We start from the raw sequence: 287025 nt of genomic DNA on the forward strand, positions 1-287025 counted from the left end.
CAAAACGTGCACATAGAGAGGACGAGGCCAGAGGAAGGTCGTGTGGACATGGACCATGGGCAGGCAGGACTCTTCCTTCTCGGGCCCACTAGGGGCTCCCTGTTCACCTCTGACCTAGACTGGATCCCCCTGGGCTTCTGGTCCCTGACTCCGAATACCATTTCCTGCTTGCTGTCTATCCAAGGGGAAAGCTGTGGGATGCAGCTTTTAGGGCCTCAGCCAGGTCTCCCTCCAGAAACCTAGTGCTCCCTGTGAGCTAGGATTTTCAGCATCTCTGCACTTCTGCATACAATTGTATCTTGGGGCAGAAATTCCCTAGATGCCCCCAGCCTTTCTAATCATCATCCTGACCAGGAATGACCCTACAGTCTCCCTGCTGCCGAGGGTGACTTCTGGGCCTGTGTGCTTCCCAGGCCCGTGGTGTCGGACAGTCCCAAATTTACACAATCTGGAGTATTTTTAGTGATTTTCCTAAAGTTGGTGCTGTGCCTGAGCCCGGCAAGTGTGCAGCCCCTCGGCTGGCTGTGTTCTTTTCCACAGTCTTGTGCTGTGGTTCTGTCATGGGGATGTGTGCCTTTCCTGTTGGGAGCTTTGAAAGAGGAGGCCTAAGAAAGGTGTGAGTTGGGGGTCCTGCGGGGAATGTCAGCAACCTGATGATCTGTGGATGTGCGTGGACACAGCCTTACCAAGGGAAATGCTGAAATGCTTCCCATCTGGGTGCTAAACAGACACTGCTCTGAGCTCAACACGAGCACCGGGTCCAGAAGCAGGAGTGAAAGCGTGACCACCCACCCTTTGCAATGTCGTCCCTTGGAAAGAGCCTGAAAGACAAGGGCAGGGTGAAGCGCTTGGCACTTCTGAGTTATCCCCTCCTTCCTGGTGGCTGCAAGAGTCACTCAGACACAGGCAGGCTGGGCTCTGCCAGGGAGGCCGTCTCAGCACAGCGGGAAGCTGAGGATCAATCCTGGTCCCCGGCAGCCCAGGTCTTTGCTGATGCGGCACAGCCACCCAGCAAAGAGACTTGCCAGAGGAAGGTGGGGTAGGCTGTCCAGTCCCTCGGAGGAGAAAGAGTCGTGGCAGGTCCCAGGGCTAGCCCAGGGCTGGGATGAAGGCATGGGTGTCCCAAGAGAGTCTCCTCCGGGACTGGGGTGCTCCTGAGAGCCGACCCGGCAGGTAGCAATATTTAGTTTGTTGTGGGAGTACAGCTGTGGACACAGGAGGCACCATTCATCCCATCTTTGGGTTTCCAAATTGGAAGTAGGTTGTGGAAGTCCACGAGGAAAGAAATTAGCAAATCTGGATGAAATGTTTCTTGTTCAAGGCACACAGAAGTTACCAAAACTGGCTTCCTAGGAGCTGACTTAGGGGAAGAGAAAGTAACAATGTGAGTCCCTTGAAATGCCTCAGGTGAATATGGTGTTGGCAGGAAATGCTCAAAATGTTTGAGGAACTGGTAAGCTGGGTGCCATTTAAACTATTCCAGGTCTAAGGTGGGGACGGATGCTTGCATCTTGGCTTCCAGTGCAAGCGAAAACAAGGCCACTTTGGGATTCAACTCAGTCTTTCCAAAGTGGTCGATGAGACGGCGTTTGTACTCCTCACTCACGGACCTCGAGAACTTCTTGCCGTGTGGTCCATGCACAGATGCATCTTCCATTTATGGGAGCTAACAAAAAATCTGTCCAGTTGACAGCCATACCATCCAGCCTAATGCCGTCTCCCCCCACTCACAGTGCCCTGAACACCCGTCTTGCTGATTTGGACATGATTTGCCTCATCACAGTGAGAGAGCCATGCCAGGGGGTTCTAGAGCCCCGGGAACCATGTTCACACCCCCCTATCTGCCAAAACAGGAGCATCTCTGGACGGGTAACCTGAGTCCAGAACCCTGCCTTTCTCTAGGCTTGGCTTAGGATTTGTCCCTGAATGGCATGACTCGACCATTCTCCTGAATGCTGCCCCCTGGCTTAGGTGTGTCTGGAAGAATTACCAGCATAGACTGGCCTTTCTTTCACCCTTGAGGAGACCAACGAGAACGCCCCTCGACTCACCAACCTGCCCCTGGGTTTCGATGTCTACCAGGCCTGTCCCTGTGATGCCAAGACCTTGGAGAGCACACTGTTCTGGCTCTCTGGAGGGAATCGGACTCTCTCTAACTACAAGCGCCGGACTACAGCAAATCCGTGGCCACTGTTACAGGAACAACTTCAGCACTGTCAGCCGAGGTTGGAACCCTTCTGGAGCTCTCCAGAACCTCCCAGGTAAGAGGGTCTGAATGCTGGAGAGAGAGATTCTGGTCTTCCCCCATGCCTTTCTCTCAGCCAATCACAGGGAAAGGCAGAGCTCTACATAAGTCCTCCCAGGGACCTCCTCCCATGGGGAGTTTGTTAACTGGGTTGGGAAGGAAGACCACGGTGAAGGAGAAGTGCCGTTGAAACATTGAGACTCAGCCCAGACTCATGCTCAAGGCCAAGGCATCCACCCCACAGCTCCTGGGAATATTGGCTGAGGACAGCTCACAGCTCTTTCCCTCACAGGACATTCCCACAGCATAGGGAAGCGCCTAACCAGAGGATGCAGCCCTCTCCAGGGACAGCCAGGGGCCCATGTCTGGCAGATAAGAGAGTACGAAGCCTGGTCCCCTTGTCTCAATTTGGGACAACACCAAAGGGCCGTCCCAGCTCCAGAGATCCCTGAGGGTTGGCTGAGACCCAGTGGCAGCGGGCTTGGGCTTCAGCTTCTCCTGCGACCATCTCTGCTTTGCTACCTTCCTAAAGGGATATCTCTCCAGAACACTTCCATACACTTTCCACATGCAATACTCCCCATCAGACTTAGAGTCTCTTGGCAGGGCCCTGATATGTGACAAGCAGCCGTCAGCAGACACGACTTCTGACCATAGCAATATGAGATTCGGGAAATTCTGCTTTGGGAGAATCACCCTTTAGACAATCTGAGAGGGTAGGTCATCATAATCTTCAGGACAACCTTAGGTAATGCTCTGGTAAGACATTAAATGCAATGATTAAGAAATCCACGACTCAAGATGTATTTCTCCTCAGATTTACATCAAACATTGGTCGCCGGGGTGAAGGGAACCCTGCTTCCCAAGTCTCGTTGGGCAAGGCTGATGGAGACCCCATGACCTTGTTGCTACACCATCTGAAACTCACGCCTTCTTCCATTGCCACTGAAGGACACAAAGAGCACCTGGGGCCTTACACACCCTCCTTTCTCCTTTGGCCTAAAAGTGATGCCTTGGGCAGAAGTAGCCACACGTCCATTCGAAAACCAAGAGGGCTAGGAAACCTAGTCTTCTGTGTGCCAGAATAAAAGGAGAACTGGATGCTGTCTGCCACGCTCTTTCTGTACACCAAAGCAGACAGTCGCTCTCCCTGTCACATATAGTGTTCCCTCGCCCTGTTTCCCCAGGAGGACATCCGAAGACCCATTGAATTCAGGATCTCTAGAAGATCCTTAGGCTAACAGATCCAAGTGTTCAGTGGCCACACATGACAAACACTACAGAACTTTCAGGGTTGGATCAGAATATCCCCTAAAGAAACTATCACCATCGATTGCAGTCAGCATCCCCCAGAAATGCTGGGGAGGGGGAGAACCTGATTTCCCTAGTTGTCACGTCATAATATTCCAAATGGTAAGTTTTCTGCCAAAAGTCCCAGAGCATACAAAGAGACAAAGAAGGATGGCTCCTACCTAGGAAAAATCTAAGAACAGAAGGGGCCCCTGAGGAAGCCCTCGGGGTGAGCACACAAAGCTTTCTCTGGTTGTTGCTGTTCACATTCCTGTGTCGAGCCTCTGTCTTCCTAAGCAGCAATATGCTGAAAACCTCTGTTTCAGGGTCAAGACAGAGTCAGAGGCCATGGACGCCGGAAATGGATTTGTCTCTTTTCTTCTGTCTTTGTCCGGGACTGTACCTACTGCCTCATCTCGATTTACAGGGAAAACCTGGGAAACCTACCCAAACAAGTGTGTTTTGGTTCCTGCAGGCAGAATACGGAAAATATTGCAGTTATTTTGGGTGACGAAACTCAACTTCGTGGAGCCACTTTCCACCTCAAGGTGACTTTTGTTTAGAAAAAATTAAACATAGAGTTATCAATGACCTAACACGTTCATTTGGGATTTTCTGGCATGGAGGGCTGTGGCATCTGATCCGAAGGTCCGACTGTGGACCACATTTCCCAAAGGCCAAGGGGCAGAGACACGCAGCTTCTCTGTTTCCAGTAAAAAAAGACTCCATTTCCCAGCAGGCAGCGGGCAGGAGGGGCGCGGCTCCAGGCGTTTGTGAGCAGGCAGTTGGCCAGCCTGGGCTCCGCCCCCACGGGGTCCGTCCTGTTGGCCACGTCTCCCCGCACGCTCTGCTCCCGAGCTGGCACAGCCTCTCCGCTCACACTGCTCCTCGCGCTCCTGCTGTCTCCCCACTCAGGGCGGCTCGACTGCCCCGCCCCTCTATGGCCACGCCCCCTGCTCGCCACGCCCCCCTCGCCCCGCCTCCCCGCTCTGCCTGTCACTCAGACTTACGCTCTCTGGCCTTCCCCAGTGAGGCTGCAGGCTGCAGCCCCGGCTCCTCTGTCTCCGCGCCTCCCCGCTCGCCACGCCTCCTCACTCGCTCCGCCCCCCGCCCCTGAGCCAATGGGGAAGCCCCAGACATCCGCGTCAGGCGTGGCGGTGCCACCGTGTGGAGCCGGTGAAAGGGGCTGCAGGTTCAGACCGGCGTGAGGGGCGTGCCTGACGCGGAGAGCCGGCAAGCTGGGGCCTCGCGGGCGTCCGCGACGATCCGGTTCCCCTGAGCCCAGTGCGCGCGGGGCTGTCCCGGCCAGGCCTCGTCCCTCCTGGGCGGGGGCGGCCGGTCCAACGCGCGCCGCGTCGGGCGCTCGGCCGGCGGAGGACGGTCTGTGCCGCCCTGGCCCGCGACGCCGGGGTCCGGGCGTCGCTTCCGCGGGGAGCCCGGGCGGGAGCGCTTTGACGGGGCTCCGCGGAGACGAGGAGGCCCTCGGAGGACGGCGGGCAGGGCCGCAGCGGGGCGGGAGGGCCGCTCCGAGGGGAGACAGAGCCTGCGGGGCGCTGTCCTCGAGGGCCGGGGCGCGGGGCTCGCGGGCTGCACAGGGCTCCTCGGGGCCTCCGTCCCCTCCGTCCCTGCTCCCCGGCGATGGCGGGGCCGTCCTGGCGGCTGTCTGAGGCTCAGAGAGGCAGCCTGCTGAGCTCCCCGCTCTCAGGGGCTCGAGGGAGGGACAGCCGGCTGAGTCCGGGCGGAGGGAGCGGGAGGCCGCCTGCTTCTCTACCTGCCTCCCCGCGACTCACCTGGTTGTGTCTCGCCTGGTGTGGACGCCTCCCGTCTCCCCACAGCTCCCTGTCCTGGAACGACCGGGACGCCCTGCTTTGCTGTGGGAGGGCGGTGGGTTGGAGGACGGTCGAAGAGCCTCCTGAGTTCTTGTTCTTGTTCTCTGTTTTACTGGGATCGCCTGTCGAGGCTGAAATTCGCAAGCGTCGGAGGAAACACAGGGCAGCATTTCTTTGTAGGAGTTCAGAGTGACAGCCCCTTGCTTTTGAGGCCATGCTGAGCAGGATGGTTTGGGGAAGGATTTGGTCTATGATCATAAAGCAGTTGCAGAGGGAAGCAGAGTTATTTCCTGTCACCATTGGGTCCTGCTGGTGTTTATGCTGTTGCAACTGGCGTGTCGTGATTGGCATTAAGTTTCTGAGTAGATAAGGCGATGTTCCTCTGCTCCCTGGAGAAGGGAAGGTGTCTCGGGAGGTCGCTTAAAGGCTTTCTCTGCAGAAGGGGCCGCAGGTGGTGTTCTCCGCCTCCTGACGGTGCCGCTCAGATTCTGGGTCGGCACAGTGACCAAACTTTTGGACTTAATAACAGGTCACCATGTGAAGCACTCCTGTCACTTCAGCGCTACCATCTGCGTGAACGATCTGCACGGATATTTACAGGGTAACGGCTTGCTGTTGTGTTCAGCGCTGCAGCGGTTGTTAAGCCCATGAGATGATGCAGGGCTGTGTCAAGCGTAGAACCTGGCTGACAGCAAGTGAGAAAGGGCCCAGGAGGGGCCATCTGACCTTCGTAGAGGCGTGACTTCCAACACGATGACTCGTCCACGGAGGAAGGTGGATCGGTGCTCTCAGGCTGTTCTTTGATGACATCTAGGTGAGCACAGCATTTTCACAAGTGCTGAGGGGACGTGTGATGGTGTGAGGGAGCCTTTTTATTGGCAGTTACTTTGGGGGCATCGCTAGGGAAAATAAGTTAGAGAGAATGTAGTAACACCAAGTCCTGCCAGTACAGACTGATTCTGGAAGGAAACTCGGGAATCAAACTTCTTTCTCTGTTTTGTCTTTTCCAGTGTCTGTGCTTCATCACGGGGCCTTCATTCCTCAATAGTATTTCCGTCTTTCATGGTTTATTCTTTGTCTCCCATTTTGGGAATGTCTGTTTATCCTCCTTCAATAGTTTGTTTTTGCAGTCATTAAAAAAATATTTTTTTTCCCAGCAATTGATGTATGGTAGGCACTAAATCTTATTCTGGATATTAAGTAATGACTAAGACACTGTTTATTCTCACAAGGCACTCATTGGCTAAACATGATGGGAGATGTAAAAAAACTGTAATATCCGGAGGTGACATTGAACTCTGGTGAAGTCTATCCAAAGAAGTTGACTCTTCAGTGAGAGTCTAGTGAAAGCTTCGCAGACAAGCTTGTGACTGCGCTCAGCCTTGAACAAGGTGTTGGAATTCTCCCAGGTGATCGAGAGGTGGGAGCACTCCAGGATGAGCCGGGAGAGGAGGACATTTAGGGGGTAATTAGACTGGAAGGTGTGTGTATAAAATTGCAATACGACATTGTAATTGTAATGCAGATTATTCCTATCTGACCAATACTGCATAGCAGAGGGTGGGAAATGAGCCTGCTCAGAGAGAACACAGTCAGGTTAAGAAAGAGCCTTATATTTTGGCCACAGGATTGTGGTTTGATTCTGAAATTAGTGGACGGTAAGTGCAGGTTTCATGTGAGGGGACAGCCGTGATCAGGTCTGCTCTGTGGAAAAGTCACCCAGGTCAATGTGAGGAACAGACTGTTGCTGCTTTCAAAGTGTAAGAGAGACTGAGGGACGGAAACAGCACGGGAATCCTGGGAGTGGAAGGAGAGGAGCCGGTCTCTGAGGGGTGAAAAATAACGTATCCCAAAATTCCGATTAATTTTTCCATTAAGTAGTGAATTTTTACTAGAAACAATGCCAGAAATGTTATATTCATTATTTAAATCTCCCAGAAACTATGAATTTGGTATCATTATCCTATTTCATGAAGAATGTGACTGTAGTGACAGTGCTTGTGCAGGGCACATAATGGAGTCTGGAGACATGTTCAGAACTCACGGTTTCCAGGTATTTTGCATTTCGCTAGTACTCTGATTTTTAATTCTCTTTATTTTTTGAACAGTTGTACAGTTACAAAAACTTGCTGTGATAGTACAGAGAGTTTCCCTCAGCTCCGTTCTCAGTTTCTGCTCTTATGAACACATCCTGTCTGTTATCCTACACTACATTTAGTCCTTTCTGCCTAGCCCCCCCTGGCTGTGACAGGTTCTCGGGCTTTCCTTGTTTTTGAAGAACTTGGTAGTTTTAGGGAGTAATGGTCAGGTGTTTCGTAAAATGTTCTCCAACAGAATTTGTTTTATTCTCATGATTAGATTGGGATTATGGATTTGGGGCAAGAAGATCAGAGAGGTAAATTGCCATTTTCATCTCATCATTTCAAGGGTCCATGCTCTCCCTGTGACTTCCCCCCATTGATGCTGATGTTGGTCACCTGTCTGAGGCAGCGTTTGTCAGATGTCTCCCCTGCGCAGTCACTCTGTCCCCTCTGTCCACACCATGCCCTTTGTAGGGACTTTTGTCTGTGCAGCCCGTGCCTAAGAAGCGGAGAGTTAGCCTCGACCTCCTTTAGAGCAGAATGTCCGAGTGAATCATTGGTATTCTCCCGCACAGGAGATTTGTGTCTTTTCATTTCCTTATTATTCAGTTATTTATATTGGTACAGTCATTGATATTCATACATTCTCCGGATTATAATCCAACAACTTTATTTATTTTGTTGCTCAGGTTGTTCCAGCTTTGGCGATTGAGAGCTCCTTCAGTTAGCCGATGTGTCCCTTTGGCGTCCCCCCAGCATTCTTGGCTTTTTTTGAGTAGCATATCATGACTTTCTTATGTTGAATGACACTTTAGTCTCATTTTCTTACATTTCCTTCCCGAATCCTAGAATTGGTTATTTCTACAAGGAACCCTGTTTCCTTTTGTTGGACTGTGGTATTAGAATTAAGCCCCTGGGTACCAGGTGTGTTTGCAGCTGTCAGGGCATTAGGTTCTTTCAGCGGACATAGCAGGGAAATATATCTGTGTGTAGTAGCCTGTGTGTATTCAAACACCTATAAATATATCTATACACAGCCTTCTGTGTCTATGTTCAGCTAAAGTAAGTTCACACTGATGTCTCCAACTCTATCACCACGTGGATCACTCTAGCCTCTTCTCCTTGCTTATCTGTAAACTCCTACTCCAAATAATAACCTTGTGCCCACTGTTCACTGTCCATTTACTTATCTGCTCATTTTCAGTCCACATGGATAGAAGTATCAGCATTGTTAACAATAACCCCCGGGTCACAACTTTATCAGCTACAATACAGTGCGTCTGCACAGTTTCTTTCATCTTCAGTTTTACAGACTCGACTCACTTCCCAAATTACATATTTCTGCACCTTTTCACCCACTCCCTTCATTCAGACTGTTTCATACATTTGTAATACAGTTAGATTTTTTCCACAGTTTTCATTCACTTCGGGAATTTTCTTGGACACATACGTGGCTTTTTGCTTGCACACATTGTTTCACTCTCTGTGCTGTAAAATTCAGAGTTTTGATAACTATCTAAGGTTTTGTCCATATTTACAGTATTATGCAGAAGAGTTTCACTGCACTAAACAATCCTTTGTACTTTATCCATTCGACTCTCCTTCCTCTTCCATGAAGACCGTGCTACTACTGACATTTTATTGTCTTCATACATTTGCCATTCCTAGAATGACATAAAATTGGTGTTCTACAATAGACTCTTCAGATCGCTTCTTTCACTTAGAAATAAGCGTTAAAATTCATTCATGTCTTTTTGTGACTTAATGCTTTGTTTCCTTTTATCACTAAATAATAATAATCCATTTTATAGCCGTACCCCGGTTCTTCCTCCACTCACCTATTGAAGAACATCTTGGTCATTTCCAGTGCTTAGAAAGTATAAATAAAGCTACTATCTATATTAGCCCACAGGTGTTTTGTAAACCGATTTCCCAGTTACTTGGGTAAATACCTAAGAATGCAGTTGCTGGATTGTGTGGTAAGACTATGCTCATCTTTGTAAGAAACTGCCAAACTGTCTTCTGATATGGCTGTACCATTTTGCTTTCCAGATCGCAATGAATGAGAGTTTGCTTTGCCCCACATCCTCACGTGCAGTTGGTATTGTCAGTTTCCTGCATTTATCAGTTCTAATAGGTGTGTAGAAGTGTCTCATTGAGGTTTTATTTGAAATTCCCGAATGACCTGTGGCGGTGGTTGTCTGTCCTCAGGCTCGTTTGCCATCTGTATGTCTTCTTTGGTGAGGGATATATTCAGGTCTTTTGCCCATTTTTCAATAAGGTTGTTTATTTTTTTGTTGTGGTTGACTTTTTTTTTTTAAAGATTTTATTTTTTCCTTTTTCTCCCCAAAGCCCCCCAGCACATAGTTGCATATTTCTCATTGTGGGTTCTTCTAGTTGTGGCACATGGGACGCTGCCTCAGCGTGGCTTGATGAGCAGTGCCATGTCCGCACCCAGGATTTGAACCAACGAAACACTGGGATGCCTGCAGCGGAGCGCGTGGACCTAACCACTCGGCCACGGGGCCAGCCCCCTGTTGTGGTTGACTTTTAAGAATTCTTTACATATATCTTGGACATATTTTCTTTATCATATATCTGTTTTGCGAATATTGTCTGCCAGTCTGTAATTTGTCCTTTGACTCATCGATTTTGCCTTCCACAAAGCAGGAGTTTTTAATTTAATAAAGTCTAACTTGGGGCCGGCCCGCTGGCACAGTGGTGAAGTTCACGCACTCCACTTCGGCAGCCTGGGGTTCACAGGTTCGGATCCTGGGTGTAGACCTACACACAGCTTGTCAAGCCATGCCATGACAGCATCCCACAGGCCAAATAGAGGAAAATCGGCACAGATGTTAGCTCAGGGTCAAGCTTCCTTACCAAAACAATAAATAAAGTCTAACATCAGTTTTTTTTCATAGATTACATTTTCAGTTTGTATCTTAATAACATAATTCCAGATTCGAGTCCACTTAGAGTTTGTTGCATAATCTTTTTAGAAGTTGTATTGTTTTGCATTACATTTAGGTCTCTGTTCCATTTTCTAAAAGTTTGTGAAAGTGTAAATTCTATATCTATGTTCATTTTTGTAAGAGCTTTAATGAGGTGCAATTGATAGAGAAAGAACCTGACATATCTAATATGTACTATCTGATGACTTGCCCCCCCATATCAACAAACAGATATGTATAAATTTCTCCTTTAGCTTGTGACAGGGTGGATCACATTGATTTGATTTTGGAATGCTGATACAACCTTGCATACCTGAATAAATTTCCTCTTTGTCCTGGTATATGATTGTTTTACATTGTTGGCTTCAGTTTTCTAATATTTGTAGAAGATGATAACTGCTCATTTCTGAGACTTGCTGTTCTCAAGTTTTCCCTACTTTTAAACTCTAGTTTTGCTTTTAGGGTACTGCTGGCCTCATAAGATGAGTTGGAAAGTGTTGTCTCTGGTGATATTTTCTGGAACAGATTGTTGGGAGCACTAGGTTTATGGAGGGAGACCTGGCTGAGGCCCTAAAAGCTGCATCCCACAGCTTTCCCCTTGGATAGACAACAAGCAGGAAATGGTATTGGGAGTCAGGGACCAGAAGCCCAGGGGGATCCAGTCTAGGTCAGAGGTGAACAGGGAGCCCCTAGTGGGCCCGAGAAGGAAGAGTCCTGCCTGCCCATGGTCCATGTCCACAGGACCTTCCTCCCCATGCCCCTCCTCTTGGCCCCTGGCAGCCACCCTTCCACTTTCCATCTCCGTGAATTTGATGGCTCTGTGTCAAATACCTCATATGAGTGGAACCATGCAGAGTTTGTCCTTTTGTGTCTGGCTGTTTCACTCCGCATGACGTCCTCAAGGTTCATCCATGTTGGAGCGTGTGTCAGCGTTCCCTTCCTTTTTAAGGAGGAATAACTTTTTATGACATGCGTATGCCACATTTTGTTTATCCGTGTCCCTGTCGTGTTTGAGTTGCTTCCACCTCTTGCCTACTGTGAATAATGCTGCTGTGAACGTGGGTGGACAAAAGTCTCTTCAGTTCTTTTAAATTTATACCCAGAAGTGGAATTGCTGGATCATAGGGTATTCTAGTTTTAATTTTTGAGGAACTGCCAACAGCCTTCCACAGCTGATGCTCCATTTTACATTCCCACCCGCAATGTGCAAGGGTGCCAGTTTCTGCACGTCCTTCCCACCGTGTGTGTCTCTGTGTTGACAGCAGCTGTCTCCGCGGTGGGGGCGGTGCCTCCAGGTGTTTGAAGCACACCGGATTTGATACAGCAACAGATATTTACAAAGTCACAGAGGGACCCTCGGCTGGGCCTCCTGGGCTGCCTCCCGGAGCTCTGAAGAGCCGGCCTGCAGGGCGGGAGGGCACTGCCCGCTCCACACAGCCGGCTGGTTGGGGCACAGCTCCCCCTGCTGCCGGGAGCTGGGATCAGGGCCTGTCCCACAGCGCAGCAGCCCAAGATCAGACATTGGGATGCCGCTGCAGAAAACCCCACATCCCAGTGGCCCTGTTGGACAGTGGAACACAGCCCAAAGCAGCACGGAGATGCCCCGCCTTCACCTCCCTCAGCATGTTTCCTGATGGCCCCTCCCCCACACCCAGAGCCAGCTGCACGGGAGCCTGCCCAGTGTAGTCTTTTGGCTTTCCAGCCTTTGCATTTGAAGAGGTGGGAATGGATGCCGAGGGCCACGCACCATGCCGGTTCAGCAGGGGCTCAGGACCCAGTACCCTTGATATCCCCAAGAAATGTGGTGCCAGGAAGTGGCACCCCTTCAGCCATACCTGCCTGCAGGCTCCCTCCTGCCAAAGGCCTTTGCAGGTGTCATTCCCTCCTTCTCGATGGTTCCTCCCTACTCCCTCTGCCTCCTTGTATCAAGTTAACTTCTACTCAGCTAAAAATGTCACGTTCTCATAGCACCTTTGTTCATAGTAGATGAAAATTAGAACACCACAAATAGCCATCAACTGAGCATATCAACTTGTGTATTCATGCAATGGAAGATTGTACAGCAATGAAAAAGAATGGCTTCTCCTCACGTGCAACAACATACACAAACCTCACAGATGTAATTGTTGAGGGGAGAGGCCAGGCACAAAAGAGCACGTTCTGTGTGATTCCATCGTATGAAGCTCAAAAAAAGGCAAAGTTAATCGATGGCAAAAGGGCTGAGCAGAGTGGTTCCTTTAGAGGGAGGTGTTGGCTAAGAGGGGCCCAGGGAGCCTTCAGGGGCTGCGAAGGCTCTACGTCTTGGTCAGGGTGGGGATCGCCCCTGTATACACATCAGTAGAAGTTCACCCAGTTGTGTACTTAAAATGGGCCTACTTTGTACAATAAAAAAGTAAAAATAAGCAAGTTCTTTTCTCTGGGAAGCCTTTTTCCCAGACTAGAATGAATGCCCCTCCATGAGCTGTCGGCCTTCTGTGCAGCCCTCCTTCAGGGCTCTGGCCACCGCAGTGACAGTTGGTGCTAGTGGTCTGCTCCCCTGCTAGGCCATGAGCTCCACATGGAGGTCTCTCTGTGTTCCCATGCTTGTCTCTAAGGTCCCCCTGTAAGGACCCTCTAAGGTCACAGGACAAGCCCGCTCTCTGCCACCCACCTTGTGGGCCTCGTGCTTACAACGTGAGTTCTAAACCCAGAGCCAGGAAAGAACGACCACATCTGTGACTGATGGAACCCGGCGGCCCCGCTGAGCCGAGAAGCCAGGAAAGGTGGGTTTCCAAGACAGAACCACCTATGCCTGTCACTCTTTTTCCTGAAAATGTCCCACGTTCAAATACCTTTTCCAAAAAAAGACAGACTCTTTTCGCCTTGGAAACTCAGCACTTGTGATCCCTAAAATCCTGCACCCGTAATATTTCTGTAACTGTATTCACGTGACACGTGAATGCTGTCAAAGCCGCCTGGGGCGTTTAGAGGCAGAGAACGCATGTGTGTCGAGGGGCAGTAGGAGGAAGAGGTGATGAACTGCTGTCCCGGTCTGTCTGCAGCTCGGCGGTCTAAGAAAAGCTGAGGGGTGGACAGCGACAGCTCAGGGGTCACATGGCCTGGGCCTCGGCCCTCCCATGTGAACAGGATTTTCACTACCTCCTAGATGGCAAAGCCAGGCCAGTGCAGAGGTAGATGTTGGCTCAGTATAGAGACAAGCTTTCAGATGATTAGAGCTGTGACCTCGAGAGGTGGTGAGCGCCCTGTCCCTGGAGGTAGGCAAGCAGAGACTAAAAGACCATTCGTGAGGGATACTGTGAGACAGGCAGAGAGTGTCGAGGGGCAGTAGGAAGTCCTCTTGGAGGATCTCAGATGCCCAGGAGTCTGGTGTCTCCATCCTTTTGAAACACTTTGTCCTCACTGAGGTCACGATGCTTGCCAGGCCCTCTGCGACTGGATACAGAGTCTTGGAAGGTGGGAGCGGGAAGGGGCCTGCAAAAGTGTGGCTTCCCACCTCAGATGGCAAGAGCAGCACAAACTGCACCAGCGGTTGCCTCTCGTTGCGCTGTCCCTGGGTGCCCGGTGTGGAGGGAGGACTACACGTCACCTCCTCTCAAAGGGCGGCATCAGAGAGTTGTGCTTAAGAACCTCGTTCTGGAGCCCGGCTGTCTGGGTCCCACTCCTGACTTGGGGAGTGGGGTCTCAGGGTCAGACCCTGCAACAGCGGTTCCAGGGCAAGTACTTGATCTGGGAGGTACTGTCAGGGGAGCAGGCTGTGGGGCCGGGGAGGGAAGGAGCCAGTAAAGGGTGTGTGATCGAGGGTGGCACCTTGCCGAGCCCTGGGAGACAGCGTGGAGCAGGTCCCAGAGTCTGCTCGAGGGAGGAGCAGAGCAGGGGGACTCGTCCACACCTTGTGGGCTGAGAACTGCTTCTGGGACACTCACTCCCCAGACCCCCGGCTGTTTTAGCCCACCTGCTCCTGCAGCTGTAAAGAGCCCTGAGGTGCAGTGACAGGTGTCCCTGGCCTTTGGCATGAAAAGATGGATCCTGGAGAGAGGTGTGGCAGGGCAGTGACCGTGGCCGCTGCAGCCACTTAGGAGCTGTGTGGCCTCAGGAGTAGCTCTGCCTCTCGGTGCATCTGCGTCCTCACTTGTCAGGAGCCTACCTGACTTCAGTGAAGGTAGAGGGCTCTGAGCTGCCTGACGCATTGTCAAGCATGCGGGGGTCCCGGATCCATGAGGGTGTCCTGTTCTGTCCCCTTTCACAGAGGAGGAAGGCAAGGACAGAGTGGCTGGGCCTTAAGCACACCGCAACACAGCATGAGGGGCAGAGATGGGCCCATCTGACGGGGGGCCCACACCCACAGGACTCCCTGTCCAGTGCTCTCCTGGGGGTGGATCAAAGCAGCCACGTTCTCCAGGAGCACTTCCTCTGGCTCCCTATTGCCCTCTGCCCCTGAGCGGGTGTTGCCGGCACTGACTGCAGCATTGATCCATCCTTGGCAGCGCACCCCCGCCCCGCCCCGAGTCCCTCTGAAACCTTTTTAGCACCGCTCTGTGGCAGGTGGCAGCTCGAGGATCCCCAGGGCACGGGCCCAGCAGCATTCAGCAGGAGGAGCCAGAAGACGAAGAGACCTCCAGGGCCCCACCCACCCAGCCCACCCCAGCGCGGAGAGAGTCCGGGCTGCTGGAGAGCACGCTCTGCCTGTGCTGTGACTGTCCCACCCACGCGGGCTCTGGGCTGCTCTTGGTGTCCTCTGTGCCTGGATGTCACCTAGAACGCCTGGAAGCAGACTCCCTGAGCCCCTGTCCCTCGGCACCGAGGAGGCAGGTCCTGCAGAACAGACACGGCTCCCAAGCTGCTCACTCGAGGGCCCCTCGCTCAGCCACCTTTCTCAGCCCTCACTGTGTGTGCCCTGCCCTGTGCCCCCAACACGCAGCATGGGGTGCACAGGCTGTGCAGCCAGCAGGGCCCGAAAGCCCCCTGGGCCACCAGCCTGGGGATCGACTGAGCAAAGGGGTGGGCTGGGGATGACGTGGGAAAATGCATGGGAGGTGCTTCCTCAGCAAGATGTCCAGCCGCGCAGACCCTGGAGAAGCCTTACCTGACAGTCTGACCCTCATGAATGCCAGCAAGGCCAAAGCCAGCACCCTGTGCGGCCGCCTGAGGCAGGAGAGCTCCGCTCTGAGGGACCGGGCCCAGAGCCCAGAGGTTTGATAGGGGCGCTGTGAGCCTTACCCAAGGCCAGGGAGGAGGAGCCCTCCTTCCAGACAGTTCCGTCAGCCGTGGGAGTGATGGTCATCATCATCGCCATCATCATCGTCAAGCCCGCGGACTGCTTACTGGTGCCGGCCCCACTTCGATAACTCATTGAGTCCTCCCAGCCCCTCTATGATGCCTCCTCTCGTTTTATAGGTAAGGAAACAGAGGCCCAGAGAGGTTCATTAACCTACCCAAGGTCACACAGCCAGCGAGTGGTAAAACCCCAGTAAAGCTGGGGTTTGTGAGGGCTCCAAGCTTTGTGTGCCTGTGCATAGGCCAACTGCCCCCTGAGTCCCCCCTCCACTGGGACAGGACCCACAAGCTCTCCAAGTCCTCTCCCAGTGGCACCTTCTGGAACTACAGGCTATGTCAGTTGAGTCATGTCCGTCACTCCAAGGACAAGCTTGTCCCGGCTGGGTTAATGCTCCAGCTCATCTGCTGACCTCCCTCATTGGGCCTCGTCACCCACCTTCCCGTGAGCCCAGTCCTCAGGAGGCCCCAAGTTGACACACCACATGCCCTGATTGCGTCTGAGATTGTCTGCTTTCTGGTGCCAGCACAGAGGAAAATGAACAGATGAGTCTGACACTCAGCCTGGGAGAGGATGATGCCCAGGAGCAGCGGGGGTGGGCAGCCTCATCCGGAGGGCAGGGGCCACTGGGGTGGGTAGCCCCTACGTGGAGGGCAGGGGCCCCTGGGGCGGGCAGCCTCATCAGGAGGGCAGGGGCCCCTGGGTCGGTCAGCCCCCATCTGGAAGGCAGGGGCCCCTGGGGCAGGCAGTCTCATCAGGAGGGCAGGGGTCCCTGGGGCGGGCAGCCCCCATCTGGAGGGCAGGGGCTTGGGCTTTGTATACAGTAGGCATTCAGCAAATGCCTGTCGATTTATTGAATAAGCAAGGAAGGAATGTAAGCTTTGGCAGGAACATGGGCCTTTGGTGACACTTAGGCCTGGGTTAGAATCCCAACTCTGACACTTGAACAGTTCTCTTACTTTCCTTCCCTGAGCCTCCGTTTCCCCACCTGGCCTCTCAGGGGCGTTGTGGCTGTAAATGAGGTACATGATGCAGTGGATGCCGTTGGTGCTCAGCCCACATCTCCCTGGGGCCCTTCCATCAGGTCTGCACACCCGGCCCCAGATACCACGTGCTTGCTCCCTGCAGCCCTCCCCCCTGCACCCCTCCTCCCGGGGCGCCCGGGGGCTCCTGGAGCAGAGCTGGGAGTGCCTACAAATGCCCCCTTCCTCCACCCCCACTCCAGGCCCTCAACTAAGGACCGACAAGTGCAGAAGTCTGAGAGGCCAGCTCCTGTCTCAGCTCCCTCTGAGGTGGAGCTGATGCCCTGAGCTTCCTGCAGCGTCAGGCTGAGGCCGGGCTTCTCCTGTACAAACCCCTGGCACACAAATGCTTGTCTCAGGGCTGCTTCCAGAATCAGCTGGGCTCGTGTGTGGCTCTCCCCTGGAGCTTGAGCCCTGCCGACATTGCCATGGGAGAGGGCCTTCCTCGTCTCCCAGAGCCCTGCCCTTAATAGGCTCTGATGAGGACCTGCTGTTCTTAAGGAGGAGCCTGTACCCCCTTCCCAAGGGCACACCGCAGGGCTCTCATAAAGGAGGAATGTCAGCAGAGTCCCTGTTGAAAGCATCTCGTTTCAGAAATCCAGCTTACTTGCTTTTAGCAATTGCTAGCATTAGAGAGTTCCTTGTCCCTCACAAAATAAGGGAGAAGAAAACTAGGGCTGGATGCTGAACAAGAGCCTGCTCATTGCCTGCCCAACATCCAGTCTCCTCTTCTTGCAAGATGACCAGGTGAGCAGCTAAGAGACTACAGTTCCCACTTCCCTGGTAAATAAGGATGGCTAAGGATATAGAAGTAGGTGTTCTTGGGCTGGACTTCCAGAAAAGCTCCAAAAAGGCTCGTGTGTGCCCTCTTTATCTTCTTTCTTTTTCTTCCTGACTGGAATATATACGTGATGGCTGACACTGTAGAGGCCATTTTGTGACCTTGAGGATGGAGCCAAACTCTAAATCTGGCAGAAGGGAAGGACAGAGGATTGCGGGTTCCTAATGATGCTCTGAACCACCATCCTGGTCCTGGGAGCCCCTGCCTTCTGTGACCTGTGAAAACAAACCTTCTGTCTCAGCCACGATTTTCCAGCGCTCTGCTGCTTGCAGCTGGATATAATTCCTAACTAACACAGATGTCACCACAGGTCCACAGTTCTGGTCCTAAGTGAGACGACGGGATTCTCTCCTCCCAGCCCCTCTCTCAACAGGGCCACTTGGTCCTGCTCACAGAGACTCAGCTATAGGAGCAGGTGACCGCTTGACATCACTGAGGAAGCCACACGAGCTCTGGGACCCAGGCCCACTTCAGACAATGGGAGAATTCCACCTTTTGGCATAGGGCCAGAGTGGGGACAGGTGACACCGGGGTAGTTTGTGGTACTGCACAGAATAGGGAGAAATGACGGTGAAACACTTGGTCTCATTTCTCCCTCTGTGGATCCTACAGTCTCGTTATAGTAACAAAGAACCAAAGTGCCAAAGCAGCACTATTCCTAACAGTGGGAGAAAACGGGAAACAACCACAGGCCCACGTGCCGTGAAATGGGCAAGTGCGTTGTGCCGCATCCCCCGATGAAGTCCTCTCCAGCGATGGAAGTGAACCGTCTCCCGGTGCACAGCAACACAGATCGCTCTCCAGGTGTAACGTCCAGCAGAAGTCAGACGTGAAAGAGCATCCACTGTGCGACTTCATTTTGAAGCAAAGTTCAAAACCGGGCAAAACTCACCTGTGGGTGGACAGTCGGACAACCATCACCCTCGGGAAAGGCAGGGATGGGGTGAAGGGGGCTCTGGGGCATGGTCACGTTCTGTTTCTTATGTGGGCTGTAGTCACACAAGTTGTTCGCTTTTCAACATTCATTGAGCTATATAATTAGGATTTGCACACATTTCTGTGTGTCTTGAACTTAAGACAGTGCTGTCAGCACCTGGAGGGGGCGCTACTCCTCCCTTTGGCAGATCGTGGAGCTCAGCACAGGACGAGTCCTCGAGAAGTGTATTGTGATGAGCGTGGGAAGTTCAACGGAAGTGCCGGGTGCCCCCTCGCATTTGGGTTGGCTTTGAGAAGAGGATTTAACTGAAAAGAATGACCTTTGCTGTGGGTACTTGAGCTGCTGTGGCAGGTAAGGGGGCGTGTATATGGCATATGTCTAGCCAGGCAGCCTAAACCCGTCCGCAGACCCACACAAGGAGGCCCTTCCCAGCTGTCCGCTTGAAAGGCTCGCTGTCTCCGTCAGGGGCCTGGAGCAGAGCAGGAGGCCACGTCTGCCGTGCAGCAGGCGCAGGGCGAGGACTGCGCACACTGTCTCACCTTAGAGGAAAACGCTGTAAGCTAGTTGTTATCGTCACTGTCAGAGTGTTAATCAGGGTTCTTTGGTTGCACGTGGAGAACATCGACTCCAACTGGCTTAATGAGAGAGGGAGCCCAAAGAGGGAAGGAGGTGGGGAGAGAGATTTGGTGGTTCAGTGTCTTAGTTTGGACACCCATCATGGGCGCACATTTGAGTGGTCCCAGAAAGCGCTGTGTGGATGTAGGGCAGTGAGAGAGGAAGAAGAGGGGCCGTGCAGGGTGCACTACTGAGTGGTGACCACTGGGGAGTTCCAGGAGTCCCAGAACACATCTCAGGATGTGCCTGACAGCAAGGGAGCCGGGCGGCCCTCACTCAGCAGCTCGTGTCCCTCGGTGGCGGAGGGTCACCCTGAGGCACTAACTTTCTGGCCTGCCTCACACATGCAGTTCCTGTGAGCAAGTTCTGCAGGTGACCACCGTGAAGGCCAAGGGGACACGGACAGGGACCAGGTCACCAGAAAGCAGACGCTAGACGTGGGCCCTGGGTAATGTCCCAGGCAGTCCCCTTTCTCCAGGCCCTGGCTCACTTTTCCTATGCACTCATCTCCACGTGGTGCCCCTGATGTGGGGTCCCCACAACTCCACGGAAAGGGAGCAGCTCTAGCTCTTCGGGTGAAAGTCACAAAACTGGGGGCTTCCAGGTCCAAAGGTGGCCATGCGTCCTTTCTTGAACCAGTCACTGAGGCCCTGCTCAGCTAGGCCCCTGTCACATGCTCTGACCTGAAGAGGGCTGATTCTGGCCCGCCAGACAGTACAGACCAGCGGTGCAGGAACAGCAGCTTCCCAGAGAAGACTCGGGCTCTCTGGCAGCCAAGCAGGCAAAAGTGCAGAAGCCCGCCCGACGCCCTGTAACAGATGAGAAGACTGAGGCTCACGGGGCAGCCGCCCGGCTCCCAGTCACACAGCTGCTAAGTGATGGAGCCGGAGCTCAAGCTGGGGTCTGTGTGACTCCAAAGCCCCCACCTAAAAAGTGTTTGGGGGGTGTGTGTGTGTGTGATGATAAAAGCACTTCATAAATATTTTCCTCGTGAAAAACCCTTCAAACATCGCTGAACCTCCCTCTGACAGTCCTGGTCCCTCCACAAGACAGATAGCCGCCCACGTAGCACCTTTGGGAGAAGGAGAAAAAGGCTTCCCCTCCGTGTGGACTCAAGCCTGAAGGTGCCTGACCCGGAGAAGGCAGCACAGGCTGGCTCCACTCCCCTTGGTGGGCAGCTTTGCGCAGGGCGCATCCTCATGCAGGTCCTGCCTCTGCCCCCCTCATCAGCGGCTGTGACTGCTGTCATTCTGGCACATATCCTTGCACACCTTTTCCTACACATTTACTTACCACTGGGTTAACCAGTAGAAAATATATAAGGTTGTTTTGTGTTTTTAAATACATGAATGCTGGGGCCGGCCCCGTGGCCGAGAGATTAGGTTCACGTGCTCTGCTTCGGCGGCCAGGGTTTCACGGGTTCAGATCCTGGGCACAGACATGGCACCTCTCATCAGGCCACGCTGAGGCGGCGTCCCACATGCCACAACTGGAAGGACCCACAACTGAAAATACACAACTATGTACCGGGGGGCTTTGGGGAGAAAAAGGAAAAAAATAAAATCTTTAAATAAATAAATAAATAAATAAATGGCATCATACATGTGTACATCATTTTATAACTTATCTTTTTTTACACCACATGTTCTTTCCGTGAAGGCCACATAGACTGACTCCGCTGTTTGTAGCTGCTACCTGATTCTCCACATTGTGATCGTGCTATAATTTAATTATTCTCCTTGTGATAGAAATTTGAATTGTTACCAACTTTTCAACGTCACACACAATGCTGAAATAAAAACCTTTATGCCTGTCCCCTTGCATGCCTGAACAAACATTCTTCCAGGAACGGTCCTTACAGCGGGATTCCTGGGTCGAGGGAAAGCACTGTGACAATTCCATGACCTGACAGTCATTGCTGAACTGCCCACCAGAGCGTCGCAGGCTTGCCATCACCCACAGGGCTCTGCGCCCACATCCTCGGCAGCGCCGGACCTCGCGGCTGAATCTGTGCGGACCTGCTGGGCATCCTGGACCTGCAGAATGCCTTTAGAAGACTCCCCCGGGTCTCCCTCCTCAGAATCTTCCTGAAGAGACTGGTCAGAGCTGCAGCAGAGATGAGCATTTAAAGTTGGTCACTGCAGCATTATTCACAGTGGTGAAAAGGCAGAAAAATATACACATTCTGACGGAGGGGAATACCCAAAGAAACCTTGGGCAGGCTGCTAGAGAGCCATTAAAAGTGGTATTTTTGAGGAAATTTTTGTAACACAGGAAAATGCTCATGAGATGATGTTACACAAAAAGGGCAGGATACAGAACTATGCGTATTTTGGAAAAGATGCCAAGATTGCCTGTGAGCGGGTTGATGAGGCTGCCTCCGTGAGCGGACAAGGGCCTGGGGCCTGGGTGGTGGGGCCCCTGCCTCCCTGCGCGTGCCGTGTGAGCAGCTGGAACCTCTGCTGTGTGCACGCGTTACCTTTAAATGTTCTATTCTGAAATCATTTCAAACCTACATAAAATTTACAAGCATTAAAAAAATAACATTCTTATAGCCTTCACCTAGAGTCACCCGTTGTTAACATTTTATGACCTTTGTTTTCTCCCTCACTCTTTGTAATAATGCATGGTATAATAATATATTATATATTGCACATTATAAGTTATATATAGGCCTGGCCCAGTGGTGCAGCGGTTAAGTTCGCATGTTCCGCTTCAGTGGCCCAGGGTTCACCGGTTCGGATCCCGGGTGTGGACATGGCACCACTTGGCAAGCCATGCTGTGGCAGGTGTCCCACATATAAAGTAGAGGAAGATGGGCACAGATGCTAGCTCAGGGCCAGTCTTCCTCAGCAAAAAGGGGAGGATTGGTGGCAGATGTTAGCTCAGGGCTAATCTTCCTAAAAAAAGTGTTTTAAGTTATGTTATATATAATATGCTCTGGTTACACATAGGGATACATCGTATGTACCTGTATGGGAAGTTGCCTCCTGAGCCATCCCTGCACAGACTGCAGACCTCATGCCCTTCACCCGCAATTACTTCAGTGTGATCTCCTAAGATCCTAGGATCAAGGGCTTTCTCTATGGTGGTCAAACTCAGATGATATTCAAACTTTGCCATGTGTCCCAACAGCATCCTCTGTGTTACTTTCCCCCGATCCACCACCCAAACCAGGACCTCGCACTGCCTTCAGGTGTCACATCTCTCTTTTCCGTCCGCCCTGGAATGATTCCTCAGCCTGTCTTTTTTTTCATGACCTTGATTTTTTAAACGTGCGTAGACGGTTGCTTTGTATATTGTCTCTGCTTTCGGTTCGTCTGATGTTTTCCCGTGATTAGCTCCATGCTGCGCAGGTTTGGGATCTCACAGCAGTGATGCTGTGTTTGTCCTTGTGCATCCTATCAGGAGTCACCCAAAGTCGGCTTCTCTCATCACTGGTGTTGTTGACCTTGACCTCTTGGTTAGGGTAGTGTCTGCCAGGTCCTCCAGTGTGGAGGTAATTGTTCCCTCTGTCATTAATAAGTAAATTTTTTTTTTGAGGAAGATTAGCCCTGAGCTAACCGCTGCCAATCCTCTTCTTTTTGCTGAGGAAGACTGGCCCTGAGCTAACATCTGTGCCCACCTTCCTCTACTTTATATGTGGGACACCTGCCACATATAAAGCCAAGCAGTGGCTTGCCAAGCGGTGCCGTGTCCGCACCTGGGATCCGAACCGGCGAACCCTGGCCGAAGCAGAACGTGCAGAACGTGCGCACTTAACTGCTGCACCACCGGGTTGGCCCCATGTCATTAATAAGTAATTTCTGAGTGATATTTCTGTGTGAATATCCTATTCCCCACCAAGCTTTTACTCATAGTTTAGCATCCATCAAATGCCTGACTCAATTATTATCCCGATGATTTCAAGTACGTATTACTTTTACAATTTAAAGTAAAACTCACTTTTAGAAAACTCGTGATTTTTCATTAAAAAAGGTGAGGGATAGATGAAACAAGATTGGAAAAATGTTGACAGTTGGTGAGGCTAAGAGATGCGTGCTCTCGTATAGTTATACTATTTTTCTCCACTTTCGTGTATTTGAACATTTCTATACTAAAAGCTTTTTAAAAAGTTACTTTACACTAATTAATAGTATTCATGCTAAAATTGTCTTCAACTTAGTTTGAAATGCATGAAAACATAAGGGAAATGGAAGGACGGCTAGAGGCCGGGGTGGGGGGATGGAGAGAGGTGTGTAAAGACCGGAGGGCTCGCGAATGCAGCGTCACGAGGCGAGAGCCTGGGAGGTCTTTGTGGGATTCTGCCAACTGCGTTGGATGTTCAAAATTTGTCGTAAAATGTGGGGGGAAAAGTGTTTATTCCTAAGTGGAGGGTTATCTTATCATTCTGTTATACTTTTCTGTGTTTTTAAATCTGCTATAAAGAACACAAGTTACTTTGTTTTTTATATTTATATTCGATGCTCAGTAATTCAGAGGCTCTAAGAGATGGCTGGCCAGAAGTCCTGCCCCATGGCGAGGGATGAACAGGCTGTCCTCTTGGCTTCTCTGAGGACGGCCCCGGGTCTGGGGAAGGCCTGTGCTCCAGCGTGTTTGGGACTGGTCTCCATGGACAGAAACACTGAGGGTCCCTCAGGAACTGAGAGCAGGTGCCCCTTTGAAGAGGAGCGGCTCCTTCCTTCCTCCCTCAGTCTCTTCCCTGGATGCCCACATCACTCCTTGGCTGGCAGACACTCAGCTTGCAGGGAGCTGCTCTCCATGTGGGGCACAGGTTTGGGGGCCCTCTGTGCACACTGTGCCCTCCAGCATGCTTTTCTGCTCACTCCTCTGTGCCCCCAGGAAGGAGAGTGGGGGCAGAGAAGAAGAGCTGAAGGGAGGAGAGGCCCGTGTGAACGCTTCGCACGGCAGAGCAAGGGAGGCCTGGCCCCAGCTCCCACTCTGGCCCTCCCGGCCAGGTTCCCAAACGCAGGCTCGGGCAGCTCCCTTTTCTGAGGAGGTATTTAGTCTAACAGACAGGTTCAAATCCCAGCCTCACTGCTTCCTCGTGATGCTGGACAAGCATGTTCTCCTTTCTGAGTCTTTATTTACTCGTCTGGAAAATGGGGCTGTCCTGCGAGCTGAAGGAGATGATCCACATTAAGGGTGTACCCATGCCTTTTGCAAAGGGCCCAACAAATAGTCACTGTCCTTCCTCCACCTGAAGCCTCTTACTGTCAGCCACTCTTCTAGATGGAGAGCCAGCGGGCACAAGACTAGTCCTCACTCTTCTGCAATTGACATTCTAGTGAGATTTATTATCAGTCCATGTGATCAAAAGCCGCTGATTTACTCATAAGTTCTGGGGTTGAATACAAGACCCCGGATGTAGAAAAGCAGTGAAATAAGTGGAAAGTGCAAGGGACGTCTATTCAGATCCTCTGGGTGCCGGAGCCAACTGGTTGCAGGTGGCAGCTCAGGTGCACTCAGGTGCCTTATCACAGGGATGCTCAGAGCCGATGCTCAGGGTCCAGATTCCTCCTAGGAGCCACATGGCAGGGCCTCCAGGAGAAAGAGGGTCAAGTTCAGGGTGACCCATCCCCTGGCCCTATCAGGAGCTGACATCACTTTAGGGTTCCCTGCCAAAATACAACTACATTTTTCTTTTTTTTTAAAGATTGTCACCTGAGCTAACAACTGTTGCCAATCTTTTTTATTTTTCCTGCTTTTTCTCCCCAAATCTACCCAGTACATAGTTGCATATTTCACTTGTCCTTCTAGTTGTGGCATGTGGGACGCCGCCTCAGCATGGCCTGATGAGCGGTGCCATGTCCGCACCCAGGATCTGAACCGGCAAACCCTGGGCCGCCGAAGCGGAATGTGCGAACTTAACCGCTGTGCCACCGGGCCGGCCTCCGGAATGCTAGCTCTGCTAGGGACTTGCAGTGTGACCTCAGGTCAGGATCTTGCCCTCTCTGGGCCCAGTGTCTTTATCTATAAAACAAAGGGCTGGAGCTGAGGGTCTCCAAGGGCCCCTCTGGTCCTGAGGCTCTGAGGCATCCTGCTCCTTTTCTTTTGCCCAAGATGCCCTTCATTTACGCATCTCCTCAACTCCCCATCGCCCCCCTGGGCCCCCCAGCCACCTCACAGGAAGGGCGACCAGACAGGCTGTGTGTGGGGAGTGATCACATCAGGCCCATGAGCAAATGGCCTCAGGCAGCACTCGTGGCAGATGGCGAAGGGGTGGCGGGCTGTGGGGGCCGTGTCCCGGATCACAGACTCTCCAGCTGGTCAGGGCAAGGGGCCTCTAGGAGCCAGGCCAGGGCAGGCTGGCAGCTGCAATGTGTGAGTGCACCAAGAGTGGACTCCAGAGCCCTCCAAGCCTGGACCCTGCAGCCAGCCTGCCCTTGCCCTTCGCACCCCAGAGCAGGCTGGCAGGGGCTGCTTGGACCTTATGTACGTCTTATGGGGACAGGCAGAGGGAACTGAGAAGCTGGTGCTGATTGTGAGAGATTCCAACCCTGACCCCCAGCATCCAACACACACACACACTCACGTGCATGCACACATATATACACTCAGTCAGACACAACATACAGCTACAGAAACTGACATACACTCACACACAGGCATGGACACACCGAAATGCTCATACATACAACAGACATGCAAGCAAACACAACTCAACCAGGCAGAGCAGACAGACAGACAGACACACACACACGGTGTAAACACACAGGCAAACCCACAGAAACATGGACATGCAGGTATCAGGGCAGCTGGATAGCGCAGCTACCCACAGACACACACAGACAGGCGGCACCATCTCACACATACACAGCAGACACACAGATGTACGCCTCCGTACAACCCACACGCACCCTCACACGTCATGGACCCACGGATAAACAGGTCATTATGCACGTAGATGCATAACGTGGCCATGCCTCTATTCACTCTCAAAGGCAGCCAGACCCCACCGGGACATGCACGGACACTGACACCCAAGGAGATGCTGTATCCATAACTTTCATGCACAAATGCATGCACGCATGCAGAGGGATGGCCCCTACAGTGACCTGGTGAACCAGAGGGTGAGAACTCAGGCATGCGGGCTCCAAAGAAACCTCCATAAGCCAGCCTGGCCACATGCAGGGCTGCAGGCCAAAGAGCGGCAGCCTTTCCCTGCCCTGGCCAGCTGGCTATCCTCCAGGCCCTGGTGCAGATGGGGGGGCCAAGGAGGGGGTGGTCCAGCTGGCCGCCTGTGTTGCCTGCCTCTTGCAGTCCCAGCCTGGCGCATAGTAGGTGTTAAAACAAGAGCTCGGAGCTGGGCCCGGGTGTCCAGAATCGGGGCAGGAAGACCAGGCTGGAAGCCAGGTTTGCGGAGAGCCGGCCGGAGGTCTGCCTCGTCCCCGCAGGTCCCCGCCCCCGCAGGCCCCCGCCCCTTGCAAGCCCCCCGCAGGCCCCCGCCCCGGCCCAGCAGCGGTCAGGGGCTTGGCGGCCTGGGCGCCAGTCCGCCAAACCTGAACGTCCCATGGCCGCGCCCCCACCTTCCTGCGCCTGCACAAGTTACCTTGCACCCGGCTGCCCTTCGTCCCGCCCCCGGCTCCCATTGGCTGAGGGCTCCCTTTGTTAGCCGGGCGAGCCGCTGCCATAGGCCGGCAGGGCCGCCGGTCGCCCGGCCGCGGCCCCGCCCCGCCCCGCCCCGCCCCGCCCCGCGCCGCCCGGAGCGCGCCAGCCGCTCCGCTCCCAGTTGCTGCGGCCGCGCGTCGCCTAGGGCCGGGACGGCGGCACCGACCTGGAGCGGCAAGACCCGGCGGCGGGGGCGGGCGGAGCGCGTGGGGCGGCGGGCGCGGGCCGCGTCCATGGGCCTGCGGCAGGCGCTCGGCGGCCGTGCGGGCGGGCGGCGGGGACCTCGCGCTCTGTGAGGCCCGCGCCCGGGGCCGCCACGCGATGGTAGGCGCCCGCGTCCGGGCACCCGCGAGGCCCCGACCGCCGCGCGGCCCGGTGAGAGGCGGCCGGCCGCGGGGCATGCGGCGGCGCCCGCGCTGAGCGGCCCGCCAGCCGCCGTGCATGCTGCCGCCGCCGCCGCGCCGTCGGCTGTCCGCCGCGCAGCGCGCCGGGCCTGGCCGGGCCTCGGGGCCTGTGCCGCCGCCGCGCGACCATGTCGGCTGCCAAGGAGAACCCGTGCGGGAAGTTCCAGGCCAACATCTTCAACAAGAGCAAGTGTCAGAACTGCTTCAAGCCGCGCGAGTCCCATCTGCTCAACGACAAGGACCTGACGCAGGTGAGCGGGCCGCGCGGGCCTCGCGGGCGCGGGTGCGCCGGCCGGCGGGGGGCCGTGCGGGGTCCGCGGCGCGGCGCGGCGGGGAGCGCGCGGGCGGCGCGGACAAAGGGAGGCGCTCCGGTCGGCCGCGGGGCGCCTCCTCCCGCTCTCCGCGGCCCGGCCGTCGCGTGAGTCGTGCCGGGTGTGCCGAGACTCCAACGTGCCTGCTTCTCCGCGGAGGGGACACAGGGCTCGGGAGGGGCCCGCCGCTGCCAGGACCCCGGCGTCTGTCTTGGGGCTGGGCTCGGACTCGTCCGCCCGTGGCGGCTGAGGCCCGAGGACTGTGCGGTGGCCCGTGGGCGCCCCTCTGGTCTGGCGCAGCCGCCGTGTTCCCCGTCGTGGTCGCCGTCGGCGTCCGGAGAGCGGGGCAGGGTCCCGAAGGCTGGCACGAGCGTCCGGCCTTCGAACTTCGGCTGGGGGGCCCGCTGTCGGCGGGGGGCTGGGGCTCCTCCCCGCCGGGCGCGGAGTAGGGACTCGGGGTCGGAGGGCCGGGCCCCTTGCCTGGCCCTCGCTGTCGGGAGAGGGCTCGGACCCGTCCCGGAGCTCCCGGGTCGGCGTCAGAGCCGCCGCCTCCAACGACCCCGAGTCCTGGGCCCGTCCCTGGAGTGGCTTCGGAGAGGAGGGCTTTGTGTGGGTGACAGCGGCCTGGGAAGTTGGGCTGCGGTCCCCGGTGGCCCTTGGGGCCCTCAGCGGTCGCCTGCGCTCCCGGCGCCCAGGGTTCTCCGGAGCACGGGCAGGGCTTTCGGACGTGCGGGGTCCTTGCCTCCCTGACCGAGCCTCGTCTCCGTCTTCTCAGAAGGCGTCTGTGGCCCCTCCTCGCCGTCTTGCCCAGCCTCCATCTTCTAAGAGCTTTCCCTCCCCTCCCCGAACGAGACCAGGGGAGCTCCTTTCGCATTCCAGCCCGGTGTGACCCAGGTGTCGCCGTCCCTTTGCAGAAGAACCCCCGAGATGGAAAACATTGCTTTGAAGTGCCGCGCCTGGCTGTTTTTCATGGTGCTTAAGCGCTCCCAGGGTTTGACTTGTTTACATGGCAGAGCGGAGTCGGGTGGCAGGGCAGGGGTTGTGGCCTGGGATGTGGTGCCTTCCTCTGAGGTCAGGTTCCCAGCAGCCAGCGAAAGACCCCTTTTATCTAAAATCAAAAGCTTAACCAAACACTCAAGGCTGCAAAGTCATAGATTGTCAGGGCAGAAGGGCCAGGTCAGCTTGGGAAAGGGTGGAACTCAGTTTCCTGGTGAGTTTTCTGGGGTGGGGGGTGGGCTTTAAGGGAGGTTCTCTCTTCTTGACTGGACGCCTTTTTCTGGGAAGCAGTTTGTGTGCTGATGAGGGTCCTGGACCAGGAGTCAGGAGACTTTGCTTCTAATCTTGCTGTCACTTTCAGCTGCACGACCTTGAACAAGTCCCTTTGTATAGTTTCATTTCCTTTTCTGTGAATTGGGACTAGGGATCCCTGGCTTTACCACTCTCACCAGGCTGTCGTGGAAAGCAAGGAATGGTCTTATTCAACTTTTTTCTCTTACAATTTAAAAGACAGAAATTGCCTACCGAATAGTGAACTTGGGTTTAGGAAGTTTCTGGGCTTGGCAAGGGTTGTTCTGAGAGAGATTCATGGTTACTCCAAGCAACTGCCAAAATTGGTAAATTGGGTATTTACACCTCATCGGGCCTATTTTCTTATTCTTAAGCTTAGATAAACTAGAGTGAAATCTGCATATTTGAGTTGAATCTGTTAAAAATTAAAAAAAAGTCTGTTGATTATTTATTGGATTCAAGAGAGGTTGTCAAAAATTTGAAGTACTTTACTCCTTTCATTGTATTCGCAGTTTAATTGTGGATTTTGACACAGACCCGAGTCTTCCAGGGCACAGCTGGAACGGTAATTTCTCAAATAATGAGTGGGGTTGTTTGTGCTGGGAGAGATCAGGCCAGCCTTCTACCTCCTGGGATCTTTGAGGAAGAAACTGCTCTTGAAAAGAGGAGGAGGGAGACCCCAGGGCTGTTGCCAATAACCTTAGCTGCTGCTCTCTGCATCCGGCCCTCCCCCGGCCTCTTACTCTCATCCTCCTGGCTCCATCAGAAAACCTCAGCCAGTCGGTTCCCATCAGTCTGCCCCCTGGTTCCTGCTGCCCCTCCCCGCCCAGAGCTCGTTTAGACTGTCAAGGCTGGAAGATAGACCAGTGATCATTGAGGCCACCACCCTCTAAGGCGCTATCTTTCAAGAGTTTCAAAATGTGGTAATTTAGGAAGACTGTGTAAGAAAGATTGGAGGGGGAGAAACTAGAGCTGGTATTTTAATATTCTAATGTCAGGTATTAAGGATCTGACTTTAGATGATAGCAATGAAAATAAATGGGAGGGGATGGAGTTAAAAAATAATCACAAATGAAGAATTATCAGATCTTGGAAACTGAAAGCACGTGGGTGGTAAAGGAAAAGTCAAACATGACTTGAGATTTCAATTAATCTCAATTCCCTAGATTCTTATCTTTTACCCTAATAATTCATCCGGCTGTATTTTTATTTACTAAGTAGCATTTTGTACTTTAGATTTCTTTAATGGATTAATATTATCGTCTACTTTCTCTGGAGAAATACTTTACTCTTGTCTTTGAACTCCTAGAAGTAATTTAGGGTATTAAAATTGTTGTAGATTTCACAAGGTTGTTAGCTATCATAATCTTAATTAAAAAAAAATTGCAGAGACTATTAGCTGGATTTTTCCAGCGACTACTGAAAGAGCTTTGAGATAAGAAAACAGGCACAAACTATGAAGCCGAGGCAGGTAATTACTACTTTCTGTTGAAATCCCCAACAGTTGGGATTAGGCTTCTTTTGTGCCAAAACAATGGCAGTGTTTTCCAAGGTTTGTCCTAACCCTCTCCGTAGTGCCTGATTTGCTTGTCTTTTTTTTTTTTTAATATTTACCCCGTTGTAAAAACTGCTCTTGTTTCTTTGAATGTTTTCCTGCTGATGAACTAGATTGCTTTGAAAAATGTTTTATACGTTATCTTCAAAAATCATATTGCATCCAGGCAAGCTGATGAAGAATTCCAGATCCTGGCAAACTCCTGGCAATACTCCAGTGCATTTACCAACAGGATATTTTTTGCTATGGTGGATTTTGATGAAGGTTCTGATGTATTTCAGATGGTAAGATCTTTGGTTTATTCTATTAAGTAGGAATAGGTAAACTGGAAAAAGTGGAATACATCTTTTCCCATGGCCACAAGAAGTTAAATAGGACTTGTCTTATGTAAAATCTAGAATAGTTAGTGAAATAGAAACTAAACTTGAGCTAACCATGAAATGCAATGGTCAGCGCTAACCTTTTAGAATATGGAAATTGGGTAGTAATCAAGTAATTTTATATATGTTTTTTATTGTGGTAAAATATACATAAAAAATTACCATTTTCGCCATTTTTTTTTTTTTTTTTTAAAGATTGGCACCTAGGCTAACAACTGTTGCCAATCTTCCTTTTTTTTTTTAAGGATTGGCACCTGGGCTAACTGTTGCCAATTTTTTTTTCCTTCTCTTTTCTGCCTTATTTCCCAAACCTACCCCGGTACATAGTTGTATATCTTAGTTGCAGGTCCTTCTAGTTGTGGGATGTGGGACGTGGCCTGACGAGCGGTGCCATGTCCACACCCAGGATCCAAACCCTGGGCCGCCGCAGCGGAGCGCGCGAACTTAACCACTCGGCCACGGAGCCGGCCCCATTTAGCCATTTTGAAGTGTACAGTTTATCAAGTAACTTTGTAAATCACAGCATAAATCCCGCCATTGTGCCACCATTATGTAATATTGAAGTTCTTAGCATAGCTAGGCAGCTGTCTTTACCCCCTTGCTTCTTGTCTTAGTGGAAAAGCTCCTTGATCTTGTTCAAAGCTTAAGCCTTTTTCTGTGCCCTGGATCCCGTACCCACCCGCTCTGTCAATCATGACCTCTCTCACTTGTATTTTTTTTAATTAAGACTATTTTTTTAGAGCATTTTACAGGTTCACAGCAGAATTGAGGGGTAGATAAGAGATTTCCCATATACTCCCTGCCCTTACACATGGAGAGCCTCCCCTTTTATCAGCATCCCCAACCAGGGTGCTACATTTGTTACAGTTGATGAACCTACATTGACTCATGATAATCACCCGAGGTACATAGTTTACATTACAGTTCACTCTTGGTCATATACATTCTACTGGTTTGGGCAAATGTATAATGACATCTATCTGTTAACACGGTATCACAAAGGGTATTTTTACTGCCCTGAAAATCCTCTGTACTCTGCCAATTCATCCCTCCCCTCTAATCTTTGGTAATCACTGATCTTTTTACTATCTCCAGTTTTGCCTTTTCCAGAATGCCATATAGTGGGAATCATACAGTATGTAGACTTTTCAGATTGACTTATTTCACTTAGTAATAGGCATTTAAAGTTCCTCCATGTCTTTTCAGGGCTTGATAGCTCGTTTATTTTAAATGCTGAATAATATTCTATTGTCTAGATGTACCAGAGTTTCTTTATCCATCCACATACTGAGGGACATCTTGGTTGCTTCCAAGTTTTGGCAATTATGAGTAAACCTGCTGTAAACATCGGTGTGCAGGTTTTTGTGCAGACGGAAGTTTTCAGCTCCTTTGAGTAAATATCAAGGGGCACGATTGCTGGATCATATGGTAAGAGTATGTTTAGATTTGTAAGAAACTGCCAAAATATCTTCCAGAGTTGCTGTATCATTTTGCACTCCCAGCAGCAAAGAATGAGAGTTCCTATTGCTCCACATCCTCAGCATTGGGTGTTGTCAGTGTTCTGCTATTTGGCCATTCTAATAGGTGTTTGGTGGTATCTCGTTCTGATCTACATTTCCCTGATGAATTATGATGTGGAGCATCTTTTCAAATGCTTATTTGTCATCTGTATATCTTCTTTGGTGAGACATCTGTTAGGGTCTTGTGCGGGGGGCGTCTTTTGCTGAGGAAGATGAGCCCTGAGCTAACATATGTGCCAATCTTCCTCAATTTTTATTTTTTTAAGGAAGATTAGCTCTGAGCTAACATCTGCCGCCAATCCTCCTCTTTTTGCTGAGGAAGATTGGCCCTGAGCTAACATTCGTGCCTATCTTCCTCTGTATATGTGAGACGCCTACCACAGCATGGCTTGATAAGCAGTGCATAGGTCTGCACCCAGGATCTGAACTAGCGAACCCTGGGCCACTGAAGCAGAATGTGTGAACTTAACCGCTGTGCCATGGAGCTGGCCCCCAATATTCCTCTATTTTATATGTGGGTCACCACCACAGCATACCTGACGAGTGGTGTCAGTCCGTACCTGGGAACATGGGCCGCTGAAGCGAGGCAGACTGAACTCAACCACTAGGCCACAGGGCCAGCCCCCGTTGGGTCCCTTTTTAAATCAGATTGTTCTCTTATTGTTGAGTTTTAAGAGTTCTGTTTATATTTTAGATAATAATCATTTATCAGAAATGTCTTTTGCAAATTTTTTCTCCCATTCTGTGGCTTGTCATCTTGCTCTCTTGACTTTGTCTTTCAGAGAGCGGAAATTTTTAATTAAGTGCAACTTATCAATTATGTCTGTCATGGGTTGTGTCTTTGGTGTTTTATCTAAAAAGTCATCACTGTACCCAAAGTCATCTGGGTTTTCTCCTATGTTATCTTCTAGGAGTTTTATATTTTTCCCTTTTGCATTTAGGTCTATGATCCATTTTGAGTTAATTTTTGAGAAAAGTGTAAGATCCATGTCTAGATTAGGTGTTTTTTGTTTGTTTCTTTACTCATGGATGTCCAGTTGTTTTGACACCATTTGTTGAGATGACTATCCTTTTTGCATTTAACTGCCTTTTCTTTTTTGTCAAATATCAGTTGGCTGTATTTATGTGGGTCTATTTCTGGGCTCTCCATTCCTTTCCATTGATCTGTTTGTCTTTTCTTTGCCAATCCCACACTTTCTTGATTACTTGTAGCCTGAAGTTGGGTAGTGTCAGTCCTCCAACTTTGTTCTTCAATATTGTGTTTGCTGTTCTGGGTTTGCCTCTTCATATAAACTTTAGCATCAGTTTGTCAATACCCACAAAATTGCTTGCTCGGATTTTGATTGGGATAGCACTGAATCTATAGATGAAGTTAGGAAGAACTGGGATCTTGACAATATTGAGTCTTCTTCTCCATGAACATGGAGTGTCTCTGCATTTCTTTAGTTCTTTGATTTCTTTCATCACAGTTTTGTAGTTTTCCATGTATACATCTTGTACATGTTTTCCCGAATTTATCTCTAAGCATTTCATTTTTGAGGATGGTGATATAAATGATGTGTTTTTAATTTCAAATTTCTCTTGTTCATTGCTGGTATAGAAGAAAGCAGTTCACTTTTGTATATTAACCTTGTATCCTGCAACCTTGTGGTAATCCCTTGTTAGTTTCAGGAGTTATCTTGGTTTATTTTTTCAGATCTTCTAAATAGATGATCATGTCATCTTTGAACAAAAACAGCTTTCTTTCTTCCTTCCCAATCTATATGCTTTTTATTTCCTTTTCTTGTCTTATTGCATTAACTAGAAATTCCAGTACGATGTTGAAAAGGAGTAATGAGAGGGGACATCCTCGTACCTGATCTTAGTGGGATAGCTTTGAGTTTCTCATCATTGAGTATGATGTTAGCTGTAGGATTTTTGTAGATATTCTTTATCAAGTTGAGCAAGTTCCTGTCTACTCCTTGATTACTGAGAGTTTTTATCATGAATAGGTTTGGATTTTGTCAAATGCTTTTCCTGAACCTATTGAAATGATCATGTGGGGTTTTTTTTAGCCTATTGATGTGATGGATAACATTAATTAACTTTTGAGTGTTGAACCAGCCTTGCATACTTGTGATAAATCCTACTTGGTCATGGTGTATAATTCTTTTTATGTGTTGTTGATTTCATGTGCTAATTTTTTTTTCTTAGGATTGGCAGCTGAGCTAACATCTGTTGCCAATCTTTTTTTTTCTTCTCCCCAAAGCCCCCCAGTACATAGTTGTACATTCTAGTTGTAGGTCCTTCTGGTTGTGCTGTATGGGACACTGCCCCAGCATGGCTTGATGAACGGTGCCATGTCTGTGCCCAGGATCCGAACCAGGGAAACCCTGGCCCAGTGAAGCGGCGTGGAGGAACTCAACCACTCGTCCATGGGGCCAGCCCTTAATTTTTTTTTTATATGAGTACAGCACATGAGATATTTATTATATAGACATACACAAGAGGGAGTATATTGCAGCACTGTTTTATATTGGACCTTTTTTTATTGAGGTTATGATAGTTTGCAACACTGTGAAATTTCAGTTGTACGTTATTGTCAGTCACCATACAGATGCACCCTTCACCCTTTGTGCCCACCCCCCAGCCTCCTTCCCCCAGTAACCACTAAGCAGTTCTCTTTGTGCATGTGTTTGTTCGTCTTCCATATTTGAATGGAATCATACAGTGTTTATCTTTCTCTGCCTGGCTTACTTCACTTAACATAAAACCTTCAAGGTCCATCCATGTTGTTGCAAGTGGGATGATTTTGTCTTTTTTTTTATGGCTGAGTAGTACTCCATTGTCTGTGTATAACACATCTTCTTTATCCAGTCATCAGTTGATGGGCGCTTGAGTTGCTTCCACATCTTGGCTGTTGTGAATAATGCTGCAGTGAACATAGGGGTGCATAAGTTTCTTTGAATTGTTGATTTCATGTTCTTTGGATAAATACCCAGTAGTGGGATACTGTGTTATTTCTATTTTTAATGTTTTGAAAAATATTCATACTGTTTTTCCATAGTTGCTGCACCAGTTTGCATTCCCACCAGCAGTGTATGAGGGTTCCCTTTTCTCCACACCCTCTCCAACATTTGTTCTTTTTTGTCTTGGTGATTATAGCCGTTCTGACAGGTGTAAGGTGATACTTAGTGTAGTTTTGATTTGCATTCTCCTGATGATTAGTGATGTTGAACATCTTTTCATGCGCCTGTTGGCCATCTGCTTTGGAGAAATGTCTGTTCAAATCCTCTGCCCATTCTTTTTATTGGGTTATTTTTTGGTTTTTGAATTATGTGAGTTCTTTATATATATTTTGGAGATTAATGACTTGTTGGATATATGGTCAGCCAATATTTTCTCCCAGTTGGTGGGTTGTCTTTTCGTTTTCTTCCTGGTTTCCTTTGCATGCAGAAGCTCTTTAGTCTGATGGAACCCCATATGTTTGTTGTTGTTCTTTCTCTCTAACAACAGTGAATTTGGTAGACCAGTTTCCTTAAGGATTTCTAGATTGAGATACATGCTTTCGTAGATTATCCTTCGCTAATGTTGTCACCCATTAGTTTAGTCAAAACAGCCAAGGTAGATGAGTGGATGAATGGCTGTTTTCAATGGTTATCTAGCTTCTGTCCCAGTCAGTAAACACTGTAAGTAGTTTCTTTTTGCTGCTAAATAGTTGATTTGAAACAGTTACCCAGACATGATAAGTTCTATGAGACTGGGCAATAGTACATTTTCAAACATGGAGTAGAAACATAGGACAGGATGTAAAGAGATCTGGCTTTTAAACAGGTTTTAGTCCTTACTCTTTCTGTCTAGCTTTGTGACCATAGGGCAGTCGCCTGAACCTCTCTGTACCCATTTATTTATTCTAATGTGAGTGCATTGTACTAAATCACCTCAGTGTCCCTTCCAGCACTACTGTTGTATGATGCAAAATATTAAAGATGTATTTACATTTTGAATAGAGATCATTTGTGATATTTAGGTTTGGTGTTAAATTAAATCAGCTGAAATGCAGGATGTTTTGTGGTCAGATTTCTGAAGAAGCTGTGAAATGCTTATGGGGGCCTTTATAGCTGCTAATTGTATAATAATATGCATTGAAATATTTTTTAGAAAGGATACACTTGGAACCAATATGTTAATATCAGATGTTGATTCAAATGGGTTCTGCCGAATTATGAACAAGGATGAGATCAACAATGGTACCAGTGTACTAATATTATAGAAAGTCAAAGCCCAAGGGAACTTCGATGCCATTTAATCAGCCCCTTCATTTTGACTGCTAAAGAAAACTCGCCCTAAAGAGATGAAGCAATTTACTGAAGGTTATTCCACGGAAATGCCTTCAGGTTTCCCATTTTGCTGCATATTCCCTATGGATTAGGTTGTCTTGGAGATTCAAATTACTCCCTGGAGACACGAAAACTGCAGTTAATCGACCTTGACCGCAGTTAATCGACCTTGGTTGCTTCCTGACATCTGAATTGTTGGGAGAAGGATCCTAATTAGAGACATTAGCCCGGAGGGGCTGATGCAGGTTTTAGCAGTAAGGAGGAGTTTTGATTGACTCCTTTTAATACGTGAAAGTAGAATTTGGGTGGGGAGACAGCAGCAGAAGCCTAGAGATTACTCTTCAGAACTCTTCGTACTTCCTTTCACTCTCAACTTTCCGTGGGCGTAATTAGGGGAAAAAGTACTGATGACTGTCAATCATAAGATAAATACAAATCAAAATCACAGTGGCATACCACCTCACACCCATTAGGATGGCTACAATCAAAAGAACAAACTGAATGTTGGCAAGGATAGAGAGAAATTGGAACCCTCGTGCACTGCTGCGTAGTGGGAATATAAAATGGTGCAGCTGCTATGGAAAATAGTATGGCAATTCCTCAAAAAATTAAAAGTAGAATTACCATATGATCCAGCAATTCCTCTTCTGGGTACATGTCCAAAAGAATTAGAAGCAGAATCTCAAAGAGATATTTGTACCACTACGTTCATAACAGCATTATTCACAATAGCCAAAAAGTAAAAGCAACCCAAGTGTTCATCGACAGGTGAATGGACAAAGAAAACGTGGTATATACGTGTAAGGGAATGTCGACGAAAATAATCCATAGCCAATCTATAAATGAAAATTTGGGTGAGTTTATTCTGAGCTTAAAGCTGAGGATTATAACCCGGGAGAGTCTTCCCACAAAGGAACAGAGCACTCCAAAGAAGTCGGGGTATAAGGGTGGTTATATACCCTCAAAGAGGATGTTTCACATAGGATTGAAATGTCCCTTTTACAATAGTCGCGAGACTGCTCTGTCGGCACAGCGGATTGATGGAAATAGCAGGTAGGTCTGCTGTCTTGGTGAACACAGCAGGGTGGCAGTCTGTTGTCTCCAGCTGGGTGGTCACAGGTGAGCTGGGAGGTGAGTGCAGCAATCAGTTCCCAGCCTAAGGAAAAATGCTTATCCCTAAGGAAATGCTAATGTGGGGGAAAGTTGCACCTTTATCTCAAGGGCCTTTGTTCTGGCCATAGGAAATGTCTAAGTAGATATGCAATGCGTGCTCAATAGCCACAGTCAGGCCCTTTTGAAAAAAAAAAAAGTCAGGCCGAATTAGTTTTATACCAAATGGCTTCCTCATATACTCCAATGTATCCTATTGCTTGCCATTTTTATTTGTCAGGAATATTACTCTGCTTTAAAATGAAGGAAATTCTGACACATACTATCACATGGATAAACCTTGAGGACGTTATGCTGAATGAAATAAGCCAGTCACAAAAGACGACAAATACTGTATGATTGCACTTATATGAGGCGCCTACGGTAGTCAAATTTGATGCGGGGTCGGTGAGCCGAGGAGTCGAAAGAAAGATTTCTTAGACTCTTAAGATCTGGCAGTAGTGCTCTTTTATTTAGAGAATAGTGTGGAATAGCATGGGGACAGGACCCATGGGCAGTCAGAGCTTCTGCTGCTGCCGCTTCTGCTGCCCCCGCTGGCATGGGGACAGAGCCCATGGGCAGGCAGAGCTGGTGTGTGGGGACAGGACCCACGGGCAGTCAGAGCTCCTGCTGCTGCCTCTGCTGCCCCCGCTGGCATGGGGACAGGACCCATGGGCAGGCAGAGCTGGTGTGTGGGGACAGGACCCACGGGCAGTCAGAGCTCCTGCTGCTGCCTCTGCTGCCCTCGCTGGCATGGGGACAGGACCCATGGGCAGGCAGAGCCGCTGCTGCTGCCCCCGCTGGCATGAGGACAGGACCCATGGGCAGGCAGAGCTGGTGCGTGGGGACAAGACCCACGGGCAGTCAGAGCTCCTGCTGCTGCCCCGAGTTGAGGGTTAGGGCTAAATTTAAGGCATAGGTATATGATTCATCTCTTTACAAGACAAAGGAAAGAACATGAAAAAAAGTTAAAATGGTATCAGTGCAGGTGGGGTCTGGTCATTGGGTGATCCCATGACTTTTAGACAAGAATCAAATTGGATTAAATAAAGGTTAGAAAGGTTAGACGCCACCACCCTAAACCAGTTACATGAGATTGCCAGACAGCAACCAACTTAAGTTCTTGCCTCTGGCATTGATTAAGAGCTTCTAGAGATAAGACCATCCCCCCTTCTTCCTGGCACAGAGAGGGAGGCATCTTCACAGATAGAGGTTTCCCTTAGAAATGTAAATGTTTCCCAACAAAGGGGCAAACAAATTCCACTCCTTGGAGCCTGAATCTCATCTGTAGTTTTAAAACTAACCAGCCTAAAAATCCTCATCATAAGCCATTTTAAAATTAAGCAGCCTAAAAATCCTCATCAAAATTCATAGAGACAGACACAATGGTGGTTGCCAGGGGCTGGGAGAAGCGAGAATAGGGAGTTATTTTTTAATGGATATAGTGTTTCAATTTTGCAAGATGAAAAGAATTCTGGAGGTTGCACAATAGTGTGATGAACTTAACGCTACTGAACTGTACGTTTACAAATGGCAAAGATGGTCAATTTCTGTATATTGTGCCACAGTTCAAAATTAAAACAGACACTAATGCCTTGGCCCGGACTCCGTATTGATGAATCCTCGCTGACACCACTTTGTATTTGGTCATTGTCCTGAAAATGTGAGTATAGCTGGATAGAGTAGGACTCGTGGTGGAAATGTTGAAGCATGATCTTCAGGCTCTTCTGGGTGACAATTTAGGGGCATTCAAATAAACCCTGCCTGCAGAATCAGTGGTGACTAGTATATTTCTGTTTTTTTTCTTTTCTTTGTGAGGAAGATTCACCCCGAGCTAACATCCCTGGCCAATCCCCCCCTTTTTTTTTCTTTGCGTGAGGAAGATTAACCCCGAGCTAGTATCTGTGCTGATCTTCCCCTACTTTGTACATGGGATGCCTACACAGCATGACTGACGAGTGGAATAGGTCTGCACCTGGGATCCGAACCCGCGAACCCCCCAGGCAGCTGAAGCAAAGCACACAGAACTTTAACCTACTGAGCCGTGGGGCTGGCCCCTGATTAGTGTATTCCAGTGAGTGCTTTGTATCCTTTTGTGTGTGTCGGGGAGGGGGAGGGGCAGGCAGCAAACAAAGATTGGCCCTGAGCTAGTCTGTTGCCAATCTTCCTCTCTTCTTGAGGAAGATTGTCCCTGAACTAAAATTCGTGCTAATCTTCCTCTATCTTGTATGTGGGATTGCCACTAGAGCATGGCTTGATGAGACATGTGTAGGCTGTGCCTGGAATCTGAACCATGAACCCCAGGCTGCCAAAGCAGAGTACGCAAACTTAACCACTATGCCACCGGACCAGCCCCTCATTGTTCTTTTAATGTGCAATTTCCTGATGACATATGATGTTGAGCATTTTTTATGTTTATTTGCCATCAGCATATCTTCTTTGATGAGGTGTCTGTTCAGTTCTTTTGCCCATTTTTAAGTTGAGTCTTTGTTTTCTTATTGTTGAGTTGTAAGAGTTCTTTGCATATCTTGGATATCAGTCCTTTATTAGATATATCTTGTAAAGATTTTCTCCCAGTCTCTGGCTTATCTTTTCATTCTCTTAACAGTGTCTTTTGCAGAGCAGAAGTTTTTAATTAATAATAAAATCCAAGTTATCAATTTTTTCTTTAATAGATCATGCTTTTTGTGTTGCATCTGAGAAGTCATTGCCAAATTCACAATCCCCTAGATTTTCTCCCATTTTGCTTATAGGAGTTTATAGTTTTGTATTTTAAATTTAGATCTGTATCCATTTTGAGTTAATTTTTATGAAAAGTGCAAGGTCTGTGTCTAGCTTTGCTTTCTTTGCATGTAAATGTCCAGTTCTTCTAGCACCATTTGTTGAAAAGACTGTCCTCTCCCCATTGAACTGCCTTTGGTCCTTTGTCAGAGATCAGTTGACTCTGTGCGGGTTATTTCTGGGCCCTCTATTCTGTTCCACTGATCTATCTGTGCATTCTTCCACGAATACTACACTGCCTTAATATTGAAATTACGTCCATTGTTTGAATAGGAAATCCACTCAGATGGTACAAAATATAAGCGGGACGAAGAGTATATAGTGAAGTATAGTGAAGGCGCCTCCTGCCCTGTTCCCCCAGCTACCAGATTACTTTCCCAAGGCTGCCACCATTATCAAGCGTAATTTTCATTCTTTCCGAGTTATTTCACTTTTTATCTTATCTTCTCTCTCCTCTCCTCACTCACCCCTAACACAAATGTTAAAATACTATGCACAGTGTTATGTGACTTGCTTTTTCTTTTCATTAATGGTATAACTAGGAAAACATCTCACATATCTGTACATCCTGCCCTGCCTTCTTTAAAAAAGTTTTTATTGTGGCAAAAAAGCCCACAAAACATTCCATTTACCACTTTAACCATTTTCAGTGTGCAGTTCGGTAGTGTTAAGTATCTCCACATTGTTGTGCGACAGATCTTTCAAACCGCATAATCTCGCAGAACTGAAACTCTATACCCATTAAACACTAATGCCCCCTCCCTAACCCTTGTCAACCACTTTTCTACTTTCTGTTTCTATGATTTTGACTATTTTAGATATTTCATAGGAATGGAATCATAAAGCATTTGTCCTTTTGTGACTGGTTTATTTCCCTTAGCGTGATATCCTCGAGGTTCGTTCATGTCGTAGCACATGAAAGGATTGCCTTCTTTTTTAAGGCTGCATAATATTCCATTGTGTGTGTATGTATTGATGTATGTATGTATGTATATATGTATGTATGCATATCACATTTTCTTTTTTATATATATGTTCTTTATTTTATTGAGGTCATAATAGCTTATAACATTGTGAAATTTCAGTTGTACGTTATTATTTGTCAGTTATCATATATATATGTGCCCTTTACTTCTTTTGTCCACTTCCCAACGCCCTCCTGCTCTGGTAACCACTAATCTGTTCTCTTTGTCCATATATTTGTTTATCTTCCACATATGAGTGAAATCATTTGGTGTTTTTCTTTCTCTGCCTGGTCTATTTAGCTTAACATAATAGTCTCAAACTCCGTCCATGTTGTTGCAAATGGGACGGTTTTGTCTTTTTCTATGGCTGAGTAGTATTCCATTGTGTGTATATATACCACATCTTCTTTATCCATTCGTCAGTCGATGGGCACTTGGGTTGACTTCTGTATCTTGGCTATAGTGAATAATGCTGCAATGAACATAGGAGTGCATAAGTCTCTTTGAATTGTTGATTTCAAATTATTTGGATAAATACCCAGTAGTGGGATAGCCAGGTCATATGGTATTTCTTTTTTTCTTTTTTTTCTTTTCTTTTAAGATTGGCACCTGGGCTAACAACTGTTGCCAGTCTTTTTTTTTTTCTGCTTTATCTCCCCAAACCCCCCTGTACACAGTTGTATATCTTAGTTGCAGGTCCCTCTGTTTGTGGGATGTGGGACACCGCCTCAACGTGGCCTGACGAGCGGTGCCATGTCCACGCCCAAGATCTGAACCCTGGGCTGCCGCAGCAGAGCGCGCGAACTTAACCACTCGGCCGTGGGACTGGCCCCAACCAATCTTCTTCTTTTTTTTTTTTTCCTTCTTCTTCTCTCCAAAGCCCCCCAGTATATTCTAGTTGTGAGTACCTCTGGTTGTGCTATGTGGGATGCCATTTCAGCATGACCTGATGAGCGGTGGCATGTCCGCACCCAGGATCCAAACCTATGAAACCCTGGGCCACCGAAGCAGAGCACGTGAACCCAACCGCTCGGCCACGGGGCCAGCCCCCATATGGTATTTCTATTTTTACTTTTTTGATAAATCTCCATGCTGCTTTCTATATTAGCTGCACCAGTTTGCATTCCCACCAGCAGTGTAGGAGGGTTCCCTTGTCTCCACATCCTCTCCAACATTTACTGTTTTTTGTCTTGGTGATTATAGCCCTTCTAACAGGTGTAAGGTGGTATCTCATTGTAGTTTTGATTTTCATTTCCCTAATAATTAGTTACGTTGAACATCTTTTCATGTGCTTATTGTATATCTTCTTTGGGAAAATGTCTGTTTGTATCCTCTGCCCATTTTTTGATCAGGTTGTTTGTTTTTTGGTTGAGTTGTATGAGTTCTCTATATATTTTGGAGATTAACCTCTTGTCAGATATATGATTTGCAAATATTATCTCCCAGTTGGTGGGTTGTCTTTTCATTTGCTTCATGGCTTTCCTTGCCTTGCAGAAGCTTTTTAGTCTGATGTAGGCCCATTTGTTTATTTTTTCTTTTGTTTCTCTTGCCTGAAGAGACATAGTATTTGAAAAGGTCCTTCTAAGACTCATGTCAAAGAGTGCACTACCTATGTTTTCTTCTAGGAGTTTTATGGTTTCACATCTTACATTCAAGACTTCACTCCATTTTGGGTGATTTTTGTGTATGATGCAAGATAATGGTCTACTTTCATTCTTTTGCATGTGGCTGTCCAGTTTTCCCAACACCATTTATTGAAGAGACTTTCCTTTCTCCACTGTATATTCTTGGCACCTTTGTCAAAGATTAGCTGTCCATAGATGTGTGGTTTTCATTCTGGGCTTTCAATTCTATTGCATTGATATGTGTGCCTGTTTTTGTACTAGTTACCATGCTGTTTTGATCACTGTAGCTTTGTAGTATGTTTTGAAGTCAGGGATTGTGATGCCTCCAGCTTCGTTCATCTTTCTCAGCATTGCTTTAGAAATTTGGGGTCTTTTGTTACCCCATATGAATTTTAGGATTCTTTGTTTTATTTCTGTGAAGAATGTCATTAGGATTCTAACTGGGATTGCATTGAATGTGTAGATTGCTTTAGGTATTATGGGCATTTTAACTATGTTTACTCTTCAGATCCATGAGCATGGAGTATCTTTCCCTTTCTTTATGTCATCATCGATTTCTTTCAATGATGTCTTGTAGTTTTCAGTGTATAGATCTTTTACCTCCTTGGTTAAATTTATTCCTAGATATTTTGTTCTTTTTGTTGTGATTGTAAATGGGATTGTATTCTTGAGTTCTCTTTCTGTTAGTTCGTTATTAGAGCATAGAAATGCAACTGATTTTTGTAAGTTGATTTTGTACCCTGCAGCTTTGCTGTAGTTCTTGATTAGTTCTAATAGTTTTCCAATGGATTCTTTAGAGTTTTCTACATATAAAATCATGTCATCTGCAAACAGGGAGAGTTTCTCTTCTTTCTTTCTAATTTGGACAACTTTTTTTTTCTTGCCTAATTGCTCTGGCCAAAACCTCCACTACTATGTTGAATAGGAGTGGCGAGAGTGGGCACCCTTGTCTTGTTCCTGTTCTCAGAGGGATGGCTCTTAGTTTTTCCTTGTTGAGTATGATGTTGGCTGTGGGTTTGTCATATATGGCCTTTATTATGTTGAGGTACTTTCCTTCTATACCCATTTTATTGAGAGTTTTTATTGTAAAAGGGTGTTGGATCTTGTCAAATGCTTTTTCTGCATCTATTGAGATGATCATATGATTTTTATTCCTCATTTTCATAATATGGTGTATCACATTGATTGATTGGTGGATGTTTAACCATCTGTGCATCCCTGGTGTAAATCTCACTTGATCATGGTGTATAATCTTTCTGATGTATTGCTGTATTCGGGTTGCCAATATTTTGTTGAGGTATATCACGTTTTCTTTATTCACTCATCGTAAAAGGACGTTTGGATTGTTTCCCCCTTTGGCTATTGTGAATAATGCTACCATAAACATCAGTATCAAATATCTCTCTGAGACCCTGCTTTCTTTTGTTTTAGGTATGCATCCAGAAGTGGAAGTGTTAGACCATATGGTAATCCTATTTTTAACTTTTTGAGGAACCTCCATACTGTTTTCCACAGCAGCCACACCATTTTACATCCCCACCAACAGTGCATAAGTGTTCCCTTTCACCACATCCTCACCAGCATTTATTCCTGTCTTTTTATCATAGCCATTCCAACAGGCAGGAGGTAATATCTCATTGTTGTTTTGATTTGAATTTCTCTTATGATTTGTGATGCTGAGCATCTTTTCATATGTTTGTTGGCCATTTGTATATCTGCTTTGGGGAATTGTCTATTCAAGTCCTTTACCAATTTTTTTAATGGAGTTATTTGTTTTTTGGTGTTAAATTGTACAAGTGCCTTATATATTCTGGATATTAACCCCTTATCAATATATGATTTGCAAGTATTTTCTCCTATTCCGTAGGTTGTCTTTTTTTTTTAAAGATTGGCAACTGAGCTAACAACTGTTGCCAATCTTTTTTTTTTCTTCCCAAAGACCCCCACTACATAGTTGCATATTCTAGTTGTGAGTGCCTCTTGTTGTGCTGTGTGGGATGCTGCCTCAGCATGACCTGATGAGTGGTGCCATGTCTGTGCCCAGGATCCGAACTGGCGGAACCCTGGGCCATGGAAGTAGAGCGCACAAACTTAACCACTCAGCCAGGGGGCCGGCCCCAGTAGGTTGTCTTTTCATTCTGTTGATAGTTTCCTTTGATGTGCAGAAGTTTTTAAGCTTGATATACAGTCATGCATTGCTTAAAGATGGGGAAGTCTGAGAACTGCATCATGTGGTGGTTTCCTAGTTGTGCAGAGATCATAGAGTGCACTTACACAAACCTAGATGGTATAGCCTACTACACACCTAGGCTGTATGGTATTAATCTTATGGGACCACTGTTGTACATGTGGTCCGTTGTTAACTGAAACGTTGTTATGTGGCACACGACTGTAGTCTCATTTGTCTATTTTACTTTTGTTGCCTGTGCTTTTGGTGTCATATCCAAGAAACCATTGTCAAATCTAACGTCCTGAATCTTCCCCCTATGTTTTCTTCTAGGAATTTTATAGGTTTAGGTCTTTAATCCATTTTGAGGTAATTTTTGTATATGGTGTAAGTTGAGGGTCCAACTTCACTATTTGCAAGTGGATATCCAATTTTCCTCACACCATTTGTTGAACAGACTGTCTTTTCCCCATTGTGTAGTCTTGGCATCCTTGTTGAAAATTATTTGGCCATATATGCAAAGGTTTATTTCTGGGCTTTCTTTTCTGTTCCATTGGTTTATATATCTGTCTTCATGCCAATGCCACATCATCTTGATTACTGTTGCTTTGTAGTAGTTTTTGAAATCAAGAAATGTGTAGTCTTCACCTTTGCTCTTCCTTTGTAAGATTGTATTGGCTATTCAGGGTCCCTTGAGCTTCCATGTGAATTTTAGGATTTTTTTCTATTTCTGCGAATAATGATGTTGGGCCTTTGATAGGGATTTCATTGGATTTACAGGTCCCTTTGGCTGGTGTGGCCATTTAACAACACTAAGTCTTCCAGTCCATGAGCATGGCGTATCTTTCCATTCATTTGTACTTTCTTTTAGGAATAGTTTCTAGATTTCAGTGTACAAATCTTTTGCCTCCTTGGTTCAGTTTATTCCTTAGTATTTTATCTTTTCTGTTGCTATAGTAAATGAGATTTGTTTAAAATTTTTTTTGGATTGATCATTGTTAGTGCATGGAAATGCAAATGATTTTTGAAAAATTTTTATATTGAGGTGCTATATGGTATTCTGTTGTCTGCATAGCACAATTCACTTAACCGGTCTCCTATTGAGGAATATCTATGTTATTTACAAAGCTTTGATGTTACAAACAATGCTGCAGTGAATAGTCTTGTGAACATCTCATTTTTCACATATATCTGTTGGGTAAATTCCTAGAAGTTAAATTTCTGGATTAAAGGATATACGCATTTAAAAATTTCATAGATATTGCCAAAGCATTATGATTTTGACATAAAATAGTCACAATTTGTGATGGTATTTATTACAAATTATGAGAGCATCTATTTTCTCCTCCAATTTGCTCTTTTAAGGGTAATTTACTTTGTCTTCGAAAGCAGATTCACAAATTACACATTTATGGTCAAGAGTCCAAGAAAGGGTTTTATGTTGATTTCTGTGGCAATTTGATGAAAAATATGAAAGCGATATGGGCCAGTGAACTTTTTCTAAAATATAGCTGAAGGAAACTCATTGAGAATCATCTACTAAAAGTGATGTATGTACAATAATCTATCAGTAAAACTTTGTTAGTCATCCTTTATTGGACTTGTCTTTCTTATGATTCACAAATTTTAAAAATTCTGTGATTATCAATTTGTTATTAAGATGTTTCTCTATTTGTGGAATTTGTCATTTAATGCTGTTTAGTGTTAAGGAGTCTTGTCAGCAAGAACTAGTTTAAAAGTCATGTGCTGTCATGTAATGGAGTGGCTCTCCTGTCAAATTTATTGCATTTCCCAAGGAGGAAAATATAACTTCTGCAAATTGTATGTTTAAGTGACATTTAATGTATGGAAGACAAGAATAAAATCAGTATACCAGATACAGAAGTCTAGTTTGTATATTTGGCAATGGTACTTGAATACTTGACAGAGGACTTGAAATGTGTAAAAGCTTCTCTTGATTAAAAAGTTGCCTGAGTCTATCAGATTATCAAAGTGTTCCATTCAAGAAAGGCTCATCACTTGCTATTCCAGTAGAAAGCAGCAACCCTGTCACCTAAACACAACAGGAGGTCTTGCAAATTTCAAGAAAAGTAAATGGAATGGACTAAAACATGTATGGCGGAATAAAATTGGAAATAAAATTTGAGGCCATTCGATTTTAGAGAACTGATTTGTGACTTGCAGAGATTACCAATCGACAATTAACTTATAGAACATGAAAGTTGGAGAGGCTTTTAGAGCTCATCCAGCCAAACCTCTGTAATGAGGAGAAAATAGACCTAGATTGTTCTGTGAGCTAAATATCACATCCGACTGGGGAAAAGGTCGATGTGTATGTGTATTCCAAGTGGCAGTTTTGGATTTATTCAATATTGAAAGAATTGTATGCAGATCTCAAGTTGGTCTTATATTACACACACACACACACACACACACACAGGCATACATTGGGGATATTGTGGGTTTGGTTCCAGACCACCACAATAAAGCAAATAGCACAATAAAGCAAGTCACAGGAACTTTTTGGTTTCCCAGGACATATAAAAGTTATGTTGACACTATGCTATAGTCTGTTAAGTCTATTAATATTAAGTGGCATTATGTCTGAAAATATATACATGCCTTAATTAAAAATACTTTATCGCTAAAAAATGCTAACCATCATCTGAGCCTTCTGTAAGTCATAATCTTTTTGCTGGTGGAGGGTCTTGCCTCAATGCTGATGGCTGCTGACTGATCAGGGTGGTTATTGCTGAAGGTTGGGGTGGCTGTGGCAACTTCTTAAAATAAGACAATAGTGAAGTTTGCCACATTGATTGATTCTTTCTTTCATGAATGATTTCTCTGCAGCATGTGATGCTGTTTGATAGCATTTTACCCACAGAACTTCTTTCGAAATTGGAATCAATCCTCTCAAAGCCTGCTACTGCTTTATCGACTAAGTTTATGTAATATCCTAAATTCTTTGTTGTCATTTCAATAATCTTCACAGCATCTTCTCCAGGAGTAGATTCCATCTCAAAAAGCCACCTTCTTTGCTCATCCATAAGAAGCAACTCCTCATCTGTGAAAGTTTTATCATGCGATTGGAGCAATATAGTCACATCCTCACGTTCCACTTCCAATTCTAGTTCTCTTGCTATTTCCACCACATCTGCCGTTACTTCCTCCGCTGAAGTCTTGAACCCCTCAAAGTCATCCATGAGGTTTGGAATCAACTTCTTCTAAACTCCTGTTAATGTTGCTATTTTGACCTGTTCCCATGAATCACAAATATTCTTAGTGGCATCTGGAATGGTGAATCCTTTCCAGAAGGTTTGCAATTTACTTTGCCCTGGTCCATCAGTGGAGTCACTAACTATGGCAGCTATAGCATTACAAAATGTATTTCTTCAATAATAAGACTTGAAAGTTGAAGTTACTCCTTGGTCCATGGGCTGCAGAATGGATGTTGTGTGAGGAGGCACGAACACAATATTAATCTCGTTGCAATCTCCATCAGAGCTCTTGGGTGACCAGGTGCATTGTCAATAAGCAGTAATATTTTCAAAGGAATCTTTTTTTCTGAGCAGTAGGTCTGAATGGTGGGCTTAAAATATTGACTCAACCATGTTGTAAATAGATGTGCTGTCATCCAGGCTTTGTTGTTTGATTTATAGAGCTTAGACAGAGTACCTTTAGCATAATTCTTAAGGGTCCCAGGATTTTCAGAATGGTAAATGTGCATTGGCTTTAACTTGAAGTTACCAGGTACATTAGCCCCTAACCAGAGAGTCAGCCTGTCCTTTGAAGCTTTGAAGCAAGGCATTGACTTTTCCTCACCAGTTATGAAAGTCCTAGGTGGCATCTTCTTCTAATATAAGGCTGTTTTGTCTACATTGAATATCTGTTGTTTAGTGTGGCCACCATCATCATTTATCCTGGTTAGATCTTCTGGAGAACTTGCTGCAGCTTCTACGTCAGCACTTGCTGCTTCACCTTGCACTTTCATGTTATGGAGATGGTTTCTTTCCTTGCAACTCATGGACCAACCTCTGCTAGCTTCAAACTTTTCTTCTGCAGCTTTCTCACTTCTCTCAGCCTTCGGAGGATTGAAGAGTTAGGACCTTGCTCTGCATTAGGCTTTGGGTTAAGGGGATGTTGTGGCTGGTTTGATCTTCTATCCAGACTACTAAAACTTTCTCCATATCAGCAATAAGGCTCTTTCGCTTTTTTATTTGTGTGTTCGCTGAAGTAGCACTTTTAATTTCCTTCAAGAACTTTTCGTTTGCATTCACAGCTTGGCTAATTGTTTGGCATAAGAGGCCTAGCTTTCAGCCTATCTTGGCTTTTGATATGTCTTCCTCACTAAGCTTAATCATTTCTAGGTTTTGATTTAAAGTGAGAGACATGTGACTCTTCCTTTCACTTGGAACACCCATAGGCCATTGTAGGGTTATTAATTGGCCTAATTTTAATACTGTGTCTCAGGGAATAGGGAGGCCTGAGGAGCGGGAGAGAGAAGGGAAATTGCTGTTCAAACACACATCTATTCAGTTTGCTGTCTTATGTAGGTGAGGTTCGTGGTGCCCTAAAACAATTATAGTAGTAATCTCAAAGACCACTGATCACAGATCATGATAACAAATATAGTAATGATGAAAACATTTGAAATTTTGCGAGAATTTCCAAAATGTGGTGCACAGACATGAAGTAAGCAAATGCTGTTGGAAAAATGGCACCAACAGACTTGCTCAAGGCCACAAACCTTCAATTTGTAAAAAGTGCAATGTTTGAGAAGAGCAATAAAGTGAAGCGCAATAACACGAGGTATGTCTGTGTATATGTTTGTTTTTATTTTAAAGATTTTCTTTTTCCTTTTTATCCCCAAAGACCCTGGTACATATTTGTATTATATTCTTCGTTGTGGGTCCTTCCAGTTGTGGCATGTGGGACACCGCCTCAGCGTGGTTTGATGAACATGCCATGTCCATGCCCAGGACTCCAACCAACGAAACACTGGGCTACCTGCCCCGGAGCGCGGGAACTTAACCACTCGGCCGCGGGTTTATGTTTTTAAGCATTGTGGCATGGTGACTATTATATATAAAACATCTAGGAAAGCAAAGAACTCGATAACCTGAAATATAAGAAAAAATATACAATATGGCCATACAGAGTAGTGATTAAGAGGGCAGTGTCTGGTCTGAATTTCAGTTCCATGACTGTGGGACTTTGTGTCTTGGTTTCCTCATCTGGAAAATGTAGCTAACAAGCGTTTATCTGCCTCAAAGGGCATAAGGGTTACATGAGATAACCCAGATAAAGGCTTAGTATAGTAATATACTAATATTATAGTATTCATATATAGTATTATTCTATAGTAAAATATTATTGTTTTGTCAATAAGTGCAAGAAAAGAAGACGGGTCAAAAAGCACTTTCCGAGTAAAGTCAAAATACGTCACTAGCACTTTCAGGTCAATGGGACTGACCTGGACCCCCCACGACAAGGTAGACGGGATCAAAGGACACAGACCGCCTTAGCAACAGGCCCCCAACGAAGGTGCGTCTCCGCGGCCAAGAAGCGCCTGCGCCGCGGCGGAGGGAGCCCGTGGACGACGGGACGCGGCAGAGGGAGGCCGCGCTGCTTCTCCTGCCTGAGCCTCGGCCCCACAGAACGGCGGCGGCGGCGGCAGCGGCCTTCGAGCTGTGGGGAGGATCCAGCAGCAGCTACCGGGACGACGACGAGGGCGGTGCATTTCTGTCGTAACCGGGCGCTGGGAGCGCAGAGCGGCGCCCTCCGCTCGCTGAAGCCGACAAGGCGTTGAAGCGAAACCGTGACTGCTGAACCCCTGAGGTAAAACAAGCCCGTCTCCCGGGTCCCGGCGGCCGGGCCTCCGCGCCCTCTGAGTCGGGAAGCGCTGGCGTGAGGGCTGAGGCTGGCGTGTTGCTTGGCGGAGAGAGGCATCCTTTTCCCTTTCGGGGAGGCGGCTTCGGCGCTCGACTCAGGCCGGGGTGGGGGTGGCGTGGGGGTCGCTCCCTCCAGCCTCCTCGGCCGCCGCGGCTCAGCCGCCCTCCTGTCTTGATCCTCCGGAGCTGGTGGGATTGAGACTCCCAAGCCGGAGGCGGGTGTTGGTGTCCCGGTCATTCCTCCTAATCTTGGGGCCTGGAAACTGCGTGGGGCAGCAGTGGGGGTGGGGGGTGGGAAGCGGGGGAGGGGCGGGCGAGCCGGCGGGAGGATGCGAGATCCTGGGACGGCTTCGTGGCGTTTCGGCTGCTGGAGACGGGAAGTACCCCGGCCTTGCGGAATGTTTTCTTCGGCAGCCCATGGGGTCAGTCCGTGTTTTGGGGGTGAGTGGGAGGGCTTGCCTGGAATTTCCATTGTTTCTGTGCGCCGATCCTGAAGGATATCCTTGGGTCTACCTCGAGGCGAGGGGATACTAACGCAGGGTTTTCCTCCTGGAGGACTCGTGTGCGTTACTTTTTGTGAAGTCCGGCTTTAGTGGGTGGGAAGGCAGACCTCAAATGTTTCTCCACTTTCTGGGCAAATTTCGAGCAAAAGTAATTAGAGCCTATTTATTTCTTCCACGAGGGATGGGGAGCTGGTTAACGTGGGTTGATGGGAAGTAAGATTTATTGCAAGGGAAGCTGTGCCTGGCAGGCCACCTCTTAGCAATCAAGTGCGTTTGGAGGCTGTTTTTCTCTTGTGCTGCTTATTTTTTCTTTTAAAGATTAGACTTTTCCTTTTTCTCCCAAAGCCCTCCGGTACACAGTTGTGTATTTTCAGTTGTGGGTCCTTCTAGGTGTGGCGTGTGGGACGCCGCCTCAGCGTGGCTCTATGAGCGGTGCCGTGTCCCCGCACCCAGGATTATGAACCGGGGAAACCCGGGGCCGCCGAAGCGGAGCCTGTGAACTTAACCACTCAGCCACAGGGCCAACCCCAAGTACTTCATTCCTTTTTAGGACTGAGTAATGCTCCTTTGTGTGGATATCCTACATTTGTGTATCCATTCACCAGTCGATGGGCGTTTGGTTTGTTTCTCCCTTTTGGCTATGGTGAATAGTGCTGCTATGAACATTTATGTACATTTTCTTGTTTGGAATATGTGTTCATATCTCTTGGATATAAACCCAAGAGTGGAATTGCTGAGTCATAATCATAATTTATGGTAATTCTGTGTTTAACTTATTGAGGAAATGCCGAACTGTTTTCTACAGTGGCACATCTTAACATTCCCATCAGCTGTCTTTGAAAGTTTCAGTTTCTCCAGCTCCTTGCCAACGCTTTTCTGGTGTTTTAAAAAAAAATATGGCCATTCTAGTGGGTGTGAAGTGATATGTCATTGTGGTCTATTTTATTTTTTTATTTAAGCAAGTTTATTTAGAACCTGTTTAAAAAGACCAAGCAATACTCAGTATAAAAAAACAATTTCAACCAAGATGTTTTTAGTATGAGATTATAAACGCTGTAAAATGTGATTAGGGACTGGAGACGAGTAGTGAGAAATAATTCGTACTAATTTTGAATGAAATTTACTATGTACTATTTATTAAAATAAAAGTTTTGGAGATTGTTTTACATATTTGCGAATGTCTGTGCATTATGGGGAACCCAACTTTTCTCTCATAGTATAAGGGGAAGTATAGCTTAATGGTAATAAAGACATGGGTTAAAATCTTAATTGAGTTCCATGCTTGCCTTGGAAACTCAATCTCTGAATCTTGATGATTACCTCTACCGAAAATGGGTATTAAAAGTAAAGAAGTAATTGGAAGTCAATATTAAATAAGATAATGTCGTGTACATTTTAAGAGTTCAATATTATTATTGATCAGAGTAGATGTTCTAAGGTGGGATGTTGCAATTTCATAAGGTGCTGTCTTAGTAGGAGAGAAGGCCATAGAGGAAAGAGGGGCTCCCATCTTGTAGGACCTGCAAGAAAACCTTAAGGCTTTGGCTTTGGCTTTGTTTATTTAATTGCAATAAAATTTGCAAAACATAAAACGTACCATTTTAACTCTTTTTAAATGTACAATTCAGTGGCATTAAATAATTCACATTGTTGTGCAGCTGTCACCTCCATCCATCTCCAGAACTTTTTCATTGTCCCAAACTGAAACTCTGTACCCATTAAACAATGGCTCGCCAATCCCCTCTCCCCCCAAACCTCTGGTAACTACCATTCTATTTTCTGTCTCTGTGAATTTGACTTTTCTAGATACCTTTATATAACTGGAATCGTGCAATATTTGTCCTTTTGTGTTTGGCTTATTTAACTTAGCATAATGTCCTCAAAGTTCATCCATTTTGTAGCATGTATCAGAACTTAATTCCTTTGTAAGGCTGAATAATATTCCATTAATTGTATGTATATACCATGTTTATCCATTCATCTGTTGATGGACATTTGGTTTGTTTCTGTCTTTTGAGTATCGTGTGTAGTGCTGTTGTAAACAGTGGTGTAGAAATGTCTGCTCGAGTCCCTGCTTTCAGTTCTTCTGGGTGTATACCTAGAAGTGGAATTCTATCTGTAATGTCTTGAGGAACCAACAAACCGTTTTTTACAGCAGCTGTACTATTTTACATTCCCTGCAGTGTATAAGCATTCCAGTTTCTTCACATTCTTGCCAACAATGCTTTTTATTTTATTTTTTTGATAATAGCCAACCTAATGGATGTAAAGTGTTATCTCATTGTGGTTTTGATTTGTATTTCACTCATGATTACTGATGTATAGCATCTTTTCACGTGCTTATTGGCTGTTTATGTATCTTCTTTAAAGAAATGTCTATTGAAGTCTTTTGCCCAATTTTAAATTAGGGTGTTTGGTCTTTTTTGTTTAGTTGTAGGAGTCATTTATAAGTTCTGGATATTAATCCCTTATTAGATACATGATTTGTGAGTATTTTTTCCCTTTCTCTGGGTTGTCTTTTCACTTTCTCGGTTGTGTTCTTTGATGCATAGAAGTTTTCAGTTTTGATGAAGTCCGAGTTATCTATTTTTCCTTTCGTTGTATCTGTATTTGATGCCATCCAAGAAATCTTTGCCAAATCCAAAGTTATGAAGATTCATCTCTATTTTCTTCTAAGGATTTTATAATTTTAGCTCTCTTATATTTAGGTCTCAATCCATTTTGAGTTAGTTTTTGTACGTGATGTGAGATAGGGATCCAACTTCAGTCTTCTGCACGTGGATATACAATTCGCCTAGCACCGTTTGTTGATGAGACTCTTCTTTCTCCATTCAGTGGACTTGGCATCCTTGTCCAATATCAGTTGACCCTAGATGTATGGTTTTATTTCTGGGCTGTTCTGTTTTGTTCCGTTGGTCTCTATGTCTATCCTTATGCTAGTACCACACTGTTTTAATTACTTGAGCTTTGTAGCAGGTTTTGAAATTGGAAAGTGAGAGTGTTCCAACTCTGTCGTTCTTTTTCAGGATTGGTTTGGCTGTGTGGGATCCCTTGCATTTCCCTGTGAATTTTTGGATTGACTTTTCTACTTCTGCAGTAATGGCTGTTGCAATTTTGATAGGGATTACATTGAATCTGTAGGTCACTTGGGGAATATTGCTCTCTTAACAATATTAAATCCTTCAGTCCATGAACACGGGATGCCATTCTGTTTATTTAGGTCTTCTGTAATTTCTTTAAGCAATGTTTTGTAGTTTTCATTGTTTGAGTTTTGAATCTCTTTGATTAAATTTATTCCTGCATATTTCATTCTCTTTTTAAAAAATTTTTTGTTGAGTTAATGGTAGCTTACAATCTTGTGAAATTTCAGTTGTATATTATTGTCTGTCAGTCGTGTTGTAGGTGCAACCCTTCACCCTTTGTGCCCACCCCCACCCCCACCCCCCTTTCCCCTGGTAGCCACTAATCTGTTCTCTTTGTCCACAGGTTTAAATTCCTCATATGAGTGGAGTCACACAGAGATTGTCCTTTTCTATCTGGCTTATTTCACTTAACATAATTCCCTCAAGGTCCATCCATGTTGTTGCAAATGGGACGATTTTGTTCTTTTTTACGGCTGAGGAGTAGTCCGTTATATATATATATATATACACCATATCTTCTTTATCCAGTCATCTGTTGATGGGCACTTAGGTTGCTGCCACATCTTGGCAATTGTAAATAATGCTGCAAGAAACATTGGGGTGCATAGGTCTTTTGGAATTGCTGACTTCAAGCTCTCTGGATAGATACCCAGTAGTGGAATAGCTGGATCATATGGTAGTTCTATTTTTAACTGTTTGAGGAATCTCCATACTGTTTTCCATAGTGGCTGCACCAGTTTGCATTTCCACCAGCAGTGTATGAGGGTTCCTTTTTCTCCACAACCTCTCCAACATTTGTTAGTATTTGTTTTAGCTGTTTTTGCCATTCTAATGGGTGTAAGGTGATGTGTTAGTGTAGTTTTGATTTGCATTTCCCTGATGATCAGCGATGATGAACATCTTTTCATGTGCCTATTGGCCATCTGTATATCTTCTTTGGAGAAATGTCTGTTCATGTCTCCAGCCCACTTTTTGATGGGGTTAATTTTTTGTTGTTGAGTTGTGAGAGTTCTTTATGTATTATGGATATTAAGCCTTTGTCAGATGTATTACTTGCAAATATTTTTTTCCCAGTTATTGGGTTGTTTTTTTGTTTCAATCCTGTTTTCCCTTGCCTTGAAGAAGCTCTTTAGTCTGATGAAGTCCCATTTGTTTATTCTTTCTATTGTTTCCCTTGTCTGAGAAGACATGGTGTCCAAAAAGATCCTTTTAATACTGATGTCAAAGAGTGTACTGCCTACATTTTCTTCTAGAAGCCTTATGGTTTCAGGTCTGAGCTTTAGGTCTTTGATCCATTTTGAGTTTATTTTGGTGAATGGTGAAAAACAGTGGTCAATTTTCATTCTTTTACATGTGGCTTTCCAGTTTTCCCAGCACCATTTGTTGAAAAGACTTTCTTTTCTCCAATGTAGGCCCTGTGCTCCTTTGTCGAAGATTACCTGTCCATGGATGTGTGGTTTTATTTCTGGGCTTTCAATTCTGTTCCATTGATCTGTGTACCTGTTTTTGTACCAGTACCATGCTGTTTTGATTACTGTAGCTTTGTAGTATGTTTTGAAGTCAGGGATTGTGATGCCTCCAGCTGTGTTCTTTTTTTTCTCAGGATTGCTTTAGCAATTTGGGGTCTTTTGTTGCCCCATATGAATTTTAGGATTCTTTGTTCTATTTCTGTAAATAATGTCATTGGGATTCTGATTGGGATGGTGTTGAATCTGTAGATTGCTTTAGGTAGAATGGACATTTTAACTATGTCTATTCTTCCAATCCATGTCCACGGAATGTCTTTCCATCTATTTATGTCGTCATCCAGTTCTTTCAGAAAAGCCTTGTAATTTTCATTGTATAGGTCTTTCAATTCCTTATTTAAATTCACCCCGAGGTATTTTATGCTTTTTGTTGCAATTGTGAATGGTATTGTATTCTTGAGTTCTTTTTCAGTTAGTTCGTTAGTAGAGTATAGAAATACTACTGATTTATGTAAATTGATTTTATACTCTGCAACTTTGCTGTAGTTGTTGATTACTTCCAAAAGTTTTCCAATGGATTCTCTGGGGTTTTCTATATATAAGATCATGTCGTCTGCAAACAGCGAGAGTTTCACTTCTTCCCCCCCCATTTGGATTCCTTTTATTCCTTTTTCTTGCCTGATTGCTGTGGCCAGGACCTCCAGTACTATGTTAAATAAGAGTGGTGATTGAGGGCATCCTTGTCTTGTTCCTGTTCTCAGGGGATGGCGCTCAGTTTTTGCCCATTGAGAATGATGTTGGCTGTGGGTTTGTCATATATGGCCTTTATTATGTTGAGGTAGTTCCCTTCTATGCCCATTTTGTTCAGTTTTTATCATAAATGGCTGTTGGATCTTGTCAAATGCTTTCTCTGCATCTGTTGAGATGGTCATGTGGTTTTTATTCCTCAGCTTGTTGATGTGGTGTATCATGTTGATTGGTTTGCGGATGTTGAACCATCCCTGTGTCCCTGGTATGAATCCCACCTGATCATGATGTATGATCCTTGTGATGAATTGCTGTATTTGGGTTGCCAAAATTATGTTGAGAATTTTTGCATCTGTATTCATGAGTGATATTGGCCTGTAGTTCTCCTTTTTCGAGCTGTCCTTGTCAGGTTTTGGTATCAGCGTGATGTTGGCCTCGTAGAATGTGTTAGGAAGTGTTCCATCCTCCCTAATTTTTTGGAATAGCTTGAAAAGGATAGGTATTAAATTCTCTCTGCAAGTTTGGTAGAATTCCCCAGGAAAGCCATCTGGTCCTGGGGTTTTATTCTTTGGGATGCTTTTGATGGCTGTTTCAGTCTCTTTCCTTATGATCGGTCTGCTCAAATTGTCTGCTGCTTCTTGAGTGAGCTTTGAGAGATTGTAGGAGTCCAAGAATTTATCCATTTCCTCTAGGTTATCCATTTTGCTGGCATGTAGTTTTTGTAGTATTCTCTTATAATCCATTGTATTTCTGCAGAGTCTGTTGTTAGTTCTCCTCTTTCATTTCTGATTTTGTTTATTTGAGCTTTCTCTCTTTTTTTCTTTGTAAGTCTGGCTAGGGGTTTGTCAATTTTACTTATCTTCTCAAAGAACCAACTGTTTGTTTCGTTGATCTTTTCTACTGTCTTTTTTGTTTCAATAGCATTTATTTATGCTCTGATTTTTATTATTTCTCTCCCTCTGCTGAATTTGGGCTTTGTTTGTTCTTCTTTCTTTAATCCACTTAGGCGTAGTTTAAGATTGCTGATTTGGGAGTTTTCTTGTTTGTTAAGATGTGCCTGTAGTGTGATTAATTTTCCTCTTAATACAGCTTTTGCTGCATCCCATATGAGTCGGTATGGCATGTTATTGTTTTCATTTGCCTCCAGGTATTTTTTGATTTCTTCCTTATGATTCATTGCTTATTCAATAGCGTATTGTTTAGTTTCCACATCCTTGTGCCTTTCTCAGCTTCTTTCTTGTAATTAATTTCTAGCTTTACAGCATTATGATCGGAGAAGATGCTTGTTATTCCAATTTTTTAAAATTTGTGGAGGCTTGCCTTGTTTCTCAACATTTGATCTATGCTTGAGAATGTTCCATGAGCGCTTGAGAAGAATGTTTATTCTGCTGTTTTTGGATGAAGTGTTCTATATGTGTCTATTGAGTCCAACTGTTTTAGCTTTTTGTTTAGCTCCACTGTTTCTTTGTTGATTTTCAGCCTGGATCATCTGTCCATTGATGTGAGTGGGGTGTTGAGGTCCCCTACTATTATTGTGTTATTTTTGATATATTCTTTTAGGTTTATTAATAGCTGCTTTATGAACTTTGGTGCTCCTGTGTTGGGTGCATAGATATTTATAAGCGTCATTTCTTCTTGATAAAGTGTCCCTTTGATCATTATATATTGTCCCTCTGTGTCTCTCTTTACCTGCCTGATCTTGAAGTCTGTTTTGTCTGATATAAGCATTGCGACATCTGCTTTCTTTTCTTTGCTATTAGCTTGGAGTATTGTCTTCCACCCCTTCACTCTGAGCCTTTGTTTGTCCTTGGAGGTGAGGTGTGTTTCCTGGAGGCAACAAATTGTTGGATCTTGTTCTTTAATCCATTTTGCCACTATATGTCTCTGTATTGGAGAATTCAGTCCGTTTACATTGAGGGTGAGTATTGATGCATGAGGGATTAATGCTGTCATTCTGTTGCTGGTTTTCCTGTGTTTCCTTTGTTTCTCGTCCTGTGTGTTTTAGTCTACCCATTGACTTCTGCAATTTCTTTTGCTGGGTTTCTTAGATTTCTCCTTATTTATGTTTTGTGTCTCTGTTCTGTTTTTTAGTTTAGTGGCTACCCTGAAGTTTGTATTCAGAATCTCATGTATGACATAGTCCATTTTCTGGTGGTCACTTACTCCTCAGCCTACGTTGTTTCAGTCCCTTTCCTCCTCTCCTCCTAAATTATTATTTTCGTCTCTTATTCCAACTTGTGATGTGAGTTTGTGCTTAGAGTGATAAGATTGTGTTTGCTTTTGTGATTTCCTTCCCTTTATCTTAATGCTATAGTTGGATATTTGCTATCCTATTCAGATTCTATCTGTTTGTCTCCCTACTCTGTGTTTTGTGACCCCTTACTCCCTTTGTTTCTTTTTTCAGGTACGAGAACCTTCTTGAGGATATCTTGTAGTGGAAACCGTGTGACTACGGAGTCCCTCAGCTTTTGTTTGTCTGGAAAAGATTTAATTTCTCCCTCATATCTGAAGGATATTTTTGCTGGATAGAGTATTCTTGGCTGAAGATTTTTATCTTTTAAAGTTTTGAATATGTCATTCCATTCTCTCCTAGTTTGTAAGGTTTCTATAGAGAAGTCTGCTGAAAGTCTGATGGGGGTTCCTTTGTAGGTTATTTTCTTCTGCCTTGCTGCTCTGAGTATTCTTTCTTTCTTTCCCTTCATTTTTGCCGTCTTTACTACTATGTTCCTTGCAGTAGGTCATTTTACATTGACTAATCTAGGAGATCTGAAAGCTTCCTCCACACTCATTTCTCTCTCAATTCCTAGATTTGGGAAGTTCTCTTCTATTATTTCGTTGAGCGCACTTTCTGCTCCATTTTCTTTTCCACGCCCTCAAGAATCCCGATGATTCTTAAGTTGCACTTTCTCATTGAGTCAGCTATTTCTCTGAGATTTTCTTCAGTTTTTTAATTCTTAGTTCTCTTTCTTCCTCTGGAGCCATTCAGCCTGTCTAACTTCGATTATGCTAATTTGCTCCTCTGTGGTGTCTACACGGGCATCAGGGAATCCGTATTCTGTTTTATCTGATCTGTTGTATTTTTCATCTCTAGTATTTCTAGTTGATTCTTCTTTATAATTTCAATCTCTTTTGTCAAGTAACTCCAGAACTCGTTGACTTGTTTCTCTATATTTCCCTTTACCTCATTGACTATTTTGAGGATAGCTATTTTGAACTCCTCTTCACTTAATTTACCCACTTCCAAGCCCTCAGGACCTACTTCTGTATTTTTATTGTTTTCCTTTTGGACTGGAGCTTTTATAAATTGCTGGATAGTAGAGGAGCGGTTTTTGCGCGCTATTATTCAGCTGCAATTACAGCCTGTCGCCACTAGATGGGGGTCGAGAGGCTTCTTTTCTGAGCCTGCACCTTCAGCCAAGATGGCAGCGCCCAGCGTGGGTTGGGGGAGGAGGGGCACTTTCATTCACGCTGACCTGGATTGGGTCCGCTCTCACTTTCTGGTCTCCTGGGGCCCTGGCTTGCTGGGGCTCCCGTACGCGAAATGTTTCCCCTGTTAGAGGGTTTCGCTGCATGGGCGGTGGGAGTCCTGCATGATCCCCTAACGTGCGGCCCCTCCCCCGCTTCTTCCCTCACCTGCGGCAGTGATCCCAGTCTCTAGGGGAGTGAGCGAAGTTCTCTCCTATCCTCTTCCAGCTCCTCCAAGGCCGGCTGCAGCCTCTCCGCCTTCCATCGTTTGGCTGCTGTCAGTCTCTGACGATTTCTGTTATTAGGATTGTTTTTTTGGTTGGAAAGCAGTTGCTCTTTTTGGTTGTACTTTGGAGGGGAGAAAGTCCTGGGTGAGCTCACACCGCCATGTTGCTGACGTCCCATATTTCATTCTTTTTAATGTTATTGTAAATGGAAGTGTTTTCTCAGTTTCCTTTTTGGATTGTTCATTGCTAGTGTATAGGACTATAACTTTGACTTTTGTGTGTTGATCTTATATCCTGAAACTTTGCTGAATTCATTTATTAGCTCTAGTAGCTTTTCTGTCGATTCTTTAGGGTTTTCTCTATATAACATCACGTCCTCTATGAATTACTTCCTCCTTTCCTATTTGGATACCTTTTATTTATTTTTCCTTTCCTATTGCTGTTGAATAGAAGTGGCAAAAATACATTCTTGTCTTGTTCCTGATCTTATGTGGAAGGCTTTTAGTCTTTCACTATTAAGTATGATGTTACCTTTGGGTTTTTCAAAATTCTCTTTATCAAGTTGAGGAAATTCCTTTGTCTTCCTAGTTCTCTGAGTGTTTTTATCGTGAAAATGTGTTGAATTTTGTCAACTGCCTTTCCTCTTTCAATTTAGATGGCTATGTGATTTTTCTGCCCTTTGTTTATGTGGTCTGTTACATCAATTTATTTTTGTGTCACACTTCGTATTCCTTGGATAAATCCCACTTGGCCATGGTGTATAATTCTTTTAATGTGTTATTGAATTCTGTTTGCTAGTATTTTTGCATCAGTGTTCATAGGGAACATTGGTCTGTAATTTTATTTTGTTTGTGCTGTTTATGTCTGACTGTGGTATCAGGGTACTACCAGCCTCATAGAATGAGTTAGGAAGTATTCCCTCCACTTCTATTTTTTGAAGAGTTTGAGAGGGATTGGTGATAATTCTTCATTAAATGTAAGGTGGAATTTACCAGTGAGGCATCTGATCCTGGGTTTTTCTCTTTTGGGGGTGTTTTTGATTAGCAACTCAAGGAAAGAGTTTGAATAGTTATAAGCCAAAAAATATATATATTAGTTTTGGTATTTACCTATGTAGTTAGTTTTACCATTGTTCTTTATTTTACAGTATAGGTCTGTGTTACACTGTGGTGTCCTTTGATTTTAGCCTGATGGACAGCCTTTAGCATTTCTTGTAGGGCATGTATACTAGCAACAAATTCCCACAGGTTTTGTTTTTTGGCACATTTCTTCTTCATTTTTCAATGATACGTTTGCTGGATATAGAATTCTTGGTTGTTAGGACTTTTTTCCCAGCACTTTATGTGTTTTTCACTGTTCTGTAGTCTCCGTGGTGTTCAACTGTTAATCTTAATGAGGATCCCTTGTAGTTGTCACTTCTCTTGTTGATTTTGCTATTTTCTTTGGCTTTTGACAGTTTATTTATATTTTGTCTCAGTGTGGATCTCTGTTTATCCTACTTGGAGTTCATTGAGCTTCTTGGATGTGTAGATGCATGTATTTCATGAAATTTAGGGAGTTTCTGGCTATTGTTTCTTAAAACATTTTTTGTGCTCCTTTTTCTCTATTCTTTCCGTGGCTCTTATTATGCGTGTGTTGGTATACTTGATGGTGTCTCTGATGGTCTGTTCATTTTTCTTCATTCTTCTTTCTGTTCCTCATACTGGGTAACCTCAATGGGGCTATCTTCAAGTTTACTGATTATTTCTTTTCCCTGTTCAAGTCTTCTGTTGAACCTCTATAGTGAATTTTTTTTGGTCAGGAAGATTGGAGCTAACATCTGTGCCAGTCTTCCTCTATTTTGTATGTGGGATGCTGCCACAGCATGGCTTGATGAGTGGTGTGTAGGTCTGTGCCTGAGATCTGAACCCGTGAACCTCGGGCTACCGAAGCGGAGTGTGAGAACTTAACCACTTTGCCACTGGGCCAGCCCCATGAAGTTTTCACTTCTGTTATTGCACTTTTCAGCTCTAAAATTTTATTTGGTTTCTTTATGTGATTTATTTTTCTGGATTTTCTTACCTTGGTAAGATATCCTTGTTTCCTTTAGTTCTTTGTTCATGGTTTCCTTTAGCTCTTTGAGTGTATTTCAGACAGTTGATTTAAAGCCCTTGCCTACTAATTCCAACATCTGGGCTTCCTTAGGGACAGTTTTGTTAATTTCTTTTCCTGTGAATGGGCCATACTTTCTTGTTTCTTTGTATGCTTGTAACTTTTTATTGAAAATGGACATTTTGAATATTGTAATGTGGTAACTGGAAAACATCCTTCTCCCTCCCCAGAGTTTGTTGCTGCTGCTTGTTGTGGGTTGTCGTTTTTGCTTGGTGAACTTTCTTATTTCTAGACAGACTATTTTTTGTCTTGCGTGGACACTGAAGAGTTTGTTCTGGTAGCTTACTGGTCTGTTAGTGGTTTAACAGAACTTTCCTTAAATGCCTAGAAGCAAAAACAAAAACCCAAACAACTCTCCCACTCTTTGCAGATTAGCTCAGTGTTGGGGCACTTTGCAGTGCTTAGCCAGTTCATTTAAGACTCTTCCCTAGCCCTTACTTCTTGATTGTGTGGAGGCTAGAGGTCAGCTAGAGGTGAATGCTTGTAGCCTTGTCATGTCTTTTCTGAGCATGTCTCCAGCCTTGGGCGTAGGTGTGGCCTTCCAAATTTCCTGGTATGTGCAGGAGCTTTTTGGAGCCCTTATTCCTTCATGTTCTCTTCCTTCAGCTTCTTTCTTCCCATTCTTTTATGTCTGTTTAGTGCCTGGCCTAGTTGTTATCCCTTGCCCCACATGGCTGTAAGTGGTATATTTGCCTTTAAATGCTTTAGACAAACCCCGCTTGTCTCAGGAACTTCTCCTGAGAAAGTTCTGAGGTGAGTGAACAAAGGTGAAGCCCTGCCCTAATCTGTCAGTTAACGACCAAACAGGTCAAAACCACAGTTCTTTAATAATAAGGTTGATATTTCCCTCTTTGGCGTCTGCAGGTTGCACTAGGTATGTGGGCCACTGTCTTCATGGCTGCCACCTAGATGGGGGGTGGGGTATGGTAGGTGCATAAGTTAAAAGACCACAGTGCTCTCATACCAGAGTTTAGCACCTCTTTCTGTTATATGTTCTCCTGGCGATTGTAAGTTTTTGATTAGCTTGTAGAGTTTCAAAAAAGTTGATTCTGATGATTTTTACCAGCATAATTGTTGCCTTAGTGGAGGGATGGAGTTTTGCAGTTGCCTGCTCCACTCTTGTGTATGATGTCATTCCTGGTGTGTTTGTTTTAATCCCTATGCCAGTGCCACGTTCTCTTAACTATTACTTTTTATGAAGTCTTGGTATCTGCTAGGGCATTAATGCCCACACTGTTCTTTGTACTGTATTGAGTTTCATGTGATCAGCCATGGTCTGAAAATATTAAACAGAAAATTCCAGAAATAAAACAATTCATAAGTTTTGAGTCATGCACCATTATGAGTAGTGTGATGAAATCTCATGCTGTCCTGCTCTGTCCTGCCAGGATGTGAATCATCCCTTTGTCCGGCATATCCACACAGTATACACTACCTGCTCGTTAGTCACTTAGTTGCCATTTTGGTTATCAGATCACCTGTTGTGGTATCACAGTGCTTGTGTACAAGTAACCCTTATTTTACTTAATAATGGCCCCAAAGTGCAAGATTAGTGATACTGGCAACTTGGATATGCCAAAGAGAAGCTGTCAAGTGTTTTCTTTAAGTGAAAAGGTGAAAGTTCTCAACTTAATAAGGAAAGGACAAAAACATATGCTGAGGTTGCTAAGATCTGTGGTAACTTTTATTACAGTATGTTGTTATAATTGTTCTACTTTATTATTGTTGTTAACCTCTTACTGTGCCTAACTTGTAAGTTGAACTTTATCGTAGGTCTGTATGTATGGGAAAACATAGTATAGATAGAGTTTGGTGCTATGTGCAGTTTCAGGCACCCACAGGGGGTCTTGGAATGTATCCCCTGCGGGTAAAGGGAGACTACTGTACGCTGTGATGTGGCTAAGTACAGTTACAAAGATATGAACCAGGAAATGTGGAAGAACAACAAATTTGCCTTGAAGAGTTGATGGCAAGTATTTTCCAAAGAGAGAGATGACAATTTTGAGTTGGGTCATGAAGCAAGGTGTTGGTGTTGGTTAGGAGGGTAGATATTCTAGGTGGTGAAAAGGGCATGTCTAGAGGCTTGGTAGAAGGGCCTTTGTCTGCCTTGAGAACAGTGAGGCATTGAGTGTGATTGGAGAGGACAGGCGAGGTAGAGTTGAAAAAAAGGAAGGTAGTTGGAGTTGTAACCATGGGCCTACTCGGACTGGTTCACCTGACCCCATCTTATCAACAGAGTAATTAAGAGTTGTGTTTCAGGAACTGAGAGTTCCCCCTTGTCCAGTTCAGGCCGGTTGGGACCACCAGCCCATCAACTGAGCCTCCGCAAATGCTCTAAACGTGACCTTTTGACGTCAAGGGCTGAAAACTCCACCCTCAGATCATACTCCCACAACCGTTTGAGAACACGTGTCCTATGAAGAGCCGTGAAGCTTGAATACGCTTGCACAAATCATCAGTTATCTCACTTATCCTCACCTCCAATCCTCTGTCTCCATACTTGAGGCCACCCTGCCCTCTGTCCCATACATTTTACCCTAAGCCCTGGATCGGGGAGACAGATCTGAGAGCTTATGCGTTCTGTCTCTTTGCAGGTCGATCTTGCAGTAACGCTGTATTCTTTTATCAAAAGCTGAAGCTGTAATGATTGGCTCTGTATGTGCATCAGGCAAGAGAACCCCAATTTTGTGTGTAACAGGGTCAGATTGGAAAAGGCTTTTTATGCTGTTTCATTTTTTGCCTTTTCATTATAGGAAACTAACAAATACTTTAAAAGTCTTTAGAGTAATATGATCAAGTTTTTTAAAGGAACAGTAATATAGTGAAATGATAAAAAGCAGATGGTTAATATTAAACTCAAGAAGATAACTCTAGCCTATAAAGTAGGAAAATAGGAAGGGATGGAGATTTATGTAAAACTAAAACTACATGTCAGAAGTTGCTGTCAAATCACATCACCTTGTGTGTAGACTTTTTTCATCCTATATTTGTGAAAATTCTTGTATATTATCAACACTGATGATGATTCTTGGTATTTAAAGCAGGAGTAAAGTTGGCAAATGTGCAAAGTTGTGTTTTTTCAAGCAAGTTATTAGAGTGATATATTGTAAACTGTTATCTGCTTTCTTGGATTGGACCGGTAGTCGGATTAACTGAAACTGTACTCCTATAATGGTTCTGTGCTCTGAGAAAAGGAAAATACTTGAAGAAGAGTTAAAATGCTACATATTTTCTGGTGACTTTTATTGTGATATTATTTCACACTTAAGCATTACAAGACTAGTACAAAGAACTCCTGTTTACCCTTTATCTAGAGTTCCATTGTGAACATTTTGTCCCAACTGCTTAATTAGTTGCATTTTCTCTTGTTATATTCATTTTTTTTGTGAACTATTTGAGAGTGAGTTGCAGACATCATGCTCCCTTTCCCCTGAATTCTTCAGTATTTCGGAAGGACAAGAATATTCTTTTATGCAAATAACAAATCAGAAATTTTAAATATGTATAATACTCTTATCTAATCCAAAATCCATATTCAGAGTTTCCACTTGCCCTGATGTCTTTTAATTTGGAACAGTTCTTCTGCCTCTCATTGTCTTTCTTAAGTTCGATATTTTTGAGGAGCACAGGCCAGTTATGTTTTCATAAGGTCTCTCAGTTTGGGTCTGTGTGATGCCTCCTTATGATTAGATTAAGGTTATGCACTTTTGCTAGAAATACAACAGAAGTGATACTGTGTTCTTTTTAGTGCATCTTGATAGGAGACACATGATGTCAATTGATCCCAAGACTGGTGATGATAATTTCGATCTCTTGGTTAAAGTGGTATCCACCAGATTTTTCAATGTAAAGTTAATTATTCCCCATTTTTAACCACTAAATAATTTGCGGGGAGATACTGAGACTGTGTAAATGTCTTATTCCTTGATAAACATTCACTTACTAGTTTTAGCATTAATTTATTACTATGACTTTTAAAAAAATGTGGTGATTGATTTCATTTATTTTACGCTTACTGGCATTTACAAAGATGCATTTGAAGAACAACATTTTTAAAAGTTATTTTATCGTGGAGAAACGATGATGTAAAACAGTAATAGGTCTCAAATTTGAAAATAAATTGCTATGATGAAACAAATGAGAATGTGGAGTCACAAAATATAATAGAAAATAGGGGTGCATGGAATTCTTGGGATTGCTGATTTCAGGTTGTTAGGATAGATACCCAGTAGTGGGATAGCTGGGTCATAGGGTATTTCTATTTTTAACTTTTTGAGAAATCTCCATACTGTTATCCATAGTGGCTGCACTAGTTTGCATTCCCACCAACAGTGTATGAGGGTTCCCTTTTCTCCACAACCTCTCCACCATTTGTCACTTTTGGTTTTGGATCAGCAATCCCAAGAACCCATGCACCCCTGTGATCATCGCAGCATTATTTACAATAGCCAAGACGTGGAACCAACCTAAATGCCCAGAAACTGACGACTGGACAAAGAAGATATGGTATATATACACAATGGAATACTACTCAGCCATAAAAAAGGAGCACATTGTTCCATTCGCATCAACATGGATGGACCTTGAGGGTATTATGGTAAGTGAAATAAGCCAGACAGAGAAAGACGAACTCTATATGACCCCACTTATAGGTGGAAGTTAACATATAGACAAGGAGAACCGATCGATGGTTACCAGGGAAAAGGGGGGGGGTGGGGGGAGGGCACACAGGGTGAAGTGGTGTACCCACAACATTACTAACGATAATGTACAACTGAAATCTCACAAGGTTGTAATCTATCATAATCTTAAAAAAAATTATAGAAAAAAATATAGTAGAAAATAATACAAAGCCAACATATGGATAGGTCTATGGAAATTGTGTTAAAAGCCTGCCAATTCCAGATTTGTTCTATTTCTTGTAATTTGTTGAAGAACAGTTTGCAGAAAAATAACCCATGTGTAACAATTTGCTGCTTTTCCCATTTTTTTTTTTGTTTTTTGTTTTTTGGTTTTTGTTTTTGAGGAAGATTAGCCCTCAGCTAACTACTGCCAGTCCTCCTCTTTTTGCTGAGGAAGCCTGGCTCTGAGCTGACATCCGTGCCCATCTTCCTCTAGTTTATATGTGGGACGCCTACCACAGCATGGCTGCCAAGCAGTGCCATGTCCGCACCCGGGATCCGAACCAGCGAACCCCAGACCGCCGAGAAGCGGAACGGGCAAACTTAACCACTGTGCCACCGGGCCGGCCCCTGCTTTTCCCATTTTTGACCTTTGGTTCCCGACCTTTCTCTAGAATAAAAAATACGGGTTGTGGGGGAGATTTGTAGGGGAAAGAAAAAGAGCCCCGACTGCTGTGAGCCTTTAATGAATTTTTATTTACCCTGCAGTCGTTAAAAACAATATAGACACATTAAATAAAAAAGAACTCTCCAAATCTTGTTAAAGCAGGATTTCTCAGCAGGATCACTGTTGATGTATTGGGCCAGATGATTGTTTGTCGTGGGGGCACTCTTGGGTGCGTCGTAAGATGTTTAGCAGTATTCTTCGCCCCTTCCCCACTATATGCCAGTGATGACCCCATCCGCTGTTGTGATCTCCAAAATAGTCTCCAGACATTGTCACATGTACCCTGGGGGCAAAATTGCCCCCAGAGAGAGCTGCTGTCCTCCAGCAGTGTTTTGCTCCAGCTCCCGTGGTGCTTTAAAATTCTTTGGACATGTGCATGTATAACATTCACATAGTTAGAAATAGTTTTGATTAAATTTGAGAACCAGTATTTTCACTTAAAAATGTAGTTTACATAGTTATTTTTTTCATCTTTTTTATTGTGGTAAAAATATACGTAGCATAAAATTTACCATTTTAACCATTTTTAAGTGTACAGTTCAGTGTCTTTAAGTATATTCATAGTATTGTGTAACCATCGCCACAGTCTATTTGCAGAACTTTTTCATCATCCCAAAGAGAACCTGTGTATCCATTAATCAGTAATTCCCCGTTCCTGCTCTATCCTCTGTTAATTTCTATTCTGATTTCTGTTTCTTTCAGTTTTTAATCCATTTAGCTATAGCGTAATTTACTCAATTATTCTCTGTGACAATGGCTTCATTCATTCTTATAAGGCGTTTTAAAAGGTTATTTCTTTAGTTTATATTCCTAAGAGAGGGATTAGTGAATCAAAGGTTGTGACATTTATGATTCTTCTGTAATTTACCAATTGCTTTCTAAAGGGTTTATATTTATTTACACTGTTAGCATAATGTATGAGAGTACCCATTTCACTGTACCTTCGTTGGGCATTATATTTTCAGTTCTTGGGTGTAAAATGGTACCTTGCTATAAAGAGGTTAAAGGTAGTTCAACACATTTTACTAATTGCATCTTTTGTGAGAATTGTTCTCTTCTTTGTCCTTGATGTCCTTGTCTATTCCTTTGATGACAGAATTTTTTAAAAATGTATTTGATATCTTAATAGAATATATAGATGTTAGTTTTTCATCATATTTCTGGGGGTATTTTTCTTGGCTTGTTTTCCTTTTTATTTAAATTGTTATGGTCTTGAAACTTACAAATATAACTTGGCTTGGCTTAGGTCTTTCAACATAACAGATTATAGTGGGCAGGGATGGGGAATAGCATTCTGTGAAAATCAGAAGTAATTTTTATGTGACTGGAAATGTTCTTTTAACATGTTCATAGTCATGTCTAAGAATATACTGTTTATACTGTTTTACCTTTTTTTTTTTTGAGGAAGATTAGCCCTGAGCTAACATCTGCTGCCAATCGTCCTCTTTTTGCTGAGGAAGACTGGCCCTGAGCTCGCATCCGTGCCCTTCTTCCTCTACTTTAAAGTGGGACGCCTGCAACAGCATGGCTTGACAAGCGGTGCCATGTCTGCAGCCGGGATCTGAACCCGTGAACCCCGGGCCCCCAAAGAGGAACGTGCAAACTTAACTGCTGCACCACCAGTCCGGCTCCTGTTTGCTTTATCTTTAATAATTTAAGTGGATTTTTCTAACTTTCGTTTTATTTCTGGTGTTGTATTTGAATTTGCCATTCCTTTCTCTAAAAGAGAGCTCTGCAAGTTTTTATGTAATAATGATTTTAGAAGTGAAATTTTCATGGTTTTGAATCTTATAATGGTATGGATAGTCTTTTGCTTTCTAAGAAATGGCTAAGACCATATGCGTAGATACATTTATTTCCTCTTATTTACTGTATCTCTGTTTTTCAAGAAAAGTACCTGAGGACAGGATTTTTCCTCCATGTGGACACTAGACATATTTAATGATGTCCTTCTAAGGAAGCAAGGGTATGGCTCATATTTCCTTAGTTTTGAGTAGTGTGGCCTAGTTGTGATCCAGTTATAAAAGAGTGAGGAGTTCAAAACATTTCCTTTTATTCATCAATTTGTTTTATCAAAGGTATTGTTAAAACCAACATTTATTTGTGTAACGATAGATAATAAATCTTTGTTATTTGTTGCATGTGCTTTTCTAAAAATTAGGAAACATGATAGGGGGAGGAAGTCTGTCTTTACTCTTGGGCCAGATCTCTGTGAGGATTACTGAGTCTCGATAATTAGTTAACAATGATAAACAGTGGAATGATGGGCAAAGTAGATTTATTATATGACATAGCTCCCGTTCAGCGATGATAGCTAGCTTGATTTACACTTACACTTAAATAGTTGGTGAAGGAATGAAATAACTTTGAAACTTTGGGTGATATAAAGTAAGTCAAGGTATTATCAGGTTATGGGTAGTGTTTTTAATAAAATGAAATATTGAAAAAGCACTGGACTAAGACCATGCTTTCTGTAACTTAGTTCTGGGTCTTCTATTACTTGTGTGTCCCTAGGTCTCAATTCTTTCTTTCTTTCTTTTTTTATTTGTGTGAGGAAGATTGGCCCTGAGCTGACATCTGTTGCCAATCTTCCTCCTTTTGCTTGAGGAAGATTGTTGCTGAGCTAACATCTGTGCCAATCTTCCTCTTATGGAAGATTGTGGGATGCTTATGTGGGATGCTGCCACAATGTGGCTTGATGAGCAGTGTGTAGGTCCACACCCAGGATCCAAAATGGGGAAACCCGGGCTGCCAAAGCGAGTGTGTGAACTTAACCACTTGGAAAGTCAAATATAAAGTTGGATTGATGATCCCTTTCAGAAGCAAATTTAATAGCTGGAAGGTATCTTAACAGTCATCTAGTAAAGTTCTCTCATTTTCCAAGTGAGGAAATTGAGCTCTACTGAGGTTGCAGTTTGCTTAAGGTCATAACTCTAATTAGTAATTAGGACTAGAACCAAGATTATTTGACTCCCAGATCAGGGTTCTTGGTGCAGTACTATGCTTTTAATAGTCCATTAGGATTTTTTGTATGTATTTTATAACAATTAAGAATGTAGAATATTTTTCTCTAAGTCATGTCAGAACTCTTGTTCAAGAAAACAAAGAAGTGATTTTTACATTTTTCTGTCATTGCTACAGTCTCAAGGAAGTAAATTAGCTACAATTCTATTGTTGTGACACTGGATTATTTAGAATCGTCTTGATTCCTTGTGTTTTTGTTCATATGCTTCAGAGTTGTTTCCTTACTATTTAAATTAAGATAAGGTGATTATTTACTGAAATCACTACAACATAACTCAGAGAAGCTAAGGGAACTTTCTAGGAGTGTGCAATTAGTCAGTGACATAGTTGTTTTCTATCAGAAAAGTTTCCTTTTCTAATCTCAAAGTAGTTTGTATGTGTTCTTTGTTCTGATGTACAGTTTCTACTTTGGACTTTCATGCTCCATAGTTTTGACTGTGTTTTAAGTTCCATAACCAGTTTAACGGTATGACCTTTAGAGGTCAGAATAAATTCCATTTGCTAGGTAGAAAGGTCTTGATGCCTACCTATAGCAGGAGGAAGTCTGGAATAGGAGAAAAAAAGTGAGAGGAGTAAACCAATTCTAGTCTTCTGTAAAATTTGAGTAATTTAAACTAATCTTTCTGCTGTGAAAAAATATTCCTTATTTGACCTTTCCATCATATGTCTTATATTAGAACTTGGAATTCCATTTCTTTATTACCTGTGTGATTTTATTATGGTGAAAAATGTGGAATAAGTTAGAAGTTGGCCAAAGAACAGTTACCCTTCCCTTACATTCTTTGATCAGAGTGGGGAAAGTCCAGAAGCTTGGATCAGATTTCTGGAACTCATGTCAAGTCCTGGTAACTCTCTTACTACTTTCCTAAATGCACAGTATAATAATAGATCAAGAAATATGGAGGTACCCAGAAGATTTAGAACTTAATTGTCCATAAAAACAAGGATCAGTATCTTTCTACAAGATTATTGTTTAACGGGGAGCCAGGGTTAGTTACACCTTTAATACTATAAATAGTTGAAACAGCTTATTTTATCTGCAAAGTAAAAAGCATCCAACTATACAAATAAGATAAGGATTGTTTTAACCATTCAGCTTATTCAGCAAATACTTACTGAGTGGCTGTTTATTTACTAGGGGATACAGTCGTGACGTACATACTATCCTGTGGCTCTAGAGAGCTGTTTTCTTTCTAGTGTCATATGTATTTGTGGAATTTTTATGTAATCAAGTAGAATATGTTTAATTATAGCTGTGTTTGATTTGCTGTAAATTCAGGACATTGGACTCACTTGTTTAAAGCCCCCATCTAATTGAAACATTGCTAAGAATTTTTTTTCCTGAGTACTTTATTTTTTTTCTTTTTTTCCTGAGTACTTTAAAAATCTCTCCCCATTTTTTACTTGCTATATTAAATGAAAGCAAACCTCTACTTCTTAAGTACTTTGTAATTCAGATCTGGCTAAGGTATGATTTGGGAGTTATCAACTACATTTAGATTCTGGCTCCACAATTTATTTACATTGTGACTTCGGGCAAGTTACCTAACCTCTCTGTGCCTCAGTTTTCTCATCCGTACAATGGAGATAATAATAGTACCTATCTTACAGGGTAGTTCTGAGGATTACCTGAGATAATGCGTGTTAAGCACTTAGAACAGTGCTTAACCCAGTAAATGTTACCTATGGTGGTTGAATCTTCTCTAGGAACACCCAGTGAGGTGTAAGGGCAGGGGATGCTTGAAATGAGTGACTTGTATGTGCTTATGTCATGAATTCACAAATAAGCATTAATCCATGTTTAACTGAATAGAATCAGAAGTGTGTGAGTTTAAATTCTAGATTTCCTTATATAAATGCTTATCTATACAAATTTGAGTACCTACTGTTTATAGGCCGCTTATTCTAGGGTATAGAACACTGAGCTAGGTGTTAAAATAATATTCTTTATATATTTAACTTTCTCATTCTGGAAAATTACAAGCATATTCAAAAAGAAGAAAATAGAAGCCTTCCAAATACCTGTCACCAAGCTTCAACAGTTACCATGTCATGGTTAGTTGAATTTCATATATACCCATCCAGGTCCCCCCTCACTGGATTATTTTGAAACAAATTCCAGACATCATATTATTGTATTGAAGTTTTTTGTTTTTTAAAAAAACTGTGCCATAGAGTGTTTGCCTAAAATGAACTATTTGCAAAAAGACAAGTTGATTTTTTTATTTTCTTTTGGTGCCAATACAAAAAACAGGTAGCATTCTTGATTTCCTTTAAGTGGTAGTATCTTTGGTGTTTGGCGTCCATCATAATTGTAGTTTAGAGTTTATTATACTCATATTATTTTTTTTAAAGATTTTTTATTTTTTTCCTTTTTCTTCCCAAAGCCCCCCAGTACACAGTTGTACGTTCTTCGTTGTGAGTCCTTCTAGTTGTGGCATGTGGGACGCTGCCTCAGCGTGGTCTGATGAGCAGTGCCATGTCTGCGCCCAGGATTCGAACCAACGAAACACTGGGCCGCCTGCAGCGGAGCGCACGAACTTAACCACTCGGCCATGGGGCCAGCCCCTACTCTCATATTATTGAAGTATAAATTTTTCAACATTTTATTCTGAAAAATTTTCAAACTTACAGCTAGATTGAAAGAATTTTACATATACTTACTGGAGTCTACCTTTAGCATTTTACTGTACTTATTTCATCACATATTTATCTATCTATCCAACTCTCCATTGATGCACCAATCCATCTTGTTTTCTTATTCATTTCAAAGTAAATTGAAGAGATCAGGATAATTGAAGTTGAATTTTTAAAGTTGCCTTTTCAACTAGATTTTATCAGATTTCTTGTTCTGCATAAAATTTGTTGTTGTGAATGATGGTTTATATCTGAAGTTCTGAGTTGTGACTACTCATAGTCTCTGTGGTTTCAGTGCTTCTCATTTTGAACTTTGCTTTCATACACTGGGAACCTTTCTTAGAGTATTTAGCTTATGTCCCAGTAATTCATATTTAGCCAACACTAAATAGAATGAATAATGAGGGTTTTGCATGTGTGTTTTCACTGGTCTTTAAAAAAACACTATTCTAGGAAGTCATTGTGTGTCCCAGGGTGATACAGCAAACTAATATGCTATTTTAGGAATCTCCTTTAAACTTTTCCATTTAACGATTATTTTGAGGGCCAAAAGTCCCTGTTTTGCTGTGTAGCTCTTTTTCTTGGATCTTGGTATTCTGTAAAGTGCCTAAATATACTTTGATCTCCACATGACTGTATAACTTGTGACAGAAAAAGCTGTTCTCCACACCATGAGCTTCTTGAATGCTAATGATAGCCATGTAGTAAATGCTTATTGAGTAAATAAGTAAGGCAAATGTATCAATTCTTGTCTTTATCTTGTTCTTTGAAGTTTTCGTTTCCCTTAAAACTTACATGAAGGAAAGAAGGCTACTTTTATTCTCTGCAGAACAAAGTGAAGTAAGTTGTTTACATTCTAAATACTTCGTTAGCGTATTTTCAGACTTAAGTTATTGTAAGGTAGAGGTAATGAGAGTTCTAGAGCATGCATACTCTGAATTTATTTAATTGTGAAATATTACAGACAAGAACACAATATAAATACTTTTCCACCTACTGCCTAGCCGTATGAAATCTTATGTCACATTTGCTTCAGATTTCTTTTAGAGAAGTAAAACATTACAGGTAGACGTGAGGTCTCATGGATTTTAAAATATTGTCTACATATATGTACGTATAATGGACACGTTTTTACGTAGTCATAAACATTATTTAGAATTCTTTTGGTTTCCTAAGTTTAAGTTGCACCCTACAGTACATATTATTTTACAGCTTGCTTTTTTTTTTAGTGTTGTTTTGGGGATTTTGAAGTAGCCTCAGATCAGCACTATCCAAAACAATAGCCACTATTTCTGGCTATTGAGTATTTGAAATGTAGCTAGTGTGAATTGAGATGTGCTGGAAGTGTATTTGTACAATGGGTTTCGAAGACAAAATGAAAAAATTATGTAAAGTCTCAGTACGAATTCCTTTATATTGTATATTGAAGTGATAATTTGGATATATTGGGTTAAATAAGATATTAAAATTAATTTCACCTGCTTTTTCAATTTCCTTAACTTGGCTTCTAGAAAATTTTACATTATATTTGTGGCTCATGTTTGTGGCTTACATTATATTTCTTTTGGACAACACTAATCTAGATTGCTCACTTTTCGTTCCTGTTTAGTATTAAGTTGTATGAGTAAACTGTAATTTGTCTACCCTTGGTGGATTTTTGAATCTTTTTCTAATTTGGTGCTATTAAATGTGGTTCCATAAACACTCTTCATCATGTCTCCTTTGAACATATGCTAGTGTTTCTTCAGGAGATCACTTTTATTTAGGTCATAATAGTTTATAACATCGTGAAATTTCAGTTGTACATTATTATTTGTTACTCACCATATATATGTGACCCTTTAGCCCTTATCCCCACCCCCGAACCCCCTACCCTTAGGTAACCACTCATCTGTTCTCTGTCCATGTATTTATCTTCCACATGAGTGAAATCGTACGGTGTTCATCTTTTTCTGTCTGGTTTATTTAGCTTAACATAATATTCTCAAGTTCCATCCATGTTGTTGCAAATGGAAGGTTTTGTCTTTTGTTATGGGTGAGTAGTATTTCATTGTATATAACTACCACATCATCTTTATTCAATCATCAGTCGATGGGCACTTGAGTTGCTTCCACATCTTGACTATGGTGAATAATGCTGCAAAGAACATAGGGGTGCATGGGTCTATTTAAATTGTTGATTTCAAGTTCTTTGGATAAATACCCAGTAGTGGCATAGCTGGATCATATGGTAGTTTTATTTTTAATTTCTTGAGAAATCTCCATGCTGTTTTCCATAGTGACTGCACCAATATGCATTCCCACCAGCAGTGTATGAGGGTTCCCTTTTCTCCACACCCTCTCCAACATTTGTTCTTTTTTGTCTTGGTGATTATAGCCATTCTAACAGATGTAAGGTGATATCTTAGTGTAGTTTCGATTTGCATTTCCCTGATGATTAGTGATGTTGAACATGTTTTCATGTGCCTGTTGGCCATCTGTATATCTTCTTTGGAGAAATGTCTGTTCATATCCTTTGCCCATTTTTTGATTGGGTTGTTTGTTTTTTTGTTGTTGAATTGTATGAGTTCTTTATATAGTATGGAGATTAACCCCTTGTTGGATATATGACTTGCAAATATTTTCTCCCAGTTGGTGGGCGGGTTGTCTTTTTATGTTCTTGGTTTCCTTGGCCTTGCAGAAGCTCCTTAATCTGATGAAGTCCCATTTGTTTATTTTTTCTTTTGTTTCCCTTGCGAGAGTAGAAATGGTATTTGAAAAGGTACTGCTAAGACCGATGTCAAAGAGTATACTGCCTATATTTTCATCTAGGAGTTTTATAGTTTCACATCTTATCTGCAGGTCTTTAATCTCTTTTGAGTTGAGTTTTGTGTATGGCGAGAAAGATAACGGTCTACTTTCATTCTTGTGCATGTAGCTGTCCAGTTTCCCCAGCACCATTTATTGAAGAGAGTTTGCTTTCTCCATCGTATGTTCTTAGCTGCTTTGTCGAAGATTAGCTGTCCATAGATGTGTGGTTTTCTTTCTGGCTTTCAGTTCTGTTCCATTGATCTATGTGTCTGTTTGTGTACCAGTACCATGCTGTTTTGATTACCATAGCTTTGTAGTATATTTTGAAGTCAGGGATTGTGATGCCTCCAGCTTCATTCTTTTTTCTCAGGATTGGTTTCACTGTTTGGGGTCTTTGGTTGCCCCATATGAATTTTAGGATTCTTAGTTCTTTTTCCGTGAAGAATATCATTGGGATTCTGATTGGGATTACATTGGATCTGTAGATTTCTTTAGGTAGTATGGACATTTTAACTATGGTTATCTTTCCAATCCATATGCATGCAAAAATATTTCCATTTTTTAATGTCGTCATTGATTTCTTTCAATAATGTCTTATAATTTTCATTGTATAGGTCTTACCTCCTTGGTCAAATTTATCCCTAGATATTTTATTCTTTTTGTTGCACTTGTAAATGGGATTGTATTCTTGAGTTCTCTTTCTGTTAGTTCGTTATTAGAGTATAGAAATGCAACTGACTTTTATAAGTTGATTTCGTACCCTGCAGCTTTGCTGTAGTTCTTCATTATTTCTAGTAGTTTTCCAGTGGATTCTTTAGGATTTTCTATATATAAAATCATGTCATCTGTAAACACTGAGAGTTTCACTTCTTCATTGCCAGCTTGGATTGCTTTTATTTCTTTTTCTTGCTTAATTGCTCTTGCCAAAATATCCAGTACTACATTGAATATTAGTGGAGGTTGTCTTCTTCCTGTTCTTAGAGCGATGGTTTTCAGTTTTTCCTTGTTGAGTATGATGTTGGCTGTCAGTTTGTCATATATGGCCTTTATTATGTTGAGGTACTTTACTTCTGTACCCATTTTGTTGAGAGTTTTTATCATAAATGGCTGTTGGATCTTGTCAAATGCTTTCTCTGTGTCTGTTGAGATGATCATATAGTTTTTATTCCTCCTGTTCTTAATGTGGTTTATCACATTGATTGATTCGCAGATGTTGAAGCGTCCGTGCATCCCTGTATAAATCCCATTTGATCATGGTGTATGATGCTTTTAATGTATTGCTGCATTCAGGTTGCCAATGTTTTGTCGAGGATTTTTGCATGTATGTTCATCAGTGATACTGTTCTCTAATTTTCCTTCTTTGTGTTTTCCTCATCTGGCTTTGGGATCAGGGTGACAGTGGCCTTGTAGAATGTGTTAGGAAGTGTTCCATCTTCTTGAATTTTTTGGAAAAGTTTGAGAAGGATAGGCACTGACTCTTCTTTGAATGTTTCCTAGAATTCTCCAGAGAAGCCATTTGGTCCTGGACTTTTGTTTTCTGGGAGGCTTTTGATTACTGTTTTAGTCTCTTTGCTTGTGATTGGTCTATTCAGATCCTCTGTTTCTTCTTGACTTAGTTTTGGGAGGTTGTATGAGTCGAAGAATGTACCCATTTCTTCTAGATTGTCCCATTTGTTGACATACTGTTTTTCACAGTCTTCTCTTACAATCCTTTGCATTTCTGTGGTATTCGTTATAATTTCTCTTCTTTCATTTCTAATTATATTTACTTGAGCCTTTTTCCTTTTTTCCTTAGTGAGTCTGGCTAAGGGTTTGTGAATTTTGCTTATCTTCTCAAAGAACCAGCTGTTAGTTTCATTGATCCTTTCTACTGTTTTTTTTATTTCACTTTCATTTTTTTCTGAACTTAGTTTTTATTATTTTCTTCTTTCTGCTGACTTTAGACTTTGTTCTTCATTTTCTCTGTTAGGCATAGTTTAAGATTGCTTATGGGAGATTTTTCTTGTTTACATAGTGGACCTGGATTGCTGTGAATTTCCCTCTCAGGACCTCTTTGGCTGCATCCCATATGACTTGGTATGATGTGTTTCACTTGTCTCCACATATTTTTTGATTTTTCCTTTGATTTCTTCAGTGATCCATTGGTTGTTCAGCAGCATGTTGTGTAGTGTCCACATATTCATGACTTGCCCAGCTTTTTTCTTGTAGTTGACTTCTAGTTTCATAGAATACAGTTGGAAAAGATGCTTGATATGATTTCAGTCTTCTTAAGTTCTTGAGGCTTGCCTTGTTTCCCAACATATTGTCCGTCTTTGAGAATGTTCCGCGTGCACTTGGGAACAATGTGTATTCTGCAGTTTTTGGATGGAATGTTCTATACATATCTGTTAAGTCCCTCTGCTCTAGTTTTTCATTTATATCCCATGTTTCCTTGGTGACTTTCTGTCTGTATGATCTATCCATTGATGTAAGTGGGGTGTTAAGGGCCCCTACTATTATTGTTTTGCTGTTAATATCTCTGTTTAGGTCAGTCAGTAGTTACTTTGTGTACTTTGGTGCTCCTGTGTTAGGTGCATATACTTAAAAGTGTTATATCCTCTTGGTGTAGTGTCCCTTTTATTATTATATACTGCCTCTGTTGTCTCTCATTGCGTTTTTTATCTTGAAGTCTACTTTATCTGATACAAGTATGGCAAGACCTGCTGTCTTTTGTTTTCCCTTAACTTGGAGTATTGTCTTCCATCCCTTCTAAGCCTGTATTTGTCTTTAGAGCTGAGGTGTTTCCTGGAGGCAGCATATTGTTGGGTCTTGTTTTTTTAATCCATCCAGCCACTCTGTGTTTTTTGATTGGAAAATTCAATCCACTTGCATTTATAATGATTATTGACATATGAGGGCTTAATGCTGCCATTTTATCACTTGTTTTCTGGTTGTCCTGTATTTCCCTTGTTTCTCAATCCGGTGTATTTCTGACTGTGAATTAAGTTTGGCGACTCTCTATGAGGGTTTTCTCAGTTTTGTCTTTATTTATCATTCGTGTCTGTGTTCTGAGTTTTTGTTTAGTCGTTATCGTGAGGTTTGTATAAAAGATCTTGTAGGTGAAATAGTCCATTTTCTGATAGCCTCTTATTTTCTTAGTCTGAGCAGGTTCCATGTCTTCCTTCTTCCCTGAGTTATTGTTATCACAACTTAATCCGTTTTGTGAGTTTTGGTTAAAATGAAGTGATTATAGTTATTTTTGATGTTTTCCTTCCCTTTTTCTTTAACGTTATAATTGTTTGCTAACCTGTTGTGATAGAGAGTTGTAATATTCTGTTTTTGTCTGTCTATCTCCTCGCTCAAGGCTTGGTTAACCCTTTTTTTTGAGGTATGAGGGCCTTCGTGATCATTTCTTTTATGGGAGGTTTTGTGGCAATGAACTCCTTCAGCTTTTATTTATCTGGAAAAGTTTTTATTTCTCCAACATATCTGAAGGATATTTTTGCTGGGTAGAGTATTCTCGGCTGAAAGTTTTTGTCTTTCAGAATTTTGAATATATCATTCTGCTCTCTCCTAGCCTCTAAGGTTTCTGCTGAGAAATCTGAAAGCCTGATAGGGGTTCTGTTGTAGGTTATTTTCTTCTGCCTTGCTGCCCTTAATACTTTTGGTCTTTGACTTTTGCCAGTTTTACTAATACATGCCTTGGAGAAAGTCTTTTTTTGTTGATGTAATTAAGAGTTCTATTGACTTCATTTACTTGTAATTCCAGCTCCTTCCCTGGCTTTGGGAAGTTCTCAGCTATTATTTCTTTGAACAAGCTCTCTGCTCCTTTCTCCCTCTGGAATGCCTATTATCCTTATGTTATACGTTTTGTAATTGAGTTGGATATTTTTTCATTTGTTTTTAGTCTTACTTCTATGTTCTCATCCTTCTGAAGCATTTGCATATTTCTTTCTTCTAAATTGCTAATTTTGTCCTCCATAATATCAGCTCTGTTTAAAGACTCCAAATTTTTCTTTATCTTATTCATTGTGTTTTTCCTTGCCTACATTTCTGATTTTTTTTCTATATCTCATTGAGGTTTTTTGTGATAGTTATTTTGAATTGTCCGTCAGTTAGATTGTAATTTTCTGTGGCTTCAGGATTGATTTCTGGGTCATTTACTTTCTGGTCTGTAGTGTTAATATATCTCTTCATACTATTTGATGGGGTGGATTTGTGCCGTTGCATAGTGGTAGTATCTGATCACAGCTTCCTCTTCCTGCCACTGGAGGGCCGGGCAGAACCTGTGTATTCTGAGCCCACTGCAATCCCTGGCAGGTGTGCTTGTCCTTTGGAAGTTGTGCTGACAGGGCCCATCTGCATTTGCCCACTGGCCACCGCTGCTTTACACACATAGGTGTGCAGGTGCTCTGGTGAGAGTCCCTTGCTCTGGCTGAGCTGATGTGCCAGGCAGGGGAAGGCCACTTTCTTTTGCTGCGTGATCCTGGGGGTGCTCCTGCTCTGTACTTGCTCTCTGCCCTTCTGGGCTGCTCAGCTTGGGAAAGACGCCCCCGTGATTGCTAAGCCTCCTCTGTGTGGAGCGTTGCCAGAGGCTGGGAGACACCTCTGAGATTGAATGCATTCCCCTGGAGAGCTGCCCTTTCCCCCTCTCTTCTCTCAGAGCCATGCATGGTGTTATGCTCTAGATTGCTGCCGTTCGAGGGGGGACAGGAGATCCCCTTACCTCCTTCCACTGCCTCCTGTGTGGTCCAGCACCTTCATCTTCAGACGTATGGCTGTGTGGATCTCTCAGACATCTCTTGTATTGTGTCAGTTTCCTCTGTTGGTTTATGAGTGTCCTTTTCATTGTATCTTGGGGGGGGAGAGTGTAAGGCAAGACCTCACTCTGCCATGATGCTGATGTCACTCCTTTGTTTCTTATTAGAATTGCCAAATTGCTCTCCATAATGACTTTATTAATTTACACTTCCACTGGCAGTTTGAGAATTTTCTTGTTCTGCAGTTCTTTATTGTGGCCAGTGTGTTTTTGTAGACACCTATAACTTCACACTGAAGTTAACAGTGCAGACAAGCATTGGTAATTCTTTAAGTGAAGATAAAATAAGTGTCACCATATTTTTCTCAGCGAATCTTTTGTAATAGTTAATACACATAGCCCTTTTTTTTGTGGTACTTATGATCTGAATAAATAAAGATTGATTTTAAAATTTACCAGCTGTGCTATATATCCTATTAGTAGGCAGCTGCAATTCTTACAATGAAAGCATATCCCTCTTTAAGTGCTGTTAGATTGAAAAAAATCTTATGGCATCTTTACATGATGGAATACTATGCTGCCATTAAAAATTATGTTTCAGAAGAATATTTAATGATGCAGGAAAATATTTACAGTATATTAATGGACAGGAAAGGTTACAAACCAGTAGAGTAACCATTCAGTTTTGTTAAAACCAAATGTGTGTAAACATTTTCCCCTACGATTATCTCTGGATGGTGGAATTTTAGATGACATTCTGTTTTGTACTTCACACTTTTCTTTATATTTCACTTTCAATAGTGGATTTATCATCAGGGAAGAAGGATGTGGAGGAGAGTCCTTAGTAACAATATGCTACAACTTCCACACCTGGACTGTTGTTATAGAAAAAATAAGTGAGTAAATGAGCTGTAATTGTTTTCATTTTCAAAGATGAATTAATGCTTTTCTTTTATTAAATATCAGGCTTTCCTTAAGATGCAAATGGAACCAAGCTATATTATTGTTTACCCGTTGTTTTTCCAGTATTAGAGGAATATTTCAAAGAATATCTCATCAATTATTTAGGGATTGTCATTTAACTTAAGTAAGAGGTCTATTTGCATTTGGTATTTTCTCTTCTCGGGGAAAGGAAATAGAGGAAAATCGATTAATCTCCAATCCTTTGGAATACAATTCAAATAGTTTGAGCTCTCCTCTCAACTTCCTTTCATTTGGAATTACATGATATAGCGATAGATTTGGGTTCAAATCCAATTCTCTTGCTTTGTAACTTTGGGTGACTTTGGAAAGTTGGTTTTTCATCTGTGCAATGGAGACAATAACACCTAAATGAAAATCTTTATAAGATGTTTAGCATAGTGTAAGCTCTTAAGAAAATTGACTCGCTTTCTTTTTTTTTTTTTGAGGAAGATTAGCCCTGAGCTAACATCCGTGCCCATCTTCCTCTACTTTGTATGTGGGACGTCTACCATAGCATGTCTTGCCAAACAGTGCCATGTCTACACCTGGGATCCGAATTGGTGAACCCTGGGCCTCTGAAGCAGAATGTGCACACTCAACTGCTGTGCCAAAGGGCCGCACCCCCCCTTTCTTTTTCTTAAGATTTTATTTTTCCTTTTTCTCCCCAAAGCCCCCTGGTACATAGTTGTGTATTTTTACTTGTGGGTCCTTCTAGTTGTGGCATGTGGGATGCCGCCTCAGCATGGCTTGATGAGCAGTGTGCCATGTCTGTGCCCAAGATTCGAACCAGTAAAACCCTGGGCCACCAAAGCAGAGCCCGTGAACTTAACCACTAGGCCACGGGGCCAGCCCCTTGACTTGCCTTTTTTGCTCCTTTTCTGTTTTTTGGAGTGGATTTACTTAATAGTTGGAGAGAGAATTGATTAGGTATGAATTCTATGAAAAGAGCTATGAATAGCTGTGATGTACATATCCCAAAGTATGGAAGTTACCATATAAGTTGATTCTGATTTTTCATACCTTCCTCCTCAGGTGTCTATCACCTGGAGTATCGAGTTCACTACATTCTAAAGACGAGCTAAACGCTGTTTTTTCGAAGATGATCTAATGTGTTTATACATCTTTTGCCTCTGGCGTGATGGTTTTATTGCTTGTGTAAAAAAGTTAATATTATTTCAGAGCTTAATTAATATTTTTCAAAACTCTAGTTAGCACTTGTGTTGCAGATTTTATCTGATTCAGTTTTCATTGATTAGGGAAATAAGCTTTGTTTTTATCTGGAGAGATTTGCTTTTTAGCACTCTCTCAAAATTGAGTAGTAGTCCACAAATTAAATGATTACCATAGTAGCTTGTGGATGGGCTTAGTTATGGCACTAAATATTTAGCTATAGAATAGGAACATGTGACTTTTGTTTTCTCTCAGGAAATCTAGATTTTGGTTTTCTCCACTTTCTTCTTTACCAAAAGAGAAATAAGGCTTTTATTTAAACTGGGTTTAAGTACTCTTTGTATGACAATATATAGGGATATAAATTCACTCTGAATCAAGTTCTAGAGGAAAATAGATTTTGTTACAATGAGTAGAAGTAAAATTGTATTTCTGCTTCATTTGAGGGTAGTTTGTCTTTTAACTTACTTAAATCTAAATTCATTCCCTTTGAGCTAAAATAAACTTCATCCTGTTAAAAACCTCCTAAAGGTTTCCTTTTTTGAAAGAATTTAGTATGCTTTTGTAGAAAATAAAGGCAGTAATAACTTGTTTACTTTTTGTGTTAAAGTGAATAGAATGTATTGAATTTAGGTAGATTTGCCTTGAATGGAATGGTAAATCTAAGCTTTGCAAATATTTACCAGCTTCAAGTGATCTACATTTTCCCTTGACTTTATGTAAAACCATTACACCTTTCTCTTTTGATACAGGAAACATTTGTGGTTCAGTGTTTGCTTTTCCAAGGTATTCTTTCAGGAAATTCCTGACCCTCTAGCAAATTTTGGTTCTTAAAATGGAGATTAGCAGTTGTTGGAAATAAGGTAAAGAGTTTTAACCCTAAAGGAAGCTATATAAAAATTAGATGTAGTCAAAGATTTAAAAAGCATTAGGTAATTCATAGTTATAGGGATGGACCCCCCTTTCTTCCCTAGATTACTCCTGGGCTACTTAACAGCCTTTTTTCACTATTAGATTGTGAGTTCCTTGAGGTGAGGTCTTAATATGTTTTTTATTCCAATACCAAGTGTCCAGAATAGATTCAGCATTTGGTAAATATTGTAGAATGACTAAGTGAATCTAACTCCTCATGAATAAGACGTGAAATCTGACTGGTTAACTGGGGTTAAAACCCTTATCAATTCCGGAAGAGTTTAAATGGAAGTTTTCCAGGCAACAGATATTTGTGAAGGTGACCTGAATTGCCTTTGCTTTGTAATTTTAATGCTACATGGTTACTTTAAAGGATTTTCAAAAAAGCATCAGCCATTAGAAAGTTATATCTATTAGTCTTGTTTCCTTATTATATTGTTACTCCTAGATTATGACTCATCTTTCCCCTGAGGCATCAGCCTGCTAAAGCAGACCCATATGACTTTTTCATGTGTTAAACCAGACTGGAAAATTCGAAACTCAGGATCTTTGGCCATTTCTGAATCTCTTTTATTAATCATAATGGAATTATAAGAAAACCATTTAATAGTTAAAGAAGATAGGCTATTTGCATTCTGGGAGTGGTATTAATTTTAGTTTTCTGAGATCGGTGCCATCAGCTGAAAAGAAATGAATGAGGAAGTTTAACCAGAGGGACAAGGAATGAGTTGTAGTTTTGGGTGGTAAGACGAGAATTAGGTTTTACGTACAGGGCAAGATGCTCAACTCTCAGAATGAGTACACACAGACTAGGAACTCTAGTTGTCTTGAAGTAGGAGAATTAGAGCTGATGTTGGACAGGTTTGTTGGGTTGTATTCTACTCCTCATCTATCAGAATTGCAGAACTTACTGATTTTCTCTTGTTTCTTCTTAGTTGAGTCCTCTCTTTATGCTAATCTTCATTTAACTTTAATGGTTAGGCACGGCGTACAGAATTAGTTTGCTTCTGATCAACTCATTATGAATTCTTCCGTTTACTTCTGCAAAGTCTTAAGATGGCTTCTACAAAATGTAGAACCGCTATTCTGAGTTTTTACTCAAATGAGTTAGATCCAAGGTTTTGTGAAAAAAAGGATCGCCTCCTTTTTGTTTTTAGAGAAATCTTCAGTGGTATTCAAGAGATTTTCCGTGGCTCTTTGTCTGCAGGATACTTATTTATGAAGGACTACCTTTTAATGTATCTTGTGTGAGGACTCAAAGAGAAGGTCTTAGGTTTCAGTAATGCCATGTTGGTTGTGGTAAACTTTGGATGCTGTCTTTAGAAAAATAAAATTAATCTTCTAAGATGACTATTCTGTGTTACCCATGCTGGTATGACCTGTCATCTCACATACTTAATTTTTATATCCTTAGATGGCTGGGAGGCCTGAATGATTTTTTTGAGATGATGTAGAATAGACACCAGTCTTGTTTATTTCTTGTTTCAGTATTTTTTCTTCCCCTCCTTTTTTTTCTTTTTGAAAAGGAACAAAAGTTTGTTATATTTCCAGAAATTTTTGAAGTTTAAGATGTTAATATTTCTCAAGGGTCAAGAGAAGCACGTGGGTTTAAAAAGTCTAGGTCTTTTAGAGGATCTCTAGAGAGATCTCTGAAGAATTAAAAAGGGAAGATGCCATTTGACTTCCCTTATTTGTGGCACAGGCTTCCTGCCAGACTGCCTGGTACCTTGGTCCTTTCTGTGTCCCAGTACAGAATTAATATTAAGCAATTAATGTTAAATAGAAAGTAATACAATAATAAGATTCAAGTAGAGTTGAAGGCCAAAAAAATCTTATTATAGAGAATAGAAATTGTAAAATCACATTGTAAAAACCTTGGGCCCTTGATGAACATAAAGTGTGGACACTTGGTTTTTTTCTTAATACTGAATGGAATTTTTCAGAAAGCAGAGCTTCATTAAAGACTTGATATCCTAGGGTGAGATCCTTGGTGGAAGGAACTTGTGCTGCTTCTGCTCATTTTTAATATAGTCAATCAATGTTCACTACTGCTTGGCCTCAAAAGGCAGCAAAATAATTGTCTTGACAGATAAGTTAAAAAATATGTATATTTATAACAGATTATTTTAATTTCTATTTCCATTCTATAATTTTATAATCTCTGCTGAAGCAAAAAATTCAAGCAATTACAGATTGATTACTTCCTATTTATTCCTTTTAAAGCTCAAGATTCAAATAATATTTTCAGATCATGTTAAATCTTTTAGTTTGAGTTAGGTTTTTCCTCCCTCGTTCTTGTTTGGACTAGAAATTGTATTAAAGGACAAAATTCCAGTGCAATTACTATCAAAAGATCTATCAGCAATTCAGTTAATGTGCGTCATTTTTTTTAAATAACAGCTTTATTAAAATAAATCACATTCCACACAGTTTACCCATTTAAAGAGTACATTTCAGTGGTTTTAGTATATTCACCACAATATTTATCACTCCAACAAGAATCCCCATACCAATTAGTGGGCACGCCTCATTTCCCCTCGCAACGTCTACCCTGGATCCTAACAACCGCTCTTTTACTTTCTATCTCTATGTATTTGTGTATTCTGAATATTTTATATAAAAGGAATCATACAACATGTCTTTTGTGACCAGCTACATTCATTTTAGCATAATGTTTTCAAGGTACATCCATGTTGTAGCATGACTTAGAACTTCATTTCTTTTTATTGTTGAATAATATCCCATTCATCATTTGACAGATATTTGGTTTGTTTCTAATTTTTGGTTATTATGAATCAAATTATGAGTGTGTATAAATTTTTGTCTGGGCATATATTTTCTCTTCTCTTTGGTGTATACTTAGGAGTGGAATTGCTGGGTCATGTGGTAACTTTGTTTATCTTTTTGAGGAACTTTCAGAACTGTTTTTCAAAGTGACGATACTATTTTACATTCATATCAGCATTGTATCATGGTTCCAATTTTTCCACATCCTTACCAGCACATCCTATTGTCCATCTTTTTTTATTATACCCATTCTAGTGGATGTGAAGTAGTATCTCACATTTATTTTTATTGTGGTAAAATATATCTAACATAATATTTATAATTTTAGCCATTTGTAAATGTGCAATTCAGTGACATTAAATGCATTCACAGTATGTAACAATCACTACCATCTATACTCAGAGCTGTTTTATCATCCCTGACAAAAACTGTATACCTTTCTTGATAGTCTCTTCAGTGAATGGTGCTGGGTCAACTGGATATCTACATGCAAAAGAATGAAGATTGGATCCTTACCTTATACTTTATACCACAATTCACAATGGATCAAATACCTAAATTAAAGAGCTAAAACTCTAAAACTCTCAGGAGAAATCATAGGGGCTAATCTTCATGACCTTGGATTTGCCAGTGGTGTCTTAAATAAGATGCACAAAACACAAACAACAAAAGAAAAAATAGTTTGGATTTCATTAAAATTAAAACCTTTTTTCACATCAAAGGGCACTGTTAAGAGAGTGTAAAGATAATCTACAGAATGGGAAAAAATATTTGCAAATCATATATCTGATAAGGGTTTAATATCTAGAATATATAAAAAACTCTTACAACTCAGTGACAAAAAGACAAACAACTCAATTAAAAAATGGCAAAGGACTTGAATATACATCCCTTTACTTTTTAGAAAAATATTGTGGTGAACTACCCATACCTAACATAATATTTACCATTTTAACCTTTTGTTGTTGTTGTTGTTGAGGTAGATTCACCCTGGCAACGTCTGTTGCCAATCTTCATCTTTTTGTATGTGCGTCACCACCACAGCGTGACCACTGACAGACGAGTGGTGTAGGTCTGTGCCTGGTAACTGAACCCAGGCTGCCGAAGTGGAGCGTGCCGAACTTAACCACTGGGCCACCGGGGCTGGCCCCCATTTTAACCTTTAAATGTACATTTCAATAGTGTTAAGTACATTTACATTGTTGTGCAACCAATCTTCAGAACTTTTTCTTCTTGCAAAACTGAAACTTTATACCCATTAAACAACAAGTCCCCGTTTCCCCCATCATCCCTTTACTTAAAATCACTATGGTTGTGTTTATTTTTATTTATTTATTCATTTATTTGTTTATTGAGGAAGATTAGCTCTGAGGTAACTGCTGCCAATCCCCCTCTTTTTGCTGAGGAAGACTGGCCCTGAGCTAACATCCATGCGCATCTTCCTCTACTTTATATGTGGGACACCTACCACAGCATGGCTTGCCAAGCGGTGCCCTGTCTGCACCCGGGATCCAAACTGGCGAACCCTGGGCCACCAAAACGGAACGTGCGAACTTAACTGCTGTGCCACCGGGCCAGCCCCAATATTGTTATGTTTCAAGTGGGTTTCTTGTAGACAACATATAATTGAGTCTTGTTTTTTAATTCATTCTGACACCTGATTGTATCCACACTGACAGTCTGAAACACTCTGACTCTTAGTTGATGTATTTAGATCATTTACATTTAAAGTGAATTTTTATATAGTTGGATTAATATCTGCCATGTTTGTAGCTGTTGTTTATTCATTGCACTTGTTCTTTGTTTTCTTTTTATCTTCCCCGTTTTGCCTTTGGTTTTAAACATTTTATATGATTTCATTTTCTTTCCTCTTTTAACTTATAAGTGATACTTCTTTAAAACATTTTTATTGGTTGTCTTACAGTTTGCAATATACATTTATAACTAGTCTGAGTCCACTTTCAAATAAAACCATACCATTCACAAATAGTGTAGGTACCTGATAATAGAGCGTTCCCAATTCTTCCTCTTATCTGTAAGGGGATCACACTCACCCGATACATTTTTGCTATTAGGTAAGTTAAGAATAAGAAACATAAAATATGTTATTTTCCCTTCATTTATTCCTTCTCTAATACTCTTCCTTTCTTTATCAGATCTGTGTTTCAGACCTATATAATTTTCTTTCTCTTTGAAAAACTTCTTTTAACATTTCTTGCAAGGCAAGTCTCCTGGCAACAGATTCTTTCAGTCTTCGTTTGTTTGAGAAAGCCTTTATTTTTCTTTCGCTTTCAAAGGATCATTTTGCTGGATACATTGTTCTTGCTTGGTGGTTTTTTTTTCCTTTAAACACTTTAAATATTTTATTCCGCGCTCCTTCTGCTTGCATGGTTTCTGACCACATGTCAGATGGACTGCTTATCCTTGTTTCTCTGTAGATAAGGTGTCTTTCTTCTGCCTTCTTAAAATTTTTCTCTGTCTTTGGTTTTTTGCCTGTTTGCATATGATATAGCTCGGTGTAGATATTTGGTATTTATCTTGCTTGATACTCTCTCTGCTTCCTGCATCTGTGGTATCTATCATTAATTCTGGAAGATTTTCCACCCACCGTTATTTCAAACATTTCTTCTGCTCTTTTCTCTCTCTTTCTTATTCCATTATGTGTATGTTACAACTTTTGTAATTGTCCTATAGTTACTAGTTTTTCTGTTTCCTTTTTTTTCTCTCTTTTCTCTTTTGCATTTCAGTTTGGAAAATTTCTGTTGACGTATCATCAACCTGACTGATTCTTTCCTCTTCGAGCTCATTGATTCTTTCCTTGCCTGTGTCCAGTCTATTGATGAGCCCATCAAAAGCATCTTTATTTCTTTTACAGTGTTTTAGATTTATAGCATTTCCTTTTGTTTTATTTAATAGAGTTTCCATCTCTCTACTTATATTACCCATCTGTTCTTGCACGTTACCTGCTTTTTTTTATTGGAGACCTTATCATACTAGTCACAGTTATTTTTAATTCCCCTGTCTTATAATTCCAAAAACCTGTGTCTTATCTGAGTCTGGTTCTAATGCAGTCTTTGTCTCTTAAGATTGTGTTTTTTCTTGCCTTTTAGCATGACTTGCAATTTTTTTTGAAAGCCAGATATGATATTTCTGGTGATAGGAACTGAGGTAATCAGGCTTTTGGTGTGAGCTTTTATGTTAATCTCGCTAGGAACTGGGTTGTGTTTAATATTTGCTGTACCCGTAGGTGACAGAGGCTTCATGTTCTTCTAATTTCCTTGTTTTATTTTTTTTCTTCCTGTTTTCTCTGGATTTCCCTAAGTAAAAACTCCTTCTTAAACAGAGTCTGTTATCTTGCTGCATTCTCACTTGTAATTCACTGTTGTTATGGTGGATCCCTGTTGATGGGGTGATAAGCAGTTGGGGAGGGAAAGTGTTCTGTAATCTTACCATTAAATCTCATTTTTTTCTAGTGGTCCTGAGTCCCTGGACTGTGACCTTCAAAAGTGTCTTTTAGCCCTCCCTCCCTCCCCCAGCTTCGGTGAGACAAGAAGGCTGGTGGAGGCTGAGGTTGCCTACTTGCTCTTCCTCCAGGTAGATGATGCTCTGCTAAAGTAGTTTATCTTCAGGGTGTGACTTTGTTAAGAAGAGAATGTTCTGGGCATATTTCAGTATGGTTACTTTCCCCTTCTCCTGCTCAAAGCAGAAGAGGATTTTCCTCAGATCTTCATTGTGAAAACCTGAAAACCTTCTAGGGTTCCTGGACGTAAAACCCAGGAAAGTGTGGGGCCCCCCCTAAATCTGGGACCCCAAGATATTTTAACTCTCAGGCTAATCCATACTTGGTCTCCTACAGTTTGTCAATTACTGTTGAAGTGTTCCCACTCCAGATAAGCTGTGATTCTCTGTATCTGCCTGTCTCCAGTGTTTTCGGTGGTGATTTGCCCTGTGACCTCAGTCTTCTAAGATGTTATTGATTTACAGTTTCTTTCATCTTTTTTCTTGTTGTGAGCATAGGAGTAGGACTTATAAGCTCCTTATGGGCTGTAGCTGACTGGTTAGTGTTTTTTTTTTTTTTTTTAAATGGTCCTATGTGAAATGCCATAGCTGTCTGTGGCTTTAGTTTTCGTACTCTCCTTTGTTTGAAATACTTTTGTAACGCCTGTCAAGTCTTGGTCTTTGTGAGGATCGGTTCCAGTTTTAGTTGGAAGTTTTAGGAATTGATTTTAAAATGATTTGCTTTTCTTATTGTTGGTGACTTATCTTTAGTTGCTGCTGTGTCCAAGTGAAGATAGTGTGGTAAGCACAGTGGCTTAAGCATGAGCAGTAAAGCCAGAGAACTCAGGTAATTTCATGTGTCCATAAAGTGTCTTATTAAAAAAGTAAATTAAATCAATGAGCGTATATAAAACAATAACAAAGATAGCAATGAACAAAGATGAAAAACTTTGGAAAAGTATGCTCTAGTAACTGAAAGCACTTTCATGGACATCTTAGTTTGTCCATAGTCCTTTTAAGTACAGACGGTTCCCAACTTAATGGTGGTTCAACTTAACGATTTTTTGACTTTACAATGGTGCAAAAGCGATACACATTCAGTAGAAACTGTACTTCAGATTTTGAGTTTTTTGAGTTTTTTGAGGATTATCTTTTAGGGTAACTACTTTTTCTATTCATTAAATTATATTTGTCACTGTGCCTGGAGTTCCCCTAAGGGATGCAGTATAGCGTAGGCTTTGGTTGGAGATAGAATTCCTAATTTTCCACTTAGTAGCTGTAAGTGCAAATTATTTAAGTCCCTTATTGCATTCAGCAAATAAGTGCCTTTCTGAGCCTCAGTTTCCTGTAATAAAGTTCTCATGAGGTTTAAATCAGGTCAGTGTGCATAAAATGCACATGTTAAAATTTGGTGAGGTTTTGTAAGGAAACCCAAGACACGTGGACCCACTGAGAAAAATTCTACCATTTACCCTAACAACCGGAAGCAGTGGTAAGTATTCAGCAGCATAGTGGAGACCTGTATGGGCCTGTATCACATTTGCGACTAAAATCAAGGCATAAAATGTTTATAGACAATTAGACTTTATTTTATATGCTTACGTAATTAGTACTTGGAAGATTTTGATAGGATTTCTTATAATTTTACTTGAATAAGGACATAAGATTTCTAACACTAAAGCAAGGAGTAAACTTGTAAATAAAGGAGGTGTGGAAAGAATCTGTTGGATTAGTGAAAAGCTAACTATCAAATACTGTTTGATTTATAAGTGAAGTTATGGATACTAACAAATAAATGAGCTGTATATTTTATAATGCATTGTAAATATTATAATTTTAAAACTAAAAGCACATGCACATATGAGTAATTTCTTGAATGGGAGTGGATTACCTTGCAAAATCTTAGGAAAATTGAGTTTTCAACTTTTAAGTTTAGTTTACCTCATACATCTCCAATCTTCATTTATGAACTATAAAAGAAAATTACATGAATTAAAAAAGAAAACAAAACTTTTACAGCATAAAAGCAATAAATTTATAATATCATGAAAAGGTAGAAAAAAATCACCTATAATATTATCATCTAGATAACACTATTAATATTTCTGACAGTATTTTACTGTAATTATTTTATTTTATTTTATTTCCCTTTTTTTTGGTGTGTGTGAGCAAGATTGGCCCTAGCTAACATCTGTTGCCAATCTTCCTCTTTTTGCTTGAGGAAGATTGTTGCTGAGCTAACATCTGTGTCAATCTTCGTCTATTTTATGTGAGATGCCGCCACAGCGTGTTTGACAGTGGTGCTAGGTCTGTGCTCAGGATCTGAACCTGTGAACCCCAGGCTGCTGCGAACTTAACGACACTATGCCACCAGGCTGGCCCCCTATTGTATTTTATTTTGTTGAGGAAGATTGGCCCTGAGTTAACATCTGTTGCTTATCCTCTTCTTTTTGCTTGAGGAAGATTGTTGCCAAGCTAACATCTGTGCCAGTCTTCCTCTATTTTGTATGTGGAACACTGCCACAGCATGGCTTGATAAGTGGTGTGTAGGTCTGAGCCTGGGATCTGAACCCGTGAACCCCGGGCCGCTAAAGTGGAGCACATGAACTTAACCACTATGCCACTGGGCTGGCCTCATGTGCTTTTAAACATAGTTGTGATCATATTTTATCTACAACTTATAGCCTGCTATTTTTGGTTAGCATTGTAGTGTGAACTATTTTCCATATTATAATTGAACTTTTTTGAATTATTTTTAATGGATGGTATGATATTGTATGACTTTTATGCATACCTGTTTATTTAGCCATTATTATACATTTTAATTATTTACAGTGTTTTCGCTGTTGTAAATAACTCATAGATCAGTATCTTTTGTGAGTAAAGTTATTTATTAAGAATTATTTTCTTTGTATAGATAAAAAGAAGCAGAATTACTCGAGGTCAAAGGCTTATTGCCAAGTTGTTTTCTAAATCCTTTTATTACCACTGTCCATATGTGAGAGTGTCTACTTCAGAGTAAGTTGTCCTACAATGGGTAGTCTTTTTTTCTCTTAAGTATTTGATAAGTAAAAAAAGATATACATTTAACACTTTTTTTTTATGGAGTTAATGATAGGTTACAATCTTGTGAAATTTCACTTGTACATTAATGTTTGTCAGTCGTGTTGTAGGTGCACCACTTCACCCTTTGTGCCCACCCCCAACCCCACCTTTCCCCTGGTATCCGCTAAACTGTTCTTAGTCCATAATTTTAAATTCCTCATATGAGTGGGGTCATACACAGATTATCCTTCTCTCACTGGCTTATTTCACTTAACATAATTCCCTCAAGGTCCATCCATGTTATTGCAAATGGAATGATTTTGTTCTGTTTTACAGCTGAGGAGTATTCCATTGTATATATGTACCACATCTTCTTTATCCATTCATCTGTTGCTGGGCATTTAGGTTGCTTCCATGTCTTGGCTATTGTAAATAGTGCTGCAGTAAACATTGGGGTGCATAGGACTTTTGGGATTGCTGACTTCAAGCTCTTTGGATAAATACCCAGTAGTGGGATGGCTGGATCGTATGGTAGTTCTATTTTTAATTTTTTGAGGAATCTCCATACTGTTTTCCATAGTGGCTACACCAGTTTGCATTCCCACATGCAGTGTATGGGGGTTCCTTTTTCTCCACAACCTCTCCAACATTTGTTACTATTAGTTTTAGATATTTTTGTCATTCTAACGGGTGTAAGGTGATATGTTAGTGTAGTTTTGATTTGCATTTCCCTGATGATCAGCGATGATAAGCATCTGTTCCTGTGCCTATTGGCCATCTGTATATCTTCTTTGGAGAAATGTCTGTTCATGTCTCCAGCCCATTTTTTGATTGGGTTGTTTGATGTTTTGTTGTTGAGTTGCGAGAGTTCTTTATATATTATGGATAGTAAGCCTTTGTCAGATATATGACTTGCAAATATTTTTTCCCAGTTAGTGGGTTGTTTTTTTGTTTCAATCCTGTTTTCATTTGCCTTGAAGAAGCTTTTTAGTCTGATGAAGTCCCATTTGTTTATTCTTTCTATTGTTTCCCTTCTCTGAGAAGGCATGGTGTCCGAAAAGATCCTTTTAATACTGATGTCAAAGAGTGTACTGCCTAGGTTTTCTTCCAGAAGCCTTATGGCTTCAGGTCTCACTTTTAGGTCTTTGATCCATTTTGAGTTGATTTTGGTGAATGGTGAAAAAGAATGGTCAATTTTCATTCTTTTACATGTGGCTTTCCAGTTTTCCCAGCACCATTTGTTGAAAAGACTTTCTTTTCTCCATTGTATGCCCTCAGCTCCTTTGTCAAAGATAAGCTGTCCATAGATGTGTGGTTTTATTTCTGGGCTTTCAATTCTGTTCCATTGATCTGTGCACCTGTTTTTGTACCAGTACCATGCTGTTTTGATTGCTGTAGCTTTGTAGTATGTTTTGAAGTCAGGGATTGTGATGCCTCCCATCTTGTTCTTTTTTCTCAGGATTGCTTTAGCAATTTGGGGTCTTTTGTTGCCCCATATGAATTTTAGGATTCTTTGTTCTAATTCTGTAAAGAATGTCATTGGGATTCTGATTGGGATGGCGTTGAATCTGTAGAGTGCTTTAGGTAGAATGGACATTTTAACTATGTTTATTCTTCCAATCCATGTACATGGAATGTCTTTCCATCTCCTTATGTCGTCATCCAATTCTTTCAGAAAGGCCTTGTAATTTTCATTATGTAGGTCTTTCACTTCCTTAGTTAAATCTACCCCAAGGTATTTTATTCTTTTTGTTGCGATTGTGAATGGTATTGTGTTCTTGAGTTCTTTTTCTGTTGGTTCATTACTGGAGTATAGAAATGCTACTGATTTATGCAAATTGATTTTATACCCTGCAACTTTGCTGTAGTTGTTGATTACTTCTAACAGTTTTCCAATGGATTCTTTGGGGTTTTCTATATATAAGATCATGTCGTCTGCAAACAGTGAGAGTTTCACTTCTTCCCTCCCTATTTGGATTCCTTTTATTCCTTTTTCTTGCCTGATTGCTCTGGCCAGGACCTCCAGTACTATGTTAAATAAGAGTGGTGATAGAGGGCATCCTTGTCTTGTTCCTGTTCTCAGGGGGATGGCGCCCAGTTTTTGCCCATTGAGAATGATGTTGGCTGTGGGTTTGTCATATATGGCCTTTATTATGTTGAGGTAGTTTCCTTCTATGCCCATTTTGTTCAGAGTTTTTATCATAAATGGCTGTTGGATCTTGTCAAATGCCTTCTCTGCATCTATTGAGATGATCATGTGGTTTTTATTCCTCAGCTTGTAGATGTGGTGTATCACCTTGATTGATTTGCGGATGTTGAACCATCCCTGTGTCCCTGGTATGAATCCCACCTGATCATAATGTATGATCCTTTTGATGAATTGCTGAATTCTGGTTGCCAAGATTTTGTTGAGAATTTTTGCATCTATGTTCATCAGTGATATTGGCCTGTAGTTCTCTTTTTTCGTGGTGTCCTTGTCAGGTTTTGGTATCAGCGTGATGTTGGCCTCATAGAATGTGTTAGGAAGTGTTCCATCCTCCCTAATTTTTTGGAATAGCTTGAAAAGGATAGGTATTAAATCCTCTCTGAAAGTTTGGTAGAATTCCCCAGGAAAGCCATCTGGTCCTGGGATTTTATTCTTTGGGATGTTTTTGATGGCTGTTTCAATCTCTTTCCTTGTGATTGGTCTGTTCAAATTGTCTGCCTCTTCTTGAGTGAGCTCTGCGAGATTGTAGGAGTCCAAGAATTTATCCGTTTCCTCTAGGTTATCCATTCTGTTGGCATACAGTTTTTTGTAGTATTCTCTTATAATCTGTTGTATTTCTGCAGAGTCTGTTGTTATTTCTCCTCTTTCATTTCTGATTTTGTTTATTTGAGCTTTCTCCCTTTTTTTCTTTGTAAGTCTGGCTAGTGTTTTGTCAATTTTATTTATCTTCTCAAAAAACCAGCTCTTTGTCTCATCAATCCTTTCTACTGCCTTTTTCCTTTCAATAGTATTTATTTCTGCTCTGATTTTTATTATTTCTCTCCTTCTGCTGACTTTGCGCTTCATTTGTTCTTTTTTCTCTAGTTCAGTTAGGTGTACTTAAAGGTTGCTTATTTGGAATTTTTCTTGTTTGTTAAGATGTGCCTGTATTGCGATGAATTTTCCTTGTAATACAGCTTTTGCTGTATCCCATATGAGTTGGTATGGCATGCTATCATTTTCATTTGTTTCCAGATATTTTTTTATTTGTTCTTTAATTTCTTCAATGATCCATTGCTTGTTCAGTAGTGTGTTGTTTAGTCTCCACATCTTTGTGCCTTTCTCAGCTTTTTTCTTGTAATTAATTTCTAGCCTTATAGCACTATGATCAGAGAAGATGCTTGTTATTATTTCAATTTTTTTAAATTTGTAGAGGCTTGCCTTGTTTCCCAACATATGGTCTATCCTACAGAATGTTCCATGTGCACTTGAGAAGAATGTGTATTCAGCTCTCTGAGGATGAAGTGATCTATATATGTCTATTAAGTTCAATTGTTTTAGTTTTTTATTTAGCTCCACTATTTCCTTGTTGATTTTCTGTCTGGATGATCTGTCCATTGATGTGAGTGGGGTGTTGAGGTCCCCTACTATTATTGTGTTGTTTTTAACATCTTCCTTTAGGTCTGTTAATAGTTGTTTATGAATCTTGGTGCTCCTGTGTTGGGTGCATAGATATTTATAAGTGTTATTTCTTCTTGATGAAGTGTCCCTTTGATATTGTCCCTCTGTGTCTCTCTTTACCTGTCTCATTTTGAAATCCACTTGGTCTGACATAAGAATTGCAACACCTGCCTCTTTTTCCTTGCTATTTGCTTGAAGTATTGTCCTTCACCCCTTCACCCTGAATCTGTGTTTCTCCTTGGGGCTGAGGTGTGTTTCCTGGAGGCAGCAAATTGTTGGATCTTGTTCTTTAATCCATTTTGCCACTCTCTGTCTTTTTATTGGAGAGTTCAATCCGTTTACATTGAGAGTGATTATTGATGCCTGTTGACTTAATGCTGTCAATCTATTGCTCATTATCTTGTTTTCCTGCATTTGTTTTCCTGTGTGCTTTAGACTTCCCATTTAATACTGCAGTTTCTTATGCTGGGTTTCTTAGATTTTTCCTTATTTATGATTTGTGACTCTGTTCTGTACTTTATTTTAGTGTCTACCTTGAAGTTTGTATTTCGAATTTTGTGTATAATATAGTCTATTCTTCGGTGGTCTCTTACTTAGTTGACCAATGCTGATTTAGACCCTTTGCTCTTCCCCTCCTAAATAATTATTTTCATTTTTATGCCAACTCGTCTTATGAATTTGTAGTTAGAGTGCTAAGATCATCCTTGCTTTGGTAGTTTCCTTACCTTTACCTTAATGCTATAGTTGAATATTTGCTATCCTGTTCTGGTTCTATCCATCGGTCTCCCTAGTCTGTGGATCGTGTCCCCTTTCTCCCTTTTTTCTTTCTTTCAGGTATGAGAGCCTTCTTGAGGATTTCTTGTAATGGAGGGCTTTTAGTTACAAATTCCCTTAACTTTTATTTGTCTGGAAAAGATTTAATTTCTCCCTCATATCTGAAGGAAATTCTTGCTGGATAGAGTATTCTTGGCTGAAGATTTTTATCTTTTAAAGCTTTGAATATGTCGCTCCATTCTCTCCTAGCTTGCAAGGTTTCTGTAGAGAAATCCGCTGGCAGTCTGATAGGGGCTCCTTTATAGGTTATTCTCTCTTTTTTTCTTACTTCCCTGAGTATTCTTTCCTTATCTTTCCTTTTTGCCAATTTTACTACTATGTGCCTTGCAGTAGGTCTTTTTACATTGACAAATCTAGGAGATCTGAAACTTTCCTCTACACACATTTCTCTGTCAATTCCTAGATTTGGGAAGTTCTCTTAAATAATTTCGTTAAGCACACTTTCTGCTCCATTTTCCTTTTCCACATTCTCGGGAATTCCTATGATCCTTATGTTCTTACTCCTCATTGAATCCATTATCTCTTGGAGATTTTCCTCATTTTTTTAAATTCTTAGTTCTCTTTCTTCCTCTGGAGCCATTCAGTCTGTCTATCTTCAGTTATGTTAATTTGCTCTTCTGTGGTGTCTACACGGGCGTTCAGGGAATCCGCCTTCTGTTTTATCTGGTCCATTGTGTTTTTCATCTCTAGTAATTCTGTTTGATTCTTCTTTATGATTTCAATCTCTTTTGTGAAGTAATTCCAGAACTCGGCTTGTTTCTCTATCTTTCTCTCTACCTCATTGAATGTTTTGATTATAGCTGCTCTGAACTCATTATCAGTTACTTTACCTAATTCCAAGTCCTCAGGACTTAATTCTATGTTTTTATTGTTTTCCTTCTGGTCTGGGGCTTTTATAAATTGCTGGATGGTAGAGGAGCGGTTTTTTCGCATGGTGGTAGAATTCGGTTGCAGTTACAGCCTGTCGCCACTAGATGGGGGTCGAGAGCCGCGTGTTATGAGCTCTCTGCCTTGGGGCAAGATGGCTGCGCCCACTGGCTTTGCCGGGAGGGAGGGGCTGTTACTCTCCCGCGCCGGTCTGGGTTCAGATCAGTTCTGTTCTCTGGTCTCCCGAGGCCCTTGGTTTATGGGGTCCCCAGGGACGGAAGCTTTCCCCCCGTCAGCAGATTTCCACTGAACCAGCAGCAGGAGTCCTGGGTGATCCTGGGTCGCGCGGCCCCTACCCTGCTCCTTCCTGACCTGCACAGCAGCGATCGCAGACTCTAGGGGAGGGAGCGATGTTCTCTCCTACCGTTCCAGCGCCTCCGAGGCTGTAAATAGGGTTTATGATCTCCGCCTTCTTGGTATTGTAGGTCTCTCACGTGCCGGCATTATGTTTATTCTCTGAAATTCAGTTTTTTCAATTCTATGTTGTATTTTGGAGGGGAGAGAATCCCAGGTCAGCTCACCCCGCCATTTTGCTCTGCCCCTTTTGACATATTCAATTTTCTTAATAGTTATAGGGTTATATTCAGATTATCTGGGGCCTTTTTTTTGAGAAATTGGTTCTTTTCAGCTAAGTTGTCAAATTAATGTTTGTAGAATTGTTCATAATATTCCCTTGTCCTTTTGATGTCTACAGGATCTATAGTGGTATTTCCTAATTTTAATTTGTGTCTTCTCTCTTTTTTTTGGTCAGTCTTGCAAGAAGTTTATCAATTTTATTGATTTTTTTAGAAGAGCCAGTTCTTTGTTTCATTGATTTTACTGTTTTTCTCTTTCAGTTCAATTGGTTTCTGCTCCTGTCTTTATTTCCTTCTTGGTTTGGGTATATTTTGTCCTTCTTTTTCTAGATTCTTGAGGTGGGATCTTACTGATTGGAAACCTTTCCTCTTTTTCTAATGTAGTGTTTTAGTGCAGTAACATTGCCTCTCAGGACTGCTTTAGATGTGTCCCACAAATTTTGATGTCATTATTTATTATTTTTGTGTGTGTGGAGGATTGGCCCTGAGCTTAACGTCTGTTGCCAATCGTCCTGTTTTTGCTTGAGGAAGACTGTCACTGAGCTAACATCTGTGCCAGTCCTCCTCTATTTTATGTGGGATGCTGCCACAGCATGGCTTGATGAATAGTGCTAGGTCTGCACCCAGGATCCGAACCTGTGAACCCTGGGCCACTGAAGCGGAGTACGTGAACTTAACCACTGCGCCGCTGGGCCGGCCCCCAATATGTCAGTGTTTTTTTAAATCTACTTTGAGCTTCCTTCTTTGACCCAAAGATTATTTAGAAGTGTATTGTTTAGTTTCCAAATGTTTGATGATTTTCCTGTTACCTTTCTCTTACTGATATCTAGTTTGGTTTCGTCGTCATCTGAGAACGTTGATTTTAGTTCTTTGATTCTATTGAGATTTGTTTTATGGCCCAAGGTAGGATCTGTCGTGGTCTATGTTCTGTGGGCACTTAAAAAAAAAGTATAACCTGCTGTTGTTTGGTGGACTGTTCTAACAGCTATCAATTAGATTCTGTTGGTTGATGGTATTGTTGATTGCTCTGGGTCCTTGCTGATTTTCTGTCTAGTTATTCTATGAACTATTGAAAGAGGAATGTTGAAGTCTCCAACTGTAATTGTGGGTTTATTTTTTTTTCCTTCTAGTTGTGTCAGTTTTTCTTCACAGTGCTTTGCAGATCTGTTATTTGGTGCCTATACATTTAGGATTGCTTCGTCTTCTTGATGAATCGAGCATGGTTATTATATAATATTCTTTCTGTCTCTTGTCATTTTCTTTATTTTGAAGTCTACTTTGTTACTAACATAGCAACTCTGCTCTCCTTTAATATTTGCAAGATGTATCTTTACCATTCTTTTACTTTATCATGTCTGTATCATTATGTTTGCAATGAGTTTCTTGTAGACAGTGTATAGTTGGATCATTTTTTTTATCTACTCTTTCAGTCTCTGTCTTTTAATTGGCATGTTTAGACCATTTACATTTAATATAATTATTGATATGTTAGGCTATAATTATTTTTTATTTGCTGTTTGTTCTCTTTGATTTTCATTTCTCTTTCTCCTTGAATTTTTTTTCTTAGGGTTTGATCTTTTTATGATAAATTTTATATTTATCTATAGTGATTTTTTCAGTATAGATTTTTTAGTGATTGCTCAAGGCATTACGTTTTATACATATATATGTAGTGTATCACAGCCTACTAGTGGTGTCATTTTACCTGTTCAAGGAAAGGGAGTACCTTTTACGTTCCTTTACCATTCCCCATGTAAGTGTCTTAAACATTTCCTTTACATAATTTAGAATGCACCAGACACTGTTGTAAGTTTTGCTTTAGTCATCAAACATAATTTAGAAAACTCAAGAGAAGGGAAGCCTGATGACATGTATTTTTGCCTCCTGTATTCTTGCTTCCTTTATGATGATCCAAGGTTCGTTCTTTTATCATTTTCTTTCTGTTTCGAGAACTTCCTTTAGCCATATGTTTTACGGTAAGTCTGCTAACAGATCCTCTCAGTTTTCCTTTGTCTGAGAATGTCTTGATCTCCCTTTCTTTCCTTAAGGGTATTTTCACTGGGTGTGGAATTGTTGGCAGTTTTTTTCTTTCAGCACCTGAAAAGCATTGTGCCACGTCCCTCTGGCCTCCGTGGTTCCCAATGAGAAATCTGCTTTAATTATATTTGGTTTTCTCTTATCTATAAGCTGTTGTTTTCTCTGACTACTTTCAAGATTTTATCCTTGTCTCTAGTTTTGATATTTGTTTTTGATATTAATTAAATTTCTGTCTTGGTGTGGATTTCTTTGGAGTTTATCCTTTGGAATTCACTGAGCTTCTTGAATTTATAGGTTGCCACTCTTGACAAATTTGGCGAGTTTTCAGTCATTCTTTCAAGTGCTTTTTCTGCCCTACCCCCCTCTCCTTCCAGGACTCTGATGACAGAGTCCCACAAGTTATAGTCTCACAAGTTCCTAAATGCTGTTCTTCTCATATTTATTTATTTTTTTCAGTTTGTTTTCTCTCAGCTGTCTGAGTGGGTAATTTTTTTTTAAAGATTTTATTTTTTTCCTTTTTCTCCCCAAAGCCCCCCAGTACATAGTTGTATATTCTTCGTTGTGGGTCCTTCTAATTGTGGCATGTGGGACGCTCCTCAGCGTGGTTTGATGAGCAGTGCCATGTCCGTGCCCGGGATTCAAACCAACGAAACACTGGGTTGCCTGCAGCGGAGCGCGCGAACTTAACCACTCGGCCGTGGGGCCAGCCCTTATAATGCAAACATTTTTATTCACTGCAACTACGTTTAAATATAAGTTAATTTTAGTTACTAATAATTTTAAGCTCAATTTCTAGTCATTAAGTAGGATTAACATGTAGCTGTTGCTCTGTGGTGGGAGGGAATGTGGAACAGCTACGTCAGGGGAGAATAGTAATAAAAATTCTTGACCTTCTGTTAGTCTGTAGAGTTTCAGAGTGTCTTCGGTTAGCATATTTGAGAAAAGAGCCATTACCCTTTGAAGACCCTGTTAAGAGCTGTGCTAATGTGTGTGGGTGACAGGAAGCTTTCATCTGTTACACGCATCACTAAATAAGGTTTGGCTGTAAAATCTGACATTCTTGAAGTATTCAGGGTGCTGTTGACAGTTACAGTTTCTGCCACGTTCTTCCCTACACTTCCACGTGTTTCGCTCCAAGACATGGGAAATTAATTTCAGAGTAATGTTCATACGTAAGATGCTATGAGAAAGGTCCTCAATTGTTTTTTTGTTTTTTAAGAACTTATAGGAAGTGGGTGAGAGTCATTGAGGCGGGAGCGGTGGGAAGGGCCAGGGTCCTGGACCAGCCCTAAGGCTCTACCCGGGAGCAGACCCAGCAGGGGTCACCTCCTTCTGCCCTGCTGTCCCCCGGGACCCTGGGAATCAGGAGTGAGGAGAAGCCGGGTGCTCTCTGCGTGTCTCATCCCCACACGCACCTTCCCTTGTTTCCAGCTCAAAAGAGCCTGTGCACCTTCAAGAAATCCTCGGTTAGGGGTCCTGACCGGGCTCTGGGTGGGTTCTGGCCCCTCCCTGGCATCTGAACAGAGCAGACGAGGGAGGTGGGGTCTGGGCTTCCCCCCATCGCAGAGGACAATCCCCAGCAGAGACCCAGGTGCTGTGGGCGCTGGGGCAGTCAGAGGTCCGAGTCAGCAGTGACTCAGATACCACCTCTTTCAGCAAGTGTGTCTTTCAAGGATTTTAGAGACTGTTTCCTTTAGATAAAACTGGACACTCCCCTCGCTCTGCCCTCGTTTTCTGATATGACTGCCTAAGATTTAAGTTTGTTTTACTGGTTTTTACATCAATTTTATCAGTAATCGAGGCAATATTGTGGGAAGGGCTCAGGTTGGGGCCAGATTAACAGGGGCTTTCAGAACCTTTCAAGAGCGTTTTTTATGTATTTCTTTTTTTTAGAGTTATTTTGTTGGGGTTACAACATTGTGTAACTTCAGGTGTACATTATTATATTTCAGTTTCTGTGTAGACGGCATTGCGCTCACCACCAATAGTCTAGCTTTTATCCATCACCATACATATGTGCCCCTTTAGCCTTTTCGCCCACCCCCCACCCCTTCCCCACCCCACCGCCTTCCCCTCTGCTAACCACTCTTCTGTTCTCTTTGTCTACATATGAGTGAAGTCATATGGTGTTTGTTTTCCTCTGTCTGACTTATTTCGCTTAATGTAACACCCCCAAGGTCCATCCGTGTTGTTGAGAATGGGACGATTTTGTCTTTTTTGTGGCTGAGTAGTATTTCATTGTACATCTACACCACATCTTCTTTATCCAGTCATGGGTCAGTGGGCACTTGGCTTGCTTCCACATCTTGACTGTTGTGAATAATGCTGTGATGAACATAGGGGTGCATGGCTCTGTTTGAATTGCTGATTTCAAGTTCTTTGGACAGACACCCTGTAGTGGGATGGCTGGATCATACGGTATTTCTATTTTTAATTTTTTGAGAAATCTCCATACTGTTTTCCATAGTGGCTGCTCCAGTTTGCATTCCCACCAGCAGTGGATGAGGGTTCCCTTTTCTCCACATGCTCTCCAACATTGGTTATTTCTCGTCTTGTTAATTATAGCCATTCTGACGGGTGTAAGGTGATATCTCATTGTAGTTTTGATTTGCATTTCCCTGATGATTAGTGATGATGAGCATCTTTTCATGTGCCTGTTGGCATCTGTATATCTTTGGAGAAATCTCTGTTCAGATCCTCTGCCCATCTTTTGATCAGGTTGGTTTTTTTTTTGTAGTTCAGTTTTGGGAGTTCTTTATTTATTTTAGAGATTAACCCCTTGTCAGATATATGATTTGCAAATATTTTCTCCCAGTCAGTGGGTTGTCTTTTCGTTTTGTTCATGGTTTCCTTTGCCTTGCAGAAGCTCTTTAGTCTGATGTAGTCCCATTTGGTTATTGTTTCTTTTGTTTCTCTTGCCTGAAGAGACATGATATTCAAAAGGATGCTGCTAAGACCCATGTCAAAGAGTGTGCTGCCTCTGTTTTCTTCTAGGAGTTTTGTTGTTTCAGGTCTTACCTTCAAGTCTTTGATCCATTTTGAGTTAATTTATGGCAAAAGATAAGGGTCTACTTGCATTCTTTTGCATGTGGCGGTCCAGATTTCCCAGCACCGTTTATTGAAGAGACTCTCCTTTCTCCGTGTTCTCAGCTCCCCTGTCAGAGATTAGCTGTCCCTAGGTGTGCAGTTTTATTTCTGGGCTGTCAGTTCTATTCCATTGATCTCTTTGTGTGTTTTGTGACAGTACCATGCTGTTTTGATCACAATAGCTTGGTAGTAGATTTTGAAGTCAGGGATTGTGATGCCTCCAGCTCTCTTCTTTTTTCTCAGGATTGTTTTGACTGGGGTCTTTTGTTCCATGTGAATTTCAAGGTCCTTTATTCTGTTTCTGTGAAGAATGCCATTGGGATTATCATTGGGATTGCACTGAATCTGTAGATTGCTTTGGGTAGTATGGACATTTTAACCATGTTTATTCTTCCAATCCATGAGCACGGAATCTCTTTCCATCTCTTTCTGTCACTTTCGGTTTCTTTCAACAATGTGTTAGGCTATTCAGTGTACAGTCTTTCACCTCCTTGGTTAAGTTTATTTGTAGGTATTTTATGCTTTTTGTTGCGATTGTCAATAGGGTTGTATTCTTGAGTTCTCTCTCTGCTAGTTCATTGTTAGTGTATAGAAGCAGCGCATTCTTGGAAAAGGTCCCAGCAGAGAGAGCTGTAGGGTCTTGTGCTGTGTTGTGAGCATGTGAGGTGCTCGGGGCGCGTGATGAGGTCCTCGTGGCCACCCCAGGACCTGGCAGCAGCTCGCCACCTGGGAGAGCGTCAGAATCCCCTGGAGGGCCCTGAGGACAGTTGGACGGATGGATGGAGGGCCATGAGGACAAATGGACAGATGTGAGGGCTTGTTAGGACAGCACGATGGGAGGGCCCTGAGGATGGCTGGATGGGAAGGCTGTGAAAACAGCTGGCTGAGCCCCTTCCAGAGTTTCAGTTTTGGGGTCTGGGGTGGTGTGTGGGATTTGCACCCCTAACGTGTTCCCGGGGTCTGGTTGGTTCCTCCTGAGGGCAAGTCTGTTCCAGGCCTCCTCCCTTCCAGCTTTCTGTGATTTGTTGATTTTATAGGAATGCAAAGTCAGTGCTCTAAGGGCTGTGAGGTGGTCTGTGTGCCCCTGTGTGAGGGCCCTGAGCCCAGCCATGAGCATGGACCTTCTCCTGGAAGCGGGGGGAGAACTGGGGACGAGGAGCCGCCCTCACGGACTCCAAGCTCCCGTGGTACAAGCCTGGTCGCCGCCCTGTCCTCCCTCTTCGCCTCCCTGGTCTGCTTCCAGCGCTGCGCCTCAGGCTCTGGGAGGAAGGGGCCTGAGCCTTTCCTATGACCCGCGCGCTAGTGGTCAGTGCGGCCTCAACGCTCCTGGGAGGAGGAATGAACCCCTGGGTTAGGCCAGCTGGGAGGGAGACAGTGAGGACGTAGGTGTGCGCGATGTGGGGCAGCGGGCAGGAGAGGGAGGGGCGGCCCTGCAAGCTTGGCGGGAGGAAGGTGCGAGGGCGGTGCGGGTGCTTGAGACTTGGGCAGGGGCCACTGGAGCAGCCGCCAGGGAGCACAGGACCGGCCTGGGCCAGCCCGGCTGAGCGGAGTGCAGCTGGGTGCGGGAGGAGGTGGGTGCGGTGGCTCCATCCGGAGGTGGGTGCGAGGCTGTGTCCACAGATGGGTGCGGAGCGGCGTCCGGAGGTGGGGGCAGGGATGTCGGGGCCCGTTGGGAGGTGGGGTGTAGGGGCCCCATCGGGAGGTGATGTTTGAAGGTCCCAGGTCCACCGTGGGGCCATCCTTGTGTCTTGGCACGTGTGAATCATGCATGTTTAAGGCAGTCCTTCGTAACTCTACAGGACATACATGCAGCGTTGAAATTACTGGACACTGTCGATTTACTGTTGCAGATAGTTGACTTTGCTTCCCAGAGGCTGTATTTGCATCGGTGTCTCTGCCGTCCCTTAGCCTTCTGCGGGGAGACGCTGGCTGTCGGGCTCCTCATCAGGCCTGCCGCCACAGGGCTCTGGGGCTTCCCTGAGGCGGACGCCTGGGCCGAGGCACCTGCCTCTCCAGCAGCCACGGACGATGGCTGAACGTTAGCCGCCTGTCCTGCTGTGGAGCACCTGCCTGGTCAGGGAGCTCATCCGGTGCAGGGTGGGCTCCTGTGTCCACGATGTGCAGAGACCCTCAGTGCAGCCCCCGCGGGTTTGGTATTGTCTCCTGGCCGTCGGAAGTTAGGTGGCTGATTTTTGAAGATGGAGTGCTTTCCCGTTTAGGACCCAAAGGACAAGGAAGGCTGCTCTGCTCTCGGGACTCGCCTGCTCCCGTCTGGCGCCCCCCGTTTCCCTGCACAGCCAGTGTCGGCTGTTCCACATCCTTCAGCGACGTCTTCTGCACTGACGAGCGGGTCCGTGCCAGCTGCGTTCCCATCTAAGTGACAGACTGTGAGGCTCCCCAACTTTCAGGGTTCAGTCTGTCTTTCCTTCTTGCCTGGGCGGGTCCATGGGTGGCGCTGCCGCACTTGTCTCCCTGTGAACGGACCTGGGCTCGTTTCCCTTTTCGAGCTATCTGTTAATCCTGCCGGGGGCCCTCGTGAGTGAGTCTGCGTGAGGACCTGCATTTCCCTTTCTCTCGGGTGGATTCCTGAGGTGGAGGGTCTCTGCATTCCATGTGCTTTTTGGGATCCTCCTGTCCAGCTTTACGTAAAGCCTGCTGAGGTTTCGATAGCCATTGTCTCGACCCGACCCGTTTATCCTTGGAAGCAGCCCTGCTCCTCTAGGCCTCGAGCAGGAGCGACTCGTTTTTGAGTCTGTCGTTTTTCTCAGCAGTGTGTTCTCTTTGCTGGGCAGCCTTCCAGGAGTGTGCTGTTCTGTTCGATGCTACTGTGAATGGAATTGTCTTCTTAGTTCTAGAAGCACTGCTGATTTATCTTTTTAGTCTTGTACCCTGTGAACTTGTAGACCTCATGTTAGTTCTAGTAGTCAGTCAGAGATGCACAAGGATTTTCCACATACGGGAATAAAAACTCTCTTGCTGCTTCTCTCCCGGTCTGTATGCCTGGAACTTCTTTTTTCTTTTTCTGTTTTTTTGCTGAGGAAGATTGGCCCTGTGCTAACGTCTGTGTCCATTGTCCTCTATTTTCTATCTGGGATGCCTCCACAGCATGGCTTGATGAAAAATGCATAGGTCCATACCCAGGATCCAAACCAGTGAAGCCCAGGCTGCTGAAGTGGAACGTGCAAACTTAACCACTATGCCACCAGGCCAGCCCCTGTAACTTCTTTTTCTTGCCTGAGCGCTGTGGCTGGGATCATGGACATGCTGAGAGCAGACAGCCTCCCTGTGTCCCGTCTTGGGTAGAGACCATCTAGTCTTTGTCAAGGATGGTATTGGTTATGAGTTTTTCTGTAGATGCTCTTCACCAGCTTGAGGAGGTTACCTGATCGTCCTAGGTTGTTGAGAACTCTTAACATGAAAAATCACGTTCCTTCTAATCTTGTGGCCGGTGATGTGGCGTTTTGTGGGTTGGTTTTGGGTGTTAAACCTGCCTCGCTTCCTCGGATAAAACCACTTGATCACAGTTAATAGTCTCTTTCGTGTGCTGCTGGGTTCTGACTGCTGACGTCTTTGTGAGATCTGTGTGCGGTCAGGGGGACATCCGCCTGGTTTCTTGTTTCCATGTCTTTGGCTTTGGGATTGTGGTAGCACTGGCCTCGTGAAATGAGTTGGGAATCATGTCCCCTCCTCTGTTTTCTGCAGGAGTGTGTGCAAGATTGCTATCATTTCCTCCTTAAAGTGCCTTATGAAGTTTAGCCCGGGCGGTAATTCTGGTCTCCATCCCTCCATTTTGTCTGCAAGCAGAGGTCTCACCTTCATTTTTGGAAGGTGTTGTCCTGGGTGTCGCATCCTAGACCACAGAGAGCAAGTCTGAACAAATGTCAAAAACTTCCTGTCCTGGTGGCCGGCCCCGCGGCCTACTGGTTAAATTTCCTCATGCTCTACTTTGGTGGCCTGGATGGGCTCAGGGTCAATCTTCCTCAAGGGAAAAAAAAGAAAGATTGGCAATGGATGTTAGCCAGGGCTAGTCTTCCTCACAAAAACAAACAAAAAGAGCTTTCTATCTGCAGACAGCATTCTCTCATCACAGTGCAATTCAGAAATCGTTTTTGGAAGATAAACTTGGAAACTCAGGACCAGACTTCATAAAGCACGTCGGTCCAGCAGAAAGCCATCGTGGGCGCTGTAATGAGTGCTCAGAGCCGTGCAGGAATGAGGACATCCCCTCGCTCCTCGCATACTCCAGCTGGCCTTGCAGAGCCTGTGGCCTGGCCGCCTTGTCCTTTTCAGGAGCCAGGGAGCCGGGAGATGCGACCAGAGCCGGGGCCGTGGGCCGGCCTGTGGTGCCTCTTCCTCCCCACAGGCAGTTGACTGAACACGGCGCACCCTAGACGGGCCTCTGAGCCGGTTTTTGGGAATAGCTGTTTTATTTTATTTACAGTCAATTACAGGAAATAAGTCACCTCTTAGTATTCTGGGCAACGGTTGGCTCCGAGCTTCGAGAATTACAGGACGAGCATGGAGTTGGGAGGAGTCTTGTCCATGTTGCCACCCAGGAACTTATACCCCTGGGAAGGAGGCCAGGCCTCAGAGGTGCCCAGCCTGGGCCCCGGGCCCCGAGCTGCAGGCGCTGTGCACGTGGAGGTTTTTCACAAGCGTGTTCCCAGAGAGCCGCTGCTTGCTACCCCTACGGCAGCAGGCTCCCTCTGCTTCTCATGACCATGTCTTCAGACCGGCCCGTGGCTCGGGCGTTGGGAGCACAGGGGCCTGGGCTGCTCCCACACGGTCAGAAAATCAGGGATGTGTTGTCTGTCCAGGTGCTGAGGGACCACGTTCCTGAGCAAGCGCTCCCACGGGGTGTGGCTGTCAGAGTCGTCACACGGTGGGGCTGAAGTTCTCCAGCTGGGAAGTGGCCTCAGTTCGGCGGCCAGTCCAGGCCCGCGGTTGCCTCCCTCCCCATCCCAAGACTGCTCCATGCCTACTAGTTTCTCTCTCTGTCTCCCTCTCTCTCTCGTAAATGACCTTTGAGAGTTTGAAGAACTGTTAATCTTTCCCCAAAGTTTATTGAGGAATGGACAAATTAGGAAAAGTTTTCTTTTTTTATTTGTATTAAGATTTCTGGTTTGTAACTTTTTTTTTTTGTTTTTTGCTGAGGAAAATTGGCCCTGAGCAAACATCTGTTTCCAATCCTCCTCTTTTTTTGGGTGAGGAAGATTATCCCTGAGCTAACATCCGTGCCCACCTTCCTCTGTTTTGTATGTGCGACGCCTCTACATACACACACTGTCAGCATGGCTGCTGAGTGGTCTAGGTCCACACCCAGGATCTGAACCTGCAAACCCCAGGCCGCTGAAGGGGAGCATGCAAAACCCTAACCACTGTGCCACGGGGCCGGCCCCTAGCCGTGTTTTAGTTGAAGAAGTTAGGTCAGTTTTTATCCAGCCGTCACTACTGGACTTGGCGCGTATGTCCTGGCACCAGCTGCAGAGTTTCCAACAGAAACTGGGGAAGCGGGATTGCAGTGGTTGTTTCACCTGACCTGGCGACTCCACAGTGGGGACCTGACCGGTTTGCTGGGTTTCTGCTGGTTCCCCGTCTACCTCCTCTGCTGTGGGCTCTCACTGTTGGGTGTTGCACCGGGCAGCTTGAGCTGTGCCGCATAACCAGCCACCCGGATTCAGAGCTGAGCGCGTCCTCTGAGCTTGTGAACCTGTGCTGGGTGGTTCTGTCACTGCTCAGCACCACTGCTTGTCTGCCGCCCCTGGGCTCTCACCCCGGCCCGCTGGCCCCGTGTGTCACGGCAGGGGCGCTCCAGGAGCCATGAGAGGGCACTGATGCGCCAGCACCCTCCAGTCAGTGCTGGCATGGGGACGCGCGGCTGCCCCCTCAGCCCAGCCCGGCTCTCGGGTGGCATGTCCACACTGCCGCCTCGTGGGACCAGCTGTAAGGCCAACTTGCGGGGGCTGTGGGCCTGCAGGGGAGCACCCACCACTTTCTCAGGCTGCACTGAGGGCATCTCTTCCCAAAGGTTCACAGGGAAGGAGGGAAGCAGAGTGAATGAGCAGGTGCGGCCCGTCGTGCTTGGAAGCCCGATGCCCAGTGAGTGCCAGGACTGTGCTGGCCGGGGAGGCGTGGGGAGCCGCTGCTGCTCGGGGACAGCCCCATCGAGGCCTGTGCCCTCAGCATAGAAGTCTGCTCCACCCTGGGAGCTCAAGTGGTGCTGGGCAGCCGTCCTGCGTGTGGCTCTGGGTCTGAACAGCTTGCAGGACTCCTGCCCCAGGGCTCACACCTGCCGTGGGTCACGCGGCCCCTGATCTTACTGTTGCCTCTCGCTGTCGCACGTGGCCCGGTCTGTCTGTTTGGAGGACTTGGAGGCTGACCCAGGTCCTGGCGGACGTTGGGGTAGTGGGGGAGGAGGATGCAATAGGGCCGAGGGACGGGGAAGGCAGAGGAGGAACGGGAGAGGGGCGCCTTGCAGGACTCCGAGACACGAGTGAGGCTGTGAGGACGATGGACGGGAGACAAAGGCTCCATCCTGTGTGACCCCACAGGGGACCCTCTGGAAGGGATGAGCTAGGGGACAGTGACAGGACCAGTGTCCCGGGGGGATGGATGGGGACAGATGGACAGACGGAGCACGGGGGCTTCAGGGCAGTGAAACTCCTCTGCACGACCCATAACGGTGGACACACATCATTACGTATCTGTCCAAACCCACAGACCATCTGACACCAAGCCTGGTGACGACCAGGGTCGTTTCCTGGGCATCTTTGTCCCCAGGGGCCGGGACGGACAGGCCACATCCACCTGTCAGGTGGCCAGGAGAGTTGCCGGCTGGGGAGGCATCACTGGGGTCCTGGGACATCTGGGGGGACGCAGCTCAACCTGGGCGGGCGGCCGAGTGGGGCCTGGTCCAGGACGGGGTGTGTTCTGAAGCCCAGGCCCTCCCGCCGCGTGGGGATGCTCGGGGTTGCCAGCGCTTATTCTCGGGACTCCTGTGTTTGTGGGTTTGCTTTTTTCTGCAGCACAAACTCCCCACTGTGTGTGGGGCTGAGCTCTCCATGCGCACAGGGCTGGCCCGCTGTCCACGTGTGTGGCCGCTGTGCCGGGCTTGCAGTGGACACTCATAAACTTCGGTGGGAGGAGGGAGGGAGGATGCCCGAAGGAGGAGGGAGAAGCAGTGACAGATGAAACCCCCTTCTTCCTCTCGGGGTTGGGGTTAGAAGGTGGAAGCGGAGCGGGGAGCCAGTGAGCACACTGATCTGCAGGGAAGACTGTGCCCTGTGGGCCAGGACGCAGCCCAGGTGGCTGGGGGCCAAGGGCCGAGGGTCAGGGTGAGCGGGCCCCAGGGGGCGTCTGGAGTGCGTGAGGCGCTGCCCCCTCCATGCAGTGGGGCCACCCGGGCCAGCTTCTCTCTGGCCGGGAGGGAGGAAGGCCTGGGAGGGGTGTCTGGAGGCTGGCCAGTGCCAGAGGCTTGTGTCACAGAAGACGGGGTTGTGTGGCCCACACACGCCTGTCCTGTGTCCTGCCACCCGCAGCAGAGCCACACGCTCTCTGCGCCCGTCTGCTCCAAAGGCCTCGCAGGGGCGGGAGGGGGACCCTCAGGGACGCCATATTCCCACCCACCTCACATCCTCCGGCATTTTGGTTCCTATGGGTGTGGGTGTGGGTGTGGGCCGGGCCGGGCCCCGCAGTCCTGCCCTGCTGCTCCAGGTGCGTCCATGGCGGGTTCTTCCTGAGAGATTCTCCCAGAAGCCGTCTGGGCTTCAGGAGGCAGCGCCTCCCCCAGGCTCCGTGCCCGCAGCACCCAGCGTGGGCCCAGGCGACTCAGCCCCCACTGCAGCCTTGGCCCTTTCTGCGGGAGAGGGCGGAGGTGCCGGGTGTCCGTGTGTCCGCTGGCCGCATCCTCAGTGCACCTGCTGTCTGCTGCACTGTTGGCGTTTATGTGATCGGCTCCTACCTTACGGTGTGTGTTAGCGCTACATCCTGCATTGTGGTTACGTTCTGCCCTGTCGGTACTTTGTGCGCTGTCGTTATTTTGGACGTTCTGGTTACTTGGTACTTTGTCGTGACGTTCCACACTGTCGTTCCATATTGTTACCTTGTATGTTGTGGTACTTTCTGCCCTGTCCTGACATTCTGCGTTGTCGTGTGGAACCGGCACCAAGACTACAGAAGCCAGAATACTCACCCCCTCACCCGATTTTTGAAGAGAAAACTTTCGGGTGTCCTTTGCAGCTTCAGTATGTTTTCTCAGCCTCTAACGAGCAGGGGAAGCTGGGGCGGGCAGACCCCTTGTTCCCAGTGCGTTTTCAGGGAGGGAACAGCTGCTTGGCTGCATCTGGGTCCCAGGCTGGGGCCTCAGCGCAGAACCCGCTCCTCCGCGAGGAGCCTGTGGCAGGTCCCCTTTAGTCGCGGGGCAGGCTGGCAGGCTTTGCTTCTGGGGAGAGCGCCACCTCCCCGCTGTGCGAGTGCTGGCAGGCGGCCCTAGATCGGCTGTCCTTGCTGACCTGTTTGTGCCCTGTGCGTCCGCACAGAGCCACAGCCGGGGTCCCTGCAGACACTGCACCCTGCACGGCCTCCTGCACCCTCAGCAGCCGCACAGAGAGAGCTGCTCGGTCAGGGCGCACCGGGTGTCCGCTCCCGCCTGCACAGCCGCCGGCCCGCCCGCCCGCAGGAGGGGTGGCCTGCCACCCCTCCTCCAGCCATGTGCCCTCCTCAGCCTGTGGAATGCGCCGCCGGGGCCGGCCCCACAGCGCCTGGCCGGCAACTCACGGAGTGCGCTGAGCCCAGCCACCCCAACCGTCCTGCCGGGTGCAGCTGCCACCCCGAGCCCAGCGGCCCCGGCCAGGCCCAGCCCCGAGAGCAAGAGCCAGAGCGAGGTGCCTGGCCCGGGCCCTGGCAGCCCACGCGAGCCGACATGCGGCTCCGCGAGCTGTCGCTGCGCCAGGACCCCAACCTGAGGCAGGAGCTGGCCTCACTGGCCCGCGGCTGCGACTTCGTCTGCCCTCCCGCTTCAAGAAGAGGCTCAAGGCCTTCCAGCAGGTCCAGGTCTGCCGCATGTCACCCCCCGGCCCACCCGGGTCCCTCCCGAGTCCCTCCCTGGTGTGGGGGGGGCCGGGGGCTGCTCGCACCCACCCGTGCAGGGAGCGTGGGTCCCGCGTGAAGTTGCTGGGAGAGCTCCTAAGAGCTCGCCCGTTGCTGGAGTTTTGGCGGCAGGTGCCGCGGTGCGGCCAGGATGCAAGCCCCCGGCGCGTGGACAGGTTCTGGCTCAGGTTGGGGCCTGGCCCATGGTCACGGCCATCTCCGTGATGACATGGCCCTGTGGGACGCCTGGCCTTCTCGGCCACATGGTGTTTACTGGGCTGTGGGGATCTGCACACATGGGCCGGGCAAGTGGATGGCTCGGTGCTGATAGTGAGTAGTTGCCGTGTAGATACCCTCTCCATGGTTGTGTGTGCTCGGAGGAGTAAGACCTGCTGTGTCTACACCTTGGACGTGTTACGAGTTAGTTTGAGGGACCCAGTCGTTTGGAAGCATCAGACAGCCCGTGATCCCCAGAGTCTGTCTGTGACTCGAGGGGTCTCCGTGGCAGATCTTGTCCTCGCCTCAGCTCTGGGCCGGTGCTGGGGGCAGGGCCACAGGGCTTGGGGCCGGGGCTCCTGCTCCTGAACGCCTCACCTCTTGCAGTTAGACACCCACACTTTTTCTCCAGGCCAGGACTTAACGTCCTGTTGTGGCCAAAAAAAATGACATCCAATCAGACCGGGCCATCTGGGGGAAAAAAAGACCTGCTTTCTGCTGATATTTTAATGGGAGTTTTTCTGGGATCATATCTCAGCTTTTACACAGCTTGGGAATTTTTCCTGTCTTGTGTCTTCCAACTTCTAAAGTTTTGTCTGCAGCTGGGGAAGGTGTGAGTCTGTCCCTAGATTTTAAGGAAAGTGCCTGCATTTGGAGACCCAGGAGTGGAATCTGCCTCACACGGGTCCTGCTTTGACGATAGGAAGACAGATGTGGGGCAGTTAGGGTTTCTCCTGATGGTCCACTGGGCTGTGTGGGAGACCCAGAAATCCCTCCAGCCTCGCCCAGGATGGTCGTGCCTGGGGGCCCGGCTCCCCACAGAGCCCATGCAGGAAAGTCTGCATTGCTTTAGGGCTGCTGCTTATCAAACGAAAATCACTTTTTGGGAATCAAACTTTATGAATTCATTTCATGGGAAGTTGTTTCTTGTCACAGAAAACATGTCTCAACCTTGTTTCTCAGCCGTGACGATGTGCATTGCATAACGTGAGTGCTCCCTGGGGTGCAGGCGGTGGACCAGTGGGTCTTTCTCATGGGGGTTGTGGGAGGAGCAGAAGGAGAGTTCTCCTGGCTCCTTTCACCCCAGGATGTTGGAGGGCGGATTCGGGACACAGCCTTGGGGGGGTCAGCAAACATCTTTGGGAGAGGCTGGGGGTGGAGGGAGAGGCTGGGGGTGGAGGGAGGGAGGTGGTGCTTCAGCCTGACGGCCATGCCACCCACTCAGTGGGCCCCCCTGGCCCAGAGCAGAGGACTCTGGAGCACGGCTGTGCCGTCCACAGTGGAGCCATCCCTGCTCCCGCCTCCTATGTCCACCCGCCCACCCTGCCCAGGGATTCTCGGGCCTTCTGGGCGCCGAGCAGCGCCAACTCCCGGTGGTCACTGCAGGCTCCCTCAAGCCCAGGACGTGCTCGGCTCACCCCGCTGGAAGGGGTCCTGAGCGTCCTGTACCCTGGGGGTCCCATCACCCGCTCTCCACAAACAGGCTCAGGCACAGTTGACGGGCGCCTCTGCTCCTCCACTCTGTCACCTTGCTGTGGGCCCGGACACGCTGTCCAGCCTCCCTGCAGGGTCCTTCAGGTGGGCACACAGACCCCGCTGAGCGTCATTCCAGACCCCAGTGTGGCCACCCCCTGGGGACAGTCCTGGACTCTGAGCTGACCTCCCCTCCCTGGGGTGACAGCTGGGCCTCCCAGCTCTGCCCGTCCCAGATGGCAAGTGGGTCACAGTCTGGGGTCCCAGTCTGGGTGGGGTCAGAGTACCCTGCAGGAAGGGTCATGAATACCCCCTTTGATCCACATTCCCAGGACCCTGGCAGCTGGAAGCGGCCCCTCTGTCCACTCAGCTGTGGATGCAGGTTCCCCTCATAGGCCACTCCAGAGCCACACGCACGCCCCCATGGGAGCCCGTGTTGTGGGGCAGGTGCAGAGCCAAGCTGACAGTCAGTGTCCAGGCCGGGAACCCCGCTCAGCCGGGCTCCCCCGTCTGTGTCAGTGTTGGGGACACAGCTCTGCTCCCTCCTGTGAGCGCGGCTGGCCCAGCAGCCTCCACAGTGAGCCCGGCCCCTCCTGTGCTGGAGGGAGAACCTTCGCACGAACCCGTGTGCAGGGCCTGGCTCCCCCGTTGTTGTCTTTGGCTCCCCTGTGTTAAACTTTGACCTCTGGCTCCCATGTGTCAGCGTGGAGTGTCATTCGTGCGTTTAGTTGGCGCACCTCCTGCCAGCTGGTGTGGAGGGTCCACGGGAGCCGAGGAGAAAGCTCGGGTGGCAGCATCTTTGGGGCCTGGGCTCGCCTGGAATCCACAGTCTGCCCCCCTGAGCTCCCTGGCCCCGTCCAGGGCCCCATCCCGGCCTCGCTGCTGCATCCGGTCTCAGACGGGGCCGCCCAGGACGCTGCTGGGCTTGGCCGCTCCAGCCCAGCGTCCCTGCCTGGCCTGCTCTCATTCTGCCACCTGTGCCCTGTCCTGGCCCGTTGGAGTCGGAGGGACCCATCCGATGTCCCAGCACGTGCTGTCTGACCCCTCTGGGACCTGACCGTCCGAGGCTGGTGTTGGGAGGTGTGACCCCAGAGACACAGCTGGACGGATTTCTGCTGGGCTCCCCCACACCCTTCTGTGGGAAAAGAGATGCCTTTGCTTTATCCCAGGGCTTGGATTTTGGTCATGGGGGCACTGCTCAGCCCCACTGTGTGTTCTGGGAGGCCCGCGGGCAAGTCTGAGGTCCCAGGAGTGGGGTCGAGTCAGGGAGCAGGCGGCCGGGGCCCTCTACAGAAGTAGCTTTCCGTGAGGCAGTGCCCCTTGATCGGGGCTGCAGGGGGCCTGCGTGGAGCAGGGCGGGTGGGAGCCCAGGCGAGAGACCTGGGGACCCGAATGCCACCTGGTCGGCTGGTTGTCATTTTTTAAGAGGCCTGAGCTGTACTTTAGGACTCTCCTTTCACACACACACGTGTGTGTTTTTGCCACTTTTGTTCATCCCAGTCATCTGGCCGCGTCCCCTGGAGGTCGGGGAATGCGCCCCACGGTCCCTGCAGGACCTGCTGAGACCTGTTTTGTGGCCCAGGAGGCAGCCAGCCCCCAACGGCGCCCTGTGTGTTGGAAAAGAATGTGAGAGCTGCAGCTGTGCTGGGGCCGCATCTATTTCTGTCCCGGAGATTAAACTTGTAAATCTCCCCTGACCGCAGCAGGCTGTTTGTTTCTCGTTGTCTGGTCAGCTCCATCATCGCTCCGGGGAGCTGGGCCCGGCCTCCCTGGGGGCTGGACCTCTGCTTTTCCCTGCAGCGTCTGCCGTGTCCATGCGGGGCTCCTGGGGCCGACATCGGCCAGCTCTGAGGCGCGTCGTTTCCCCTGGTTGCCTGGCCTGACGCAGTCCCTGTCTCTCTCTAGTACTGTCCACACCTCCACCTCCTGTGTGCACGTCAGTCCAGCCACCCCATGGCCCCTCTACCCTTTTCCGTCTTTTGAGAAGATGTTCACCCTCTGCGCCCTTACGTCTTATGTGTGTCTCTTGTAAATAGACACGATTCTCTTTTTCCTTCTGATCTTCATCTTTTAACTGTGCCGTTTGTCTGTTTCCACGTGTTATGACTGTTCGTCCATCTTGGTTTATTTTCGTCCTGTCCTTTCTTGCCTCCTCTTTCTCTTTTCCTCTCCTACTTTGGAGTATTCCCTTGTTCCTGGCTGACTGCTCATCCTAGAAATGGCCACTACTGGATTTTTCCAGGTGAAAAATTAATACCTTTGCCTTCCAGCTCAAAGCACTCAGATGGGGGCTGGACCAGTGGCGCAGCAGTTAAGTGAGCATGTTCTGCTTCGGAGGCCCGGGGTTCACCAGTTCGGATCCCAGATGCAGACATGGCACCACTTGGCAAGCCATGCTGTGGTAGGCGTCCCACATATAAAGTAGAAGAAGATGGGCACGGATGTTAGCTCAGGGCCAGTCTTCCTCAGCAAAAAGAGGAGGATCGGCAAATGCTCAGGGCTAATCTTCAACAAAAAAACCAAAACTCTCAGACACTTCCATTCCATGACCCCATTCATTTTACACTGCTGTTGTCGCCTTCGGAGGGTTTTTAAAAAAGAAATAAAATCACCTTCTTATGATGATTCACACAGTCAGCGTGTTGAGATTTGCCCCCCATCCGCCCCTTTCCTGCATTTCCGACCTGTGTCAGGAGCACTTGGCTTCTGCCTGACGCACGGTCCCCTACACATCCTGGACCAGCGTCTGCTGACAGTGGCCGGCTCACTTTTGCTTTTCTTCCGTTTTGGTCTCAAACTGTCTCCATGTTGGTTTTGTGTGGCAGACACCTCCTGGGAGGTGGCGTTTGGGCGAAAGGGCAGCCGCTCTCCTCCAGCTCTGGCCCCTGCATTTCTGTCGAGAAGCTGGCTGCAGGGCTCCTGGGTCGCTCCTTTGGAGACGGTCCCCTTTTCTGTTCCGTTCCGTCTCCTTGTGGCAGGTTCTGAGGATGTGCCGCTGTCTTGGGTGTTGTCCAGTCTCGTCATCCGGTGTGCAGTGTGGGTTGCTCCAAGGACTCCTGCTTGGGGTTCCTTGGGCCTCGGGTCTCAGGATGTGTCTCCAGCTCTGCAGCTGCAGGCTCAGCACCTGTGTCTCCTCCCTCCCGGGGCACGAGTCTCTCCCAGCTGTGCTGCTCTGCTCTCCAACCCAGAAAGCAAGTGTGTTTCCTGTTCTTCTGGACGTTTTATTTGGGGCTGTCTTAAGTCTCCTCACTCTTGCATCTTCAAGCCTCTCCCTGTCTTGATATATGAAGTGTGTCGGCTCTCATTCTCAACAACGTCAGAGTCCGGAGTCTTTGCCAGCCCGGCTGCTCCCTGTTTGCCGGCTCTCCCCCATGGTGCCTTCCTTCCATGTGTGTTTGTGCGTTTTGATCATGAACGCCTCACTTTCCTTGGAACTTGGGGCATTTTCTGAGTCCTGAGTTGAGGATGGTTCGCCTCAGCACATCTTGCTGCTTCCGGGCACTGCTGATCTGCGGCAGCCTGACGACGTCGGCTGGAGGGTTTGGGGACCAGGCACAGGATGTACATTTGGTTTGCACACTTGACTGGGAGTCTGCTGTGAGCTCTTGGAAGCTTCGCCACCACCCCCTGCCCCCAGCCCCTTGATGCAGCACCAGCTTCCAGGCCTATGATTGTCCTTTCCTTCCTGGGGTCAGAGGTTGGTGGGGATTTATTTCCAGTTCATTCTTCTTGCTGCAGGGACAGCCCCCGGGATCCCGCTCAGGGGGCAGCCTCCGTCGAGGATGCTGGATGTTGCCTCCTCTCCCCGAGCTCTGCAACACTGTGAGGTGATGGTCACTTCACCCCCTTGAGTGCACTGCCTGAAGGCAGCACCTGTCCAGCCTCTCCTGGCCTCGCGGGGTGCCCCTTCCCAGCGTCCGTGCCCTGAGAGTCCTTCCTCTCTTGCCAGTCTGTGAGGCACTCAGGAAGATGTTTGTTAAGTGCTCTCGCCAGCATTTCCAGCTGCCTTCCTCAGAAGGGCTGGTCCGGGCACCTGGGTCTTGACAGGGCCACAGAAAGAGCACACGTGTTAGCATTTACCTCTCCCTGAGTCGATCCTGCAAGTCCAGCACCAGAACTGGGTCATCCAGCGTTGCGCTGTGCCTCAGGGAGTGAGTTGGTGGGAGATGCTTGCTTCCCCATGAGTGTGAGAGACATGGAAGGTTCCGGGCTGGGAGAGACTCACTGTGGACAGAGGGAAACAGAGTCACGTGGCCAAGTTCTCTGAGGTAGCAGCTTTCCGAACACAGCGAAAGGTGTTTTCCTTTCAGGGGAGCTCTTTGGGATGTGTGTTCCATCACTGCATATTGTTGGGGGCCTGCTCTGTGCCAGGCACTGGAGGGTAGCTGCACCTTCTAGATGGGATGACAGAAAAGCCTACAGAACCTGACTGGGGTGACAGTACCTGTGAAGGGGCGGCAGGTGGGGTGGGATGTGTGTTCTGTCAGGGATAACCTTGTGACCTGTGGTGATGTATCCTGTGAGGGGGCAGCAGATGGGGTGGGATGTGTGTTTTGTCAGGGATGACCTTGTGACTTGGGGTGAGGTTCCTTTGAAGGGGCGGAAGGTGGGGTGGGATGTGTGTTCTGTCAGGGATGACCTCATGACCTGGGGTGATGGTTCCTATGAGGGGGCTGCAGGTGGGGTGGGATGTGTGTTCTGTCAGGGATGACCTCATGACCTGGGGTGATGGTTCCTATGAGGGGGCTGCAGGTGGGGTGGGATGTGTGGTGTGTAGGATGACCTTGTGACCTGGGGTGATGGCTCCTGTGAAGGGGCGGCAGGTAGGGTGGGATGTTTGTCCTGTCAGGGATGACCTTGTGACCTGGGGTAACGGTTACTATGAGGGGGCGGCAGGTTGGGTGGGATGTGTGGTGTGTCAGGGATGACCTTGTGACCTGGGATGATGGTTGGTGTGAGGGGACGGCAGGTGGGAGTGGGCTCAGGCGGGGGGTGTTGTGTTGTCTGTTGATGACATGCTGGTGGCAGGTGGGATCTGATCATGGTCTTAGATGAGGTAAGGCAGTGTTTGTGGGGCGCCTGGGAACAGTAGGCACAAAGGCCCTGAGGTGGGCAGTGACAGGGGCAGTCGTTAGCGCCTCCACACACCCGCTGTCCCCCAGGGAGCTGTGGTGCAGTGGTTCTCAAACTCCTGACCCAGGGGACCGTCCTCCTGTACCAGCGTGTTGGTGGAAGGGACGTGTGGCGCCCTCAAGGGAAGCCCTCCTGCTGGCAGCAGCCAGTGTGGCCATGCGGGGTGTCTGCAGGGCGCTGTCAAGAGCACCAAAGACCTGTGGTTGTGTCTTTGCCCCTAAGTTTGTAGCTGCCTCCCTTCCTCCCTCCCTCCATCTGCCAAATTCCCCCCGTCTGCATGGCTCTGACCACAGGGGCCGTCTCTCACTGCGCAGCCCATGTGGGCGTCCTCCCTCCACCGTGGTCAAGCTCCCCAGGCAGTAAGCTCGCTCGTGTCCTGCTCTGCCCGTCCTGTGCCGCTGTCCAGAAGGTCGTGTCTCATGGAGCCATGCGTGTGTCCTCGGGGCCAGGCCTCAGGGCCCAGAGCAGAGGAAGACAGGAGCTCTGCTGTGTTCCAGGGTCAGAAGGACCCGGGCTGCCGCATGAGGCGAGGGGTTCCTGGAGATCGGTGAGCTGTGTGTCCACCCCCAGGAACAGACACACGAGCTGAGGCAGAGACAGGCCCTTGCGTGGCAGCTCTGGGCGTGGGGGCCTCACGCGTGTGTGTGCGTATGTGTGCGTGTCTCCATCGCGACCAGCAGGCCCTTCCCTGCCAGTCCTGACTGGGAGGCCCATTTGGCTGTTGGGCCCCATCCCCTTCCTGTTCCTGCCCCTGGAGACAAGCGGACCAGCAGACAGTGGGGGATGGAGAAGGAGGAACAGGTGACTGAGCCGGTGCCATCGCTGTCGTGGGAATCTCTGCCCCATGTGCTCAGGAAGCGGGTAGAAACCGTCAGATGTGGTTCATCCCGTGCAGTGTGAATACTGCCTCCTATAGTGCTCAGTCTTTGCAGCTTCGGAAGACACGTTGGCGCGTCTCCACCCACAGAGGTTTGGTGAACTCGCTTCTGACGCGTGGTTTCGGCCCCTTGCGAGGCCCACACAGGACCTGGGGCTCCCCGTGCCCTTGGCCCAGGCTGGCCCCTCTGCCCGGGTGGCCCATCAGCTTCCTCCTCCTGGACTGCGGCCGAGCCTGCGTCACGGGGGTCTGGTGTCCATCCTCCTTGGAACTGGTCCCCCATGTCCTTGTCTGTACCTCTGGCCTCTCCTGTTCTCCGAGGCCTCCCCGCCCAGCAGGGCCATGGGAGGGTCGATTGGCCACTGTACAGACCTCAGACGTTGTCCCCCTGGTGCCCATCGTTCTGAGTTCGCGAGCACAGGGCACGTGCTCAGATGTCATAAAGTAGCTCCCAGTGCTGCCTTGGACTATCTGTTAGACCAACGAGAGAATGAAGCTGACTACAAACGTGATCTAAAAACTCCCGCGTGGTGACAGACGTCACAAAGTAAATAAAAAGACGTGGGGCCTGGGGACGGAGGACAAAACTCACAAAGCCGAAGACACGTGCCGCCCTGGAAATGGTCAGAGGAGGAACAGAAATGACGGCACAGCGTGGAGCAGAGAAGGGGCAGGGAAGATGGTGTCCTTGCCTTTTAGACAAATGAGGAGATGCTCCACCCGGTTCAGAGTACGGTGGGGGTGGAGTATGATGCCCGTGTGGTGTCTTAGTTCCCCCAGACGGCGGAACCTCAGTTTGATGGCGCCCTCTGCTGACGGGGCAGGAGGGAATGCAGTGTCGGAGATGGTGGTGGCCCCCGGAGCTCCTCCCGCAGGAGCACCTGGACGAGCCACACTCTCGCGGTGCTGAGGCCGTGCCGGCCGCCTCCCTGTGCTCCCATTCAGATCGGGGCCTTTGTAAGCTTCTTGCACTCGCTCACCTTTAAACAACGCAGGACAGGCACCCAGCCCGTGGTGGGGACCGCCCACCTTTAGGACTGTGGTGTGTGCAGACACCAGCACCAGGGACACCAGGCCCCCGAAGCCCCCTCAGGAGGTGCTTGCGTGTATCCTCACGCCCAGGACAGGAGCCACGAGCACTCGCTGCTGCTGCTGCTCCACAAAGGGGCATGCTGGCCTCCCACCCTCCCCTCACGCGTGCTGGCGGCCGGGTCACTGCAAGGTCACCAGGGCACAAAGGCCACGTTACTTCCCCAGGCAGAGCCGCCAGGACCCCAGGGCACAGCCTTCCTCGCGGATCCCAGCCTGGATTCGCATCTGCGTAGACAGCGGATTCATGAGCAGGTCTCGTTGCCACGCGTGACTTGTGCAGATGAAGACAGACTTCCTCGTGAGTGTCCAGCGAGGTTCCAGAGCTGTCGCTTGGCAGCCCTTAGGCAGGAAATGTCCCTGTGTCTCCACAGGAGGGTGGATGGATAGTGGGCGTGAGCGACACAGGGCCTGGCACCACATGTCCAGGACGCCCCAGTGAGCCCACCCCGCTGCTCTCAGGGCTTCGTGTGGTGGAGTCAGCGTCACGCCGTCGCCAGCTGGAGTTTGTGGCCATCCAGATGGAGGAGGGCACCCATGGAGATGCTCGGGCCAGCCAGGGGGGCGAGGGTGAGCCTCGTGGTGGATTGCTGTGCACTGACAGATGCAGGAAGATTTGATTTAAGTTCTTTGTCACGTTCTGTCCATTTTGTCAAAGTCCATTTCTCAGGACCGGCCTGAGTATTAACTGTGTAACGGGTTTGGCAGAAGCCAGCTGACACGGTGACAGCAACTTCGTTTTCAGGAATCACACCTGGTCGTAGGCGAGAGGCCGAGCAGTGGGTCTGCATGGAGGCGTAGCAGCGCTGTCATCCCTCTTCCTTGTCCTTTCCCAGGTGACCAGGTGCACGGCCTCCTAGCGCTGACCAGCAGGGAACGACATCCCTGTGACTTAGCAGCCCAGGGGTCTGTGTCAGCCCAGCCGTGTACTGGGGAGAAGGCACATGGTTGACAACTGCTCCAGAACCAGCCCAGGGGCAGCCACCCCACAGTGTAGGTGCCCTGCCCTCTGCCTGGAGCGCCAGACTCCTCGTGCCTCAGTTTTCCCACCGTGAATACAGGATGCTGGTGGCACGTCAGTCACAGATTGTCCTGAACGCAGCAGTTGAGTAAGATGGTGCATGGGAAGATGTGGTCAGTGCTCAGGAAACACCAACACCGTCTTGCACAAAGGTACAAGGGCAGCGACTGTGGCCGACAGCTCAGGGCATTGGGCTCGCAATTCATTCCGCTTCGCTGGAGAGAGGAAAAGAGAAGGACGGGAAAACGGAACCACCGCCACAGGGCAAGTAAACATAGGCACTCAGGGGCCTGCCCCAGGGGCACAGCAGTTAAGTTTACAGGCTCCACTTCGGTGGCCTGGGGTTCGCCGGTTCGGATCCCAGGCGCAGACCTAGCACCGCTCGTCAAGTCACGCTGAGGCGGCCTCCTTCATATGAAGTAGAAGAAGATTGGGACAGATGTTAGCTCAGTAACAATCTTCCTCACAAAAAATTAAAAAAACGAAAAACGGCCCTCAGTCTTTGTTCCAGAAATCGAGGGGAAAAGTTATCTTCCTCAAAGCGAATCGTGGGCACCCCCAGCAGGTCTGTTGAACCGAACCTTCTCCTTCCAAGGAGGCAGCTCTGGGTGTAGCTTCCCCTCCCGCCTGTCCCTGGGCCACAGTGGGTGTGGTTTTGGCCCAGTGCTGCTGTGCAGGGCTGTCACATCAGGACTCAGCGATTCTGACACTGTAACCCAATCCCTGTGGAACAGGACATCCTGGGCTGGGAGGAGGGGGATCAGCCTGTGTCCCTGGGTGCTGACTCGGGCCAAGTCTCGTGAAGGGTGGGCCCGAGGTCATCGTCCAGCCTCTGCTCTGCGGCTCAGTCCACGGTGTGGTCCTCGTGCTTCCCACCGTCCATGGCAGACCCGCCTCGCTCAGCACAGCCGGCCTGCAATAGGTGCCGGAACCTCAGGGCCGCCCTTTGCAGCCTCTCCTTTCTGATCACCGCGCTGTCCACATCTGCCTCTAGGCTCTCAGCACTGAGGTGACCCTGCGTCAAACCCCTGACTGTTTTATTTGCCCTGTTGTGATCACAGGGCTCATTGTCGTGCGTCTTCAGGCTCTCCCCATAGCCCCCTAGTACAGCAGACTCAGGACAGCAACACCTCTGGACGTGTTGCTGCCGTCTGTGGGTCACGTCAGTGGGGCAGGACAGAAAGCGTTTACAAGTGACTCCTCCTCCTAGTGCTGGAGGGAAAACAGACAGGTGACACAGGGCATCCCGGGACGTGACTGAGAGGATGCAAGGCCGTCCTAAGACGTGACTGAGGGGACACGGGGCCATCCCGAGATGTGACTGAAGGGGACATGGGGCCATGCTGAGACGTGACTGAGGGGATGCGGGGCCACCCCGAGACATGACTGAGGGGGACGTGGGCCCCTCCTGAGACGTGAGTGAGGGGGACGAGGGACCGTCCCGGGACGTGAGTGAGGGGATGCAGGGCCGTCCTGAGACGTGACTGAGGGGACATGGGGGGCCATCCCAAGACATGAGTGAGGGGGACGTGGGGCCATCCCGAGACGTGACTGAGAGAACATGGGCCGTCCCTGAGATGGACTGATGGACTGAGGAGGACGCTAGCCAGTCCCAGAGGCTGCAGCTGGGTGGGGAAGAGGCCCCTGTTGCAGGACGAGATGTGTAGGACACCTGCAGGTTTCAGTGTGGAGCCGTGTTGACTGTGTGTCCTGGTGGCAAATTGGTAGTGCTGTTGGTATCTGGTGTTCCAGCCCCTGGTCCCTGTGGCATGAGGCGGTGGCTGCATGAGCTGTGCTCCATCACTTGGCCTTGGGGAGGGTGGCTGACATGTGAGTGCCCCGCGGCGCATGGAGGGGACCCCTCCACCTGGGCGTTCGGGCCTGCTGGCGGTGCCGTTCCTCTGGGTAAGAACCACGCTGTGCCCAGTCACTGGGCCCGCCCTGAACCCTCTTTGTCCTTTCCTCGGCCTGCTGTGTTGTGTGTGTGTCTCCTGCACGCTCAGGGTCTGCAGGTCCTATGTGGTCCCGTGGTGTCCCGTGTGCATTGGGTTCCCCAGACCTTGTTGAGTTGGGGACCCTCACAGTGCACTCTCCTGACCACCTGCCCACTCCCGGCCCCATCAGCCCCCGTGGCCTCAGGCATTGGGTTTTTGCTGCTCAGTCCAGTCCTTCCCCAGTAGGACGCTGGGCTGTTCCTGCCTCTTGAGACTGTGGCCTCGTGTCCCCAGCCATAGAGAATGTAGGGTGTAGACCGGAGATGCGTCCACGGGCCAGACTGTGCCTCCCCGTCACTGCCCGTCGAGGCCGACTGGGTGCCTGGTCCTCGGCGGCCATCTATGACCCGGCTCCCAGGAGCTGTTTCTGGCCCCAGAAGGCCTCTCCTGAGTCAGCGGGGAGATGCTGCTGAGTCCTGCTGGGCTACCGTGCCCGCTGTGGCGGGAACAGCGAGCCTCATGGGCTCGGCCTCAGAGGAGGCTCAGAGCCTCTCCCCCCTCGGTGCTGCAGACCCGGCCTGGGGCCAACTTTCGGCAGTCATTCCTTAACCGGGTCCACTGAACAGCTCTTTCTGCTTGGGAGCATTTTAAACAACTGTGTTTTATATACAGAGTCCCCCCTTCCACCTGTAACGACAGCCCCACAGCAGGTCAGCTCCCTGAATCCCCGAGGGCACGTCCCGACACCACTGTGTCTTGGAAAGCGTGTCAGGAGGTCACACTTCTCCGAGGTAGTTGCTGCTGAACGTGCTGGCTTCACTTGGGGTGGCTCAGCTGCCGTTCTGCCTTCTGGCGAGAAAGAGGCCGCAGGGCCAGATCCTTTCCTGGAGGGCCATCCCAGGTCAGGTGACAGACGTACGTCCCATTCTCTGGGAGGCACACGTGGGAACCAGCGACTGCAGGTGTGGGCCCCAAAGAGAGGCCACACCTGTCCTGGCTGTGAGCGAGTGCCATTGACGGCCCACCTGGAGGACCCTGACCCCAGAAGGACTGCGGGGCAGGCTCCCCACAAGGACCTGTGCCGGCCTCCCAGGCAGCCTGGGCTGTCAGCTGTTGCTGTTGCAGGGTCACACTGAGGCAGGGCTGGGGGAGGCTCAGCAGTGGGAATCAGTGGTATGTGACACTCCCTTGTGGTGTGTGACCTTTCAGGTGTGGGTGGCCTCATGGCTGGAGTTGGCCCCCAGGATTGTCTGGCGTTCTGTGCACATTGGGGTTCCGTGGCCCCGTGCGCTCACTTTGAGAACGGTGCCGCCCCTGTCTGTTATGGGTTCATGTGAGGACGGTGGTTCCTGTTCCCAAGTCCTCACCACCTGTCTCATTTCTCAGGTCCAGACAAAGAAGGAGGAGCCCCTGCCACCAGCCAGAGCATCCCCACCTTCTACTTCCCACGAGGCCGTCCGCAGGGGACAGTGAACATCGATGCCGTCATCGCCAAGATTGAGCGGACCTTTGCCCAGTTTCCACACGAGAGAGCCACCATGGAGGACATGGGCAAGGTGGCCAAGGTGGGTGCCCCGCGTGCTGCCTCTGGGCAGCACCACGTTCACGGGTTGGTGCTTATGTTCTGTTTTCAGGATCTGAAACACAGTGGAGACTCTGTATTAACGGTTGTGCCAAATATTGAAGACAGACATGCCTGTGCGTTGTTGCCCTCCCAGATGGAGCAGCGTTCACCTTTGCATTTTTTAAGCAACCGATCCCCTGAGGTCCAGCCTGGACCTTCCTCTGCGCCCTCCTGCCCCGTGTCTCTCCCTGTCTAGGGTGGGTGCCAGTGGACCCACAGTCCATGTGCAGCAACATGTCGATTTTGAACTTAGCCTAACACACGATCCCCCGTGCATCGTCTCATCATTTGGTTTTGAAATTCGGTGGCATGTCTCCAGGCCATCCATGTTGACATGTGTAGACACGTGTAGACGAGCACAATCGTGGTTTCCCACATCGCCTCAGCCACGTGGGAAGGCTCCCGTGTAGCCGGCGGCTGGCACGGCCCCTCCTGTGTGCTGGCGTTGACGCGTCCCGCTCCCCCATGGGTCGGGCTGCCTTGGGCTGTGCTCGTGAGCTCCGCCTTCAGGCTGCATTGGGGTGCTTGTGCTTCCCCTTTGCCCTTGTGCTTCCGGGGTGCTTTCTCTCTCTTTCTTCATCCCCACCCTCCCCTCTGGAATGTCTCTTCCTGTTCTGGATGCTGACCCTCCGTCCATGTGTGTTGTGAGCAGGTTCTGTTCCGCCTGCTGAATGGTTCACGTGCTTCCTTTTGCTTGCAGTTTTTAGGGCTTGTCCTCTTTTCTTGTTGGAACTGCTTTATTGAGATATAACTCTTGGACCACAGTTCACCCATTTAAAATGTACAAGTCAGCACAATGCAGTGTATGCCCGGAGTTGTGCAGCCATCATCGTAGTCAACTGGAGGACATTTTTGTCACCCCCTAAAAGAAACCCTGTACCCTTTAGCTGTCATCCCCCCTCCACACCCCCAACTAATCCACTTCCTGTCTCTGTAGGTTCGAGTATCCTGGACATCTTATGTAAACAGATGCATACCGTGTGTGGCTTTTTGTGTCTGCCTTCTTTCCCTCAGCACACAGCCAGACCCCGGCGACACTGCGGGCTCGGCTCCAGGCCCCCACAACAAAGTGAATGTCACCATAAAGCGAGTCACACAAATTGTTTGGTTTCCGAGTGCAGATAAAAGTTAGGTTTATGCTACGCTGTAGTCTAAGTGGGTGATAGCATTATGGCTAAAGAAAAGTGCATACCCTAATTAAAAATACCATATTGCTAAAAAATGCTAACCAGCACCTGAGCCTTCAGCAAGTCATCTTCTCTTTGCTGGTGGAGCGTCTGGTGAAAAACGCAATAAAGCAAAGCGCGGTAAAGCGAGGAGCAATAAAGGAAGTGCTTTATTGCAAAATAAAGCAAAAATATGAGTGAGCCTGTGTTTTCAAGGTTCGTCCGTATTGGGGTGTGTGTCGGTGGCACGTCCTTTCAGCGTCCCGTTGTGCATTTATCCATTCATCAACTGATGGACGTCTGGGTTGGCCCACCTTTGGGCTGTGGTGCACGGGGCTGCTGGAACACGCGTGTGCGAGTCTTGGTGTGCAGGTGTAGGGTTCTCTCGGATATACATACCTAGGAGTGAAATCGCTGGGACACATGGCGACACCATGTTTAACGCTTTGAGGAGCCACAAGACCATTTCCCAAAGCAGCTGCCCCATTTTGCGTTCCCACTGGCAGCGTAGGAGGGTTCCGATCTCTCACACCCTCGCCAGCACTTGTGTCTTGCTGATTGTAGACAGCGTGTCCTAGGGGGCACGAAGTGTCTCCTGGTGGTTTTGACTTACATTTCCCTGAAGACTGTCATGTTGAGCAGCTTTTCATCTGCTTATTGGCTGTTTCTGCATCTTCTTTGTAGAAATGTTTGTTTAGATCCTGTGCCCCTTCTTTAACTGGATTGTCACTTTATTGTCCAATTGTAAGAGTTCTTTATATATTCTAGATTCAAGTCCCTTATCCAATACTTGTTGTGCATTTTTTCCCCATTCTCTGAGTTGTTTTTTCTTTTTTTTAATTATATGTACTCAGCACCTGAAAAACTGAGAATTGACCTGAGTCTTTTTTAACCTTTTTTTTGCTGAGGAAGACTGGACCTGAGCTAACATCTGTGCCAGTCTTCCTCTATTTTGTATGTGGGCTGCTGCAACAGCATGGCTTGTTGAGTGGTGTGTAAGTCTGTGCCCAGGATCTGAACCCACCAACACTGGGCCACCGAAGCAGAGTGTGCAAACTTAACTACTGTACCACCAGGCTGACCCCTTTTTTCAGTTTTTGATAGTCTTCCATGATGCCAAAAAGTTTTTGTTTGTTTGAAAAGTTCATTTTATCTATTTTTTCATTTGTTGCCCGTACTTTTGCTGTCATATCCAAGAAATCATTGCCAGATGCAAGGTCATGAAGATTTGCTTTTGTTTTTTCCTGAGAGTTTCTAGTTTCGGCCTTTACGTCTAGGTCTTTGATCCATTTTGAGTTAATTTTTGAACATAGTGATGCAGCAGTCAAACTCCATTTTTTACGTCTGGAAATCCAGTTGTCTCAGCACCAAGGGTGAAGAGACTATTCTTTCCCCGTCCAGCCGCCCTGGCCCCCTTGTTGAAATTTAGTACTGGATTCTGATTCTAGCCCTTGACCTGTCCTTGTGTCTTTATGCCAGTCCCACCCTGTCTTGATTACTGCTGCTTTGCAGTCGGTTTTGAAATGGGACGTGTGAGTCCCTCAGCTTTGTTCCTTCTCAAGCTTGTTTTGGCTCTCCATGGACCCTTGCAACTCCTTATGGATTTTAGGGTCAGCTTGTCAGTTTCTGCAGAGACGCCAGCTGGGGTTCTGCTGGGCTCGTGTTGACTCTGTAGATCGGTGTGGGGAGTATGGCCGTCTTACTACTGTCTTCTCATCCGTGTACATAGGACGTCTTCCACTCATTTAGGTCTTAGTTTCTTTCGAAAATGTTTTGTAGTTTTCAAGTATAAGTTTTGCACGTCTTCTGTTAAATTTGTTCTGAAGCATTTTATTCTTTTTGATGCTATTATAACTGGAATGCTTCTCTGAATTTTATTTTCAGCTTGTTCATTGCAAGTGTATAAAAATGCAATTAATTCCTGTGTACTGATCTTGTATCCTGCAGTCCTCTGAACTCATTTATTCGTTCTAATAGTGTTTTAGCGTATTCGTTAGGATTTTGTGTGTACATGATCATGTCACCTGCGGCTAGAAATAGTTTCGCTTCTTCCTTCCTGGTGTGGATCTGTTATTTCCTCGTCCCGCCCGACTGCTCTGGGAAGAACCTGCAGCGTGGTGTGGTGTTGATGTCCGAGAGTGGAGATTCTTGATCCTGGCCTTGGGAAAAGCATCCAGTCCTTCACCGCTAAGCATGCTGTGAGCCTGGGTTTTCACAGATACCCTTTATCGGGTTGGGGACATTCCTTTCCATTCCTGGTTTGTTGAGCGTTTTTATCAAGAAAAGATGTTAGCTTGGTCGGATGCTTTTCCTGTGTCTGTTGAGAGGCCCGTGTGGTTTGGTTCTTTATTCTATGGATGAGGTGCATTAGCCGAGTTGGTTTTTCCAATGTTAAACCAACCTTGCGTTCTGGAGCAAATCCCACTTGGCCATCGTGTGTGGTCCTTTTTCTGCGTGGCTGGATTTCACTGGCTGGTATTCTGTGGATGGTTTTTGTGTCCGTATCCAGAAGAGATACTGGCTGGCAGTTTTCCTGTGATTCCTGTGTCTGGTTTTGGTATTAGGGTAACACTGGTCCAAGAGGAAGATCGGAAGTGTCCCCTTCTCTTCTGTTAGAGATCGCCTTTTTAAAGTATGTTTTTAAATTTTGTTTTATAAGTATGTAAAAACGTACATGGTTCCAAGGTCGAAACTCACAAACCAGATCTATTCCCCTAAGTCCAGAGTCTACCCCTGTCTGTTCAACTCTGCTCTCTTCCTCCCCCATAAGTAACAGTTTTCATAACTTTGGCTTATCCTTTATTTTTTAATATGAGCAAATACCTACAAATATATGTCTGTCTATGTACACACATATTTAATTTCTTCCCTTTCTTGGATGAGAAGTAGCACCCTGTTCTATGCTTGGGTGTGTTCTCTCTGAACATTATGGGTGGCGATCACTCCCCATTGGCGAGGTGGTCCTCGCTTTGCATGTTCGTGTGGGAGCATGAAAGTGACCCCACGAGCTGAAACCTGTGTAGCTTTTCTACTTCTTTGGCGGCTTTCTCCGGGCATGGTTGCTGGGTGAGAAGCAGTGGGTGTCTGCTGTGGACAGTTTGGTGAGCTCCTGTGGGCCTGTCAAGCCGTCAGCACAATCAGCATGGTGAGCGTCTCCACTGGCCCCTAAACTCTGCTCGATTCTCATCCCTCCCGCCCCCAGCCCCAGGCTCCCTGTGGTCACTATTGATTAGAGTAAACTAAATCATACTGCAGATACTTTCATTCGTTTTATGGTGGTAAAATTCACATAAAGTTCCACCAACATTTTAACCATTTTAAGATGTACAATTCAGGGGCCTTTATTTCATAGACAGTGTTGCACAACCATTACCACTGTCTGGTTCCAGAACATTCACTTCCCCCTACAAGGGAATCCCGGGCTCTGTAGCAGTCACTCCCCATTCTCCACCCCCAGCCCCTGGCAACCATGAGTCCCCTTTCTGTCTGTGGATTGGCCTGTTGTGTTTCAAAAAGATCTGGGCAAAAGTTTTGATACAAATGAAAATAAAACCAAACCCACCTTCCCTAAGCGTCATTTTTTAAGAACAGCCAGAGAAGTGTGATGGTTTGGTGCCTAAGCTTCCTTTCCTACTGAAATTCTCATCCAGCCTGGCACCAACCTGAAGGAAATCACCTCACTCCTCATGCTCATTGCTCTTCCCTCTTGGGACCTGTGACCTTCCTCCCAGGACCGTGGGGTTAGGGGCTAATAATGGAAGTGAAGTCACTTAGAAAACACAGAAAAGCAACTTTAGGAGATATGTCACTTCAGGTAATCTAATCCCATCCATCAAACAAAATCTGCAAGTGTTTGGTGGTGAGGATGTGGTCTATTTTCCAGAAATCACAGACAGCTTATATTGCTTCCTGTGAAAACTTTTTCACCTCCTGTACAAGCTCCCATCCAACCCAAGTACGTTTCTTAAGTAGTCTCAACAGAAAAACTAACCTGAGAACGATTTAACGGGACTTTCGATTCTAAAAGATCCAGCGTCAAACGCTTTATGATCAACTTCCTTTGGCACCGCAGAGCCCACGGCCTCAGCACGCTCTCCCGGCTGCATCCTCTCTCTCACTGCCTTCTTCACAGCAGCGAGGTGACCCCCATCTGCGATCCCAGCATCGTCCTGTTTTGGTTCACTCGCTATACCCAAGACAACTTTTTCCTACAAAGAGAAATTATGACATTTACTAAAGCAACTCATTACCATCTTATAAGAAAAATGAATAAAGCATGCCTAAAATATTTCACACATCCATCTTATGCTTATCAAGTTCCTAGTATGTGCTAAACATGCTGGGGGTCAAAGGTAAAGGACAAAGTTCCTGCCCTCAAGGAGTTAGTTGTAGTGGTCGTTTAATGTAAACAAAGATAGGACCCTTCAACATGTCTAAAAACTGATGGAAAAGAGAGAACAAGGCTAAGTGATGGGATGAGAGGTCAATGAATAAGAGATCTGGGGGAATGGTTCCAAAGTACAGATAAAAGATTAGTTTGATTTTAACTGTTCAGTAGTCTTAACGGTGGCCTATAAAATAATGTAGGAGAGAAACACTGGTGGTAAGGGGCAGAATTACAAGGCTCCGATATAATGCTGTCTTGACACAGCCGTTATCTGCGTCACTGATGGTGTTATGTCCCCAGGACTAAGCACCCGATAAGAAATGGGCATGGCAGGTCCAAATGTCCCAGCATCCTTCCTGTTTAACAGACTTGAAATTCATTCAATCAATCTCGTCACTGTCCTCAGGGCCTTTGTCATTAGTAAGACATTACTAACGTCTTACTAAGACATTACTTCATTAGTAAAATAAGGAGACTTCATTAGTAAAACAATCCTACAATAATCCTTTAATACTCTAACATCTTAAACTCCTAAGACAGAATTCAAAACAGAGTTTTTATTTGGATTACACAGCATAATAAAGTACCAGTTTAGAAACCTGATTTTACAACCAGAGGCATTTTTCTAAAATCTAAAAGAAAAAGTGGCAGGGCTCCAAGCTGGCTTGAGAAGTAGCAATTCTGAACCAAAAGCTTGGAGTTAAAATATTTTAGGAAAAAAATTACTACAAATAGATAAGAATGGAATCTATCATGTCAACAAAGCCAATTTTACAGAGAAAATAGGAAATTTTACATGATAAAATTTGGGAAGAAGAGAGAGAGTCTAAGAGTCATTGTTCCTCTTTTCTACTTAAAAAGTTCTTTCATTTTGAAATACATCACGCACAAGAGTATAGAAAGCAGAGATGGCATAACCTGTGGGTTAAGAACATGGGTTCTGGAGTGAGAAACCCAGCTCCACCCTGGGCACGTGCTCGAGTCTTCCTGGCCTCAGATTCTCCACCCTGGGATAATGGCACCCACCTCACAGGACTGTTGTGAGGATTAACTGAGTCAATGTGTGTGAGGGCCTGGGAAGCATAGTTGGCACATTATATAAATTATGTACTACTGCTATTACAAAACAATGTATAGGTACAGTTTAAAGAATAAAAGACACTGGTACATACCATTACTTAGCAACTCAGAAGCTCTCAGGGGGACCAAATCCAATCTCAGCTCCACCTCCCCCCCCAGAAATAACCATCCTGAATTTTGTGTTGACCTTTCCTCACTCTTTCAAGACAATCAGGACATTGTAATAGATGACACGTTTTGTGAAATGATGAAAAACCTGAAGCTAAATGTTTCTAAAGCTTAAATTCATTAAAGTAAAAGTCTATATTAGAAATCCACAAATTTACCTGAAACACATCTTTGCTCGTATTGCTGGCTTTCTCCCATCCACACTCCTCACGTATGGTCAGATTGTTGAATTTCTGTCGCAGATCCTATATCTGTTAATAAATAAAGCACAAGTTTATCAGATTAATGCTAACCATATTAAATTTACAAACTAATGCACAAAAGCTTCAAACAAATTGACAACGACTTGGACTGGTGACATAAAATTAGACTGTCATTGTCAATTTTGTATTCAAATCAATTCTTATGGTAAAATTGTTCATTGTTATTTTATGTTAAAAATCTACATAAAGGGTGTCATATGTGAATAACTCTCCCAAACTATTTTGATGACTAAAATGGTAGGAGAGATATCCTAAATTATACAGTGTGAACACAATCTCTCCCGTTTTTTTTTTTTTTTCCTTTTTTTTTTTTTACAGTTTATTTATTCCTTTTCCTACTGAGGAGCATATCCATTGCTTCCAAGTCTTGGCAATTATGAACAATGCTGCTATAAGCATCTGTGCACATGTTTGTGTGGACACAGGTTTTCAGCTCATTTGGGCAAACACCAAGGAGTGTGACGGCAGCATCATATGGTAAGACTCTGTTTAGTTTTGTAAGAAACTGCCAAACTGTCTTCCAAAGTGGCTGCACCATTTTGCACCCCCACCAGTGATGAATGAGCGCTCCTGTTGCTCCACATCCTCACCAGCTGGTGCTGTCAGAGGTTTGGATCTTTGCCATTCTAATAAGTGTGTACTGGTGTCTCATTGTACTTTTAACTGGCAGTTCTCTAAGGGCATATGATGTTGAGCATCTTATCTTTTCATACACTTACTTGCCATCCATCTGTCTTCTTTGATCAAGTGTCTGTCTGTTCAGTTCTTTTGCCCATTTTTAAAATCAGGTTGCTTGTTTTATCATTGTTGAGTTTTAAGAGTTCTTTGTATATTTTAGAAAACAGTCCTTTATCAGATAGGTCTTTTGCAAAAGTTTCCCCTAGTCTGTAGCTTGCCTTCTCTTTCTCTTGACATAATCTCATTTTATTTTCATTTTTATTTTTTTGGTGAGGAAGATCGGCCCTAACATCTGTTACCAATCCTCTTCTTTTTTTGCTTGAGGAAGACTGGCCCTGAGCTAAGATCTGTGCCAGTCTTCCTCTATTTTGTACGTGGGTCACCACCACAACATGGCTTGATGAGTGGTGTAGGTCCATGCCTGGGATCAGAACCCGCAAACCCTGGGGCAATGAAGTGGAGTGTGCCAAATTTAACCACTATACCACTGGGCTGACCCTGGCACAATCTCATTTTAAAGGATTCAAATAATATACATACTAGCAGGATGGGAATATATGATCCCCATCCTTCTGGTGTTTCCAATCTCCTCAAAGTGGTAACCACTGTCAACAGTTTGGTAAATATGCTTTGAGTCTCCGTACTATGCATTTATACAAATAGGTACTCTCAATCTCCCTTTCTCAAAAAAATTTAAATGTCAGAAAGACTCAGGATTACACTTATGACCAATTGATTTTGAACGAAAGTGCCAGTGCAATTCAATGAGGAAAAGATAGTTTTTTCCAACAAACAGGACTGGGAAAAGTGGATATCTGCAAGAAAAAATATGAATTTGGGCTCTTTCCTACACCATACACAAAAATGAACTCCAGAGCCAGCCCTGATAACCTAGTGGTCAAAGTTCAGTATGCTCTGCTTCGGCAGCACAAGTTCAGTTCCCGGGTGTGGAACCACACGACTTGTCTAGCAGTAGCCATGCTGTGGTGGCAACTCACACAGAAGAACTAGTAGGACTTACAACTAGAATACACAATTATGTACCAGGGCTTTGGGGAGGAAAAAAAAGAGAGGAAGACTGGCAACAGATTTGCTCAGGGCAAATCTTTCCTAGCAAAAAATAATTAATCACAACTTAATTTTTTTAAAAAATGAACTCCAAATGTTCACAGACCTAAGTGAAAGAGATAAAGCTTTTAGAAGTAAACATAAGATAAAATCTTTGTGACCTATGGTTAGGCAAAAAGAGTTCTTAGAAATAATGCCAAAATCACAACATTAAAATTGATAAACTGAACTTCATCAAAATTAAAAACAGCTGCATTTCAAAAGATACCATTAAGAAAATTAAAGAACAAGCCACAAACTGGGAGGAAATATTTGCAAATATTTCTGATAAAGGACTTGTATCCGGAATATACAAAGAACACTTACAACTCAATAATAAAAAGACAAACCCAATTAAAAATGGGCAAAAAGATTTGAATAGATATTTCACCGAAGATGACATACGAATGTCTAATAATAAGCACATGAAAAGATGCTGATCATCATTACTCATTAGGGAAATGCAAATCAAATCTACAATATGACAGTTCACACCCCACAGGATGGCCGATACTAAAAGAGACAGGAGCAAGCACTGGTGAGGACGCGGAGCAACAGGAGCTCTCACACACTGCTGGCGGGCACGTGAAAGGGTGTAATCAATTTGGAAAGCAGTTTGGCAGTTTCTTAAATAGTTAAACAGAAATTTACCGCATGATCCAGCCATATCTACCCAAGCGAAAGAAAACATGCCCACATGAAGATTTGTAAGTGAATATTCATAGATTATTCGTAATCGTCAAATAGTGGAAATAACCTATATGTCCATCAACTGGACAATACAGACTGATGTCTCCATGAACCGCTACTCAGCCATGAAAGGAACAAAGTACAGGCATGTGCTGCAACACGGAGGAACCCCAGAGACACCACGCCGAGGGAAAGAAGCCACATACAAAAGACCACATATTGGGTGATTCTACTTAGAATGAAACGTTCAGAAAAAGCAAATCTACAGAGACAGTAAGGAGACTCGTGGTTGCTTGGGACTGGGAGTGGCAATGGGAACTGACTGAAAACAGGCAAGAGGCATCTTTCTGTGGTGATGAAAACGTTCTAAGTTTGGATTGCAGCGACGGTTGCACAACTCTGTAAATTTACTAAACATGATTGACTTTTACACTTAGAATGGGCAAATTTTATCATATGTAGATTGTTTATCCTCAGTATAGCTCTTTAAAATAAATAAAAGCCCCAGGAGCCAAGCTCCCACTGGCCAAAACTGGGAAATGAGCATCACTAAAGATAATGACTGTAAACGATGCCAACACAAATACTTTTAAATCCATAAAATAATTATGATACTAAGAAAGACAAAATTAATTGGTCACCACTGAAGGATGCTAGTGAACCAACTCATTATTATGTCAACTGATCATAAAGTAATGCTGACATTATTCTGACTCCATAAACACTATTCACTTCTGCGCCATATAATTACCAGAATATTGTGTTTCTTCACATTTTTCTCTAGATTTCATCATTGCTTTGCTTTTTGTTTGCTTAGTTTTTTAATGTATCTATCATCAATTTGCCTCTAAACTCTGCACAGTGTGTATAAATCCCCTCTTAATACAACTAGAAAAGCGAACCAGTTGGGTATTCTATTCCGTTCAGCCTCAGAGACAGCATCTTGCTGAGCCCCAGCCTCCTGCTCCAGTCTGAATGGCTGCTTCCTAAGCCCGCTGCCCACCCTCTTTACTCACCTCAGCCAAAATTCCCTTAGACTTTTTGGGGATCTGTCCCAGCTCCTTCCCCTTTCTTGGCTTACTCCCTCATTTTTGTGAGGGCCGTTCTCAGTTTCCTGAGAAAGGGTGCATGGGAGGTAAAATTTCAGACTGTGTGTGTCTGAAACATGCCTTTCCACCCTCAAGCGTGATTGGCTGGGTATACAATGCCAGGCTGAGTGTTATTTTCCCTGAGAAGTTTGAGGGCCTTGTTCTCCCAGCTTTCGATGTCGATGTTGAGAAATCTAGGGCTATTCTGATTTTTGACCCTTTGGATGAAACTTGTTTTTGCTCTCTGGAAGTTTCTAGATGTTTCTCCTCATCCCAAGAGTTGTACAATATATTTCATTGTGCATTGGTGTGTGTCTACACTGACATACAGTGCTAGGCACTCAATGGGCTCCTTCAATCTGGAATTCAGGTCCTCCAGTTCCAGGAAAATGTGAAACTATTTCATTGATCGTTTCCTCTCCACTATTTTTCTGTTCTCTTTTTCTGGAATCCCTTTTATTTGGATATTATACTTCCTAGACTGGTCCCCTTAATATTCTTATCTAATCTCTCCTCTTTTATCTCTCTCTTTTTGCTCTAATTTATGGGAGATCTCAGCTTCATATTCCATCTTTCTAGTGAATCTTACATTTCTGCTCTTATAGTTTTTAACTTCAAAGAGCTCTTGTTGTCGTTCTCTGAATGTTCTTTTTTGCATAGCTGTTCTTATTTGGCAGAAAAAATGCCTGGTCTCTTTGAGCATATTAACACTTGCTTTTAAAGTTCTTTCTCCTGGATCAGCCCATGGCCTCATCCAGACAGCTTCCTTCCTGTGCTGCTGCGGCCCCTTCTTCCAGGTTTTGGGCTGTCTGCAAATGTCTCATGGTTCTTGGCCACTGGTTCTTGAATTAGTATTTTATATGCTTATTTCTAAAATAAGCTCAAAAAGCTAGAAAGTGTCATCTCCCAACCTTCACTGGTCTTCCTAGTAATGGCCTCTATCAGCACTTTCTACACCAGATTGGAATGAGGGCTATATCTGACTCTGATAAAACTATAAACTCCTCTGGGGTAGAAAATGTGCCTATTTGTCAGCTTCTCATACAACGCCTGACACACAGCAGGGACAATAACTGCTAGATGGACCCAGCTACTGAAGACTCGTCCTCATTTTCGCACACATGGAATCATCACAGACTAGGCAACAGCTGAATAGAATCTCAATTTCCAACCCAGATAGAAATTACCCTGACAGTATGCAGGAGGAGGGGACAGCAGCCATAAAATTTAGACAGTGCTTTACAGTTTGTAAAGGGGCTAATATCTCATTTAATACTACAGATACCTAAGCAGCCTCTACTACTCCCATTTTACTACTGTTGCCTCACTTCCAAAAACATGCTACTCGAAAGTTAATCCATTCCAAATCCTGACCACAAACCTGAAAGCTGGCCATGTCCCAGAATCCATCCAGGTCTGCACAGGTGGTGTCCTTTTTGCCTCGTTTGTATTCCAAATTGTCCACCAGTTCTTCAAACCGTTTGAATATTTCTGCCTTAAGGAGTCTTTTTTGACCAACTGCGAGGGGAATAAGATCTTCTGCTAAGGGAAAGATGAGATTTTTAAAAGCTAGAGAACAAAACAGGACCCTGATTGCAAGTCAGCCAGCTGATAAGACGACCTCACGCCAAATATCCTGGGGCTTCCACAATCAAACTCTTACCTTAAAGCAAAACAAAAAAACATCGACTACAAAACTTTGTCATACAAATACTGAGCATTAACTGTCTGCTGCTGTTCCCACTAAAACGTAGCAATATTCATTCTCATATATGTTGCTACACAGTAAACAGCATTCCGCTCACCTTGTATTTTACAAGAATTCAACCTCAAACAACTCACTGTACATCAGCATCTAAGGACTTCACATAGCACACAAATGGTTTTTTCTAAAAAGCTTCTCCAAATAAGATTAAGGAAATATCAGAAAATTTGTTCTATATTTATTTAGGTCATTTTCATTCAGAAAATATTTTGCATAATTAAACAATACTAGATATAGATATCACTCAAAAAGTCATAAAAAATCTAATAATAAAATAGGCAAACGTTTAACTCCCAGGAATGATGGCTAACATTCTAATTACTTACACCTTATAAGTCATCTACCATTTTAGCACAGAGATACTAGTGAACGTATGTTGAGAAATGAAAAGTCTTGCTGTTTTGATTAACAAAACTATAAAGTTAGGCAACACTAGATTTTTGTTTCAGATAAATGTAGACATATTAAAATAAACAATGCAGAGCCAGCCTGGTGGCCAAGTGGTTGGGTCCATGCACTCACCTTCAGCGGCCCAGGGTTCCCTGGTTCAGATCCTGGGCCCGGACCTACACACAGCTCATCAGGCCATGCTGTGCTGGCATCCCACGTAGAAGAACTAGAATGACCTGCAACTAGGATATACAGCTATATGTCAGGGCTCTGGGGAGAGGGAAAAAAAAAAAGAGGAAGATTGACAACAGATGTTAGCTCAGGGCCAATCTTCCTAAAAAGAATAAATACATAAAATAAAATAAAGCTAAGACAAAAAACATAAATGTTCCCTCCCCTTTGTTTGGAATCTATGCTTTAAGCTTCCTTTCCCACTCAAGGCAGTCGGTCAATATTAATTCCTCTCTTTCATATTGGAGAATCTTTCTAAAATTATGACGTATGTTTCAGTTTTACAAATGTTTCTCATACTAATATCTAAGTATTAGCAATATGACACTTATACAATAGCAATTTTCCAGAGCTGATGCTTATTTTATGAACTGTGATATATTAAAATCCATAAATACAAGTTGATATCCTATACATGTCCATCTTTCTACACCTAAAACTTACGTGGATGGTTAATGCCAAGAGCCGCTTTCCAAGGTAATATTTCTAGTTCTTTCCGTTCTCATTTATCAGAGATGAAACAGAAAGAACCAGACATGCCTGAGTTCTGTCTTTAGTTCTGGTATTGCCCATGGAACTGAGACCAACCCAACTGCCCAGGGTAAGTTGAAGCTAAACCCTGTAAGACTGGAATTACAGTGTCAGGGCCTCACAGATTCTAATCAGTAGGCTTTGCTTGTCCAAGGGCAGTAGTTCTCAACACTGGTCAATTTTGCCCCCCAGGGGACATCTGGCAGTGTCTAGAGCACCTTTGTCACAAACCAGAGGAGTGCACTGGTCTGGGACGTTACACAACATCCTGCGATGCAGAGGACGGCCCCACAACAAGAATTATCCAATCTGAAATGTCAGTAGTGCGAGTTGAGAAACCCCGGCCCAAGATAAATTGAATCTGTTTCTTTATAAAAAGCATCTTAGCAGGAGAAACTGAGGATAGTTTTTTTTCTTAGAAGAAAAAATTAGCTGTTTATATCTAATGAGAACTTAATGAGAAAGGAGACTTGTCTTAGATCCGACATTATTTAGTTGGGTAAATTGCTTATTATCTCAATGTCTCAGTCCAACAACACAGTGGACTAGCTCATCTCTAAAATCCCTTACAATCATAAAACGTTACGTTCTACAAACAGCTGAAGTGGCTCTGAAATATACTCATTCATAATAGAACAAATGAGTATTAAAAGTATAGGAAGATAATATTTCTCCTCTATTTGATTGTCAAAGCCCAAAAAAGTGGTTAGTACTGCATTGGAAAAGGTGTGAGAATCTCCTTGCTACATTCACTCAAGAACATAGTATGTCATCATTTCCTGTGTGATGTGGAGCTTTGGGGCCTTTCTCCGGATGCAGTCCTCTGATCTGTGTCCAAGGCATTTAGGTGACATGGCATTTAAGTTCCCAAACAGGAACTCTAATTTTCAGTCTTCATAGTTGGAGAAACATAATCCTATCTTATGATTTAGTGGGCCAAGGAGCCTACCATCATCTCCCTCTATCCTTCTTTTGTAAAATAAACATTAACTTAGTTTCTTTGTTTGAAAAAAAAGGTATGATAAAATAGGAACTCCCATATTTTGCTGAGGGAATGTAAATTGAGGTCTTTATATATTTGCACAGGAGAGGATTGAAAAGCATCCAAGCTTGTTCTTTGCAGGCTTGACAGTAATACTACTAGACTGAACTCAATGGAAACAACCAGAAACAGGGGCCTACTAAGTAAATCGTGGTGTAGCCATACAATTGGATACCATGCGGCCATTAAAACACACACACACAACAGCATGAGAAAGTTCTTAAAGGACTAAAATGGAATATCTCCTACATTTAACATTAAATGAAAAGAGAATAGTATGCTACTGTTTACATTAAAAAAAGTTTATCTACATATGCATTATGTATCTCTGGAAGAATTCACAAGAAATGAATAACACTTGCCTCTGTGGAAGGTTCAAACTGTAGAGTTGGGAGCAGAGTTGGAAAAAAGGCTTCTCACTTGTACCTCTTTCTATTTTTAAGTTAGGAACCACATGAATATACTAGCCATTGAAAAAGATTTTTAATTTAAAAGATAAATAAAAATCACTCAATGTCAGTTTCCTCCTAATTCATCTACGTATTATATTAAGGTTAAAATAGTTTAATTTTGGTTTTAAAAGTCTAGACATTAATACAAAATGCTTACACTGGGAACAAACGCACAGACCTGAAATGCAGCACATGTCATTGCTGAGATGTCTGATCTTCATTTATTTCAAGTGATGGGACTTCTTTTATTGGAAAGCCATGTAAATTTTCAGTAGTAGTTTCATTTTTATTTAAGACACGATCTATAGATTAAAGAAAACATTACATATACATTTCAAAGCAGCAACTCCTATAATGACATCCCCCACAAGACAAATTTCTTAAATCCTTCAATTTTTTCAACATTGAAATTTAAAATTGTAAATAAATTTAAAATTTAAATAAAATTTTATTTCTGCCTCAAAGATTTCATTCATCAGATCTCCTTTTACAGTGTGTCTCAATGTTCTTCATCTCTTCAAATTTACATTTCAGTCCCACTCTCAGTCTGTAGTCCTCATTCCAGCTCTGTCTCCAGATAGCCCTCCCCATGCTTTTCCGTCTCTTCTGACCCCGAGATCACACCCTGAGCTACATGGTGAGACACATGGTGGAAAAGACTCTAAACGATCTCTGATAAACCATAACCCAGAGAAACAAGTAAAAAATTCATGAAAATACCATACCTGTGCTCCCAACTGTCAGAGAACTCAAAGGACGGCGTAATTCATCGGAATCTTGATGTACTGAAGTTTCACTTTTGTGTGCCACCATTTCTTTTGTTACTTCTGGAGCCTCATCACTAAGCAAGAGCAAAAATACACTTCATGAAACATGAACCCCATACATCTCATTGAAGGATTTCAAAATTATGTTGTTGTTTTAAAAACATGGGATAAAATAGAAATATGTTTCTGTTTTTTAAAACATGTCTAATCTGGAGGGAAAAACCGTAAACACCTCCAGCGGGAAGGCCCGTCTCTGCTCCCTGTGATGAGATCCACAGATGCAAAGACCTCTCAACTGGACATACACACTTAGGAGTCTCAGATGCCGCAGAGCAGTTCTCAGTCAATCTGCCGCCAGCCAGCCTTTGGAAAGCAACCTTGCCATTTCTTTTAAAGATTCAAACTGACTTTTTCTCCCCGCTTTACAAGTTAATCATTTTGTCTTTTGAGATAGCTTTTATAAAGTAATACTCAGTAAAAAAAACACAAACAAAAAAATCCAAACCATGTCTGAGCTGCAGTATAGCAATTTCTTCTTTCTAAAAATTTATTTCTAAGTGTTGCAATTAAGTCACTTCTTAAAAGCAAAAAAAAAAGCAAATTGAATCGTGAAAATAATGCACAGAAAATATCAAACCTGTCAAATACATTATTGTATCCTTCTGAAAAATTTTTTGGAAAGGTCAAATTTTCATGATTTATAATGAACATAGTTTACTAACTAAATAACTTAAAAAGCACAGGCCAAATCTAAGAAAGGCATTCATTCTCCATGTCAGCAAGGAATTCATTAATAACATCTCATTCTTACACTTCTGTTTTTAAAGTGATGCAGCTGTAATTGGCTGTCAAAGTAGCGGTGCTTGTTGGAGTCTAGGTGTTACGTCATAGCTCTTCAGACCATCTGGTGGCCGAAACAGAAAATCTACTGGTGCGAAGGATGGCCTCCCTTTCACTTCTGCAGGATTTGTCTCACGTAACTTTTCCACTTTGGATAAGACTCCATCTGGATCCCTTCTGTTTGTGACACTGGTTTGTGATTCCAAAGTATTTACTTCGCTATCAACTTTAAAAGACATGACCTGGATGTGAATAAACAGAATAGAGTGAGAGTCTCTCTTCTTGGGAAATATTCCACCAATTTTTTAGGCCCGAAAATGTGAAAGTTAAGAGATATGTCCCATGTACGTAATTTAAGAAACAAAAAAATACAATTAAATGTTTACGTGGAGTCAGAAGACCAGCTACATAAACCATTGCTATGGTCCAGAAAGAGGGAGAACCAATCCATATTAAAAAAACAATATAATAGGTTTTAGGTATTACCAAAAATTAAAATATATGAAAACCAAGGTGGAAAAATTCACTCACCTAACAAATACGTATCTTTTTACTTAAATTATGTTGATAATTACAAAGGTTTGAGAATCAGAAATCCAATGTTTATTGGATTACCAGTATTGTCAAGGACAAAATCTTTTTTAATAACTTTGGATTATTATAAATAACTTTATCATATGAGCAAAACTATTTTTCAATGTGACACAGTAAGATTAACCATATAAAATGTGAAGCGTATTTCCTTTTTCAAGTCAACTTATTTGGTATTTTTTTTACTGTAATATAATTGGCATACAACATTACATTAGTTTCAGGTATACAACATAATGATTCAATATTTGTATATTGTGCAATGATCACCCCAGTTAGTCAACATCCATCACCATGCACAGTTACAAATTTTGTTTTCTTGTGATGAGAACTTTGAAGAGCAACTTTCAAATATACAATATTATTAACTGTAGTCACCATGCAGTACATTACATTCTCTACTTACTTATTTTATAACTGGAAGTTTGCACCTTTCGACCACCTTTGCCAATTTAATCCATCCATTTCAACATAATTTTTAGAGGTTTCTACGTTTCTGAGTTTTAATGAGATACGAATTGAAAGCAGAGTATTTCTACCCGGACGAGAGTTTAAGGGTAACACTGTGCTTGAGGCCTGTATGGCTGCAAAGGTAGACACTAGCGATAATCCTTAAGGAGAAAACCAACCTTGAGGGAGGAGCTGTGAGGCCCAGCTGCTCGCCTGTGAAGATCACCCTGTACTGCCTTCCTTGGAGGATCTATGTCTGATTTTTGGTAAGAACCTAGCCAGGTTTCTTACACTTTGGCATAACTTTGTTTTTTTTTTTTTTGAGGCTAAGGAATTATAGCATGGATTATAAATTAAGGGATTGGGTCCTCGAAATGGTGGCTCTTTTTGAAGACTCTACCAGGCACTATGCTAGATGCTGTCAGAAACGTCAGGTGATTTCATTCTTGAAACTACTCTGTGTAGATATTACATGTTACAGCTGGGAGAACAAACTCATAACTTCCCCAAGATTATATAGCCAATTGGAAGCGAGACAATAGGCAAACTCAGGCCTAGCTGAATCCAGAGTCAACGCATTTCACCCACTGCACCCATCTCCTAGCCGATGCTCACATGAAGGTTTCCGTCAGCTGTGTTTTTATTTTCTCTCTTATGTTAACCAAACTACACATTCTCTACCTATAAGGTTTTAAAGATGAGACACCTCACAAACCATAACAGTAAACCCTCTTGACGCTTCCTTGTGCTTCAAGAGGTTTTCACACATGTGGAGGTTAACCTCTTGAAGCAGTTCTGTAAGCTTAATTTCAGCTTCATGAAAATAAAAATGAGATTTTCCAAATGTCTAGAAATAAACAGATACTTATACTCTACCTTGCCTGGTTCTTCTTCGATCTTTTCGGCAGGGCTTCCTTGATCTGGTACTTTTCTTTCTGTTATATTATCTAAAATAAAAATGACGTAACAGATCCATTTTGACTAGATAGAAAATTCTGCATTAAAAGTGCTAGGTAAGGAGCTGGTCCAGTGGCATAGCAGCTGAGTTCATACACTCCACTTCGGTGGCCCGGGGTTTGCTGGTTCAGATCCTGGGCATGGACCTATGCACTGCTTATCAAGCCATGCTGTGGCAGGTGTCCCACATATAAACTAGAGGAAGATGGGCACAGATGTTAGCTCAAGGCCAATCTTCCTCGAAAAAAATTAAAAAGTACTAGGTAATTTGGGAAAGAAAAAAAGGCAACAATACGAATCTATGCCTTAATGGATTTTATGATTAAAAGTCATTTTAAAATATCCTATTTAAAATATCCTATTTAAATACAATAAATACAGATAAAACTTCCTGCCAAGTATAGGATATCTGTTTACAAAACCAAAGGTGCTAAAGTATTTTACCTTTTGCCTCTGACTATCAAATGCATATTTATTATAGAAAATCAGGAAAAGCAAAGCACAAAAACAATGCAAAAAAAATCACCCTAGAGGGGCTGGCCCCGCTGCGCAGCAGTTAAGTTCACGCTTCTGCTTTGGCAGCCCAGGCGCTCAGATCCTGGTGCGGACCCACCCACTGCCTGTCGAAACCATGCTGTGGCGGGTGTCCCACATATAAAGGAGAGGAAGATGGGCACGGATGTTAGCTCCGAGCCACTCTTCCTCAGCAAGAAAGAGGAGGATTAGTGGCAGATGTTAGCTCAGGGCTAATCTTCCTCAAAAAATAAATAAATAAAAATCACTCAAGATGACATTATTCAGAAATCATCACTGCTGACAATTCAGGGTATGCTTTTCCAGTTTTTTCCTATGTTCACGTATTCACATACATATTTTAGAATTGTGATCACACTGTTCAGAATTTGACCTGTTTTCTTTGCCCACTTAATATATCCTGAACCATGTCATGAAGTGTCTTTCACAGGATCGTTCTTAAACGCTACACTGTATTCCACCAAACAAATGGGCTGTAATTTACTGGGGCCATTAATCTTCACTTTGTGGCCCTGCCCACCGATGCACATACTCCACCACTTGAGCGCCCACTGTGTGCTAACTGGATGGTGGGGCACTGAACCTGTCTTCGGGACCTGGAATCTCCCGTTTCCTCCTCACCAACTCAAAGAAGTACACGATGACTTTAAAAACTGAACACGAAAAACCTCAGGGACCAGAGCATTCTACTTCAGCCACTGATGAAGGAACAGTTCTCACCTCGCGCTGCTCGCGTGGCCGGCGCAGCCAAGGCTGCTCCCGCGGAGGCTGCACTGGCGGCGCCTGCCCCCGAGGTCTGCTTCGCTCTTTGAGTCATCGACCGAGTGGTTCTCACGCACGTGGGCATTGCAGGCTGCCCTGCTGCGGGAACCATGAAATTAAATGCTTTCGGCAATTACTAAAGCATTGTTGCGGCAACGTCAGAGCTTATAATAATTGCTAACACCCCTACCTGTTTTCTCGTTGGACACTTTGTTTTCAGGAGTTTGTCTTTGACCAGATCGTGTTGCTCGAACATCACTCCTATTAATGATCTATTGAACAGATTAGGTGGTATGTGATTTAATTGCTTGATGAATCAAATTACCACATTTTCAATCGGTATTTTGACCCCTCATCTGAAATTTATTGTAAATGACCCAGCAAAAAATCCACCACCCCAAATAAGATGAGATGAAAAAAGTTTTCCATTATATAGATTTCCTTACAAACTTTTTGTAGAATCCTAGAATTTTGAAAATGCTAATTAAGCTATTCAAAATAGCTGACTATAATCTTCTGAGAGTCCTTAAACATACCAGCATGTTTTCGCTTCAAAACTTTTGAATTTTGTCTGGAAAAATCTTCTCCTGGATAGAAAACTCTTCCCACAGTGCACTCTCCAACTTCCTTGGAGACTTCATTCAAAGTGCCACCGTCTCAGTGAGGCCCCATCGGAAGCTCACCCTGTACCAGCTTCAATGCTCCCCATCTGTCTTCTTTTCTTTTTTATTTCCCGCATAATACTTATGACCATCACATACTATATATTTTTCTTTTCATTGCCTATCTCACATGTAAGCTCCATGAAAACAGGGAATGTTGCTTTATTCATTACTATATCCTAGAGCCTAGAGGAACATGGCAGTGACTCAATTTATTGAATACATGAAACGGAGCCTTCTCACCTGATAAAGAGACGTACTGTTTACCTCCTTGCTCACTTCATTTTAGTAATCGTCCTATTAACTTTGTCCATAATGGTGTTCTGAAGACCCGTAAGTTTATCCCCCACCCTACGTGCTTTATATCCCTATCTGCATTTTATAGTGACATGGATGCATAATAGAGCCCAGTAAACAAACAGAGTGACACACAGAGTTGGTATAGATCTCATAAGGGATGTTTGGCAATGAATATTTCAAGTGAGTACTTCCTTAGCATCTAGCCAAAACTGCTCTATGTCACCATACCAATAACAGGGAGTTTGGTACTGTTAACTCTAGTAAAATAATCACTATGATTGAAGCTGATAATAGATTTAAAATGAATTTACTTACTCTGAGAAAAGGAGCATAATTCGTCATTTTAGTAACAATTATCTACTATCAACTACACCCTAGTCAGCTCCATTTGGGCTTTGGCCTTTGACCTGGCAATCCATACAAGATGGAACAGCATTAAAACAATCAAAAGAAGACAAAATTAAAAAAAATGAACTGCCATAATTTACTTCCATGTCTCATTACAAAATAAAGTTTCCATTTTAAAGTTAAATTTTACCCTTAGTCATCCAACCCTTAATCATTTATGGCAAAAAGATACTTGCCAAAAAGATACTGCTAACTTAAATTACTCTCTTTTCTGGTTCTGGTTTGATTTAAATTATGCTTAAAAGCCTCAAAACTTACTCATATTTCTCAGTGAGCACAAAGGAGAAATTTCATACTATATTTTCCAGGTATTAGAATCCTTGTTAATATGATTAGCTGGAAATATTTGGAAGGGGTCAATGAAGAAACTAGAGTATTAAGATCTCTTCTCTCCTGTTTATGAAAAGATACTGCACAGCTTACTTTCTTAGCTTTGACAGTTTGCCTTCAAATCCAATGATTGTGCACTTGTCCTCTGTCCATAAGAAAATGGAGACCTGATCACAAAGCAAGGAAGAAATCCAGCAAGAGAAGGACTGATTAAAAGTGATAAGATATTTATCAACTCTAAAATTCCTGAAGAAGCACAATCAGACTTTTTCTGTAGATTAGGAGCCACTTGCTTCTCCAAATCTCAGGGAAGATCTAGTGCTGAAGAAACGAGGCACAATGTAAACAATATTCAGCAATGACTATCGTCTAAGTAGAATAAAAAACTACTGGTGAATCGTATTATTTAACACAACAATGTGTGTCTTTTTCCCCCTACATATAACACTTTGTAAATAGCTGTTTACAGTTTAGACCAATGACTGGTGTCCTACATACTCTTGAGAAGCCAGATTAAATTCAGCCCCTTCCAAGAGGTCTTCTCTGATGTTCCTCCAAACAGAAACAATCTTGCCCTCCTCGAACACATACACACCATATTTTTCTGTATCTTTCCACCTTGAGCTACATTCTACTAATTTTGGTCACTTCCACCTTATCCTAAGGGCACACGCAGAGTAATCAAAGGTCTCTCAAATAAATCAATGACATTCCTGAAGCAAATAAAAACAGGCGATATCTTGAGCTTTTATGTTATTGAATTCTTATTTAAATCAGGAATGAATACACAGCCAACAAGAGACTACCTTGAAAAGAGCAAATCACCAGTGACTACCTAATTTACAAATCCAGCTGCCTGTGTTCAAACTTCATCCCTCTTGACTCATGGATCATTCTCTTCTTTAGATCACCCCTCCTCCAGCTTCTGTCCTGTTTTAGTTCTCCTGCCAATCTGACCTATCACTGGTACCTGACTTCTGCCCACTTGAAGGTGCTCTCTAGACCTCACTCTTTCACAATGTATATATCTTTACTGGAGTGGTCTCATTTAGCCCTACAGCTTAAACCCCCATCCATACTCCCAATATATCCTAAATCCACCACTCAGCATGGATCTCCGTCCTGATTTTCAAATTTTTATTCCCAACTGCCTGTTATCCAGATGGCCTCAATGAGCTTAAAAAAAAAGCAGAAAAAGCATTATCAATATGCACCCACTTAGGCATGTTCCTTTTCCTGCCTTCCACCCCTCTTTTAGCAGCAGCACAATTTATATGGTTGCTCAAACTAATTTATCTTCAGAATCATCTTATCTCTGACTCTTCAATTTCCTTCACCCCTCACCATCTGCTTGGTCCCCGTCAATTTCTCTCCTGAGATGTCTCACACCTGTTTCTTCCTTTAAGCCCACTGCCCCAGTCCCCTTATCCTGTCTCACCTACTCTATCACGACAGTCTCACTACAGTCTTCCTACCTATAAGTTCTTCCCCTTCCAGACTACGATCTTCCAGGCCAGGGTAATCTTCCTGAATTATTAATCTGATCATGGTACAAGCTCATGTATAGGCCTCTCTTGACTCTCCGCATCCGGCAGGGTGGACGCCAGATCCTTCGCCCAGCCTTCCCCGTCCAGCCCGGCTCTAACTGCTTTGCTGGTTTTATCCCGTGTCAACCTACCTATGGCTGCACCGAGAGACCTCATCTCCATCTTCTGAACTATTAGGATGTCACTCCCGGCTCCTGCCAACTAGCTAAGTGAATAAAGGGACTACAGGGAAAGGGTTGTTTTAGTCATTTAAACTCTCAGATAATCGCTTCTTGGCCTCTTGGCTAAGATCAAGTATAATCTCTTTTTTTTTTTTTATTAATGTTATGATAGATTACAACCTTGTGAGATTTCAGTTGTACATTTTTGTTAGTCATGTTGTGGGTACACCACTTCCCCCTCCGTACCCTCCCCCCACCCCCCCTTTTCCCTGGTAACCACCAATCAGATCTCCTTCTCAATATACTAATTTCCACCTATGAGTGGAGTCATATAGAGTTCGTCTTTCTCTGACTGACTTATTTCGCTTAACATAATACCCTCGAGGTCCATCCACATTGTTGTGAATGGGCCAATTTCGTCTTTTTTTATGGCTGAGTAGTATTCCATTGTGTATATATACCACATCTTCTTTATCCAATCATTAGTTTCTGGGCATGTAGGCTGGTTCCACGTCTTGGCTATTGTAAATAATGCTGCAATGAACATAGGGGTGCAACGGACTCTTGAGATATCTGATATCAGGTTCTTAGGATAGATACCCAGTAATGGGATGGCTGGGTCATAGGGTATTTCTATTTTTAACTTTTTGAGAAATCTCCATACTGTTTTCCATAGTGGCTGTACCAGTTTGCATTCCCACCAACAGTGTATGAGGGTTCCTCTTTCTCCACAACCTCTCCAACATTTGTCGTTCTTGGTTTTGGATGTTTTTGCCAATCTAATGGGGGTAAGGTGATATCTTAGTGTAGTTTTGATTTGCATTTCCCTGATGATTAGCGATGATGAACATCTTTTCATGTGTCTATTGGCCATATTCATATCTTCTTTTGAGAAATGTCTGTTCATGTCCTCTGCCCATTTTTTGATCGGGTTGTTTGTTTTTTTGTTGTTAAGTAGTGTGAGTTCTTTGTATATTATGGAGATTAACCCTTTGTCGGATAAGTGGCTTGTAAATATTTTTTCCCAATTAGTGAGCTGTTTTTTTGTTTCAATCCTGTTTTCCCTTGCCTTGAGGAAGCTCTTTAGTCTGATGAAGTCCCATTTGTTTATTCTTTCTATTGTTTCCCTCAGCTGAGGAGTTACAGTGTCCGAAAAGATTCTTTTGAAACTGATGTCAAAGAGTGTACTGCCTATATTCTCTTCCAAAAGACTTATTGTCTCAGGCCTAATCTTTAGGTCTTTGATCCATTTTGAGTTTATTTTGGTGTGTGGTGAAAAAGAATGGTCAATTTTCAATCTTTTGCATGTGGCTGTCCAGTTTTCCCAGCACCATTTGTTGAAGAGACTTTCTTTTCTCCATTGTAGGCCCTCTGCTCCTTTGTCGAAGATTAGCTGTCCATAGATGTGTGGTTTTATCTCTGGGCTTTCAATTCTGTTCCATTGATCTGTGGACCTGTTTTTGTACCAGTACCATGCTGTTTTGATCACTGTAGCTTTGTAGTATGTTTTGAAATCGGGGATTGTGATTCCGCCGGCTTTGTTTTTCTTGCTCAGGATTGCTTTAGCAATTCGCGGTCTTTTGTTGCCCCATATGAATTTTAGGATTGTTTGTTCAATTTCTGTGAAGAATGTTCTTGGGATTCTGATTGGGATAGCATTGAATCTATATATTGCTTTAGGTAGTATGGACATTTTAACTATGTTTATTCTTCCAATCCATGTGCAAGGGATGTCTTTCCATCTCTTTATGTCATCGCCTATTTCTTTCAAGAGAGTCTTGTAGTTTTCATTGTATAGATCCTTCACTTCCTTGGTTAAGTTTATCCCAAGGTATTTTATTCTTTTCGTTGCGATTGTGAATGGGATAGAGTGCTTGAGTTCTTTTTCTGTTAGTTTATTGTTAGTGTATAGAAATGCTACTGATTTATGCACGTTAATTTTATACCCTGCTACTTTGCTGTAGTTGTTGATTATTTCTAATAGTTTTTCTGTGGATTCTTTGGGGTTTTCTATGTATAAGATCATGTCGTCTGCAAACAACGAGAGTTTTACTTCTTCGTTACCTATTTGGATTCCTTTTATTTCTTTTTCCTGCCGAATTGCTCTGGCCAGCACCTCCAGAACTATGTTGAATAGGAGTGGTGAAAGTGGGCACCCTTGTCTTGTTCCTGTCCTCAGAGGGATGGCTTTCAGCTTTTGTCCATTGAGTATGATGTTGGCTGTGGGTCTATCATATATGGCCTTTATTATATTGAGGTACTTTCCATCTATACCCATTTTACTGAGGGTTTTTATCATAAATGGGTGTTGGATCTTGTCGAATGCTTTCTCTGCATCTATTGAGATGATCATGTGGTTTTTGGTTTTCATTTTGTTAATGTAGTGTATCACGTTGATTGACTTGCGGATGTTGAACCATCCCTGTGTCCCTGGTATAAATCCCACTTGATCATGGTGTATAATCTTTTTGATGTATTGCTGTAATCGGTTTGCCAAAATTTTGTTGAGGATTTTTGCATCTATGTTCATCAGTGATATCGGCCTGTAGTTCTCCTTCTTTGTGTTGTCCTTGTCAGGTTTGGGGATCAGAGTGATGTTGGCTTCATAGAATGTGTTAGGGAGTTCTCCATCTTTCTCAATTTTCTGGAACAGTTTGAGGAGAATAGGTATTAAGTCTTCTTTGAATGTTTGGTAGAATTCTCCAGAGAAGCCGTCTGGTCCTGGACTCTTGTTTTTGGGGAGGTTTTTGATTACCGTTTCTATTTCCTTACTTGTGATTGGTCTATTCAGATTCTCCATTTCTTCCTGATTCAGTTTGGGGAGATTGTAGGAGTCTAGGAATTTGTCCATTTCTTCCAGGTTGTTCAATTTGTTGGCATATAGTTTTTCATAGTATTCTCTTATGATCTCTTGTATTTCATTGGTATCTGTTGTGATTTCTCCTCTGTCATTCCTGATTTTATTAATTTGCGATTTCTCTCTTCTTTTCTTGGTGAGTCTGGCTAGGGGTTTGTCAATTTTGTTAATTCTTTCGAAGAACCAACTCTTTGTTTCATTGATCCTTTCTATTGTCTTTTTTGTTTCAATATCGTTTATTTCTGCTCTTATTTTTATTATTTCCCTCCTTCTACTGACTCTGGGCCTTGTTTGTTCTTCTTTTTCTAGTTCTGTTAGGTGTCGTTTGAGGTTGCTTACGTGAGCTTTTTCTTGTTTAGTGAGGTGAGCCTGTATTGCGATGAATTTCCCTCTTAGGACTGCTTTTGCTGCATCCCAAATGATTTGGTATGTCGTGTTCTCATTTTCATTTGTCTCCAGATAATATTTGATTTCTTCTTTAATTTCTTCAATGATCCATTGTTTGTTGAGAAGCGTGTTGTTTAGTCTCCACATTTTTGCACCTTTCTCTGCTTTTTTCTTGTAGTTGATTTCTAGTTTAATAGCGTTATGATCAGAAAAGATGCTTGATATTATTTCGACTCTCTTGTATTTATTGATGTTTGCTTTGGTTCCCAAAATATGGTCAATCCTTGAGAATGTTCCATGTGCACTTGAGAAGAATGTGTAACCTGCTGTTTTTGGATGAAGTGTTCTATATATATCTATTAAGTCCATCTGGTCTAATTTTTCATTTAATTCTATTATTTCCTTGTTGATTTTCTGTCTGGATGTACTGTCCATTGGTGTTAATGGTGTGTTGAGGTCCCCTACTATTATTGTATTGTTGTTGATGTCTTCTTTTAGTTCTATTAAGAGTTGCTTTACAAATTTTGGTGCTCCTGTGTTGGGTGCGTATATATTTATAAGTGTTATGTCTTCTTGGTGGAGAGTCCCTTTTATCATTATATACTGTCCCTCTTTGTCTTTCTTTATCTGTTTTGCTTTGAAATCTACCTTGTCTGATATTAGTATAGCGACACCTGCTTTCTTTTGTTCATTATTAGCTTGGAGTATTGTTCTCCATCCCTTCACTCTGAGTCTGTGTTTGTCTTTGGGGCTGAGGTGTGTTTCCTGGAGGCAGCATATTGTTGGATCTTGTTCTTTGATCCATCCTGCCACTCTGTGTCTTTTGATTGGGGAGTTCAATTCGTTTACATTTAGAGTGATTATTGAGACGTGGGGGCCTACCACTACCATTTTGTGTCTTGTTTTCCGGTTTTCTTCAGTTTCCTTTGTTTCTCGTCCCATGGTTTAATCTGTTCTGATGTAGAGCTGCTACTCTCTGTTGTTGTCCTTCTACTTATCTCCTCTGCTCTTGGTTTTGTAGCCCCTTTCCTTTTTTGGATTTTTCAGGAATGAGGGTTTTCCTGAGGATTTCCTGAAGAGGAGGTTTTGTGGCAATGAACTCCCTTAATTTTTGTTTATCTGGGAAAGTTTTTATTTCTCCATCGTATTTGAAGGATATTTTCGCTGGGTAGAGAATTCTCGGCTGTAGGTTTTTGTCCTTCAGATTTTTGAATATATCATTCCACTCTCTTCTAGCCTGTAAAGTTTCTGCTGAGAAATCTGCTGATAGCCTGATGGGGGTTCCTTTGTAGGTTAGTTTCTTTTGCCTGGCTGTCCTTAATATTTTCTCCTTGTCGTTGACTTTTGCTAGCTTCACTACTATATGCCGTGGAGTTGGTCTTCTTGCATTGATAAAGTTTGGAGATCTATTGGCTTCTGTCACCTGAAGATCCATCTCCCTCACCAGATTTGGGAAGTTCTCAGCCATTATTTCTTTGAATAGGTTTTCTGCCCCTTTCTCCTTCTCTTCTCCCTCTGGTATACCTATAATCCTTACGTTGCATCTCCTAATTGTGTCTGATAATTCTCGGAGAGTTTCTTCATTTCTTTTAAGTCTTGCTTCTCTCTCCTCCTCTGCCTGCAACAATTCTATATTGCCATCTTCCAAATTGCTAATTCTTTCCTCCATATTATCGGCCCTACTGTTCAGAGCATCTAGATTTTTCTTAATCTCCTCTATTATGTTCATTTCCAGTATTTCTGTTTGGTTCTTCTTTATCGTATCAAACTCTTTTGTGACATAGCTCCTGAACTCGTTGAGTTGTCGGTCAGAATTCTCTCTTAACTCAGTGAGTATTTTAATGATAGCTGTTTTGAAGTCATCATCATTTAGGTTATATATCTCATTTTCTTTGGGATTGTTTTCTGTGTATTTGTTACTTTCTTTCTGTTCTGGAGATTTAATGTATTTTTTCATATTGCTTGATGATGTTGATTTGTGCCTCCGCATGGAGATAGAGTTTAGTTGCTCCTTTCACTTGTTTCAGCTGCTGCGGTGGGGGGAGCAGCTGTTTATACTTCACCAACCAGGAACCCTGTCCGTAGTTGCTAACTGGGCCTGGGCCCCTCTTCGTAGCCACAGTGGCCCTTTGGATTCCCTCCTCTGCCGTGGGGGCCGTCACGGGGGGCTTCAGGCTGCAGGTGCCTACTGTTGTTGCCCACCTAGATGCGCTCTCTCCTTGGGGTCTGCAACGGTGTTATGGGCTTTTCCAGCGGCCAGGGGTGGGATCACTTTTATTTGTCGCTCGGTTGCTGTCGGCACCCACCAAATCTCACTTGTCCTCTATGGGTCGCAGGAGAGCTATTGGCATCTTCTACAGTCTGTGGTTAGTACACCTAGCTATGCTGCTTTTGCCCTGGGGTCTTCCAGCCTTGTGGCTGGCGGCTGGGTGCCTTCTACTGGTGCTGTGCAGAGGCTTTCCCTAAGGCTTCTGTGAGCCTGTAGGGCTTCCCCCTAGGCTACTAAGCTGGGTCTCTGGAACTCTCTCCAGCCCCAGTCCTCTCCGAGATCTCCGGCAATCCCTAGCCTCACCGGGTGGGCAACGGCAGCTGGGGGTCGCCCCGCCCTCTGGGCTTCTCTCCGGGCCTCTGCCGGGAGCTCTGAATGCTCAGCGTGGCCCCTCTGCTACCGGCAGACAGAGATTTTTGTCTGCTGCCTGGCGGAGCTCCGGCGCTTCCCCTCCGGGTCGCCGGACCCGCCTTTGAAAGTTCCCCCACCCCGGTCCTCTCCGAGATCTCCGGCAATCCCTAGTCCCACGGGGCGGGCAACGGCAGCTGGGGGTCGCCCCGCGCTCTGGGCTTCTGTCCGGGCCTCTGCCGGGAGCCCTGAGTGCTCAGCGTGGCCCCTCTGCTACCGGCAGACAGAGAGTTTTGTCTGCTGCCTGGCGGAGCTCCGGCGCTTCCCCTCCGGGTCGCCGATCCGGCCTTTGAAAGTTCCCCCGCCCCGGTCCTCTCCGAGATCTCCGGCAATCCCTAGTCCCCCGGGGCGGGCAACGGCAGCTGGGGGTCGCCCCGCGCTCTGGGCTTCTGTCCGGGCCTCTGCCGGGAGCCCTGAGTGCTCAGCGTGGCCCCTCTGCTACCGGCAGACTGAGAGTTTTGTCTGCTGCCTGGCGGAGCTCCGGCGCTTCCCCACCGGGTCGCCGGACCCGCCTTTGAAAGTTCCCCCGCCCCGGTCCTCTCCGAGATCTCCGGCAATCCCTAGTCCCACGGGGCGGGCAACGGCAGCTGGGAGACCTCCGTGCCCTCCGTGTCTCTCTCTGGGACCCTCCGGGCGCCCCGAGCACCAGGCCGGGTCTCCCCGCCAATGGCGGGGAGAGACTCTCCCCGCGGGCTCAGGTGTGCAACTCCAAAGTTTCCCTCTGCGTTTAGGAGTAATTGCGGGGGGTTTAAGTAGGGTTCTGGTCACCTGTTTCCACCGTCGCTCCTCTGTTGTGTTCTCGCTCCTGCCCTAGATGTGTGTGGATCCTCTGGGGGCGTCCGTTGGAAGAAAGCCGCTTGCGGGTACTAGGCTGCCCGTCGGGGTCGGAGAGTTTTCACCTATTTCCACATCCTCCCGGAGGAAAGTCCGTCCGCCTTCCGATGTATAGTCGCGTGGGTGTCTCAGACGTCCTGAGATGCTGTCTGGATATCCTTTGTCAAGCGATAAGTGTCCAAATAATTGTAGACTCGAAGGGCGAGAGACAAAGAGGACTACTCACGGCGCCATCTTGGAATTCCTCAAGTATAATCTCTTAAAGAAGAGTCTGGTTAAGAACTATTCCTGAATATCAAGTTATGATACTAAATTTACCTTTTTTGGTTGGTGTGCTGGTATTCGTGAAAGAAAAATAGGCTTATCATGTCTATAAACACCCACTATAAGTGGTCATCGCTGAGGTTTCTCAATTTTTTCAGTCGCTTTTCCTCTAGGTATTTCTGGAACATTTGTCTTCGTTGATCACTTAGAAGAGACTTTGCTGATCCTAAGCAGGGGGGAAAATAGCATATAAAATATTCAAATAAAAAGTTATCCAAATGTCTAAAATACCATTGTCTAACTTCAACAGCTGCTAAGCAATACTTTCAGTAACTTCGTATTGATTCCTTAGCACGCTAACCACACAAGTCATTTCAACCCCTGTTTTAAAATTTCTCTCCCTTTTGCCTTCTCTTGTTCACAAATTAACTGCTTGCCATCCACTAGGCATGCATTACTTCACTTTTAAATTAATTAACTTCTATGATCACCCACCTCCAAGCTGACCTCCAACAATTCTCACCTCCTGGTAGTCACGCCCTTGTGTTGTCCCCTCCACACAGAATAGGGCTGAGCTGTGTCACCAAGAAAAGTGTGGGAATGATGGAGTGTGGCTTCCAAGACTGTATCATTAAAGACAGTGCAGCTTGGCCCTGCTCTCTCTCAGATCACTTGCGCTGGGGAAGTCAGTGGCCATGTGGAACCTTAAGGAGACTCAAGCAGCCCTATGGAGACGCCACATGACGAAGAACTAAGGCCTCCTGCCAAAAGCCAGCATCGACTTGCCAGTCATGTGAGTGAGTCATCTTGGAAGCAGCTCCTCTGCTGGGAGCCGTGGCTACATCATTTGATTGGCTGTTTGACAGGGACCAGCCGATTAACGCTGAGGGGTGCAGGGCCGCCCCTTGGTGAAGAATAACCGGCCAGCCCCTCACATAGTTCTGAAACCTGTGCTGCTTCTAATTGCCCTTCATTCCTTTTCCTTTCTTAACCTCCAGTTTTCACTCCTTTGGGTGGCTGCTTGGGAGGCACTATCTCCTGGGAAAATTAGATAGCATAAGAGAATGTGACCACCTGCAGGTAACTTTCAAGATATTTTTCAGTTAATTATTGGAGGAGCACACAGTCCCATTTGAGACAATCAGAAAGGAATCCTGCCCAGATAAGATGTCGAATCAGGTTTATGGCCTCCATCTGGTTAATGTTTCCTTCTCCCTCCAGTTCTTTGTCTAAATATATATGCATGGTCCTTCTAAGTTTGCTGGTTAATTGGATGATCAAGAAGTATCTATATATTATTCTTGACCTTCTGCTTTCTGTTAAAATGCTATAGAGGTTTTCTCCTAAAAGCAATAAATAATAAATAATTGATGAGTAGAAGGGCCGAGGGGTGCAGGGATGCCCCTCGGTGAAGAATGGCCGGCCGACACCCCTGATATTTTCTGAATTATATGCATGCTTTCTAGCAAGGTTATGTCTGTACTTATTTCTCTTTTTTATTCTTGAAGCTACATAGTTTAGCTTAGCTTTTCAGCCCTTTACTTTACTAACAAAGTGATACTTTCTCTGGCAGTGTGCTTAAGGGACTGTTAGCTCCACAATCTAAAAGGCAAAGGAATGCTTTCACCCCCTAAAGGGCGCAGAAATGTAAAGATGTTTAACTGCCCGCTGAGAATGCAGATAGCCCTGTGGATAAGACACCCTGGAGTCGCCTTTTGTTCCCATTAACCGTCTACACTAATAGCGTAAATGATTGAGGGAGGCAGGGATGGCTCCACCAGGATGCAACCAGACGGACTGCTGTCCTGTCCGGAGGCCTGGACCTTCTCTCTTGGATTTAACTTTACCATGAATCACAACAGACGCCTAGGTACCTATCTCCTTTAGCTTAGAGAAAACAAACACCAGTTAATTGCGGAGAAGACTACCATTAACCTTATGCTCTATAGAATAGAATGCTAATAAATATTCTTGTGCTCGTTTTTTATTTCCTTATCTCTCTGAGAATATTTGTAGAACTATTTCTGTACTAATCCTGAAAAATATATAAACGACACTTGTGCACAGTAAAGTCGGACTTGCTAACACCAACCCAAGTCTCACGTCCCCTTTATTTCCCCCTCACTCATCGTGCCGACGCCGTCCACCCCTCAGGAACCTGGACTCCGCCGGGGCGGGACCCCGGCACTCCTCCAGCCTCAGTCAAGCTTCAGAGGCACCCCTGGATGACACCTTGACTGCAACCTGTCAGATTCCTTACCTCCCACCTATGATTCTCAACTCAGGTTTCTACTATGTACTCTCATGTTTATTTAAACTTGTTTGAAAAATGTGAGTGGCTACTGATGTGGATTAAGGCTGCCCCAGCTAGAGAAGCCCAAGGTGACCTGGCCTACATGCCAAACTATACGACCCAGTGGACTTTTTTTATGGTATGAATTAGGACCGCCCCAGGGAGAGAAGCCTGGGGCATCCTCACCTGCATGCCGATCTATATGGCCAGATTCGTATCTAAAGTTATATGACCGCACAATAACCAGACCCCATCTGCACTGAAATCATTTAATGACTTTTTACATCATCTTTTCTTTTTTTTTCCAGTAAAAATAAGTCACGTACCCATGCCTTATAAAATTAGCCCTAACCCTCAACTCAGGGCAGCAGCAGGAGCTCTGACTGCCCGTGGGTCCTGTCCCCACGCACCAGCTCTGCCTGCCCATGGGTCCTGTCCCCATGCCAGCGGGGGCAGCAGCAGCGGCAGCAGCAGGAGCTCTGACTGCCCGTGGGTCCTGTCCCCACGCACCAGCTCTGCCTGCCCATGGGTCCTGTCCCCATGCCAGCGGGGGCAGCAGCAGCGGCAGCAGCAGGAGCTCTGACTGCCTGTGGGTCTTGTCCCCACACACTAGCTCTGCCTGCCCATGGGACCTGTCCCCATGCCAGCGGGGGCAGCAGCAGGAGCTCTGACTGCCCGTGGGTCTTGTCCCCACACACCAGCTCTGCCTGCCCATGGGTCCTGTCCCCATGCTATTCCTCACTATTCTCTAAATAAAAGAGCACTACTGCCAGATCTTGAGAGTCTAAGAAATCTTTCTTTCGACTCCTCGGCTCACCGATCCCGCATCATTTCTGGTGGCCCGTACGGGGACTTGCTTTATCGGCTTGTGAGCTCGAGTTCTGGTAAGTGCCCTTTTCTTCCTTATGCCTTTCTCTTTTTCAAGGATGGATCTAGATTCACTGCTCCATCGGGAACTTTCTTGGATGGCTGTATGAATCCACGTTTGCTGCCCATGGCTACTCTATGGGGCAAATTGTGGCATTCAGCTTGAAGAGATTCAGTACCTTAAGCCTCAGGGTGATGGAGAATGAATTAATCCATTCCTTCCTGACTCTATCTCTAATAGACAAATTTTACGTGGGCGCGGGTCGGCCACTTAAGTCATTAGGACGGCCGCAAATCTCCAAGACTCCCGTGGAAGGTTTCTTTTCCTAAGGCTGGATTGGGATCCCTCCCTCTGGCACCTGACCACGCTCTGAACTGCGAGGAAAGTCCCACTCGGGACTCCAGTTCAAGGGAAGTACCAAACTCTAACCTTTGGTGGAGTATGGGAACCCCTTCTTGGGAGAATGGCTCCAGGATGCAATTGGGTAGAATGTCCCCCAGACTGGCGGAAAATTCCTCACTGTCTTTCTCTTTCTCACTGTCTTTGTCCTTTTCTCTCCTGGGACCATACGCCAGGCACCTATTCCTGCCAGGCAGAATAGGGAAGATGTTCAAGGGATGCCCCCATCATCCCTTGCTACAGGAACCCCAATGGGGGGATTTTCAAGGTAATGGCTCCCTTTCTCTGGGACCATTCACCAGGCACCTATTCCTGCCAGGCAGAATAGGGAAGATGTTCAAGGGATGCCCCGATCATCCCTTGCTACAGGAACCCCAGTGGGGGGATTTTCAAGGTAATGGCTCCCTTTCTCTGGGACCATACGCCAGGCACCTATTCCTGCCAGGCAGAATAGGGAAGATGTTCAAGGGATGCCCCCATCATCCCTTGCTACAGGAACCCCAGTGGGGGGATTTTCAAGGTAATGGCTCCTTTTCTTTCTCCTTTTCTCTCCTGGGGACCATACGCCAGGCACCTATTACTGTCAGGCAGAATAGGGAAGATGTTCAAGGGATGCCCCCATCATCCCTTGCTACAGGAACTCCATTGGGGGGCATCTTCTACAGTCTGTGGTTAGTACACCTAGCTATGCTGCTTTTGCCCTGGGGTCTTCCAGCCTTGTGGCTGGCGGCTGGGTGCCTTCTACTGGTGCTGTGCAGAGGCTTTCCCTAAGGCTTCTGTGAGCCTGTAGGGCTTCCCCCTAGGCTACTAAGCTGGGTCTCTGGAACTCTCTCCAGCCCCAGTCCTCTCCGAGATCTCCGGCAATCCCTAGCCTCACCGGGTGGGCAACGGCAGCTGGGGGTCGCCCCGCCCTCTGGGCTTCTCTCCGGGCCTCTGCCGGGAGCTCTGAATGCTCAGCGTGGCCCCTCTGCTACCGGCAGACAGAGATTTTTGTCTGCTGCCTGGCGGAGCTCCGGCGCTTCCCCTCCGGGTCGCCGGACCCGCCTTTGAAAGTTCCCCCACCCCGGTCCTCTCCGAGATCTCCGGCAATCCCTAGTCCCACGGGGCGGGCAACGGCAGCTGGGGGTCGCCCCGCGCTCTGGGCTTCTGTCCGGGCCTCTGCCGGGAGCCCTGAGTGCTCAGCGTGGCCCCTCTGCTACCGGCAGACAGAGAGTTTTGTCTGCTGCCTGGGGGAGCTCCGGCACTTCCCCTCCGGGTCGCCGATCCGGCCTTTGAAAGTTCCCCCGCCCCGGTCCTCTCCGAGATCTCCGGCAATCCCTAGTCCCCCGGGGCGGGCAACGGCAGCTGGGGGTCGCCCCGCGCTCTGGGCTTCTGTCCGGGCCTCTGCCGGGAGCCCTGAGTGCTCAGCGTGGCCCCTCTGCTACCGGCAGACTGAGAGTTTTGTCTGCTGCCTGGCGGAGCTCCGGCGCTTCCCCACCGGGTCGCCGGACCCGCCTTTGAAAGTTCCCCCGCCCCGGTCCTCTCCGAGATCTCCGGCAATCCCTAGTCCCACGGGGCGGGCAACGGCAGCTGGGAGACCTCCGTGCCCTCCGTGTCTCTCTCTGGGACCCTCCGGGCGCCCCGAGCACCAGGCCGGGTCTCCCCGCCAATGGCGGGGAGAGACTCTCCCCGCGGGCTCAGGTGTGCAACTCCAAAGTTTCCCTCTGCGTTTAGGAGTAATTGCGGGGGGTTTAAGTAGGGTTCTGGTCACCTGTTTCCACCGTCGCTCCTCTGTTGTGTTCTCGCTCCTGCGATGTGTGTGGATCCTCTGGGGGCGTCCGTTGGAAGAAAGCCGCTTGCGGGTACTAGGCTGCCCGTCGGGGTCGGAGAGTTTTCACCTATTTCCACATCCTCCCGGAGGAAAGTCCGTCCGCCTTCCGATGTATAGTCGCGTGGGTGTCTCAGACGTCCTGAGATGCTGTCTGGATATCCTTTGTCAAGCGATAAGTGTCCAAATAATTGTAGACTCGAAGGGCGAGAGACAAAGAGGACTACTCACGGCGCCATCTTGGAATTCCTCAAGTATAATCTCTTAAAGAAGAGTCTGGTTAAGAACTATTCCTGAATATCAAGTTATGATACTAAATTTACCTTTTTTGGTTGGTGTGCTGGTATTCGTGAAAGAAAAATAGGCTTATCATGTCTATAAACACCCACTATAAGTGGTCATCGCTGAGGTTTCTCAATTTTTTCAGTCGCTTTTCCTCTAGGTATTTCTGGAACATTTGTCTTCGTTGATCACTTAGAAGAGACTTTGCTGATCCTAAGCAGGGGGGAAAATAGCATATAAAACATTCAAATAAAAAGTTATCCAAATGTCTAAAATACCATTGTCTAACTTCAACAGCTGCTAAGCAATACTTTCAGTAACTTCGTATTGATTCCTTAGCACGCTAACCACACAAGTCATTTCAACCCCTGTTTTAAAATTTATCTCCCTTTTGCCTTCTCTTGTTCACAAATTAACTGCTTGCCATCCACTAGGCATGCATTACTTCACTTTTAAATTAATTAACTTCTATGATCACCCACCTCCAAGCTGACCTCCAACAATTCTCACCTCCTGGTAGTCACGCCCTTGTGTTGTCCCCTCCACACAGAATAGGGCTGAGCTGTGTCACCAAGAAAAGTGTGGGAATGATGGAGTGTGGCTTCCAAGACTGTATCATTAAAGACAGTGCAGCTTGGCCCTGCTCTCTCTCAGATCACTTGCGCTGGGGAAGTCAGTGGCCATGTGGAACCTTAAGGAGACTCAAGCAGCCCTATGGAGACGCCACATGACGAAGAACTAAGGCCTCCTGCCAAAAGCCAGCATCGACTTGCCAGTCATGTGAGTGAGTCATCTTGGAAGCAGCTCCTCTGCTGGGAGCCGTGGCTACATCATTTGATTGGCTGTTTGACAGGGACCAGCCGATTAACGCTGAGGGGTGCAGGGCCGCCCCTTGGTGAAGAATAACCGGCCAGCCCCTCACATAGTTCTGAAACCTGTGCTGCTTCTAACTGCCCTTCATTCCTTTTCCTTTCTTAACCTCCAGTTTTCACTCCTTTGGGTGGCTGCTTGGGAGGCACTATCTCCTGGGAAAATTAGATAGCATAAGAGAATGTGACCACCTGCAGGTAACTTTCAAGATATTTTTCAGTTAATTATTGGAGGAGCACACAGTCCCATTTGAGACAATCAGAAAGGAATCCTGCCCAGATAAGATGTCGAATCAGGTTTATGGCCTCCATCTGGTTAATGTTTCCTTCTCCCTCCAGTTCTTTGTCTAAATATATATGCATGGTCCTTCTAAGTTTGCTGGTTAATTGGATGATCAAGAAGTATCTATATATTATTCTTGACCTTCTGCTTTCTGTTAAAATGCTATAGAGGTTTTCTCCTAAAAGCAATAAATAATAAATAATTGATGAGTAGAAGGGCCGAGGGGTGCAGGGATGCCCCTCGGTGAAGAATGGCCGGCCGACACCCCTGATATTTTCTGAATTATATGCATGCTTTCTAGCAAGGTTATGTCTGTACTTATTTCTCTTTTTTATTCTTGAAGCTACATAGTTTAGCTTAGCTTTTCAGCCCTTTACTTTACTAACAAAGTGATACTTTCTCTGGCAGTGTGCTTAAGGGACTGTTAGCTCCACAATCTAAAAGGCAAAGGAATGCTTTCACCCCCTAAAGGGCGCAGAAATGTAAAGATGTTTAACTGCCCGCTGAGAATGCAGATAGCCCTGTGGATAAGACACCCTGGAGTCGCCTTTTGTTCCCATTAACCGTCTACACTAATAGCGTAAATGATTGAGGGAGGCAGGGATGGCTCCACCAGGATGCAACCAGACGGACTGCTGTCCTGTCCGGAGGCCTGGACCTTCTCTCTTGGATTTAACTTTACCATGAATCACAACAGACGCCTAGGTACCTATCTCCTTTAGCTTAGAGAAAACAAACACCAGTTAATTGCGGAGAAGACTACCATTAACCTTATGCTCTATAGAATAGAATGCTAATAAATATTCTTGTGCTCGTTTTTTATTTCCTTATCTCTCTGAGAATATTTGTAGAACTATTTCTGTACTAATCCTGAAAAATATATAAACGACACTTGTGCACAGTAAAGTCGGACTTGCTAACACCAACCCAAGTCTCACGTCCCCTTTATTTCCCCCTCACTCATCGTGCCGACGCCGTCCACCCCTCAGGAACCTGGACTCCGCCGGGGCGGGACCCCGGCACTCCTCCAGCCTCAGTCAAGCTTCAGAGGCACCCCTGGATGACACCTTGACTGCAACCTGTCAGATTCCTTACCTCCCACCTATGATTCTCAACTCAGGTTTCTACTATGTACTCTCATGTTTATTTAAACTTGTTTGAAAAATGTGAGTGGCTACTGATGTGGATTAAGGCTGCCCCAGCTAGAGAAGCCCAAGGTGACCTGGCCTACATGCCAAACTATACGACCCAGTGGACTTTTTTTATGGTATGAATTAGGACCGCCCCAGGGAGAGAAGCCTGGGGCATCCTCACCTGCATGCCGATCTATATGGCCAGATTCGTATCTAAAGTTATATGACCGCACAATAACCAGACCCCATCTGCACTGAAATCATTTAATGACTTTTTACATCATCTTTTCTTTTTTTTTCCAGTAAAAATAAGTCACGTACCCATGCCTTATAAAATTAGCCCTAACCCTCAACTCAGGGCAGCAGCAGGAGCTCTGACTGCCCGTGGGTCCTGTCCCCACGCACCAGCTCTGCCTGCCCATGGGTCCTGTCCCCATGCCAGCGGGGGCAGCAGCAGCGGCAGCAGCAGGAGCTCTGACTGCCCGTGGGTCCTGTCCCCACGCACCAGCTCTGCCTGCCCATGGGTCCTGTCCCCATGCCAGCGGGGGCAGCAGCAGCGGCAGCAGCAGGAGCTCTGACTGCCTGTGGGTCTTGTCCCCACACACTAGCTCTGCCTGCCCATGGGACCTGTCCCCATGCCAGCGGGGGCAGCAGCAGGAGCTCTGACTGCCCGTGGGTCTTGTCCCCACACACCAGCTCTGCCTGCCCATGGGTCCTGTCCCCATGCTATTCCTCACTATTCTCTAAATAAAAGAGCACTACTGCCAGATCTTGAGAGTCTAAGAAATCTTTCTTTCGACTCCTCGGCTCACCGATCCCGCATCATTTCTGGTGGCCCGTACGGGGACTTGCTTTATCGGCTTGTGAGCTCGAGTTCTGGTAAGTGCCCTTTTCTTCCTTATGCCTTTCTCTTTTTCAAGGATGGATCTAGATTCACTGCTCCATCGGGAACTTTCTTGGATGGCTGTATGAATCCACGTTTGCTGCCCATGGCTACTCTATGGGGCAAATTGTGGCATTCAGCTTGAAGAGATTCAGTACCTTAAGCCTCAGGGTGATGGAGAATGAATTAATCCATTCCTTCCTGACTCTATCTCTAATAGACAAATTTTACGTGGGCGCGGGTCGGCCACTTAAGTCATTAGGACGGCCGCAAATCTCCAAGACTCCCGTGGAAGGTTTCTTTTCCTAAGGCTGGATTGGGATCCCTCCCTCTGGCACCTGACCACGCTCTGAACTGCGAGGAAAGTCCCACTCGGGACTCCAGTTCAAGGGAAGTACCAAACTCTAACCTTTGGTGGAGTATGGGAACCCCTTCTTGGGAGAATGGCTCCAGGATGCAATTGGGTAGAATGTCCCCCAGACTGGCGGAAAATTCCTCACTGTCTTTCTCTTTCTCACTGTCTTTGTCCTTTTCTCTCCTGGGACCATACGCCAGGCACCTATTCCTGCCAGGCAGAATAGGGAAGATGTTCAAGGGATGCCCCCATCATCCCTTGCTACAGGAACCCCAATGGGGGGATTTTCAAGGTAATGGCTCCCTTTCTCTGGGACCATTCACCAGGCACCTATTCCTGCCAGGCAGAATAGGGAAGATGTTCAAGGGATGCCCCGATCATCCCTTGCTACAGGAACCCCAGTGGGGGGATTTTCAAGGTAATGGCTCCCTTTCTCTGGGACCATACGCCAGGCACCTATTCCTGCCAGGCAGAATAGGGAAGATGTTCAAGGGATGCCCCCATCATCCCTTGCTACAGGAACCCCAGTGGGGGGATTTTCAAGGTAATGGCTCCTTTTCTTTCTCCTTTTCTCTCCTGGGGACCATACGCCAGGCACCTATTACTGTCAGGCAGAATAGGGAAGATGTTCAAGGGATGCCCCCATCATCCCTTGCTACAGGAACTCCATTGGGGGGCATCTTCTACAGTCTGTGGTTAGTACACCTAGCTATGCTGCTTTTGCCCTGGGGTCTTCCAGCCTTGTGGCTGGCGGCTGGGTGCCTTCTACTGGTGCTGTGCAGAGGCTTTCCCTAAGGCTTCTGTGAGCCTGTAGGGCTTCCCCCTAGGCTACTAAGCTGGGTCTCTGGAACTCTCTCCAGCCCCAGTCCTCTCCGAGATCTCCGGCAATCCCTAGCCTCACCGGGTGGGCAACGGCAGCTGGGGGTCGCCCCGCCCTCTGGGCTTCTCTCCGGGCCTCTGCCGGGAGCTCTGAATGCTCAGCGTGGCCCCTCTGCTACCGGCAGACAGAGATTTTTGTCTGCTGCCTGGCGGAGCTCCGGCGCTTCCCCTCCGGGTCGCCGGACCCGCCTTTGAAAGTTCCCCCACCCCGGTCCTCTCCGAGATCTCCGGCAATCCCTAGTCCCACGGGGCGGGCAACGGCAGCTGGGGGTCGCCCCGCGCTCTGGGCTTCTGTCCGGGCCTCTGCCGGGAGCCCTGAGTGCTCAGCGTGGCCCCTCTGCTACCGGCAGACAGAGAGTTTTGTCTGCTGCCTGGGGGAGCTCCGGCGCTTCCCCTCCGGGTCGCCGATCCGGCCTTTGAAAGTTCCCCCGCCCCGGTCCTCTCCGAGATCTCCGGCAATCCCTAGTCCCCCGGGGCGGGCAACGGCAGCTGGGGGTCGCCCCGCGCTCTGGGCTTCTGTCCGGGCCTCTGCCGGGAGCCCTGAGTGCTCAGCGTGGCCCCTCTGCTACCGGCAGACAGAGAGTTTTGTCTGCTGCCTGGCGGAGCTCCGGCGCTTCCCCTCCGGGTCGCCGATCCGGCCTTTGAAAGTTCCCCCGCCCCGGTCCTCTCCGAGATCTCCGGCAATCCCTAGTCCCCCGGGGCGGGCAACGGCAGCTGGGGGTCGCCCCGCCCTCTGGGCTTCTGTCCGGGCCTCTGCCGGGAGCCCTGAGTGCTCAGCGTGGCCCCTCTGCTACGGGCAGACTGAGAGTTTTGTCTGCTGCCTGGCGGAGCTCCGGCGCTTCCCCACCGGGTCGCCGGACCCGCCTTTGAAAGTTCCCCCGCCCCGGTCCTCTCCGAGATCTCCGGCAATCCCTAGTCCCACGGGGCGGGCAACGGCAGCTGGGAGACCTCCGTGCCCTCCGTGTCTCTCTCTGGGACCCTCCGGGCGCCCCGAGCACCAGGCCGGGTCTCCCCGCCAATGGCGGGGAGAGACTTTCCCCGCGGGCTCAGGTGTGCAACTCCAAAGTTTCCCTCTGCGTTTAGGAGTAATTGCGGGGGGTTTAAGTAGGGTTCTGGTCACCTGTTTCCACCGTCGCTCCTCTGTTGTGTTCTCGCTCCTGCCCTAGATGTGTGTGGATCCTCTGGGGGCGTCCGTTGGAAGAAAGCCGCTTGCGGGTACTAGGCTGCCCGTCGGGGTCGGAGAGTTTTCACCTATTTCCACATCCTCCCGGAGGAAAGTCCGTCCGCCTTCCGATGTATAGTCGCGTGGGTGTCTCAGACGTCCTGAGATGCTGTCTGGATATCCTTTGTCAAGCGATAAGTGTCCAAATAATTGTAGACTCGAAGGGCGAGAGACAAAGAGGACTACTCACGGCGCCATCTTGGAATTCCTCAAGTATAATCTCTTAAAGAAGAGTCTGGTTAAGAACTATTCCTGAATATCAAGTTATGATACTAAATTTACCTTTTTTGGTTGGTGTGCTGGTATTCGTGAAAGAAAAATAGGCTTATCATGTCTATAAACACCCACTATAAGTGGTCATCGCTGAGGTTTCTCAATTTTTTCAGTCGCTTTTCCTCTAGGTATTTCTGGAACATTTGTCTTCGTTGATCACTTAGAAGAGACTTTGCTGATCCTAAGCAGGGGGGAAAATAGCATATAAAACATTCAAATAAAAAGTTATCCAAATGTCTAAAATACCATTGTCTAACTTCAACAGCTGCTAAGCAATACTTTCAGTAACTTCGTATTGATTCCTTAGCACGCTAACCACACAAGTCATTTCAACCCCTGTTTTAAAATTTCTCTCCCTTTTGCCTTCTCTTGTTCACAAATTAACTGCTTGCCATCCACTAGGCATGCATTACTTCACTTTTAAATTAATTAACTTCTATGATCACCCACCTCCAAGCTGACCTCCAACAATTCTCACCTCCTGGTAGTCACGCCCTTGTGTTGTCCCCTCCACACAGAATAGGGCTGAGCTGTGTCACCAAGAAAAGTGTGGGAATGATGGAGTGTGGCTTCCAAGACTGTATCATTAAAGACAGTGCAGCTTGGCCCTGCTCTCTCTCAGATCACTTGCGCTGGGGAAGTCAGTGGCCATGTGGAACCTTAAGGAGACTCAAGCAGCCCTATGGAGACGCCACATGACGAAGAACTAAGGCCTCCTGCCAAAAGCCAGCATCGACTTGCCAGTCATGTGAGTGAGTCATCTTGGAAGCAGCTCCTCTGCTGGGAGCCGTGGCTACATCATTTGATTGGCTGTTTGACAGGGACCAGCCGATTAACGCTGAGGGGTGCAGGGCCGCCCCTTGGTGAAGAATAACCGGCCAGCCCCTCACATAGTTCTGAAACCTGTGCTGCTTCTAACTGCCCTTCATTCCTTTTCCTTTCTTAACCTCCAGTTTTCACTCCTTTGGGTGGCTGCTTGGGAGGCACTATCTCCTGGGAAAATTAGATAGCATAAGAGAATGTGACCACCTGCAGGTAACTTTCAAGATATTTTTCAGTTAATTATTGGAGGAGCACACAGTCCCATTTGAGACAATCAGAAAGGAATCCTGCCCAGATAAGATGTCGAATCAGGTTTATGGCCTCCATCTGGTTAATGTTTCCTTCTCCCTCCAGTTCTTTGTCTAAATATATATGCATGGTCCTTCTAAGTTTGCTGGTTAATTGGATGATCAAGAAGTATCTATATATTATTCTTGACCTTCTGCTTTCTGTTAAAATGCTATAGAGGTTTTCTCCTAAAAGCAATAAATAATAAATAATTGATGAGTAGAAGGGCCGAGGGGTGCAGGGATGCCCCTCGGTGAAGAATGGCCGGCCGACACCCCTGATATTTTCTGAATTATATGCATGCTTTCTAGCAAGGTTATGTCTGTACTTATTTCTCTTTTTTATTCTTGAAGCTACATAGTTTAGCTTAGCTTTTCAGCCCTTTACTTTACTAACAAAGTGATACTTTCTCTGGCAGTGTGCTTAAGGGACTGTTAGCTCCACAATCTAAAAGACAAAGGAATGCTTTCACCCCCTAAAGGGCGCAGAAATGTAAAGATGTTTAACTGCCCGCTGAGAATGCAGATAGCCCTGTGGATAAGACACCCTGGAGTCGCCTTTTGTTCCCATTAACCGTCTACACTAATAGCGTAAATGATTGAGGGAGGCAGGGATGGCTCCACCAGGATGCAACCAGACGGACTGCTGTCCTGTCCGGAGGCCTGGACCTTCTCTCTTGGATTTAACTTTACCATGAATCACAACAGACGCCTAGGTACCTATCTCCTTTAGCTTAGAGAAAACAAACACCAGTTAATTGCGGAGAAGACTACCATTAACCTTATGCTCTATAGAATAGAATGCTAATAAATATTCTTGTGCTCGTTTTTTATTTCCTTATCTCTCTGAGAATATTTGTAGAACTATTTCTGTACTAATCCTGAAAAATATATAAACGACACTTGTGCACAGTAAAGTCGGACTTGCTAACACCAACCCAAGTCTCACGTCCCCTTTATTTCCCCCTCACTCATCGTGCCGACGCCGTCCACCCCTCAGGAACCTGGACTCCGCCGGGGCGGGACCCCGGCACTCCTCCAGCCTCAGTCAAGCTTCAGAGGCACCCCTGGATGACACCTTGACTGCAACCTGTCAGATTCCTTACCTCCCACCTATGATTCTCAACTCAGGTTTCTACTATGTACTCTCATGTTTATTTAAACTTGTTTGAAAAATGTGAGTGGCTACTGATGTGGATTAAGGCTGCCCCAGCTAGAGAAGCCCAAGGTGACCTGGCCTACATGCCAAACTATACGACCCAGTGGACTTTTTTTATGGTATGAATTAGGACCGCCCCAGGGAGAGAAGCCTGGGGCATCCTCACCTGCATGCCGATCTATATGGCCAGATTCGTATCTAAAGTTATATGACCGCACAATAACCAGACCCCATCTGCACTGAAATCATTTAATGACTTTTTACATCATCTTTTCTTTTTTTTTCCAGTAAAAATAAGTCACGTACCCATGCCTTATAAAATTAGCCCTAACCCTCAACTCAGGGCAGCAGCAGGAGCTCTGACTGCCCGTGGGTCCTGTCCCCACGCACCAGCTCTGCCTGCCCATGGGTCCTGTCCCCATGCCAGCGGGGGCAGCAGCAGCGGCAGCAGCAGGAGCTCTGACTGCCCGTGGGTCCTGTCCCCACGCACCAGCTCTGCCTGCCCATGGGTCCTGTCCCCATGCCAGCGGGGGCAGCAGCAGCGGCAGCAGCAGGAGCTCTGACTGCCTGTGGGTCTTGTCCCCACACACTAGCTCTGCCTGCCCATGGGACCTGTCCCCATGCCAGCGGGGGCAGCAGCAGGAGCTCTGACTGCCCGTGGGTCTTGTCCCCACACACCAGCTCTGCCTGCCCATGGGTCCTGTCCCCATGCTATTCCTCACTATTCTCTAAATAAAAGAGCACTACTGCCAGATCTTGAGAGTCTAAGAAATCTTTCTTTCGACTCCTCGGCTCACCGATCCCGCATCATTTCTGGTGGCCCGTACGGGGACTTGCTTTATCGGCTTGTGAGCTCGAGTTCTGGTAAGTGCCCTTTTCTTCCTTATGCCTTTCTCTTTTTCAAGGATGGATCTAGATTCACTGCTCCATCGGGAACTTTCTTGGATGGCTGTATGAATCCACGTTTGCTGCCCATGGCTACTCTATGGGGCAAATTGTGGCATTCAGCTTGAAGAGATTCAGTACCTTAAGCCTCAGGGTGATGGAGAATGAATTAATCCATTCCTTCCTGACTCTATCTCTAATAGACAAATTTTACGTGGGCGCGGGTCGGCCACTTAAGTCATTAGGACGGCCGCAAATCTCCAAGACTCCCGTGGAAGGTTTCTTTTCCTAAGGCTGGATTGGGATCCCTCCCTCTGGCACCTGACCACGCTCTGAACTGCGAGGAAAGTCCCACTCGGGACTCCAGTTCAAGGGAAGTACCAAACTCTAACCTTTGGTGGAGTATGGGAACCCCTTCTTGGGAGAATGGCTCCAGGATGCAATTGGGTAGAATGTCCCCCAGACTGGCGGAAAATTCCTCACTGTCTTTCTCTTTCTCACTGTCTTTGTCCTTTTCTCTCCTGGGACCATACGCCAGGCACCTATTCCTGCCAGGCAGAATAGGGAAGATGTTCAAGGGATGCCCCCATCATCCCTTGCTACAGGAACCCCAATGGGGGGATTTTCAAGGTAATGGCTCCCTTTCTCTGGGACCATTCACCAGGCACCTATTCCTGCCAGGCAGAATAGGGAAGATGTTCAAGGGATGCCCCGATCATCCCTTGCTACAGGAACCCCAGTGGGGGGATTTTCAAGGTAATGGCTCCCTTTCTCTGGGACCATACGCCAGGCACCTATTCCTGCCAGGCAGAATAGGGAAGATGTTCAAGGGATGCCCCCATCATCCCTTGCTACAGGAACCCCAGTGGGGGGATTTTCAAGGTAATGGCTCCTTTTCTTTCTCCTTTTCTCTCCTGGGGACCATACGCCAGGCACCTATTACTGTCAGGCAGAATAGGGAAGATGTTCAAGGGATGCCCCCATCATCCCTTGCTACAGGAACTCCATTGGGGGGCATCTTCTACAGTCTGTGGTTAGTACACCTAGCTATGCTGCTTTTGCCCTGGGGTCTTCCAGCCTTGTGGCTGGCGGCTGGGTGCCTTCTACTGGTGCTGTGCAGAGGCTTTCCCTAAGGCTTCTGTGAGCCTGTAGGGCTTCCCCCTAGGCTACTAAGCTGGGTCTCTGGAACTCTCTCCAGCCCCAGTCCTCTCCGAGATCTCCGGCAATCCCTAGCCTCACCGGGTGGGCAACGGCAGCTGGGGGTCGCCCCGCCCTCTGGGCTTCTCTCCGGGCCTCTGCCGGGAGCTCTGAATGCTCAGCGTGGCCCCTCTGCTACCGGCAGACAGAGATTTTTGTCTGCTGCCTGGCGGAGCTCCGGCGCTTCCCCTCCGGGTCGCCGGACCCGCCTTTGAAAGTTCCCCCACCCCGGTCCTCTCCGAGATCTCCGGCAATCCCTAGTCCCACGGGGCGGGCAACGGCAGCTGGGGGTCGCCCCGCGCTCTGGGCTTCTGTCCGGGCCTCTGCCGGGAGCCCTGAGTGCTCAGCGTGGCCCCTCTGCTACCGGCAGACAGAGAGTTTTGTCTGCTGCCTGGGGGAGCTCCGGCGCTTCCCCTCCGGGTCGCCGATCCGGCCTTTGAAAGTTCCCCCGCCCCGGTCCTCTCCGAGATCTCCGGCAATCCCTAGTCCCCCGGGGCGGGCAACGGCAGCTGGGGGTCGCCCCGCGCTCTGGGCTTCTGTCCGGGCCTCTGCCGGGAGCCCTGAGTGCTCAGCGTGGCCCCTCTGCTACCGGCAGACAGAGAGTTTTGTCTGCTGCCTGGCGGAGCTCCGGCGCTTCCCCTCCGGGTCGCCGATCCGGCCTTTGAAAGTTCCCCCGCCCCGGTCCTCTCCGAGATCTCCGGCAATCCCTAGTCCCCCGGGGCGGGCAACGGCAGCTGGGGGTCGCCCCGCCCTCTGGGCTTCTGTCCGGGCCTCTGCCGGGAGCCCTGAGTGCTCAGCGTGGCCCCTCTGCTACGGGCAGACTGAGAGTTTTGTCTGCTGCCTGGCGGAGCTCCGGCGCTTCCCCACCGGGTCGCCGGACCCGCCTTTGAAAGTTCCCCCGCCCCGGTCCTCTCCGAGATCTCCGGCAATCCCTAGTCCCACGGGGCGGGCAACGGCAGCTGGGAGACCTCCGTGCCCTCCGTGTCTCTCTCTGGGACCCTCCGGGCGCCCCGAGCACCAGGCCGGGTCTCCCCGCCAATGGCGGGGAGAGACTTTCCCCGCGGGCTCAGGTGTGCAACTCCAAAGTTTCCCTCTGCGTTTAGGAGTAATTGCGGGGGGTTTAAGTAGGGTTCTGGTCACCTGTTTCCACCGTCGCTCCTCTGTTGTGTTCTCGCTCCTGCCCTAGATGTGTGTGGATCCTCTGGGGGCGTCCGTTGGAAGAAAGCCGCTTGCGGGTACTAGGCTGCCCGTCGGGGTCGGAGAGTTTTCACCTATTTCCACATCCTCCCGGAGGAAAGTCCGTCCGCCTTCCGATGTATAGTCGCGTGGGTGTCTCAGACGTCCTGAGATGCTGTCTGGATATCCTTTGTCAAGCGATAAGTGTCCAAATAATTGTAGACTCGAAGGGCGAGAGACAAAGAGGACTACTCACGGCGCCATCTTGGAATTCCTCAAGTATAATCTCTTAAAGAAGAGTCTGGTTAAGAACTATTCCTGAATATCAAGTTATGATACTAAATTTACCTTTTTTGGTTGGTGTGCTGGTATTCGTGAAAGAAAAATAGGCTTATCATGTCTATAAACACCCACTATAAGTGGTCATCGCTGAGGTTTCTCAATTTTTTCAGTCGCTTTTCCTCTAGGTATTTCTGGAACATTTGTCTTCGTTGATCACTTAGAAGAGACTTTGCTGATCCTAAGCAGGGGGGAAAATAGCATATAAAACATTCAAATAAAAAGTTATCCAAATGTCTAAAATACCATTGTCTAACTTCAACAGCTGCTAAGCAATACTTTCAGTAACTTCGTATTGATTCCTTAGCACGCTAACCACACAAGTCATTTCAACCCCTGTTTTAAAATTTCTCTCCCTTTTGCCTTCTCTTGTTCACAAATTAACTGCTTGCCATCCACTAGGCATGCATTACTTCACTTTTAAATTAATTAACTTCTATGATCACCCACCTCCAAGCTGACCTCCAACAATTCTCACCTCCTGGTAGTCACGCCCTTGTGTTGTCCCCTCCACACAGAATAGGGCTGAGCTGTGTCACCAAGAAAAGTGTGGGAATGATGGAGTGTGGCTTCCAAGACTGTATCATTAAAGACAGTGCAGCTTGGCCCTGCTCTCTCTCAGATCACTTGCGCTGGGGAAGTCAGTGGCCATGTGGAACCTTAAGGAGACTCAAGCAGCCCTATGGAGACGCCACATGACGAAGAACTAAGGCCTCCTGCCAAAAGCCAGCATCGACTTGCCAGTCATGTGAGTGAGTCATCTTGGAAGCAGCTCCTCTGCTGGGAGCCGTGGCTACATCATTTGATTGGCTGTTTGACAGGGACCAGCCGATTAACGCTGAGGGGTGCAGGGCCGCCCCTTGGTGAAGAATAACCGGCCAGCCCCTCACATAGTTCTGAAACCTGTGCTGCTTCTAACTGCCCTTCATTCCTTTTCCTTTCTTAACCTCCAGTTTTCACTCCTTTGGGTGGCTGCTTGGGAGGCACTATCTCCTGGGAAAATTAGATAGCATAAGAGAATGTGACCACCTGCAGGTAACTTTCAAGATATTTTTCAGTTAATTATTGGAGGAGCACACAGTCCCATTTGAGACAATCAGAAAGGAATCCTGCCCAGATAAGATGTCGAATCAGGTTTATGGCCTCCATCTGGTTAATGTTTCCTTCTCCCTCCAGTTCTTTGTCTAAATATATATGCATGGTCCTTCTAAGTTTGCTGGTTAATTGGATGATCAAGAAGTATCTATATATTATTCTTGACCTTCTGCTTTCTGTTAAAATGCTATAGAGGTTTTCTCCTAAAAGCAATAAATAATAAATAATTGATGAGTAGAAGGGCCGAGGGGTGCAGGGATGCCCCTCGGTGAAGAATGGCCGGCCGACACCCCTGATATTTTCTGAATTATATGCATGCTTTCTAGCAAGGTTATGTCTGTACTTATTTCTCTTTTTTATTCTTGAAGCTACATAGTTTAGCTTAGCTTTTCAGCCCTTTACTTTACTAACAAAGTGATACTTTCTCTGGCAGTGTGCTTAAGGGACTGTTAGCTCCACAATCTAAAAGACAAAGGAATGCTTTCACCCCCTAAAGGGCGCAGAAATGTAAAGATGTTTAACTGCCCGCTGAGAATGCAGATAGCCCTGTGGATAAGACACCCTGGAGTCGCCTTTTGTTCCCATTAACCGTCTACACTAATAGCGTAAATGATTGAGGGAGGCAGGGATGGCTCCACCAGGATGCAACCAGACGGACTGCTGTCCTGTCCGGAGGCCTGGACCTTCTCTCTTGGATTTAACTTTACCATGAATCACAACAGACGCCTAGGTACCTATCTCCTTTAGCTTAGAGAAAACAAACACCAGTTAATTGCGGAGAAGACTACCATTAACCTTATGCTCTATAGAATAGAATGCTAATAAATATTCTTGTGCTCGTTTTTTATTTCCTTATCTCTCTGAGAATATTTGTAGAACTATTTCTGTACTAATCCTGAAAAATATATAAACGACACTTGTGCACAGTAAAGTCGGACTTGCTAACACCAACCCAAGTCTCACGTCCCCTTTATTTCCCCCTCACTCATCGTGCCGACGCCGTCCACCCCTCAGGAACCTGGACTCCGCCGGGGCGGGACCCCGGCACTCCTCCAGCCTCAGTCAAGCTTCAGAGGCACCCCTGGATGACACCTTGACTGCAACCTGTCAGATTCCTTACCTCCCACCTATGATTCTCAACTCAGGTTTCTACTATGTACTCTCATGTTTATTTAAACTTGTTTGAAAAATGTGAGTGGCTACTGATGTGGATTAAGGCTGCCCCAGCTAGAGAAGCCCAAGGTGACCTGGCCTACATGCCAAACTATACGACCCAGTGGACTTTTTTTATGGTATGAATTAGGACCGCCCCAGGGAGAGAAGCCTGGGGCATCCTCACCTGCATGCCGATCTATATGGCCAGATTCGTATCTAAAGTTATATGACCGCACAATAACCAGACCCCATCTGCACTGAAATCATTTAATGACTTTTTACATCATCTTTTCTTTTTTTTTCCAGTAAAAATAAGTCACGTACCCATGCCTTATAAAATTAGCCCTAACCCTCAACTCAGGGCAGCAGCAGGAGCTCTGACTGCCCGTGGGTCCTGTCCCCACGCACCAGCTCTGCCTGCCCATGGGTCCTGTCCCCATGCCAGCGGGGGCAGCAGCAGCGGCAGCAGCAGGAGCTCTGACTGCCCGTGGGTCCTGTCCCCACGCACCAGCTCTGCCTGCCCATGGGTCCTGTCCCCATGCCAGCGGGGGCAGCAGCAGCGGCAGCAGCAGGAGCTCTGACTGCCTGTGGGTCTTGTCCCCACACACTAGCTCTGCCTGCCCATGGGACCTGTCCCCATGCCAGCGGGGGCAGCAGCAGGAGCTCTGACTGCCCGTGGGTCTTGTCCCCACACACCAGCTCTGCCTGCCCATGGGTCCTGTCCCCATGCTATTCCTCACTATTCTCTAAATAAAAGAGCACTACTGCCAGATCTTGAGAGTCTAAGAAATCTTTCTTTCGACTCCTCGGCTCACCGATCCCGCATCATTTCTGGTGGCCCGTACGGGGACTTGCTTTATCGGCTTGTGAGCTCGAGTTCTGGTAAGTGCCCTTTTCTTCCTTATGCCTTTCTCTTTTTCAAGGATGGATCTAGATTCACTGCTCCATCGGGAACTTTCTTGGATGGCTGTATGAATCCACGTTTGCTGCCCATGGCTACTCTATGGGGCAAATTGTGGCATTCAGCTTGAAGAGATTCAGTACCTTAAGCCTCAGGGTGATGGAGAATGAATTAATCCATTCCTTCCTGACTCTATCTCTAATAGACAAATTTTACGTGGGCGCGGGTCGGCCACTTAAGTCATTAGGACGGCCGCAAATCTCCAAGACTCCCGTGGAAGGTTTCTTTTCCTAAGGCTGGATTGGGATCCCTCCCTCTGGCACCTGACCACGCTCTGAACTGCGAGGAAAGTCCCACTCGGGACTCCAGTTCAAGGGAAGTACCAAACTCTAACCTTTGGTGGAGTATGGGAACCCCTTCTTGGGAGAATGGCTCCAGGATGCAATTGGGTAGAATGTCCCCCAGACTGGCGGAAAATTCCTCACTGTCTTTCTCTTTCTCACTGTCTTTGTCCTTTTCTCTCCTGGGACCATACGCCAGGCACCTATTCCTGCCAGGCAGAATAGGGAAGATGTTCAAGGGATGCCCCCATCATCCCTTGCTACAGGAACCCCAATGGGGGGATTTTCAAGGTAATGGCTCCCTTTCTCTGGGACCATTCACCAGGCACCTATTCCTGCCAGGCAGAATAGGGAAGATGTTCAAGGGATGCCCCGATCATCCCTTGCTACAGGAACCCCAGTGGGGGGATTTTCAAGGTAATGGCTCCCTTTCTCTGGGACCATACGCCAGGCACCTATTCCTGCCAGGCAGAATAGGGAAGATGTTCAAGGGATGCCCCCATCATCCCTTGCTACAGGAACCCCAGTGGGGGGATTTTCAAGGTAATGGCTCCTTTTCTTTCTCCTTTTCTCTCCTGGGGACCATACGCCAGGCACCTATTACTGTCAGGCAGAATAGGGAAGATGTTCAAGGGATGCCCCCATCATCCCTTGCTACAGGAACTCCATTGGGGGGCATCTTCTACAGTCTGTGGTTAGTACACCTAGCTATGCTGCTTTTGCCCTGGGGTCTTCCAGCCTTGTGGCTGGCGGCTGGGTGCCTTCTACTGGTGCTGTGCAGAGGCTTTCCCTAAGGCTTCTGTGAGCCTGTAGGGCTTCCCCCTAGGCTACTAAGCTGGGTCTCTGGAACTCTCTCCAGCCCCAGTCCTCTCCGAGATCTCCGGCAATCCCTAGCCTCACCGGGTGGGCAACGGCAGCTGGGGGTCGCCCCGCCCTCTGGGCTTCTCTCCGGGCCTCTGCCGGGAGCTCTGAATGCTCAGCGTGGCCCCTCTGCTACCGGCAGACAGAGATTTTTGTCTGCTGCCTGGCGGAGCTCCGGCGCTTCCCCTCCGGGTCGCCGGACCCGCCTTTGAAAGTTCCCCCACCCCGGTCCTCTCCGAGATCTCCGGCAATCCCTAGTCCCACGGGGCGGGCAACGGCAGCTGGGGGTCGCCCCGCGCTCTGGGCTTCTGTCCGGGCCTCTGCCGGGAGCCCTGAGTGCTCAGCGTGGCCCCTCTGCTACCGGCAGACAGAGAGTTTTGTCTGCTGCCTGGGGGAGCTCCGGCGCTTCCCCTCCGGGTCGCCGATCCGGCCTTTGAAAGTTCCCCCGCCCCGGTCCTCTCCGAGATCTCCGGCAATCCCTAGTCCCCCGGGGCGGGCAACGGCAGCTGGGGGTCGCCCCGCGCTCTGGGCTTCTGTCCGGGCCTCTGCCGGGAGCCCTGAGTGCTCAGCGTGGCCCCTCTGCTACCGGCAGACAGAGAGTTTTGTCTGCTGCCTGGCGGAGCTCCGGCGCTTCCCCTCCGGGTCGCCGATCCGGCCTTTGAAAGTTCCCCCGCCCCGGTCCTCTCCGAGATCTCCGGCAATCCCTAGTCCCCCGGGGCGGGCAACGGCAGCTGGGGGTCGCCCCGCCCTCTGGGCTTCTGTCCGGGCCTCTGCCGGGAGCCCTGAGTGCTCAGCGTGGCCCCTCTGCTACGGGCAGACTGAGAGTTTTGTCTGCTGCCTGGCGGAGCTCCGGCGCTTCCCCACCGGGTCGCCGGACCCGCCTTTGAAAGTTCCCCCGCCCCGGTCCTCTCCGAGATCTCCGGCAATCCCTAGTCCCACGGGGCGGGCAACGGCAGCTGGGAGACCTCCGTGCCCTCCGTGTCTCTCTCTGGGACCCTCCGGGCGCCCCGAGCACCAGGCCGGGTCTCCCCGCCAATGGCGGGGAGAGACTCTCCCCGCGGGCTCAGGTGTGCAACTCCAAAGTTTCCCTCTGCGTTTAGGAGTAATTGCGGGGGGTTTAAGTAGGGTTCTGGTCACCTGTTTCCACCGTCGCTCCTCTGTTGTGTTCTCGCTCCTGCCCTAGATGTGTGTGGATCCTCTGGGGGCGTCCGTTGGAAGAAAGCCGCTTGCGGGTACTAGGCTGCCCGTCGGGGTCGGAGAGTTTTCACCTATTTCCACATCCTCCCGGAGGAAAGTCCGTCCGCCTTCCGATGTATAGTCGCGTGGGTGTCTCAGACGTCCTGAGATGCTGTCTGGATATCCTTTGTCAAGCGATAAGTGTCCAAATAATTGTAGACTCGAAGGGCGAGAGACAAAGAGGACTACTCACGGCGCCATCTTGGAATTCCTCAAGTATAATCTCTTAAAGAAGAGTCTGGTTAAGAACTATTCCTGAATATCAAGTTATGATACTAAATTTACCTTTTTTGGTTGGTGTGCTGGTATTCGTGAAAGAAAAATAGGCTTATCATGTCTATAAACACCCACTATAAGTGGTCATCGCTGAGGTTTCTCAATTTTTTCAGTCGCTTTTCCTCTAGGTATTTCTGGAACATTTGTCTTCGTTGATCACTTAGAAGAGACTTTGCTGATCCTAAGCAGGGGGGAAAATAGCATATAAAACATTCAAATAAAAAGTTATCCAAATGTCTAAAATACCATTGTCTAACTTCAACAGCTGCTAAGCAATACTTTCAGTAACTTCGTATTGATTCCTTAGCACGCTAACCACACAAGTCATTTCAACCCCTGTTTTAAAATTTCTCTCCCTTTTGCCTTCTCTTGTTCACAAATTAACTGCTTGCCATCCACTAGGCATGCATTACTTCACTTTTAAATTAATTAACTTCTATGATCACCCACCTCCAAGCTGACCTCCAACAATTCTCACCTCCTGGTAGTCACGCCCTTGTGTTGTCCCCTCCACACAGAATAGGGCTGAGCTGTGTCACCAAGAAAAGTGTGGGAATGATGGAGTGTGGCTTCCAAGACTGTATCATTAAAGACAGTGCAGCTTGGCCCTGCTCTCTCTCAGATCACTTGCGCTGGGGAAGTCAGTGGCCATGTGGAACCTTAAGGAGACTCAAGCAGCCCTATGGAGACGCCACATGACGAAGAACTAAGGCCTCCTGCCAAAAGCCAGCATCGACTTGCCAGTCATGTGAGTGAGTCATCTTGGAAGCAGCTCCTCTGCTGGGAGCCGTGGCTACATCATTTGATTGGCTGTTTGACAGGGACCAGCCGATTAACGCTGAGGGGTGCAGGGCCGCCCCTTGGTGAAGAATAACCGGCCAGCCCCTCACATAGTTCTGAAACCTGTGCTGCTTCTAACTGCCCTTCATTCCTTTTCCTTTCTTAACCTCCAGTTTTCACTCCTTTGGGTGGCTGCTTGGGAGGCACTATCTCCTGGGAAAATTAGATAGCATAAGAGAATGTGACCACCTGCAGGTAACTTTCAAGATATTTTTCAGTTAATTATTGGAGGAGCACACAGTCCCATTTGAGACAATCAGAAAGGAATCCTGCCCAGATAAGATGTCGAATCAGGTTTATGGCCTCCATCTGGTTAATGTTTCCTTCTCCCTCCAGTTCTTTGTCTAAATATATATGCATGGTCCTTCTAAGTTTGCTGGTTAATTGGATGATCAAGAAGTATCTATATATTATTCTTGACCTTCTGCTTTCTGTTAAAATGCTATAGAGGTTTTCTCCTAAAAGCAATAAATAATAAATAATTGATGAGTAGAAGGGCCGAGGGGTGCAGGGATGCCCCTCGGTGAAGAATGGCCGGCCGACACCCCTGATATTTTCTGAATTATATGCATGCTTTCTAGCAAGGTTATGTCTGTACTTATTTCTCTTTTTTATTCTTGAAGCTACATAGTTTAGCTTAGCTTTTCAGCCCTTTACTTTACTAACAAAGTGATACTTTCTCTGGCAGTGTGCTTAAGGGACTGTTAGCTCCACAATCTAAAAGACAAAGGAATGCTTTCACCCCCTAAAGGGCGCAGAAATGTAAAGATGTTTAACTGCCCGCTGAGAATGCAGATAGCCCTGTGGATAAGACACCCTGGAGTCGCCTTTTGTTCCCATTAACCGTCTACACTAATAGCGTAAATGATTGAGGGAGGCAGGGATGGCTCCACCAGGATGCAACCAGACGGACTGCTGTCCTGTCCGGAGGCCTGGACCTTCTCTCTTGGATTTAACTTTACCATGAATCACAACAGACGCCTAGGTACCTATCTCCTTTAGCTTAGAGAAAACAAACACCAGTTAATTGCGGAGAAGACTACCATTAACCTTATGCTCTATAGAATAGAATGCTAATAAATATTCTTGTGCTCGTTTTTTATTTCCTTATCTCTCTGAGAATATTTGTAGAACTATTTCTGTACTAATCCTGAAAAATATATAAACGACACTTGTGCACAGTAAAGTCGGACTTGCTAACACCAACCCAAGTCTCACGTCCCCTTTATTTCCCCCTCACTCATCGTGCCGACGCCGTCCACCCCTCAGGAACCTGGACTCCGCCGGGGCGGGACCCCGGCACTCCTCCAGCCTCAGTCAAGCTTCAGAGGCACCCCTGGATGACACCTTGACTGCAACCTGTCAGATTCCTTACCTCCCACCTATGATTCTCAACTCAGGTTTCTACTATGTACTCTCATGTTTATTTAAACTTGTTTGAAAAATGTGAGTGGCTACTGATGTGGATTAAGGCTGCCCCAGCTAGAGAAGCCCAAGGTGACCTGGCCTACATGCCAAACTATACGACCCAGTGGACTTTTTTTATGGTATGAATTAGGACCGCCCCAGGGAGAGAAGCCTGGGGCATCCTCACCTGCATGCCGATCTATATGGCCAGATTCGTATCTAAAGTTATATGACCGCACAATAACCAGACCCCATCTGCACTGAAATCATTTAATGACTTTTTACATCATCTTTTCTTTTTTTTTCCAGTAAAAATAAGTCACGTACCCATGCCTTATAAAATTAGCCCTAACCCTCAACTCAGGGCAGCAGCAGGAGCTCTGACTGCCCGTGGGTCCTGTCCCCACGCACCAGCTCTGCCTGCCCATGGGTCCTGTCCCCATGCCAGCGGGGGCAGCAGCAGCGGCAGCAGCAGGAGCTCTGACTGCCCGTGGGTCCTGTCCCCACGCACCAGCTCTGCCTGCCCATGGGTCCTGTCCCCATGCCAGCGGGGGCAGCAGCAGCGGCAGCAGCAGGAGCTCTGACTGCCTGTGGGTCTTGTCCCCACACACTAGCTCTGCCTGCCCATGGGACCTGTCCCCATGCCAGCGGGGGCAGCAGCAGGAGCTCTGACTGCCCATGGGTCTTGTCCCCACACACCAGCTCTGCCTGCCCATGGGTCCTGTCCCCATGCTATTCCTCACTATTCTCTAAATAAAAGAGCACTACTGCCAGATCTTGAGAGTCTAAGAAATCTTTCTTTCGACTCCTCGGCTCACCGATCCCGCATCATTTCTGGTGGCCCGTACGGGGACTTGCTTTATCGGCTTGTGAGCTCGAGTTCTGGTAAGTGCCCTTTTCTTCCTTATGCCTTTCTCTTTTTCAAGGATGGATCTAGATTCACTGCTCCATCGGGAACTTTCTTGGATGGCTGTATGAATCCACGTTTGCTGCCCATGGCTACTCTATGGGGCAAATTGTGGCATTCAGCTTGAAGAGATTCAGTACCTTAAGCCTCAGGGTGATGGAGAATGAATTAATCCATTCCTTCCTGACTCTATCTCTAATAGACAAATTTTACGTGGGCGCGGGTCGGCCACTTAAGTCATTAGGACGGCCGCAAATCTCCAAGACTCCCGTGGAAGGTTTCTTTTCCTAAGGCTGGATTGGGATCCCTCCCTCTGGCACCTGACCACGCTCTGAACTGCGAGGAAAGTCCCACTCGGGACTCCAGTTCAAGGGAAGTACCAAACTCTAACCTTTGGTGGAGTATGGGAACCCCTTCTTGGGAGAATGGCTCCAGGATGCAATTGGGTAGAATGTCCCCCAGACTGGCGGAAAATTCCTCACTGTCTTTCTCTTTCTCACTGTCTTTGTCCTTTTCTCTCCTGGGACCATACGCCAGGCACCTATTCCTGCCAGGCAGAATAGGGAAGATGTTCAAGGGATGCCCCCATCATCCCTTGCTACAGGAACCCCAATGGGGGGATTTTCAAGGTAATGGCTCCCTTTCTCTGGGACCATTCACCAGGCACCTATTCCTGCCAGGCAGAATAGGGAAGATGTTCAAGGGATGCCCCGATCATCCCTTGCTACAGGAACCCCAGTGGGGGGATTTTCAAGGTAATGGCTCCCTTTCTCTGGGACCATACGCCAGGCACCTATTCCTGCCAGGCAGAATAGGGAAGATGTTCAAGGGATGCCCCCATCATCCCTTGCTACAGGAACCCCAGTGGGGGGATTTTCAAGGTAATGGCTCCTTTTCTTTCTCCTTTTCTCTCCTGGGGACCATACGCCAGGCACCTATTACTGTCAGGCAGAATAGGGAAGATGTTCAAGGGATGCCCCCATCATCCCTTGCTACAGGAACTCCATTGGGGGGCATCTTCTACAGTCTGTGGTTAGTACACCTAGCTATGCTGCTTTTGCCCTGGGGTCTTCCAGCCTTGTGGCTGGCGGCTGGGTGCCTTCTACTGGTGCTGTGCAGAGGCTTTCCCTAAGGCTTCTGTGAGCCTGTAGGGCTTCCCCCTAGGCTACTAAGCTGGGTCTCTGGAACTCTCTCCAGCCCCAGTCCTCTCCGAGATCTCCGGCAATCCCTAGCCTCACCGGGTGGGCAACGGCAGCTGGGGGTCGCCCCGCCCTCTGGGCTTCTCTCCGGGCCTCTGCCGGGAGCTCTGAATGCTCAGCGTGGCCCCTCTGCTACCGGCAGACAGAGATTTTTGTCTGCTGCCTGGCGGAGCTCCGGCGCTTCCCCTCCGGGTCGCCGGACCCGCCTTTGAAAGTTCCCCCACCCCGGTCCTCTCCGAGATCTCCGGCAATCCCTAGTCCCACGGGGCGGGCAACGGCAGCTGGGGGTCGCCCCGCGCTCTGGGCTTCTGTCCGGGCCTCTGCCGGGAGCCCTGAGTGCTCAGCGTGGCCCCTCTGCTACCGGCAGACAGAGAGTTTTGTCTGCTGCCTGGGGGAGCTCCGGCACTTCCCCTCCGGGTCGCCGATCCGGCCTTTGAAAGTTCCCCCGCCCCGGTCCTCTCCGAGATCTCCGGCAATCCCTAGTCCCCCGGGGCGGGCAACGGCAGCTGGGGGTCGCCCCGCGCTCTGGGCTTCTGTCCGGGCCTCTGCCGGGAGCCCTGAGTGCTCAGCGTGGCCCCTCTGCTACCGGCAGACAGAGAGTTTTGTCTGCTGCCTGGCGGAGCTCCGGCGCTTCCCCTCCGGGTCGCCGATCCGGCCTTTGAAAGTTCCCCCGCCCCGGTCCTCTCCGAGATCTCCGGCAATCCCTAGTCCCCCGGGGCGGGCAACGGCAGCTGGGGGTCGCCCCGCGCTCTGGGCTTCTGTCCGGGCCTCTGCCGGGAGCCCTGAGTGCTCAGCGTGGCCCCTCTGCTACGGGCAGACTGAGAGTTTTGTCTGCTGCCTGGCGGAGCTCCGGCGCTTCCCCACCGGGTCGCCGGACCCGCCTTTGAAAGTTCCCCCGCCCCGGTCCTCTCCGAGATCTCCGGCAATCCCTAGTCCCACGGGGCGGGCAACGGCAGCTGGGAGACCTCCGTGCCCTCCGTGTCTCTCTCTGGGACCCTCCGGGCGCCCCGAGCACCAGGCCGGGTCTCCCCGCCAATGGCGGGGAGAGACTCTCCCCGCGGGCTCAGGTGTGCAACTCCAAAGTTTCCCTCTGCCTTTAGGAGTAATTGCGGGGGGTTTAAGTAGGGTTCTGGTCACCTGTTTCCACCGTCGCTCCTCTGTTGTGTTCTCGCTCCTGCCCTAGATGTGTGTGGATCCTCTGGGGGCGTCCGTTGGAAGAAAGCCGCTTGCGGGTACTAGGCTGCCCGTCGGGGTCGGAGAGTTTTCACCTATTTCCACATCCTCCCGGAGGAAAGTCCGTCCGCCTTCCGATGTATAGTCGCGTGGGTGTCTCAGACGTCCTGAGATGCTGTCTGGATATCCTTTGTCAAGCGATAAGTGTCCAAATAATTGTAGACTCGAAGGGCGAGAGACAAAGAGGACTACTCACGGCGCCATCTTGGAATTCCTCAAGTATAATCTCTTAAAGAAGAGTCTGGTTAAGAACTATTCCTGAATATCAAGTTATGATACTAAATTTACCTTTTTTGGTTGGTGTGCTGGTATTCGTGAAAGAAAAATAGGCTTATCATGTCTATAAACACCCACTATAAGTGGTCATCGCTGAGGTTTCTCAATTTTTTCAGTCGCTTTTCCTCTAGGTATTTCTGGAACATTTGTCTTCGTTGATCACTTAGAAGAGACTTTGCTGATCCTAAGCAGGGGGGAAAATAGCATATAAAACATTCAAATAAAAAGTTATCCAAATGTCTAAAATACCATTGTCTAACTTCAACAGCTGCTAAGCAATACTTTCAGTAACTTCGTATTGATTCCTTAGCACGCTAACCACACAAGTCATTTCAACCCCTGTTTTAAAATTTCTCTCCCTTTTGCCTTCTCTTGTTCACAAATTAACTGCTTGCCATCCACTAGGCATGCATTACTTCACTTTTAAATTAATTAACTTCTATGATCACCCACCTCCAAGCTGACCTCCAACAATTCTCACCTCCTGGTAGTCACGCCCTTGTGTTGTCCCCTCCACACAGAATAGGGCTGAGCTGTGTCACCAAGAAAAGTGTGGGAATGATGGAGTGTGGCTTCCAAGACTGTATCATTAAAGACAGTGCAGCTTGGCCCTGCTCTCTCTCAGATCACTTGCGCTGGGGAAGTCAGTGGCCATGTGGAACCTTAAGGAGACTCAAGCAGCCCTATGGAGACGCCACATGACGAAGAACTAAGGCCTCCTGCCAAAAGCCAGCATCGACTTGCCAGTCATGTGAGTGAGTCATCTTGGAAGCAGCTCCTCTGCTGGGAGCCGTGGCTACATCATTTGATTGGCTGTTTGACAGGGACCAGCCGATTAACGCTGAGGGGTGCAGGGCCGCCCCTTGGTGAAGAATAACCGGCCAGCCCCTCACATAGTTCTGAAACCTGTGCTGCTTCTAACTGCCCTTCATTCCTTTTCCTTTCTTAACCTCCAGTTTTCACTCCTTTGGGTGGCTGCTTGGGAGGCACTATCTCCTGGGAAAATTAGATAGCATAAGAGAATGTGACCACCTGCAGGTAACTTTCAAGATATTTTTCAGTTAATTATTGGAGGAGCACACAGTCCCATTTGAGACAATCAGAAAGGAATCCTGCCCAGATAAGATGTCGAATCAGGTTTATGGCCTCCATCTGGTTAATGTTTCCTTCTCCCTCCAGTTCTTTGTCTAAATATATATGCATGGTCCTTCTAAGTTTGCTGGTTAATTGGATGATCAAGAAGTATCTATATATTATTCTTGACCTTCTGCTTTCTGTTAAAATGCTATAGAGGTTTTCTCCTAAAAGCAATAAATAATAAATAATTGATGAGTAGAAGGGCCGAGGGGTGCAGGGATGCCCCTCGGTGAAGAATGGCCGGCCGACACCCCTGATATTTTCTGAATTATATGCATGCTTTCTAGCAAGGTTATGTCTGTACTTATTTCTCTTTTTTATTCTTGAAGCTACATAGTTTAGCTTAGCTTTTCAGCCCTTTACTTTACTAACAAAGTGATACTTTCTCTGGCAGTGTGCTTAAGGGACTGTTAGCTCCACAATCTAAAAGACAAAGGAATGCTTTCACCCCCTAAAGGGCGCAGAAATGTAAAGATGTTTAACTGCCCGCTGAGAATGCAGATAGCCCTGTGGATAAGACACCCTGGAGTCGCCTTTTGTTCCCATTAACCGTCTACACTAATAGCGTAAATGATTGAGGGAGGCAGGGATGGCTCCACCAGGATGCAACCAGACGGACTGCTGTCCTGTCCGGAGGCCTGGACCTTCTCTCTTGGATTTAACTTTACCATGAATCACAACAGACGCCTAGGTACCTATCTCCTTTAGCTTAGAGAAAACAAACACCAGTTAATTGCGGAGAAGACTACCATTAACCTTATGCTCTATAGAATAGAATGCTAATAAATATTCTTGTGCTCGTTTTTTATTTCCTTATCTCTCTGAGAATATTTGTAGAACTATTTCTGTACTAATCCTGAAAAATATATAAACGACACTTGTGCACAGTAAAGTCGGACTTGCTAACACCAACCCAAGTCTCACGTCCCCTTTATTTCCCCCTCACTCATCGTGCCGACGCCGTCCACCCCTCAGGAACCTGGACTCCGCCGGGGCGGGACCCCGGCACTCCTCCAGCCTCAGTCAAGCTTCAGAGGCACCCCTGGATGACACCTTGACTGCAACCTGTCAGATTCCTTACCTCCCACCTATGATTCTCAACTCAGGTTTCTACTATGTACTCTCATGTTTATTTAAACTTGTTTGAAAAATGTGAGTGGCTACTGATGTGGATTAAGGCTGCCCCAGCTAGAGAAGCCCAAGGTGACCTGGCCTACATGCCAAACTATACGACCCAGTGGACTTTTTTTATGGTATGAATTAGGACCGCCCCAGGGAGAGAAGCCTGGGGCATCCTCACCTGCATGCCGATCTATATGGCCAGATTCGTATCTAAAGTTATATGACCGCACAATAACCAGACCCCATCTGCACTGAAATCATTTAATGACTTTTTACATCATCTTTTCTTTTTTTTTCCAGTAAAAATAAGTCACGTACCCATGCCTTATAAAATTAGCCCTAACCCTCAACTCAGGGCAGCAGCAGGAGCTCTGACTGCCCGTGGGTCCTGTCCCCACGCACCAGCTCTGCCTGCCCATGGGTCCTGTCCCCATGCCAGCGGGGGCAGCAGCAGCGGCAGTAGCAGGAGCTCTGACTGCCCGTGGGTCCTGTCCCCACGCACCAGCTCTGCCTGCCCATGGGTCCTGTCCCCATGCCAGCGGGGGCAGCAGCAGCGGCAGCAGCAGGAGCTCTGACTGCCTGTGGGTCTTGTCCCCACACACTAGCTCTGCCTGCCCATGGGACCTGTCCCCATGCCAGCGGGGGCAGCAGCAGGAGCTCTGACTGCCCGTGGGTCTTGTCCCCACACACCAGCTCTGCCTGCCCATGGGTCCTGTCCCCATGCTATTCCTCACTATTCTCTAAATAAAAGAGCACTACTGCCAGATCTTGAGAGTCTAAGAAATCTTTCTTTCGACTCCTCGGCTCACCGATCCCGCATCATTTCTGGTGGCCCGTACGGGGACTTGCTTTATCGGCTTGTGAGCTCGAGTTCTGGTAAGTGCCCTTTTCTTCCTTATGCCTTTCTCTTTTTCAAGGATGGATCTAGATTCACTGCTCCATCGGGAACTTTCTTGGATGGCTGTATGAATCCACGTTTGCTGCCCATGGCTACTCTATGGGGCAAATTGTGGCATTCAGCTTGAAGAGATTCAGTACCTTAAGCCTCAGGGTGATGGAGAATGAATTAATCCATTCCTTCCTGACTCTATCTCTAATAGACAAATTTTACGTGGGCGCGGGTCGGCCACTTAAGTCATTAGGACGGCCGCAAATCTCCAAGACTCCCGTGGAAGGTTTCTTTTCCTAAGGCTGGATTGGGATCCCTCCCTCTGGCACCTGACCACGCTCTGAACTGCGAGGAAAGTCCCACTCGGGACTCCAGTTCAAGGGAAGTACCAAACTCTAACCTTTGGTGGAGTATGGGAACCCCTTCTTGGGAGAATGGCTCCAGGATGCAATTGGGTAGAATGTCCCCCAGACTGGCGGAAAATTCCTCACTGTCTTTCTCTTTCTCACTGTCTTTGTCCTTTTCTCTCCTGGGACCATACGCCAGGCACCTATTCCTGCCAGGCAGAATAGGGAAGATGTTCAAGGGATGCCCCCATCATCCCTTGCTACAGGAACCCCAATGGGGGGATTTTCAAGGTAATGGCTCCCTTTCTCTGGGACCATTCACCAGGCACCTATTCCTGCCAGGCAGAATAGGGAAGATGTTCAAGGGATGCCCCGATCATCCCTTGCTACAGGAACCCCAGTGGGGGGATTTTCAAGGTAATGGCTCCCTTTCTCTGGGACCATACGCCAGGCACCTATTCCTGCCAGGCAGAATAGGGAAGATGTTCAAGGGATGCCCCCATCATCCCTTGCTACAGGAACCCCAGTGGGGGGATTTTCAAGGTAATGGCTCCTTTTCTTTCTCCTTTTCTCTCCTGGGGACCATACGCCAGGCACCTATTACTGTCAGGCAGAATAGGGAAGATGTTCAAGGGATGCCCCCATCATCCCTTGCTACAGGAACTCCATTGGGGGGCATCTTCTACAGTCTGTGGTTAGTACACCTAGCTATGCTGCTTTTGCCCTGGGGTCTTCCAGCCTTGTGGCTGGCGGCTGGGTGCCTTCTACTGGTGCTGTGCAGAGGCTTTCCCTAAGGCTTCTGTGAGCCTGTAGGGCTTCCCCCTAGGCTACTAAGCTGGGTCTCTGGAACTCTCTCCAGCCCCAGTCCTCTCCGAGATCTCCGGCAATCCCTAGCCTCACCGGGTGGGCAACGGCAGCTGGGGGTCGCCCCGCCCTCTGGGCTTCTCTCCGGGCCTCTGCCGGGAGCTCTGAATGCTCAGCGTGGCCCCTCTGCTACCGGCAGACAGAGATTTTTGTCTGCTGCCTGGCGGAGCTCCGGCGCTTCCCCTCCGGGTCGCCGGACCCGCCTTTGAAAGTTCCCCCACCCCGGTCCTCTCCGAGATCTCCGGCAATCCCTAGTCCCACGGGGCGGGCAACGGCAGCTGGGGGTCGCCCCGCGCTCTGGGCTTCTCTCCGGGCCTCTGCCGGGAGCCCTGAGTGCTCAGCGTGGCCCCTCTGCTACCGGCAGACAGAGAGTTTTGTCTGCTGCCTGGGGGAGCTCCGGCACTTCCCCTCCGGGTCGCCGATCCGGCCTTTGAAAGTTCCCCCGCCCCGGTCCTCTCCGAGATCTCCGGCAATCCCTAGTCCCCCGGGGCGGGCAACGGCAGCTGGGGGTCGCCCCGCGCTCTGGGCTTCTGTCCGGGCCTCTGCCGGGAGCCCTGAGTGCTCAGCGTGGCCCCTCTGCTACCGGCAGACAGAGAGTTTTGTCTGCTGCCTGGCGGAGCTCCGGCGCTTCCCCTCCGGGTCGCCGATCCGGCCTTTGAAAGTTCCCCCGCCCCGGTCCTCTCCGAGATCTCCGGCAATCCCTAGTCCCACGGGGCGGGCAACGGCAGCTGGGAGACCTCCGTGCCCTCCGTGTCTCTCTCTGGGACCCTCCGGGCGCCCCGAGCACCAGGCCGGGTCTCCCCGCCAATGGCGGGGAGAGACTCTCCCCGCGGGCTCAGGTGTGCAACTCCAAAGTTTCCCTCTGCGTTTAGGAGTAATTGCGGGGGGTTTAAGTAGGGTTCTGGTCACCTGTTTCCACCGTCGCTCCTCTGTTGTGTTCTCGCTCCTGCCCTAGATGTGTGTGGATCCTCTGGGGGCGTCCGTTGGAAGAAAGCCGCTTGCGGGTACTAGGCTGCCCGTCGGGGTCGGAGAGTTTTCACCTATTTCCACATCCTCCCGGAGGAAAGTCCGTCCGCCTTCCGATGTATAGTCGCGTGGGTGTCTCAGACGTCCTGAGATGCTGTCTGGATATCCTTTGTCAAGCGATAAGTGTCCAAATAATTGTAGACTCGAAGGGCGAGAGACAAAGAGGACTACTCACGGCGCCATCTTGGAATTCCTCAAGTATAATCTCTTAAAGAAGAGTCTGGTTAAGAACTATTCCTGAATATCAAGTTATGATACTAAATTTACCTTTTTTGGTTGGTGTGCTGGTATTCGTGAAAGAAAAATAGGCTTATCATGTCTATAAACACCCACTATAAGTGGTCATCGCTGAGGTTTCTCAATTTTTTCAGTCGCTTTTCCTCTAGGTATTTCTGGAACATTTGTCTTCGTTGATCACTTAGAAGAGACTTTGCTGATCCTAAGCAGGGGGGAAAATAGCATATAAAACATTCAAATAAAAAGTTATCCAAATGTCTAAAATACCATCGTCTAACTTCAACAGCTGCTAAGCAATACTTTCAGTAACTTCGTATTGATTCCTTAGCACGCTAACCACACAAGTCATTTCAACCCCTGTTTTAAAATTTCTCTCCCTTTTGCCTTCTCTTGTTCACAAATTAACTGCTTGCCATCCACTAGGCATGCATTACTTCACTTTTAAATTAATTAACTTCTATGATCACCCACCTCCAAGCTGACCTCCAACAATTCTCACCTCCTAGTAGTCACGCCCTTGTGTTGTCCCCTCCACACAGAATAGGGCTGAGCTGTGTCACCAAGAAAAGTGTGGGAATGATGGAGTGTGGCTTCCAAGACTGTATCATTAAAGACAGTGCAGCTTGGCCCTGCTCTCTCTCAGATCACTTGCGCTGGGGAAGTCAGTGGCCATGTGGAACCTTAAGGAGACTCAAGCAGCCCTATGGAGACGCCACATGACGAAGAACTAAGGCCTCCTGCCAAAAGCCAGCATCGACTTGCCAGTCATGTGAGTGAGTCATCTTGGAAGCAGCTCCTCTGCTGGGAGCCGTGGCTACATCATTTGATTGGCTGTTTGACAGGGACCAGCCGATTAACGCTGAGGGGTGCAGGGCCGCCCCTTGGTGAAGAATAACCGGCCAGCCCCTCACATAGTTCTGAAACCTGTGCTGCTTCTAATTGCCCTTCATTCCTTTTCCTTTCTTAACCTCCAGTTTTCACTCCTTTGGGTGGCTGCTTGGGAGGCACTATCTCCTGGGAAAATTAGATAGCATAAGAGAATGTGACCACCTGCAGGTAACTTTCAAGATATTTTTCAGTTAATTATTGGAGGAGCACACAGTCCCATTTGAGACAATCAGAAAGGAATCCTGCCCAGATAAGATGTCGAATCAGGTTTATGGCCTCCATCTGGTTAATGTTTCCTTCTCCCTCCAGTTCTTTGTCTAAATATATATGCATGGTCCTTCTAAGTTTGCTGGTTAATTGGATGATCAAGAAGTATCTATATATTATTCTTGACCTTCTGCTTTCTGTTAAAATGCTATAGAGGTTTTCTCCTAAAAGCAATAAATAATAAATAATTGATGAGTAGAAGGGCCGAGGGGTGCAGGGATGCCCCTCGGTGAAGAATGGCCGGCCGACACCCCTGATATTTTCTGAATTATATGCATGCTTTCTAGCAAGGTTATGTCTGTACTTATTTCTCTTTTTTATTCTTGAAGCTACATAGTTTAGCTTAGCTTTTCAGCCCTTTACTTTACTAACAAAGTGATACTTTCTCTGGCAGTGTGCTTAAGGGACTGTTAGCTCCACAATCTAAAAGACAAAGGAATGCTTTCACCCCCTAAAGGGCGCAGAAATGTAAAGATGTTTAACTGCCCGCTGAGAATGCAGATAGCCCTGTGGATAAGACACCCTGGAGTCGCCTTTTGTTCCCATTAACCGTCTACACTAATAGCGTAAATGATTGAGGGAGGCAGGGATGGCTCCACCAGGATGCAACCAGACGGACTGCTGTCCTGTCCGGAGGCCTGGACCTTCTCTCTTGGATTTAACTTTACCATGAATCACAACAGACGCCTAGGTACCTATCTCCTTTAGCTTAGAGAAAACAAACACCAGTTAATTGCGGAGAAGACTACCATTAACCTTATGCTCTATAGAATAGAATGCTAATAAATATTCTTGTGCTCGTTTTTTATTTCCTTATCTCTCTGAGAATATTTGTAGAACTATTTCTGTACTAATCCTGAAAAATATATAAACGACACTTGTGCACAGTAAAGTCGGACTTGCTAACACCAACCCAAGTCTCACGTCCCCTTTATTTCCCCCTCACTCATCGTGCCGACGCCGTCCACCCCTCAGGAACCTGGACTCCGCCGGGGCGGGACCCCGGCACTCCTCCAGCCTCAGTCAAGCTTCAGAGGCACCCCTGGATGACACCTTGACTGCAACCTGTCAGATTCCTTACCTCCCACCTATGATTCTCAACTCAGGTTTCTACTATGTACTCTCATGTTTATTTAAACTTGTTTGAAAAATGTGAGTGGCTACTGATGTGGATTAAGGCTGCCCCAGCTAGAGAAGCCCAAGGTGACCTGGCCTACATGCCAAACTATACGACCCAGTGGACTTTTTTTATGGTATGAATTAGGACCGCCCCAGGGAGAGAAGCCTGGGGCATCCTCACCTGCATGCCGATCTATATGGCCAGATTCGTATCTAAAGTTATATGACCGCACAATAACCAGACCCCATCTGCACTGAAATCATTTAATGACTTTTTACATCATCTTTTCTTTTTTTTTCCAGTAAAAATAAGTCACGTACCCATGCCTTATAAAATTAGCCCTAACCCTCAACTCAGGGCAGCAGCAGGAGCTCTGACTGCCCGTGGGTCCTGTCCCCACGCACCAGCTCTGCCTGCCCATGGGTCCTGTCCCCATGCCAGCGGGGGCAGCAGCAGCGGCAGCAGCAGGAGCTCTGACTGCCCGTGGGTCCTGTCCCCACGCACCAGCTCTGCCTGCCCATGGGTCCTGTCCCCATGCCAGCGGGGGCAGCAGCAGCGGCAGCAGCAGGAGCTCTGACTGCCTGTGGGTCTTGTCCCCACACACTAGCTCTGCCTGCCCATGGGACCTGTCCCCATGCCAGCGGGGGCAGCAGCAGGAGCTCTGACTGCCCATGGGTCTTGTCCCCACACACCAGCTCTGCCTGCCCATGGGTCCTGTCCCCATGCTATTCCTCACTATTCTCTAAATAAAAGAGCACTACTGCCAGATCTTGAGAGTCTAAGAAATCTTTCTTTCGACTCCTCGGCTCACCGATCCCGCATCATTTCTGGTGGCCCGTACGGGGACTTGCTTTATCGGCTTGTGAGCTCGAGTTCTGGTAAGTGCCCTTTTCTTCCTTATGCCTTTCTCTTTTTCAAGGATGGATCTAGATTCACTGCTCCATCGGGAACTTTCTTGGATGGCTGTATGAATCCACGTTTGCTGCCCATGGCTACTCTATGGGGCAAATTGTGGCATTCAGCTTGAAGAGATTCAGTACCTTAAGCCTCAGGGTGATGGAGAATGAATTAATCCATTCCTTCCTGACTCTATCTCTAATAGACAAATTTTACGTGGGCGCGGGTCGGCCACTTAAGTCATTAGGACGGCCGCAAATCTCCAAGACTCCCGTGGAAGGTTTCTTTTCCTAAGGCTGGATTGGGATCCCTCCCTCTGGCACCTGACCACGCTCTGAACTGCGAGGAAAGTCCCACTCGGGACTCCAGTTCAAGGGAAGTACCAAACTCTAACCTTTGGTGGAGTATGGGAACCCCTTCTTGGGAGAATGGCTCCAGGATGCAATTGGGTAGAATGTCCCCCAGACTGGCGGAAAATTCCTCACTGTCTTTCTCTTTCTCACTGTCTTTGTCCTTTTCTCTCCTGGGACCATACGCCAGGCACCTATTCCTGCCAGGCAGAATAGGGAAGATGTTCAAGGGATGCCCCCATCATCCCTTGCTACAGGAACCCCAATGGGGGGATTTTCAAGGTAATGGCTCCCTTTCTCTGGGACCATTCACCAGGCACCTATTCCTGCCAGGCAGAATAGGGAAGATGTTCAAGGGATGCCCCGATCATCCCTTGCTACAGGAACCCCAGTGGGGGGATTTTCAAGGTAATGGCTCCCTTTCTCTGGGACCATACGCCAGGCACCTATTCCTGCCAGGCAGAATAGGGAAGATGTTCAAGGGATGCCCCCATCATCCCTTGCTACAGGAACCCCAGTGGGGGGATTTTCAAGGTAATGGCTCCTTTTCTTTCTCCTTTTCTCTCCTGGGGACCATACGCCAGGCACCTATTACTGTCAGGCAGAATAGGGAAGATGTTCAAGGGATGCCCCCATCATCCCTTGCTACAGGAACTCCATTGGGGGGCATCTTCTACAGTCTGTGGTTAGTACACCTAGCTATGCTGCTTTTGCCCTGGGGTCTTCCAGCCTTGTGGCTGGCGGCTGGGTGCCTTCTACTGGTGCTGTGCAGAGGCTTTCCCTAAGGCTTCTGTGAGCCTGTAGGGCTTCCCCCTAGGCTACTAAGCTGGGTCTCTGGAACTCTCTCCAGCCCCAGTCCTCTCCGAGATCTCCGGCAATCCCTAGCCTCACCGGGTGGGCAACGGCAGCTGGGGGTCGCCCCGCCCTCTGGGCTTCTCTCCGGGCCTCTGCCGGGAGCTCTGAATGCTCAGCGTGGCCCCTCTGCTACCGGCAGACAGAGATTTTTGTCTGCTGCCTGGCGGAGCTCCGGCGCTTCCCCTCCGGGTCGCCGGACCCGCCTTTGAAAGTTCCCCCACCCCGGTCCTCTCCGAGATCTCCGGCAATCCCTAGTCCCACGGGGCGGGCAACGGCAGCTGGGGGTCGCCCCGCGCTCTGGGCTTCTCTCCGGGCCTCTGCCGGGAGCCCTGAGTGCTCAGCGTGGCCCCTCTGCTACCGGCAGACAGAGAGTTTTGTCTGCTGCCTGGGGGAGCTCCGGCACTTCCCCTCCGGGTCGCCGATCCGGCCTTTGAAAGTTCCCCCGCCCCGGTCCTCTCCGAGATCTCCGGCAATCCCTAGTCCCCCGGGGCGGGCAACGGCAGCTGGGGGTCGCCCCGCGCTCTGGGCTTCTGTCCGGGCCTCTGCCGGGAGCCCTGAGTGCTCAGCGTGGCCCCTCTGCTACCGGCAGACAGAGAGTTTTGTCTGCTGCCTGGCGGAGCTCCGGCGCTTCCCCTCCGGGTCGCCGATCCGGCCTTTGAAAGTTCCCCCGCCCCGGTCCTCTCCGAGATCTCCGGCAATCCCTAGTCCCCCGGGGCGGGCAACGGCAGCTGGGGGTCGCCCCGCCCTCTGGGCTTCTGTCCGGGCCTCTGCCGGGAGCCCTGAGTGCTCAGCGTGGCCCCTCTGCTACGGGCAGACTGAGAGTTTTGTCTGCTGCCTGGCGGAGCTCCGGCGCTTCCCCACCGGGTCGCCGGACCCGCCTTTGAAAGTTCCCCCGCCCCGGTCCTCTCCGAGATCTCCGGCAATCCCTAGTCCCACGGGGCGGGCAACGGCAGCTGGGAGACCTCCGTGCCCTCCGTGTCTCTCTCTGGGACCCTCCGGGCGCCCCGAGCACCAGGCCGGGTCTCCCCGCCAATGGCGGGGAGAGACTCTCCCCGCGGGCTCAGGTGTGCAACTCCAAAGTTTCCCTCTGCGTTTAGGAGTAATTGCGGGGGGTTTAAGTAGGGTTCTGGTCACCTGTTTCCACCGTCGCTCCTCTGTTGTGTTCTCGCTCCTGCCCTAGATGTGTGTGGATCCTCTGGGGGCGTCCGTTGGAAGAAAGCCGCTTGCGGGTACTAGGCTGCCCGTCGGGGTCGGAGAGTTTTCACCTATTTCCACATCCTCCCGGAGGAAAGTCCGTCCGCCTTCCGATGTATAGTCGCGTGGGTGTCTCAGACGTCCTGAGATGCTGTCTGGATATCCTTTGTCAAGCGATAAGTGTCCAAATAATTGTAGACTCGAAGGGCGAGAGACAAAGAGGACTACTCACGGCGCCATCTTGGAATTCCTCAAGTATAATCTCTTAAAGAAGAGTCTGGTTAAGAACTATTCCTGAATATCAAGTTATGATACTAAATTTACCTTTTTTGGTTGGTGTGCTGGTATTCGTGAAAGAAAAATAGGCTTATCATGTCTATAAACACCCACTATAAGTGGTCATCGCTGAGGTTTCTCAATTTTTTCAGTCGCTTTTCCTCTAGGTATTTCTGGAACATTTGTCTTCGTTGATCACTTAGAAGAGACTTTGCTGATCCTAAGCAGGGGGGAAAATAGCATATAAAACATTCAAATAAAAAGTTATCCAAATGTCTAAAATACCATCGTCTAACTTCAACAGCTGCTAAGCAATACTTTCAGTAACTTCGTATTGATTCCTTAGCACGCTAACCACACAAGTCATTTCAACCCCTGTTTTAAAATTTCTCTCCCTTTTGCCTTCTCTTGTTCACAAATTAACTGCTTGCCATCCACTAGGCATGCATTACTTCACTTTTAAATTAATTAACTTCTATGATCACCCACCTCCAAGCTGACCTCCAACAATTCTCACCTCCTGGTAGTCACGCCCTTGTGTTGTCCCCTCCACACAGAATAGGGCTGAGCTGTGTCACCAAGAAAAGTGTGGGAATGATGGAGTGTGGCTTCCAAGACTGTATCATTAAAGACAGTGCAGCTTGGCCCTGCTCTCTCTCAGATCACTTGCGCTGGGGAAGTCAGTGGCCATGTGGAACCTTAAGGAGACTCAAGCAGCCCTATGGAGACGCCACATGACGAAGAACTAAGGCCTCCTGCCAAAAGCCAGCATCGACTTGCCAGTCATGTGAGTGAGTCATCTTGGAAGCAGCTCCTCTGCTGGGAGCCGTGGCTACATCATTTGATTGGCTGTTTGACAGGGACCAGCCGATTAACGCTGAGGGGTGCAGGGCCGCCCCTTGGTGAAGAATAACCGGCCAGCCCCTCACATAGTTCTGAAACCTGTGCTGCTTCTAATTGCCCTTCATTCCTTTTCCTTTCTTAACCTCCAGTTTTCACTCCTTTGGGTGGCTGCTTGGGAGGCACTATCTCCTGGGAAAATTAGATAGCATAAGAGAATGTGACCACCTGCAGGTAACTTTCAAGATATTTTTCAGTTAATTATTGGAGGAGCACACAGTCCCATTTGAGACAATCAGAAAGGAATCCTGCCCAGATAAGATGTCGAATCAGGTTTATGGCCTCCATCTGGTTAATGTTTCCTTCTCCCTCCAGTTCTTTGTCTAAATATATATGCATGGTCCTTCTAAGTTTGCTGGTTAATTGGATGATCAAGAAGTATCTATATATTATTCTTGACCTTCTGCTTTCTGTTAAAATGCTATAGAGGTTTTCTCCTAAAAGCAATAAATAATAAATAATTGATGAGTAGAAGGGCCGAGGGGTGCAGGGATGCCCCTCGGTGAAGAATGGCCGGCCGACACCCCTGATATTTTCTGAATTATATGCATGCTTTCTAGCAAGGTTATGTCTGTACTTATTTCTCTTTTTTATTCTTGAAGCTACATAGTTTAGCTTAGCTTTTCAGCCCTTTACTTTACTAACAAAGTGATACTTTCTCTGGCAGTGTGCTTAAGGGACTGTTAGCTCCACAATCTAAAAGACAAAGGAATGCTTTCACCCCCTAAAGGGCGCAGAAATGTAAAGATGTTTAACTGCCCGCTGAGAATGCAGATAGCCCTGTGGATAAGACACCCTGGAGTCGCCTTTTGTTCCCATTAACCGTCTACACTAATAGCGTAAATGATTGAGGGAGGCAGGGATGGCTCCACCAGGATGCAACCAGACGGACTGCTGTCCTGTCCGGAGGCCTGGACCTTCTCTCTTGGATTTAACTTTACCATGAATCACAACAGACGCCTAGGTACCTATCTCCTTTAGCTTAGAGAAAACAAACACCAGTTAATTGCGGAGAAGACTACCATTAACCTTATGCTCTATAGAATAGAATGCTAATAAATATTCTTGTGCTCGTTTTTTATTTCCTTATCTCTCTGAGAATATTTGTAGAACTATTTCTGTACTAATCCTGAAAAATATATAAACGACACTTGTGCACAGTAAAGTCGGACTTGCTAACACCAACCCAAGTCTCACGTCCCCTTTATTTCCCCCTCACTCATCGTGCCGACGCCGTCCACCCCTCAGGAACCTGGACTCCGCCGGGGCGGGACCCCGGCACTCCTCCAGCCTCAGTCAAGCTTCAGAGGCACCCCTGGATGACACCTTGACTGCAACCTGTCAGATTCCTTACCTCCCACCTATGATTCTCAACTCAGGTTTCTACTATGTACTCTCATGTTTATTTAAACTTGTTTGAAAAATGTGAGTGGCTACTGATGTGGATTAAGGCTGCCCCAGCTAGAGAAGCCCAAGGTGACCTGGCCTACATGCCAAACTATACGACCCAGTGGACTTTTTTTATGGTATGAATTAGGACCGCCCCAGGGAGAGAAGCCTGGGGCATCCTCACCTGCATGCCGATCTATATGGCCAGATTCGTATCTAAAGTTATATGACCGCACAATAACCAGACCCCATCTGCACTGAAATCATTTAATGACTTTTTACATCATCTTTTCTTTTTTTTTCCAGTAAAAATAAGTCACGTACCCATGCCTTATAAAATTAGCCCTAACCCTCAACTCAGGGCAGCAGCAGGAGCTCTGACTGCCCGTGGGTCCTGTCCCCACGCACCAGCTCTGCCTGCCCATGGGTCCTGTCCCCATGCCAGCGGGGGCAGCAGCAGCGGCAGCAGCAGGAGCTCTGACTGCCCGTGGGTCCTGTCCCCACGCACCAGCTCTGCCTGCCCATGGGTCCTGTCCCCATGCCAGCGGGGGCAGCAGCAGCGGCAGCAGCAGGAGCTCTGACTGCCTGTGGGTCTTGTCCCCACACACTAGCTCTGCCTGCCCATGGGACCTGTCCCCATGCCAGCGGGGGCAGCAGCAGGAGCTCTGACTGCCCGTGGGTCTTGTCCCCACACACCAGCTCTGCCTGCCCATGGGTCCTGTCCCCATGCTATTCCTCACTATTCTCTAAATAAAAGAGCACTACTGCCAGATCTTGAGAGTCTAAGAAATCTTTCTTTCGACTCCTCGGCTCACCGATCCCGCATCATTTCTGGTGGCCCGTACGGGGACTTGCTTTATCGGCTTGTGAGCTCGAGTTCTGGTAAGTGCCCTTTTCTTCCTTATGCCTTTCTCTTTTTCAAGGATGGATCTAGATTCACTGCTCCATCGGGAACTTTCTTGGATGGCTGTATGAATCCACGTTTGCTGCCCATGGCTACTCTATGGGGCAAATTGTGGCATTCAGCTTGAAGAGATTCAGTACCTTAAGCCTCAGGGTGATGGAGAATGAATTAATCCATTCCTTCCTGACTCTATCTCTAATAGACAAATTTTACGTGGGCGCGGGTCGGCCACTTAAGTCATTAGGACGGCCGCAAATCTCCAAGACTCCCGTGGAAGGTTTCTTTTCCTAAGGCTGGATTGGGATCCCTCCCTCTGGCACCTGACCACGCTCTGAACTGCGAGGAAAGTCCCACTCGGGACTCCAGTTCAAGGGAAGTACCAAACTCTAACCTTTGGTGGAGTATGGGAACCCCTTCTTGGGAGAATGGCTCCAGGATGCAATTGGGTAGAATGTCCCCCAGACTGGCGGAAAATTCCTCACTGTCTTTCTCTTTCTCACTGTCTTTGTCCTTTTCTCTCCTGGGACCATACGCCAGGCACCTATTCCTGCCAGGCAGAATAGGGAAGATGTTCAAGGGATGCCCCCATCATCCCTTGCTACAGGAACCCCAATGGGGGGATTTTCAAGGTAATGGCTCCCTTTCTCTGGGACCATTCACCAGGCACCTATTCCTGCCAGGCAGAATAGGGAAGATGTTCAAGGGATGCCCCGATCATCCCTTGCTACAGGAACCCCAGTGGGGGGATTTTCAAGGTAATGGCTCCCTTTCTCTGGGACCATACGCCAGGCACCTATTCCTGCCAGGCAGAATAGGGAAGATGTTCAAGGGATGCCCCCATCATCCCTTGCTACAGGAACCCCAGTGGGGGGATTTTCAAGGTAATGGCTCCTTTTCTTTCTCCTTTTCTCTCCTGGGGACCATACGCCAGGCACCTATTACTGTCAGGCAGAATAGGGAAGATGTTCAAGGGATGCCCCCATCATCCCTTGCTACAGGAACTCCATTGGGGGGCATCTTCTACAGTCTGTGGTTAGTACACCTAGCTATGCTGCTTTTGCCCTGGGGTCTTCCAGCCTTGTGGCTGGCGGCTGGGTGCCTTCTACTGGTGCTGTGCAGAGGCTTTCCCTAAGGCTTCTGTGAGCCTGTAGGGCTTCCCCCTAGGCTACTAAGCTGGGTCTCTGGAACTCTCTCCAGCCCCAGTCCTCTCCGAGATCTCCGGCAATCCCTAGCCTCACCGGGTGGGCAACGGCAGCTGGGGGTCGCCCCGCCCTCTGGGCTTCTCTCCGGGCCTCTGCCGGGAGCTCTGAATGCTCAGCGTGGCCCCTCTGCTACCGGCAGACAGAGATTTTTGTCTGCTGCCTGGCGGAGCTCCGGCGCTTCCCCTCCGGGTCGCCGGACCCGCCTTTGAAAGTTCCCCCACCCCGGTCCTCTCCGAGATCTCCGGCAATCCCTAGTCCCACGGGGCGGGCAACGGCAGCTGGGGGTCGCCCCGCGCTCTGGGCTTCTCTCCGGGCCTCTGCCGGGAGCCCTGAGTGCTCAGCGTGGCCCCTCTGCTACCGGCAGACAGAGAGTTTTGTCTGCTGCCTGGGGGAGCTCCGGCACTTCCCCTCCGGGTCGCCGATCCGGCCTTTGAAAGTTCCCCCGCCCCGGTCCTCTCCGAGATCTCCGGCAATCCCTAGTCCCCCGGGGCGGGCAACGGCAGCTGGGGGTCGCCCCGCGCTCTGGGCTTCTGTCCGGGCCTCTGCCGGGAGCCCTGAGTGCTCAGCGTGGCCCCTCTGCTACCGGCAGACAGAGAGTTTTGTCTGCTGCCTGGCGGAGCTCCGGCGCTTCCCCTCCGGGTCGCCGATCCGGCCTTTGAAAGTTCCCCCGCCCCGGTCCTCTCCGAGATCTCCGGCAATCCCTAGTCCCCCGGGGCGGGCAACGGCAGCTGGGGGTCGCCCCGCCCTCTGGGCTTCTGTCCGGGCCTCTGCCGGGAGCCCTGAGTGCTCAGCGTGGCCCCTCTGCTACGGGCAGACTGAGAGTTTTGTCTGCTGCCTGGCGGAGCTCCGGCGCTTCCCCACCGGGTCGCCGGACCCGCCTTTGAAAGTTCCCCCGCCCCGGTCCTCTCCGAGATCTCCGGCAATCCCTAGTCCCACGGGGCGGGCAACGGCAGCTGGGAGACCTCCGTGCCCTCCGTGTCTCTCTCTGGGACCCTCCGGGCGCCCCGAGCACCAGGCCGGGTCTCCCCGCCAATGGCGGGGAGAGACTCTCCCCGCGGGCTCAGGTGTGCAACTCCAAAGTTTCCCTCTGCGTTTAGGAGTAATTGCGGGGGGTTTAAGTAGGGTTCTGGTCACCTGTTTCCACCGTCGCTCCTCTGTTGTGTTCTCGCTCCTGCCCTAGATGTGTGTGGATCCTCTGGGGGCGTCCGTTGGAAGAAAGCCGCTTGCGGGTACTAGGCTGCCCGTCGGGGTCGGAGAGTTTTCACCTATTTCCACATCCTCCCGGAGGAAAGTCCGTCCGCCTTCCGATGTATAGTCGCGTGGGTGTCTCAGACGTCCTGAGATGCTGTCTGGATATCCTTTGTCAAGCGATAAGTGTCCAAATAATTGTAGACTCGAAGGGCGAGAGACAAAGAGGACTACTCACGGCGCCATCTTGGAATTCCTCAAGTATAATCTCTTAAAGAAGAGTCTGGTTAAGAACTATTCCTGAATATCAAGTTATGATACTAAATTTACCTTTTTTGGTTGGTGTGCTGGTATTCGTGAAAGAAAAATAGGCTTATCATGTCTATAAACACCCACTATAAGTGGTCATCGCTGAGGTTTCTCAATTTTTTCAGTCGCTTTTCCTCTAGGTATTTCTGGAACATTTGTCTTCGTTGATCACTTAGAAGAGACTTTGCTGATCCTAAGCAGGGGGGAAAATAGCATATAAAACATTCAAATAAAAAGTTATCCAAATGTCTAAAATACCATTGTCTAACTTCAACAGCTGCTAAGCAATACTTTCAGTAACTTCGTATTGATTCCTTAGCACGCTAACCACACAAGTCATTTCAACCCCTGTTTTAAAATTTCTCTCCCTTTTGCCTTCTCTTGTTCACAAATTAACTGCTTGCCATCCACTAGGCATGCATTACTTCACTTTTAAATTAATTAACTTCTATGATCACCCACCTCCAAGCTGACCTCCAACAATTCTCACCTCCTGGTAGTCACGCCCTTGTGTTGTCCCCTCCACACAGAATAGGGCTGAGCTGTGTCACCAAGAAAAGTGTGGGAATGATGGAGTGTGGCTTCCAAGACTGTATCATTAAAGACAGTGCAGCTTGGCCCTGCTCTCTCTCAGATCACTTGCGCTGGGGAAGTCAGTGGCCATGTGGAACCTTAAGGAGACTCAAGCAGCCCTATGGAGACGCCACATGACGAAGAACTAAGGCCTCCTGCCAAAAGCCAGCATCGACTTGCCAGTCATGTGAGTGAGTCATCTTGGAAGCAGCTCCTCTGCTGGGAGCCGTGGCTACATCATTTGATTGGCTGTTTGACAGGGACCAGCCGATTAACGCTGAGGGGTGCAGGGCCGCCCCTTGGTGAAGAATAACCGGCCAGCCCCTCACATAGTTCTGAAACCTGTGCTGCTTCTAATTGCCCTTCATTCCTTTTCCTTTCTTAACCTCCAGTTTTCACTCCTTTGGGTGGCTGCTTGGGAGGCACTATCTCCTGGGAAAATTAGATAGCATAAGAGAATGTGACCACCTGCAGGTAACTTTCAAGATATTTTTCAGTTAATTATTGGAGGAGCACACAGTCCCATTTGAGACAATCAGAAAGGAATCCTGCCCAGATAAGATGTCGAATCAGGTTTATGGCCTCCATCTGGTTAATGTTTCCTTCTCCCTCCAGTTCTTTGTCTAAATATATATGCATGGTCCTTCTAAGTTTGCTGGTTAATTGGATGATCAAGAAGTATCTATATATTATTCTTGACCTTCTGCTTTCTGTTAAAATGCTATAGAGGTTTTCTCCTAAAAGCAATAAATAATAAATAATTGATGAGTAGAAGGGCCGAGGGGTGCAGGGATGCCCCTCGGTGAAGAATGGCCGGCCGACACCCCTGATATTTTCTGAATTATATGCATGCTTTCTAGCAAGGTTATGTCTGTACTTATTTCTCTTTTTTATTCTTGAAGCTACATAGTTTAGCTTAGCTTTTCAGCCCTTTACTTTACTAACAAAGTGATACTTTCTCTGGCAGTGTGCTTAAGGGACTGTTAGCTCCACAATCTAAAAGACAAAGGAATGCTTTCACCCCCTAAAGGGCGCAGAAATGTAAAGATGTTTAACTGCCCGCTGAGAATGCAGATAGCCCTGTGGATAAGACACCCTGGAGTCGCCTTTTGTTCCCATTAACCGTCTACACTAATAGCGTAAATGATTGAGGGAGGCAGGGATGGCTCCACCAGGATGCAACCAGACGGACTGCTGTCCTGTCCGGAGGCCTGGACCTTCTCTCTTGGATTTAACTTTACCATGAATCACAACAGACGCCTAGGTACCTATCTCCTTTAGCTTAGAGAAAACAAACACCAGTTAATTGCGGAGAAGACTACCATTAACCTTATGCTCTATAGAATAGAATGCTAATAAATATTCTTGTGCTCGTTTTTTATTTCCTTATCTCTCTGAGAATATTTGTAGAACTATTTCTGTACTAATCCTGAAAAATATATAAACGACACTTGTGCACAGTAAAGTCGGACTTGCTAACACCAACCCAAGTCTCACGTCCCCTTTATTTCCCCCTCACTCATCGTGCCGACGCCGTCCACCCCTCAGGAACCTGGACTCCGCCGGGGCGGGACCCCGGCACTCCTCCAGCCTCAGTCAAGCTTCAGAGGCACCCCTGGATGACACCTTGACTGCAACCTGTCAGATTCCTTACCTCCCACCTATGATTCTCAACTCAGGTTTCTACTATGTACTCTCATGTTTATTTAAACTTGTTTGAAAAATGTGAGTGGCTACTGATGTGGATTAAGGCTGCCCCAGCTAGAGAAGCCCAAGGTGACCTGGCCTACATGCCAAACTATACGACCCAGTGGACTTTTTTTATGGTATGAATTAGGACCGCCCCAGGGAGAGAAGCCTGGGGCATCCTCACCTGCATGCCGATCTATATGGCCAGATTCGTATCTAAAGTTATATGACCGCACAATAACCAGACCCCATCTGCACTGAAATCATTTAATGACTTTTTACATCATCTTTTCTTTTTTTTTCCAGTAAAAATAAGTCACGTACCCATGCCTTATAAAATTAGCCCTAACCCTCAACTCAGGGCAGCAGCAGGAGCTCTGACTGCCCGTGGGTCCTGTCCCCACGCACCAGCTCTGCCTGCCCATGGGTCCTGTCCCCATGCCAGCGGGGGCAGCAGCAGCGGCAGCAGCAGGAGCTCTGACTGCCCGTGGGTCCTGTCCCCACGCACCAGCTCTGCCTGCCCATGGGTCCTGTCCCCATGCCAGCGGGGGCAGCAGCAGCGGCAGCAGCAGGAGCTCTGACTGCCTGTGGGTCTTGTCCCCACACACTAGCTCTGCCTGCCCATGGGACCTGTCCCCATGCCAGCGGGGGCAGCAGCAGGAGCTCTGACTGCCCGTGGGTCTTGTCCCCACACACCAGCTCTGCCTGCCCATGGGTCCTGTCCCCATGCTATTCCTCACTATTCTCTAAATAAAAGAGCACTACTGCCAGATCTTGAGAGTCTAAGAAATCTTTCTTTCGACTCCTCGGCTCACCGATCCCGCATCATTTCTGGTGGCCCGTACGGGGACTTGCTTTATCGGCTTGTGAGCTCGAGTTCTGGTAAGTGCCCTTTTCTTCCTTATGCCTTTCTCTTTTTCAAGGATGGATCTAGATTCACTGCTCCATCGGGAACTTTCTTGGATGGCTGTATGAATCCACGTTTGCTGCCCATGGCTACTCTATGGGGCAAATTGTGGCATTCAGCTTGAAGAGATTCAGTACCTTAAGCCTCAGGGTGATGGAGAATGAATTAATCCATTCCTTCCTGACTCTATCTCTAATAGACAAATTTTACGTGGGCGCGGGTCGGCCACTTAAGTCATTAGGACGGCCGCAAATCTCCAAGACTCCCGTGGAAGGTTTCTTTTCCTAAGGCTGGATTGGGATCCCTCCCTCTGGCACCTGACCACGCTCTGAACTGCGAGGAAAGTCCCACTCGGGACTCCAGTTCAAGGGAAGTACCAAACTCTAACCTTTGGTGGAGTATGGGAACCCCTTCTTGGGAGAATGGCTCCAGGATGCAATTGGGTAGAATGTCCCCCAGACTGGCGGAAAATTCCTCACTGTCTTTCTCTTTCTCACTGTCTTTGTCCTTTTCTCTCCTGGGACCATACGCCAGGCACCTATTCCTGCCAGGCAGAATAGGGAAGATGTTCAAGGGATGCCCCCATCATCCCTTGCTACAGGAACCCCAATGGGGGGATTTTCAAGGTAATGGCTCCCTTTCTCTGGGACCATTCACCAGGCACCTATTCCTGCCAGGCAGAATAGGGAAGATGTTCAAGGGATGCCCCGATCATCCCTTGCTACAGGAACCCCAGTGGGGGGATTTTCAAGGTAATGGCTCCCTTTCTCTGGGACCATACGCCAGGCACCTATTCCTGCCAGGCAGAATAGGGAAGATGTTCAAGGGATGCCCCCATCATCCCTTGCTACAGGAACCCCAGTGGGGGGATTTTCAAGGTAATGGCTCCTTTTCTTTCTCCTTTTCTCTCCTGGGGACCATACGCCAGGCACCTATTACTGTCAGGCAGAATAGGGAAGATGTTCAAGGGATGCCCCCATCATCCCTTGCTACAGGAACTCCATTGGGGGGCATCTTCTACAGTCTGTGGTTAGTACACCTAGCTATGCTGCTTTTGCCCTGGGGTCTTCCAGCCTTGTGGCTGGCGGCTGGGTGCCTTCTACTGGTGCTGTGCAGAGGCTTTCCCTAAGGCTTCTGTGAGCCTGTAGGGCTTCCCCCTAGGCTACTAAGCTGGGTCTCTGGAACTCTCTCCAGCCCCAGTCCTCTCCGAGATCTCCGGCAATCCCTAGCCTCACCGGGTGGGCAACGGCAGCTGGGGGTCGCCCCGCCCTCTGGGCTTCTCTCCGGGCCTCTGCCGGGAGCTCTGAATGCTCAGCGTGGCCCCTCTGCTACCGGCAGACAGAGATTTTTGTCTGCTGCCTGGCGGAGCTCCGGCGCTTCCCCTCCGGGTCGCCGGACCCGCCTTTGAAAGTTCCCCCACCCCGGTCCTCTCCGAGATCTCCGGCAATCCCTAGTCCCACGGGGCGGGCAACGGCAGCTGGGGGTCGCCCCGCGCTCTGGGCTTCTCTCCGGGCCTCTGCCGGGAGCCCTGAGTGCTCAGCGTGGCCCCTCTGCTACCGGCAGACAGAGAGTTTTGTCTGCTGCCTGGCGGAGCTCCGGCGCTTCCCCTCCGGGTCGCCGATCCGGCCTTTGAAAGTTCCCCCGCCCCGGTCCTCTCCGAGATCTCCGGCAATCCCTAGTCCCCCGGGGCGGGCAACGGCAGCTGGGGGTCGCCCCGCCCTCTGGGCTTCTCTCCGGGCCTCTGCCGGGAGCCCTGAGTGCTCAGCGTGGCCCCTCTGCTACCGGCAGACTGAGAGTTTTGTCTGCTGCCTGGCGGAGCTCCGGCGCTTCCCCACCGGGTCGCCGGACCCGCCTTTGAAAGTTCCCCCGCCCCGGTCCTCTCCGAGATCTCCGGCAATCCCTAGTCCCACGGGGCGGGCAACGGCAGCTGGGAGACCTCCGTGCCCTCCGTGTCTCTCTCTGGGACCCTCCGGGCGCCCCGAGCACCAGGCCGGGTCTCCCCGCCAATGGCGGGGAGAGACTCTCCCCGCGGGCTCAGGTGTGCAACTCCAAAGTTTCCCTCTGCGTTTAGGAGTAATTGCGGGGGGTTTAAGTAGGGTTCTGGTCACCTGTTTCCACCGTCGCTCCTCTGTTGTGTTCTCGCTCCTGCCCTAGATGTGTGTGGATCCTCTGGGGGCGTCCGTTGGAAGAAAGCCGCTTGCGGGTACTAGGCTGCCCGTCGGGGTCGGAGAGTTTTCACCTATTTCCACATCCTCCCGGAGGAAAGTCCGTCCGCCTTCCGATGTATAGTCGCGTGGGTGTCTCAGACGTCCTGAGATGCTGTCTGGATATCCTTTGTCAAGCGATAAGTGTCCAAATAATTGTAGACTCGAAGGGCGAGAGACAAAGAGGACTACTCACGGCGCCATCTTGGAATTCCTCAAGTATAATCTCTTAAAGAAGAGTCTGGTTAAGAACTATTCCTGAATATCAAGTTATGATACTAAATTTACCTTTTTTGGTTGGTGTGCTGGTATTCGTGAAAGAAAAATAGGCTTATCATGTCTATAAACACCCACTATAAGTGGTCATCGCTGAGGTTTCTCAATTTTTTCAGTCGCTTTTCCTCTAGGTATTTCTGGAACATTTGTCTTCGTTGATCACTTAGAAGAGACTTTGCTGATCCTAAGCAGGGGGGAAAATAGCATATAAAACATTCAAATAAAAAGTTATCCAAATGTCTAAAATACCATCGTCTAACTTCAACAGCTGCTAAGCAATACTTTCAGTAACTTCGTATTGATTCCTTAGCACGCTAACCACACAAGTCATTTCAACCCCTGTTTTAAAATTTCTCTCCCTTTTGCCTTCTCTTGTTCACAAATTAACTGCTTGCCATCCACTAGGCATGCATTACTTCACTTTTAAATTAATTAACTTCTATGATCACCCACCTCCAAGCTGACCTCCAACAATTCTCACCTCCTGGTAGTCACGCCCTTGTGTTGTCCCCTCCACACAGAATAGGGCTGAGCTGTGTCACCAAGAAAAGTGTGGGAATGATGGAGTGTGGCTTCCAAGACTGTATCATTAAAGACAGTGCAGCTTGGCCCTGCTCTCTCTCAGATCACTTGCGCTGGGGAAGTCAGTGGCCATGTGGAACCTTAAGGAGACTCAAGCAGCCCTATGGAGACGCCACATGACGAAGAACTAAGGCCTCCTGCCAAAAGCCAGCATCGACTTGCCAGTCATGTGAGTGAGTCATCTTGGAAGCAGCTCCTCTGCTGGGAGCCGTGGCTACATCATTTGATTGGCTGTTTGACAGGGACCAGCCGATTAACGCTGAGGGGTGCAGGGCCGCCCCTTGGTGAAGAATAACCGGCCAGCCCCTCACATAGTTCTGAAACCTGTGCTGCTTCTAATTGCCCTTCATTCCTTTTCCTTTCTTAACCTCCAGTTTTCACTCCTTTGGGTGGCTGCTTGGGAGGCACTATCTCCTGGGAAAATTAGATAGCATAAGAGAATGTGACCACCTGCAGGTAACTTTCAAGATATTTTTCAGTTAATTATTGGAGGAGCACACAGTCCCATTTGAGACAATCAGAAAGGAATCCTGCCCAGATAAGATGTCGAATCAGGTTTATGGCCTCCATCTGGTTAATGTTTCCTTCTCCCTCCAGTTCTTTGTCTAAATATATATGCATGGTCCTTCTAAGTTTGCTGGTTAATTGGATGATCAAGAAGTATCTATATATTATTCTTGACCTTCTGCTTTCTGTTAAAATGCTATAGAGGTTTTCTCCTAAAAGCAATAAATAATAAATAATTGATGAGTAGAAGGGCCGAGGGGTGCAGGGATGCCCCTCGGTGAAGAATGGCCGGCCGACACCCCTGATATTTTCTGAATTATATGCATGCTTTCTAGCAAGGTTATGTCTGTACTTATTTCTCTTTTTTATTCTTGAAGCTACATAGTTTAGCTTAGCTTTTCAGCCCTTTACTTTACTAACAAAGTGATACTTTCTCTGGCAGTGTGCTTAAGGGACTGTTAGCTCCACAATCTAAAAGACAAAGGAATGCTTTCACCCCCTAAAGGGCGCAGAAATGTAAAGATGTTTAACTGCCCGCTGAGAATGCAGATAGCCCTGTGGATAAGACACCCTGGAGTCGCCTTTTGTTCCCATTAACCGTCTACACTAATAGCGTAAATGATTGAGGGAGGCAGGGATGGCTCCACCAGGATGCAACCAGACGGACTGCTGTCCTGTCCGGAGGCCTGGACCTTCTCTCTTGGATTTAACTTTACCATGAATCACAACAGACGCCTAGGTACCTATCTCCTTTAGCTTAGAGAAAACAAACACCAGTTAATTGCGGAGAAGACTACCATTAACCTTATGCTCTATAGAATAGAATGCTAATAAATATTCTTGTGCTCGTTTTTTATTTCCTTATCTCTCTGAGAATATTTGTAGAACTATTTCTGTACTAATCCTGAAAAATATATAAACGACACTTGTGCACAGTAAAGTCGGACTTGCTAACACCAACCCAAGTCTCACGTCCCCTTTATTTCCCCCTCACTCATCGTGCCGACGCCGTCCACCCCTCAGGAACCTGGACTCCGCCGGGGCGGGACCCCGGCACTCCTCCAGCCTCAGTCAAGCTTCAGAGGCACCCCTGGATGACACCTTGACTGCAACCTGTCAGATTCCTTACCTCCCACCTATGATTCTCAACTCAGGTTTCTACTATGTACTCTCATGTTTATTTAAACTTGTTTGAAAAATGTGAGTGGCTACTGATGTGGATTAAGGCTGCCCCAGCTAGAGAAGCCCAAGGTGACCTGGCCTACATGCCAAACTATACGACCCAGTGGACTTTTTTTATGGTATGAATTAGGACCGCCCCAGGGAGAGAAGCCTGGGGCATCCTCACCTGCATGCCGATCTATATGGCCAGATTCGTATCTAAAGTTATATGACCGCACAATAACCAGACCCCATCTGCACTGAAATCATTTAATGACTTTTTACATCATCTTTTCTTTTTTTTTCCAGTAAAAATAAGTCACGTACCCATGCCTTATAAAATTAGCCCTAACCCTCAACTCAGGGCAGCAGCAGGAGCTCTGACTGCCCGTGGGTCCTGTCCCCACGCACCAGCTCTGCCTGCCCATGGGTCCTGTCCCCATGCCAGCGGGGGCAGCAGCAGCGGCAGCAGCAGGAGCTCTGACTGCCCGTGGGTCCTGTCCCCACGCACCAGCTCTGCCTGCCCATGGGTCCTGTCCCCATGCCAGCGGGGGCAGCAGCAGCGGCAGCAGCAGGAGCTCTGACTGCCTGTGGGTCTTGTCCCCACACACTAGCTCTGCCTGCCCATGGGACCTGTCCCCATGCCAGCGGGGGCAGCAGCAGGAGCTCTGACTGCCCGTGGGTCTTGTCCCCACACACCAGCTCTGCCTGCCCATGGGTCCTGTCCCCATGCTATTCCTCACTATTCTCTAAATAAAAGAGCACTACTGCCAGATCTTGAGAGTCTAAGAAATCTTTCTTTCGACTCCTCGGCTCACCGATCCCGCATCATTTCTGGTGGCCCGTACGGGGACTTGCTTTATCGGCTTGTGAGCTCGAGTTCTGGTAAGTGCCCTTTTCTTCCTTATGCCTTTCTCTTTTTCAAGGATGGATCTAGATTCACTGCTCCATCGGGAACTTTCTTGGATGGCTGTATGAATCCACGTTTGCTGCCCATGGCTACTCTATGGGGCAAATTGTGGCATTCAGCTTGAAGAGATTCAGTACCTTAAGCCTCAGGGTGATGGAGAATGAATTAATCCATTCCTTCCTGACTCTATCTCTAATAGACAAATTTTACGTGGGCGCGGGTCGGCCACTTAAGTCATTAGGACGGCCGCAAATCTCCAAGACTCCCGTGGAAGGTTTCTTTTCCTAAGGCTGGATTGGGATCCCTCCCTCTGGCACCTGACCACGCTCTGAACTGCGAGGAAAGTCCCACTCGGGACTCCAGTTCAAGGGAAGTACCAAACTCTAACCTTTGGTGGAGTATGGGAACCCCTTCTTGGGAGAATGGCTCCAGGATGCAATTGGGTAGAATGTCCCCCAGACTGGCGGAAAATTCCTCACTGTCTTTCTCTTTCTCACTGTCTTTGTCCTTTTCTCTCCTGGGACCATACGCCAGGCACCTATTCCTGCCAGGCAGAATAGGGAAGATGTTCAAGGGATGCCCCCATCATCCCTTGCTACAGGAACCCCAATGGGGGGATTTTCAAGGTAATGGCTCCCTTTCTCTGGGACCATTCACCAGGCACCTATTCCTGCCAGGCAGAATAGGGAAGATGTTCAAGGGATGCCCCGATCATCCCTTGCTACAGGAACCCCAGTGGGGGGATTTTCAAGGTAATGGCTCCCTTTCTCTGGGACCATACGCCAGGCACCTATTCCTGCCAGGCAGAATAGGGAAGATGTTCAAGGGATGCCCCCATCATCCCTTGCTACAGGAACCCCAGTGGGGGGATTTTCAAGGTAATGGCTCCTTTTCTTTCTCCTTTTCTCTCCTGGGGACCATACGCCAGGCACCTATTACTGTCAGGCAGAATAGGGAAGATGTTCAAGGGATGCCCCCATCATCCCTTGCTACAGGAACTCCATTGGGGGGCATCTTCTACAGTCTGTGGTTAGTACACCTAGCTATGCTGCTTTTGCCCTGGGGTCTTCCAGCCTTGTGGCTGGCGGCTGGGTGCCTTCTACTGGTGCTGTGCAGAGGCTTTCCCTAAGGCTTCTGTGAGCCTGTAGGGCTTCCCCCTAGGCTACTAAGCTGGGTCTCTGGAACTCTCTCCAGCCCCAGTCCTCTCCGAGATCTCCGGCAATCCCTAGCCTCACCGGGTGGGCAACGGCAGCTGGGGGTCGCCCCGCCCTCTGGGCTTCTCTCCAGGCCTCTGCCGGGAGCTCTGAATGCTCAGCGTGGCCCCTCTGCTACCGGCAGACAGAGATTTTTGTCTGCTGCCTGGCGGAGCTCCGGCGCTTCCCCTCCGGGTCGCCGGACCCGCCTTTGAAAGTTCCCCCACCCCGGTCCTCTCCGAGATCTCCGGCAATCCCTAGTCCCACGGGGCGGGCAACGGCAGCTGGGGGTCGCCCCGCGCTCTGGGCTTCTCTCCGGGCCTCTGCCGGGAGCCCTGAGTGCTCAGCGTGGCCCCTCTGCTACCGGCAGACAGAGAGTTTTGTCTGCTGCCTGGGGGAGCTCCGGCACTTCCCCTCCGGGTCGCCGATCCGGCCTTTGAAAGTTCCCCCGCCCCGGTCCTCTCCGAGATCTCCGGCAATCCCTAGTCCCCCGGGGCGGGCAACGGCAGCTGGGGGTCGCCCCGCGCTCTGGGCTTCTGTCCGGGCCTCTGCCGGGAGCCCTGAGTGCTCAGCGTGGCCCCTCTGCTACCGGCAGACAGAGAGTTTTGTCTGCTGCCTGGCGGAGCTCCGGCGCTTCCCCTCCGGGTCGCCGATCCGGCCTTTGAAAGTTCCCCCGCCCCGGTCCTCTCCGAGATCTCCGGCAATCCCTAGTCCCCCGGGGCGGGCAACGGCAGCTGGGGGTCGCCCCGCCCTCTGGGCTTCTCTCCGGGCCTCTGCCGGGAGCCCTGAGTGCTCAGCGTGGCCCCTCTGCTACCGGCAGACTGAGAGTTTTGTCTGCTGCCTGGCGGAGCTCCGGCGCTTCCCCACCGGGTCGCCGGACCCGCCTTTGAAAGTTCCCCCGCCCCGGTCCTCTCCGAGATCTCCGGCAATCCCTAGTCCCACGGGGCGGGCAACGGCAGCTGGGAGACCTCCGTGCCCTCCGTGTCTCTCTCTGGGACCCTCCGGGCGCCCCGAGCACCAGGCCGGGTCTCCCCGCCAATGGCGGGGAGAGACTCTCCCCGCGGGCTCAGGTGTGCAACTCCAAAGTTTCCCTCTGCGTTTAGGAGTAATTGCGGGGGGTTTAAGTAGGGTTCTGGTCACCTGTTTCCACCGTCGCTCCTCTGTTGTGTTCTCGCTCCTGCCCTAGATGTGTGTGGATCCTCTGGGGGCGTCCGTTGGAAGAAAGCCGCTTGCGGGTACTAGGCTGCCCGTCGGGGTCGGAGAGTTTTCACCTATTTCCACATCCTCCCGGAGGAAAGTCCGTCCGCCTTCCAATGTATAGTCGCGTGGGTGTCTCAGACGTCCTGAGATGCTGTCTGGATATCCTTTGTCAAGCGATAAGTGTCCAAATAATTGTAGACTCGAAGGGCGAGAGACAAAGAGGACTACTCACGGCGCCATCTTGGAATTCCTCAAGTATAATCTCTTAAAGAAGAGTCTGGTTAAGAACTATTCCTGAATATCAAGTTATGATACTAAATTTACCTTTTTTGGTTGGTGTGCTGGTATTCGTGAAAGAAAAATAGGCTTATCATGTCTATAAACACCCACTATAAGTGGTCATCGCTGAGGTTTCTCAATTTTTTCAGTCGCTTTTCCTCTAGGTATTTCTGGAACATTTGTCTTCGTTGATCACTTAGAAGAGACTTTGCTGATCCTAAGCAGGGGGGAAAATAGCATATAAAACATTCAAATAAAAAGTTATCCAAATGTCTAAAATACCATTGTCTAACTTCAACAGCTGCTAAGCAATACTTTCAGTAACTTCGTATTGATTCCTTAGCACGCTAACCACACAAGTCATTTCAACCCCTGTTTTAAAATTTCTCTCCCTTTTGCCTTCTCTTGTTCACAAATTAACTGCTTGCCATCCACTAGGCATGCATTACTTCACTTTTAAATTAATTAACTTCTATGATCACCCACCTCCAAGCTGACCTCCAACAATTCTCACCTCCTGGTAGTCACGCCCTTGTGTTGTCCCCTCCACACAGAATAGGGCTGAGCTGTGTCACCAAGAAAAGTGTGGGAATGATGGAGTGTGGCTTCCAAGACTGTATCATTAAAGACAGTGCAGCTTGGCCCTGCTCTCTCTCAGATCACTTGCGCTGGGGAAGTCAGTGGCCATGTGGAACCTTAAGGAGACTCAAGCAGCCCTATGGAGACGCCACATGACGAAGAACTAAGGCCTCCTGCCAAAAGCCAGCATCGACTTGCCAGTCATGTGAGTGAGTCATCTTGGAAGCAGCTCCTCTGCTGGGAGCCGTGGCTACATCATTTGATTGGCTGTTTGACAGGGACCAGCCGATTAACGCTGAGGGGTGCAGGGCCGCCCCTTGGTGAAGAATAACCGGCCAGCCCCTCACATAGTTCTGAAACCTGTGCTGCTTCTAATTGCCCTTCATTCCTTTTCCTTTCTTAACCTCCAGTTTTCACTCCTTTGGGTGGCTGCTTGGGAGGCACTATCTCCTGGGAAAATTAGATAGCATAAGAGAATGTGACCACCTGCAGGTAACTTTCAAGATATTTTTCAGTTAATTATTGGAGGAGCACACAGTCCCATTTGAGACAATCAGAAAGGAATCCTGCCCAGATAAGATGTCGAATCAGGTTTATGGCCTCCATCTGGTTAATGTTTCCTTCTCCCTCCAGTTCTTTGTCTAAATATATATGCATGGTCCTTCTAAGTTTGCTGGTTAATTGGATGATCAAGAAGTATCTATATATTATTCTTGACCTTCTGCTTTCTGTTAAAATGCTATAGAGGTTTTCTCCTAAAAGCAATAAATAATAAATAATTGATGAGTAGAAGGGCCGAGGGGTGCAGGGATGCCCCTCGGTGAAGAATGGCCGGCCGACACCCCTGATATTTTCTGAATTATATGCATGCTTTCTAGCAAGGTTATGTCTGTACTTATTTCTCTTTTTTATTCTTGAAGCTACATAGTTTAGCTTAGCTTTTCAGCCCTTTACTTTACTAACAAAGTGATACTTTCTCTGGCAGTGTGCTTAAGGGACTGTTAGCTCCACAATCTAAAAGACAAAGGAATGCTTTCACCCCCTAAAGGGCGCAGAAATGTAAAGATGTTTAACTGCCCGCTGAGAATGCAGATAGCCCTGTGGATAAGACACCCTGGAGTCGCCTTTTGTTCCCATTAACCGTCTACACTAATAGCGTAAATGATTGAGGGAGGCAGGGATGGCTCCACCAGGATGCAACCAGACGGACTGCTGTCCTGTCCGGAGGCCTGGACCTTCTCTCTTGGATTTAACTTTACCATGAATCACAACAGACGCCTAGGTACCTATCTCCTTTAGCTTAGAGAAAACAAACACCAGTTAATTGCGGAGAAGACTACCATTAACCTTATGCTCTATAGAATAGAATGCTAATAAATATTCTTGTGCTCGTTTTTTATTTCCTTATCTCTCTGAGAATATTTGTAGAACTATTTCTGTACTAATCCTGAAAAATATATAAACGACACTTGTGCACAGTAAAGTCGGACTTGCTAACACCAACCCAAGTCTCACGTCCCCTTTATTTCCCCCTCACTCATCGTGCCGACGCCGTCCACCCCTCAGGAACCTGGACTCCGCCGGGGCGGGACCCCGGCACTCCTCCAGCCTCAGTCAAGCTTCAGAGGCACCCCTGGATGACACCTTGACTGCAACCTGTCAGATTCCTTACCTCCCACCTATGATTCTCAACTCAGGTTTCTACTATGTACTCTCATGTTTATTTAAACTTGTTTGAAAAATGTGAGTGGCTACTGATGTGGATTAAGGCTGCCCCAGCTAGAGAAGCCCAAGGTGACCTGGCCTACATGCCAAACTATACGACCCAGTGGACTTTTTTTATGGTATGAATTAGGACCGCCCCAGGGAGAGAAGCCTGGGGCATCCTCACCTGCATGCCGATCTATATGGCCAGATTCGTATCTAAAGTTATATGACCGCACAATAACCAGACCCCATCTGCACTGAAATCATTTAATGACTTTTTACATCATCTTTTCTTTTTTTTTCCAGTAAAAATAAGTCACGTACCCATGCCTTATAAAATTAGCCCTAACCCTCAACTCAGGGCAGCAGCAGGAGCTCTGACTGCCCGTGGGTCCTGTCCCCACGCACCAGCTCTGCCTGCCCATGGGTCCTGTCCCCATGCCAGCGGGGGCAGCAGCAGCGGCAGCAGCAGGAGCTCTGACTGCCCGTGGGTCCTGTCCCCACGCACCAGCTCTGCCTGCCCATGGGTCCTGTCCCCATGCCAGCGGGGGCAGCAGCAGCGGCAGCAGCAGGAGCTCTGACTGCCTGTGGGTCTTGTCCCCACACACTAGCTCTGCCTGCCCATGGGACCTGTCCCCATGCCAGCGGGGGCAGCAGCAGGAGCTCTGACTGCCCGTGGGTCTTGTCCCCACACACCAGCTCTGCCTGCCCATGGGTCCTGTCCCCATGCTATTCCTCACTATTCTCTAAATAAAAGAGCACTACTGCCAGATCTTGAGAGTCTAAGAAATCTTTCTTTCGACTCCTCGGCTCACCGATCCCGCATCATTTCTGGTGGCCCGTACGGGGACTTGCTTTATCGGCTTGTGAGCTCGAGTTCTGGTAAGTGCCCTTTTCTTCCTTATGCCTTTCTCTTTTTCAAGGATGGATCTAGATTCACTGCTCCATCGGGAACTTTCTTGGATGGCTGTATGAATCCACGTTTGCTGCCCATGGCTACTCTATGGGGCAAATTGTGGCATTCAGCTTGAAGAGATTCAGTACCTTAAGCCTCAGGGTGATGGAGAATGAATTAATCCATTCCTTCCTGACTCTATCTCTAATAGACAAATTTTACGTGGGCGCGGGTCGGCCACTTAAGTCATTAGGACGGCCGCAAATCTCCAAGACTCCCGTGGAAGGTTTCTTTTCCTAAGGCTGGATTGGGATCCCTCCCTCTGGCACCTGACCACGCTCTGAACTGCGAGGAAAGTCCCACTCGGGACTCCAGTTCAAGGGAAGTACCAAACTCTAACCTTTGGTGGAGTATGGGAACCCCTTCTTGGGAGAATGGCTCCAGGATGCAATTGGGTAGAATGTCCCCCAGACTGGCGGAAAATTCCTCACTGTCTTTCTCTTTCTCACTGTCTTTGTCCTTTTCTCTCCTGGGACCATACGCCAGGCACCTATTCCTGCCAGGCAGAATAGGGAAGATGTTCAAGGGATGCCCCCATCATCCCTTGCTACAGGAACCCCAATGGGGGGATTTTCAAGGTAATGGCTCCCTTTCTCTGGGACCATTCACCAGGCACCTATTCCTGCCAGGCAGAATAGGGAAGATGTTCAAGGGATGCCCCGATCATCCCTTGCTACAGGAACCCCAGTGGGGGGATTTTCAAGGTAATGGCTCCCTTTCTCTGGGACCATACGCCAGGCACCTATTCCTGCCAGGCAGAATAGGGAAGATGTTCAAGGGATGCCCCCATCATCCCTTGCTACAGGAACCCCAGTGGGGGGATTTTCAAGGTAATGGCTCCTTTTCTTTCTCCTTTTCTCTCCTGGGGACCATACGCCAGGCACCTATTACTGTCAGGCAGAATAGGGAAGATGTTCAAGGGATGCCCCCATCATCCCTTGCTACAGGAACTCCATTGGGGGGCATCTTCTACAGTCTGTGGTTAGTACACCTAGCTATGCTGCTTTTGCCCTGGGGTCTTCCAGCCTTGTGGCTGGCGGCTGGGTGCCTTCTACTGGTGCTGTGCAGAGGCTTTCCCTAAGGCTTCTGTGAGCCTGTAGGGCTTCCCCCTAGGCTACTAAGCTGGGTCTCTGGAACTCTCTCCAGCCCCAGTCCTCTCCGAGATCTCCGGCAATCCCTAGCCTCACCGGGTGGGCAACGGCAGCTGGGGGTCGCCCCGCCCTCTGGGCTTCTCTCCGGGCCTCTGCCGGGAGCTCTGAATGCTCAGCGTGGCCCCTCTGCTACCGGCAGACAGAGATTTTTGTCTGCTGCCTGGCGGAGCTCCGGCGCTTCCCCTCCGGGTCGCCGGACCCGCCTTTGAAAGTTCCCCCACCCCGGTCCTCTCCGAGATCTCCGGCAATCCCTAGTCCCACGGGGCGGGCAACGGCAGCTGGGGGTCGCCCCGCGCTCTGGGCTTCTCTCCGGGCCTCTGCCGGGAGCCCTGAGTGCTCAGCGTGGCCCCTCTGCTACCGGCAGACAGAGAGTTTTGTCTGCTGCCTGGGGGAGCTCCGGCACTTCCCCTCCGGGTCGCCGATCCGGCCTTTGAAAGTTCCCCCGCCCCGGTCCTCTCCGAGATCTCTGGCAATCCCTAGTCCCACGGGGCGGGCAACGGCAGCTGGGGGTCGCCCCGCGCTCTGGGCTTCTGTCCGGGCCTCTGCCGGGAGCCCTGAGTGCTCAGCGTGGCCCCTCTGCTACCGGCAGACAGAGAGTTTTGTCTGCTGCCTGGCGGAGCTCCGGCGCTTCCCCTCCGGGTCGCCGATCCGGCCTTTGAAAGTTCCCCCGCCCCGGTCCTCTCCGAGATCTCCGGCAATCCCTAGTCCCCCGGGGCGGGCAACGGCAGCTGGGGGTCGCCCCGCCCTCTGGGCTTCTCTCCGGGCCTCTGCCGGGAGCCCTGAGTGCTCAGCGTGGCCCCTCTGCTACCGGCAGACTGAGAGTTTTGTCTGCTGCCTGGCGGAGCTCCGGCGCTTCCCCACCGGGTCGCCGGACCCGCCTTTGAAAGTTCCCCTGCCCCGGTCCTCTCCGAGATCTCCGGCAATCCCTAGTCCCACGGGGCGGGCAACGGCAGCTGGGAGACCTCCGTGCCCTCCGTGTCTCTCTCTGGGACCCTCCGGGCGCCCCGAGCACCAGGCCGGGTCTCCCCGCCAATGGCGGGGAGAGACTCTCCCCGCGGGCTCAGGTGTGCAACTCCAAAGTTTCCCTCTGCGTTTAGGAGTAATTGCGGGGGGTTTAAGTAGGGTTCTGGTCACCTGTTTCCACCGTCGCTCCTCTGTTGTGTTCTCGCTCCTGCCCTAGATGTGTGTGGATCCTCTGGGGGCGTCCGTTGGAAGAAAGCCGCTTGCGGGTACTAGGCTGCCCGTCGGGGTCGGAGAGTTTTCACCTATTTCCACATCCTCCCGGAGGAAAGTCCGTCCGCCTTCCGATGTATAGTCGCGTGGGTGTCTCAGACGTCCTGAGATGCTGTCTGGATATCCTTTGTCAAGCGATAAGTGTCCAAATAATTGTAGACTCGAAGGGCGAGAGACAAAGAGGACTACTCACGGCGCCATCTTGGAATTCCTCAAGTATAATCTCTTAAAGAAAAGTCTGGTTAAGAACTATTCCTGAATATCAAGTTATGATACTAAATTTACCTTTTTTGGTTGGTGTGCTGGTATTCGTGAAAGAAAAATAGGCTTATCATGTCTATAAACACCCACTATAAGTGGTCATCGCTGAGGTTTCTCAATTTTTTCAGTCGCTTTTCCTCTAGGTATTTCTGGAACATTTGTCTTCGTTGATCACTTAGAAGAGACTTTGCTGATCCTAAGCAGGGGGGAAAATAGCATATAAAACATTCAAATAAAAAGTTATCCAAATGTCTAAAATACCATTGTCTAACTTCAACAGCTGCTAAGCAATACTTTCAGTAACTTCGTATTGATTCCTTAGCACGCTAACCACACAAGTCATTTCAACCCCTGTTTTAAAATTTCTCTCCCTTTTGCCTTCTCTTGTTCACAAATTAACTGCTTGCCATCCACTAGGCATGCATTACTTCACTTTTAAATTAATTAACTTCTATGATCACCCACCTCCAAGCTGACCTCCAACAATTCTCACCTCCTGGTAGTCACGCCCTTGTGTTGTCCCCTCCACACAGAATAGGGCTGAGCTGTGTCACCAAGAAAAGTGTGGGAATGATGGAGTGTGGCTTCCAAGACTGTATCATTAAAGACAGTGCAGCTTGGCCCTGCTCTCTCTCAGATCACTTGCGCTGGGGAAGTCAGTGGCCATGTGGAACCTTAAGGAGACTCAAGCAGCCCTATGGAGACGCCACATGACGAAGAACTAAGGCCTCCTGCCAAAAGCCAGCATCGACTTGCCAGTCATGTGAGTGAGTCATCTTGGAAGCAGCTCCTCTGCTGGGAGCCGTGGCTACATCATTTGATTGGCTGTTTGACAGGGACCAGCCGATTAACGCTGAGGGGTGCAGGGCCGCCCCTTGGTGAAGAATAACCGGCCAGCCCCTCACATAGTTCTGAAACCTGTGCTGCTTCTAATTGCCCTTCATTCCTTTTCCTTTCTTAACCTCCAGTTTTCACTCCTTTGGGTGGCTGCTTGGGAGGCACTATCTCCTGGGAAAATTAGATAGCATAAGAGAATGTGACCACCTGCAGGTAACTTTCAAGATATTTTTCAGTTAATTATTGGAGGAGCACACAGTCCCATTTGAGACAATCAGAAAGGAATCCTGCCCAGATAAGATGTCGAATCAGGTTTATGGCCTCCATCTGGTTAATGTTTCCTTCTCCCTCCAGTTCTTTGTCTAAATATATATGCATGGTCCTTCTAAGTTTGCTGGTTAATTGGATGATCAAGAAGTATCTATATATTATTCTTGACCTTCTGCTTTCTGTTAAAATGCTATAGAGGTTTTCTCCTAAAAGCAATAAATAATAAATAATTGATGAGTAGAAGGGCCGAGGGGTGCAGGGATGCCCCTCGGTGAAGAATGGCCGGCCGACACCCCTGATATTTTCTGAATTATATGCATGCTTTCTAGCAAGGTTATGTCTGTACTTATTTCTCTTTTTTATTCTTGAAGCTACATAGTTTAGCTTAGCTTTTCAGCCCTTTACTTTACTAACAAAGTGATACTTTCTCTGGCAGTGTGCTTAAGGGACTGTTAGCTCCACAATCTAAAAGACAAAGGAATGCTTTCACCCCCTAAAGGGCGCAGAAATGTAAAGATGTTTAACTGCCCGCTGAGAATGCAGATAGCCCTGTGGATAAGACACCCTGGAGTCGCCTTTTGTTCCCATTAACCGTCTACACTAATAGCGTAAATGATTGAGGGAGGCAGGGATGGCTCCACCAGGATGCAACCAGACGGACTGCTGTCCTGTCCGGAGGCCTGGACCTTCTCTCTTGGATTTAACTTTACCATGAATCACAACAGACGCCTAGGTACCTATCTCCTTTAGCTTAGAGAAAACAAACACCAGTTAATTGCGGAGAAGACTACCATTAACCTTATGCTCTATAGAATAGAATGCTAATAAATATTCTTGTGCTCGTTTTTTATTTCCTTATCTCTCTGAGAATATTTGTAGAACTATTTCTGTACTAATCCTGAAAAATATATAAACGACACTTGTGCACAGTAAAGTCGGACTTGCTAACACCAACCCAAGTCTCACGTCCCCTTTATTTCCCCCTCACTCATCGTGCCGACGCCGTCCACCCCTCAGGAACCTGGACTCCGCCGGGGCGGGACCCCGGCACTCCTCCAGCCTCAGTCAAGCTTCAGAGGCACCCCTGGATGACACCTTGACTGCAACCTGTCAGATTCCTTACCTCCCACCTATGATTCTCAACTCAGGTTTCTACTATGTACTCTCATGTTTATTTAAACTTGTTTGAAAAATGTGAGTGGCTACTGATGTGGATTAAGGCTTCCCCAGCTAGAGAAGCCCAAGGTGACCTGGCCTACATGCCAAACTATACGACCCAGTGGACTTTTTTTATGGTATGAATTAGGACCGCCCCAGGGAGAGAAGCCTGGGGCATCCTCACCTGCATGCCGATCTATATGGCCAGATTCGTATCTAAAGTTATATGACCGCACAATAACCAGACCCCATCTGCACTGAAATCATTTAATGACTTTTTACATCATCTTTTCTTTTTTTTTCCAGTAAAAATAAGTCACGTACCCATGCCTTATAAAATTAGCCCTAACCCTCAACTCAGGGCAGCAGCAGGAGCTCTGACTGCCCGTGGGTCCTGTCCCCACGCACCAGCTCTGCCTGCCCATGGGTCCTGTCCCCATGCCAGCGGGGGCAGCAGCAGCGGCAGCAGCAGGAGCTCTGACTGCCCGTGGGTCCTGTCCCCACGCACCAGCTCTGCCTGCCCATGGGTCCTGTCCCCATGCCAGCGGGGGCAGCAGCAGCGGCAGCAGCAGGAGCTCTGACTGCCTGTGGGTCTTGTCCCCACACACTAGCTCTGCCTGCCCATGGGACCTGTCCCCATGCCAGCGGGGGCAGCAGCAGGAGCTCTGACTGCCCGTGGGTCTTGTCCCCACACACCAGCTCTGCCTGCCCATGGGTCCTGTCCCCATGCTATTCCTCACTATTCTCTAAATAAAAGAGCACTACTGCCAGATCTTGAGAGTCTAAGAAATCTTTCTTTCGACTCCTCGGCTCACCGATCCCGCATCATTTCTGGTGGCCCGTACGGGGACTTGCTTTATCGGCTTGTGAGCTCGAGTTCTGGTAAGTGCCCTTTTCTTCCTTATGCCTTTCTCTTTTTCAAGGATGGATCTAGATTCACTGCTCCATCGGGAACTTTCTTGGATGGCTGTATGAATCCACGTTTGCTGCCCATGGCTACTCTATGGGGCAAATTGTGGCATTCAGCTTGAAGAGATTCAGTACCTTAAGCCTCAGGGTGATGGAGAATGAATTAATCCATTCCTTCCTGACTCTATCTCTAATAGACAAATTTTACGTGGGCGCGGGTCGGCCACTTAAGTCATTAGGACGGCCGCAAATCTCCAAGACTCCCGTGGAAGGTTTCTTTTCCTAAGGCTGGATTGGGATCCCTCCCTCTGGCACCTGACCACGCTCTGAACTGCGAGGAAAGTCCCACTCGGGACTCCAGTTCAAGGGAAGTACCAAACTCTAACCTTTGGTGGAGTATGGGAACCCCTTCTTGGGAGAATGGCTCCAGGATGCAATTGGGTAGAATGTCCCCCAGACTGGCGGAAAATTCCTCACTGTCTTTCTCTTTCTCACTGTCTTTGTCCTTTTCTCTCCTGGGACCATACGCCAGGCACCTATTCCTGCCAGGCAGAATAGGGAAGATGTTCAAGGGATGCCCCCATCATCCCTTGCTACAGGAACCCCAGTGGGGGGATTTTCAAGGTAATGGCTCCTTTTCTTTCTCCTTTTCTCTCCTGGGGACCATACGCCAGGCACCTATTACTGTCAGGCAGAATAGGGAAGATGTTCAAGGGATGCCCCCATCATCCCTTGCTACAGGAACTCCATTGGGGGGCATCTTCTACAGTCTGTGGTTAGTACACCTAGCTATGCTGCTTTTGCCCTGGGGTCTTCCAGCCTTGTGGCTGGCGGCTGGGTGCCTTCTACTGGTGCTGTGCAGAGGCTTTCCCTAAGGCTTCTGTGAGCCTGTAGGGCTTCCCCCTAGGCTACTAAGCTGGGTCTCTGGAACTCTCTCCAGCCCCAGTCCTCTCCGAGATCTCCGGCAATCCCTAGCCTCACCGGGTGGGCAACGGCAGCTGGGGGTCGCCCCGCCCTCTGGGCTTCTCTCCGGGCCTCTGCCGGGAGCTCTGAATGCTCAGCGTGGCCCCTCTGCTACCGGCAGACAGAGATTTTTGTCTGCTGCCTGGCGGAGCTCCGGCGCTTCCCCTCCGGGTCGCCGGACCCGCCTTTGAAAGTTCCCCCACCCCGGTCCTCTCCGAGATCTCCGGCAATCCCTAGTCCCACGGGGCGGGCAACGGCAGCTGGGGGTCGCCCCGCGCTCTGGGCTTCTCTCCGGGCCTCTGCCGGGAGCCCTGAGTGCTCAGCGTGGCCCCTCTGCTACCGGCAGACAGACAGTTTTGTCTGCTGCCTGGGGGAGCTCCGGCACTTCCCCTCCGGGTCGCCGATCCGGCCTTTGAAAGTTCCCCCGCCCCGGTCCTCTCCGAGATCTCCGGCAATCCCTAGTCCCACGGGGCGGGCAACGGCAGCTGGGGGTCGCCCCGCGCTCTGGGCTTCTGTCCGGGCCTCTGCCGGGAGCCCTGAGTGCTCAGCGTGGCCCCTCTGCTACCGGCAGACAGAGAGTTTTGTCTGCTGCCTGGCGGAGCTCCGGCGCTTCCCCTCCGGGTGGCCGATCCGGCCTTTGAAAGTTCCCCCGCCCCGGTCCTCTCCGAGATCTCCGGCAATCCCTAGTCCCCCGGGGCGGGCAACGGCAGCTGGGGGTCGCCCCGCCCTCTGGGCTTCTCTCCGGGCCTCTGCCGGGAGCCCTGAGTGCTCAGCGTGGCCCCTCTGCTACCGGCAGACTGAGAGTTTTGTCTGCTGCCTGGCGGAGCTCCGGCGCTTCCCCACCGGGTCGCCGGACCCGCCTTTGAAAGTTCCCCCGCCCCGGTCCTCTCCGAGATCTCCGGCAATCCCTAGTCCCACGGGGCGGGCAACGGCAGCTGGGAGACCTCCGTGCCCTCCGTGTCTCTCTCTGGGACCCTCCGGGCGCCCCGAGCACCAGGCCGGGTCTCCCCGCCAATGGCGGGGAGAGACTCTCCCCGCGGGCTCAGGTGTGCAACTCCAAAGTTTCCCTCTGCGTTTAGGAGTAATTGCGGGGGGTTTAAGTAGGGTTCTGGTCACCTGTTTCCACCGTCGCTCCTCTGTTGTGTTCTCGCTCCTGCCCTAGATGTGTGTGGATCCTCTGGGGGCGTCCGTTGGAAGAAAGCCGCTTGCGGGTACTAGGCTGCCCGTCGGGGTCGGAGAGTTTTCACCTATTTCCACATCCTCCCGGAGGAAAGTCCGTCCGCCTTCCGATGTATAGTCGCGTGGGTGTCTCAGACGTCCTGAGATGCTGTCTGGATATCCTTTGTCAAGCGATAAGTGTCCAAATAATTGTAGACTCGAAGGGCGAGAGACAAAGAGGACTACTCACGGCACCATCTTGGAATTCCTCAAGTATAATCTCTTAAAGAAGAGTCTGGTTAAGAACTATTCCTGAATATCAAGTTATGATACTAAATTTACCTTTTTTGGTTGGTGTGCTGGTATTCGTGAAAGAAAAATAGGCTTATCATGTCTATAAACACCCACTATAAGTGGTCATCGCTGAGGTTTCTCAATTTTTTCAGTCGCTTTTCCTCTAGGTATTTCTGGAACATTTGTCTTCGTTGATCACTTAGAAGAGACTTTGCTGATCCTAAGCAGGGGGGAAAATAGCATATAAAACATTCAAATAAAAAGTTATCCAAATGTCTAAAATACCATTGTCTAACTTCAACAGCTGCTAAGCAATACTTTCAGTAACTTCGTATTGATTCCTTAGCACGCTAACCACACAAGTCATTTCAACCCCTGTTTTAAAATTTCTCTCCCTTTTGCCTTCTCTTGTTCACAAATTAACTGCTTGCCATCCACTAGGCATGCATTACTTCACTTTTAAATTAATTAACTTCTATGATCACCCACCTCCAAGCTGACCTCCAACAATTCTCACCTCCTGGTAGTCACGCCCTTGTGTTGTCCCCTCCACACAGAATAGGGCTGAGCTGTGTCACCAAGAAAAGTGTGGGAATGATGGAGTGTGGCTTCCAAGACTGTATCATTAAAGACAGTGCAGCTTGGCCCTGCTCTCTCTCAGATCACTTGCGCTGGGGAAGTCAGTGGCCATGTGGAACCTTAAGGAGACTCAAGCAGCCCTATGGAGACGCCACATGACGAAGAACTAAGGCCTCCTGCCAAAAGCCAGCATCGACTTGCCAGTCATGTGAGTGAGTCATCTTGGAAGCAGCTCCTCTGCTGGGAGCCGTGGCTACATCATTTGATTGGCTGTTTGACAGGGACCAGCCGATTAACGCTGAGGGGTGCAGGGCCGCCCCTTGGTGAAGAATAACCGGCCAGCCCCTCACATAGTTCTGAAACCTGTGCTGCTTCTAATTGCCCTTCATTCCTTTTCCTTTCTTAACCTCCAGTTTTCACTCCTTTGGGTGGCTGCTTGGGAGGCACTATCTCCTGGGAAAATTAGATAGCATAAGAGAATGTGACCACCTGCAGGTAACTTTCAAGATATTTTTCAGTTAATTATTGGAGGAGCACACAGTCCCATTTGAGACAATCAGAAAGGAATCCTGCCCAGATAAGATGTCGAATCAGGTTTATGGCCTCCATCTGGTTAATGTTTCCTTCTCCCTCCAGTTCTTTGTCTAAATATATATGCATGGTCCTTCTAAGTTTGCTGGTTAATTGGATGATCAAGAAGTATCTATATATTATTCTTGACCTTCTGCTTTCTGTTAAAATGCTATAGAGGTTTTCTCCTAAAAGCAATAAATAATAAATAATTGATGAGTAGAAGGGCCGAGGGGTGCAGGGATGCCCCTCGGTGAAGAATGGCCGGCCGACACCCCTGATATTTTCTGAATTATATGCATGCTTTCTAGCAAGGTTATGTCTGTACTTATTTCTCTTTTTTATTCTTGAAGCTACATAGTTTAGCTTAGCTTTTCAGCCCTTTACTTTACTAACAAAGTGATACTTTCTCTGGCAGTGTGCTTAAGGGACTGTTAGCTCCACAATCTAAAAGACAAAGGAATGCTTTCACCCCCTAAAGGGCGCAGAAATGTAAAGATGTTTAACTGCCCGCTGAGAATGCAGATAGCCCTGTGGATAAGACACCCTGGAGTCGCCTTTTGTTCCCATTAACCGTCTACACTAATAGCGTAAATGATTGAGGGAGGCAGGGATGGCTCCACCAGGATGCAACCAGACGGACTGCTGTCCTGTCCGGAGGCCTGGACCTTCTCTCTTGGATTTAACTTTACCATGAATCACAACAGACGCCTAGGTACCTATCTCCTTTAGCTTAGAGAAAACAAACACCAGTTAATTGCGGAGAAGACTACCATTAACCTTATGCTCTATAGAATAGAATGCTAATAAATATTCTTGTGCTCGTTTTTTATTTCCTTATCTCTCTGAGAATATTTGTAGAACTATTTCTGTACTAATCCTGAAAAATATATAAACGACACTTGTGCACAGTAAAGTCGGACTTGCTAACACCAACCCAAGTCTCACGTCCCCTTTATTTCCCCCTCACTCATCGTGCCGACGCCGTCCACCCCTCAGGAACCTGGACTCCGCCGGGGCGGGACCCCGGCACTCCTCCAGCCTCAGTCAAGCTTCAGAGGCACCCCTGGATGACACCTTGACTGCAACCTGTCAGATTCCTTACCTCCCACCTATGATTCTCAACTCAGGTTTCTACTATGTACTCTCATGTTTATTTAAACTTGTTTGAAAAATGTGAGTGGCTACTGATGTGGATTAAGGCTGCCCCAGCTAGAGAAGCCCAAGGTGACCTGGCCTACATGCCAAACTATACGACCCAGTGGACTTTTTTTATGGTATGAATTAGGACCGCCCCAGGGAGAGAAGCCTGGGGCATCCTCACCTGCATGCCGATCTATATGGCCAGATTCGTATCTAAAGTTATATGACCGCACAATAACCAGACCCCATCTGCACTGAAATCATTTAATGACTTTTTACATCATCTTTTCTTTTTTTTTCCAGTAAAAATAAGTCACGTACCCATGCCTTATAAAATTAGCCCTAACCCTCAACTCAGGGCAGCAGCAGGAGCTCTGACTGCCCGTGGGTCCTGTCCCCACGCACCAGCTCTGCCTGCCCATGGGTCCTGTCCCCATGCCAGCGGGGGCAGCAGCAGCGGCAGCAGCAGGAGCTCTGACTGCCCGTGGGTCCTGTCCCCACGCACCAGCTCTGCCTGCCCATGGGTCCTGTCCCCATGCCAGCGGGGGCAGCAGCAGCGGCAGCAGCAGGAGCTCTGACTGCCTGTGGGTCTTGTCCCCACACACTAGCTCTGCCTGCCCATGGGACCTGTCCCCATGCCAGCGGGGGCAGCAGCAGGAGCTCTGACTGCCCGTGGGTCTTGTCCCCACACACCAGCTCTGCCTGCCCATGGGTCCTGTCCCCATGCTATTCCTCACTATTCTCTAAATAAAAGAGCACTACTGCCAGATCTTGAGAGTCTAAGAAATCTTTCTTTCGACTCCTCGGCTCACCGATCCCGCATCATTTCTGGTGGCCCGTACGGGGACTTGCTTTATCGGCTTGTGAGCTCGAGTTCTGGTAAGTGCCCTTTTCTTCCTTATGCCTTTCTCTTTTTCAAGGATGGATCTAGATTCACTGCTCCATCGGGAACTTTCTTGGATGGCTGTATGAATCCACGTTTGCTGCCCATGGCTACTCTATGGGGCAAATTGTGGCATTCAGCTTGAAGAGATTCAGTACCTTAAGCCTCAGGGTGATGGAGAATGAATTAATCCATTCCTTCCTGACTCTATCTCTAATAGACAAATTTTACGTGGGCGCGGGTCGGCCACTTAAGTCATTAGGACGGCCGCAAATCTCCAAGACTCCCGTGGAAGGTTTCTTTTCCTAAGGCTGGATTGGGATCCCTCCCTCTGGCACCTGACCACGCTCTGAACTGCGAGGAAAGTCCCACTCGGGACTCCAGTTCAAGGGAAGTACCAAACTCTAACCTTTGGTGGAGTATGGGAACCCCTTCTTGGGAGAATGGCTCCAGGATGCAATTGGGTAGAATGTCCCCCAGACTGGCGGAAAATTCCTCACTGTCTTTCTCTTTCTCACTGTCTTTGTCCTTTTCTCTCCTGGGACCATACGCCAGGCACCTATTCCTGCCAGGCAGAATAGGGAAGATGTTCAAGGGATGCCCCCATCATCCCTTGCTACAGGAACCCCAATGGGGGGATTTTCAAGGTAATGGCTCCCTTTCTCTGGGACCATTCACCAGGCACCTATTCCTGCCAGGCAGAATAGGGAAGATGTTCAAGGGATGCCCCGATCATCCCTTGCTACAGGAACCCCAGTGGGGGGATTTTCAAGGTAATGGCTCCCTTTCTCTGGGACCATACGCCAGGCACCTATTCCTGCCAGGCAGAATAGGGAAGATGTTCAAGGGATGCCCCCATCATCCCTTGCTACAGGAACCACAGTGGGGGGATTTTCAAGGTAATGGCTCCTTTTCTTTCTCCTTTTCTCTCCTGGGGACCATACGCCAGGCACCTATTACTGTCAGGCAGAATAGGGAAGATGTTCAAGGGATGCCCCCATCATCCCTTGCTACAGGAACTCCATTGGGGGGCATCTTCTACAGTCTGTGGTTAGTACACCTAGCTATGCTGCTTTTGCCCTGGGGTCTTCCAGCCTTGTGGCTGGCGGCTGGGTGCCTTCTACTGGTGCTGTGCAGAGGCTTTCCCTAAGGCTTCTGTGAGCCTGTAGGGCTTCCCCCTAGGCTACTAAGCTGGGTCTCTGGAACTCTCTCCAGCCCCAGTCCTCTCCGAGATCTCCGGCAATCCCTAGCCTCACCGGGTGGGCAACGGCAGCTGGGGGTCGCCCCGCCCTCTGGGCTTCTCTCCGGGCCTCTGCCGGGAGCTCTGAATGCTCAGCGTGGCCCCTCTGCTACCGGCAGACAGAGATTTTTGTCTGCTGCCTGGCGGAGCTCCGGCGCTTCCCCTCCGGGTCGCCGGACCCGCCTTTGAAAGTTCCCCCACCCCGGTCCTCTCCGAGATCTCCGGCAATCCCTAGTCCCACGGGGCGGGCAACGGCAGCTGGGGGTCGCCCCGCGCTCTGGGCTTCTCTCCGGGCCTCTGCCGGGAGCCCTGAGTGCTCAGCGTGGCCCCTCTGCTACCGGCAGACAGACAGTTTTGTCTGCTGCCTGGGGGAGCTCCGGCACTTCCCCTCCGGGTCGCCGATCCGGCCTTTGAAAGTTCCCCCGCCCCGGTCCTCTCCGAGATCTCCGGCAATCCCTAGTCCCACGGGGCGGGCAACGGCAGCTGGGGGTCGCCCCGCGCTCTGGGCTTCTGTCCGGGCCTCTGCCGGGAGCCCTGAGTGCTCAGCGTGGCCCCTCTGCTACCGGCAGACAGAGAGTTTTGTCTGCTGCCTGGCGGAGCTCCGGCGCTTCCCCTCCGGGTGGCCGATCCGGCCTTTGAAAGTTCCCCCGCCCCGGTCCTCTCCGAGATCTCCGGCAATCCCTAGTCCCCCGGGGCGGGCAACGGCAGCTGGGGGTCGCCCCGCCCTCTGGGCTTCTCTCCGGGCCTCTGCCGGGAGCCCTGAGTGCTCAGCGTGGCCCCTCTGCTACCGGCAGACTGAGAGTTTTGTCTGCTGCCTGGCGGAGCTCCGGCGCTTCCCCACCGGGTCGCCGATCCGGCCTTTGAAAGTTCCCCCGCCCCGGTCCTCTCCGAGATCTCCGGCAATCCCTAGTCCCACGGGGCGGGCAACGGCAGCTGGGAGACCTCCGTGCCCTCCGTGTCTCTCTCTGGGACCCTCCGGGCGCCCCGAGCACCAGGCCGGGTCTCCCCGCCAATGGCGGGGAGAGACTCTCCCCGCGGGCTCAGGTGTGCAACTCCAAAGTTTCCCTCTGCGTTTAGGAGTAATTGCGGGGGGTTTAAGTAGGGTTCTGGTCACCTGTTTCCACCGTCGCTCCTCTGTTGTGTTCTCGCTCCTGCCCTAGATGTGTGTGGATCCTCTGGGGGCGTCCGTTGGAAGAAAGCCGCTTGCGGGTACTAGGCTGCCCTTCGGGGTCGGAGAGTTTTCACCTATTTCCACATCCTCCCGGAGGAAAGTCCGTCCGCCTTCCGATGTATAGTCGCGTGGGTGTCTCAGACGTCCTGAGATGCTGTCTGGATATCCTTTGTCAAGCGATAAGTGTCCAAATAATTGTAGACTCGAAGGGCGAGAGACAAAGAGGACTACTCACGGCGCCATCTTGGAATTCCTCAAGTATAATCTCTTAAAGAAGAGTCTGGTTAAGAACTATTCCTGAATATCAAGTTATGATACTAAATTTACCTTTTTTGGTTGGTGTGCTGGTATTCGTGAAAGAAAAATAGGCTTATCATGTCTATAAACACCCACTATAAGTGGTCATCGCTGAGGTTTCTCAATTTTTTCAGTCGCTTTTCCTCTAGGTATTTCTGGAACATTTGTCTTCGTTGATCACTTAGAAGAGACTTTGCTGATCCTAAGCAGGGGGGAAAATAGCATATAAAACATTCAAATAAAAAGTTATCCAAATGTCTAAAATACCATTGTCTAACTTCAACAGCTGCTAAGCAATACTTTCAGTAACTTCGTATTGATTCCTTAGCACGCTAACCACACAAGTCATTTCAACCCCTGTTTTAAAATTTCTCTCCCTTTTGCCTTCTCTTGTTCACAAATTAACTGCTTGCCATCCACTAGGCATGCATTACTTCACTTTTAAATTAATTAACTTCTATGATCACCCACCTCCAAGCTGACCTCCAACAATTCTCACCTCCTGGTAGTCACGCCCTTGTGTTGTCCCCTCCACACAGAATAGGGCTGAGCTGTGTCACCAAGAAAAGTGTGGGAATGATGGAGTGTGGCTTCCAAGACTGTATCATTAAAGACAGTGCAGCTTGGCCCTGCTCTCTCTCAGATCACTTGCGCTGGGGAAGTCAGTGGCCATGTGGAACCTTAAGGAGACTCAAGCAGCCCTATGGAGACGCCACATGACGAAGAACTAAGGCCTCCTGCCAAAAGCCAGCATCGACTTGCCAGTCATGTGAGTGAGTCATCTTGGAAGCAGCTCCTCTGCTGGGAGCCGTGGCTACATCATTTGATTGGCTGTTTGACAGGGACCAGCCGATTAACGCTGAGGGGTGCAGGGCCGCCCCTTGGTGAAGAATAACCGGCCAGCCCCTCACATAGTTCTGAAACCTGTGCTGCTTCTAATTGCCCTTCATTCCTTTTCCTTTCTTAACCTCCAGTTTTCACTCCTTTGGGTGGCTGCTTGGGAGGCACTATCTCCTGGGAAAATTAGATAGCATAAGAGAATGTGACCACCTGCAGGTAACTTTCAAGATATTTTTCAGTTAATTATTGGAGGAGCACACAGTCCCATTTGAGACAATCAGAAAGGAATCCTGCCCAGATAAGATGTCGAATCAGGTTTATGGCCTCCATCTGGTTAATGTTTCCTTCTCCCTCCAGTTCTTTGTCTAAATATATATGCATGGTCCTTCTAAGTTTGCTGGTTAATTGGATGATCAAGAAGTATCTATATATTATTCTTGACCTTCTGCTTTCTGTTAAAATGCTATAGAGGTTTTCTCCTAAAAGCAATAAATAATAAATAATTGATGAGTAGAAGGGCCGAGGGGTGCAGGGATGCCCCTCGGTGAAGAATGGCCGGCCGACACCCCTGATATTTTCTGAATTATATGCATGCTTTCTAGCAAGGTTATGTCTGTACTTATTTCTCTTTTTTATTCTTGAAGCTACATAGTTTAGCTTAGCTTTTCAGCCCTTTACTTTACTAACAAAGTGATACTTTCTCTGGCAGTGTGCTTAAGGGACTGTTAGCTCCACAATCTAAAAGACAAAGGAATGCTTTCACCCCCTAAAGGGCGCAGAAATGTAAAGATGTTTAACTGCCCGCTGAGAATGCAGATAGCCCTGTGGATAAGACACCCTGGAGTCGCCTTTTGTTCCCATTAACCGTCTACACTAATAGCGTAAATGATTGAGGGAGGCAGGGATGGCTCCACCAGGATGCAACCAGACGGACTGCTGTCCTGTCCGGAGGCCTGGACCTTCTCTCTTGGATTTAACTTTACCATGAATCACAACAGACGCCTAGGTACCTATCTCCTTTAGCTTAGAGAAAACAAACACCAGTTAATTGCGGAGAAGACTACCATTAACCTTATGCTCTATAGAATAGAATGCTAATAAATATTCTTGTGCTCGTTTTTTATTTCCTTATCTCTCTGAGAATATTTGTAGAACTATTTCTGTACTAATCCTGAAAAATATATAAACGACACTTGTGCACAGTAAAGTCGGACTTGCTAACACCAACCCAAGTCTCACGTCCCCTTTATTTCCCCCTCACTCATCGTGCCGACGCCGTCCACCCCTCAGGAACCTGGACTCCGCCGGGGCGGGACCCCGGCACTCCTCCAGCCTCAGTCAAGCTTCAGAGGCACCCCTGGATGACACCTTGACTGCAACCTGTCAGATTCCTTACCTCCCACCTATGATTCTCAACTCAGGTTTCTACTATGTACTCTCATGTTTATTTAAACTTGTTTGAAAAATGTGAGTGGCTACTGATGTGGATTAAGGCTGCCCCAGCTAGAGAAGCCCAAGGTGACCTGGCCTACATGCCAAACTATACGACCCAGTGGACTTTTTTTATGGTATGAATTAGGACCGCCCCAGGGAGAGAAGCCTGGGGCATCCTCACCTGCATGCCGATCTATATGGCCAGATTCGTATCTAAAGTTATATGACCGCACAATAACCAGACCCCATCTGCACTGAAATCATTTAATGACTTTTTACATCATCTTTTCTTTTTTTTTCCAGTAAAAATAAGTCACGTACCCATGCCTTATAAAATTAGCCCTAACCCTCAACTCAGGGCAGCAGCAGGAGCTCTGACTGCCCGTGGGTCCTGTCCCCACGCACCAGCTCTGCCTGCCCATGGGTCCTGTCCCCATGCCAGCGGGGGCAGCAGCAGCGGCAGCAGCAGGAGCTCTGACTGCCCGTGGGTCCTGTCCCCACGCACCAGCTCTGCCTGCCCATGGGTCCTGTCCCCATGCCAGCGGGGGCAGCAGCAGCGGCAGCAGCAGGAGCTCTGACTGCCTGTGGGTCTTGTCCCCACACACTAGCTCTGCCTGCCCATGGGACCTGTCCCCATGCCAGCGGGGGCAGCAGCAGGAGCTCTGACTGCCCGTGGGTCTTGTCCCCACACACCAGCTCTGCCTGCCCATGGGTCCTGTCCCCATGCTATTCCTCACTATTCTCTAAATAAAAGAGCACTACTGCCAGATCTTGAGAGTCTAAGAAATCTTTCTTTCGACTCCTCGGCTCACCGATCCCGCATCATTTCTGGTGGCCCGTACGGGGACTTGCTTTATTGGCTTGTGAGCTCGAGTTCTGGTAAGTGCCCTTTTCTTCCTTATGCCTTTCTCTTTTTCAAGGATGGATCTAGATTCACTGCTCCATCGGGAACTTTCTTGGATGGCTGTATGAATCCACGTTTGCTGCCCATGGCTACTCTATGGGGCAAATTGTGGCATTCAGCTTGAAGAGATTCAGTACCTTAAGCCTCAGGGTGATGGAGAATGAATTAATCCATTCCTTCCTGACTCTATCTCTAATAGACAAATTTTACGTGGGCGCGGGTCGGCCACTTAAGTCATTAGGACGGCCGCAAATCTCCAAGACTCCCGTGGAAGGTTTCTTTTCCTAAGGCTGGATTGGGATCCCTCCCTCTGGCACCTGACCACGCTCTGAACTGCGAGGAAAGTCCCACTCGGGACTCCAGTTCAAGGGAAGTACCAAACTCTAACCTTTGGTGGAGTATGGGAACCCCTTCTTGGGAGAATGGCTCCAGGATGCAATTGGGTAGAATGTCCCCCAGACTGGCGGAAAATTCCTCACTGTCTTTCTCTTTCTCACTGTCTTTGTCCTTTTCTCTCCTGGGACCATACGCCAGGCACCTATTCCTGCCAGGCAGAATAGGGAAGATGTTCAAGGGATGCCCCCATCATCCCTTGCTACAGGAACCCCAATGGGGGGATTTTCAAGGTAATGGCTCCCTTTCTCTGGGACCATTCACCAGGCACCTATTCCTGCCAGGCAGAATAGGGAAGATGTTCAAGGGATGCCCCGATCATCCCTTGCTACAGGAACCCCAGTGGGGGGATTTTCAAGGTAATGGCTCCCTTTCTCTGGGACCATACGCCAGGCACCTATTCCTGCCAGGCAGAATAGGGAAGATGTTCAAGGGATGCCCCCATCATCCCTTGCTACAGGAACCCCAGTGGGGGGATTTTCAAGGTAATGGCTCCTTTTCTTTCTCCTTTTCTCTCCTGGGGACCATACGCCAGGCACCTATTACTGTCAGGCAGAATAGGGAAGATGTTCAAGGGATGCCCCCATCATCCCTTGCTACAGGAACTCCATTGGGGGGCATCTTCTACAGTCTGTGGTTAGTACACCTAGCTATGCTGCTTTTGCCCTGGGGTCTTCCAGCCTTGTGGCTGGCGGCTGGGTGCCTTCTACTGGTGCTGTGCAGAGGCTTTCCCTAAGGCTTCTGTGAGCCTGTAGGGCTTCCCCCTAGGCTACTAAGCTGGGTCTCTGGAACTCTCTCCAGCCCCAGTCCTCTCCGAGATCTCCGGCAATCCCTAGCCTCACCGGGTGGGCAACGGCAGCTGGGGGTCGCCCCGCCCTCTGGGCTTCTCTCCGGGCCTCTGCCGGGAGCTCTGAATGCTCAGCGTGGCCCCTCTGCTACCGGCAGACAGAGATTTTTGTCTGCTGCCTGGCGGAGCTCCGGCGCTTCCCCTCCGGGTCGCCGGACCCGCCTTTGAAAGTTCCCCCACCCCGGTCCTCTCCGAGATCTCCGGCAATCCCTAGTCCCACGGGGCGGGCAACGGCAGCTGGGGGTCGCCCCGCGCTCTGGGCTTCTCTCCGGGCCTCTGCCGGGAGCCCTGAGTGCTCAGCGTGGCCCCTCTGCTACCGGCAGACAGAGAGTTTTGTCTGCTGCCTGGGGGAGCTCCGGCACTTCCCCTCCGGGTCGCCGATCCGGCCTTTGAAAGTTCCCCCGCCCCGGTCCTCTCCGAGATCTCCGGCAATCCCTAGTCCCCCGGGGCGGGCAACGGCAGCTGGGGGTCGCCCCGCGCTCTGGGCTTCTCTCCGGGCCTCTGCCGGGAGCCCTGAGTGCTCAGCGTGGCCCCTCTGCTACCGGCAGACAGAGAGTTTTGTCTGCTGCCTGGCGGAGCTCCGGCGCTTCCCCTCCGGGTCGCCGATCCGGCCTTTGAAAGTTCCCCCGCCCCGGTCCTCTCCGAGATCTCCGGCAATCCCTAGTCCCCCGGGGCGGGCAACGGCAGCTGGGGGTCGCCCCGCCCTCTGGGCTTCTCTCCGGGCCTCTGCCGGGAGCCCTGAGTGCTCAGCGTGGCCCCTCTGCTACCGGCAGACTGAGAGTTTTGTCTGCTGCCTGGCGGAGCTCCGGCGCTTCCCCACCGGGTCGCCGGACCCGCCTTTGAAAGTTCCCCCGCCCCGGTCCTCTCCGAGATCTCCGGCAATCCCTAGTCCCACGGGGCGGGCAACGGCAGCTGGGAGACCTCCGTGCCCTCCGTGTCTCTCTCTGGGACCCTCCGGGCGCCCCGAGCACCAGGCCGGGTCTCCCCGCCAATGGCGGGGAGAGACTCTCCCCGCGGGCTCAGGTGTGCAACTCCAAAGTTTCCCTCTGCGTTTAGGAGTAATTGCGGGGGGTTTAAGTAGGGTTCTGGTCACCTGTTTCCACCGTCGCTCCTCTGTTGTGTTCTCGCTCCTGCCCTAGATGTGTGTGGATCCTCTGGGGGCGTCCGTTGGAAGAAAGCCGCTTGCGGGTACTAGGCTGCCCGTCGGGGTCGGAGAGTTTTCACCTATTTCCACATCCTCCCGGAGGAAAGTCCGTCCGCCTTCCGATGTATAGTCGCGTGGGTGTCTCAGACGTCCTGAGATGCTGTCTGGATATCCTTTGTCAAGCGATAAGTGTCCAAATAATTGTAGACTCGAAGGGCGAGAGACAAAGAGGACTACTCACGGCGCCATCTTGGAATTCCTCAAGTATAATCTCTTAAAGAAGAGTCTGGTTAAGAACTATTCCTGAATATCAAGTTATGATACTAAATTTACCTTTTTTGGTTGGTGTGCTGGTATTCGTGAAAGAAAAATAGGCTTATCATGTCTATAAACACCCACTATAAGTGGTCATCGCTGAGGTTTCTCAATTTTTTCAGTCGCTTTTCCTCTAGGTATTTCTGGAACATTTGTCTTCGTTGATCACTTAGAAGAGACTTTGCTGATCCTAAGCAGGGGGGAAAATAGCATATAAAACATTCAAATAAAAAGTTATCCAAATGTCTAAAATACCATTGTCTAACTTCAACAGCTGCTAAGCAATACTTTCAGTAACTTCGTATTGATTCCTTAGCACGCTAACCACACAAGTCATTTCAACCCCTGTTTTAAAATTTCTCTCCCTTTTGCCTTCTCTTGTTCACAAATTAACTGCTTGCCATCCACTAGGCATGCATTACTTCACTTTTAAATTAATTAACTTCTATGATCACCCACCTCCAAGCTGACCTCCAACAATTCTCACCTCCTGGTAGTCACGCCCTTGTGTTGTCCCCTCCACACAGAATAGGGCTGAGCTGTGTCACCAAGAAAAGTGTGGGAATGATGGAGTGTGGCTTCCAAGACTGTATCATTAAAGACAGTGCAGCTTGGCCCTGCTCTCTCTCAGATCACTTGCGCTGGGGAAGTCAGTGGCCATGTGGAACCTTAAGGAGACTCAAGCAGCCCTATGGAGACGCCACATGACGAAGAACTAAGGCCTCCTGCCAAAAGCCAGCATCGACTTGCCAGTCATGTGAGTGAGTCATCTTGGAAGCAGCTCCTCTGCTGGGAGCCGTGGCTACATCATTTGATTGGCTGTTTGACAGGGACCAGCCGATTAACGCTGAGGGGTGCAGGGCCGCCCCTTGGTGAAGAATAACCGGCCAGCCCCTCACATAGTTCTGAAACCTGTGCTGCTTCTAATTGCCCTTCATTCCTTTTCCTTTCTTAACCTCCAGTTTTCACTCCTTTGGGTGGCTGCTTGGGAGGCACTATCTCCTGGGAAAATTAGATAGCATAAGAGAATGTGACCACCTGCAGGTAACTTTCAAGATATTTTTCAGTTAATTATTGGAGGAGCACACAGTCCCATTTGAGACAATCAGAAAGGAATCCTGCCCAGATAAGATGTCGAATCAGGTTTATGGCCTCCATCTGGTTAATGTTTCCTTCTCCCTCCAGTTCTTTGTCTAAATATATATGCATGGTCCTTCTAAGTTTGCTGGTTAATTGGATGATCAAGAAGTATCTATATATTATTCTTGACCTTCTGCTTTCTGTTAAAATGCTATAGAGGTTTTCTCCTAAAAGCAATAAATAATAAATAATTGATGAGTAGAAGGGCCGAGGGGTGCAGGGATGCCCCTCGGTGAAGAATGGCCGGCCGACACCCCTGATATTTTCTGAATTATATGCATGCTTTCTAGCAAGGTTATGTCTGTACTTATTTCTCTTTTTTATTCTTGAAGCTACATAGTTTAGCTTAGCTTTTCAGCCCTTTACTTTACTAACAAAGTGATACTTTCTCTGGCAGTGTGCTTAAGGGACTGTTAGCTCCACAATCTAAAAGACAAAGGAATGCTTTCACCCCCTAAAGGGCGCAGAAATGTAAAGATGTTTAACTGCCCGCTGAGAATGCAGATAGCCCTGTGGATAAGACACCCTGGAGTCGCCTTTTGTTCCCATTAACCGTCTACACTAATAGCGTAAATGATTGAGGGAGGCAGGGATGGCTCCACCAGGATGCAACCAGACGGACTGCTGTCCTGTCCGGAGGCCTGGACCTTCTCTCTTGGATTTAACTTTACCATGAATCACAACAGACGCCTAGGTACCTATCTCCTTTAGCTTAGAGAAAACAAACACCAGTTAATTGCGGAGAAGACTACCATTAACCTTATGCTCTATAGAATAGAATGCTAATAAATATTCTTGTGCTCGTTTTTTATTTCCTTATCTCTCTGAGAATATTTGTAGAACTATTTCTGTACTAATCCTGAAAAATATATAAACGACACTTGTGCACAGTAAAGTCGGACTTGCTAACACCAACCCAAGTCTCACGTCCCCTTTATTTCCCCCTCACTCATCGTGCCGACGCCGTCCACCCCTCAGGAACCTGGACTCCGCCGGGGCGGGACCCCGGCACTCCTCCAGCCTCAGTCAAGCTTCAGAGGCACCCCTGGATGACACCTTGACTGCAACCTGTCAGATTCCTTACCTCCCACCTATGATTCTCAACTCAGGTTTCTACTATGTACTCTCATGTTTATTTAAACTTGTTTGAAAAATGTGAGTGGCTACTGATGTGGATTAAGGCTGCCCCAGCTAGAGAAGCCCAAGGTGACCTGGCCTACATGCCAAACTATACGACCCAGTGGACTTTTTTTATGGTATGAATTAGGACCGCCCCAGGGAGAGAAGCCTGGGGCATCCTCACCTGCATGCCGATCTATATGGCCAGATTCGTATCTAAAGTTATATGACCGCACAATAACCAGACCCCATCTGCACTGAAATCATTTAATGACTTTTTACATCATCTTTTCTTTTTTTTTCCAGTAAAAATAAGTCACGTACCCATGCCTTATAAAATTAGCCCTAACCCTCAACTCAGGGCAGCAGCAGGAGCTCTGACTGCCCGTGGGTCCTGTCCCCACGCACCAGCTCTGCCTGCCCATGGGTCCTGTCCCCATGCCAGCGGGGGCAGCAGCAGCGGCAGCAGCAGGAGCTCTGACTGCCCGTGGGTCCTGTCCCCACGCACCAGCTCTGCCTGCCCATGGGTCCTGTCCCCATGCCAGCGGGGGCAGCAGCAGCGGCAGCAGCAGGAGCTCTGACTGCCTGTGGGTCTTGTCCCCACACACTAGCTCTGCCTGCCCATGGGACCTGTCCCCATGCCAGCGGGGGCAGCAGCAGGAGCTCTGACTGCCCGTGGGTCTTGTCCCCACACACCAGCTCTGCCTGCCCATGGGTCCTGTCCCCATGCTATTCCTCACTATTCTCTAAATAAAAGAGCACTACTGCCAGATCTTGAGAGTCTAAGAAATCTTTCTTTCGACTCCTCGGCTCACCGATCCCGCATCATTTCTGGTGGCCCGTACGGGGACTTGCTTTATCGGCTTGTGAGCTCGAGTTCTGGTAAGTGCCCTTTTCTTCCTTATGCCTTTCTCTTTTTCAAGGATGGATCTAGATTCACTGCTCCATCGGGAACTTTCTTGGATGGCTGTATGAATCCACGTTTGCTGCCCATGGCTACTCTATGGGGCAAATTGTGGCATTCAGCTTGAAGAGATTCAGTACCTTAAGCCTCAGGGTGATGGAGAATGAATTAATCCATTCCTTCCTGACTCTATCTCTAATAGACAAATTTTACGTGGGCGCGGGTCGGCCACTTAAGTCATTAGGACGGCCGCAAATCTCCAAGACTCCCGTGGAAGGTTTCTTTTCCTAAGGCTGGATTGGGATCCCTCCCTCTGGCACCTGACCACGCTCTGAACTGCGAGGAAAGTCCCACTCGGGACTCCAGTTCAAGGGAAGTACCAAACTCTAACCTTTGGTGGAGTATGGGAACCCCTTCTTGGGAGAATGGCTCCAGGATGCAATTGGGTAGAATGTCCCCCAGACTGGCGGAAAATTCCTCACTGTCTTTCTCTTTCTCACTGTCTTTGTCCTTTTCTCTCCTGGGACCATACGCCAGGCACCTATTCCTGCCAGGCAGAATAGGGAAGATGTTCAAGGGATGCCCCCATCATCCCTTGCTACAGGAACCCCAATGGGGGGATTTTCAAGGTAATGGCTCCCTTTCTCTGGGACCATTCACCAGGCACCTATTCCTGCCAGGCAGAATAGGGAAGATGTTCAAGGGATGCCCCGATCATCCCTTGCTACAGGAACCCCAGTGGGGGGATTTTCAAGGTAATGGCTCCCTTTCTCTGGGACCATACGCCAGGCACCTATTCCTGCCAGGCAGAATAGGGAAGATGTTCAAGGGATGCCCCCATCATCCCTTGCTACAGGAACCCCAGTGGGGGGATTTTCAAGGTAATGGCTCCTTTTCTTTCTCCTTTTCTCTCCTGGGGACCATACGCCAGGCACCTATTACTGTCAGGCAGAATAGGGAAGATGTTCAAGGGATGCCCCCATCATCCCTTGCTACAGGAACTCCATTGGGGGGCATCTTCTACAGTCTGTGGTTAGTACACCTAGCTATGCTGCTTTTGCCCTGGGGTCTTCCAGCCTTGTGGCTGGCGGCTGGGTGCCTTCTACTGGTGCTGTGCAGAGGCTTTCCCTAAGGCTTCTGTGAGCCTGTAGGGCTTCCCCCTAGGCTACTAAGCTGGGTCTCTGGAACTCTCTCCAGCCCCAGTCCTCTCCGAGATCTCCGGCAATCCCTAGCCTCACCGGGTGGGCAACGGCAGCTGAGGGTCGCCCCGCCCTCTGGGCTTCTCTCCGGGCCTCTGCCGGGAGCTCTGAATGCTCAGCGTGGCCCCTCTGCTACCGGCAGACAGAGATTTTTGTCTGCTGCCTGGCGGAGCTCCGGCGCTTCCCCTCCGGGTCGCCGGACCCGCCTTTGAAAGTTCCCCCACCCCGGTCCTCTCCGAGATCTCCGGCAATCCCTAGTCCCACGGGGCGGGCAACGGCAGCTGGGGGTCGCCCCGCGCTCTGGGCTTCTGTCCGGGCCTCTGCCGGGAGCCCTGAGTGCTCAGCGTGGCCCCTCTGCTACCGGCAGACAGAGAGTTTTGTCTGCTGCCTGGGGGAGCTCCGGCACTTCCCCTCCGGGTCGCCGATCCGGCCTTTGAAAGTTCCCCCGCCCCGGTCCTCTCCGAGATCTCCGGCAATCCCTAGTCCCACGGGGCGGGCAACGGCAGCTGGGGGTCGCCCCGCGCTCTGGGCTTCTGTCCGGGCCTCTGCCGGGAGCCCTGAGTGCTCAGCGTGGCCCCTCTGCTACCGGCAGACAGAGAGTTTTGTCTGCTGCCTGGCGGAGCTCCGGCGCTTCCCCTCCGGGTCGCCGATCCGGCCTTTGAAAGTTCCCCCGCCCCGGTCCTCTCCGAGATCTCCGGCAATCCCTAGTCCCCCGGGGCGGGCAACGGCAGCTGGGGGTCGCCCCGCCCTCTGGGCTTCTCTCCGGGCCTCTGCCGGGAGCCCTGAGTGCTCAGCGTGGCCCCTCTGCTACCGGCAGACTGAGAGTTTTGTCTGCTGCCTGGCGGAGCTCCGGCGCTTCCCCACCGGGTCGCCGGACCCGCCTTTGAAAGTTCCCCCGCCCCGGTCCTCTCCGAGATCTCCGGCAATCCCTAGTCCCACGGGGCGGGCAACGGCAGCTGGGAGACCTCTGTGCCCTCCGTGTCTCTCTCTGGGACCCTCTGGGCGCCCCGAGCACCAGGCCGGGTCTCCCCGCCAATGGCGGGGAGAGACTCTCCCCGCGGGCTCAGGTGTGCAACTCCAAAGTTTCCCTCTGCGTTTAGGAGTAATTGCGGGGGGTTTAAGTAGGGTTCTGGTCACCTGTTTCCACCGTCGCTCCTCTGTTGTGTTCTCGCTCCTGCCCTAGATGTGTGTGGATCCTCTGGGGGCGTCCGTTGGAAGAAAGCCGCTTGCGGGTACTAGGCTGCCCGTCGGGGTCGGAGAGTTTTCACCTATTTCCACATCCTCCCGGAGGAAAGTCCGTCCGCCTTCCGATGTATAGTCGCGTGGGTGTCTCAGACGTCCTGAGATGCTGTCTGGATATCCTTTGTCAAGCGATAAGTGTCCAAATAATTGTAGACTCGAAGGGCGAGAGACAAAGAGGACTACTCACGGCGCCATCTTGGAATTCCTCAAGTATAATCTCTTAAAGAAGAGTCTGGTTAAGAACTATTCCTGAATATCAAGTTATGATACTAAATTTACCTTTTTTGGTTGGTGTGCTGGTATTCGTGAAAGAAAAATAGGCTTATCATGTCTATAAACACCCACTATAAGTGGTCATCGCTGAGGTTTCTCAATTTTTTCAGTCGCTTTTCCTCTAGGTATTTCTGGAACATTTGTCTTCGTTGATCACTTAGAAGAGACTTTGCTGATCCTAAGCAGGGGGGAAAATAGCATATAAAACATTCAAATAAAAAGTTATCCAAATGTCTAAAATACCATCGTCTAACTTCAACAGCTGCTAAGCAATACTTTCAGTAACTTCGTATTGATTCCTTAGCACGCTAACCACACAAGTCATTTCAACCCCTGTTTTAAAATTTCTCTCCCTTTTGCCTTCTCTTGTTCACAAATTAACTGCTTGCCATCCACTAGGCATGCATTACTTCACTTTTAAATTAATTAACTTCTATGATCACCCACCTCCAAGCTGACCTCCAACAATTCTCACCTCCTGGTAGTCACGCCCTTGTGTTGTCCCCTCCACACAGAATAGGGCTGAGCTGTGTCACCAAGAAAAGTGTGGGAATGATGGAGTGTGGCTTCCAAGACTGTATCATTAAAGACAGTGCAGCTTGGCCCTGCTCTCTCTCAGATCACTTGCGCTGGGGAAGTCAGTGGCCATGTGGAACCTTAAGGAGACTCAAGCAGCCCTATGGAGACGCCACATGACGAAGAACTAAGGCCTCCTGCCAAAAGCCAGCATCGACTTGCCAGTCATGTGAGTGAGTCATCTTGGAAGCAGCTCCTCTGCTGGGAGCCGTGGCTACATCATTTGATTGGCTGTTTGACAGGGACCAGCCGATTAACGCTGAGGGGTGCAGGGCCGCCCCTTGGTGAAGAATAACCGGCCAGCCCCTCACATAGTTCTGAAACCTGTGCTGCTTCTAATTGCCCTTCATTCCTTTTCCTTTCTTAACCTCCAGTTTTCACTCCTTTGGGTGGCTGCTTGGGAGGCACTATCTCCTGGGAAAATTAGATAGCATAAGAGAATGTGACCACCTGCAGGTAACTTTCAAGATATTTTTCAGTTAATTATTGGAGGAGCACACAGTCCCATTTGAGACAATCAGAAAGGAATCCTGCCCAGATAAGATGTCGAATCAGGTTTATGGCCTCCATCTGGTTAATGTTTCCTTCTCCCTCCAGTTCTTTGTCTAAATATATATGCATGGTCCTTCTAAGTTTGCTGGTTAATTGGATGATCAAGAAGTATCTATATATTATTCTTGACCTTCTGCTTTCTGTTAAAATGCTATAGAGGTTTTCTCCTAAAAGCAATAAATAATAAATAATTGATGAGTAGAAGGGCCGAGGGGTGCAGGGATGCCCCTCGGTGAAGAATGGCCGGCCGACACCCCTGATATTTTCTGAATTATATGCATGCTTTCTAGCAAGGTTATGTCTGTACTTATTTCTCTTTTTTATTCTTGAAGCTACATAGTTTAGCTTAGCTTTTCAGCCCTTTACTTTACTAACAAAGTGATACTTTCTCTGGCAGTGTGCTTAAGGGACTGTTAGCTCCACAATCTAAAAGACAAAGGAATGCTTTCACCCCCTAAAGGGCGCAGAAATGTAAAGATGTTTAACTGCCCGCTGAGAATGCAGATAGCCCTGTGGATAAGACACCCTGGAGTCGCCTTTTGTTCCCATTAACCGTCTACACTAATAGCGTAAATGATTGAGGGAGGCAGGGATGGCTCCACCAGGATGCAACCAGACGGACTGCTGTCCTGTCCGGAGGCCTGGACCTTCTCTCTTGGATTTAACTTTACCATGAATCACAACAGACGCCTAGGTACCTATCTCCTTTAGCTTAGAGAAAACAAACACCAGTTAATTGCGGAGAAGACTACCATTAACCTTATGCTCTATAGAATAGAATGCTAATAAATATTCTTGTGCTCGTTTTTTATTTCCTTATCTCTCTGAGAATATTTGTAGAACTATTTCTGTACTAATCCTGAAAAATATATAAACGACACTTGTGCACAGTAAAGTCGGACTTGCTAACACCAACCCAAGTCTCACGTCCCCTTTATTTCCCCCTCACTCATCGTGCCGACGCCGTCCACCCCTCAGGAACCTGGACTCCGCCGGGGCGGGACCCCGGCACTCCTCCAGCCTCAGTCAAGCTTCAGAGGCACCCCTGGATGACACCTTGACTGCAACCTGTCAGATTCCTTACCTCCCACCTATGATTCTCAACTCAGGTTTCTACTATGTACTCTCATGTTTATTTAAACTTGTTTGAAAAATGTGAGTGGCTACTGATGTGGATTAAGGCTGCCCCAGCTAGAGAAGCCCAAGGTGACCTGGCCTACATGCCAAACTATACGACCCAGTGGACTTTTTTTATGGTATGAATTAGGACCGCCCCAGGGAGAGAAGCCTGGGGCATCCTCACCTGCATGCCGATCTATATGGCCAGATTCGTATCTAAAGTTATATGACCGCACAATAACCAGACCCCATCTGCACTGAAATCATTTAATGACTTTTTACATCATCTTTTCTTTTTTTTTCCAGTAAAAATAAGTCACGTACCCATGCCTTATAAAATTAGCCCTAACCCTCAACTCAGGGCAGCAGCAGGAGCTCTGACTGCCCGTGGGTCCTGTCCCCACGCACCAGCTCTGCCTGCCCATGGGTCCTGTCCCCATGCCAGCGGGGGCAGCAGCAGCGGCAGCAGCAGGAGCTCTGACTGCCCGTGGGTCCTGTCCCCACGCACCAGCTCTGCCTGCCCATGGGTCCTGTCCCCATGCCAGCGGGGGCAGCAGCAGCGGCAGCAGCAGGAGCTCTGACTGCCTGTGGGTCTTGTCCCCACACACTAGCTCTGCCTGCCCATGGGACCTGTCCCCATGCCAGCGGGGGCAGCAGCAGGAGCTCTGACTGCCCGTGGGTCTTGTCCCCACACACCAGCTCTGCCTGCCCATGGGTCCTGTCCCCATGCTATTCCTCACTATTCTCTAAATAAAAGAGCACTACTGCCAGATCTTGAGAGTCTAAGAAATCTTTCTTTCGACTCCTCGGCTCACCGATCCCGCATCATTTCTGGTGGCCCGTACGGGGACTTGCTTTATCGGCTTGTGAGCTCGAGTTCTGGTAAGTGCCCTTTTCTTCCTTATGCCTTTCTCTTTTTCAAGGATGGATCTAGATTCACTGCTCCATCGGGAACTTTCTTGGATGGCTGTATGAATCCACGTTTGCTGCCCATGGCTACTCTATGGGGCAAATTGTGGCATTCAGCTTGAAGAGATTCAGTACCTTAAGCCTCAGGGTGATGGAGAATGAATTAATCCATTCCTTCCTGACTCTATCTCTAATAGACAAATTTTACGTGGGCGCGGGTCGGCCACTTAAGTCATTAGGACGGCCGCAAATCTCCAAGACTCCCGTGGAAGGTTTCTTTTCCTAAGGCTGGATTGGGATCCCTCCCTCTGGCACCTGACCACGCTCTGAACTGCGAGGAAAGTCCCACTCGGGACTCCAGTTCAAGGGAAGTACCAAACTCTAACCTTTGGTGGAGTATGGGAACCCCTTCTTGGGAGAATGGCTCCAGGATGCAATTGGGTAGAATGTCCCCCAGACTGGCGGAAAATTCCTCACTGTCTTTCTCTTTCTCACTGTCTTTGTCCTTTTCTCTCCTGGGACCATACGCCAGGCACCTATTCCTGCCAGGCAGAATAGGGAAGATGTTCAAGGGATGCCCCCATCATCCCTTGCTACAGGAACCCCAATGGGGGGATTTTCAAGGTAATGGCTCCCTTTCTCTGGGACCATTCACCAGGCACCTATTCCTGCCAGGCAGAATAGGGAAGATGTTCAAGGGATGCCCCGATCATCCCTTGCTACAGGAACCCCAGTGGGGGGATTTTCAAGGTAATGGCTCCCTTTCTCTGGGACCATACGCCAGGCACCTATTCCTGCCAGGCAGAATAGGGAAGATGTTCAAGGGATGCCCCCATCATCCCTTGCTACAGGAACCCCAGTGGGGGGATTTTCAAGGTAATGGCTCCTTTTCTTTCTCCTTTTCTCTCCTGGGGACCATACGCCAGGCACCTATTACTGTCAGGCAGAATAGGGAAGATGTTCAAGGGATGCCCCCATCATCCCTTGCTACAGGAACTCCATTGGGGGGCATCTTCTACAGTCTGTGGTTAGTACACCTAGCTATGCTGCTTTTGCCCTGGGGTCTTCCAGCCTTGTGGCTGGCGGCTGGGTGCCTTCTACTGGTGCTGTGCAGAGGCTTTCCCTAAGGCTTCTGTGAGCCTGTAGGGCTTCCCCCTAGGCTACTAAGCTGGGTCTCTGGAACTCTCTCCAGCCCCAGTCCTCTCCAAGATCTCCGGCAATCCCTAGCCTCACCGGGTGGGCAACGGCAGCTGGGGGTCGCCCCGCCCTCTGGGCTTCTCTCCGGGCCTCTGCCGGGAGCTCTGAATGCTCAGCGTGGCCCCTCTGCTACCGGCAGACAGAGATTTTTGTCTGCTGCCTGGCGGAGCTCCGGCGCTTCCCCTCCGGGTCGCCGGACCCGGCTTTGAAAGTTCCCCCGCCCCGGTCCTCTCCGAGATCTCCGGCAATCCCTAGTCCCACGGGGCGGGCAACGGCAGCTGGGGGTCGCCCCGCGCTCTGGGCTTCTCTCCGGGCCTCTGCCGGGAGCCCTGAGTGCTCAGCGTGGCCCCTCTGCTACCGGCAGACAGAGAGTTTTGTCTGCTGCCTGGGGGAGCTCCGGCACTTCCCCTCCGGGTCGCCGATCCGGCCTTTGAAAGTTCCCCCGCCCCGGTCCTCTCCGAGATCTCCGGCAATCCCTAGTCCCACGGGGCGGGCAACGGCAGCTGGGGGTCGCCCCGTGCTCTGGGCTTCTGTCCGGGCCTCTGCCGGGAGCCCTGAGTGCTCAGCGTGGCCCCTCTGCTACCGGCAGACAGAGAGTTTTTGTCTGCTGCCTGGCGGAGCTCCGGCGCTTCCCCTCCGGGTCGCCGATCCGGCCTTTGAAAGTTCCCCCGCCCCGGTCCTCTCCGAGATCTCCGGCAATCCCTAGTCCCCCGGGGCGGGCAACGGCAGCTGGGGGTCGCCCCGCCCTCTGGGCTTCTCTCCGGGCCTCTGCCGGGAGCCCTGAGTGCTCAGCGTGGCCCCTCTGCTACCGGCAGACTGAGAGTTTTGTCTGCTGCCTGGCGGAGCTCCGGCGCTTCCCCACCGGGTCGCCGGACCCGCCTTTGAAAGTTCCCCCGCCCCGGTCCTCTCCGAGATCTCCGGCAATCCCTAGTCCCACGGGGCGGGCAACGGCAGCTGGGAGACCTCTGTGCCCTCCGTGTCTCTCTCTGGGACCCTCCGGGCGCCCCGAGCACCAGGCCGGGTCTCCCCGCCAATGGCGGGGAGAGACTCTCCCCGCGGGCTCAGGTGTGCAACTCCAAAGTTTCCCTCTGCGTTTAGGAGTAATTGCGGGGGGTTTAAGTAGGGTTCTGGTCACCTGTTTCCACCGTCGCTCCTCTGTTGTGTTCTCGCTCCTGCCCTAGATGTGTGTGGATCCTCTGGGGGCGTCCGTTGGAAGAAAGCCGCTTGCGGGTACTAGGCTGCCCGTCGGGGTCGGAGAGTTTTCACCTATTTCCACATCCTCCCGGAGGAAAGTCCGTCCGCCTTCCGATGTATAGTCGCGTGGGTGTCTCAGACGTCCTGAGATGCTGTCTGGATATCCTTTGTCAAGCGATAAGTGTCCAAATAATTGTAGACTCGAAGGGCGAGAGACAAAGAGGACTACTCACGGCGCCATCTTGGAATTCCTCAAGTATAATCTCTTAAAGAAGAGTCTGGTTAAGAACTATTCCTGAATATCAAGTTATGATACTAAATTTACCTTTTTTGGTTGGTGTGCTGGTATTCGTGAAAGAAAAATAGGCTTATCATGTCTATAAACACCCACTATAAGTGGTCATCGCTGAGGTTTCTCAATTTTTTCAGTCGCTTTTCCTCTAGGTATTTCTGGAACATTTGTCTTCGTTGATCACTTAGAAGAGACTTTGCTGATCCTAAGCAGGGGGGAAAATAGCATATAAAACATTCAAATAAAAAGTTATCCAAATGTCTAAAATACCATCGTCTAACTTCAACAGCTGCTAAGCAATACTTTCAGTAACTTCGTATTGATTCCTTAGCACGCTAACCACACAAGTCATTTCAACCCCTGTTTTAAAATTTCTCTCCCTTTTGCCTTCTCTTGTTCACAAATTAACTGCTTGCCATCCACTAGGCATGCATTACTTCACTTTTAAATTAATTAACTTCTATGATCACCCACCTCCAAGCTGACCTCCAACAATTCTCACCTCCTGGTAGTCACGCCCTTGTGTTGTCCCCTCCACACAGAATAGGGCTGAGCTGTGTCACCAAGAAAAGTGTGGGAATGATGGAGTGTGGCTTCCAAGACTGTATCATTAAAGACAGTGCAGCTTGGCCCTGCTCTCTCTCAGATCACTTGCGCTGGGGAAGTCAGTGGCCATGTGGAACCTTAAGGAGACTCAAGCAGCCCTATGGAGACGCCACATGACGAAGAACTAAGGCCTCCTGCCAAAAGCCAGCATCGACTTGCCAGTCATGTGAGTGAGTCATCTTGGAAGCAGCTCCTCTGCTGGGAGCCGTGGCTACATCATTTGATTGGCTGTTTGACAGGGACCAGCCGATTAACGCTGAGGGGTGCAGGGCCGCCCCTTGGTGAAGAATAACCGGCCAGCCCCTCACATAGTTCTGAAACCTGTGCTGCTTCTAATTGCCCTTCATTCCTTTTCCTTTCTTAACCTCCAGTTTTCACTCCTTTGGGTGGCTGCTTGGGAGGCACTATCTCCTGGGAAAATTAGATAGCATAAGAGAATGTGACCACCTGCAGGTAACTTTCAAGATATTTTTCAGTTAATTATTGGAGGAGCACACAGTCCCATTTGAGACAATCAGAAAGGAATCCTGCCCAGATAAGATGTCGAATCAGGTTTATGGCCTCCATCTGGTTAATGTTTCCTTCTCCCTCCAGTTCTTTGTCTAAATATATATGCATGGTCCTTCTAAGTTTGCTGGTTAATTGGATGATCAAGAAGTATCTATATATTATTCTTGACCTTCTGCTTTCTGTTAAAATGCTATAGAGGTTTTCTCCTAAAAGCAATAAATAATAAATAATTGATGAGTAGAAGGGCCGAGGGGTGCAGGGATGCCCCTCGGTGAAGAATGGCCGGCCGACACCCCTGATATTTTCTGAATTATATGCATGCTTTCTAGCAAGGTTATGTCTGTACTTATTTCTCTTTTTTATTCTTGAAGCTACATAGTTTAGCTTAGCTTTTCAGCCCTTTACTTTACTAACAAAGTGATACTTTCTCTGGCAGTGTGCTTAAGGGACTGTTAGCTCCACAATCTAAAAGACAAAGGAATGCTTTCACCCCCTAAAGGGCGCAGAAATGTAAAGATGTTTAACTGCCCGCTGAGAATGCAGATAGCCCTGTGGATAAGACACCCTGGAGTCGCCTTTTGTTCCCATTAACCGTCTACACTAATAGCGTAAATGATTGAGGGAGGCAGGGATGGCTCCACCAGGATGCAACCAGACGGACTGCTGTCCTGTCCGGAGGCCTGGACCTTCTCTCTTGGATTTAACTTTACCATGAATCACAACAGACGCCTAGGTACCTATCTCCTTTAGCTTAGAGAAAACAAACACCAGTTAATTGCGGAGAAGACTACCATTAACCTTATGCTCTATAGAATAGAATGCTAATAAATATTCTTGTGCTCGTTTTTTATTTCCTTATCTCTCTGAGAATATTTGTAGAACTATTTCTGTACTAATCCTGAAAAATATATAAACGACACTTGTGCACAGTAAAGTCGGACTTGCTAACACCAACCCAAGTCTCACGTCCCCTTTATTTCCCCCTCACTCATCGTGCCGACGCCGTCCACCCCTCAGGAACCTGGACTCCGCCGGGGCGGGACCCCGGCACTCCTCCAGCCTCAGTCAAGCTTCAGAGGCACCCCTGGATGACACCTTGACTGCAACCTGTCAGATTCCTTACCTCCCACCTATGATTCTCAACTCAGGTTTCTACTATGTACTCTCATGTTTATTTAAACTTGTTTGAAAAATGTGAGTGGCTACTGATGTGGATTAAGGCTGCCCCAGCTAGAGAAGCCCAAGGTGACCTGGCCTACATGCCAAACTATACGACCCAGTGGACTTTTTTTATGGTATGAATTAGGACCGCCCCAGGGAGAGAAGCCTGGGGCATCCTCACCTGCATGCCGATCTATATGGCCAGATTCGTATCTAAAGTTATATGACCGCACAATAACCAGACCCCATCTGCACTGAAATCATTTAATGACTTTTTACATCATCTTTTCTTTTTTTTTCCAGTAAAAATAAGTCACGTACCCATGCCTTATAAAATTAGCCCTAACCCTCAACTCAGGGCAGCAGCAGGAGCTCTGACTGCCCGTGGGTCCTGTCCCCACGCACCAGCTCTGCCTGCCCATGGGTCCTGTCCCCATGCCAGCGGGGGCAGCAGCAGCGGCAGCAGCAGGAGCTCTGACTGCCCGTGGGTCCTGTCCCCACGCACCAGCTCTGCCTGCCCATGGGTCCTGTCCCCATGCCAGCGGGGGCAGCAGCAGCGGCAGCAGCAGGAGCTCTGACTGCCTGTGGGTCTTGTCCCCACACACTAGCTCTGCCTGCCCATGGGACCTGTCCCCATGCCAGCGGGGGCAGCAGCAGGAGCTCTGACTGCCCGTGGGTCTTGTCCCCACACACCAGCTCTGCCTGCCCATGGGTCCTGTCCCCATGCTATTCCTCACTATTCTCTAAATAAAAGAGCACTACTGCCAGATCTTGAGAGTCTAAGAAATCTTTCTTTCGACTCCTCGGCTCACCGATCCCGCATCATTTCTGGTGGCCCGTACGGGGACTTGCTTTATCGGCTTGTGAGCTCGAGTTCTGGTAAGTGCCCTTTTCTTCCTTATGCCTTTCTCTTTTTCAAGGATGGATCTAGATTCACTGCTCCATCGGGAACTTTCTTGGATGGCTGTATGAATCCACGTTTGCTGCCCATGGCTACTCTATGGGGCAAATTGTGGCATTCAGCTTGAAGAGATTCAGTACCTTAAGCCTCAGGGTGATGGAGAATGAATTAATCCATTCCTTCCTGACTCTATCTCTAATAGACAAATTTTACGTGGGCGCGGGTCGGCCACTTAAGTCATTAGGACGGCCGCAAATCTCCAAGACTCCCGTGGAAGGTTTCTTTTCCTAAGGCTGGATTGGGATCCCTCCCTCTGGCACCTGACCACGCTCTGAACTGCGAGGAAAGTCCCACTCGGGACTCCAGTTCAAGGGAAGTACCAAACTCTAACCTTTGGTGGAGTATGGGAACCCCTTCTTGGGAGAATGGCTCCAGGATGCAATTGGGTAGAATGTCCCCCAGACTGGCGGAAAATTCCTCACTGTCTTTCTCTTTCTCACTGTCTTTGTCCTTTTCTCTCCTGGGACCATACGCCAGGCACCTATTCCTGCCAGGCAGAATAGGGAAGATGTTCAAGGGATGCCCCCATCATCCCTTGCTACAGGAACCCCAATGGGGGGATTTTCAAGGTAATGGCTCCCTTTCTCTGGGACCATTCACCAGGCACCTATTCCTGCCAGGCAGAATAGGGAAGATGTTCAAGGGATGCCCCGATCATCCCTTGCTACAGGAACCCCAGTGGGGGGATTTTCAAGGTAATGGCTCCCTTTCTCTGGGACCATACGCCAGGCACCTATTCCTGCCAGGCAGAATAGGGAAGATGTTCAAGGGATGCCCCCATCATCCCTTGCTACAGGAACCACAGTGGGGGGATTTTCAAGGTAATGGCTCCTTTTCTTTCTCCTTTTCTCTCCTGGGGACCATACGCCAGGCACCTATTACTGTCAGGCAGAATAGGGAAGATGTTCAAGGGATGCCCCCATCATCCCTTGCTACAGGAACTCCATTGGGGGGCATCTTCTACAGTCTGTGGTTAGTACACCTAGCTATGCTGCTTTTGCCCTGGGGTCTTCCAGCCTTGTGGCTGGCGGCTGGGTGCCTTCTACTGGTGCTGTGCAGAGGCTTTCCCTAAGGCTTCTGTGAGCCTGTAGGGCTTCCCCCTAGGCTACTAAGCTGGGTCTCTGGAACTCTCTCCAGCCCCAGTCCTCTCCGAGATCTCCGGCAATCCCTAGCCTCACCGGGTGGGCAACGGCAGCTGGGGGTCGCCCCGCCCTCTGGGCTTCTCTCCGGGCCTCTGCCGGGAGCTCTGAATGCTCAGCGTGGCCCCTCTGCTACCAGCAGACAGAGATTTTTGTCTGCTGCCTGGCGGAGCTCCGGCGCTTCCCCTCCGGGTCGCCGGACCCGCCTTTGAAAGTTCCCCCACCCCGGTCCTCTCCGAGATCTCCGGCAATCCCTAGTCCCACGGGGCGGGCAACGGCAGCTGGGGGTCGCCCCGCGCTCTGGGCTTCTCTCCGGGCCTCTGCCGGGAGCCCTGAGTGCTCAGCGTGGCCCCTCTGCTACCGGCAGACAGACAGTTTTGTCTGCTGCCTGGGGGAGCTCCGGCACTTCCCCTCCGGGTCGCCGATCCGGCCTTTGAAAGTTCCCCCGCCCCGGTCCTCTCCGAGATCTCCGGCAATCCCTAGTCCCACGGGGCGGGCAACGGCAGCTGGGGGTCGCCCCGCGCTCTGGGCTTCTGTCCGGGCCTCTGCCGGGAGCCCTGAGTGCTCAGCGTGGCCCCTCTGCTACCGGCAGACAGAGAGTTTTGTCTGCTGCCTGGCGGAGCTCCGGCGCTTCCCCACCGGGTCGCCGGACCCGCCTTTGAAAGTTCCCCCGCCCCGGTCCTCTCCGAGATCTCCGGCAATCCCTAGTCCCACGGGGCGGGCAACGGCAGCTGGGAGACCTCCGTGCCCTCCGTGTCTCTCTCTGGGACCCTCCGGGCGCCCCGAGCACCAGGCCGGGTCTCCCCGCCAATGGCGGGGAGAGACTCTCCCCGCGGGCTCAGGTGTGCAACTCCAAAGTTTCCCTCTGCGTTTAGGAGTAATTGCGGGGGGTTTAAGTAGGGTTCTGGTCACCTGTTTCCACCGTCGCTCCTCTGTTGTGTTCTCGCTCCTGCCCTAGATGTGTGTGGATCCTCTGGGGGCGTCCGTTGGAAGAAAGCCGCTTGCGGGTACTAGGCTGCCCGTCGGGGTCGGAGAGTTTTCACCTATTTCCACATCCTCCCGGAGGAAAGTCCGTCCGCCTTCCGATGTATAGTCGCGTGGGTGTCTCAGACGTCCTGAGATGCTGTCTGGATATCCTTTGTCAAGCGATAAGTGTCCAAATAATTGTAGACTCGAAGGGCGAGAGACAAAGAGGACTACTCACGGCGCCATCTTGGAATTCCTCAAGTATAATCTCTTAAAGAAGAGTCTGGTTAAGAACTATTCCTGAATATCAAGTTATGATACTAAATTTACCTTTTTTGGTTGGTGTGCTGGTATTCGTGAAAGAAAAATAGGCTTATCATGTCTATAAACACCCACTATAAGTGGTCATCGCTGAGGTTTCTCAATTTTTTCAGTCGCTTTTCCTCTAGGTATTTCTGGAACATTTGTCTTCGTTGATCACTTAGAAGAGACTTTGCTGATCCTAAGCAGGGGGGAAAATAGCATATAAAACATTCAAATAAAAAGTTATCCAAATGTCTAAAATACCATTGTCTAACTTCAACAGCTGCTAAGCAATACTTTCAGTAACTTCGTATTGATTCCTTAGCACGCTAACCACACAAGTCATTTCAACCCCTGTTTTAAAATTTCTCTCCCTTTTGCCTTCTCTTGTTCACAAATTAACTGCTTGCCATCCACTAGGCATGCATTACTTCACTTTTAAATTAATTAACTTCTATGATCACCCACCTCCAAGCTGACCTCCAACAATTCTCACCTCCTGGTAGTCACGCCCTTGTGTTGTCCCCTCCACACAGAATAGGGCTGAGCTGTGTCACCAAGAAAAGTGTGGGAATGATGGAGTGTGGCTTCCAAGACTGTATCATTAAAGACAGTGCAGCTTGGCCCTGCTCTCTCTCAGATCACTTGCGCTGGGGAAGTCAGTGGCCATGTGGAACCTTAAGGAGACTCAAGCAGCCCTATGGAGACGCCACATGACGAAGAACTAAGGCCTCCTGCCAAAAGCCAGCATCGACTTGCCAGTCATGTGAGTGAGTCATCTTGGAAGCAGCTCCTCTGCTGGGAGCCGTGGCTACATCATTTGATTGGCTGTTTGACAGGGACCAGCCGATTAACGCTGAGGGGTGCAGGGCCGCCCCTTGGTGAAGAATAACCGGCCAGCCCCTCACATAGTTCTGAAACCTGTGCTGCTTCTAATTGCCCTTCATTCCTTTTCCTTTCTTAACCTCCAGTTTTCACTCCTTTGGGTGGCTGCTTGGGAGGCACTATCTCCTGGGAAAATTAGATAGCATAAGAGAATGTGACCACCTGCAGGTAACTTTCAAGATATTTTTCAGTTAATTATTGGAGGAGCACACAGTCCCATTTGAGACAATCAGAAAGGAATCCTGCCCAGATAAGATGTCGAATCAGGTTTATGGCCTCCATCTGGTTAATGTTTCCTTCTCCCTCCAGTTCTTTGTCTAAATATATATGCATGGTCCTTCTAAGTTTGCTGGTTAATTGGATGATCAAGAAGTATCTATATATTATTCTTGACCTTCTGCTTTCTGTTAAAATGCTATAGAGGTTTTCTCCTAAAAGCAATAAATAATAAATAATTGATGAGTAGAAGGGCCGAGGGGTGCAGGGATGCCCCTCGGTGAAGAATGGCCGGCCGACACCCCTGATATTTTCTGAATTATATGCATGCTTTCTAGCAAGGTTATGTCTGTACTTATTTCTCTTTTTTATTCTTGAAGCTACATAGTTTAGCTTAGCTTTTCAGCCCTTTACTTTACTAACAAAGTGATACTTTCTCTGGCAGTGTGCTTAAGGGACTGTTAGCTCCACAATCTAAAAGACAAAGGAATGCTTTCACCCCCTAAAGGGCGCAGAAATGTAAAGATGTTTAACTGCCCGCTGAGAATGCAGATAGCCCTGTGGATAAGACACCCTGGAGTCGCCTTTTGTTCCCATTAACCGTCTACACTAATAGCGTAAATGATTGAGGGAGGCAGGGATGGCTCCACCAGGATGCAACCAGACGGACTGCTGTCCTGTCCGGAGGCCTGGACCTTCTCTCTTGGATTTAACTTTACCATGAATCACAACAGACGCCTAGGTACCTATCTCCTTTAGCTTAGAGAAAACAAACACCAGTTAATTGCGGAGAAGACTACCATTAACCTTATGCTCTATAGAATAGAATGCTAATAAATATTCTTGTGCTCGTTTTTTATTTCCTTATCTCTCTGAGAATATTTGTAGAACTATTTCTGTACTAATCCTGAAAAATATATAAACGACACTTGTGCACAGTAAAGTCGGACTTGCTAACACCAACCCAAGTCTCACGTCCCCTTTATTTCCCCCTCACTCATCGTGCCGACGCCGTCCACCCCTCAGGAACCTGGACTCCGCCGGGGCGGGACCCCGGCACTCCTCCAGCCTCAGTCAAGCTTCAGAGGCACCCCTGGATGACACCTTGACTGCAACCTGTCAGATTCCTTACCTCCCACCTATGATTCTCAACTCAGGTTTCTACTATGTACTCTCATGTTTATTTAAACTTGTTTGAAAAATGTGAGTGGCTACTGATGTGGATTAAGGCTGCCCCAGCTAGAGAAGCCCAAGGTGACCTGGCCTACATGCCAAACTATACGACCCAGTGGACTTTTTTTATGGTATGAATTAGGACCGCCCCAGGGAGAGAAGCCTGGGGCATCCTCACCTGCATGCCGATCTATATGGCCAGATTCGTATCTAAAGTTATATGACCGCACAATAACCAGACCCCATCTGCACTGAAATCATTTAATGACTTTTTACATCATCTTTTCTTTTTTTTTCCAGTAAAAATAAGTCACGTACCCATGCCTTATAAAATTAGCCCTAACCCTCAACTCAGGGCAGCAGCAGGAGCTCTGACTGCCCGTGGGTCCTGTCCCCACGCACCAGCTCTGCCTGCCCATGGGTCCTGTCCCCATGCCAGCGGGGGCAGCAGCAGCGGCAGCAGCAGGAGCTCTGACTGCCCGTGGGTCCTGTCCCCACGCACCAGCTCTGCCTGCCCATGGGTCCTGTCCCCATGCCAGCGGGGGCAGCAGCAGCGGCAGCAGCAGGAGCTCTGACTGCCTGTGGGTCTTGTCCCCACACACTAGCTCTGCCTGCCCATGGGACCTGTCCCCATGCCAGCGGGGGCAGCAGCAGGAGCTCTGACTGCCCGTGGGTCTTGTCCCCACACACCAGCTCTGCCTGCCCATGGGTCCTGTCCCCATGCTATTCCTCACTATTCTCTAAATAAAAGAGCACTACTGCCAGATCTTGAGAGTCTAAGAAATCTTTCTTTCGACTCCTCGGCTCACCGATCCCGCATCATTTCTGGTGGCCCGTACGGGGACTTGCTTTATCGGCTTGTGAGCTCGAGTTCTGGTAAGTGCCCTTTTCTTCCTTATGCCTTTCTCTTTTTCAAGGATGGATCTAGATTCACTGCTCCATCGGGAACTTTCTTGGATGGCTGTATGAATCCACGTTTGCTGCCCATGGCTACTCTATGGGGCAAATTGTGGCATTCAGCTTGAAGAGATTCAGTACCTTAAGCCTCAGGGTGATGGAGAATGAATTAATCCATTCCTTCCTGACTCTATCTCTAATAGACAAATTTTACGTGGGCGCGGGTCGGCCACTTAAGTCATTAGGACGGCCGCAAATCTCCAAGACTCCCGTGGAAGGTTTCTTTTCCTAAGGCTGGATTGGGATCCCTCCCTCTGGCACCTGACCACGCTCTGAACTGCGAGGAAAGTCCCACTCGGGACTCCAGTTCAAGGGAAGTACCAAACTCTAACCTTTGGTGGAGTATGGGAACCCCTTCTTGGGAGAATGGCTCCAGGATGCAATTGGGTAGAATGTCCCCCAGACTGGCGGAAAATTCCTCACTGTCTTTCTCTTTCTCACTGTCTTTGTCCTTTTCTCTCCTGGGACCATACGCCAGGCACCTATTCCTGCCAGGCAGAATAGGGAAGATGTTCAAGGGATGCCCCCATCATCCCTTGCTACAGGAACCCCAATGGGGGGATTTTCAAGGTAATGGCTCCCTTTCTCTGGGACCATTCACCAGGCACCTATTCCTGCCAGGCAGAATAGGGAAGATGTTCAAGGGATGCCCCGATCATCCCTTGCTACAGGAACCCCAGTGGGGGGATTTTCAAGGTAATGGCTCCCTTTCTCTGGGACCATACGCCAGGCACCTATTCCTGCCAGGCAGAATAGGGAAGATGTTCAAGGGATGCCCCCATCATCCCTTGCTACAGGAACCCCAGTGGGGGGATTTTCAAGGTAATGGCTCCTTTTCTTTCTCCTTTTCTCTCCTGGGGACCATACGCCAGGCACCTATTACTGTCAGGCAGAATAGGGAAGATGTTCAAGGGATGCCCCCATCATCCCTTGCTACAGGAACTCCATTGGGGGGCATCTTCTACAGTCTGTGGTTAGTACACCTAGCTATGCTGCTTTTGCCCTGGGGTCTTCCAGCCTTGTGGCTGGCGGCTGGGTGCCTTCTACTGGTGCTGTGCAGAGGCTTTCCCTAAGGCTTCTGTGAGCCTGTAGGGCTTCCCCCTAGGCTACTAAGCTGGGTCTCTGGAACTCTCTCCAGCCCCAGTCCTCTCCGAGATCTCCGGCAATCCCTAGCCTCACCGGGTGGGCAACGGCAGCTGGGGGTCGCCCCGCCCTCTGGGCTTCTCTCCGGGCCTCTGCCGGGAGCTCTGAATGCTCAGCGTGGCCCCTCTGCTACCGGCAGACAGAGATTTTTGTCTGCTGCCTGGCGGAGCTCCGGCGCTTCCCCTCCGGGTCGCCGGACCCGCCTTTGAAAGTTCCCCCACCCCGGTCCTCTCCGAGATCTCCGGCAATCCCTAGTCCCACGGGGCGGGCAACGGCAGCTGGGGGTCGCCCCGCGCTCTGGGCTTCTCTCCGGGCCTCTGCCGGGAGCCCTGAGTGCTCAGCGTGGCCCCTCTGCTACCGGCAGACAGACAGTTTTGTCTGCTGCCTGGGGGAGCTCCGGCACTTCCCCTCCGGGTCGCCGATCCGGCCTTTGAAAGTTCCCCCGCCCCGGTCCTCTCCGAGATCTCCGGCAATCCCTAGTCCCCCGGGGCGGGCAACGGCAGCTGGGGGTCGCCCCGCGCTCTGGGCTTCTGTCCGGGCCTCTGCCGGGAGCCCTGAGTGCTCAGCGTGGCCCCTCTGCTACCGGCAGACAGAGAGTTTTGTCTGCTGCCTGGCGGAGCTCCGGCGCTTCCCCTCCGGGTGGCCGATCCGGCCTTTGAAAGTTCCCCCGCCCCGGTCCTCTCCGAGATCTCCGGCAATCCCTAGTCCCCCGGGGCGGGCAACGGCAGCTGGGGTCGCCCCGCCCTCTGGGCTTCTCTCCGGGCCTCTGCCGGGAGCCCTGAGTGCTCAGCGTGGCCCCTCTGCTACCGGCAGACTGAGAGTTTTGTCTGCTGCCTGGCGGAGCTCCGGCGCTTCCCCACCGGGTCGCCGATCCGGCCTTTGAAAGTTCCCCCGCCCCGGTCCTCTCCGAGATCTCCGGCAATCCCTAGTCCCACGGGGCGGGCAACGGCAGCTGGGAGACCTCCGTGCCCTCCGTGTCTCTCTCTGGGACCCTCCGGGCGCCCCGAGCACCAGGCCGGGTCTCCCCGCCAATGGCGGGGAGAGACTCTCCCCGCGGGCTCAGGTGTGCAACTCCAAAGTTTCCCTCTGCGTTTAGGAGTAATTGCGGGGGGTTTAGGTAGGGTTCTGGTCACCTGTTTCCACCGTCGCTCCTCTGTTGTGTTCTCGCTCCTGCCCTAGATGTGTGTGGATCCTCTGGGGGCGTCCGTTGGAAGAAAGCCGCTTGCGGGTACTAGGCTGCCCGTCGGGGTCGGAGAGTTTTCACCCATTTCCACATCCTCCCGGAGGAAAGTCCGTCCGCCTTCCGATGTATAGTCGCGTGGGTGTCTCAGACGTCCTGAGATGCTGTCTGGATATCCTTTGTCAAGCGATAAGTGTCCAAATAATTGTAGACTCGAAGGGCGAGAGACAAAGAGGACTACTCACGGCGCCATCTTGGAATTCCTCAAGTATAATCTCTTAAAGAAGAGTCTGGTTAAGAACTATTCCTGAATATCAAGTTATGATACTAAATTTACCTTTTTTGGTTGGTGTGCTGGTATTCGTGAAAGAAAAATAGGCTTATCATGTCTATAAACACCCACTATAAGTGGTCATCGCTGAGGTTTCTCAATTTTTTCAGTCGCTTTTCCTCTAGGTATTTCTGGAACATTTGTCTTCGTTGATCACTTAGAAGAGACTTTGCTGATCCTAAGCAGGGGGGAAAATAGCATATAAAACATTCAAATAAAAAGTTATCCAAATGTCTAAAATACCATTGTCTAACTTCAACAGCTGCTAAGCAATACTTTCAGTAACTTCGTATTGATTCCTTAGCACGCTAACCACACAAGTCATTTCAACCCCTGTTTTAAAATTTCTCTCCCTTTTGCCTTCTCTTGTTCACAAATTAACTGCTTGCCATCCACTAGGCATGCATTACTTCACTTTTAAATTAATTAACTTCTATGATCACCCACCTCCAAGCTGACCTCCAACAATTCTCACCTCCTGGTAGTCACGCCCTTGTGTTGTCCCCTCCACACAGAATAGGGCTGAGCTGTGTCACCAAGAAAAGTGTGGGAATGATGGAGTGTGGCTTCCAAGACTGTATCATTAAAGACAGTGCAGCTTGGCCCTGCTCTCTCTCAGATCACTTGCGCTGGGGAAGTCAGTGGCCATGTGGAACCTTAAGGAGACTCAAGCAGCCCTATGGAGACGCCACATGACGAAGAACTAAGGCCTCCTGCCAAAAGCCAGCATCGACTTGCCAGTCATGTGAGTGAGTCATCTTGGAAGCAGCTCCTCTGCTGGGAGCCGTGGCTACATCATTTGATTGGCTGTTTGACAGGGACCAGCCGATTAACGCTGAGGGGTGCAGGGCCGCCCCTTGGTGAAGAATAACCGGCCAGCCCCTCACATAGTTCTGAAACCTGTGCTGCTTCTAATTGCCCTTCATTCCTTTTCCTTTCTTAACCTCCAGTTTTCACTCCTTTGGGTGGCTGCTTGGGAGGCACTATCTCCTGGGAAAATTAGATAGCATAAGAGAATGTGACCACCTGCAGGTAACTTTCAAGATATTTTTCAGTTAATTATTGGAGGAGCACACAGTCCCATTTGAGACAATCAGAAAGGAATCCTGCCCAGATAAGATGTCGAATCAGGTTTATGGCCTCCATCTGGTTAATGTTTCCTTCTCCCTCCAGTTCTTTGTCTAAATATATATGCATGGTCCTTCTAAGTTTGCTGGTTAATTGGATGATCAAGAAGTATCTATATATTATTCTTGACCTTCTGCTTTCTGTTAAAATGCTATAGAGGTTTTCTCCTAAAAGCAATAAATAATAAATAATTGATGAGTAGAAGGGCCGAGGGGTGCAGGGATGCCCCTCGGTGAAGAATGGCCGGCCGACACCCCTGATATTTTCTGAATTATATGCATGCTTTCTAGCAAGGTTATGTCTGTACTTATTTCTCTTTTTTATTCTTGAAGCTACATAGTTTAGCTTAGCTTTTCAGCCCTTTACTTTACTAACAAAGTGATACTTTCTCTGGCAGTGTGCTTAAGGGACTGTTAGCTCCACAATCTAAAAGGCAAAGGAATGCTTTCACCCCCTAAAGGGCGCAGAAATGTAAAGATGTTTAACTGCCCGCTGAGAATGCAGATAGCCCTGTGGATAAGACACCCTGGAGTCGCCTTTTGTTCCCATTAACCGTCTACACTAATAGCGTAAATGATTGAGGGAGGCAGGGATGGCTCCACCAGGATGCAACCAGACGGACTGCTGTCCTGTCCGGAGGCCTGGACCTTCTCTCTTGGATTTAACTTTACCATGAATCACAACAGACGCCTAGGTACCTATCTCCTTTAGCTTAGAGAAAACAAACACCAGTTAATTGCGGAGAAGACTACCATTAACCTTATGCTCTATAGAATAGAATGCTAATAAATATTCTTGTGCTCGTTTTTTATTTCCTTATCTCTCTGAGAATATTTGTAGAACTATTTCTGTACTAATCCTGAAAAATATATAAACGACACTTGTGCACAGTAAAGTCGGACTTGCTAACACCAACCCAAGTCTCACGTCCCCTTTATTTCCCCCTCACTCATCGTGCCGACGCCGTCCACCCCTCAGGAACCTGGACTCCGCCGGGGCGGGACCCCGGCACTCCTCCAGCCTCAGTCAAGCTTCAGAGGCACCCCTGGATGACACCTTGACTGCAACCTGTCAGATTCCTTACCTCCCACCTATGATTCTCAACTCAGGTTTCTACTATGTACTCTCATGTTTATTTAAACTTGTTTGAAAAATGTGAGTGGCTACTGATGTGGATTAAGGCTGCCCCAGCTAGAGAAGCCCAAGGTGACCTGGCCTACATGCCAAACTATACGACCCAGTGGACTTTTTTTATGGTATGAATTAGGACCGCCCCAGGGAGAGAAGCCTGGGGCATCCTCACCTGCATGCCGATCTATATGGCCAGATTCGTATCTAAAGTTATATGACCGCACAATAACCAGACCCCATCTGCACTGAAATCATTTAATGACTTTTTACATCATCTTTTCTTTTTTTTTCCAGTAAAAATAAGTCACGTACCCATGCCTTATAAAATTAGCCCTAACCCTCAACTCAGGGCAGCAGCAGGAGCTCTGACTGCCCGTGGGTCCTGTCCCCACGCACCAGCTCTGCCTGCCCATGGGTCCTGTCCCCATGCCAGCGGGGGCAGCAGCAGCGGCAGCAGCAGGAGCTCTGACTGCCCGTGGGTCCTGTCCCCACGCACCAGCTCTGCCTGCCCATGGGTCCTGTCCCCATGCCAGCGGGGGCAGCAGCAGCGGCAGCAGCAGGAGCTCTGACTGCCTGTGGGTCTTGTCCCCACACACTAGCTCTGCCTGCCCATGGGACCTGTCCCCATGCCAGCGGGGGCAGCAGCAGGAGCTCTGACTGCCCGTGGGTCTTGTCCCCACACACCAGCTCTGCCTGCCCATGGGTCCTGTCCCCATGCTATTCCTCACTATTCTCTAAATAAAAGAGCACTACTGCCAGATCTTGAGAGTCTAAGAAATCTTTCTTTCGACTCCTCGGCTCACCGATCCCGCATCATTTCTGGTGGCCCGTACGGGGACTTGCTTTATCGGCTTGTGAGCTCGAGTTCTGGTAAGTGCCCTTTTCTTCCTTATGCCTTTCTCTTTTTCAAGGATGGATCTAGATTCACTGCTCCATCGGGAACTTTCTTGGATGGCTGTATGAATCCACGTTTGCTGCCCATGGCTACTCTATGGGGCAAATTGTGGCATTCAGCTTGAAGAGATTCAGTACCTTAAGCCTCAGGGTGATGGAGAATGAATTAATCCATTCCTTCCTGACTCTATCTCTAATAGACAAATTTTACGTGGGCGCGGGTCGGCCACTTAAGTCATTAGGACGGCCGCAAATCTCCAAGACTCCCGTGGAAGGTTTCTTTTCCTAAGGCTGGATTGGGATCCCTCCCTCTGGCACCTGACCACGCTCTGAACTGCGAGGAAAGTCCCACTCGGGACTCCAGTTCAAGGGAAGTACCAAACTCTAACCTTTGGTGGAGTATGGGAACCCCTTCTTGGGAGAATGGCTCCAGGATGCAATTGGGTAGAATGTCCCCCAGACTGGCGGAAAATTCCTCACTGTCTTTCTCTTTCTCACTGTCTTTGTCCTTTTCTCTCCTGGGACCATACGCCAGGCACCTATTCCTGCCAGGCAGAATAGGGAAGATGTTCAAGGGATGCCCCCATCATCCCTTGCTACAGGAACCCCAATGGGGGGATTTTCAAGGTAATGGCTCCCTTTCTCTGGGACCATTCACCAGGCACCTATTCCTGCCAGGCAGAATAGGGAAGATGTTCAAGGGATGCCCCGATCATCCCTTGCTACAGGAACCCCAGTGGGGGGATTTTCAAGGTAATGGCTCCCTTTCTCTGGGACCATACGCCAGGCACCTATTCCTGCCAGGCAGAATAGGGAAGATGTTCAAGGGATGCCCCCATCATCCCTTGCTACAGGAACCCCAGTGGGGGGATTTTCAAGGTAATGGCTCCTTTTCTTTCTCCTTTTCTCTCCTGGGGACCATACGCCAGGCACCTATTACTGTCAGGCAGAATAGGGAAGATGTTCAAGGGATGCCCCCATCATCCCTTGCTACAGGAACTCCATTGGGGGGCATCTTCTACAGTCTGTGGTTAGTACACCTAGCTATGCTGCTTTTGCCCTGGGGTCTTCCAGCCTTGTGGCTGGCGGCTGGGTGCCTTCTACTGGTGCTGTGCAGAGGCTTTCCCTAAGGCTTCTGTGAGCCTGTAGGGCTTCCCCCTAGGCTACTAAGCTGGGTCTCTGGAACTCTCTCCAGCCCCAGTCCTCTCCGAGATCTCCGGCAATCCCTAGCCTCACCGGGTGGGCAACGGCAGCTGGGGGTCGCCCCGCCCTCTGCGCTTCTCTCCGGGCCTCTGCCGGGAGCTCTGAATGCTCAGCGTGGCCCCTCTGCTACCGGCAGACAGAGAGTTTTGTCTGCTGCCTGGCGGAGCTCCGGCGCTTCCCCTCCGGGTCGCCGGACCCGCCTTTGAAAGTTCCCCCACCCCGGTCCTCTCCGAGATCTCCGGCAATCCCTAGTCCCACGGGGCGGGCAACGGCAGCTGGGGGTCGCCCCGGGCTCTGGGCTTCTCTCCGGGCCTCTGCCGGGAGCCCTGAGTGCTCAGCGTGGCCCCTCTGCTACCGGCAGACAGAGAGTTTTGTCTGCTGCCTGGGGGAGCTCCGGCGCTTCCCCTCCGGGTCGCCGATCCGGCCTTTGAAAGTTCCCCCGCCCCGGTCCTCTAAGAGATCTCCGGCAATCCCTAGTCCCCCGGGGCGGGCAACGGCAGCTGGGGGTCGCCCCGCCCTCTGGGCTTCTCTCCGGGCCTCTGCCGGGAGCCCTGAGTGCTCAGCGTGGCCCCTCTGCTACCGGCAGACTGAGAGTTTTGTCTGCTGCCTGGCGGAGCTCCGGCGCTTCCCCACCGGGTCGCCGATCCGGCCTTTGAAAGTTCCCCCGCCCCGGTCCTCTCCGAGATCTCCGGCAATCCCTAGTCCCACGGGGCGGGCAACGGCAGCTGGGAGACCTCCGTGCCCTCCGTGTCTCTCTCTGGGACCCTCCGGGCGCCCCGAGCACCAGGCCGGGTCTCCCCGCCAATGGCGGGGAGAGACTCTCCCCGCGGGCTCAGGTGTGCAACTCCAAAGTTTCCCTCTGCGTTTAGGAGTAATTGCGGGGGGTTTAAGTAGGGTTCTGGTCACCTGTTTCCACCGTCGCTCCTCTGTTGTGTTCTCGCTCCTGCCCTAGATGTGTGTGGATCCTCTGGGGGCGTCCGTTGGAAGAAAGCCGCTTGCGGGTACTAGGCTGCCCGTCGGGGTCGGAGAGTTTTCACCTATTTCCACATCCTCCCGGAGGAAAGTCCGTCCGCCTTCCGATGTATAGTCGCGTGGGTGTCTCAGACGTCCTGAGATGCTGTCTGGATATCCTTTGTCAAGCGATAAGTGTCCAAATAATTGTAGACTCGAAGGGCGAGAGACAAAGAGGACTACTCACGGCGCCATCTTGGAATTCCTCAAGTATAATCTCTTAAAGAAGAGTCTGGTTAAGAACTATTCCTGAATATCAAGTTATGATACTAAATTTACCTTTTTTGGTTGGTGTGCTGGTATTCGTGAAAGAAAAATAGGCTTATCATGTCTATAAACACCCACTATAAGTGGTCATCGCTGAGGTTTCTCAATTTTTTCAGTCGCTTTTCCTCTAGGTATTTCTGGAACATTTGTCTTCGTTGATCACTTAGAAGAGACTTTGCTGATCCTAAGCAGGGGGGAAAATAGCATATAAAACATTCAAATAAAAAGTTATCCAAATGTCTAAAATACCATTGTCTAACTTCAACAGCTGCTAAGCAATACTTTCAGTAACTTCGTATTGATTCCTTAGCACGCTAACCACACAAGTCATTTCAACCCCTGTTTTAAAATTTCTCTCCCTTTTGCCTTCTCTTGTTCACAAATTAACTGCTTGCCATCCACTAGGCATGCATTACTTCACTTTTAAATTAATTAACTTCTATGATCACCCACCTCCAAGCTGACCTCCAACAATTCTCACCTCCTGGTAGTCACGCCCTTGTGTTGTCCCCTCCACACAGAATAGGGCTGAGCTGTGTCACCAAGAAAAGTGTGGGAATGATGGAGTGTGGCTTCCAAGACTGTATCATTAAAGACAGTGCAGCTTGGCCCTGCTCTCTCTCAGATCACTTGCGCTGGGGAAGTCAGTGGCCATGTGGAACCTTAAGGAGACTCAAGCAGCCCTATGGAGACGCCACATGACGAAGAACTAAGGCCTCCTGCCAAAAGCCAGCATCGACTTGCCAGTCATGTGAGTGAGTCATCTTGGAAGCAGCTCCTCTGCTGGGAGCCGTGGCTACATCATTTGATTGGCTGTTTGACAGGGACCAGCCGATTAACGCTGAGGGGTGCAGGGCCGCCCCTTGGTGAAGAATAACCGGCCAGCCCCTCACATAGTTCTGAAACCTGTGCTGCTTCTAATTGCCCTTCATTCCTTTTCCTTTCTTAACCTCCAGTTTTCACTCCTTTGGGTGGCTGCTTGGGAGGCACTATCTCCTGGGAAAATTAGATAGCATAAGAGAATGTGACCACCTGCAGGTAACTTTCAAGATATTTTTCAGTTAATTATTGGAGGAGCACACAGTCCCATTTGAGACAATCAGAAAGGAATCCTGCCCAGATAAGATGTCGAATCAGGTTTATGGCCTCCATCTGGTTAATGTTTCCTTCTCCCTCCAGTTCTTTGTCTAAATATATATGCATGGTCCTTCTAAGTTTGCTGGTTAATTGGATGATCAAGAAGTATCTATATATTATTCTTGACCTTCTGCTTTCTGTTAAAATGCTATAGAGGTTTTCTCCTAAAAGCAATAAATAATAAATAATTGATGAGTAGAAGGGCCGAGGGGTGCAGGGATGCCCCTCGGTGAAGAATGGCCGGCCGACACCCCTGATATTTTCTGAATTATATGCATGCTTTCTAGCAAGGTTATGTCTGTACTTATTTCTCTTTTTTATTCTTGAAGCTACATAGTTTAGCTTAGCTTTTCAGCCCTTTACTTTACTAACAAAGTGATACTTTCTCTGGCAGTGTGCTTAAGGGACTGTTAGCTCCACAATCTAAAAGACAAAGGAATGCTTTCACCCCCTAAAGGGCGCAGAAATGTAAAGATGTTTAACTGCCCGCTGAGAATGCAGATAGCCCTGTGGATAAGACACCCTGGAGTCGCCTTTTGTTCCCATTAACCGTCTACACTAATAGCGTAAATGATTGAGGGAGGCAGGGATGGCTCCACCAGGATGCAACCAGACGGACTGCTGTCCTGTCCGGAGGCCTGGACCTTCTCTCTTGGATTTAACTTTACCATGAATCACAACAGACGCCTAGGTACCTATCTCCTTTAGCTTAGAGAAAACAAACACCAGTTAATTGCGGAGAAGACTACCATTAACCTTATGCTCTATAGAATAGAATGCTAATAAATATTCTTGTGCTCGTTTTTTATTTCCTTATCTCTCTGAGAATATTTGTAGAACTATTTCTGTACTAATCCTGAAAAATATATAAACGACACTTGTGCACAGTAAAGTCGGACTTGCTAACACCAACCCAAGTCTCACGTCCCCTTTATTTCCCCCTCACTCATCGTGCCGACGCCGTCCACCCCTCAGGAACCTGGACTCCGCCGGGGCGGGACCCCGGCACTCCTCCAGCCTCAGTCAAGCTTCAGAGGCACCCCTGGATGACACCTTGACTGCAACCTGTCAGATTCCTTACCTCCCACCTATGATTCTCAACTCAGGTTTCTACTATGTACTCTCATGTTTATTTAAACTTGTTTGAAAAATGTGAGTGGCTACTGATGTGGATTAAGGCTGCCCCAGCTAGAGAAGCCCAAGGTGACCTGGCCTACATGCCAAACTATACGACCCAGTGGACTTTTTTTATGGTATGAATTAGGACCGCCCCAGGGAGAGAAGCCTGGGGCATCCTCACCTGCATGCCGATCTATATGGCCAGATTCGTATCTAAAGTTATATGACCGCACAATAACCAGACCCCATCTGCACTGAAATCATTTAATGACTTTTTACATCATCTTTTCTTTTTTTTTCCAGTAAAAATAAGTCACGTACCCATGCCTTATAAAATTAGCCCTAACCCTCAACTCAGGGCAGCAGCAGGAGCTCTGACTGCCCGTGGGTCCTGTCCCCACGCACCAGCTCTGCCTGCCCATGGGTCCTGTCCCCATGCCAGCGGGGGCAGCAGCAGCGGCAGCAGCAGGAGCTCTGACTGCCCGTGGGTCCTGTCCCCACGCACCAGCTCTGCCTGCCCATGGGTCCTGTCCCCATGCCAGCGGGGGCAGCAGCAGCGGCAGCAGCAGGAGCTCTGACTGCCTGTGGGTCTTGTCCCCACACACTAGCTCTGCCTGCCCATGGGACCTGTCCCCATGCCAGCGGGGGCAGCAGCAGGAGCTCTGACTGCCCGTGGGTCTTGTCCCCACACACCAGCTCTGCCTGCCCATGGGTCCTGTCCCCATGCTATTCCTCACTATTCTCTAAATAAAAGAGCACTACTGCCAGATCTTGAGAGTCTAAGAAATCTTTCTTTCGACTCCTCGGCTCACCGATCCCGCATCATTTCTGGTGGCCCGTACGGGGACTTGCTTTATCGGCTTGTGAGCTCGAGTTCTGGTAAGTGCCCTTTTCTTCCTTATGCCTTTCTCTTTTTCAAGGATGGATCTAGATTCACTGCTCCATCGGGAACTTTCTTGGATGGCTGTATGAATCCACGTTTGCTGCCCATGGCTACTCTATGGGGCAAATTGTGGCATTCAGCTTGAAGAGATTCAGTACCTTAAGCCTCAGGGTGATGGAGAATGAATTAATCCATTCCTTCCTGACTCTATCTCTAATAGACAAATTTTACGTGGGCGCGGGTCGGCCACTTAAGTCATTAGGACGGCCGCAAATCTCCAAGACTCCCGTGGAAGGTTTCTTTTCCTAAGGCTGGATTGGGATCCCTCCCTCTGGCACCTGACCACGCTCTGAACTGCGAGGAAAGTCCCACTCGGGACTCCAGTTCAAGGGAAGTACCAAACTCTAACCTTTGGTGGAGTATGGGAACCCCTTCTTGGGAGAATGGCTCCAGGATGCAATTGGGTAGAATGTCCCCCAGACTGGCGGAAAATTCCTCACTGTCTTTCTCTTTCTCACTGTCTTTGTCCTTTTCTCTCCTGGGACCATACGCCAGGCACCTATTCCTGCCAGGCAGAATAGGGAAGATGTTCAAGGGATGCCCCCATCATCCCTTGCTACAGGAACCCCAATGGGGGGATTTTCAAGGTAATGGCTCCCTTTCTCTGGGACCATTCACCAGGCACCTATTCCTGCCAGGCAGAATAGGGAAGATGTTCAAGGGATGCCCCGATCATCCCTTGCTACAGGAACCCCAGTGGGGGGATTTTCAAGGTAATGGCTCCCTTTCTCTGGGACCATACGCCAGGCACCTATTCCTGCCAGGCAGAATAGGGAAGATGTTCAAGGGATGCCCCCATCATCCCTTGCTACAGGAACCCCAGTGGGGGGATTTTCAAGGTAATGGCTCCTTTTCTTTCTCCTTTTCTCTCCTGGGGACCATACGCCAGGCACCTATTACTGTCAGGCAGAATAGGGAAGATGTTCAAGGGATGCCCCCATCATCCCTTGCTACAGGAACTCCATTGGGGGGCATCTTCTACAGTCTGTGGTTAGTACACCTAGCTATGCTGCTTTTGCCCTGGGGTCTTCCAGCCTTGTGGCTGGCGGCTGGGTGCCTTCTACTGGTGCAGTGCAGAGGCTTTCCCTAAGGCTTCTGTGAGCCTGTAGGGCTTCCCCCTAGGCTACTAAGCTGGGTCTCTGGAACTCTCTCCAGCCCCAGTCCTCTCCGAGATCTCCGGCAATCCCTAGCCTCACCGGGTGGGCAACGGCAGCTGGGGGTCGCCCCGCCCTCTGGGCTTCTCTCTGGGCCTCTGCCGGGAGCTCTGAATGCTCAGCGTGGCCCCTCTGCTACCGGCAGACAGAGATTTTTGTCTGCTGCCTGGCGGAGCTCCGGCGCTTCCCCTCCGGGTCGCCGGACCCGCCTTTGAAAGTTCCCCCACCCCGGTCCTCTCCGAGATCTCCGGCAATCCCTAGTCCCACGGGGCGGGCAACGGCAGCTGGGGGTCGCCCCGCGCTCTGGGCTTCTCTCCGGGCCTCTGCCGGGAGCCCTGAATGCTCAGCGTGGCCCCTCTGCTACCGGCAGACAGACAGTTTTGTCTGCTGCCTGGGGGAGCTCCGGCACTTCCCCTCCGGGTCGCCGATCCGGCCTTTGAAAGTTCCCCCGCCCCGGTCCTCTCCGAGATCTCCGGCAATCCCTAGTCCCACGGGGCGGGCAACGGCAGCTGGGGGTCGCCCCGCGCTCTGGGCTTCTGTCCGGGCCTCTGCCGGGAGCCCTGAGTGCTCAGCGTGGCCCCTCTGCTACCGGCAGACAGAGAGTTTTGTCTGCTGCCTGGCGGAGCTCCGGCGCTTCCCCTCCGGGTCGCCGATCCGGCCTTTGAAAGTTCCCCCGCCCCGGTCCTCTCCGAGATCTCCGGCAATCCCTAGTCCCACGGGGCGGGCAACGGCAGCTGGGGGTCGCCCCGCGCTCTGGGCTTCTGTCCGGGCCTCTGCCGGGAGCCCTGAGTGCTCAGCGTGGCCCCTCTGCTACCGGCAGACAGAGAGTTTTGTCTGCTGCCTGGCGGAGCTCCGGCGCTTCCCCTCCGGGTCGCCGATCCGGCCTTTGAAAGTTCCCCCGCCCCGGTCCTCTCCGAGATCTCCGGCAATCCCTAGTCCCACGGGGCGGGCAACGGCAGCTGGGGGTCGCCCCGCGCTCTGGGCTTCTCTCCGGGCCTCTGCCGGGAGCCCTGAGTGCTCAGCGTGGCCCCTCTGCTACCGGCAGACAGAGAGTTTTGTCTGCTGCCTGGCGGAGCTCCGGCGCTTCCCCTCCGGGTCGCCGATCCGGCCTTTGAAAGTTCCCCCGCCCCGGTCCTCTCCGAGATCTCCGGCAATCCCTAGTCCCCCGGGGCGGGCAACGGCAGCTGGGGGTCGCCCCGCCCTCTGGGCTTCTCTCCGGGCCTCTGCCGGGAGTTCTGAGTGCTCAGCGTGGCCCCTCTGCTACCGGCAGACTGAGAGTTTTGTCTGCTGCCTGGCGGAGCTCCGGCGCTTCCCCACCGGGTCGCCGGACCCGCCTTTGAAAGTTCCCCCGCCCCGGTCCTCTCCGAGATCTCCGGCAATCCCTAGTCCCACGGGGCGGGCAACGGCAGCTGGGAGACCTCCGTGCCCTCCGTGTCTCTCTCTGGGACCCTCCGGGCGCCCCGAGCACCAGGCCGGGTCTCCCCGCCAATGGCGGGGAGAGACTCTCCCCGCGGGCTCAGGTGTGCAACTCCAAAGTTTCCCTCTGCGTTTAGGAGTAATTGCGGGGGGTTTAAGTAGGGTTCTGGTCACCTGTTTCCACCGTCGCTCCTCTGTTGTGTTCTCGCTCCTGCCCTAGATGTGTGTGGATCCTCTGGGGGCGTCCGTTGGAAGAAAGCCGCTTGCGGGTACTAGGCTGCCCGTCGGGGTCGGAGAGTTTTCACCTATTTCCACATCCTCCCGGAGGAAAGTCCGTCCGCCTTCCGATGTATAGTCGCGTGGGTGTCTCAGACGTCCTGAGATGCTGTCTGGATATCCTTTGTCAAGCGATAAGTGTCCAAATAATTGTAGACTCGAAGGGCGAGAGACAAAGAGGACTACTCACGGCGCCATCTTGGAATTCCTCAAGTATAATCTCTTAAAGAAGAGTCTGGTTAAGAACTATTCCTGAATATCAAGTTATGATACTAAATTTACCTTTTTTGGTTGGTGTGCTGGTATTCGTGAAAGAAAAATAGGCTTATCATGTCTATAAACACCCACTATAAGTGGTCATCGCTGAGGTTTCTCAATTTTTTCAGTCGCTTTTCCTCTAGGTATTTCTGGAACATTTGTCTTCGTTGATCACTTAGAAGAGACTTTGCTGATCCTAAGCAGGGGGGAAAATAGCATATAAAACATTCAAATAAAAAGTTATCCAAATGTCTAAAATACCATTGTCTAACTTCAACAGCTGCTAAGCAATACTTTCAGTAACTTCGTATTGATTCCTTAGCACGCTAACCACACAAGTCATTTCAACCCCTGTTTTAAAATTTCTCTCCCTTTTGCCTTCTCTTGTTCACAAATTAACTGCTTGCCATCCACTAGGCATGCATTACTTCACTTTTAAATTAATTAACTTCTATGATCACCCACCTCCAAGCTGACCTCCAACAATTCTCACCTCCTGGTAGTCACGCCCTTGTGTTGTCCCCTCCACACAGAATAGGGCTGAGCTGTGTCACCAAGAAAAGTGTGGGAATGATGGAGTGTGGCTTCCAAGACTGTATCATTAAAGACAGTGCAGCTTGGCCCTGCTCTCTCTCAGATCACTTGCGCTGGGGAAGTCAGTGGCCATGTGGAACCTTAAGGAGACTCAAGCAGCCCTATGGAGACGCCACATGACGAAGAACTAAGGCCTCCTGCCAAAAGCCAGCATCGACTTGCCAGTCATGTGAGTGAGTCATCTTGGAAGCAGCTCCTCTGCTGGGAGCCGTGGCTACATCATTTGATTGGCTGTTTGACAGGGACCAGCCGATTAACGCTGAGGGGTGCAGGGCCGCCCCTTGGTGAAGAATAACCGGCCAGCCCCTCACATAGTTCTGAAACCTGTGCTGCTTCTAACTGCCCTTCATTCCTTTTCCTTTCTTAACCTCCAGTTTTCACTCCTTTGGGTGGCTGCTTGGGAGGCACTATCTCCTGGGAAAATTAGATAGCATAAGAGAATGTGACCACCTGCAGGTAACTTTCAAGATATTTTTCAGTTAATTATTGGAGGAGCACACAGTCCCATTTGAGACAATCAGAAAGGAATCCTGCCCAGATAAGATGTCGAATCAGGTTTATGGCCTCCATCTGGTTAATGTTTCCTTCTCCCTCCAGTTCTTTGTCTAAATATATATGCATGGTCCTTCTAAGTTTGCTGGTTAATTGGATGATCAAGAAGTATCTATATATTATTCTTGACCTTCTGCTTTCTGTTAAAATGCTATAGAGGTTTTCTCCTAAAAGCAATAAATAATAAATAATTGATGAGTAGAAGGGCCGAGGGGTGCAGGGATGCCCCTCGGTGAAGAATGGCCGGCCGACACCCCTGATATTTTCTGAATTATATGCATGCTTTCTAGCAAGGTTATGTCTGTACTTATTTCTCTTTTTTATTCTTGAAGCTACATAGTTTAGCTTAGCTTTTCAGCCCTTTACTTTACTAACAAAGTGATACTTTCTCTGGCAGTGTGCTTAAGGGACTGTTAGCTCCACAATCTAAAAGACAAAGGAATGCTTTCACCCCCTAAAGGGCGCAGAAATGTAAAGATGTTTAACTGCCCGCTGAGAATGCAGATAGCCCTGTGGATAAGACACCCTGGAGTCGCCTTTTGTTCCCATTAACCGTCTACACTAATAGCGTAAATGATTGAGGGAGGCAGGGATGGCTCCACCAGGATGCAACCAGACGGACTGCTGTCCTGTCCGGAGGCCTGGACCTTCTCTCTTGGATTTAACTTTACCATGAATCACAACAGACGCCTAGGTACCTATCTCCTTTAGCTTAGAGAAAACAAACACCAGTTAATTGCGGAGAAGACTACCATTAACCTTATGCTCTATAGAATAGAATGCTAATAAATATTCTTGTGCTCGTTTTTTATTTCCTTATCTCTCTGAGAATATTTGTAGAACTATTTCTGTACTAATCCTGAAAAATATATAAACGACACTTGTGCACAGTAAAGTCGGACTTGCTAACACCAACCCAAGTCTCACGTCCCCTTTATTTCCCCCTCACTCATCGTGCCGACGCCGTCCACCCCTCAGGAACCTGGACTCCGCCGGGGCGGGACCCCGGCACTCCTCCAGCCTCAGTCAAGCTTCAGAGGCACCCCTGGATGACACCTTGACTGCAACCTGTCAGATTCCTTACCTCCCACCTATGATTCTCAACTCAGGTTTCTACTATGTACTCTCATGTTTATTTAAACTTGTTTGAAAAATGTGAGTGGCTACTGATGTGGATTAAGGCTGCCCCAGCTAGAGAAGCCCAAGGTGACCTGGCCTACATGCCAAACTATACGACCCAGTGGACTTTTTTTATGGTATGAATTAGGACCGCCCCAGGGAGAGAAGCCTGGGGCATCCTCACCTGCATGCCGATCTATATGGCCAGATTCGTATCTAAAGTTATATGACCGCACAATAACCAGACCCCATCTGCACTGAAATCATTTAATGACTTTTTACATCATCTTTTCTTTTTTTTTCCAGTAAAAATAAGTCACGTACCCATGCCTTATAAAATTAGCCCTAACCCTCAACTCAGGGCAGCAGCAGGAGCTCTGACTGCCCGTGGGTCCTGTCCCCACGCACCAGCTCTGCCTGCCCATGGGTCCTGTCCCCATGCCAGCGGGGGCAGCAGCAGCGGCAGCAGCAGGAGCTCTGACTGCCCGTGGGTCCTGTCCCCACGCACCAGCTCTGCCTGCCCATGGGTCCTGTCCCCATGCCAGCGGGGGCAGCAGCAGCGGCAGCAGCAGGAGCTCTGACTGCCTGTGGGTCTTGTCCCCACACACTAGCTCTGCCTGCCCATGGGACCTGTCCCCATGCCAGCGGGGGCAGCAGCAGGAGCTCTGACTGCCCGTGGGTCTTGTCCCCACACACCAGCTCTGCCTGCCCATGGGTCCTGTCCCCATGCTATTCCTCACTATTCTCTAAATAAAAGAGCACTACTGCCAGATCTTGAGAGTCTAAGAAATCTTTCTTTCGACTCCTCGGCTCACCGATCCCGCATCATTTCTGGTGGCCCGTACGGGGACTTGCTTTATCGGCTTGTGAGCTCGAGTTCTGGTAAGTGCCCTTTTCTTCCTTATGCCTTTCTCTTTTTCAAGGATGGATCTAGATTCACTGCTCCATCGGGAACTTTCTTGGATGGCTGTATGAATCCACGTTTGCTGCCCATGGCTACTCTATGGGGCAAATTGTGGCATTCAGCTTGAAGAGATTCAGTACCTTAAGCCTCAGGGTGATGGAGAATGAATTAATCCATTCCTTCCTGACTCTATCTCTAATAGACAAATTTTACGTGGGCGCGGGTCGGCCACTTAAGTCATAGGACGGCCGCAAATCTCCAAGACTCCCGTGGAAGGTTTCTTTTCCTAAGGCTGGATTGGGATCCCTCCCTCTGGCACCTGACCACGCTCTGAACTGCGAGGAAAGTCCCACTCGGGACTCCAGTTCAAGGGAAGTACCAAACTCTAACCTTTGGTGGAGTATGGGAACCCCTTCTTGGGAGAATGGCTCCAGGATGCAATTGGGTAGAATGTCCCCCAGACTGGCGGAAAATTCCTCACTGTCTTTCTCTTTCTCACTGTCTTTGTCCTTTTCTCTCCTGGGACCATACGCCAGGCACCTATTCCTGCCAGGCAGAATAGGGAAGATGTTCAAGGGATGCCCCCATCATCCCTTGCTACAGGAACCCCAATGGGGGGATTTTCAAGGTAATGGCTCCCTTTCTCTGGGACCATTCACCAGGCACCTATTCCTGCCAGGCAGAATAGGGAAGATGTTCAAGGGATGCCCCGATCATCCCTTGCTACAGGAACCCCAGTGGGGGGATTTTCAAGGTAATGGCTCCCTTTCTCTGGGACCATACGCCAGGCACCTATTCCTGCCAGGCAGAATAGGGAAGATGTTCAAGGGATGCCCCCATCATCCCTTGCTACAGGAACCCCAGTGGGGGGATTTTCAAGGTAATGGCTCCTTTTCTTTCTCCTTTTCTCTCCTGGGGACCATACGCCAGGCACCTATTACTGTCAGGCAGAATAGGGAAGATGTTCAAGGGATGCCCCCATCATCCCTTGCTACAGGAACTCCATTGGGGGGCATCTTCTACAGTCTGTGGTTAGTACACCTAGCTATGCTGCTTTTGCCCTGGGGTCTTCCAGCCTTGTGGCTGGCGGCTGGGTGCCTTCTACTGGTGCTGTGCAGAGGCTTTCCCTAAGGCTTCTGTGAGCCTGTAGGGCTTCCCCCTAGGCTACTAAGCTGGGTCTCTGGAACTCTCTCCAGCCCCAGTCCTCTCCGAGATCTCCGGCAATCCCTAGCCTCACCGGGTGGGCAACGGCAGCTGGGGGTCGCCCCGCCCTCTGGGCTTCTCTCCGGGCCTCTGCCGGGAGCTCTGAATGCTCAGCGTGGCCCCTCTGCTACCGGCAGACAGAGATTTTTGTCTGCTGCCTGGCGGAGCTCCGGCGCTTCCCCTCCGGGTCGCCGGACCCGCCTTTGAAAGTTCCCCCACCCCGGTCCTCTCCGAGATCTCCGGCAATCCCTAGTCCCACGGGGCGGGCAACGGCAGCTGGGGGTCGCCCCGCCCTCTGGGCTTCTCTCCGGGCCTCTGCCGGGAGCCCTGAGTGCTCAGCGTGGCCCCTCTGCTACCGGCAGACAGAGAGTTTTGTCTGCTGCCTGGGGGAGCTCCGGCACTTCCCCTCCGGGTCGCCGATCCGGCCTTTGAAAGTTCCCCCGCCCCGGTCCTCTCCGAGATCTCCGGCAATCCCTAGTCCCCCGGGGCGGGCAACGGCAGCTGGGGGTCGCCCCGCGCTCTGGGCTTCTGTCCGGGCCTCTGCCGGGAGCCCTGAGTGCTCAGCGTGGCCCCTCTGCTACCGGCAGACAGAGAGTTTTGTCTGCTGCCTGGCGGAGCTCCGGCGCTTCCCCTCCGGGTCGCCGATCCGGCCTTTGAAAGTTCCCCCGCCCCGGTCCTCTCCGAGATCTCCGGCAATCCCTAGTCCCCCGGGTCGGGCAACGGCAGCTGGGGGTCGCCCCGCCCTCTGGGCTTCTGTCCGGGCCTCTGCCGGGAGCCCTGAGTGCTCAGCGTGGCCCCTCTGCTACGGGCAGACTGAGAGTTTTGTCTGCTGCCTGGCGGAGCTCCGGCGCTTCCCCACCGGGTCGCCGGACCCGCCTTTGAAAGTTCCCCCGCCCCGGTCCTCTCCGAGATCTCCGGCAATCCCTAGTCCCACGGGGCGGGCAACGGCAGCTGGGAGACCTCCGTGCCCTCCGTGTCTCTCTCTGGGACCCTCCGGGCGCCCCGAGCACCAGGCCGGGTCTCCCCGCCAATGGCGGGGAGAGACTCTCCCCGCGGGCTCAGGTGTGCAACTCCAAAGTTTCCCTCTGCGTTTAGGAGTAATTGCGGGGGGTTTAAGTAGGGTTCTGGTCACCTGTTTCCACCGTCGCTCCTCTGTTGTGTTCTCGCTCCTGCCCTAGATGTGTGTGGATCCTCTGGGGGCGTCCGTTGGAAGAAAGCCGCTTGCGGGTACTAGGCTGCCCGTCGGGGTCGGAGAGTTTTCACCTATTTCCACATCCTCCCGGAGGAAAGTCCGTCCGCCTTCCGATGTATAGTCGCGTGGGTGTCTCAGACGTCCTGAGATGCTGTCTGGATATCCTTTGTCAAGCGATAAGTGTCCAAATAATTGTAGACTCGAAGGGCGAGAGACAAAGAGGACTACTCACGGCGCCATCTTGGAATTCCTCAAGTATAATCTCTTAAAGAAGAGTCTGGTTAAGAACTATTCCTGAATATCAAGTTATGATACTAAATTTACCTTTTTTGGTTGGTGTGCTGGTATTCGTGAAAGAAAAATAGGCTTATCATGTCTATAAACACCCACTATAAGTGGTCATCGCTGAGGTTTCTCAATTTTTTCAGTCGCTTTTCCTCTAGGTATTTCTGGAACATTTGTCTTCGTTGATCACTTAGAAGAGACTTTGCTGATCCTAAGCAGGGGGGAAAATAGCATATAAAACATTCAAATAAAAAGTTATCCAAATGTCTAAAATACCATTGTCTAACTTCAACAGCTGCTAAGCAATACTTTCAGTAACTTCGTATTGATTCCTTAGCACGCTAACCACACAAGTCATTTCAACCCCTGTTTTAAAATTTCTCTCCCTTTTGCCTTCTCTTGTTCACAAATTAACTGCTTGCCATCCACTAGGCATGCATTACTTCACTTTTAAATTAATTAACTTCTATGATCACCCACCTCCAAGCTGACCTCCAACAATTCTCACCTCCTGGTAGTCACGCCCTTGTGTTGTCCCCTCCACACAGAATAGGGCTGAGCTGTGTCACCAAGAAAAGTGTGGGAATGATGGAGTGTGGCTTCCAAGACTGTATCATTAAAGACAGTGCAGCTTGGCCCTGCTCTCTCTCAGATCACTTGCGCTGGGGAAGTCAGTGGCCATGTGGAACCTTAAGGAGACTCAAGCAGCCCTATGGAGACGCCACATGACGAAGAACTAAGGCCTCCTGCCAAAAGCCAGCATCGACTTGCCAGTCATGTGAGTGAGTCATCTTGGAAGCAGCTCCTCTGCTGGGAGCCGTGGCTACATCATTTGATTGGCTGTTTGACAGGGACCAGCCGATTAACGCTGAGGGGTGCAGGGCCGCCCCTTGGTGAAGAATAACCGGCCAGCCCCTCACATAGTTCTGAAACCTGTGCTGCTTCTAACTGCCCTTCATTCCTTTTCCTTTCTTAACCTCCAGTTTTCACTCCTTTGGGTGGCTGCTTGGGAGGCACTATCTCCTGGGAAAATTAGATAGCATAAGAGAATGTGACCACCTGCAGGTAACTTTCAAGATATTTTTCAGTTAATTATTGGAGGAGCACACAGTCCCATTTGAGACAATCAGAAAGGAATCCTGCCCAGATAAGATGTCGAATCAGGTTTATGGCCTCCATCTGGTTAATGTTTCCTTCTCCCTCCAGTTCTTTGTCTAAATATATATGCATGGTCCTTCTAAGTTTGCTGGTTAATTGGATGATCAAGAAGTATCTATATATTATTCTTGACCTTCTGCTTTCTGTTAAAATGCTATAGAGGTTTTCTCCTAAAAGCAATAAATAATAAATAATTGATGAGTAGAAGGGCCGAGGGGTGCAGGGATGCCCCTCGGTGAAGAATGGCCGGCCGACACCCCTGATATTTTCTGAATTATATGCATGCTTTCTAGCAAGGTTATGTCTGTACTTATTTCTCTTTTTTATTCTTGAAGCTACATAGTTTAGCTTAGCTTTTCAGCCCTTTACTTTACTAACAAAGTGATACTTTCTCTGGCAGTGTGCTTAAGGGACTGTTAGCTCCACAATCTAAAAGACAAAGGAATGCTTTCACCCCCTAAAGGGCGCAGAAATGTAAAGATGTTTAACTGCCCGCTGAGAATGCAGATAGCCCTGTGGATAAGACACCCTGGAGTCGCCTTTTGTTCCCATTAACCGTCTACACTAATAGCGTAAATGATTGAGGGAGGCAGGGATGGCTCCACCAGGATGCAACCAGACGGACTGCTGTCCTGTCCGGAGGCCTGGACCTTCTCTCTTGGATTTAACTTTACCATGAATCACAACAGACGCCTAGGTACCTATCTCCTTTAGCTTAGAGAAAACAAACACCAGTTAATTGCGGAGAAGACTACCATTAACCTTATGCTCTATAGAATAGAATGCTAATAAATATTCTTGTGCTCGTTTTTTATTTCCTTATCTCTCTGAGAATATTTGTAGAACTATTTCTGTACTAATCCTGAAAAATATATAAACGACACTTGTGCACAGTAAAGTCGGACTTGCTAACACCAACCCAAGTCTCACGTCCCCTTTATTTCCCCCTCACTCATCGTGCCGACGCCGTCCACCCCTCAGGAACCTGGACTCCGCCGGGGCGGGACCCCGGCACTCCTCCAGCCTCAGTCAAGCTTCAGAGGCACCCCTGGATGACACCTTGACTGCAACCTGTCAGATTCCTTACCTCCCACCTATGATTCTCAACTCAGGTTTCTACTATGTACTCTCATGTTTATTTAAACTTGTTTGAAAAATGTGAGTGGCTACTGATGTGGATTAAGGCTGCCCCAGCTAGAGAAGCCCAAGGTGACCTGGCCTACATGCCAAACTATACGACCCAGTGGACTTTTTTTTATGGTATGAATTAGGACCGCCCCAGGGAGAGAAGCCTGGGGCATCCTCACCTGCATGCCGATCTATATGGCCAGATTCGTATCTAAAGTTATATGACCGCACAATAACCAGACCCCATCTGCACTGAAATCATTTAATGACTTTTTACATCATCTTTTCTTTTTTTTTCCAGTAAAAATAAGTCACGTACCCATGCCTTATAAAATTAGCCCTAACCCTCAACTCAGGGCAGCAGCAGGAGCTCTGACTGCCCGTGGGTCCTGTCCCCACGCACCAGCTCTGCCTGCCCATGGGTCCTGTCCCCATGCCAGCGGGGGCAGCAGCAGCGGCAGCAGCAGGAGCTCTGACTGCCCGTGGGTCCTGTCCCCACGCACCAGCTCTGCCTGCCCATGGGTCCTGTCCCCATGCCAGCGGGGGCAGCAGCAGCGGCAGCAGCAGGAGCTCTGACTGCCTGTGGGTCTTGTCCCCACACACTAGCTCTGCCTGCCCATGGGACCTGTCCCCATGCCAGCGGGGGCAGCAGCAGGAGCTCTGACTGCCCGTGGGTCTTGTCCCCACACACCAGCTCTGCCTGCCCATGGGTCCTGTCCCCATGCTATTCCTCACTATTCTCTAAATAAAAGAGCACTACTGCCAGATCTTGAGAGTCTAAGAAATCTTTCTTTCGACTCCTCGGCTCACCGATCCCGCATCATTTCTGGTGGCCCGTACGGGGACTTGCTTTATCGGCTTGTGAGCTCGAGTTCTGGTAAGTGCCCTTTTCTTCCTTATGCCTTTCTCTTTTTCAAGGATGGATCTAGATTCACTGCTCCATCGGGAACTTTCTTGGATGGCTGTATGAATCCACGTTTGCTGCCCATGGCTACTCTATGGGGCAAATTGTGGCATTCAGCTTGAAGAGATTCAGTACCTTAAGCCTCAGGGTGATGGAGAATGAATTAATCCATTCCTTCCTGACTCTATCTCTAATAGACAAATTTTACGTGGGCGCGGGTCGGCCACTTAAGTCATTAGGACGGCCGCAAATCTCCAAGACTCCCGTGGAAGGTTTCTTTTCCTAAGGCTGGATTGGGATCCCTCCCTCTGGCACCTGACCACGCTCTGAACTGCGAGGAAAGTCCCACTCGGGACTCCAGTTCAAGGGAAGTACCAAACTCTAACCTTTGGTGGAGTATGGGAACCCCTTCTTGGGAGAATGGCTCCAGGATGCAATTGGGTAGAATGTCCCCCAGACTGGCGGAAAATTCCTCACTGTCTTTCTCTTTCTCACTGTCTTTGTCCTTTTCTCTCCTGGGACCATACGCCAGGCACCTATTCCTGCCAGGCAGAATAGGGAAGATGTTCAAGGGATGCCCCCATCATCCCTTGCTACAGGAACCCCAATGGGGGGATTTTCAAGGTAATGGCTCCCTTTCTCTGGGACCATTCACCAGGCACCTATTCCTGCCAGGCAGAATAGGGAAGATGTTCAAGGGATGCCCCGATCATCCCTTGCTACAGGAACCCCAGTGGGGGGATTTTCAAGGTAATGGCTCCCTTTCTCTGGGACCATACGCCAGGCACCTATTCCTGCCAGGCAGAATAGGGAAGATGTTCAAGGGATGCCCCCATCATCCCTTGCTACAGGAACCCCAGTGGGGGGATTTTCAAGGTAATGGCTCCTTTTCTTTCTCCTTTTCTCTCCTGGGGACCATACGCCAGGCACCTATTACTGTCAGGCAGAATAGGGAAGATGTTCAAGGGATGCCCCCATCATCCCTTGCTACAGGAACTCCATTGGGGGGCATCTTCTACAGTCTGTGGTTAGTACACCTAGCTATGCTGCTTTTGCCCTGGGGTCTTCCAGCCTTGTGGCTGGCGGCTGGGTGCCTTCTACTGGTGCTGTGCAGAGGCTTTCCCTAAGGCTTCTGTGAGCCTGTAGGGCTTCCCCCTAGGCTACTAAGCTGGGTCTCTGGAACTCTCTCCAGCCCCAGTCCTCTCCGAGATCTCCGGCAATCCCTAGCCTCACCGGGTGGGCAACGGCAGCTGGGGGTCGCCCCGCCCTCTGGGCTTCTCTCCGGGCCTCTGCCGGGAGCTCTGAATGCTCAGCGTGGCCCCTCTGCTACCGGCAGACAGAGATTTTTGTCTGCTGCCTGGCGGAGCTCCGGCGCTTCCCCTCCGGGTCGCCGGACCCGCCTTTGAAAGTTCCCCCACCCCGGTCCTCTCCGAGATCTCCGGCAATCCCTAGTCCCACGGGGCGGGCAACGGCAGCTGGGGGTCGCCCCGCCCTCTGGGCTTCTCTCCGGGCCTCTGCCGGGAGCCCTGAGTGCTCAGCGTGGCCCCTCTGCTACCGGCAGACAGAGAGTTTTGTCTGCTGCCTGGGGGAGCTCCGGCACTTCCCCTCCGGGTCGCCGATCCGGCCTTTGAAAGTTCCCCCGCCCCGGTCCTCTCCGAGATCTCCGGCAATCCCTAGTCCCCCGGGGCGGGCAACGGCAGCTGGGGGTCGCCCCGCGCTCTGGGCTTCTGTCCGGGCCTCTGCCGGGAGCCCTGAGTGCTCAGCGTGGCCCCTCTGCTACCGGCAGACAGAGAGTTTTGTCTGCTGCCTGGCGGAGCTCCGGCGCTTCCCCTCCGGGTCGCCGATCCGGCCTTTGAAAGTTCCCCTGCCCCGGTCCTCTCCGAGATCTCCGGCAATCCCTAGTCCCCCGGGTCGGGCAACGGCAGCTGGGGGTCGCCCCGCCCTCTGGGCTTCTGTCCGGGCCTCTGCCGGGAGCCCTGAGTGCTCAGCGTGGCCCCTCTGCTACGGGCAGACTGAGAGTTTTGTCTGCTGCCTGGCGGAGCTCCGGCGCTTCCCCACCGGGTCGCCGGACCCGCCTTTGAAAGTTCCCCCGCCCCGGTCCTCTCCGAGATCTCCGGCAATCCCTAGTCCCACGGGGCGGGCAACGGCAGCTGGGAGACCTCCGTGCCCTCCGTGTCTCTCTCTGGGACCCTCCGGGCGCCCCGAGCACCAGGCCGGGTCTCCCCGCCAATGGCGGGGAGAGACTCTCCCCGCGGGCTCAGGTGTGCAACTCCAAAGTTTCCCTCTGCGTTTAGGAGTAATTGCGGGGGGTTTAAGTAGGGTTCTGGTCACCTGTTTCCACCGTCGCTCCTCTGTTGTGTTCTCGCTCCTGCCCTAGATGTGTGTGGATCCTCTGGGGGCGTCCGTTGGAAGAAAGCCGCTTGCGGGTACTAGGCTGCCCGTCGGGGTCGGAGAGTTTTCACCTATTTCCACATCCTCCCGGAGGAAAGTCCGTCCGCCTTCCGATGTATAGTCGCGTGGGTGTCTCAGACGTCCTGAGATGCTGTCTGGATATCCTTTGTCAAGCGATAAGTGTCCAAATAATTGTAGACTCGAAGGGCGAGAGACAAAGAGGACTACTCACGGCGCCATCTTGGAATTCCTCAAGTATAATCTCTTAAAGAAGAGTCTGGTTAAGAACTATTCCTGAATATCAAGTTATGATACTAAATTTACCTTTTTTGGTTGGTGTGCTGGTATTCGTGAAAGAAAAATAGGCTTATCATGTCTATAAACACCCACTATAAGTGGTCATCGCTGAGGTTTCTCAATTTTTTCAGTCGCTTTTCCTCTAGGTATTTCTGGAACATTTGTCTTCGTTGATCACTTAGAAGAGACTTTGCTGATCCTAAGCAGGGGGGAAAATAGCATATAAAACATTCAAATAAAAAGTTATCCAAATGTCTAAAATACCATTGTCTAACTTCAACAGCTGCTAAGCAATACTTTCAGTAACTTCGTATTGATTCCTTAGCACGCTAACCACACAAGTCATTTCAACCCCTGTTTTAAAATTTCTCTCCCTTTTGCCTTCTCTTGTTCACAAATTAACTGCTTGCCATCCACTAGGCATGCATTACTTCACTTTTAAATTAATTAACTTCTATGATCACCCACCTCCAAGCTGACCTCCAACAATTCTCACCTCCTGGTAGTCACGCCCTTGTGTTGTCCCCTCCACACAGAATAGGGCTGAGCTGTGTCACCAAGAAAAGTGTGGGAATGATGGAGTGTGGCTTCCAAGACTGTATCATTAAAGACAGTGCAGCTTGGCCCTGCTCTCTCTCAGATCACTTGCGCTGGGGAAGTCAGTGGCCATGTGGAACCTTAAGGAGACTCAAGCAGCCCTATGGAGACGCCACATGACGAAGAACTAAGGCCTCCTGCCAAAAGCCAGCATCGACTTGCCAGTCATGTGAGTGAGTCATCTTGGAAGCAGCTCCTCTGCTGGGAGCCGTGGCTACATCATTTGATTGGCTGTTTGACAGGGACCAGCCGATTAACGCTGAGGGGTGCAGGGCCGCCCCTTGGTGAAGAATAACCGGCCAGCCCCTCACATAGTTCTGAAACCTGTGCTGCTTCTAATTGCCCTTCATTCCTTTTCCTTTCTTAACCTCCAGTTTTCACTCCTTTGGGTGGCTGCTTGGGAGGCACTATCTCCTGGGAAAATTAGATAGCATAAGAGAATGTGACCACCTGCAGGTAACTTTCAAGATATTTTTCAGTTAATTATTGGAGGAGCACACAGTCCCATTTGAGACAATCAGAAAGGAATCCTGCCCAGATAAGATGTCGAATCAGGTTTATGGCCTCCATCTGGTTAATGTTTCCTTCTCCCTCCAGTTCTTTGTCTAAATATATATGCATGGTCCTTCTAAGTTTGCTGGTTAATTGGATGATCAAGAAGTATCTATATATTATTCTTGACCTTCTGCTTTCTGTTAAAATGCTATAGAGGT

General features: G+C 48.2%; 1 protein-coding gene and 1 long non-coding RNA gene across 10 annotated transcripts; one reads left to right on the plus strand and one right to left on the minus strand.

Annotated features, from left to right (window-relative positions):
• Positions 1–26995: 26995 nt before the first annotated feature.
• On the plus strand, positions 26996–159680 carry LOC138919310 (serine/threonine-protein phosphatase 2A regulatory subunit B'' subunit beta-like). Of its 5 annotated transcripts, none has more exons than XM_070244042.1 (3): positions 26996–27349; positions 126986–127164; positions 128161–128581. In XM_070244042.1, the coding sequence occupies exons 1-3, from the start codon at positions 27136–27138 to the stop codon at positions 128353–128355; spliced, it is 588 nt and encodes a 195-aa protein (XP_070100143.1). In that variant the 5' UTR covers positions 26996–27135; the 3' UTR covers positions 128356–128581. The 5 variants fall into 5 exon arrangements, with proteins under 5 accessions (XP_070100143.1, XP_070100144.1, XP_070100145.1 ...); XM_070244043.1 differs by lacking the exon at positions 128161–128581 and adding an exon at positions 157306–159680 and having other exon boundaries at positions 26998–27349; XM_070244044.1 differs by having other exon boundaries at positions 26999–27349; positions 128238–128581.
• Positions 127101–157817, minus strand: LOC106781171 (uncharacterized). Of its 5 annotated transcripts, none has more exons than XR_011429426.1 (12): positions 157260–157817; positions 147353–147434; positions 147121–147258; positions 145786–145856; positions 143840–144110; positions 142987–143102; positions 142440–142563; positions 140138–140275; positions 139232–139392; positions 134183–134275; positions 132381–132597; positions 129213–131506 (listed from the first exon to the last, which is right to left on the minus strand). It is a non-coding gene; the product is annotated as an uncharacterized lncRNA (long non-coding RNA). The 5 variants fall into 5 exon arrangements; XR_011429425.1 differs by having other exon boundaries at positions 147121–147261; XR_011429423.1 differs by having other exon boundaries at positions 139232–139389; positions 147121–147261; positions 157260–157815.
• Positions 159681–287025: the final 127345 nt, after the last annotated feature.

The sequence above is a fragment of the Equus caballus genome, chromosome 20 (assembly GCF_041296265.1).
Source record: "Equus caballus isolate H_3958 breed thoroughbred chromosome 20, TB-T2T, whole genome shotgun sequence".
Classification (NCBI taxonomy): Eukaryota; Metazoa; Chordata; class Mammalia; order Perissodactyla; family Equidae; genus Equus; species Equus caballus.

What these genes read in the sequence shown, in the direction of transcription:
- LOC138919310 (XM_070244042.1), top strand. Translation starts at nt 27,136, where the DNA reads ATGCTGCCGCCGCCGCCGCGCCGTCGGCTGTCCGCCGCGCAGCGCGCC. An exon ending in ACGACAAGGACCTGACGCAG is followed by an intron (nt 27,350 to 126,985) that starts GTGAGCGGGCCG and finishes CTCATTTCTCAG; the next exon opens with GTCCAGACAAAGAAGGAGGA. An exon ending in ACATGGGCAAGGTGGCCAAG is followed by an intron (nt 127,165 to 128,160) that starts GTGGGTGCCCCG and finishes CTGTCTCTGTAG; the next exon opens with GTTCGAGTATCCTGGACATC.